At 46.7% G+C, this 288,358-nt stretch overlaps 1 protein-coding gene across 1 annotated transcript; it reads right to left on the reverse strand.

Moving 5' to 3' along the window:
* Window positions 1-4,174: 4,174 nt before the first annotated feature.
* Window positions 4,175-199,169, reverse strand: LOC136626754 (alpha-2-macroglobulin-like protein 1). Its single transcript, XM_066601760.1, has 37 exons — window positions 199,108-199,169; window positions 196,186-196,369; window positions 195,811-195,976; window positions 180,791-180,843; window positions 156,899-156,919; window positions 155,993-156,146; window positions 152,756-152,840; window positions 152,418-152,559; window positions 150,761-150,875; window positions 135,950-136,062; window positions 135,517-135,684; window positions 124,768-124,995; window positions 119,658-119,715; window positions 119,427-119,569; window positions 110,895-111,044; window positions 108,985-109,173; window positions 89,740-89,806; window positions 87,364-87,414; window positions 53,189-53,315; window positions 51,693-51,918; window positions 51,337-51,463; window positions 49,994-50,115; window positions 49,325-49,376; window positions 48,942-49,025; window positions 43,408-43,584; window positions 43,156-43,237; window positions 40,253-40,409; window positions 38,583-38,657; window positions 23,084-23,246; window positions 22,687-22,898; window positions 12,632-12,847; window positions 12,416-12,525; window positions 12,084-12,174; window positions 10,123-10,191; window positions 9,251-9,353; window positions 8,737-8,777; window positions 4,175-4,319 (listed from the first exon to the last, which is right to left on the reverse strand). Exons 1-36 carry the CDS (start codon window positions 199,167-199,169, stop codon window positions 8,740-8,742), a joined length of 4,380 nt encoding a protein of 1,459 aa, XP_066457857.1. The 3' UTR covers window positions 4,175-4,319; window positions 8,737-8,739.
* Window positions 199,170-288,358: the final 89,189 nt, after the last annotated feature.

Consider the following 288,358-nt stretch of genomic DNA (forward strand, 5'->3'; position numbering starts at 1 on the left):
GGCAGGGCAGGCCAGCGCCTCCAAGGCGTACAGCGCAAATTCGTGCCACGTGTCCAGCTTTGACACCCAATAGTTGTATGGAGCAGAGGGATCACGGAGGACGTTGGTATGGTCAGCTATGTACTCCCTCACCATCTTTTTACAGTGTTCCCTCCTACTCAGCCTAGACTGGGGAGTAGTGACACAGTTTGGCTGGGGAGCCATAAAACTGGCAAAGACCTTGGAGAGTGTTCCCCTTGTGCTGGGCATGCTACCTGTTCCCCGCGTCTCCCCTGCTAGTTGGCCCACTGAAGTACTTTCTCTACCGCTAGCATTGTCAGATGGGAACTTTAACTTTAGCTTTTCCACCAGGGACTTGTGGTATTGCATCACTCTTGTACTCCTTTCCTCTTCGGGAATAAGAGTGAAAAGGTTCTCCTTATACCGTGGGTCGAGAAGGGTGAACACCTAGTAATCCATGGACCTTCCCAGTAATTGCGTTGGTGAGGGCATGAAGTCAGACATGCGTGCCAGAGTCCCAGTATGCAACACATCGCTGCCCTCACCAGGAGGATGACTCTCAGCCTCCTCCTGCTCCTGATAATGGCCACATCGCCGCTCACCATTTGCGTTGACTCCTCAAACTTTCCTAACACCTGACAAATGTCAGACATCCATGTCCACTCCTCTGTGAAGAACTGTGGAGGCTGACTACTACTCCACCGGCCATGTTGCAGCTAGTATTCAACAATGGCTCTACGCTGCTCGTAAAGCCTAGCCAACATGTGCAGCGTTGAATTCCAGCACGTGGGAACGTCGCACAACAGTCGGTGACGTGGCAACTGAAAGCGATGTTGCAGTGTCCTGAGGGTGGCAGCATCTGTAGTGAACATTCTGAAATCGGCACACATGCAATGCACCTTGCTGAGCAGGTCAGACAAGTGGGGGTAGTTATTCAGAAAGCGCTATACCACCAGATTGAACACATGGCCAGGCATGGCACGTGTGTTAGTCTGCCAAGCTGCAAAGCTGCCACCAGGTTATGCCCATTGTCACATGCCTGGTTGGAGGTTCAGCAGCAAAAGCCACTGATCGGTCTGCTCCGTCAAACCCTGTAACAGCTCTTTGGTGGTGTGCCTCTTGTCTCCCAAGCTGAGGAGTTTCAGCACAGCCTGCTGGCGCTTCCCCACCGCAGTGCTGCAGCGCATCGAGCTACCAACTGAAGGCGACGTGCTCACATGTGGTAATTGAGAAGTGGAAGGGGGGAGGTTTGGAGGAGGTGGCATAATAAGCCGGAGAAACCATGACCGAGGTAGGACCCACAATCCTTGGTGTGAGACCCAGGGTCAGACTCGGCCCCAGCCTCCACAAGGTTAATCCAATGTGCCATCAGGGAGATGTAGTATCTCTGCCCGCCAGCACTTGTCCACAAGTCGGTGGTTAAGTGGACCTTCCCAGTAATCGCGTTGGTGAGGGCATGGTTTATGTTTCGTGAGACTTGCTGGTGTAGGGTGGGGACGGTGCAGTGGAAAAGATAGTGCGGCTGGGGACCAAGTACCAAGGGACCGCCGCCATCATGTTTCGGAAAGCCTACATTTCCACTAGCCTATATGGCAGCATAGTTTTGAAATATGAAAGATTGTGCATGCAGGTGGGTGGCCGCGTATTTCTGCTTGCGCTCCAATGCTTGGGTTATCGACAGCTGAACGCTGCGCTGGGACACATTGGTGGAGGTAGTAGAGGACCATGGAGGTGAGGGTGTGGGTGCCGGCCGGGAGACGCTCGTGCCTGCATCCTGGGAGCAGGATTGGGTGTCAGTGACAGGATGTGACATAGGGGAAGAGACAGTGGTGTGACCCACAGGCGGTGAATGGCCTTCGTTCCACGTCGCCGGGTGCTCAGACATTAAATGCCTGCGCATTCTGGTGTTGGTTAGGCTGGTAGTGGTGGCTCCCCTGCTGATCTTGTGCGGCACAGGTTGCACACCACTGTTTGTCAGTCGTCCACACTCTCATTGAAAAACGTCCAGACCTTCAAACACCTAGCCCTCTGCATGGGAGCTTGCCGAGAGAAGGTGCGTGGGGAACAGTTGGGGAGTATTTGCTGTGGCCTGCTTCTCCCCCTGGCCACCCCACTGCCTCTTCCAACCTGTTCTGCTGCAGCACTTGCCTCCGCCTCTGAAGCCCTGTTTTCAGTAAGCTTACCAACCCAGGTGGGGTCAGTCACCTCATGATCAACCAGCTTTTCCTCTGACTCCTCAGTCTGCTCCTCCCTCAGACTTACTGCCCTAACAACAACCTCACTGACAGACAACTGTGTCTCATCATCATCATCCACAAATACGTCTTGAGACACTACTTGGAAGTCCCCACCCTCATCCCCCTGAGTCTGTGAAAGGTCCAAATTTTGGGCATCGCTCACGACAAACTCCTCACGTGGCTGATGAACTGTTTTTTCTGACTCAGGGCAGGGAACCAAGAAGAGTTCATGTGAGTATGCCTGTTCTGAATCTTTCCTATTCCTGGAGTGACCAGGCTGGGAGGAAGGAGGAGCAGCCTGAGGATTCAGAGGTGCAGTCCCTTGGCTGGCGTGAGTGGACTGCGTGGAAGACTGGGTGTTGGATAAAGTACTGGACGCGTTATCCGCTATCCACGTCAGCACCTGATCGCACTGTTGTGCTTTTAATAATGGTCTACCACACGGACCTACAAAATGTGAGATGAAGCTGGGGAGCAGAGATACACGGTGATCTACTAATCTCTCAGAAGCAGGCACTGTTTCATCCCACCCAGAACCTCTGCCTCTGCCCACACCCTCATTCGGATGCCCATGTCCACATCCTCGACCTCGACCCTTACCCCTAGTCTTCATCATGTTGTATAATGGACAGGGTAAATGCTACGCAAAATGCAAGTTATTTTGCGGACGCTTATAGGCAAAAATAGACACAATAAACAGATTCCCACCACACAGACACTGCATATATATATATATATATATACACACCTTAGGCTTTCAGCAGGCACAAAAAAAAATTAAGTGTATACTGTTGTTGCACAGATTCACAGCCCCCAGACACTGGTGTATAGTTCTCAGCAGGGCCCAAAACTGTTTCACCCCACCCAGGACCTCGGGCTCTGTCCACACCCTCATTTGGATGCCCACATCCACGTCCTCGACCCTTACCCCTAGTCTTCATCATGTTGGATAATGCACTTGGACTAAACGCTAAGCAAAATGCAAGTTATTTTGCGTACGCTTATAGGCCAAAATAGACACAATAAACAGTGTATACTGTTGCTAGATTGCGGAGATTGACCACAGGCAGACCCGGTTATACACTGCATACTACCAGCAGGCCCAAAATAAATTTAAACAGTGTATACTGTTGTTAGATTGCGGAAATGGACCGCAGGCAGATGCAGTTACACACTGTACAATACCAGCAGGCCCAAAAATAACTTTAAGTGTGTATACTGTTAGATAGCGTAGATGCACAGCACCAACACACGGGTATATAGCGTACGCTTTCAGCAGGCAAAAAAACTAAAAAAATGAAAAATGATAGGAGTTTTGTTACTTCCTATCTACTCTCTGTACACCACTAGCAGTATACTGCATAAAACCGGTAACAGTATGCAGTATACAGCCGGGATACTTGAGAATACTTTGTGTGCACTACTGGTCCCAGCCAGCCAAACTGCTGATGCACACAATGAGAGGAGTTGTAGTCCTAGAAAGGACTGTGGGTTCTTGGAGCAAGGATCTCTGCCTAACCGCAACCTGTCAACCTGTACCCTACACTATTTCTTTCTCTATAGCAGCAGCTCTATTCCTCAACTCATGCAGCATGTGTGTGAGGCGAACCTCAGGTGACCAGAGTTTTAATAGTCGGCGGTCACCTGATCAGCCCAGCCAGTCACTGCTAAGGATGTGCACAGGGTTGGGACGTCACAGCAGGAGGTGGTAAAGCCTTCCCTGCATTTTTATTGGCTAAAAAATGGCGCTAAACATGCGGGGAGGGGAGATGAAACTTTCTCGAGCACCGCGTGGTGCTCGGCTCGAATAACGAGTACTTTGAGTAGGCTAATGCTCGGACAAGCATGCTCACTCATCTCTAGTTAGTTCCTTTACAAAACCTTTTTCACATGCACAGACCATTATGTCATGGCACAAAATGTAACATATGCGCAATTCAGATATTTTTATTAATGTGAACAAAGCCACATAGATCAGATATGATTACATGTATCGATAAGTTTCACACCAGTATGTCAATTATGCATTAATCAAACACAAATAGGGTAGATGTCCTCAAGTGCCATCCCTTGACGAGCAATCTAGATGAAACAAATAGAGAATAAACATTAAAAATCATCAAAAAGATGCATAATAAAATCAATACAAAAAACGCCATAAGAAAACCTACAGATAAGGAGCAGCATTGTATTCTATATGTAAACCTGAGGGAGACAGTGTCCAACTTGTGTATCCACTCCAGTTCTTTCCTCTTGAGGGCCCTCTCTCTGTCCCCTCCCCTAATACTTTTAGAAGCAGTATCCATCACCCTAAAGCGAAGTTGGCTAATCGTATAGCCTCTATCCTTAAAGTGCCTAGGGATCGGGAGCTCAACTTTACTTGTCTGAATAGTGCTCTTGTGACTGAATATTCTCGATCTAATCTCCATTGTGGTCTCCCTACATAGAGGAGACCACAAGGGCATGTCACTAAGCAGATCACAAAAGATGATCGACAAGTAAAGTGGCTCAGGATGCGATAGGACTCCCCGGTATGTGGGTGATTACATGTATCACCCTTCAGCATGTTTCCACAGCATGAACAACCAAGGCAGGGAAAATGTCCCCGCCTTGGATGTGAAAACACACGTTGGTTAGTCTTGTCTACCTCTTTATAGGAGCTCACCAATCTGTCTTTGATGTTTCGACTGTTGCGTCCCACTGGGAGTGCAACCTCCAAAATAAAGGAAAAGGCACAACTGCGCAAAGGAACATAAAACTACGGGGAGTTCTCTCCCTATAAACTCCTAACCCGGGAGGGGGCCCTGCCTACTCGGCGGGCCGATCGCTCCGACAGGTGCGAGCCCGCACTCGTGCATGGGCCACTGACAAGTCCCTATCAGGGAGCCCTAGCACAACAGAAAAGGAAAACAAAAAACCAAACAAAGCAGAAAAGGACTTAGCTAGTATGGAGGAGCTCTCAGCCAGGGTGTGTTCTTTCGCCGCTGTCCAGAGGCAACTGAAGCATTGACCAGCACAGGGGTCAATGCTAGCACAGTTTAAATAGGAGCTGAGCTAGTCAGCACCAGGTGCTGACTGACATCACTCCTGCAACCACCACACCCCTCAGCTCCAGGAGAGGCAAGGACACTACCAAAACCTGGTCTGGCCTGCAAGCAGGACGAAGGCCTCAGAACGGCTGCAACATCGACATCTCCTAAAAGCCATCATTGAAGGATTGGTGAATTCCAGTATTTGGAAACACCCCTTGCCCAAAATGGGCCAATGTCGTCTCAAAATACCTGATATTCTACTACTGAGGGGGTTGTATGTAGACACAAATGTTATCTGGGGGGCTTTTCTTGTTTGCTCTGGGGCTTTCTGAGATCCGTGCGACTCAGGGACCGGGCTCTCACTGTGGCTGGAAACACAAGATCAGGAGGATATCCCCTATAAATTTTTGGCACATCTGATTTAATCGCATATCAATATCCTCCTCTCTCACAATCCTGCGAACCCTTAACAACTGGCTCCAGGGTAACAACTGCAGGGTTTGCTTCAGATGACCGCTGCTATATAGTAATAGATCATTACGATCTGTCCACTTGCAGAATAGATTCGCCTCTAACCCAGTGTTCGTCCTAATCACCATTATATTCAGGTACTAGATCCTATCCTGTGACCAGGACATCGTAAATTTCAGCTCTGGGGAAATGTTACTGATGGTATCATGGAATAACTCCAATTCTTCAATGGTGCCATTCCACAGTATAAAGATATCATCTGTGAAACGCCACCATTTGCCCACTTTAGGCCATAGCTTAGATGTATAAATGCTGGTTATCTTCACATGATTCAAAAAAATATTTGCGTACGTGGGGGCCACGTTGGGCCCCATCGCAGTGAGCTGACGGGTTGTCATGACGATGAATACATGCATTAACACACCATTAAGAAGTACTGATGTGATGGGGATTGGATATGTCTGATTAGTGACTAAGTATATAACTGAGATAATAGCATTGTATATGCGAACCAGCTTGAAAAGACCCATGCTGCGGGTGAAACAGCTGTTGCTGTATACCTTGACCAAAGAATGAAACTAAAGAAGCGATTTAATATAAAGGAAGAAATGTTGAGTATTTAACCTTCACACCACTGATGCTGCTTGCATGTATTGGAACTTGTGGATTGCTTTTGGGACTAGGATCCTGTCCTGACCTAGCGTGCATCTAATACCACTCCATCCACGACTGGAAGATTGCAGAGTGCGGCTGACAATCTGTATTTTCAGGTGACCTAATAACTATCCATAAATATATCAGGGGACAATACAGAGATCTCTCCCATCATCTATTATACCCAGGACTGTAACAAGGGGGCGCTCTAATAACTATGTATAATATATCAGGGGTCAGTACAGAGATCTCTCCCATCCTCTATTATACCCAGGTCTGTAACAAGGGGCGCTCTAATAACTATGTATAATATATCAGGGGTCAGTACAGAGATCTCTCCCATCCTCTATTATACCCAGGTCTGTAACAAGGGGGCGCTCTAATAACTATGTATAATATATCAGGGGTCAGTACATAGATCTCTCCCATCATCTAGTTATACCCAGCACTGTAACAAGGGGGCGCTCTAATGACTATGTATAGATATATCAGGGGTCAGTACAGAGATCTCTCCCATCATCTATTTATACCCAGGACTGTAACAAGGGGGCGCTCTAATAACTATGTATAATATATCAGGGGTCATTACAGAGATCTCTCCCATCATCTATTATAACCAGGACTGTAACAAGGGGGCGCTCTAACAACTATGTATAGATATATCAGGGGACAGTACAGAGATTTCTCCCATCATCTATTATACCCAGGACTGTGGCTGTAACAAGGTGGCACCCTCTACATCTAGAGGAAAGAAGGTTTCTACACCAACATAGAAGGGGGTTCTTCACTGTAAGAGCCGTGAGACCATGGAACTCTCTGACTGAGGACGTGCTGATGGCGAACTCGATAAAGGAGTTCAAGAGTGGCTTGGGTGCCTTTCTTTATTACATTACATTATTAAATGTTATAGTCACTAATTACTTCAGAATAGTCGGTGATCCGGGGATTATTCTGATTGCCAGATTAGATTACAGTCAGGAAGAACGTTTTTCCCCTTAAATGGCGGAAACTGTCTTCTACCTCATTTGTTTTTGCCTTCCTCTGGATCAACATTGGAGGGATGAATAAGCTGAACTAGATGGACGTATGTCGTTTTTTTGGCCTAATATGCTATTTTACAATGGATGATACTGGATCCCGATACCTGAACCAGTACCCCCTCCTACTATGTCTAAGCTATAACACTGGGGCCATATTATGTGACAGAAGGGCTTTTAGGTCCTGATGGTATGATGTATTATCCTGCTGCACTATCCCAGCATTGTGGGGGACATGTAGGCCATGAAGGGCTGCAAATGGTCACCAAGCAGTGAAATGTAGCTGGCACCAATAACTGCCGTGTTTAAGCGAAACAGTATACTCAACCTCATGTCCCCAGGCGAAGCACTGTGTCCAGTGTTGTGGTGATAACAGAGGCGCTCTGGTGGTCTTCTGCTCCCATATCCCATTGAAGTTAAAGAATGTTGTGCTGACCTGCTAGATGTGTGTGTGGGGTCTCCTGCACTGAATATGGATGGGATTTCTGGCGGAGCTGCTTGTCTGTGGTTGTGCGTGGACAATGTAATGTCCACTGGAAGTAGTAATGCCTGACATTTTCCCAGTAGAATCATAGAATGGTAGAGTTGGAAGGGACCTCCAAGGTCATAGGGTCCAACCCCCTGCTCAGTGCAGGATTCACTAAATCATCCCAGACAGATGTCTGTCCAGCCTTTGTTTAAACACTTCCATTGAAGGAGAACTCACCACCTCCCATGGTAACCTGTTCCACTCATTGATCACTCTCACTGTCAGAAAGTTTTTTCTAATATGTAATCTGTGTCTCCTCCCTTTCAGTTTCATCCCATTGCTTCTAGTCTTTCCTTGTGCTGATGAGAATAGGGCTGATCCCTCTGCACTGTGACAGCCCTTCAGATATTTGTAGACTGCTATTAAGTCTCCTCTTAGCCTTCTAAACACATGACACTGGGTATCGAGGAATGTTAAATACCTCATAACTTCAGAAGATGGAAAATCTCATCCGTCTGGCACCTACAATCATAATGAACTCCAATAATTCATGCTACCATGCCATGAGCACACTGGCCAGTGTCCAACCTCACTCACAAGATACCACCTCACAACTTATGCAGGCGTGGGTGTTCACAAGCCCTCCCATGAGGTAACACCACTTCATCATCAATTTACATACTGTTACCCCAGGACTTTTTCCATGCCTGTGTTATAGGCAGATAGAAGGAAATGTGCCAAGAATGTAGGACAGTGAAGATGAAGAGCAGAAAGAGCAGATCTGGAGAATAGAGGACAATGCATTGTCACTGCAGTACTATGGATCCCGCTCTCACCTCTTAGCAGGTCACCAAATAGCTGATCGTCTTCTCCTCCTCTGCAATTAAATGAAGAAAAAAGGGGTCAGGACAGCTGGACAAGCAAAGCAGCAGAAGCCACCAGCCAAACAATAACATGTCTGATGGAAGGGACTGACATGACTATGGACTCCTCGTGGGCAGTGCCCAACAGTGCATCTCATGGTAAAGTCAGGCTACCTTCATACCATCATCATCATCACATTATATAAACCAGAGCTCTGACCACTGCTATTAATCATGCAGGAAACAAATAGTTCCCATTGGTGGCCGATGGTTATAGATAGAGTGGGCACAGCAATCTTAGCAAATAAGGGCACCGTGACCATCCGCTTGGTTCCTCCCTTAGATGGGATTGGAGTGGACAAACACCAGGTTCTTCATGGCTAACATAGTTTGTATATTGTGGGGTCAGCCAGCTCCAGAGTGATGCCCCATAGATGCCAGCTAGGGGTCTCTCTAGGTTATAAATGCCTCTGCGGGTCTATGTTACCTTTCATGTAGTAATCATAGATTCTAATGATGGCCGGTTTCAGGTCGCTCACTGGAACCTTCCGTTCGGCATGAATCTCCAGGGTCTGTGTCTCATTGGTGACCTGAGAAAACAGGAGAGGGATGCTGAGGATTTACATGACTATACATTATTGTATCAGAAGACTCGGACATTTCTGCCTCATGCTGTTCTGTTTATTGTCCGGGTTGCTACTTATATTTTATATGCTTCAGTGCTGATTGCTGTTTTTTCCTCTTTTTATTGCTTTCATTATGATGTTTTTTACTATTGATCCCAGGTCATCATGTCAGCTCAGTGTCCTGTATGTCACGCACAGAGAAGAAGAGACCCTGCTCCCCTACCTCTATCTCACCCATACACGGCACACACAGAGAAGAGGAGATCCTGCTCTCCTATCTCTATCTCTCCCATACACTACACAGAGGAGAGGAGATCCTGCTCTCCTATCTCTATCTCTCCCATACACTGTACACAGAGAGGAGATCCTCACTTGTCTCTCCTATACACTACACACACAGAGAAGTGGAGATCCTGTAGCATGAGACAACAGTAATCAATGACCCCTCCGCCTGCTTCTGGTAATCTGTCTTGGTTGCCCGCTGCTAGAGACAGACTACACAAGGCAGCAGGCAGTAGACATCAAGTTCTAAGGAAGGGAGCCCCCAGCCGTCAGCACTTTAGAGGGATTCTTCAGCACAAAATTGTCATTTCAGGTAAGTAAAGTGATTTGCAGTTTTGCTTGTTGTCACATTGGTTGTCATATAAGTACAAGTTCATTAAGATGTTAGTGACCAGTTAAAGTGATATGGTGGAGCTTTGCTTTAGGAGTAAGCGTCATGGGAACGTCTCACCTTTTCTATGTAGATGGACACACTATCTTCACCCTTCTCCACTCTGTTCACCATCGGAAGTTTCATCAGCTGCAACAAATAATCGAATATTACACATCTTACATCAGAGACTGAAGACCGAGAACTGCAAGTACTGAAGGCCACACGGTTGTCAATTAACCCCTTAGTGACCTGCCTATTTTGTGCCTTAAGGACCAAGCGGTTTTCATTGTTGCATTGCTGGAGCCGTAACTCGTTGACATAGTTGTATGGGGGCTTGTTTTCTGTGGGACGAGTTGTATATTTTAATGGCTGCACTCTGGGGTACATATAATATGCTGGAGAACTTTTGTTACAATTTTTTTTTAGGGGGTGCGGGGAGGGGTGGGATGGAAATCCCTACAGAAATACTGCCTCTCTGTATTGCTTCATTCTAAGACCGATTCTTATTTTGGAGAGATGTGAGGGTGGTGAGTTTGTATGTTATTTTATTTTATGGTTGGGGCACAACGGGAACTCATTCATCACTCAGTGGGCAAGGCCTGTAAATGACTCAGAGGGCACAGTGGGGCCTATAAAGGACTGAGGAGCCACATGGAGCCTATAAAGTACCGAGGAGGCCCAGTAAATGACTCAGGGGGCTCAGTGGAGCTTATAAATGAATCAGGGGACACAGTGGGGCCTTACCAAGTGCTCTAATGGCACAAAGAAGCTTGTAAATAACAAAGGGGACACAGTAGGGTCTATAAATTACTAAGGGGGCACAGTAGGGTCTATAAATTATCAAAGGGGCACAGAAGGGTCTATAAATTATCAAGGGAGCACAGTAGGGTCTATAAATTACTAAGGCAGCACAGTAGGGTCTATAAATTACTAAGGGGGCACAGTAGGGTCTATAAATTACTAAGGGAGCACAGTAGGGTCTATAAATTACTAAGGGAGCACAGTAGGGTCTATAAATTACTAAGGGGGCACAGTAGGGTCTATAAATTACTAAGGGGGCACAGTAGGGTCTATAAATTACTAAGGGGGCACAGTAGGGTCTATAAATTACTAAGGGGGCACAGTAGGGTCTATAAATTACTAAGGGGGCACAGTAGGGTCTATAAATTACTAAGGGGGCACAGTAGGGTCTATAAATTACTAAGGCAGCACAGAAGGGTCTATAAATTATCAAGGGAGCACAGTAGGGTCTATAAATTACTAAGGGGGCACAGTAGGGTCTATAAATTACTAAGGGAGCACAGTAGGGTCTATAAATTACTAAGGGGGCACAGTAGGGTCTATAAATTACTAAGGGGGCACAGTAGGGTCTATAAATTACTAAGGGGGCACAGTAGGGTCTATAAATTACTAAGGGGGCACAGTAGGGTCTATAAATTACTAAGGGAGCACAGTAGGGTCTATAAATTACTAAGGGAGCACAGTAGGGTCTATAAATTATCAAAGGGGCACAGAAGGGTCTATAAATTATCAAGGGAGCACAGTAGGGTCTATAAATTACTAAGGCAGCACAGTAGGGTCTATAAATTACTAAGGGGGCACAGTAGGGTCTATAAATTACTAAGGGAGCACAATAGGGTCTATAAATTACTAAGGCAGCACAATAGGGTCTATAAATTACTAAGGCAGCACAGTAGGGTCTATAAATTACTAAGGCAGTACAGTAGGGTCTATAAATTACTAAGGGGGCACAGTAGGGTCTATAAATTACTAAGGGAGCACAGTAGGGTCTATAAATTACTAAGGGAGCACAGTAGGGTCTATAAATTACTAAGGGGGCACAGTAGGGTCTATAAATTACTAAGGGGTGCACTGTGACTGTTACCCAGAAGCACATATAAACCTGGAGCTGGCCCTGTCTTCACACACCGACCACACGTGGATCCCGGAGCACGGGGAAATCTGCAGTTTTGACCAGAGGAATGATTTACATCAGGATTATCTTTTTAGTGCTTGTAAAATACGTCCGGTGAACTTACATCACTTGCCGACTTCTCCCCGAGCTCATAGCCGGACAAGAATTTGACTTCCAGAAGCGCCATGTTAGTACATGGACGTCCTCCTTTATAGCTGCAGAGTCAGAGGAGAACAGGAACAGACTTATATACAACAGTATCTGAAGGCCGCACTGACTAAAGGCATGAATGTAAGGAAAGGATTGTGTCTGCAGCTCTCGGTGTGATTGGAGTTTACGATAGCAAGTAACTGCAAAATTCTGCTTGCAGCTCTGGATGTGACTGTAAGAGCTGATATAACTGGGTGGGCTGTGACGGTCTATAATATGGTCTTCCTTATAGATGACGTCTCTTACCTGAACTCCACCACTATCACCATTTTGTCACCTTTCATGCACTGAGGTTTCGCTGACATGTCAAAGGCATCTTCCTTGGCAGCAGGTAGAGTGTTATGTACCTGAGTGACCTGTGCAAACGTAAGAACAGGAGAGACCCAACAGGTAAGAAGAAGAGACAACATCCGACTCCCCCTCCCCATCTATATGAAGGGGTGGTCACCGCACCGTCCGTACCTGCGCAATTACGGTTCCTCTCCCAGTCGCGGTTATCGTGTACTCTCCGGGGATTTCAGGTAGCTGAATCTTCTGCTGGAGCAGGCGGTTGTCGTCATCCACATGGAAGCGGTGCTGGAAGCCTTTCTCGTTCGTCACTTCTATGGTCGTTTTTCCACCTTTCACCATGGTATGATTTGCAAACATTGACATTGCTTGAAGAGCGACCACTGTGTCCTGAGGACGAGAGACGGGCGAAACCCTCAAATGTGAGGTGTGTGGAAAGAGTGTGAAATACACGTACTGTACGTCACTAATGATACTCACAGATGTAGCAAGCGTTAAAGGGGTTTTCCATGGAAAATATTACTAATGACCTCAGGATAGGTCATCAATAGTTGATCGGCCGGGGTCCATCGCTCAGGATCCTGACCGGTCAGCTGAGCGGGTGCATGCTGTCAGCGCCGCAAAAACAAAGGGGTCGGGGGTGAAGCAGCGGCAGTCTCGGCGCTGACCTCTGTGTAGCGCCCGTTACTTACAACTGCAGGCACGGCTCGTGTTCATTTCAGTTTGAGCCATACAAGCGCCGGCCACTACACAGAGGTCGGCACGGAGACTTCCACTGCTTCAGCTCCCACCTCTGTGTTTTTGCGGTGCTGACAGCATGCGCCCGCTTAGCTGATTGGGCGTGATCCAAAGCAACGGATCCCGGCCGATCAACTATTGATGACCTATCCTTAGGATAGGTCATCACTCGTATTCTCGCTGGAAAACCCCTTTAATAAAACACTAAACACATTTAAGGGGTATTCCGAGACCAAAGTCAGATTCCAAAATAGTCATAAATCATCTCACAGGGCTCCAGTAAATCCATCCATTACCTTTCCTCTGCTTCTCTGCTCTCCTTATTCTGCAGCATCCACAGTGCTCTGTTCTTTACATCAGTACTTCCTGTTCACAGCCCTCCTGTGCTTCTCTACTACATCCCCCATAATCCTCTGGGCTGCACCTCTGCCTGTTCACTCTGCATCCTCCTCCCACACCCAAAGCTCATGAATACTAAATCCCACCCACTAACCCAAAGATAATCATTTTGCTCCTCCTCCCAAAAAAACTACTGTTTTTGGACCAAATTAATGTAAACGCACAGTACCCATAAGCCAAGATTTGAACCCCAGTCTGACATGTTGAAGACACCATTATTAACCCCTCTGTGACTGCAACACACCTTTTTACTGACGTCACTAATGGGCTTTAAAGCTGCACATACATTTTTTTAAGGGAGTGGCTTGGCTGATTACTGACAGCCAGGCTGCGGCTCTCATTGGCAGTAGTGGAGAAACCTCAGATCCAGGCAGTTTAACTCTTTACATGTCACAATCAATACCAACTGCAGCATGAAAGCAGAACACAGGGGCTCCTTTTGTCACCCATTGGCACCCTGCAATGCGATCGCAATGGGTTCCCGTGGCAGCCAGAGCATTGACAAGGGCTTGCATGTCTGCCAAGTAACTTAGCTTATTAGGGCCTGCCTCCTGTAGAGTCTAATAGGCTGTTATAGTCTTAGTAGAATGCACTACATAAGTAATGCGGTGTACTATTCTAGTGATCGAACTATCGCATCTTCAGGTCCCCTTCAGAGACTAAAAAATGGTTTAAAAAAATGTAATAAAGTTTAATTTAAAGAAACATAATAGGTAATACCGTGTTTGTAAAATGTAATTGTTCTTAGTAAGAAAAATCAAGTAATCTTGTAGCTATAAGACATTTTAATGGCAGCAAAAAATACATGATGTTATAGCGAGCTTTCAGATCTCACAGGGTCCTTCCTTAGGCAAAATGGAACAAATCTAATGACGTATTTCAGAAATACACATGATCACAAGGGAGGGCAGGAACATGGTGAACTTAATCTGCACTCATTAAATACCAGAGACAGAGGGTAAGAGGGCACAGACATGTTGGGATGAACAGCATTTAGATAAGTAGCAGGGTGGGAAGACCATAATAGTAAATGATCAGTGCAGTGACAATGAATGTGAAAGGAATGTGAAATCTCTCCTTCAGACCTGCAAACAAAGGGAATGAAACAATACCTCTGCAGCGCCACCTATTGGATGGCAGCATTTCTTCAAACCAAAGTATGAGTTTTTACCAAGTTTGTAAAATAATGATCGGGAATAGCACCCCACCTGGGTGCTCTCCTTGGGGAGAGATGATGCCATCCTCAGACCCACCCACCCCCGAGGCGTTCCCACACATACCCTGGGCGCCCTCCCCAAAGTCTCCACTGATGCAAGAACCCCTTTCCGAGGTTCATTCCATTTTTGAGGGTATCAAAAATGTCCATAAATTTATACTCCAAAATTCTTTTTGACATTGCAGCTTGAATTTGCTCTTCAGTAACTCTCATCTGTCCCATGTTGTATCCGTGACCACAAAAATGTTTTTACACAGGTAGTTCAGTCGTTTCCCCTTTAATTGTGTGGCAACGAGATCTCATCCTGGCTCTCAGTTTTTGTCCAGGATGAGAGCTCATCGCCACACAATGAAAGACCATAATAGACAGAGCAATATAAAGTTTTGGGGTATCTCAGATAACGTTAGTCCAACAGAATTAAAGGACTTTCTGACCCAGCTAATGAAAAAGCTTTTGCCAGCTAACCCTACTCAGGAACTCATTATAGATAGGGCACATTGCCTAGGGAAACCCAAATTCCTCCCTGATAATGTTCCTCACGCTGTCATAGGAAGGATTACTTTCTACCATATTAAGGAGGCTCTCATGTTCGCTTCCAGAAAAGGCTGTGGTGTTACTTGGCCTGTTAGCAAATATCCAACTATTTGCTGTTTTATCCTCAATTGCAATACAAGCCAGAAAAGCTTTCCCACACATTACAGCCATGTTTAGGCTGGAAAAATGTTGTATAAGTGGGGCTTTTTTACAAACTTTATATTACACAAAGATGGTATCTCTTACACTTTCTACAAACCAGATGATGGTGAAAAAATGCTGGGAGCTAAGCATTCTAGAAAACCCACAGAACAACCTAGCGAAAACCACTGCCAGGCGGCCTCAGGATAGGAAACTGTCCTGCAACTCACTGAATCATTAACAAAAGTATTCCAGGATGGAGGGTGTGATGTAGAGACTGCTAGGCCATAAGACATTATGTGTATGTCAGGCCCTAGATGTGTCTCAGCATGCATTTTATATCAGCCCAGTCAGGCCAGGCTGTATGGCATCCATGTTGTGTGCAGTTAGCTAGCATTTGTCAGTACTCTGGGAAAGCTGAATATATTCTTTGTTTTAATCTCCCTTCCTTCCCTCATATTTGTCCAGGTCTTTTGATGTACAAGAGGCCAGGAAAGACTTTGTTGCAATAGCAATAAAACTATCTAGTGACAGGGAGATGCTAATTGACCACCCGCCAATGTAGATTGATACCTTAGGAGTTTCTCATAGATATTCTGACTGCACAATTCACATCAGAAGGAAGTCTTTTAATAAACGATATTTTGTTGTGTGTAGGTCATAGCCCAATATGGAATATATTTTCAGAATCGGGCAGGCCAGCTAAACAAAATCCACACATGTTGCGGTACGAGCTCAGTATCACCCCAAATGGCATATATATGTACCTGGGCATAATTTACGTGTCACGCTTGATAGAATAGATAAAATCATGACTAGAAATATGCCGGACCTATATTCCCGATCGGAGGGCCTCCCGCCGAGATATGACTGAAATGGGGAACTATGATTTTCCAGAGCTTGTATGACTCCCACCCACCTCTCTCCAAATGACCCTCAGAGGGGGCAAGAAGAAGGTGTGTTTGGGGGAACCCTTTATAATTTGGGACTCTACAGATCTAAATTGTCAGACCACGGAGATATGCTGCTGCATATGAACTGTCCTGTTTTTGCTTTCTGGAACTCTGCCGAACAGACGCTTTGGGCCGTGTCTCCCAAAATCAGATAACTTTCTTTTAATTTCTTCCTGTTTATTTTAAAATACTGTCTTGTTGTGTATTAAAACGGTGTTCCCTTATACTCACATGTAACATATTTTTCTGTATACCTTTGTGTGTGTGTGTATATATATATATATATATATATATATCTCATCTGCATTGCTAGTCTTTTTCTAGAATAAATCTACAATTTATTAGTTAAGCCTTGTCTATTTTAAAACCAATCATAACTCCAAGGATTGTATTCATAATTCATGAGTCTGGGTTCCAGCTACCCATAACAGCTGGTGGTGGCAGTGTGCATGTGCGTGGCATTGTAGACTGCGGGAGCCGTTGGAAGGGATCAGGTGGCGATTTGAGCTTTTGCTTTGCATGCGTGCAGAAGCCCAGGAAAGCTGGATAAAAATCAGCCTGTATTCTAACGAATCCAAACTCGCAATCTCGCTAGAGTAATTGATCGAGGCTCTGCTGTGACAGTTGGTAGTGGCAAGTGCGCTTGGAACAGTCGATCCGTGAGTAATCAAGAACAGAGGCAGGATCGACAGGTATCACCCCTCCCTCTCCATAACAGAGGGTGACCCATCATCAGGCACACTCTCTGCTCCTCCTAGTTGAGCAGGCTTTGATTCCTGCTAGTACAGATGTGTTTTCTGTTGCCTTTATTTAAGCTCTTGCTGTTACAGAGCATTATGTTTAGAGAAGGTTTCTCAGTTGGCCTTCTCCTATGCCAATCTTAGACAATTTTGTTTGTAATAAATCTTTTTGTTTCCCTTTCTCCCTATTCCCCTTTAAAATTTGGCAGTGCTCTGAGGGTCCACTTTACTAGTGATTCATTTCCTTGATTAATATGTCACTTAAAAATTGTTCTCTTAATCCTAAAGGGCTGAATTCACCATTTAAGAGATCCTTGGTATGGAGAGGTGTATTGCATGACAAGGTTGACATTTTAGGCATTCAGAAGATGCACTTTGTGTCCACATCGTGTCCCATTTTCTCACACAGGATATTCCCCAATATCGTGCTTACCAACATGCGATTTTCACGGTGATGCGTTTTTGATTTTAAAAATTGAATTGTTTCTGTGAAATTGCGATCTTCACAAGCATATTTTGTATATAAATAAAATGTTTGGTAGGATAAGGATGAAAAAAAAATTTTCATTTGAAATAGTCAAGAAAGGCGGGAAGGTTGTATAATAGTGAAATCTTATTTTATATTAGTCCTGGATGTTCCCTTGGGGGTACAAGGGAGGTCTCATATTGTGGTGGGGCAAAAGGAAGCCCTCATACTGTAGTTCGGGCCCCATGAACTCCTCATACTGTGGTGAGAACACTAGTGAGGCCTCATACTGTAGTGAGGGTACAACAGAGGCCTCATACTCTGGTGGGGGGGGGGGGGCACTTGGTAGGCCTCATACTGCGGTGGAGGTGTGGTTGCTGTGATTTGGATAAGAAAGAGTTAACACAAATAAAATGGTGTGTGTTGTAAAAAGGAGGTCAAAAAGTATGCCTATTTTAGGACAGGAGATGAAACAGCAGTTGTGGGGTTAAAGAGTTACTGCGCTTGTGCAATACTGTAGTGAAATGTAACCCATCAGTCTGTTATTAGATAATTAATGAATATCTTTGTGTGGATTGTATAAGAGTATGTTTCCTTTTGTTAGGGGTTCAGTCTTTTGGAAAAGATTCCAATTGAATACATACATGTACCTGTACAATAAAATGTCTATGCTTCCTGAGCACTACAGAGGCCACATACTGTTCTGGGAGCACTACGGAAGCCTCATACTGTTCTGGGAGCACTACAGAGGCCACATACTGTTCTGGGAACACTACAGAGGACACATACTGTTCTGGGAGCACTACAGAGGCCTCATACTGTTCTGGGAGCACTACGGAAGCCTCATACTGTTCTGGGAGCACTACAGAGGCCACATACTGTTCTGGGAGCACTACAGAGGCCACATACTGTTCTGGGAGCACTACAGAGACCTTATACTGTTCTGGGAGCACTACAGAGGCCTCATACTGTTCTGGGAGCACTACAGAGGCCACAAACTGTTCTGCAGCACTACAGAGGCCACATACTGTTCTGGGAACACTACAGAGACCTCATACTGTTCTGGGAGCACTACAGAGGCCTCATACCGTTCTGGGAGCACTACAGAGGCCACATACTGTTCTGGGAGCCATACGGAGGCCACATACTGTTCTGAGAGCACTACAGAGGCCTCATACTGTTCTGGGAACACTACAGAGACCTCATACTGTTCTGGGAGCACTACAGAGGCCTCATACCGTTCTGGGAGCACTACAGAGGCCACATACTGTTCTGGGAGCCATACGGAGGCCACATACTGTTCTGAGAGCACTACAGAGGCCTCATACTGTTCTGGGAACACTACAGAGACCTCATACCGTTCTGGGAGCACTACAGAGGCCACATACTGTTCTGGGAGCACTACAGAGACAACATACTGTTCTGGGAGCAGAACAGAGGCCACATACTGTTCTGGGAGCAGTACAGAGGACACATACTGTTCTGGCAGCACTACAGAGGACACATACTGTTCTGGGAGTACTACAGAGGCCTCATACTGTTCTGGGAATACTACAGAGACTTTATATTGTTCTGCGAACACTACAGAGGCCACATACTGTTCTGGGAGCACTGCGGAAGCATCATACTGTTCTGGGAGCACTATAGAGGCCTCATACTGTTCTGGGAGCACTACAGAGGCCTCATACTGTTCTGGGAGCACTACAGAGGCCTCATACTGTTCTGGGAGCACTACAGAGACAACATACTGTTCTGGGAGCACTACAGAGGCCTCATACCGTTCTGGGAGCACTACAGAGGCCACATACTGTTCTGGCAGAACTACAGAGGCCACATACTGTTCTGGGAGCAATATGAAGGCCTCATACTGTTCTGGGAGCACTACAGATGCCTCATACCGTTCTGGGACTACTACAGAGGCCGCATACTGTTCTGGGAGCACTACAGAGACCTTATACTGTTCTGTGAACACTACAGAGGCCACGTACTGTTCTGGGAGCACTACGGAAGCCTCATACTGTTCTGGGAGCAGTACAGAGGCCACATACTGTTCTGAGAGCACTACAGAGGACACATACTGTTCGGGGAGCACTACAGAGGCCACATACTGTTCTGGGAGCAATACAGAGGCCAAATACTGTTCTGAGAGCACGACAGAGGCTACATACTGTTCTGGGAGCACGACAGAGGCCACATACTGTTCTGGGAGCAGTACAGAGGCCACATACTGTTCTGGGAGCAGTACAGAGGCCACATACTGATTTGGGAGCACTACAGAGGACACATACTGTTTAGGGAGCACTACAGAGATCTTATACTGTTCTGGAAGCACTACAGAGGCCACATACTGTTCTGGGAGCACTACAGAGGCCTCATACTTTCTGGGAGCACGACAGAGGCCACATACTGTTCTGGGAGCACTACGGAAGCCTCAAACTGTTCTGGGAGCACTACAGAGGCCACATACTGTTCTGTGAGCACTACAGAGGCCACATACTGTTCTGGGAGCACTACAGAGGCCACATAGTGTTCTGGGAGCAATATGGAGGCCTCATACTGTTCTGGGAGAACTACAGGGGCCGCATGCTGTTCTGAGAGCACTACAGAGGACACATACTGTTCTGGGAGCATTACGGAAGCCTCATGTTGTTCTGGGAGCACTGCAGAGGCCACATACTGTTCTGGGAGCACTACAGAGGCCACATACTGTTCTGCGACCACTACAGAGGCCACATACGGTTGTGGGAGCAGTACAGAGGCCTCATGCTGTTCTGGGAGCACTACAGAGGCCTCATACTTTTCTGGGAGCACTGCAGAGGACACATACTGTTCTGGCAGCACTTCAGAGGCCTCAAACTGCTCTGGGAGCACTACAGAGACCTCATGCTGTTCTGGCAGCACTATGAAGGCCTCATACTATTCTCGCAGCACTACGGAGGCCACATACTGTTCTGGGAGCACTACAGAGACCTCATGCTGTTCTGGAAGCACTACAGAGGTCACATACTGTTCTGGGAGCACTACAGAGGCCACATACTGTTCTGGGAGCACTACGGAGGCCTCAAACTGTTCTGGGAGCACTACAGAGGCCACATACTGTTCTGGGAGCACTACAGAGGCCTCATACTGTTCTGGGAGCACTGCAGAGGCCACGTACTGTTCTTGGAGCACTACGGGGCCTCATACTGTGCTGGGAGAACTATGGAGGCCTCATACTGTTCTGGGAGCACTACAGAGGCCACATACTGTTCTCGGAGCACTATAGAGGCCAGATACTGTTCTAGGAGCACTACAGAGGCCTCATACTGTGCTGGGAGAACTACAGAGGCCACATACTGTTCTGGGAGAACTACGGAAAACTCATACTGTTTAGGGAGCACTCCGGAGGCCTCATAATGTTCTGGGAGCACTACTGAGGACACATACTGTTCTGGCAGCACTACGGAGGCCTCATACTGTTCTGGGAAAACTATGGAGGCCTCATACTGTTCTGCGAGCACTGCAGAGGCCTCATACTGTTCTGGGAGAACTACAGAGGCCTCATACTATTCTGCGAGCACTGCAGAGGCCTCATACTGTTCTGGGAGCACTACAGAGGCCTCGTACTGTTCTGGGAGCACTACAGAGGCCACATACTGTTCAGGGAGCACGATGGAGGCCACATACTGTTCTGGGAGCACTATGGAGACCTCGTACTGTTCTAGGAGCACTACAGAGGACACATACTGTTCTGGCAGCACTATGGAAGCCTCATACTGTTCTGGGGAAACTATGGAGGCCTCATACTATTCTTGGAGAACTACAGAGGCCACATACTGTTCTGGGACCACTACAGAGGCCTCATACTGTTCTGGGAGCACTACAGAGGCCACATACTGTTCTGGGAGCACTACTGAGGCCACATACTGTTCTGGGAGCACTATGGAGACCTCGTACTGTTCTGGGAGCACTACAGAGGACACATACTGTTCTGGCAGCACTGTGGAAGCCTCATGCTGTTCTGGGAAAACTATGGAGGCCACATACTGTTCTGGGAGAACAACAGAGGCCTCATACTATTCTGGGAACACTACAGAGGCCACATGCTGTTCTGGCAGCACTACAGAGACCTCATGCTGTTCTGGCAGCACTATGAAGGCCTCATACTATTCTGGCAGCACTACGGAGGCCTCATACTGTTCTGAGAGAACTACAGAGGCCTCATACTGTTCTGGGAGCACTACAGAGGCCACATACTGTTCTGTGAGCACTACAGAGGCCACATACTGTTCTCGGAGCACTACAGAGGCCACATACTGTTCTGGGAGCACTACGGAGACCTCTTACTGTTCTGGGAGCACTACAGAGGTCACATACTGTTCTGGGAGCACTGCAGAGGCCACATACTGTCCTTGGAGCACTATAGAGACCTCATACTGTTCCGGGAGCACTTCAGAGGCCTCATACTGTTCTGGGATTACTTCGGAGGCCTCATACTCTGGTGGAGGAATTAGAATGGCCTCATATTGTAGCGGCATAGAGAAGCTCTCTCCGCTCCCTCTGCTGAATGGACAGCGCAGCCCGTGCCACCGGAACAAAGCTGGCAGCAGCGCCAATCCCATTGAAAGCAATGGGATAGCTTCCTGGACTTCTGCCACAGCTGTCACAGCTGTGGTAGAAGTCTGTGGTATTCTCCCTATGTTTTCAATATGGCTAGTGCTGCTGCCGCTGGCCCCATTGAAAACACTGGCAATATTGCAGCGTTTTTCTTGCGCTGCGAGGCAAGTATTTTCACTCGCTCTCCTAGCGCAAGAAAAAAAAATGGCAATGGGTGGGAGCCCTTAATGTCAGAAGAACCACATTTTGAATTAAAAGGTTTCAGGTTGGAGTATAAAAAAAAATGCTTTCATGAGGTCAGAGAGGTAGACAACCGGTGGAGAAGGGGCTGCAATAGCCCCAACAGGAAGCATCAGGGTGCGAGTTGAAGCTTCGGTCTCTGCTTTCTTGCTTATTGTTCAGGTTTACTGAAGTAGTTTAATGAGATTTGATTCTCTGCCTTGTACCTGAGTGGAGCTAAAACCGCCTCTTGAGTTCTGTTGTCTAGATAACCAGCGGATGATCGCCGCCATATCTCCGAGCTGCTGATTTGTTGGGTTTTTAATAGAGGCCAAGCTCAGGAGGACATAGGACGTCATCTCCACCTCCACAGAGTTTGCCTTTGACCAATAGGATTCTGAATCGGATTTGGTGTCCTGGGTCCAGTACAGTAAACCATCTGCAGAGAAAAATGGAAATACTCCTGAGGATACATGGAGCAATACAGGTTAGACCGCAGGAATCTCATGTGTCCCTGCGGAGACTAACCCAGCAGCAGATCTATGCCAGGAAGGTGGTGCTGTGTCATTGCAGATCTAGAAGAGATGAATAAATGGGATCAGATGCAGATCATTTGCACTTTACCTGCTTTGCTGGCTTTTTCGTACAACTTCTCCATGACGGCAGCTCTGTTCTCCACATCATCAGCCAGTGTGTACACATACGCCTTTAGTGCCAGCTTGTAGATGGTGGCGTTCTGTAGAGGCTCATTCTGAATACACTTCAGTCCCTTCTCCACAACAGGATCCTACAGCAGAACACAAACAGCATTATCGTTTGAGATGTGTAGAATTTTGCAGTGGTGTTTGGCAGATTACCCTCCAGCCACGGCGCACCTTGTTTCATACAATAAGGACCCTGATATGGGATATTATGGGGTGATATTGTATATACCAGGACAACCCACATGTGAACCAAGTTCAATAAAACTTTTCAGCACTCATCTTCCTATTAAAAAATAACCAGTAATTTATAAAAAAATATGTGAAAAAGGGAAATGCACCCCAAAAATATGGACGTGTTTTGAACTAAAAATCGTCCTTAAAGGAGTTGTCCCGCGATAGCAAGTGGGGTTATGCACTTCAGTATGGCCATATTAATGCACTTTGTAAAATACATCGTGCATTAAATATGAGCCATACAGAAGTTATTCACTTGCCTGCTCCGTTGCTAGCGTCCCCGTCGCCATGGTGCCGTCTAATTTCAGTGTCTAATCGCCCGATTAGACGCGCTTGCGCAGATGGGTCTTTTCCCTTCGGCTCGGTCCGGCAGCAGCGGCGTTCTGGCTCCACCCCCTTGCCCGCGTCATCGCGTAGCTCCGCCACGTCACATGTGCCGATTCCAGCCAATCAGGAGGCTGGAATCGGCACATGTGACGGGGGCGGAGCTACACGATGACGCGTACAAGGGGGTGGAGCCAGAACGCCGCTGCTGCCGGACCGAGCCGAAGGGAAAAGACTAGAGATGAGCGAACACCAAAATGCTCGGGTGCTCGTTACTCGGGATGAAATTATCGCGATGCTCGAGGGTTCGTTTCGAGTAACGAACCCCATTGAAGTCAATGGGCGACCCGAGCATTTTTGTATTTCGCCGATGCTCGCTAAGGTTTTCATATGTGAAAATCTGGGCAATTCAAGAAAGTGATGGGAACGACACAGCAACGGATAGGGCAGGCGAGGGGCTACATGTTGGGCTGCATCTCAAGTTCCCAGGTCCCACTATTAAGCCACAATAGCGGCAAGAGTGGGCCCCCCCCCTCCCAACAACTTTTACTTCTGAAAAGCCCTCATTAGCATGGCATACCTTAGCTAAGCACCACACTACCTCCAACAAAGCACAATCACTGCCTGCATGACACTCCGCTGCCACTTCTCCTGGGTTAGATGCTGCCCAACCCCCCCCCCCCCCCCCCCGCACGACAGTGTCCACAGCGTACACCAAATTGTCCCTGCCCAGCCTTCAGCTGCCCTCATGCCACGCCACCCTCATGTCTATTTATAAGTGCGTCTGCCAGAGGAAAAGCAGGCACACACTGCAGAGGGTTGGCATGGCTAGGCAGAGACCCCCCCATAAAAGGGGCGGGCCGATAGTCCACAATGCTGTACAGAAGCAATGAGAAATCCAATCCTGTGCCACCTCCATCTGGAGCTGCACACGTGGGCATAGCAATGGGGAACCTATGTGCCACACACTATTCATTCTGTCAAGGTGTCTGCATGCCCCAGTCAAACCGCGGTTTTTTATAAATAGTCACAGGCAGGTACAACTCCGCAATGGGAATTGCGTGTGCACCCACAGCATGGGTGGCTCCCTGGAACCCACCCGCCGTACATAAATGTATCCCATTGCAGTGCCCATCACAGCTGAGGTAATGTCGTGCTTAATACAGGTGGGCTTCGGCCCACACTGCATGCCCCAGTCAGACTGGGGTTCTTTACAAGTGGACAGATGTGGGTTAAATTCCGTGTGCACCTACAGCATGGGTGGCTCCCTGGAACCCACCGGTAGTACATAAAAATATCCCATTGCATTGCCCAACACAGCTGAGGTAGTAATGTCGTGCTTAATGCAGGTGGGCTTCGGCCCACACTGCATGCCCCAGTCAGACTGGGGTTCTTTACAAGTGGACAGATGTGGGTTAAATTCCGTGTGCACCTACAGCATGGGTGGCTCCCTGGAACCCACCGGTAGTACATAAAAATATCCCATTGCATTGCCCAACACAGCTGAGGTAGTAATGTCGTGCTTAATGCAGGTGGGCTTCGGCCCACACTGCATGCCCCAGTCAGACTGGGGTTCTTTACAAGTGGACAGATGTAGTAACAACTCCCTGTGGACCTACAGCATGGGTGGCTCCCTGGAACCCACCGGTAGTACATAAAAATATCCCATTGCATTGCCCAACACAGCTGAGGTAGTAATGTCGTGCTTAATGCAGGTGGGCTTCGGCCCACACTGCATGCCCCAGTCAGACTGGGGTTCTTTACAAGTGGACAGATGTAGTAACAACTCCCTGTGGACCTACAGCATGCGTGGGTGCTAGGAACCCACTGGTAGTACATAAAAATATCCCATTGCATTGCCCAACACAGCTGAGGTAGTAATGTCGTGCTTAATGCAGGTGGGCTTCGGCCCACACTGCATGCCCCAGTCAGACTGGGGTTCTTTACAAGTGGACAGATGTAGTAACAACTCCCTGTGGACCCACAGCATGGGTGGGTGCCAGGAAGCCACCGGCGGTACATAAAAATATCCCATTGCATTGCCCAACACAGCTGAGGTAGTAATGTCGTGCTTAATGCAGGTGGGCTTCGGCCCACACTGCATGCCCCAGTCAGACTGGGGTTCTTTACAAGTGGACAGATGTAGTAACAACTCCCTGTGGACCCACAGCATGGGTGGGTGCCAGGAAGCCACCGGCGGTACATAAAAATATCCCATTGCATTGCCCAACACAGCTGAGGTAGTAATGTCGTGCTTAATGCAGGTGGGCTTCGGCCCACACTGCATGCCCCAGTCAGACTGGTAATATGTACCTTAACAGTAACCTCGTTGGTGGTAATGTGGTGGTGACTGCGGACCTGGTAGCGCGGTTTTATGTAGTTGGTTTTCGGAATGTGGCCAGGATTAAGTGGGCCGTGGCGGGGGGATGGTGGTGGTGCTCTCTTGTTGTGTCGTTAAAGGTGAAATTCTTGGACTGCCACCAGACGGACCACTGCAAAGGTATTTGCCAAGAATGTTTTCATTGTTGGAGGAGGGGGATGTTTTGGAGGCACTATGTGTCCTCTACACGTGTCCATGGTTATATGCACCTTAACAGTAACAGCGTTGGTGGGAAATGGCCTCGCCGCCAGCATGTCTTTGTGAAGCCTCTGTTTCCACACCCCAGTGACATACCATTAGCAGCGGTATAGGCAGAGCCCAGAATTATTAACATTTCAGCGGTAGCATTAGAGACAGGCCCCACTAACATATCACTAGCAGCAATATAGGGGGAGCGCAGTCTTAGTTCCATTTCAGTAATAGTAGCACTCAAGACAGGCCCCAGTAACATTCCCATTGCAGCAGTTTAGGGAGATAACAGTCTCTTTCACATTTCAGTAGCTGCAGTATAGACAAGGCACCAGTTACATTTATGTAGCTAAAGTGTAGGCCAACCCCACACACCTTTCTGTACCATGAGTGCAGGCAAAGAACATAGAAATTACTATGATTACACTGTAGGTGAGGGCCCAAAAAAATTGGTGTACCAACAGTACTAATGTACCTCAGAAAAAATTGGCCATGCCCAACCAAGAAGGCAGGTGAAACCCATTAATCGCTTTGGTTAATGTGGCTTAAGTGGTAACTAGGCCTGGAGGCAGCCCAGTTGAACGAAAAATTGGTTCAAGTTAAAGTTTCAACGCTTTTAAGAGCATTGAAACGTATAAAAATTGTTTAGAAAAATTATATGAGTGAGTCTTGTGGCCCTAAGAAAAATTGCCCGTTCGGCGTGATTACGTGAGGTTTCAGGAGGAGGAGCAGGAAGAGGAGGAGGAATATTATACACAGATTGATGAAGCAGAAATGTCCCCGTTTTGGATGGTGAGAGAGAACGATGCTTACATCCGCGGGTGCAGCCTACGTATTGCTTAGGTATCGCTGCTGTCCGCTGGTGGAGAAGAGAAGTCTGGTGAAATCCAGGCTTTGTTCATCTTTATGAGTGTAAGCCTGTCGGCACTGTCGGTTGACAGGCGGGTATGCTTATCCGTGATGATTCCCCCAGCCACACTAAACACACTCTCTGACAAGACGCTAGCCGCAGGACAAGCAAGCACCTCCAGGGCATACAGCGCGAGTTCAGGCCACGTGTCCAGCTTCAACACCCAGTAGTTGTAGGGAGCAGAGGCGTCACCGAGGACGGTGCTGCAATCGGCTACGTACTCCCTCACCATCCTTTTACAGTGCTCCCGCCAACTCAGCCTTGACTGGGGAGTGGTGACACAGTCTTGCTGGGGAGCCATAAAGCTGTCAAAGGCCTTAGAGAGTGTTCCCCTGCCTGCGCTTTACATGCTGCCTGATCTCTGCGCCTCCCCTGCTACCTGGGCCGCGGAAATGCGCCTTCGGCCACTAGCGCTGTCGGATGGGAAGTTTACCATCAGTTTGTCCACCAGCGCCCTGTGGTATAGCATCATTCTCGAACCCCTTTCCTCTTCGGGAATGAGAGTGCAAAGGCTCTCCTTATACCGTGGATCAAGCAGTGTGTACACCCAGTAATCCGTAGTGGCCAGAATGCGTGTAACGCGAGTGTCACGAGAAAGGCATCCTAACATGAAGTCAGCCATGTGTGCAAGGGTACCTGTACGCAACACATGGCTGTCCTCACTCGGAAGATCACTTTCAGGATCCTCCTCCTCCTCCTCCTCTGGCCATAAACGCTGAAAGGATGACAGGCAAGCTGCATCTGTACCCTCAGCAGTGGGCCAAGCTGTCTCTTCCCCCTCCTCCTCATGCTCCTCCCCCTCCTCCTCCTCCTCTGGCCATACACGCTGAAAGGATGACAGGCAAGCAGCATCTGTCCCCTCAGCAGTGGACCAAGCTGTCTCTTCCCCCTCCTCCTCATGCTCCACCCCCTCCTCCTCAACGCGCTGAGATATAGACATGAGGTTGCTCTGACTATCCAGCGACATACTGTCTTCCCCGGCCTCCGTTTCTGATTCCAAAGCGTCTGCCTTTATGCTTTGCAGGGAACTTCTCAAGAGGCATAGCAGAGGAATGGTGACGCTAATGATTGCAGCATCCCCGCTCACCATTTGGGTAGACTCCTCAAATTTTCCAAGGACCTGGCAGATGGCTGCCAACCAGGCCCACTCTTCTGTAATTAATTGAGGAGGCTGACTCCCACTGCGCCGCGCAAGTTGGAGTTGGTATTCCACTATAGCTCTACGCTGCTCATAGAGTCTGGCCAACATGTGGAGCGTAGAGTTCCACTGTGTGGGCACGTCGCACAGCAGTCGGTGCACTGGCAGATTAAACCGATGTTGCAGTGTCCGCAGGGTGGCAGCGTGCGTGTGGGATTTGCGGAAATGTGCGCAAAGCTGGCCGACCTTTCCGAGCAGGTATGACAAGTGGGGGTAGCTTTTCAGAAAGCGCTGAACCACCAAATTAAAGACATGGGCCAGGCATGGCACGTGCGTGAGGCTGCCGAGCTGCAGAGCCGCCACCAGAATACGGTCGTTGTCACACACGACCATGGCCGGTTGGAGGCTCAGCGGCGCAAGCCAGTGGTCGGTCTGCTCTGTCAGACCCTGCAGCAGTTCGTGGGCCGTGTGGCTCTTCTCTCCTAAGCTGAGTAGTTTCAGCACGGCCTGCTGATGCTTGGCCACCGCTGTGCTGCCACGCCACGTGACACCGACTGCTGGCAACGTGCTGCTGCTGCTGACACATCTTGATTGCGAGACAGAGGTTGCGTAGGAGGAGGGTGGTTTAGTGGAGGAAGCATACACCCCCGCAGATACCACCACCGAGCTGGGGCACGCAATTCGGGGGGTGGGTAGGACGTGAGCGGTCCCAGGCTCTGACTCTGTCCCAGCCTCCACTAAATTCACCCAATGTGCCGTCAGGGAGATATAGTGGCCCTGCCCGCCTGTGCTTGTCCACGTGTCTGTTGTTAAGTGGACCTTGGCAGTAACCGCGTTGGTGAGGGCGCGTACAATGTTGCGGGAGACGTGGTCGTGCAGGCCTGGGACGGCACATCGGGAAAAGTAGTGGCGACTGGGAACCGAGTAGCGCGCCGCCATCATGCTTTTGAAAGCCTCCATTTCCACAAGCCTATACGGCAGCATCTCTAGGCTGATCAATTTTGCAATGTGCACGTCTAACGCTTGAGCGTGCGGGTGCGTGGCGTCGTACTTGCGCTTGCGCTCAAACTGTGGCGCTAGCGACGTCTGGACGCGACGCTGAGAGACATTGCTGGATGGGGCCGAGGACAGCGGAGGTGAGGGTGTGGGTGCAGGCCAGGAGACGGTACTTCCTGTGTCCTCAGAGGGGGGTTGGATCTCAGTGGCAGGTTGGGTCACAGGGGGAGAGACAGTGGTGCAAACCGGAGGCGGTGAACGGGCATCGTCCCACCTTGTGGGGTGCTTGGCCATCATATGCCTGCGCATGCTGTTGGTGGTGCCTCCCCAGCTGATCTTCGCGCGACAAAGGTTGCACACCACTGTTCGTCGGTCGTCAGGCGTCTCTGTGAAAAACTGCCACACCGTAGAGCACCTTGACCTCTGCAGGGTGGCATGGCGCGAGGGTGCGCTTTGGGAACCAGTTGGTGGATTATTCGGTCTGGCCCTGCCTCTACCCCTGGCCACCGCACTGGCTCGGCCTGTGCCCACACCCTGACTTGGGCCTCCGCGTCCTCGCCCGCGTCCACGTCCTATAGGCCTACCCCTACCCCTCAGCATGGTGTATTACCAGTGATTTGATTTCCCAGCCAGGAAATAAATTGGCGCAAGCCTGCAGGCCAAATAGAATTTTTTCCCTTTTTTTTTAAAAGGAAAGGTCCACTGCCTATATTCAATCAATAATAAATGTGTTGTGGCCCTGCAGTGTGTCACAGAACTGCAGTCTTGCACTGTTATTAACTGCAGCAGAGCGGTGATTTCCCAGCCAGGAAATAAATTGGCGCAAGCCTGCAGGCCAAATAGAATTTTTGCCCTTTTTTTTAAAAGGAAAGGCCCACTGCATATATTCAATCAATAATAAATGTGTTGTGGCCCTGCAGTGTGTCACAGAACTGCAGTGTTGCACAGTTATTAACTACAGCAGAGCGGTGATTTCACAGCCAGGAAATAAATTGGCGCAAGCCTGCTGTTAAACTTAGCTGGCTGCGTATGATTTTTTTAACGTTCTCCACCCAGCACACACGTACCCAGAACACTGAGGAATGTCAGAGGCAGGCCAAATAGAATAGTTGCCCTTTTTTTTTAAAGGAAAGGCCCACTGACTATATTCAATCAATAATGTGTTGTGGCCCTGCTGTGTGTCACAGAACTGCAGTGTTATTAACTGCAGCAGAGCGGTGATTTCCCAGCCAGGAAATAAATTGGCACAAGCCTGCTGTTAAACTTAGCTGGCTGCGTATGATTTTTTTTACGCTCTCCACCCAGCACACATGTACCCAGAACGCTGAGGACTGTCAGAGGCAGGCCAAATAGAATTTTTGCCCTTTTTTTTTAAAGGAAAGGCCCACTGACTATATTCAATCAATAATGTGTTGTGGCCCTGCTGTGTGTCACAGAACTGCAGTGTTATTAACTGCAGCAGAGCGGTGATTTCCCAGCCAGGAAATAAATTGGCGCAAGCCTGCAGGCCAAATAGAATTTTTGCCCTTTTTTTTTAAAGGAAAGGCCCACTGCGTATATTCAATCAATAAAATATGTATTCTGGCCCTGCCTACACAATTCTGTCCCTGGAGTATTACTGCAGGGCGCAATGCTCTGCACGGCCGATTTGGAGAAAAAAAAAAGTGCAACACTGCTAACAGCAGCCTCCACAGTACTGCACACTGTTAGATGTGGCCCTAAGAAGGACCGTTGGGGTTCTTGAAGCCTACACTAACTCCTAACGCTCTCCCTACAGAAGCTTCAACACTATAGCACTGTCCCTCAGCTATCTCACAACGCATCTGAGGCGAGCCGCGGGAGGGGCCGACTTTTATACTCGGGTGACATCTGATCTCCCCAGCCACTCACAGCAGGGGGGTGGTATAGGGCTGGAACATCACAGGGGGAAGTTGTAAGGCCTTCCCTGTCTTTCAATTGGCCAGAAAAGCGCGCTAACGTCTCAGAGAGGAAACTGAAAGTAACCCGAACATCGCGTGGTACTCGTTACGAGTAACGAGCATCCCGAACACCCTAATATTCGCCCGAGCATCAAGCTCGGACGAGTACGTTCGCTCATCTCTAGAAAAGACCCATCTGCGCAAGCGCGTCTAATCGGGCGATTAGACACTGATATTAGACGGCACCATGGCGACGGGGACGCCAGCAACGGAGCAGGTAAGCGAATAACTTCTGTATGGCTCATATTTAATGCACGATGTATATTACAAAGTGCATTAATATGGCCATACAGAAGTGTATAACCCCACTTGCTATCGCGGCACAACCCCTTTAATAATAGCATGTCATATTACACGGAATACTGACTTGCATACTCCTATTCATGTCAGTGGTTCCATCTCAATTTAGTCACCCTTTACAAGTTAATACATCACATCACATAATTGATCATTTGTCATACCGTGAGTACATTAGGGCCAAAAGTAAGAGCGTAGCTAAAAGCTTATCTCTACCTCACAACTTCCCTTGATGGATGTCGAAAACACTCGCAAAGAACTTTATGCTGTGTCACGGAGTATATAAAGTCAACTATCAATGCAGCCAGGGATGATACTAGCCGTCTAATGCAGTCACCATATAATAGTCAGATACCAGTTCTACGCAGTAATAGTGATTACAGGGCAGTTACCTCCAGTAATCAAAAGTGATGTCTCTTCTGATTGGTGTTGTTAACTTTCTCTTCTTGCAAAAATGATTAATCTCTGCACACTCCCCTCATCCTGGCACTACCTCCAATGCATCTTTTAGTACCCTCCCATAGGAATTTGAAGAATGTGTAAAATGGGGTACCACAAGGCTCTGTCCTGGGCCCAGTGTTGTTCAACATTTTTATAAATGATCTGGAGGAAATTCTTTGAATTGCATAGAAATATTCAGAACCCCTCTGCCCCAAGACCTCTGTGTCTTGATGATATGTTGTCTGTCTTAGATGTTTTCTGTAAAATAATCAATGAAAACAGCCATATACTTACTGATACAGGAGGGCAAATATGTGCACCACCTCAGCATGTAGGCAGCCAAATGCCAAATGCCACTTACACCTGTTTAGCACACTGATGAGACAGCCACTCACACAACCTCCTAATACGGAAGGGGTTGGCTATTTGTATCTACTCTGTGTAGGAGTTTACAGCAAAGTGCCAGACCATTCTGATACATGTGGTGCACCATGAAAACTAGCAACCTATTAATGATGCCATATCAGTTCGGTGGGTTGTCCTGCACCTCCAAAAGTGAACCAGATTGCTTTGTTTTTTTTTGTTTTTATATTTCTCTTTTTGTGATACATTTATATTAGTGTAGGGACTCATAAAAAGTGAGCAGCCTTGACGTTGGCTTGTGAGCTCAGGTTTTTTGCTAAAATCCATCTAATACCTCGTATTTATTATGTATTATTCACATGCAGTGCGGCTTTTAAATGCCGGGGGAGCCCGGGGTGACAGTACCAATGTGGTTCACTTTTTGAGGTGCAGGGCAACCCACCAAACTGATATGGCGTCATTAATAGGTTGCTAGTCTGCATGGTGCACCACATGTATCAGAATGTCTGGCAATTTTTATCTATTCCGTGTAGGAGTTTACACCAGGCAGTCATTCCCCTTGTATGAGAGGCTGTCTCATCGGTGTCCTCCACAGGTGTAATTGGCTCCCTCATTTGGCATTTGGCTGTTTGCATGCTCAGGTGGTGCACATATTTGCCCTTCTGTATCAGTAAGCATATGGCCGTTTTCAATTATTGTTTGTTTGTTTTTATATTTTCCTTTCCGCAAAATAAGGTCAGTATAGCGTTGTTGGCTGTTAGCCATAGTAGTTCTAGATTTTGGGTAGAAGACAAGTGTCAGGTAGTATCCACACTGAGGGGGCAGGTTACTATGGGTGACAGTAGCACTGATAAGGATTAGGGATAGCAGGCAGCAGTAGAGACACTTTCAGAGAAAGAAGGAATGATTACGTAATGCAGTTAGTCCTAGAATTAGACAGTGAAGGAATGTAGACTACTGTAGCATTGAATGAAGTTGACAGGAAAATGGCTTGATGAGTACTGGCTCTGTGTGGAATGCTTGATTTTACAAAGGTTACAGAATGCTTTTTTTTTTAAATTTCAATGCTTCCTCACTTTCCTTCCCTTCCCCCTTAGCCTCACAGTTAGATAGATATACAGAGATGGGAGGAGGGTGAGTGTGACTGACCTTGTAATGTAGGAGTCTGGGAGCTGTACTCTACTTGCCTAAATTGAACAGAGACTTGTAATGAAGACAAACATGAATGAAGTGAATTACAGTACCTTAGTATAATCCTGTGCAAGGAAGAAGTTGAATAGAAAAGACATAAGGTATAATCTTAAGGTATATTCTTGCTGTTATTTGTGTAAATGTAAGTTCTGTGATTTGCTTGCATTGTGTATAATTGTTAAATTATATTACTGTTATGTTTTCAGTGTGATAATGTCATGTAAAAGAAATAAGCTGTTAATAACTTCTATGTGAGACCTGAGTGCTCCTATTATGGGAAAATATTAAAGTGATACTAATGTTAGTTAATGTGACTGTTTTACAGTTAGTACTATGAACAGTTAAAGTTTTTTTTCCCTTCTCTTTCCCCTTCTCTGCCTGATAACAGGAGTTCCGGAGGGAGGGGAGTAGTAGTAGTAGTGATTGAGTGCATTTGTATGTGGATGAAGGGATTAGTAGTACTTGCATGAATTTTTATGCTATACGGTAAACATTGTGTGCAGAGGATTATATGGTTATTAATATCTATATGAGAGAGAAAGACTACTGCATAGATGAAAGTTGTGACAAGTTTTCAAGCTGTGATGAATGTAAAATGTGTGATGGAGATATTGACTCAGGTTAAACATTTCTCTCACCTACGCATAAGACTTTAATGACCACTCAGGGTGGGATGTGAATTTCATCCACATTTTTGTTTCCCTTTTTTTCTATGTCTTTGCATATGTACGTGTCAGTCTACACAGCAGCTCTAACATTCTACCTAAGAACTCAGAAGTTCAGGACAAGCAATGATAAACACAGGGCTGAAGTGCACGTCTTTGTAGATGAATGCCTGACCAGTAAAACTTTCTGCTTGATTGACCAGGCATTGCATACAAAAAAAAAAACACTACATTTTTCACACCTTGTAAATTGTGGTCTAGTTTTTCTTCTTCTCAGCCCTGAGAATACCGAACTATACTAAGTCTTTCAGGCTTTACTGTACAAAAATAAATGGACACACGAGCTGTCCTCATGCAGGCTCGGGCTAGTCAGCAATGCCATGTTTCATTTTACTTAGCGCACCTTGACCCTGTTGCTTGTGTTGCGCCCTCTTGTGTTAAAAACAGTAGCAGCAGGTCAGCACATTCTGGACAAAAGTTCTGAGATAAGTTTACATTTTCCTATGACAGCATTAGGCCACATGATGTCCCAGCCAATACTGCCACAGGTTCAGCTCAAAATTTGGTCCATAACATGTCACTTTCACTTCCAATACACCATGCTCATGCCACACAACATGTGCGTTTAGCGTTGCAACACCCTCAATTCTGCTACCTTGCTGCATCTGGAAAAGGAGGGGAAAGGGGTTAATCATCTAATAGCTTTATTTTCAGCCTGATACACATGACTATGCACAGCTAATGGCCCAGGAGACAAGGGATTCAGTCATGTTGTTGATCATTAATTAGACAACCCTAATTTTGCACTCTTTGTGGATGGATCAAGATATGATCAAGAAGGCAGGCTCTATACAGATTATGTTGTGCTCTCCTTACATGATGAGGTCAAGGCCGAATCCCTTCCATCTCACATGTCAGCCAGAGAAGCTGAATTGCAAGCGCTGGAAAAAAAAACATGCAAACATGCTTAAGAAAACACAGCTAACATCTACACAGACTCGCGCTATGCCTTTGGCATTGTTCATGAGTATGGACCCATCTGGAGAGCGAGGTCATACATGACAGCAACTGAAAACCCAATTAAGGACAGTAAAGGTATACGGGCACTGATGAAAGCCCTTCTGCTGTCTGAGAGAATGGCCTGGAAGCATAACAAAAGGCCACTTCAAGAATGGCACAAAAGTGTTCACTGGTATCCACCAGGATTTAGCATCACAGCAGTTGAATACACACAGGGCTGCCTGATTTGTGCACAGAACAATGTGCGTAGGTCTGTACAGACTCCCAAACAGCCCTTGTCCTGACTACCCATTCCAGCATTTTCAAATAGACTACATCCAACTGCCATGGGTGGGCAGGTACTAGTACATTCTGGTCTGCTTAGACCTGTTTTCAGGGTGACCAGTCTGTCCTATCCGCTCACAATGCGACTGCCAAGAACTGGTCTCTGAGGTGGTATGCAGGTATGGGGTACCAGAGACAATTGAGAGTGACCGAGGCACTCCCTTCAAGGGAGAAGTGATGCAGAAGGTAATGAAAGCGTTAGGGGTAGAACAGGCCTATCATGCTCTGTACCATCCACAAAGCAGTGGTAGAGCAGAGTGCTTAAATGGTAACTTAGAAACCACAATCCAGAAGGCCATAGCAGAGCTCAATAGACCATGGACCGGGTGCCTCCTCCTGGTACTCTGCTTCATAAGGTACAAACCTAACAGAACAGGCCTCAGCCCATATGAGCTCTAGAACCCAGACTTGACAGAATATAAAAAGTGTTCCTGACCACCACTACAGATGTTCAGCTAGAAGGAAAAATCTGAATAGATACATGCATCTCATTGCAATAGTCTCCCCACCATAATATTATGCTTTCTCCTAGGTTGTTCAATCCCAGTTCACAACTACAGTTCCATAACTAAGGTTCTGAAGGGACTAACTAGCCTTGCTAAAGAACTAGCAGCAAGTTCTGGCATCTCCGACTCCTTTGATGACTGGTGAAATGATACCTTTGGCAGATGGAGCCACTGCATTTCATCTTTTGCTAGAACTTTAGTGACTATTCTTGCAGCTATTATTTGCTGCTGCATTATTCCACGCCTTTGAGAATTTATCTCTAAGACTATCGACAAAGCTGTCCCTGTTACGTATTATGATGTTTTGGCTACTGAATTTGATATTGAATCTGTTTTATATCAATTCTCTATTTGTTTGTTTGGTCTGGATGGTGCAGGATGCTCGTCCTGGTGCTGCGGGGGCCCGGGCTAGCAGCTCTGTCCGGGGTTCCCCCACTCTAGTGGTCGGTCGCGGCGGCCGGTGGCATGTCCCGCATTGTGCCCGGGCGCACCTTTCCGCTGGTCGGCCGCACGGCGCTTGGGCTGGTGTGTGCCGCCGGGGGGAGGCGGCTTTATGATTCCCTCCGGTCGTCATGTGACTTCGCCCAGTCCCTCTGGGCGGCGAATCCTGCATATATACCTTGCTGGCCCAGACTCTGATTGCCAGTGTTTGGTTTTGACTTGTCTGCCTACACCCTCATTTTTGACCTGACTTTGGTGTGTTCGACTTCGGCTTTTCTTTTGACTCTGCCTCTGTTTTGCCCTCCTGTACTCGCACCTGTCTTTCGGTTTGACCCTGCTTTCTACGACTACTCTCTGGTCTGCGCTTTTGTTACTTCCCGTCAGCTACGCGATGCTCACCTGCCGGTCTCACTGTCCCTCCTTTCTTGGGGTCCTTGTCACTAGTGCAGAGCAGGGATCGTTGCCCAGTTGTCACCCTGGGGCCTTGCTCAGGGGGGCAAGTACGTAGGGACATGGGAGAGGGCTGGCGTAGGGATCCCTGTCCATCTGCCATTGCCAGTCCCAACACTATTCCTACAGCACTTTTCCAAGATACTTTTTCTGTTGAGCACTAGGTCTTGGGTTTAGTCAGGGGATTTGGTAAAGTTGTGTAGGAAAACTGGCTCCTGTCATTAGGACTTGAGCATTTACTTTTGCACCTAGCTGCTGTAAGAGATAAAAAGGAGGGACTGTTATAGTAATAATATATGTATTCTATTGTGTGTATATATATATATATATATATATATATATATATATATATATATATATATCTTTTCATATGTTTCTCACATCAGCCTATGCAATGATAGATAGATAGATAGATAGATAGATAGACAGATAGACAGACAGACAGAGATATATCTTTCTTCTTAGTGAATAGCTACCATCTAAATGGTTAATTTGATCCCCTATAAGCTGGGCAAATTTAAATAACGATATTTTTTTTACTGTTTATATCTCGGCTATTTAAACTTTCCCGGCTTATAGGGGATCACAGGGAGTCCTTTCTGAGTGGAAGGGACTATGCATTTGGTCCATAGAAACTCCACTGATTGTGATCACCTATCCAGTCCTCTATGGGAGACCATCACTATATATCGTTTTTAGAGGCTCCCTAACCATCTGGTCAAACAATTCTTTGATTCTTTTGGCCTACACTGGATTTTTCTATTAGCAGCATATTGTGAATTACATCTTGGATCAAGCATTTGTCCTGATACTTGTCAGTGTAATTACTTTTCTGTTATCAGCAGTTTGGTATCTTCAGACCAAACCTTTCTGTCTGGAGGTTAGCGGGGGTAGACACGGTTCTCCCCCCTATTATTATACAGTGACCAACTGGTTCCTGAAGAGTTGTAGGTCCAGCTGAAATGCATTGAATCAATTTCTTAATTATCTTTTCACTTTGATTGGGTATACACGCACTCGCTGACATCAGGATATCATTCTGTAGGTTAAAGCAACATTAGTTTTGAATATTCTCATTTCTCTAGTACATCAAAGTGGGTCAAGCCTTTGGGCTTTAAGATACTCTCATTCGACCCTAATATTGTATTCCCTCTCCAGGAGGTGATTGTACTCAGACTGGATAGAGGGAATGAAATAAGGGACGGATGATTTCTGTACTAGTGATACTTAACTTTCATCCAGGGGATTTTCCATCCAAGAATTGAACATTGAGACGTTCTGACAGACTACAGTGCCACAGCGTCAGCAATGCAGAAACCTGTAATCTTCCTGATTGGAGCTTCGGGGGAATATTGGACTGAAGATGACTGCTAGAAACTTTTGTTGAACTTGGTTCACATGTGGATTGTCCTGGCCATTGCAGCAGGTTTCTCTCTTGCACCATCGCTTCCCATGAGAGGATTCAAATATTCAGTAAGTCTACAGCTGACCTAAAATTGCCTTATCTGTTATCCGTGAGAACGTATATACTTAGAGTTTACTTAGAGTAAAGTCAGAGATCGCACACTTACGCTAGTATCTAAGCCGGACTCCATACAGGCAGCTGTAACATAGCAAGCTAGAGAAACCTCATCATCCACACCGCCCTGAGGAAACCAAAGAAATCATATCAGTGAAGTATGCAACACTACAAAACATTGTACACCAGTAAGAATCAGCTGTGATCACCATAGGAGAGCTTCTTTACAGTAAGAGCGAGATATGTAATTGAATGCTCTACTCATAAGGGCAGGACGCATACCTGATGACGAATGATGACTATGAGATTAATACGAAGAATATAGTTAGAGTTATATATATTTTTAAAAGCCCTCCCCTACCCTCTTCCTGCAGACTGGGATCAGCCAGAAATGTTTGTAACCTGAAGATTTGGGGTATTTCTCCTTCTTTCTGCTGCTTTCTGTACATTTTATCTCCATGTGAAGACATCTCTTCTCTGCTGCTCTTCTTCTCTTCTCACAGCAGGAGTCATAGATAAAGAGGGGAAGAATCTGCACCCCCCTCCTCCTTGTCTACTATTTATAGTATTAAGGTGGTCATACACATGAGATAATGGTTGCCCAAAAAAGCCATTTCAGGCGACTATTGCTTGAAAGAGCAATGCCAATCATTTGCAATGGACAATGGTTGACAATCATTGTTTGTCATAGACTTGATCCATCCTGTTGGCTGACCACATCCAATACTGCAAGTGTATAGTATGGTATGATCTGCCGAAACCTTGGAGCTCACTTGCTATACTGGTCAAATTTCTCTCTAATAACATAAAAGTAGTAATACTCATGTGTCCCCACTCCCCCAGCACTCCTGCTCCTCCGCTAGTATTCATTTCCAGGCAAGGGCATGCATACCACAGAGGTAGACCATGCAGCTGCTATGGGGTCTATGGAGAGAGGGGCTCAACTTTGTTTAGTTCCATGCCCTTTTCTACTGGGTGGCTGTAGCCATTGCATTACACCGCTCTCCAGATAAACTAAATGCCTTAGGGGTCATAGAAAGGGAGTCGAGGGAAAAAACAAATACAAGTCCCGGTTGTCCTGGGGGCCAAAATCAAGCACCTTATTAGGGGGCACATTTTTATTTTCGCTGTAGGGCCCCCTCGCTCCCATGCACACCACTGCTTCTGGATGCACTTCCTGGGTCATGATTGAGTCCTGTCATCACTGCAGCAGAGCCAGTGATTGAGTGCAACAGACACGATTGTCAGGATGTGCACTCAGAAGTGAAGACCAGCGGCGATCCGGCCAGCCAAAGGCAAAAAAGCACCGGGAAAGCAGGGACAGGTGAGTATTATTTCTTTTATGTTAATCCACCACTCTGGAGCAGTTTCTTTCAGCTCCAGATAACCTTCTTCACTGTTGGTGCTCGGATCATTGTCTTAAATGGATGGTCAGCTTTAATCTAGATGCATTTTTTGGAATTGAAGCGGTTTGCAAACATTTACAGAGATGCTGCAAGAAAAGGCGAACTACAGTCTGATGGGAGGGGAGGAAGATGTCACAATGGTAAAACTGGTCCACTTCCCAGGAAGGTCTCTATCCACAAGCCAAAACTAGCACCAGTACCAGTAGGCATTGTTTTATCTCCCCCTGGAATGAACGGCCAGAGGAAAGTGAAGGGACATAGGGTCTATCCTGTAGCTACATTATACTCTCTGCTATATTGAGCTGTTGTTCCTCACCTTCAAGGCATTGTTTAGCAGACGACCTCTGGTGTTGAAGCATCCATTTGGCTTCTGCTGGTCTTTCAGCCAGTCCATGCTTTGTTTAATAACCTTGTCATCAATATAGATAGTAGAAGTAACCTGGCTGTAGCACTTCATAACAAAAGCTGTGAGCCTGCAGAAGGGACAGATACAGTAATAGTCAGACGCAAGAACATTGAAGAGATCCTAGTACAGGATTCAAGATCATCTCCCCCTCCAGGGTCCATTTCATACCCCCACAACCCTCATCTTTGGAAAGGAGATCCATAGACCTTCCTTGTAGATCAGAGAAGAAGGAAAGTCATGTCCAGTGTTCACAAACTACATGTAACGAGGGATGGGCCACCTATATCTATAGTTCCATAGAAGTGGAAGCTGTAACTTTAGTGGTACAGAAGCCCATAGACTGACCAAGAGAAATGTGGGGCATTGATGGGCAGATAGGAACAGAGCATGATATTTCAGGTCCTCTATATGTTCTTGTGGTCCAATGCCATCCGTTATCCAGACACTGGGCTCATCACTGATCCAGAGAATAGGTTTGTGCTAGTTCGGCTCATCCCTGGAGTAGTGGCTACCCATGAATGAATGCATATGAGAGCTATGGAAATGTCCATGTGCCTCTGCTCATAGATTTCCATGACTTGTATTTTCATACTTCTTTATTGATAGCTGGACTGGCAGCATCCGGCAGGGAAATAATTTTTTTGGTAGAAGCACAAACACTGGAATATTTAGTGGAATGATTTGTAGAATTTGGGCAACATCGGGGTAGGGTGAGGACTGTACCCTACAGGGAATAAAAGGTCAGGTTATGTATATACGTATGTACAATGGATATGCAAATTAGATGTGTGAGCATTAGGTATAAAGTAGAGTATCACACAGGAATATCCCAGGACAGAAACCATCAGAATACCCCCAAGTGTAGAGGTGACAATGGAGTATGGTGGTGGGATGCTACCTGAACACTTAATCAGTCTGGGACATCACAGTGCGTATGAAACTTCCAGAGTCCACAGTTGGCAATGTTATTCGAAAGAGAACATCTGGTGTGTGCGGTGCAGTAACATTTGGGGAGACCTTGTGAAAGTGACAGAATGTGGACAATGAAGCCTTATAGGGGCTATGACGGCATCACACACATTATCTGCCCTCACTCAGGAGGTCTCACAGGCCATTGGAACATCTATTAGCACCAGAACCATTTGTAGGGAACTGCATGTGAAGGGATACTATGTACGATTGGCTGCACACAAGCCCAATATCACAGCAATGAAAGCAATGGTGCTTGGAGAATCATTCTTGGATTGCATATAACTGGAAGCAAGTATTGTAGGTGATGCAAGTTAAGGAGCTGAGCTCGCATGATCCGCAGAGGGAGCCAACTGTAACTGATAGCCGGGGTCCTGCTGCAATAGCAGAGATAGAAGAGAACTTCGATCCCCACCGTTAACCTCTTGCATGCCGTGATCAATGTTGTGGCATGTAAGCAGTTAACAGAGATAGCGAGTTCTCACTGTGACATCATTGGCCATCTGATTGTGGAGGGCTAATGGGTTGTTATCACAACAGGATGCCTGGCAATGACCTCCATGTCTGCCCTGACTTGTGATGGCAAGGATAAGAGATTATATATTGCAGTACTTCTTTACTGCAGTCTATTATCTGAAAGATCATAGGATCGCAGGTTCAAGTCCCCTACAGAGACATAAAAAAAGCAAATAAAAAATAGTTAAAAAAATAGAATAGAGTAAAATAGATTTTTTTTTAAACCCCCCCTTAATAAGTGTTATACAATACATTATATGTACCCAAAAAAGGTACCAATAAAAACTTCTCATCACACAACAAACAAGTCCACATACGGCTAGGTGGGTGGAAAAATAAAAAAAAAGGTATGGCTTTTTGAAAAATGGAGATGGGGGAAAAAATAAAAACAAAAATCGCAAAAAATAATTACATCCTTAAAGAAGTTGTCCGGTTGTAAACTACTTATGGCCTAGCCTCAGGATAAATCATCAACAGTAGATTGAGGGTTACCCGTGCCCCCACCAGTCAGCTGTTCTCTGAGCCGATGTACTACTTTGCAGAAGTGATTTCTGCAGGAAGCAGAGAGCTCTGTTTTTACTCTAGTGGTCATGTTTGGTATTGCAGCTTACGTTCCCTTTGAAATGAATGAATGTTTTGTTTGCAATACCAAGTTGGCCACTACAATATGAACAGAGCTGTCTGCTTCCTGCAAAAATCAGCTCAGTGCACAAGTACGCTAGCCTGGCAAACAGCTGATTGGCAGGGGACCCCCGCCAATCTACTTCTGATGGCTTATCCTAAAGGATAGGTCATCAGTAGTTTACAAGCTGATAAACTCTGAGCCACATCCTTAAAGTGGTTTTCCATGACAATACTATTGATGATCTATTCTTTGGATAGGTCATCAATAGTTAATTGGCCCAGACCGGCAGCTTAGGATCCCAGCCAATCAGCTGGTTAGGTTCCACTGAGGTCTGAGCAGAAGCCACTGCTCCGACTCCCTGTGTAGCGGTCAGCATTCGTAACTACAGTTGCCCCACTCATTGAAATCAATGGGAGCTGCACCTGCAAATAGAAGCTCCGGTCACTAGAGGGGTTGGAGCAGTGACTACCGCTCTGACCTCAGTGTATACCAGCGCTGTCAGCCTGCCGCTCGGTGATCAACTATTGATGACCTTTCCTGAGGATAGGTCCTTCAATAGTATTTTTGTGGAAAACCCCTCTAAAGGGTTAATACAGCATATTGGTAATATAATTCTGTTCTTTACTCTGAACTCTCATAAGACATTTAGGAGATTCTATCAAAATCCAATTTATGGAAAATGTAGCGGACTCTCCCCACTCACCATGTGCTGCCATCCGGATCCTTCTCTCCGAAGGCGCTGTATGACCCGTCTGTGCGCTTGTATGTCAGCTGGCGGGTGCCTCCTATAAGATAAAGGGTAACAGCCAAAATGTTTTACGTATGACCAAATTATGTTTTGTACAGAGCGTCGGTCCCTACTGTACTTCCATATGCAACAGATATGATATGGTACAGCTTGGTATACCATGGCATAGAAAGTCACAGACTCCATAGAACAATGCCACGCACTCACCACTCTGCAGATATTCTTTGGCCTTCGCGAGCACATCCGGGTTTATTAGATTCGATTTCTGTAAATACTGGAGGATGTAGACATTCGGGGCGAATCCAGCCATGTTCTGCTCACCGCAGCCATACGACATGGCCAGGAGATCACCGATGTTACTCATGGCCGGTCCCATGATGTCGCCTGGTCAACAGAAAAGACGCAGATAAAGCAGATGGATATTTCTATATTTCCCCTCAGTCCAGGTTTCTATAGAGATTTTGAACATTTAACCCCTTCCTGCTGCTTGCTTTTGGATTTTCATTTTTAACTCCCCCCTTTCCAAAACCCATACCTTTTTATTTTTCTGGTGACGCGGCTGCATGAGAGCTTGTATCTTGTGGAACCATTTAATGTACCAAATAATGTAATCAAAAACTTTAAAAAATTTCTAAGTGGGCAAAATGGAAAAACACACCATGCACCCTCCTGGGGGGTTACAGCATTCATTGGGAAGTAAACATGACACTTATTATTAAAAAACAATTTGTCCCCTAGAAGTTGTTGGATGGAATAGAACGCTCTGTGATTGTAACATTGATATCAGTAAGTGATTACACATCAGCGCAAAAGGATCATTTATTGTGGAGTACCGACCCCTTGTAGGGAGGCTTGGATACAAGATGTGATACGGGCGGGCATGGAGGCTCTAGGAAACTGTTGTACCGCCTCTAGCTTGGATACAAAATGTGATGCAGGCATGGAGGCTCTAGTACTCTGTTGTACCGCCTCCAGCTTGGATACAAGATGTAATATGGATGGGCATGGAGGCTCTAGTACCCTGTTGTACCTCTTCTAGCTTGGATACAAGATGTGATACGGGTGGGCATGAAGGCTCTAGTATCCTGCTGCACCGCTTAAAGCTTGGATGCAAGATGTGATACAGGCGGATATGGAGGCTCTAGTACCCTGTTGTACCGCCTCTAGCTTGGATACAAGATGTGATACGGGTGGGCATGGAGGCTCTAGCAACCTGTTGTACCGCCTATAGCTTGGATACAAGATATCATACGGGGGGCATGGAGGCTCTAGTACCCTGATGTACTGCCTAAAGCTTGGATACAGGATGTGATACAGGCAGGCATGGAGGTATGGTTCAGTATGGTATTCTGCCTTATATCGCTGTACAAACAATGTAATTGAGCCTTTATCTCTCTTTATCTGTCTAATCAGGGCCGACTCTTGGATACTTTATGGATCAGCCCTCTTCTTTCAGTTCAATCATTTGAATTTTTGTGTCGGCTCTAATAGTCTTAAGCCATTGCATTCTTTGACGACCAGATCTTATTTTGTTGCTGACCACTCTGAACATTATCGATGCTTCTAATGAATTAGCTCACATTATGAGGCTGAAGTATGAGAGTCTCTGTTACTTAATTTTGCCCTCCAATGAAAACGTTGCTTTGATGCGGTCTAGGACTGTTTTGTTGGTGATCTTGGCGGTCCAAGGAATTCGTAGATGTTACCTCCAGAAAAGTTTGAAGGCATCAATCTTCCTCTGGTCCGTTTTCTTCAGTGTCTGACTTTCGCAGCCGTAAGCTGTGATTGGGAAGATGATTGTGTTGACTGTCCAGCATTTCATTGCAATGCTTAGGTCTCTGTTTTTCCATATCTTACCCATACATAACATTGTGCTGCCATCTAGTGTGATTTGCTGTTTTATTTCAAGTCCTGATTTCTTCATTGTGGTTAATTTTCAATTAGAGGAAGATGACGTCTTGAACTACTTCCATTTCTTCATTGTTGATGTTGATTTTTCCTGCACCGTTACCGACTGTTGTCATGATCTTAGTTTCTTGATATTCAAGTATCGGTCGGCTTTTTCACTTCCTTCTATAACTTTTAGTATCAGTTGTTAAAGAGCTTCTTGATTTTCTCCCCAAGGTTGTATCATCTGCAGATCTGAGATTGTTGGTGTTTCTTCCTCTGATCTTAACTCAGATGTTAATGTGTGATCGAGCATTTCCTGCATCTATCAGCGGATGCGTATTTAGCTTCTGTATCTGTGAGTTATAACTCAGATGTTGGATTCATCTAGATCTCCTCTGCATAGAGGTTGAACAATGCAGGGGATAAGATGCAGCCTTGGCGTATGCCTTTCCTGATTCTGAACCATTCCATGTTACTGTTGGAGGTTCTGATCGTGGCCTCTTGATTCGCATGTAACGACTGTATGAGTTGCCCCAGATGTCCTGAGACTCCCATTTGTCTTAGGCGTGGCCACAGCTTGTCGTGTTCAATGCAATTGAATTGTTTTCTGTAATTGATAAAGCGTATGTACATCTCCTTCTGGTATTCCCGGGCCTTTTCCACGATCCATTGGAGCTTTACAATTTAATTTGTTGTTTCTCTTCCTTTTTGTAAAACCAGCTCTACTGAACCTCTAGATCATTTATACACGTAGGCTGTTGCAGTTGGTGTCCCAGATGGTTCCATACATGTTCTATTGATGATAAATCTGGTGACCGGGCAGCCACGGTGACAATGTTGTGGGGGCTTCCTGTGACCCCCTTGTGTGTGCGGCCGATCATTATCCCGCTAGAAACCGCCATGAGAGGAACACATGTGGCTGCAGGATGTCCTAAACACATCGCTGAGCTGTCTTTATCCCCTACTAGGGGGGACTGACTGTTGTATGTGATAGCCCCCCAGACCACCACACCAGCAGGGGGCAGTGTGCTGCTCCACAGCAAAGGCAGGACTAAGGCATTCACTAATTCTCCAGAGATAGACTTTGCCATCATCAGCGCCCAAATTAAACCTGAATTTGTTTCTGAAGCCAATTTGGTTCCACTCTTTAGCTGTCCATTTTTGTTATCCATGACACTCCTACAAACGGAGGTGGCAGTTGGTTGATTTTGCAGACAGTACATGGAATGGATGCCATGAGACCAAATGGCCTTCAGCCAAGCACCTGGAAATGGCTCCAACAGACACAGGGGTGTAATGATGGCACCCCTTGTCACTGGATGGCAGACAGCAGACAGCTGCTGCTGCTTGTTGGACGATCAGATAATCCTCTGTACTGGTGGTCTTTGGAGTACATCCTGATTCTAGTCATCTTGTGTACATGTCCTTATGCATCCACTGGTCCCAACACTTCCTACTAGTATGGGCAAATGGCCCAGATGGCAGGTAATTCACTGATACGACCATCCAGCTTCTTACATCCCAATAATGCGCCCAATTCAGACTCTGGTAACGGGGTGAAATCTCTTCTCTGTGTCGTAGAGCCGTCTGGTGGTCAACAAGCTCTACAAGTGGAAGAAGAGGTCACTACACACAAGGGGCCTCCGAGAGCCTCTTATAGGCCAAGGGGAATCACTTTTAGGGTCTCAAGAGACTCGACCGTTCATCTAATCACCACAACTCTCATCATTTACAGATCTGCCTGAGATGGAACTGTAGGCTGCATTTTACAGCAAATTGACAACTTCTTCTGGGGGCGGATGGCTTTGACAATGAGTGCATTACCTTTATTCTGTGGGTCATTACGATTACAATGCTAACAAGTTTATATAGTTCTTTGTGCAGCACTGCCTAAGAAAATTAATATTCAAAAAAAATTATTTTGTCATCTTCTGCTCCTTATAAGGCCCCCTGCACACGGGTGGAAATTCCGCAGCAGGATTTCCTGCAGAACTTTGGCCTGTGGCTGCCTGTATAGGATTGCATTAGATAACGCAATCCTAGGCAGACGGCCGTGATTAGTCCGTGTGAAAACACGCGCGGTAAACGAATCGCGGCATGTCCTATTTCTGTGCAGGTCTCGCAGAATGTCAGTAGTGACGGGCCGGACCCTCTGCACATGTGTTGGCTGGGTGACAGCTGGCACACAGCGCAGAGAGGAGACCCCGGGAGCAGGTAAGCCGCACGGCTGTGCAGGGGCACGGGTCGGCATTCCGCTGTGAGAATTCTCGTAGTGGGATCCGACCCGGCCGTCTGCAGGCGGGCTAACTTATTATTTTTCCATTGTAGAGGGGCTGATTTTTGTCATATGACTTTTAACCATTTTTTATTAAATTTTTTCCTTGGAGACGGGGTGATCAAAAGAGTGCATTTCTGGCATTGTATATTTTCTTGCACCAAGCGGGACTAATAATGTGCCTGTTTTGATAACTTGGACTTTTATGGATGCAGCAATATTAATTTTTACATTTCTTAATTTATTTATTTTTATCTGGAAAATGTTTATTTTTTTATTAATATTTTTTCATTATTTATTTTACTTGTTTTTACCTTGACTTTTAGTCCTCACAGGGGACTTGAACTTAGGATCGTTTGATTGCTTATGCAGTATAATGCAATACCATGGTATTGCATTACACTATATTTTAACCTTAGCGACATTGCCTAATTTGTATCTGAGGATGCAACAAATTGTGGGGGATTTTCATCTTCCCTTTTTAAAAACGATAACTTTCTTTTTCTGTTTTTTTTTTTTAAAACAAAAGAGGGGAAGTGCGCAAAAAATACTTTTCTTAATACATTTTTTATGTCCCTGTAGTGGACTTGAACTTGCGATGCTATAATCGCTCTGATAATACACTGTACTTCTGTACTGCAATGCATAATCAGTTATTACAGTGATCACAGGCCACAGCAAACGCGGACATCACTGACTAGTATCTGGTTGCCATGGCAACCCATAAGCCTTCTGCAATTACATGGCTGAGGGTCAATGACATCACAGAGGGAGCACCCTTCCTTCTGTAAACTTTTGACATGCTACAAACATTAATCCCTCTTTGTAAGGTGTTAACAGTAGGGATCAATGTTATTGCCGATCCCTGCTGTTGCAGCTGGCTCTAGCTGTGAATGTCACAGGCTCAGCTTCTGCAAACGCACCATCCAAAGGGTGTAAGTGTACGCACATTTGCGGGGACCCTACATGAATGCCCTGGGACAGGAAGGGGTTAAAAGGCATTCTATTAAAAGATGCCACAGGCATGCCTTAACAGGCAAGGTCATGGCAGATCAGGCTGCCAGGACATCTGAACAGAACCCTGTAATCTCATCGTGCAAAGGGCGTTCAGAATATTAAAATGCCAACATTTAAAGATTAGCAGCCACAATTTGTGTTCTTTGATTGTGACTGTTGTTGGCGGGTGCCAGCTGTCAGAGGCAATAGACAATTGCCATGTATGGAGTGGGCCTGGCATCCCAGCCTACTGGAGCGGCTAATGGGAAGAGTGCAGCAGCAACAGAAATATGAAGGTTGTTAAGATACGGCCTGTATACAAATTCTAATGAATATATATATATATGAGAAAGGGAGAGAGTTACTTAGAGCATTCCCCTCTGGAGGACCTAAAATGCCTCTACGTTACATATAGTATATTGATTTCAATGAGAACTGTGTAATGCTACATTTCTCCTGTAGGGGAGCTGCAGAGAAAAGGAACACTCACTGCCAGGTTCCTCCACAGATTACAACTGATCACTGGGGGTCCCAGCAGCAGAGAACCCCTTTGTCACTTTTCCCATTGCTCTGTACTCACCACAAACACTGAAGAAGTTTTTATGTGACCCCGGAACAGATGAGGGGGGGTACTCAAGCTTCACCTTCTCTGTTACAGAATTACCTGAAACAAAAAAGTTTTGTTATGTTGCTACAAATGTATCAGAGTGCTGATGATCAACAGTGCGGGTCTCAGATATTCTGTGCTAGAAACTGAAGGCAGAAGTCTGAAGCACAAGCAGATCAGGGTCCAGGAGGAAGAGACTGCAGAGGAAGAAGAGACAGCACATAACAACTGTACTGGAAGAAGAGACTGCAACCTGTGACAGGCAGAGATGGAAGAGACTGCACAGGAGGAAAAGGCTGCACACAGTAACTTTAAAGGGGGAAGAGACATGTAAGTAGATATCTTCTGAGGATTACCATCCATGATCAGCAGAGAGTTGTGCGTCTTCTCCACTATAGTCCCCTCAGGCTGAAAGAAAAAAAGTTCAGTAAATCATCTTTAATGCCGCATTTCTGTGGTGAACAACTTCGAGAAAATGACAACAGGAAGTGCGGCCATATTGGTTGCCACTTTTTAATGGTATTTTAGAGTCTTCTGAAGCGCTATCCTTCTGTCAACCTGTTCAATGTATGCCAAAGTGATAACCTACCGAGAAGGTAATTGATTAGTGACAACCAATATGGCCGCACTTGAAACTTTTAAAAAATGGTCACAACAGCTGAATAGAAAATAATACCCATAATGCACAACAACTGGAGAGTGGCTGCAACTAGAACTTCTCATTTACTCATTTATCCATGCCTGAAAGCGCTGCGGAATAAGTTGGCGCTATACAAATAAAGATTATTATTATTATTATATTATTATTATTTACTGATATATGGAAGGTGACGGCTTCTGGCTGCGCTCTGTGAATATCTGCTGTCTGTAGACACAAAGGCCAGCGGAGGGGTGACATGATGAAGAGGCGCCTCCTGATGGCACCATACGCTGATCTCTATGCCTGCACAGCATCTATGTGACTGCACAACTCCTTACTAGTCCAGCATGAGACTCGTCACGGCCATCCCCTCCCGGCTACTCACCACCACCAGCACCGACTGGATTACTACATCCCTGCGGCCCTTCTTGGGGATCACCGTCTCCTTGCCCCCGCACAGCTCCTGACTCTTCACAGCTTCAGCTATCACGGTAATATTCATTTTTCCTGGAATATGAGCAAAAGTCAGTGATGTCATCATCAGGGGTGGGGCTGTGATCAGTGATGTCATCCTCAGGGGCAGAGTTTTGACTACCTGTCAGTCATGATATACAGGCTATATTAAAGGATATTAATGTAGAGCAAGGTGTGCAAATCTCATGTCTGATAATCACATATAATCATATCTGTCATGAGAGGTGCTCCTAGCGTAGAGCGGGTCGCTGACAGGTTTTTAACTGGGGAGTTCTACAGCTGTCATGTTAGGTGGACTCCACAGAGTTGATCCTGGGGACACTGTAGAGAGCAGAGGGTGGTCCCTCTCTGAGGGCCTAGCTGAGACCTGGGAAAAAGGAAGGTTACGGACTCCAGGACATACAAAGAGTAGTGGGCCCGGTCACAGGGTTGACCCCAAGTAGACAGAGGTCCGCTACGAGGGATCCATTGGACATGAACATACTTTTGTATGCTTTAAATGAGTGCAGTGGCCGGACACATGGAGGCAGAACACAACGGAACCTCATTTTAAGCTACAAATTTGAAGTTTGAAGAGACCCCCTGTTGATAGGCTGTCTAATCCATCTGTGGTCACAGCCAGGATACCGGGCCATGATACAGTGCTATGTCAGAGGGTCTGGTACAGCAATCAAACTAGCACAAATTACAAACTACCATGGGGTTTACAAGGTAAAACTATTAACCCCTTCCAATCCAATTTGTATCCTGGTTTTCCTAGGGGCTTACTCTTTTTCTGCCGTTATACAATGGCGCCATATGCTGGCTAAAGCCGGTACTGCATGAGGTGACACATTGGATAGGCTCCGACAGCAGAGAGGCTGGCAATATACAGTAAGAGAGCCCCGATGGATGTCTTCCAACATCGGAGCTGTACAGCGTTAAATTATAATGTCTACAGACGTCAGACAGTGGATTGGAAAGGCTTAAATCCTCACCAAGAGGTAGGACTATGACAGCATCTCGGACATGATACACAAGTTGATTATCAGCAGTAATAGATGAATCGCAGTTACTGTAGTATAAGGTGTGCGAATCTCATGTTTGATCGCATGTAATTATATCAGTGATGTCATCACCAGGGGGCGGGGCTGTGACTACCTCTCAGACATGATACAGGGGCTGGTTGTCAGCAGTTACAGAGGTTGTCACTGTAGTATGAGATGTGTTGATCTCATGGACATCTTGGCATGTAGGAAATATTCATATCCTTACCTATTATACTTGGAGTCACAACCCAAGAAACTGTCTTTTTCATCCCTCCGGGAAGACAGAAGACTTTCTCACTGCTTTTGCTGTTTTCAGTCTTGAAATCCTCAGAAGATGGAAGAGAGGCTGCGATCTGAGGGGTAAACAGTCATATATGTACATTGATATAAAGTAATATAGGGTGTGATATTAGGAGGTACAGACTGCAGGGAACAGACAGTATTGTCAGCCATCATTAATAGTGTGGACACTCCTGGACAGAACCATCCTAATAGAGTCGCACTCCGCGTTCTGTCTCCTTGGCCCTGGTTTCCTTCACTTTCATGAAGTCTCCAAATGTCTTACAACAGAAGAATACTTACCATCATCGGATCAGTCTGGTAGTTGAACACAGAGACTTTAAGATTGAAGCTCTCTCCTCGCTTCACGGAGTAAGGAACGGTCAAATCTATGAAGAACGGCTGGAAGGCTTTGAGAGAAACTGGCTGAGAGAGACCGAAACCTCCAGGTCCAACGCAGAAGGTCTGGGCGCTCCACTCCGTGATAGTGTGAGGGACGCTCACCGACATCTCAGCAGAACCATTGTCCCTGCAGATAATGAAGGGAGAACATGAAGAACCATTAAATGTCCAGGTCTGATGCGACATAACTAGATTACGTGCTCAGTGGGCGTCTGACAGTCATAGCTAACCCTGCATTATCTCTGGAGCCCCGTTTCTGGGATAAGATTGGAACAGCAGAATGGTCTGGGTGGAATAGAGACTGTTATAGCCATTGGTCATGAGTGATGACATCCCCTACCTTCTCCTGTTGTTGGTTATGGCCAGCTCCATGTCTTTTGTGTGACTACAGCAGATGCCGCACAGCATGTCAGTTTCCTGGTCCTCATAGAGTGCACATGTGTGACCAGCTCACCTCTTGAAGATCAGTGTACACCCAGCTTTTCCATCCCCGGCCCATCTAGACAAGTCTCTGGCTATTCTAGGCACCCTTCCATGCTAGCAGGTGTCTGAGGAATTACTCTGACAGCGTGCAAAGGTGTTACGGTGTTCGGTCTGCTCTTCTGGTTTTGGTCTGCCCTACTCAGGTTTCCTGACGACTTCTCTTCTGACCATGTTTATTTTGTCTGCTCCCTGCCCTGGCCTCAGCCTCTCTGACCACTATGCAAGTATTCTACCTTGGCTCTGCTCCACGACCACGTCTCCAGCTGCACCCTCCGTTACCACGTTATGGAAGACCTTGTGCATGAATTTCACCTGTTCTGACTTAGGTTATGTTTCCCGACCCCGTTTCTGTTTACACCCTCTGACACTGCATTATGGCAGTTCTCACTGAGCTGTGTCAGCAGCGACATAACTGAGACTATTACTGAGCTCTCCACCGTAAAGACCAGGTATACAGGTAGCTCATCATAGGCTGTGGCAAACCTCGATCTCCAGAAGTGAACCCTAGATTGATCGGGATTCCATCTTTTCTGGCAATGGTCTGCAGCCAATGGTTCTGTAGGTGCACCCATGGAAAATATTACTTCTCTGCACTAATGGACCAGAGCTATGGTCTAGTCCCCCTCATACTTCCCGATGACCTCAATGTTCCTGACATTACATAAACAGGTCTTACACCTAATTTATTTATGGACTTTGATCAAAATAACTAACCCCTTCATTTCCGAGGTCCTACCGTCAAGAACTGCATCCCATTCCTGTGAACCCCTAACAAAAGACCAGACCAAGGATCTACCTGTCCACTTGGTACAAACAACAAGGACCTTACATGATATTTCCAGGTAGGTTTGATGATAAGAAGTTAGATTATTACATGGGAATAGGAGGGAAATGTTTGGGTCTGTAATACTCACGGCATTTTCTGCAGTCCCCACAGCCAAGTCTCGGGGAATATAGTGCGAGGCTCCGAACTGCTTCCACCATCATCAGCCTCCGCAGCATCAGCTAAAGTGCCAGAAGGGGCTGCAGCTCCTGGGGCAGCTAGACGCATGGAGAACAATTGTCACTCATCAAGGATGATACACCAAAGTGTACTGTGTGGGGGATATATCAGGAGGGTCAGTATATAGGCTGTAGTGTGTGGGGGAGATATCAGGAGGGTCAGTATATAGAATGAAGTGTGTGGAGGATATATCAGAGGGTCAGTATATAGGATGCAGTGTGTGAGGATATATCAGGAGGGTCATTATATAGGATGTAGTGTGTGGAGGATATATCAGGAGGGTCAGTATATAGGATGTAGTGTGTGAGGATAAATCAGGAGGTCAGTATATTTGATGTAGTGTGGGGAGGATATATCAGGAGGGACAGTATATAGGATATAGTGTGGAGGATGTATCAGGAGGGTCAGTATATAGGATGTAGTTTGGAGGATATATCAGGAGGGTCAGTATATAGGATGTAGTGTGTGGAGGGTATATCAGGAGGGTCAGTATATAGGATGTAGTGTGTGGAGGGTATATCAGGAGGGTCAGTATATAGGATGTAGTGTGTGGAGGATATATCAGGAGGGTCAGTATATAGGATGTAGTGTGTGGAGGATATATCAGGAGGGTCAGTATATAGGATGTAGTGTGTAGAGGATATATCAGGAGGGTCAGTATATAGGATGTAGTGTGGAGGATGTATCAGGAGGGTCAGTATATAGGATGTAGTGTGTGGGGGATATATCAGGAGGGTCAGTATATAGGATGTAGTGTGTGGGGGATATATCAGGAGGGTCAGTATATAGGATGTAGTGTGGAGGATGTATCAGGAGGGTCAGTATATAGGATGTAGTGTGTGGAGGATATATCAGGAGGGTCAGTATATAGGATGTAGTGTGGAGGATATATCAGGAGGGTCAGTGTATAGGATGTAGTGTGTGGAGGGTATATCAGGAGGGTCAGTATATAGAATGTAGTGTGGAGGATATATCAGGAGGGTCAGTATATAGGATGTAGTGAGTAGTATATATCAGGAGGGTCAGTATATAGGATGTATTGTGGAGGATATATCAGGAGGGTCAGTATATAGCAGTGGTGGCGAACCGATGGCACGAGTGCCAGAGGCGGCACGCACCGCCCTCCCTGCTGGCACGCGTCACTATCGGCCGCCCACCCCATTAGTGAATGCCTGCAGGGGTCACGGCTCCCCTGCCGGCATTCACTCGGGGCTTCTATTTGCCCTGATCCCAGCGCACACTGTGATGTCAGTGTGCAGCTGGGATCCTCCTTACCCCTCCCTGGACGTCTCCTACTTGGTTCCCCGAGAGCAGGGGGGGGGGGGGGGGGGGCAGCAGGCAGCACACTGCCGTCAGTGTGCACCAGCGATCAGGTAGAAGAGGAGCGGGGCTATAACGAGGAGGAGGGGTAAGTATGTGGGGCTAGGGGCGGGCATTATGACTGCTGGGGGAACCACTGGGAGGGAGGGGGAACTGCTTGGGGGGAGGCGGGGCGGGGAGGCATTATGACTGCTGGGGGAACAACTGGGGGGAGGGTGGCATTATGACTGCTGGGGGAACCGCTGGGAAGGAGGGGGGCAATATGACTGCTGGGGGAACCGCTGGGGGTGAGAGGGGCATTATGACTGCTGGGGGAACCGCTGGGGGGGGGCAATATGACTGCTGGGGGAACCACTGGGAGGGGGGCATTATGACTGCTGAGGGAACCGCTCGGGGGGGGGGCATTTTGACTGTTGGGGGACCCCTGGGGGGGGGATTGTGACTGCTGGGGGAACCGCTACAAGGGAGGGGGGCATTATGACTGCTGGGGGAACCACTGGGGGCGGGCATTATGACTGCTGGGGGAACCACTGGGGGGGGGGGGGGATTATGACTGTTGGGGGAACCGCTCGGGGGGAGGGAGCATTTTGACTGCTGAGGGGGGGGCGCATTATGACTGCTAGAGGGCCCCTGGGGGGGAGCCTTATGACTGCTGGGGGAACCGATGCAGGGGAGGGGGCATTATGACTGCTGGAGGAACTGCTCAAGGTGGGGGGGGGGGCATTTTGACTGCTGGGGGAACCGCTGGGGGGGGGGTATGACTGCTGGGGGAACTGCTGGGAGGGGGCAATATGACATTATGACTGCTGGGGGAACCGTTCGGTGGGGGGTGGGGCATTTTGACTGCTGGGGGACCCCTGAGGGGGGCATTGTGACTGCTGGGGGAACCACTAGGGGGGGCATTAGGACTGCTGGGGGAACCACTAGGGGGGGCATTAGGACTGCTGGGGGAACCTCTCGGGGGGGCGGCATTTTGACTGCTGAGGGGTGCGCATTATGACTGCTATGGGACCCCCGGGGGGGTGACCTTATAACTGCTGGGGAAACCGATGCAGGGGAGGGGGGCATTATGACTGCTGGGGGAACCGCTGGGGGGGCATTGTTACTGCTGGGGGACCACTGGGAGGGGAGCATTATGACTGCTGGGGGAACCGTTGAAGGTGGGGAAGGCATTTTGACTGCTGGGGAAAGTGCTGGAGGGGGGGCAATATGACTGCTGGGGGAACTGCTGGGAGGGGGGCATTATGACTGCTGGGGGAACCGCTTGGCGGGAGAGGGGGGGCATTTTGACTGCTGGGGGACCCCTGGGGGGGAATTATGACTGCTGAGGGAACCGCTTGGGGGAGGGGGGGCATCATGACTGCTGGGAGACCCCTGGGGGACATTATGACTGCTGGGGGAAGGCTGGATGGGGCATTATTACTGCTGGGGGGCCGCTGGGGGTTGTCACTATTATTACTGCTGGGGGCTGTCACTATTATTACTGCTGGGGGCTGTCACTATTATTACTGGAGGGGTTCACTATTATGTTTACATGCGGCAGAAATGGACAGGGCTTTTTCAAAATAGACAGGGTGCAGAGTTTGCCTGCTTTTTGATGTGGAAATGTTGCAGAATTTTTCACAGTATTTCCGCATTCAAAAAACAGTTAAAATCTGCACACTGTCTATAGTGGCCCTGTCCTTTTTAGAACAACGGGGGAAAAATCATATGTCGTGATAAGCCCCGCCTCCTGACGTATTGACACTATGCGATACATAAGTGGGTTTTGGGTTGCAGTTTGGGCACTCGTTCTCTAATAGGTTCGCCATCACTGGTATATAGGATGTAGTGTGGAGGATATATCAGGAGGGTCAGTATAAAGGATGTAGTGTGGAGGATATATCAGAAGGGTCAGTATATAGAATGTAGTGTAAGGATATATCAGGAGGGTCAGTATATAGGATGTAGTGTGGAGGAAATATCAGGAGGGTCAGTATATAGGATGTAGTGTGTGGAGGATATATCAGGAGGGTCAGTATAAAGGGTGTAGTGTGTGAGGATATATCAGGAGGGTCAGTATATAGGATGTAGTGTGTGGAGAATAAATATGGGGGGTTAGTATATAGGATGTAATGTGGAGGATATATCAGGAGGGTCAGTATATAGGATGCAGTGTGTGGAGAATATATATGGGGGGTTAGTATATAGGATGTAATGTAGAGGATATATCTGGAGGATCTGTATATAGGATGTAGTGTGTGGAGAATATATATGGGGGGTTAGTATATAGGATGTAATGTGGAGGATATATCAGGAGGGTCAGTATATAGGATGCAGTGTGTGGAGGATATATCAGTAGGGTCAGTATATAGGATGTAGTTTATGGAGGATGTATCAGGAGGGTCAGTATATAGGATGTAGTGTGTGGAGGATATATCAGGAGGGTCAGTATATAGGATGTAATGTGGAGGATATATCAGGAGGGTCAGTATATAGGATGTAGTGTGTGGAGGATATATCAGGAGGGTCAGTATATAGGATGTAGTGTGTGAGGATATATCAGGAGGGTCAGTATATAGGATGTAATGTGGAGGATATATCAGGAGGGTTAGTATATAGGATGTAATGTGGAGGATGTATCAGGAGGGTCAGTATATAGGATGTAGTGGGTGGAGGATATATCAGGAGGGTCAGTATATAGGATGTAGTGTGTGGAGGATATATCAGGAGGGTCAGTATATAGGATGTAGTGTGGAGGATGTATCAGGAGGGTCAGTATATAGGATGTAGTGTGTGGAGGATATATCAGGAGGGTCAGTATATAGGATGTAGTGTTTGGGGGATATATCAGGAGGTCAGTATATAGGATGTAGTGTGGAGGATATATCAGAAAGGTCAGTATATAGGATGTAGTGAGGAGGATACATCAGGAGGGTCAGTATACAGGATGTAGTGTGTGGAGAATATATCAGGAGGGTCAATATATAGGATGTAGTGTGGAGGATATATCAGGAGGGTCAGTATATAGGATGTAATGTGGAGGATATATCAGGAGGGTTAGTATATAGGATGTAATGTGGAGGATATATCAGGAGGGTCAGTATATAGGATGTAGTGTGTGGAGGATATATCAGGAGGGTCAGTATATAGGATGTAGTGTGTGAGGATATATCAGGAGGGTCAGTAGATAGGATGTAATGTGGAGGATATATCAGGAGGGTTAGTATATAGGATGTAATGTGGAGGATGTATCAGGAGGGTCAGTATATAGGATGTAGTGGGTGGAGGATATATCAGGAGGGTCAGTATATAGGATGTAGTGTGTGGAGGATATATCAGGAGGGTCAGTATATAGGATGTAGTGTGTGGAGGGTATATCAGGAGGGTCAGTATATAGGATGTAATGTGGAGGATATATCAGGAGGGTCAGTATATAGGATGTAATGTGGGAGATATATCAGGAGCGTCAGTATATAGGATGTAGTGTGTGGAGGATATATCAGGGGGGTCAGTATATAGGATGTAGTGTGTGGAGAGTATATCAAGGGGGTCAGTATATAGAATTTAGTGCGGAGGATATATCAGGAGGGTCAGTATATAGGATGTAGTGTGAAGGATATATCAGGATGGTCAGTATATAGGTTGTAGTGTGGAGGATATATCAGGAGAGTCAGTATATAGGTTGTAGTGTGTGGGGGATATATCAGGAGGTCAGTATATAGGATGTAGTGAGGAGGACATAACAGGAGGGTCAGTATATAGGATGTAGTGTGTGGAGGATATATCAGGAGGGTCAGTATATAGGATGTAGTGTGTGGAGGATATATCAGGAGGGTCAGTATATAGGATGTAGTGTGTGGAGGATACATCAGGAGGGTCAGTATGCAGGATGTAGTGTGTGGAGAATATATCAGGAGGGTCAGTATATAGGATGTAGTGTGTGGAGGATATATCAGGAGGGTCAGTATATAGGATGTAGTGTGGAGGATGTATCAGCATGGTCAGTATATAGGATGTAGTGTGTGGAGGATACATCAGGAGGGTCAGTATGCAGGATGTAGTGTGTGGAGGACATAACAGTAGGATCAGTATATAGGATGTAGTGTAGAGGATATATCAGCATGGTCAGTATAAAGGATGTAGTGTGTGGAGGATATATCAGGAGGGTCAGTATATAGGATGTAGTGTGGAGGATATATCAGGAGGGTCAGTATATAGGATGTAGTGTGTGGAGGATATATCAGGAGGGTCAGTATATAGGATGTAGTGTGGAGGATGTATCAGGAGGGTCAGTATATAGGATGTAGTGTGTGGAGGATATATCAGGAGGGTCAGTATATAGGATGTAGTGTTTGGGGGATATATCAGGAGGTCAGTATATAGGATGTAGTGTGGAGGATATATCAGAAAGGTCAGTATATAGGATGTAGTGAGGAGGATACATCAGGAGGGTCAGTATACAGGATGTAGTGTGTGGAGAATATATCAGGAGGGTCAATATATAGGATGTAGTGTGGAGGATATATCAGGAGGGTCAGTATATAGGATGTAATGTGGAGGATATATCAGGAGGGTTAGTATATAGGATGTAATGTGGAGGATATATCAGGAGGGTCAGTATATAGGATGTAGTGTGGAGGATATATCAGAAAGGTCAGTATATAGGATGTAGTGAGGAGGATACATCAGGAGGGTCAGTATACAGGATGTAGTGTGTGGAGAGTATATCAGGGGGGTCAGTATATAGAATTTAGTGCGGAGGATATATCAGGAGGGTCAGTATATAGGATGTAGTGTGAAGGATATATCAGGAGGGTCAGTATATAGGATTAAGTGTGTGGAGGATATATCAGGGGGGTCAGTATATAGGATGTAGTGTGTGGAGAGTATATCAGGGGGGTCAGTATATAGAATTTAGTGCGGAGGATATATCAGGAGGGTCAGTATATAGGATGTAGTGTGAAGGATATATCAGGATGGTCAGTATATAGGTTGTAGTGTGCAGGATATATCAGGAGAGTCAGTATATAGGTTGTAGTGTGTGGGGGATATATCAGGAGGTCAGTATATAGGATGTAGTGAGGAGGATACATCAGGAGGATCAGTACGCAGGATGTAGTGTGTGGAGAATATATCAGGAGGGTCAGTATATAGGATGTAGTGTGGAGGATATATCAGGAGGGTCAGTATATAGGATGTAGTGTGTGGAGGATATATCAGGAGGGTCAGTATATAGGATGTAGTGTGGAGGATGTATCAGGAGGGTCAGTATATAGGATGTAGTGTGTGGAGGATATATCAGGAGGGTCAGTATATAGGATGTAGTGTGTGGGGGATATATCAGGAGGTCAGTATATAGGATGTAGTGTGGAGGATATATCAGAAAGGTCAGTATATAGGATGTAGTGTGTGGAGAATATATCAGGAGGGTCAATATATAGGATGTAGTGTGGAGGATATATCAGGAGGGTCAGTATTAGAGATGAGCGAACACCAAAATGTTCGGGTGTTCGTTATTCGTAACGAACTTCCCGTGATGCTCGAGGGTTCGTTTCGAACAACGAACCCCATTGAAGTCAATGGGCGACCAGAACATTTTTGTATTTCGCCGATGCTCGCTAAGGTTTTCATGTGTGAAAATCTGGGCAATTCAGGAAAGTGATGGGAATGACACAGTGACGGATAGGGCAGGCGAGGGGCTACATGTTGGGCTGCATCTCAAGTTCACAGGTCCCACTATTAAGCCACAATACCGGCAAGAGTGGGCCCCCCCCCTCCCAACAACTTTTACTTCTGAAAAGCCCTCATTAGCATGGCATACCTTTGCTAAGCACCACACTACCTCCAACAAAGCACAATCACTGCCTGCATGACACTCCACTGACACTTCTCCTGGGTTACATGCTGCCCAACCGCCCCCCCTCCCCCCCACAGCGCACACCAAAGTGTCCCTGCGCAGCCTTCAGCTGCCCTCATGCCACACCACGCTCATGTCTATTTAGAATTGCGTCTGCCATGACGAGGGACCGCAGGCACACACTGCAGAGGTTGGCACGGCTAGGCAGCGACCCTCTTTAAAAGTGGCGGAGCGATAGCCCACAATGCTGTACAGAAGCAATGATAAATAGAATCCTGTGCCACCGCCATCAGGAGCTGCACACGTGGGCATAGCAATGGGGAACCTATGTGCCACACACTATTCATTCTGTCAAGGTGTCTGCATGCCCCAGTCAGACCGGGCTTTTTAATTCATAGACACAGGCAGGTACAACTCCCTATTGTGAAGTCCCTGTCGACCCACAGCATGGGTGGCTCCCTGGAACCCACCGGCGGTACACAGAAATATCCCATTGCATTGCCCAACACAGCTGAGGTAGTAATGTCGTGCTTAATGCAGGTGGGCTTCGGCCCACACTGCATGCCCCAGTCTGACTGGGGTTCTTTATAAGTGTACAGATGTAGTAAAAACTCCGTGTGCACCTACAGCATGGGTGGGTGCCAGGAAGCCACCGGCGGTACATAGAAATATCCCATTGCATTGCCCAACACAGCTGAGGTAGTAATGTTGTGCTTAACCCTTTCCAATCCAATTTGTATATGGTTTTCCTAGGGGGCTTACTCTTTTTCTGCTGTTATACAACGGCGCTATATGCTGGCTAAAGCCAGTACTGCATGAGCTGACACGTAGGATAGGCTCCGACAGCAGAGAGGCTGGCAATATACAGTAAGAGAACCCCGACGGACGTCTACCAACAACGGAGCTGTACAGCCTTAAACCCTAATGTCTTCACAGGTCACACAGTGGACTGGAAAGGGTTAATGCAGGTGGGCTTCGGCCCACACTGCATGCCCCAGTCAGACTGGGGTTCTTTACAAGTGGACACATGTAGGTTTAACTCCCTGTGGACCCACTGCCTGGGTGGGTGCCAGGAAGCCACCGGCGGTACATAGAAATATCCCATTGCATTGCCCAACACAGCTGAGGTAGTAATGTCGTGCGTAATACAGGTGGGCTTCGGCCCACACTGCATGCCCCAGTCAGACGGGTTCTTTAGAAGTGTACAGAAGTATTAAAAACTCAGTGTGCACCTACAGCATGGGTGGCTCCCTGGAACCCACCGGCGGTACACAAAAATATCCCATTGCATTGCCCAACACAGCTGAGGTAGTAATGTCGTGCGTAATGCAGGTGGGCTTCGGCCCACACTGCATGCCCCAGTCAGACTGGGGTTCTTTACAAGTGGACACATGTAGGTTTAACTCCCTGTGGACCCACTGCCTGGGTGGGTGCCAGGAAGCCACCGGCGGTACATAGAAATATCCCATTGCATTGCCCAACACAGCTGAGGTAGTAATGTCGTGCGTAATACAGGTGAGCTTCGGCCCACACTGCATGCCCCAGTCAGACGGGTTCTTTAGAAGTGTACAGAAGTATTAAAAACTCAGTGTGCACCTACAGCATGGGTGGCTCCCTGGAACCCACCGGCGGTACACAAAAATATCCCATTGCATTGCCCAACACAGCTGAGGTAACGTCAGCTGTAATGCAGGTGGGCTAAAAATTAATTTGATTACACTGTAGGCGAGGGCCCACAAAAATTGCTGTATCAACAGTACTAATGTACATCCCAAAAATTGGCCAAGGCCAGCCAAGAGGGCAGGTGAAACCCATTAATCGCTTTGGTTAATGTGGCTTAAGTGGTAACTAGGCCTGGAGGCAGCCCAGTGTAACGAAAAATTGGTTCAAGTTAAAGTTCCAATGCTTTTAAGCGCATTGAAACTTATAAAAATTGTTCAGAAAAATTATTTGAGTGAGCCTTGTGGCCCTAAGAAAAATTGCCCGTTCAGCGTGATTACGTGAGGTTTCACGAGGAGGAGCAGGAGGAGGAGGAGGAGGAATATTAGACACAGATTGATGAAGCACAAATGTCCCCGTTTTGGATGGTGAGAGAGAACGTAGCTTCCATCCGCGGGTGCAGCCTACGTATTGCTTACGTATCGCTGCTGTCCGCTGGTGGAGAACAGAAGTCTGGCGAAATCCAGCCTTTGTTCATCTTGATGAGTGTTAGCCTGTCGGCACTGTCGGTTGACAAGCGGCTACGCTTATCGGTGATGATTCCCCCAGCCGCACTAAACACCCTCTCCGACAACACGCTAGCCGCAGGACAAGCAAGCACCTCAAGGGCATACAGGGCTAGTTCAGGCCACGTGTCCAGCTTCGACACCCAGTAGTTGTAGGGGGCAGAGGCGTCACCAAGGATGGTCGTGCGATCCGCTACGTACTCCCTCACCATCCTTTTGCAGTGCTCCCGCCGACTCAGCCGTGACTGGGGAGCGGTGACACAGTCTTGGTGGGGAGCCATAAAGCTGGCCAGGCCCTTAAAGACTGTTGCACTGCCTGGGATGTACATGCTGCTCGATCTACGCACATCCCCTGCAACATGGCCCTCGGAACTGCGCCTTCTGCCACTAGCGCTGTCGGCTGGGAATTTTACCATCAGCTTGTCCGCAAGGGTCCTGTGGTATAGCAACACTCTCGAACCCCTTTCCTCTTCGGGAATCAGAGTGGGCAGGTTCTCCTTATACCGTGGATCGAGCAGTGTGTACACCCAGTAATCCGTAGTGGCCAGAATGCGTGCAACGCGAGGGTCACGAGAAAGGCATCCTAACATGAAGTCAGCCATGTGTGCCAGGGTACCTGTACGCAACACATGGCTGTCTTCACTAGGAAGATCACTTTCAGGATCCTCCTCCTCCTCCTCCTCCTCAGGCCATACACGCTGAAAGGATGACAGGCAATCAGCCGGTGTACCGTCAGCAGCGGGCCAAGCTGTCTCTTCCCCCTCCTCCTCATCCTCCTCATGCTCCTCCTCCTCCTCCTGTACGCGCTGAGAAATAGACAGGAGGGTGCTCTGACTATCCAGCGGCATACTGTCTTCCCCCGCCCCCGTTTCCGAGCGCAAAGCAGCTGCCTTTATGGTTTGCAGGGAATTTCTCAAGATGCATAGCAGAGGAATGGTGACGCTAATGATTGTAGCATCGCCGCTCACCACCTGGGTAGACTCCTCAAAATTACCAAGGACATGGCAGATGTCTGCCAACCAGGCCCACTCTTCTGAAAGGAATTGAGGAGGCTGACTCCCACTGCGCCGCCCATGTTGGAGTTGGTATTCGACTATAGCTCTACGCTGTTCATAGAGCCTGGCCAACATGTGGAGCGTAGAGTTCCACCGTGTGGGCACGTCGCACAGCAGTCGGTGCACTGGCAGCTTAAAGTGATGTTGCAGGGTGCGCAGGGTGGCAGCGTCCGTGTGGGACTTGCGGAAATGTGCGCAGAGCCGGCGCGCCTTTACGAGCAGGTCTGACAAGCGTGGGTAGCTTTTCAGAAACCGCTGAACCACCAAATTAAAGACGTGGGCCAGGCATGGCACGTGCGTGAGGCTGCCGAGCTGCAGAGCCGCCACCAGGTTACGGCCGTTGTCACACACGACCATGCCCGGTTGGAGGCTCAGCGGCGCAAGCCAGCGGTCGGTCTGCTGTGTCAGACCCTGCAGCAGTTCGTGGGCCGTGTGCCTCTTATCGCCTAAGCTGAGTAGTTTCAGCACGGCCTGCTGACGCTTGCCCACCGCTGTGCTGCCACACCGCGCGACACCGACTGCTGGCGACATGCTGCTGCTAACACATCTTGATTGTGAGACAGAGGAGGAGGAGGAGGAGGAGGGTGCTTTAGTGGAGGAAGCATACACCTCCGCAGATACCACCACCGAGCTGGGGCCCGCAATTCTGGGGGTGGGTAGGACGTGAGCGGTCCCAGGCTCTGACTCTGTCCCAGCCTCCACTAAATTCACCCAATGTGCCGTCAGGGAGATGTAGTGGCCCTGCCCGCCTGTGCTTGTCCACGTGTCCGTAGTTAAGTGGACCGTGGCAGTAACCGCGTTGGTGAGGGCGCGCACAATGTTGCGGGAGACGTGGTCGTGCAGGGCTGGGACGGCACATCGGGAAAAGTAGTGGCGACTGGGAACTGAGTAGCGCGGGGCCGCCGCCTCCATGATACTTTTGAAGGACTCCGTTTCCACAACCCTATACGGCAGCATCTCAAGGCTGATGAATTTTGCGATGCGGACGGTTAACGTTTGAGCGTGCGGGTGCGTGGCGGCGTACTTGCGCTTGCGCTCGAACACTTGCGCAAGCGACGGCTGAACGGTGCGCTGAACTACACTGCTGGATGGGGCCGAGGACAGCGGAGATGAGGGTGTGGGTGCAGGCCATGAGGCGGTAGTGCCTGTGTCCTGAGAGGGGGGTTGCATCTCAGTGGCAGGTTGGGGCACAGGGGGAGAGGCAGGGGTGCAAACCGGAGGCGGTGAACGGCCTTTGTCCCACCTTGCGGGGTGCTTGGCCATCATATGTCTGCGCATGGTGGTGGTGGTGAGGCTGTTGGTGTTGGCTCCCCGGCTGAGCTTTGCGCGACAAAGGTTGCACACCACTGTTCGTCGGTCGTCAGGCGTCTCTGTGAAAAACTGCCAGACCTTAGAGCACCTCGGCCTCCGCAGGGTGGCATGGCGCGAGGGGGCGCTTTGGGAAACACTTGGTGGATTATTCGGTCTGGCCCTGCCTCTACCCCTGGCCACTGCACTGCCTCTTGCAACCTGCCCTGCTGATGCCCTTGACTCCCCCTCTGAAGACCTGTCCTCCTGAGTAAGCGTTGCACACCAGGTGGGGTCAGTCACCTCATCGTCCTGCTGCTCTTCCTCCGAATCCTCTGTGCGCTGCTCCCTGGGACTTACTGCCCTTACTACTACCTCACTGCAAGACAACTGTGTCTGATCGTCATCGTCCTCCTCACCCACAGAAAGTTGTTGAGACAGTTGGCGGAAGTCCCCAGCCTCTTCCCCCGGACCCCGGGAACTTTCGAATGGTTGGGCATCAGTGACGATAAACTCCTCTGGTGGGAGAGGAACCGCTGCTGCCCAATCTAAGCAGGGGCCCGAGAACAGTTCCTGGGAGTGTTCCCGCTCCTGAGCAGGTGTCATTGTAGTGGAGTGAGGAGGCTGGGAGGAAGGAGGAGCAGCAGACAGAGGATTCGGATTGGCAGCAGTGGACGGCGCAGAACTGCGGGTAGACGATAGGTTGCTCGAAGCACTTTCTGCCATCCAGGACAGGACCTGCTCACACTGCTCATTTTCTAATAACCGTCTCCCGCGTGGACCCATTAATTGGGCGATGAATGTGGGGACGCCAGAAACGTGCCTCTCTCCTAATCGCGCAGCAGACAGCTGCGACACACCTGGATCAGGAGCTTGGCCTGTGCCCACACCCTCACTTGGCCCTCCGCGTCCTCGGCCACGTCCACGTCCACGTCCTCTAGGCTTACCCCTACCCCTCAGCATGCTGTATTACCAGTGATTAGATTTCCCAGGCAGGAAATAAATTGGCGCAAGACTGCAGGCCAAATATAATTTTTGCCCTTTTTGGAAAACGAAAGGCCCCACTGCCTCTAGTGAATGAATTATCTAAGTTTAATAACTGTGCTGTGTCCCTGCTTATGTGTCACAGAACGTGAGGGTAGCAGAGTTATTATAACTCTTGGAGAGCAGGTATTTTTTTTCCCAATTAAGGAAAGCAAATGGCGAACCCAGCAGTAAAGCGTAGCTGGCTGCGTATGATTTAGCAATGTTTTTCACGCAGCTCACACGTGTCCACCGCCCGTAAGGACGGACAGAGGCTGGACAAATAGATTTGTTTTCAGTTTTTTCCCACCAACAGGCAGCACTGCGTATATTCAATGAACCTGAGAAGTTTAATAACTGTGCTGTGTCCCTGCTTATGTGTCACAGAACGTGAGGGTAGCAGAGTTATTATAACTCTTGGAGAGCAGGTATTTTTTTTCCCAATTAAGGAAAGCAAATGGCGAACCCAGCAGTAAAGCGTAGCTGGCTGCGTATGATTTAGCAATGTTTTTCACGCAGCTCACACGTCTCCACAGGCGTAAGGACGGACACAGGCTGGACAAATAGATTTCTTTTCAGTTTTTTCCCACCAACAGGCAGCACTGCGTATATTCAATGAACCTGAGAAGTTTAATAACTGTGCTGTGTCCCTGCTTATGTGTCACAGAACGTGAGGGTAGCAGAGTTATTATAACTCTTGGAGAGCAGGTATTTTTTTTCCCAATTAAGGAAAGCAAATGGCGAAGCCAGCAGTAAAGCGTAGCTGGGTGCGTATGATTTAGCACTGTTCTTCACGCAGCTCACACGTCTCCACCGCCCGTAAGGACGGACAGAGGCTGGACAAATAGATTTGTTTTCAGTTTTTTCCCACCAAAAGGCAGCACTGCGTATATTCTATGAATAATAACTGTGTTGTGGCCCTGCCTATACAATTCTTTCCCTGCAGTATCAATGGAGGGTGGAATGCTCTGCAGAGGCGATTTTGAGAAGCCCAAAAAAAATGCAGCACAGCCAACAGCAGCCTGGACAGTACTGCACACGGATAAATATGGCCCTAGAAAGGACCGTTGAGGTTCTTGAAGGCTACACTCACTCCTAACACTCTCCCTGCCTATGCAGCACTTCTGTCCCTAATGCCAGGTGCAACGGTCTGCAGAGGCGATTTTGAGAAAAAAAAAATCCCACTGCTAACAGCAGCCAACACACAGCTATCAGTGGCCCTAATAAGGACCTTTGGGGGGTCTTGAAGCCTACACTAACTACCAATTCTTTCCCTACAGCAGCTCCGGTATAAACAGCACTGTCCCTCATCTAACTCACACCGCATCTGAGGCGAGCCGCGGGAGGGGCCGACTTTTATATTAGGCGAACACCTGATCTCGCCAGCCACTCACAGCAGGGGGGTGGTATAGGGCTTAAACGTTGCAGGGGGAAGTTGTAATGCCTTCCCTGTCTTTCAATTGGCCAGAAAAGCGCGCTAACGTCTCAGGGAAGGAAGTGAAAGTAACCAGAACACCGCATGGTGTTCGTCACGAATAACGAACATCCCGAACACCCTAATATTCGCACGAATATCAAGCTCGGACGAACGCGTTCGCTCATCTCTAGTCAGTATATAGGATGTAGTGAGGAGGATACATCAGGAGGGTCAGTATTTAGGATGTAGTGTGTGGAGAATATATCAGGAGGGTCAATATATAGGATGTAGTGTGGAGGATATATCAGGAGGGTCAGTATATAGGATGTAATGTGGAGGATATATCAGGAGGGTTAGTATATAGGATGTAATGTGGAGGATATATCAGGAGGATCAGTATATAGGATGTAGTGTGTGGAGAGTATATCAGGGGGGTCAGTATATAGAATTTAGTGCGGAGGATATATCAGGAGGGTCAGTATATAGGATGTAGTGTGAAGGATATATCAGGATGGTCAGTATATAGGTTGTAGTGTGGAGGAATTATCAGGAGGGTCAGTATATAGGATGTAGTGTGTGGAGGGTATATCAGGAGGGTCAGTATATAGGATGTAGTGTGTGGAGAATATATATGGGGGGTTAGTATATAGGATGTAATGTGGAGGATATATCAGGAGGGTCAGTATATAGGAGGCAGTGTGTGGAGGATATATCAGTAGGGTCAGTATATAGGATGTAGTTTATGGAGGATATATCAGGAGGGTCAGTATATAGGATGTAATGTGGAGCATGTATCAGGAGCTTCAGTATATAGGATGTAGTGTGTGGAGGATATATCAGGGGGGTCAGTATATAGGATGTAGTGTGTGGAGAGTATATCAGGGGGGTCAGTATATAGAATTTAGTGCGGAGGATATATCAGGAGGGTCAGTATATAGGATGTAGTGTGGAGGATATATCAGGATGGTCAGTATATAGGTTGTAGTGTGGAGGATATATCAGGAGAGTCAGTATATAGGATGTAGTGTGTGGAGGATATATCAGGAGGGTCAGTATATAGGATGTAGTGTGTGGAGGATATATCAGGAGGGTCAGTATATAGGATGTAGTGTGTGGGGGATATATCAGGAGGGTCAGTACAGAGGATGTAGTGTGTGGAGGATATATCAGGAGGGTCAATATATAGGATGTAGTGTGGAGGATATATCAGGAGGGTCAGTATATAGGATGTAGTGAGTGGAGGATATATCAGGAGGGTCAGTATATAGGATGTAGTGTGTGGAGGATATATCAGGAGGGTCAGTATATAGGATGTAGTGTGTGGAGGATATATCAGGAGGGTCAGTATATAGGATGTAGTGTGTGGGGGATATATCAGGAGGGTCAGTATATAGGATGTAGTGTGGAGGATATATCAGGATGGTCAGTATATAGGTTGTAGTGTGGAGGAATTATCAGGAGGGTCAGTATATAGGATGTAGTGTGTGGAGGGTATATCAGGAGGGTCAGTATATAGGATGTAGTGTGTGGAGAATATATATGGGGGGTTAGTATATAGGATGTAATGTGGAGGATATATCAGGAGGGTCAGTATATAGGATGCAGTGTGTGGAGGATATATCAGTAGGGTCAGTATATAGGATGTAGTTTATGGAGGATATATCAGGAGGGTCAGTATATAGGATGTAATGTGGAGGATATATCAGGAGCGTCAGTATATAGGATGTAGTGTGTGGAGGATATATCAGGGGGTCAGTATATAGGATGTAGTGTGTGGAGAGTATATCAGGGGGGTCAGTATATAGAATTTAGTGCGGAGGATATATCAGGAGGGTCAGTATATAGGATGTAGTGTGAAGGATATATCAGGATGGTCAGTATATAGGTTGTAGTGTGGAGGATATATCAGGAGAGTCAGTATATAGGATGAAGTGTGTGGGGGATATATCAGAAGGTCATTATATAGGATGTAGTGAGGAGGATACATCAGGAGGGTCAGTATGCAGGATGTAGTGTGTGGAGAATATATCAGGAGGGTCAATATATAGGATGTAGTGTGGAGGATATATCAGGAGGGTCAGTATATAGGATGTAGTGTGTGGAGGATATATCAGGAGGGTCAGTATATAGGATGTAGTGTGGAGGATGTATCAGGAGGGTCAGTATATAGGATGTAGTGTGTGGAGGATATATCAGGAGGGTCAGTATATAGGATGTAGTGTGTGGGGGATATATCAGGAGGTCAGTATATAGGATGTAGTGTGGAGGATATATCAGTAAGGTCAGTATATAGGATGTAGTGAGGAGGATATATCAGGAGGGTCAGTATATAGGATGTAGTGTGGAGGATATATCAGGAGGGTCAGTATATAGGTTGTAGTGTGGAGGATATATCAGGAGGGTCAGTATATAGGATGTAGTGTGTGGAGGATATAGCAGGAGGTCAGTATATAGGATGTAGTGTGGAGGATATATCAGGAGGGTCAGTATGCAGGATGTAGTGTGTGGAGAATATATCAGGAGGGTCAGTATACAGGATGTAGTGTGTGGAGAATATATCAGGAGGGTCAATATATAGGATGTAGTGTGGAGGATATATCAGGAGGGTCAGTATATAGGTTGTAGTGTGGAGGATATATCAGGAGGGTTAGTATATAGGATGTAGTGTGGAGGAATTATCAGGAGGGTCAGTATATAGGATGTAGTGTGTGGGGGATATATCAGGAGGGTCAGTATATAGGATGTAGTGTGGAGGATATATCAGGAGGGTTAGTATATAGGATGTAATGTGAAGGATATATCAGGATGGTCAGTATATAGGTTGTAGTGTGGAGGATATATCAGGAGGGTTAGTATATAGGATGTAGTGTGGAGGAATTATCAGGAGGGTCAGTATATAGGATGTAGTGTGTGGAGGGTATATCAGGAGGGTCAGTATTCAGGATGTAGTGTGGAGGATATATCAGGATGGTCAGTATATAGGTTGTAGTGTGGAGGAATTATCAGGAGGGTCAGTATATAGGATGTAGTGTGTGGAGGGTATATCAGGAGGGTCAGTATATAGGATGTAGTGTGTGGAGAATATATATGGGGGGTTAGTATATAGGATGTAATGTGGAGGATATATCAGGAGGGTCAGTATATAGGATGCAGTGTGTGGAGGATATATCAGTAGGGTCAGTATATAGGATGTAGTTTATGGAGGATATATCAGGAGGGTCAGTATATAGGATGTAATGTGGAGGATATATCAGGAGCGTCAGTATATAGGATGTAGTGTGTGGAGGATATATCAGGGGGGTCAGTATTAAGGATGTAGTGTGTGGAGAGTATATCAGGGGGGTCAGTATATAGAATTTAGTGCGGAGGATATATGAGGAGGGTCAGTATATAGGATGTAGTGTGAAGGATATATCAGGATGGTCAGTATATAGGTTGTAGTGTGGAGGAATTATCAGGAGGGTCAGTATATAGGATGTAGTGTGTGGAGGGTATATCAGGAGGGTCAGTATATAGGATGTAGTGTGTGGAGAATATATATGGGGGGTTAGTATATAGGATGTAATGTGGAGGATATATCAGGAGGGTCAGTATATAGGAGGCAGTGTGTGGAGGATATATCAGTAGGGTCAGTATATAGGATGTAGTTTATGGAGGATATATCAGGAGGGTCAGTATATAGGATGTAATGTGGATCATGTATCAGGAGCTTCAGTATATAGGATGTAGTGTGTGGAGGATATATCAGGGGGGTCAGTATATAGGATGTAGTGTGTGGAGAGTATATCAGGGGGGTCAGTATATAGAATTTAGTGCGGAGGATATATCAGGAGGGTCAGTATATAGGATGTAGTGTGGAGGATATATCAGGATGGTCAGTATATAGGTTGTAGTGTGGAGGATATATCAGGAGAGTCAGTATATAGGATGTAGTGTGTGGAGGATATATCAGGAGGGTCAGTATATAGGATGTAGTGTGTGGAGGATATATCAGGAGGGTCAGTATATAGGATGTAGTGTGTGGGGGATATATCAGGAGGGTCAGTACAGAGGATGTAGTGTGTGGAGGATATATCAGGAGGGTCAATATATAGGATGTAGTGTGGAGGATATATCAGGAGGGTCAGTATATAGGATGTAGTGAGTGGAGGATATATCAGGAGGGTCAGTATATAGGATGTAGTGTGTGGAGGATATATCAGGAGGGTCAGTATATAGGATGTAGTGTGTGGAGGATATATCAGGAGGGTCAGTATATAGGATGTAGTGTGTGGGGGATATATCAGGAGGGTCAGTACAGAGGATGTAGTGTGTGGAGGATATATCAGGAGGGTCAATATATAGGATGTAGTGTGGAGGATATATCAGGAGGGTCAGTATATAGGATGTAGTGTGTGGAGGATTTATCAGGAGGGTCAGTATATAGGATGTAGTGTGTGGAGAATATATATGGGGGGTTAGTATATAGGATGTAATGTGGAGGATATATCAGGAGGGTCAGTATATAGGATGCAGTGTGTGGAGGATATATCAGTAGGGTCAGTATATAGGATGTAGTTTATGGAGGATATATCAGGAGGGTCAGTATATAGGATGTAATGTGGAGCATATATCAGGAGCGTCAGTATATAGGATGTAGTGTGTGGAGGATATATCAGGGGGGTCAGTATATAGGATGTAGTGTGTGGAGAGTATATCAGGGGGGTCAGTATATAGAATTTAGTGCGGAGGATATATCAGGAGGGTCAGTATATAGGATGTAGTGTGGAGGATATATCAGGATGGTCAGTATATAGGTTGTAGTGTGGAGGATATATCAGGAGAGTCAGTATATAGGATGTAGTGTGTGGGGGATATATCAGGAGGTCAGTATATAGGATGTAGTGAGGAGGATACATCAGGAGGGTCAGTATGCAGGATGTAGTGTGTGGAGAATATATCAGGAGGGTCAATATATAGGATGTAGTGTGGAGGATATATCAGGAGGGTCAGTATATAGGATGTAGTGTGTGGAGGATAAATCAGGAGGGTCAGTATATAGGATGTAGTGTGTGGGGGATATATCAGGAGGGTCAGTATATAGGATGTAGTGTGGAGGATATATCAGAAAGGTCAGTATATAGGATGTAGTGAGGAGGATACATCAGGAGGGTCAGTATGCAGGATGTAGTGTGTGGAGAATATATCAGGAGGGTCAATATATAGGATGTAGTGTGGAGGATATATCAGGAGGGTCAGTATATAGGATGTAGTGTGTGGAGGATATATCAGGAGGGTCAGTATATAGGATGTAGTGTGGAGGATGTATCAGGAGGGTCAGTATATAGGATGTAGTGTGTGGAGGATATATCAGGAGGGTCAGTATATAGGATGTAGTGTGTGGGGGATATATCAGGAGGTCAGTATATAGGATGTAGTGTGGAGGATATATCAGAAAGGTCAGTATATAGGATGTAGTGAGGAGGATATATCAGGAGGGTCAGTATATAGGATGTAGTGTGGAGGATATATCAGGAGGGTCAGTATATAGGTTGTAGTGTGGAGGATATATCAGGAGGGTCAGTATATAGGATGTAGTGTGTGGAGGATATAGCAGGAGGTCAGTATATAGGATGTAGTGTGGAGGATATATCAGGAGGGTCAGTATGCAGGATGTAGTGTGTGGAGAATATATCAGGAGGGTCAGTATACAGGATGTAGTGTGTGGAGAATATATCAGGAGGGTCAATATATAGGATGTAGTGTGGAGGATATATCAGGAGGGTCAGTATATAGGTTGTAGTGTGGAGGATATATCAGGAGGGTTAGTATATAGGATGTAGTGTGGAGGAATTATCAGGAGGGTCAGTATATAGGATGTAGTGTGTGGAGGGTATATCAGGAGGGTCAGTATATAGGATGTAGTGTGTGGAGGATATATTGGAAAGGTCAGTATATAGGATGTAGTGTGTGGAGTAAATATCCTGAGGGTCAGTATATAGGATGTAGTGTGGAGGATATATCAGGAGGGTTAGTATATAGGATGTAATGTGAAGGATATATCAGGATGGTCAGTATATAGGTTGTAGTGTGGAGGAATTATCAGGAGGGTCAGTATATAGGATGTAGTGTGTGGAGGGTATATCAGGAGGGTCAGTATATAGGATGTAGTGTGTGGAGAATATATATGGGGGGTTAGTATATAGGATGTAATGTGGAGGATATATCAGGAGGGTCAGTATATAGGATGCAGTGTGTGGAGGATATATCAGTAGGGTCAGTATATAGGATGTAGTTTATGGAGGATATATCAGGAGGGTCAGTATATAGGATGTAATGTGGAGGATATATCAGGAGGGTCAGTATATAGGATACAGTGTGGAGGATATATCAGGAGGGTCAGTATATAGGATGTAGTGTGTGGAGGATATATCAGGAGGGTCAGTATATAGGATGTAGTGTGTGGAGGATATATCAGGAGGGTCAGTATATAGGATGTAGTGTGTGGGGGATATATCAGGAGGGTCAGTACAGAGGATGTAGTGTGTGGAGGATATATCAGGAGGGTCAATATATAGGATGTAGTGTGGAGGATATATCAGGAGGGTCAGTATATAGGATGTAGTGTGTGGAGGATATATCAGGAGGGTCAGTATATAGGATGTAGTGTGGAGGATGTATCAGGAGGGTCAGTATATAGGATGTAGTGTGTGGAGGATATATCAGGAGGGTCAGTATATAGGATGTAGTGTGTGGGGGATATATCAGGAGGTCAGTATATAGGATGTAGTGTGGAGGATATATCAGAAAGGTCAGTATATAGGATGTAGTGAGGAGGATACATCAGGAGGGTCAGTATATAGGTTGTAGTGTGTGGGGGATATATCAGGAGGTCAGTATATAGGATGTAGTGAGGAGGATACATCAGGAGGGTCAGTATGCAGGATGTAGTGTGTGGAGAATATATCAGGAGGGTCAGTATATAGGATGTAGTGTGTGGGGGATATATCAGGAGGGTCAGTATATAGGATGTAGTGTGTGGGGGATATATCAGGAGGGTCAATATATAGGATGTAGTGTGTAGAGGATATATCATGAGGGTCAGTATATAGGATGTAGTGTGGAGGATATATCAGGAGGGTCAGTATATAGGATGTAGTGTGTGGAGGATATATCAGGAGGGTCAGTATATAGGATGTAGTGTGTGGAGGATATATCAGGAGGGTCAGTATATAGGATGCAGTGTGTGGAGGATATATCAGGAGGGTCAGTATATAGGATGTAGTGTGTGGGGGATATATCAGGAGGTCAGTATATAGGATGTAGTGTGGAGGATATATCAGAAAGGTCAGTATATAGGATGTAGTGAGGAGGATATATCAGGAGGGACAGTATATAGGATGTAGTGTGGAGGATATATCAGGAGGGTCAGTATATAGGATGTAGTGTGTGGAGGATATATCAGGAGGGTCAGTATATAGGATGTAGTGTGTGGAGGATATATCAGGAGGGTCAGTATATAGGATGTAGTGTGTGGAGGGTATATCAGGAGGGTCAGTATATAGGATGTAATGTGGAGGATATATCAGGAGGGTCAGTATATAGGATGTAATGTGGGAGATATATCAGGAGCGTCAGTATATAGGATGTAGTGTGTGGAGGATATATCAGGGGGGTCAGTATATAGGATGTAGTGTGTGGAGAGTATATCAGGGGGGTCAGTATATAGAATTTAGTGCGGAGGATATATCAGGAGGGTCAGTATATAGGATGTAGTGTGAAGGATATATCAGGATGGTCAGTATATAGGTTGTAGTGTGGAGGATATATCAGGAGAGTCAGTATATAGGTTGTAGTGTGTGGGGGATATATCAGGAGGTCAGTATATAGGATGTAGTGAGGAGGACATATCAGGAGGGTCAGTATATAGGATGTAGTGTGTGGAGGATATATCAGGAGGGTCAGTATATAGGATGTAGTGTGTGGAGGATATATCAGGAGGGTCAGTATATAGGATGTAGTGTGTGGAGGATACATCAGGAGGGTCAGTATGCAGGATGTAGTGTGTGGAGAATATATGAGGAGGGTCAGTATATAGGATGTAGTGTGTGGAGGATACATCAGGAGGGTCAGTATGCAGGATGTAGTGTGTGGAGAATATATCAGGAGGGTCAGTATATAGGATGTAGTGTGTGGAGGATATATCAGGAGGGTCAGTATATAGGATGTAGTGTGTGGAGGATATATCAGCAGGGTCAGTATATAGGATGTAGTGTGTGGGGGATATATCAGGAGGTCAGTATATAGGATGTAGTGTGGAGGATATATCAGAAAGGTCAGCATATAGGATGTAGTGAGGAGGATACATCAGGAGGGTCAGTATACAGGATGTAGTGTGTGGAGAATATATCAGGAGGGTCAATATATAGGATGTAGTGTGGAGGATATATCAGGAGGGTCAGTATATAGGATGTAATGTGGAGGATATATCAGGAGGGTTAGTATATAGGATGTAATGTGGAGGATATATCAGGAGGGTCAGTATATAGGATGTAGTGTGTGGAGAGTATATCAGGGGGGTCAGTATATAGAATTTAGTGCGGAGTATATATCAGGAGGGTCAGTATATAGGATGTAGTGTGAAGGATATATCAGGAGGGTCAGTATATAGGATTAAGTGTGTGGAGGATATATCAGGGGGGTCAGTATATAGGATGTAGTGTGTGGAGAGTATATCAGGGGGGTCAGTATATAGAATTTAGTGCGGAGGATATATCAGGAGGGTCAGTATAAAGGATGTAGTGTGAAGGATATATCAGGATGGTCAGTATATAGGTTGTAGTGTGGAGGATATATCAGGAGAGTCAGTATATAGGTTGTAGTGTGTGGGGGCATATATCAGGAGGTCAGTATATAGGATGTAGTGTGGAGGATACATCAGGAGGGTCAGTATATAGGATGTAGTGTGTGGAGGATATATCAGGAGGGTCAGTATATAGGATGTAGTGTTGAGGATATATCAGCAGGTACAGTATATAGGATGTAGTGTGTGGGGGATATATCAGGAGGTACAGTATATAGGATGTAGTGTGTGGAGGATATATCAGAAGGGTCAGTATATAGGATAAAGTGTGTGGAGAATATATCAGGAGGGTCAATATATAGGATGTAGTGTGGAGGATATATCAGGAGGGTCAGTATATAGGATGTAGTGTGTGGAGGATATATCAGGAGGGTCAGTATATAGGATGTAGTGTGTGGAGGATATATCAGGAGGGTCAGTATATAGGATGTAGTGTGTGGGGGATATATCAGGAGGTCAGTATATAGGATGTAGTGTGGAGGATATATCAGAAAGGTCAGTATATAGGATGTAGTGTGTGGAGAATATATCAGGAGGGTCAATATATAGGATGTAGTGTGGAGGATATATCAGGAGGGTCAGTATATAGGATGTAGTGAGGAGGATACATCAGGAGGGTCAGTATACAGGATGTAGTGTGTGGAGAATATATCAGGAGGGTCAATATATAGGATGTAGTGTGGAGGATATATCAGGAGGGTCAGTATATAGGATGTAATGTGGAGGATATATCAGGAGGGTTAGTATATAGGATGTAATGTGGAGGATATATCAGGAGGGTCAGTATATAGGATGTAGTGTGTGGAGAGTATATCAGGGGGGTCAGTATATAGAATTTAGTGCGGAGGATATATCAGGAGGGTCAGTATATAGGATGTAGTGTGAAGGATATATCAGGATGGTCAGTATATAGGTTGTAGTGTGGAGGAATTATCAGGAGGGTCAGTATATAGGATGTAGTGTGTGGAGGGTATATCAGGAGGGTCAGTATATAGGATGTAGTGTGTGGAGAATATATATGGGGGGTTCGTATATAGGATGTAATGTGGAGGATATATCAGGAGGGTCAGTATATAGGATGCAGTGTGTGGAGGATATATCAGTAGGGTCAGTATATAGGATGTAGTTTATGGAGGATATATCAGGAGGGTCAGTATATAGGATGTAATGTGGAGGATATATCAGGAGCGTCAGTATATAGGATGTAGTGTGTGGAGGATATATCAGGGGGGTCAGTATATAGGATGTAGTGTGTGGAGAGTATATCAGGGGGGTCAGTATATAGAATTTAGTGCGGAGGATATATCAGGAGGGTCAGTATATAGGATGTAGTGTGAAGGATATATCAGGATGGTCAGTATATAGGTTGTAGTGTGGAGGATATATCAGGAGAGTCAGTATATAGGATGTAGTGTGTGGGGGATATATCAGAAGGTCAGTATATAGGATGTAGTGAGGAGGATACATCAGGAGGGTCAGTATGCAGGATGTAGTGTGTGGAGAATATATCAGGAGGGTCAATATATAGGATGTAGTGTGGAGGATATATCAGGAGGGTCAGTATATAGGATGTAGTGTGTGGAGGATATATCAGGAGGGTCAGTATATAGGATGTAGTGTGGAGGATGTATCAGGAGGGTCAGTATATAGGATGTAGTGTGTGGAGGATATATCAGGAGGGTCAGTATATAGGATGTAGTGTGTGGGGGATATATCAGGAGGTCAGTATATAGGATGTAGTGTGGAGGATATATCAGGATGGTCAGTATATAGGTTGTAGTGTGGAGGAATTATCAGGAGGGTCAGTATATAGGATGTAGTGTGTGGAGGGTATATCAGGAGGGTCAGTATATAGGATGTAGTGTGTGGAGAATATATATGGGGGGTTAGTATATAGGATGTAATGTGGAGGATATATCAGGAGGGTCAGTATATAGGATGCAGTGTGTGGAGGATATATCAGTAGGGTCAGTATATAGGATGTAGTTTATGGAGGATATATCAGGAGGGTCAGTATATAGGATGTAATGTGGAGGATATATCAGGAGCGTCAGTATATAGGATGTAGTGTGTGGAGGATATATCAGGGGGGTCAGTATATAGGATGTAGTGTGTGGAGAGTATATCAGAGGGGTCAGTATATAGAATTTAGTGCGGAGGATATATCAGGAGGGTCAGTATATAGGATGTAGTGTGAAGGATATATCAGGATGGTCAGTATATAGGTTGTAGTGTGGAGGATATATCAGGAGAGTCAGTATATAGGATGTAGTGTGTGGGGGATATATCAGAAGGTCATTATATAGGATGTAGTGAGGAGGATACATCAGGAGGGTCAGTATGCAGGATGTAGTGTGTGGAGAATATATCAGGAGGGTCAATATATAGGATGTAGTGTGGAGGATATATCAGGAGGGTCAGTATATAGGATGTAGTGTGTGGAGGATATATCAGGAGGGTCAGTATATAGGATGTAGTGTGGAGGATGTATCAGGAGGGTCAGTATATAGGATGTAGTGTGTGGAGGATATATCAGGAGGGTCAGTATATAGGATGTAGTGTGTGGGGGATATATCAGGAGGTCAGTATATAGGATGTAGTGTGGAGGATATATCAGTAAGGTCAGTATATAGGATGTAGTGAGGAGGATATATCAGGAGGGTCAGTATATAGGATGTAGTGTGGAGGATATATCAGGAGGGTCAGTATATAGGTTGTAGTGTGGAGGATATATAAGGAGGGTCAGTATATAGGATGTAGTGTGTGGAGGATATAGCAGGAGGTCAGTATATAGGATGTAGTGTGGAGGATATATCAGGAGGGTCAGTATGCAGGATGTAGTGTGTGGAGAATATATCAGGAGGGTCAGTATACAGGATGTAGTGTGTGGAGAATATATCAGGAGGGTCAATATATAGGATGTAGTGTGGAGGATATATCAGGAGGGTCAGTATATAGGTTGTAGTGTGGAGGATATATCAGGAGGGTTAGTATATAGGATGTAGTGTGGAGGAATTATCAGGAGGGTCAGTATATAGGATGTAGTGTGTGGAGGGTATATCAGGAGGGTCAGTATATAGGATGTAGTGTGGAGGATATATCAGGAGGGTTAGTATATAGGATGTAATGTGAAGGATATATCAGGATGGTCAGTATATAGGTTGTAGTGTGGAGGATATATCAGGAGGGTTAGTATATAGGATGTAGTGTGGAGGAATTATCAGGAGGGTCAGTATATAGGATGTAGTGTGTGGAGGGTATATCAGGAGGGTCAGTATATAGGATGTAGTGTGGAGGATATATCAGGAGGGTTAGTATATAGGATGTAATGTGAAGGATATATCAGGATGGTCAGTATATAGGTTGTAGTGTGGAGGAATTATCAGGAGGGTCAGTATATAGGATGTAGTGTGTGGAGGGTATATCAGGAGGGTCAGTATATAGGATGTAGTGTGTGGAGAATATATATGGGGGGTTAGTATATAGGATGTAATGTGGAGGATATATCAGGAGGGTCAGTATATAGGATGCAGTGTGTGGAGGATATATCAGTAGGGTCAGTATATAGGATGTAGTTTATGGAGGATATATCAGGAGGGTCAGTATATAGGATGTAATGTGGAGGATATATCAGGAGCGTCAGTATATAGGATGTAGTGTGTGGAGGATATATCAGGGGGGTCAGTATTAAGGATGTAGTGTGTGGAGAGTATATCAGGGGGGTCAGTATATAGAATTTAGTGCGGAGGATATATCAGGAGGGTCAGTATATAGGATACAGTGTGGAGGATATATCAGGAGGGTCAATATATAGGATGTAGTGTGGAGGATATATCAGGAGGGTCAGTATATAGGATGTAGTGTGTGGAGGATATATCAGGAGGGTCAGTATATAGGATGTAGTGTGGAGGATGTATCAGGAGGGTCAGTATACAGGATGTAGTGTGTGGAGGATATATCAGGAGGGTCAGTATATAGGATGTAGTGTGTGGGGGATATATCAGGAGGTCAGTATATAGGATGTAGTGTGGAGGATATATCAGAAAGGTCAGTATATAGGATGTAGTGAGGAGGATACATCAGGAGGGTCAGTATATAGGTTGTAGTGTGTGGGGGATATATCAGGAGGTCAGTATATAGGATGTAGTGAGGAGGATACATCAGGAGGGTCAGTATGCAGGATGTAGTGTGTGGAGAATATATCAGGAGGGTCAGTATATAGGATGTAGTGTGTGGGGGATATATCAGGAGGGTCAGTATATAGGATGTAGTGTGTGGGGGATATATCAGGAGGGTCAATATATAGGATGTAGTGTGTAGAGGATATATCAGGAGGCTCAGTATATAGGATGTAGTGTGGAGGATATATCAGGAGGGTCAGTATAGAGGATGTAGTGTGGAGGATATATCAGGAGGGTCAGTATATAGGATGTAGTGTGTGGAGGATATATCAGGAGGGTCAGTATATAGGATGTAGTGTGGAGGATGTATCAGGAGGGTCAGTATATAGGATGCAGTGTGTGGAGGATATATCAGGAGGGTCAGTATATAGGATGTAGTGTGTGGGGGATATATCAGGAGGTCAGTATATAGGATGTAGTGTGGAGGATATATCAGAAAGGTCAGTATATAGGATGTAGTGAGGAGGATATATCAGGAGGGACAGTATATAGGATGTAGTGTGGAGGATATATCAGGAGGGTCAGTATATAGGTTGTAGTGTGGAGGATATATCAGGAGAGTCAGTATATAGGATGTAGTGTGTGGGGGATATATCAGGAGGGTCAGTATATAGGATGTAGTGAGGAGGATACATCAGGAGGGTCAGTATGCAGGATGTAGTGTGTGGAGAATATATCAGGAGGGTCAGTATACAGGATGTAGTGTGTGGAGAATATATCAGGAGGGTCAATATATAGGATGTAGTGTGGAGGATATATCAGGAGGGTCAGTATATAGGATGTAATGTGGAGGATATATCAGGAGGGTTAGTATATAGGATGTAATGTGGAGGATATATCAGGAGGGTCAGTATATAGGATGTAGTGTGTGGAGAGTACATCAGGGGGGTCAGTATATAGAATTTAGTGCGGAGGATATATCAGGAGGGTCAGTATATAGGATGTAGTGTGAAGGATATATCAGGATGGTCAGTATATAGGTTGTAGTGTGGAGGATATATCAGGAGGGTCAGTATATAGGATGTAGTGTGTGGAGGGTATATCAGGAGGGTCAGTATATAGGATGTAGTGTGTGGAGGATATATCAGAAGGGTCATTATATAGGATGTAGTGTGTGGAGAATATATCAGGAGGGTCAGTATATAGGATGTAGTGTGTAGAGGATATATCAGGAGGGTCAGTATATAGGATGTAGTGTGGAGGATATATCAGGAGGGTCAGTATATACGATGTAGTGTGTGGAGGATAAATCAGGAGGGTCAGTATATAGGATGTAGTGTGTGGGGGATATATCAGTAGGGTCAGTATATAGCATGTATTGTGTGGAGGATATATCAGGAGGGTCAGTATATAGGATGTAGTGTGTGGAGGGTATATCAGGAGGGTCAGTATATAGGATGTAGTGTGTGGAGGATATATCAGAAGGCTCAGTATATAGGATGTAGTGTGTGGAGAATATATCAGGAGGGTCAGTATATAGGATGTAGTGTGGAGGATATATCAGGAGGGTCAGTATATAGGATGTAGTGTGGAGGATATATCAGGAGGGTCAGTATATAGGATGTAGTGTGTGGAGGATATATCAGGAGGGTTAGTATATAGGATGTAGTGTGTGGAGGATATATCAGGGGGGTCAGTATATAGTATGTAGTGTGTGGAGAGTATATCAGGGGGGTCAGTATATAGAATTTAGTGCGGAGGATATATCAGGAGGGTCAGTATATAGGATGTAGTGTGTGGAGGATATATCAGGGGGTCAGTATATAGGATGTAGTGTGTGGAGGATATAATAGGGGGGCAGTATATAGGATGTAGTGTGTGGAGAGTATATCAGGGGGGTCAGTATATAGAATTTAGTGCGGAGGATATATCTGGAGGCTCCGTATATAGGATGCAGTGTGTGAAGGATATATCAGTACAGTTAGTATATAGGATGTAGTGTGGAGGATATATCAGGAGGGTCAGTATATAGGATGTAGTGTGAAGGATATATCAGGATGGTCAGTATATAGGTTGTAGTGTGGAGGATATATCAGGAGAGTCAGTATATAGGTTGTAGTGTGTGGGGGATATATCAGGAGGTCAGTATATAGGATGTAGTGTGGAGGATGTATCAGAAAGGTCAGTATATAGGATGTAGTGAGGAGGGTACATCAGGAGGGTCAGTATATAGGATGTAGTGTGTGGGGGACATATCAGGAGGGTCAGTATATAGGATGTAATGTGGAGGATATATCAGAAAGGTCAGTATATAGGATGTAGTGTGTGGAGGATATATCAGGAGGGTCAGTAAAAGGATGTAGTGTGGAGGATATATCAGGAGGGTCAGTATGTAGGATGTAGTGTGTGGAGGATATATCAGGAGGGTCAGTATGTAGGATGTAGTGTGTGAGGATATATCAGCATAGTCAGTATATAGGATGTAGTGTGTGGGGGACATATCAGGAGGCTCAGTATATGGGATGTAATGTGGAAGATATATCAGAAAGGTCAGTATATAGTATGTAGTGTGTGGAGGATATATCAGGAGGGTCATTATATAGGATGTAGTGTGTGGAGGATATATCAGGAGGGTCAGTATGTAGGATGTAGTGTGTGGAGGATATATCAGGAGGATCAGTATATAGGATGTAGTGTGTGTAGGATATATCAGGAGGTCAGTATATAGGATGTAGTGTGGAGGATATATCAGAAAGGTCAATATATAGGATGTAGTGTGGAGGATATATCAGGAGGGTCAGTATATTGGATGTAGTGTGGAGGATATATCAGGAGGGTCAGTATATAGGATGTAGTGTGTGGAGGACATATCAGTAGGGTCAGTATATACAATGTGGTGTGTGGAGGATATATCAGGAGGGTCAGTATATAGGATGTAATGTGGAGGATATATCAGGAGGGTCAGTATATAGGATGTAGTGTGTGGGGGATATATCAGGAGGGTCAGTATATAGGATGTAATGTGGAGGATATATCAGGAGGGTCAGTATATAGGATGTAATGTGGAGGATATATCAGGAGGGTCAGTATATAGGATGTAGTGTGTGGAGGACATATCAGTAGGGTCAGTATATACAATGTGGTGTGTGGAGGATATATCAGGAGGGTCAGTATATAGGATGTAATGTGGAGGATATATCAGGAGGGTTAGTATATAGGATGTAATGTGGAGGATATATCAGGAGGGTCAGTATATAGGATGTAGTGTGTGGAGGACATATCAGTAGGGTCAGTATATAGGATGTAGTGTGTGGAGTATATATCAGGGGGGGTCAGTATATAGGATGTAGTGTGGAGGATATATCAGGAGGGTCAGTATATAGGATGTAGTGTGGAGGACATATCAGGAGCGTCAGTATATAGGATGTAGTGTGTGGAGGATATATCAGGAGGGTCAGTATATAGGATGTATTGTGGAGGATATATCAGAAAGGTCAATATATAGGATGTAGTGAGGAGGATACGTCAGGAGGGTCAGTATATAGGATGTAGTGTGGAGGATATATCAGCATAGTCAGTATATAGGATGTAGTGTGGATGATATATCAGGAGGTCAGTATATAGGATGTAGTGTGGAGGATATATCAGGAGGGTCAGTATATAGGATGTAGTGTGGAGGATATATCAGGAGGGTCAGTATATAGGATGTAGTGTTGAGGATATATCAGGAGGGTCACTATATAGGATGTAGTGTGTGGGGGACATATCAGGAGGGTCAGTATATAGGATGTAGTGTGGAAGATATATCAGGAGGGTCAGTATATAGGATGTAGTGTGTGGAGGATATATCAGGAGGTTCAGTATATAGGATGTAGTGTGTGGAGGATATATCAGGAGGGTCAGTATATAGGATGTAGTGTGGAGGATATATCAGGAGGGTCAGTATATAGGATGTAGTGTGTGAAGGATATGTCAGGAGGGTCAGTATATAGAATGTAGTGTGTAGGATATATCAGGAGGGTCAGTATATAGGATGTGGTGTGTGAGGATATATCAGGAGGGTCAGTATATAGGATGCAGTGTGGAGGATATATCAGAAAGGTGAATATATAGGATGTAGTGAGGAGAATACGTCAGGAGGGTCAGTATATAGGATGTAGTGTGGAGGATATACCAGCATAGTCTGTATATAAGATGTAGTGTGTGGAGGATATATCAGGAGGGTCAGTATATAGGATTTAGTGTGTGAAGGATATATCAGGAGGGTCAGTATATAGGATTTAGTGTGTGAAGGATATATCAGGAGGGTCAGTATATAGGATTTAGTATGTGAAGGATATATCAGGAGGGTCAGTATATAGGATTTAGTGTGTGAAGGATATATCAGGAGGGTCAGTATATAGGATTTAGTGTGTGAAGGATATATCAGGAGGGTCAGTATATAGGATTTAGTGTGTGAAGGATATATCAGGAGGGTCAGTATATAGGATTTAGTATGTGAAGGATATATCAGGAGGGTCAGTATATAAGATGTAGTGTGGGGAATATATATCAGGAGGGTTAGTATATAGGATGTAGTGTGTGAGGATATATCAGCATAGTCAGTATATAGGATTTAGTGTGTGGAGGATATATCAGGAGGTCAGTATATAGGATGTAGTATATGAGGGGTTATATCAGGAGGGTCAGTATATAGGATGTAGTGTGTGGAGGATATGTAAGGAAGGTCAGTATATAGGATGTAGTGTGGAGGATATATCAGAACGGTCAATATATAGGATGTATTGAGGAGGATATGTCAGGAGGGTCAGTATATAGGATGTAGTGTGTGGAGGATATAAAAGGAGGGTCAGTATATAGGATATAGTGTGTGGGGGATATATCAGTAGGGTCAGTATATAGGATGTAGTGTGGAGGACATATCAGGAGGGTCAATATATAGGATGTAGTGTGTGGAGGATATATCAGGAGGGTCAGTATATACGATGTAGTGTGTGGAGGATATATCAGGAGGGTCAGTATATAGGATGTAGTGTGGAGGATATATCAGGAGGGTCAGTATATAGGATGTAGTATGTGGAGGATATATCAGGAGGGTCAGTATATAGGATTTAGTGTGTGAAGGATATATCAGGAGGGTCAGTATATAGGATTTAGTGTGTGAAGGATATATCAGGAGGGTCAGTATATAGGATTTAGTATGTGAAGGATATATCAGGAGGGTCAGTATATAGGATTTAGTGTGTGAAGGATATATCAGGAGGGTCAGTATATAGGATTTAGTGTGTGAAGGATATATCAGGAGGGTCAGTATATAGGATTTAGTGTGTGAAGGATATATCAGGAGGGTCAGTATATAGGATTTAGTATGTGAAGGATATATCAGGAGGGTCAGTATATGGGATGTAGTGTGGAGGATATATCAGGAGGGTCAGTATATAAGATGTAGTGTGGGGAATATATATCAGGAGGGTTAGTATATAGGATGTAGTGTGTGAGGATATATCAGCATAGTCAGTATATAGGATTTATTGTGTGGAGGATATATCAGGAGGTCAGTATATAGGATGTAGTATATGGGGGATATATCAGGAGGGTCAGTATATAGGATGTAGTGTGTGGAGGATATGTAAGGAAGGTCAGTATATAGGATGTAGTGTGGAGGATATATCAGAAAGGTCAATATATAGGATGTATTGAGGAGGATACGTCAGGAGGGTCAGTATATAGGATATAGTGTGTGGAGGATATATAAGGAGGGTCAGTATGTAGGATATAGTGTGTGGGGGATATATCAGTAGGGTCAGTATATAGGATGTAGTGTGGAGGACATATCAGGAGGGTCAATATATAGGATGTAGTGTGTGTAGGATATATCAGGAGGGTCAGTATATACGATGTAGTGTGTGGAGGATATATCAGGAGGGTCAGTATATACGATGTAGTGTGTGGAGGATATATCAGGAGGGTCAGTATATAGGATGTAGTGTGTGGAGGATATATCAGGAGGCTCAGTATATAGGATGTAGTGTGGAGGAAATATCAGGAGGGTCAGTATATAGGATGTAGTGTGTGAGGATATATCAGGAGGGTCAGTATATAGGATTTAGTGTGTGAAAGATATATCAGGAGGGTCAGTATATAGGATTTAGTATGTGAAGGATATATCAGGAGGGTCAGTATATGGGATGTAGTGTGGAGGATATATCAGGAGGGTCAGTATATAAGATGTAGTGTGGGGAATATATATCAGGAGGGTTAGTATATAGGATGTAGTGTGTGAGGATATATCAGCATAGTCAGTATATAGGATTTATTGTGTGGAGGATATATCAGGAGGTCAGTATATAGGATGTAGTATATGGGGGATATATCAGGAGGGTCAGTATATAGGATGTAGTGTGTGGAGGATATGTAAGGAAGGTCAGTATATAGGATGTAGTGTGGAGGATATATCAGAAAGGTCAATATATAGGATGTATTGAGGAGGATACGTCAGGAGGGTCAGTTTATAGGATATAGTGTGTGGAGGATATATAAGGAGGGTCAGTATGTAGGATATAGTGTGTGGGGGATATATCAGTAGGGTCAGTATATAGGATGTAGTGTGGAGGACATATCAGGAGGGTCAATATATAGGATGTAGTGTGTGGAGGATATATCAGGAGGGTCAGTATATACGATGTAGTGTGTGGAGGATATATCAGGAGGGTCAGTATATACGATGTAGTGTGTGGAGGATATATCAGGAGGGTCAGTATATAGGATGTAGTGTGTGGAGGATATATCAGGAGGCTCAGTATATAGGATGTAGTGTGGAGGAAATATCAGGAGGGTCAGTATATAGGATGTAGTGTGTGAGGATATATCAGGAGGGTCAGTATATTGGATGTAGTGTGTGGAGGATATATCAGGAGGGTCAGTATATAGGATGTGTATTTATATATGTATATGAACCTCCTAATGCTGGGCTGGTCGTCATCGGCATTGTAGCATCGGACATGTCACCTAGACATAAGGAGACAGTGCGGTTATTATACAGATTATTCTCCAGGCAGCGGATCGGTTTACCTCCATATTTGTCATCGTCTCTGGATCTCTGTTTTCGCCGGTCGTGTCGCAGGTCTCACCTGTTTGTCTAATGCTTTACTTCTTTTCTTCCTATAGCAGATTATCACACATATTGGACGCTTTTCATATAGAATCTATGGGTGATTTGCGGGGTCTGTGAGTTTCTGCACCCCTGATGGCGCTGCCACAACTCCTCTAGTAGCTCCTGTTTCTTGCTGCCAAGATCATGTGATTTTTTTTTTCTAAAAACATTTTATAGCTTTTTTATAGAATTATTATATTACGTTGGGATTTTTTAAAGTGTTGCCTCCACCGTGGGGCGATGATATGACGTTACATTTGCTGCGTTCTGTTTATGGGATTGACTAGGAGGTCATTGTATGTTTTTTTACATCTTCTCTACAGTAATCTGGGCCTGAACATCGCCCGGTATCAGACATCGTCGTCGAGTTTTATACATGGAGCTGTCATACACCCATCAGTTCTTATCACACTCCAGAGAGATGAGATATGAGGTGCTGTAAAGCTACCATAGCCCCAAACACCCCATATCTCAGCATCCTGGGGTGTGATTAGGAGAGAAAGGTATTGCAGCTCTGCAACACACCCTATCACACTCAAGGAAGCTGAAATATGTGTTGGGGCATACAGTAGCTCTACAACATCTCTTATCTTAGCTTTCTGAAGTGTGATAAAGGGAGATGTAGAGCTATCATACACTCATCCAATATTGGGTGTTGTAGAGCTGCCGTAACCCCCAACACTCATATATCAGCTTCTGTGAGTGTGATATGGTCTGTTGCAGAGCTGCAATACCTTTCTCTCTTAATCACGCTACAGGAAGCTGAGATATGGGGTGTTGGAGGGATATGGTAGCTCTACAACACCTTTTATCTCAGCTTCCTGGAGTGCGATAAGGGGAGATGGAAGGCTACGAACCCCCACCTCCCCTTATCGCACTCCAGGAAGCTGAGAAATGGGGTGTACCTGTGCTTGAAGCTTGGATGAACCATTGTAGTCACCATTAATTGCCTTTTTTGAATAATATGAAAAAAAAATTGGATGACTCTAGTTCATGTTTCGGTGACATAGAGCGCCCTCATTTTTGCCCCTTTTATCTCCCTATTCACCATATTAGAGCGGTCTGTTCTCAATATACTTGGACTGTATATGTGCCGATGCTTCCTTCCATGCAATTGAAAAGATGGAACAATGTCTCTACAGTGCCACCTATTGGAAAGCAGCATTTCTGCAAGTTAATGTCAGATCTTTTAAGAAGTCTTCTAACAATGATTGGGAATTATGAGGCTCTCACCAGCCAGGAGCCTACTGCACACCGATGAGGGGCAAAAACCTCAAAACAGTCTGTACACGGTTGTCTCTTCCTCCTGGAGAAGACTCTGGCTTTGCTTTATATTCCCAGTCATAGTTATAAGGCTTATTAAAAGGACTGATATTAACTTGCAGGAATGCTGCCTTCCAATAGGTGGCGCTGTAGAGGCATTGTTCCATCTTTCCATTTACATACATTTCACAGAAGAGTATGGATGGCCTTATTAGTCTCCTCAATAGCTGTTCTCACTTGGGAGAGACCATATTCTCCCTGACCCAATACTTCCTTCCACTATAGATGCAACTTTGGGTATTTCTGCAGATTAGACCCCCTTTTCCCGTTTACCCTTCGCTCTATCACCCATCATTTGCAGCCAGTGGATAGCAGGCTCTATAGATTAGATACACTGTGATGGACAACACGGACACAACAGATATCTTCCTTATCTTCCCTTATTTGTCTTATAACACCCCAATATCCTCTCTAAAGTGCTGAGATCAGATCAGCCTCCCAATAATGAATATATCTTCCGGATGGGATAAATCTTGGGTCATCTAAACCGCCAAAATAAGTGTTTTATTCCTGCAAACCATAGCCAATACCGCAGATACAAGTCTTCTTTCAGGTCAAACTCCTGACCCATAGTAACAAAAGACTTTTCAAGGATCTGTAATCCAGTTACTCCGCTCTCACGACCCCTCTACTTTCCCAGGTCTCACACCCAGTAATCTTATTTCATCCCATGCAGCCCACCCAGGGACGCCCCTACCATGTGGCGATCTCAGAGATTCTGTAACATAACGATCAACTCACTTACTTAGTGAAGACAGGAGAAGGACCCCACCGACTCTGTTCAGTGCATCGCCATCAGGATTAGTCAGCGGAGAGATCAATAATAATATTATCCGACACATACAAAGATTACTTACCGCTTTCAAATGTACAGGTGGTCGGAGCGACAATGTTCCAGCTGGTCAAAATATGGAGGCCATTCTCCTGGTGAGAGAAGAAGCAGATCACCATCACCGATATATAAAGGCAAAAACCCAGAGAAAGTTCATATTATATATACAAACATAAACATATACAGGACAGGACAAGCGTTTTGTGCATTGTGTATATACACTCTTGTCAAGAAAACCATCCCGCCCCTAAAAGGAGTTGTTGTGCTGCAAAACTCATCCTGCAGTTATATGTCAGGCAGATATATAAATGATGAAAGTTGGGGTAATTAGATGGATGGTCTTGTCACCAGGCCTTAAAAGTTGTTACCCCCTTGGCCTATAAAAGGCTCTCGGAGACTCCTTGTGTGTAGTCACCTCTTTGTCCGCTTATGTAGAGCTTGTTGACCACTAGACGCCTCTGCAACGCAGAGAAGAGATTTCGCCCCATTACCAGAGTCTGAGAGGGGCGCATTATTGGGATGTGGGAAGCTGAATGGTCATATCCAAGAATTGTCTTCCACCGGCTGTTCTTAATTGACTTTTAGGAGGTGTTGGGACCAGTGGATGTGTGGGGGCACACAAGGTGACCGGGCTCAGGACGCCCCCTACAGACCACCAGTAGAGAGGACCTTCTGACCAGACTGTTAGGAGGTGTTGGGACCAGTGGATGTGTGGGGGCACACAAGGTGAGCAGGCTCAGGACGCCCCCTACAGACCACCAGTAGTGACCAGCGTCTGACCAGACTGTTAGGAGATGTTGGGACCAGTGGCTGTGTGAGGCTACACAAGGTAACCAGGCTCAGGGCCCTCCCTACAGACCACCAGTAGTGACCAGCGTCTGACCAGACTGTTAGGTGATGTAAGGTCCAGTGGATGTGTGAGGGCACACAAGGTGACCGGGCTCAGGACGCCCACCACAGACCACCAGTACAGAGGATTATCTGACCAGACTGTTAGGAGGTGTTGGGACCAGTGGATGTGTGAGGGGGTACACAAGGCGACCAGGCTCATGACCCCCTGACATACCACCAGTACAGAGGAGCGTCTGACCAGACTGTTAGGAGGTGTTGGGACCAGTGGATGTGTGAGGACGCACAAGCTGAGCAGGCTCAGTACACCCCCTACAGACCACCAGTAGACGGGAGCATCTGACCGGACGTGTTGGGAGCAGTGGATGTGTGAGGGCACACAAGGTGACTGGGCTCAGGATACCCCCTGCAGACCATCAGCAGTGAGAAGCATCTGACCAGACTGTTAGGAGGTGTTGGGACCAGTGGATGTGTGAGGATACACAAGGAGTCAAGGGTTAGGACGCCCCCTACAGGTCACTAGTATAGTGAGGAGTGTCTGACCAGACTATTAAGAGGCATTGAGACCAGTGAGCCCTGTCAGCTTGTGTGCCCTCACACATCCACTAGTCCCAACACTCCCTTACAGTCTGGTCAGAAGCTCCTCTCTACTGGCGATCTGTCGGGGATCTCCCGAGCCCGATCGCCTTGTGTGCCCCCATCCACCGGCCCCAACACCCCCTAACAGTCTGGTCAGATGCTTCTCTCTAGATGATGGTCTGTCAGGGGCACAGTGAGCCTGGTCACCTCGTGTGCTCGCACACATCCACTGGTCTCAACACCTCCTAACAGTCTGGTCAGATGCTCATCTCTGGCTGGCTGAACCCGGTCACCTTGTGTGCACTCACACATCCACTGGTCCCAACACTTCCTAACAGTCTGGCCAGATGCTCCTCTCTACTGGTGGTCTGTCGGGGGTCCTGAGCCTGGTCACCTTGTGTGCCCTCACACATCCACGGTTCCCAACACCTCCTAAAAGTCTGGTTAGATGCTCCTCTGTACTGGTGATCCGTAGGGGGGTCCTGAGCCCGGTCACCTTGTGTGCCCCCATCCACTGGTCCCAACACCTCTTACAGACCACCAGTAGTGAGGAGCATCTGACCAGACTGTTGGGAGGTGTTGAGACCAGTGGATGTGTGGGAATACACAAGGTGACCAGGCTCAGGATGCCCCCAATAGACCACCAGTACAGAGGAGTGTCTGACCAGACTGTTAGGAGGTGTTGGGACCAGTGGATGTGAGAGGGCAGACAAGGCAACCGGGCTCAGAACCCCCCAACAGACCACCAGTGGAAAGGAGCATCTGGCCAGACGGTTAGGAAGTGTTGGGACCAGTGGATGTGTGAGGGCACACAAGGTGATCGGGCTCAGGAAGCCCCCGACAGACCACCAGTAGAGAGGAGCTTCTGACCAGACTGTTAGGGTGTGGTGGCACCAGTGGGTGTGTGAGGGCACACAAGGTGGCTGGGCTCAGGATGCCCCCTACAGACCACCAGCAAAGAGGAGCATCTGGCCAGACAGTTAGGAGGTGTTGGGACCAGTGGATGTGTGAGGGCACACAAGGTGACCGCGCTCAGTTTGCCCATGACAGACCACTAGTAGAGAGGAGCATCTGACCAGACTGTTAGGAGGTGTTGGAACAGTGGATGGGGGACACAAGGTGACCGAGCTCAGGACGCCCCCTACAGACCACCAGTACAGAGTAGCATCTGACCAGACTGTTAGGAGGTGTTGGGACCAGTGGATGTGTGAGGGCACAGAAGGTGACCAGGCTCAGGACCCCCTTCAGACCACCAGTAGAGAGGAGCATCTGGCCAGACTGTTAGGAGATTTTGGGACCAGTGGATGTGTGAGGGCACACAAGGTGACCAGGCTCAGGAAGCCCCCTGCAGTCCACCAGTAGAGAGGAGCATTTTACCAGACTGTTAGGAGGTGTTGGGACCAGTGGATGTGTGAGGGCACACAAGGTGACCGCCTTCAAGACCCCCTACAGGCCAGCAGCAGAGAGGCGACTGACCAGACTGTTAGGACGTGTTGGGACCAGTGGATGTGTGAGGGCAAACAAGGTAACCGGGCTCAGTACCCCCCGACAGACCACCAGTAGAGAGGAGCATCTGACCAGACTGTTAGGAGGAGTTTGGACCAGTGGATGAGGGCACACAAGGCGACCAGGCTCAGGATGCCCCAAACAGACTGCTAGTAGAGAGGAGCTTCTGACCAGACTGTTAGCTGCTGTTGGGACCAGTGTGTGTGTGAGTGCAGACAAGGCAACCGGGCTCAGAACTCCCCAACAGACCACCAGTAGAGAGGAGCATCTGACCAGACTGTTAAGAGGTATTGGGACCAGTGGATGTGTGAGGGCACACAAGGTGACCGGGCTGAGGACGCCCCCTACAGACCACTAGTAGAGAGGAGCATCTGATCGTCCAACAATCACCAACAACTCTAACTATTTTGTTGTCTGCAACCTCTCATGCTGCGGGCGGTGCTTCTGTTGTTTGAGCCAATCAGCATGCTGGATAGCTCCTCTATTTACTACCATGTGTAGAAGATCACTGTCATTAACCCTTTCCAATCCACTGTCTGATGTGTGAAGTCATCCTGATTGAAGGCTGTACAGCTTCGATGTCGGAAGACATCCGGCAGGGTATTCTTACGGTATATTACCGGCCGCTCTGTTGTCGCGGAGGGGGGGGGGGGGGTGTCTCTCCAGCATGTCCCATACTGCAGTACTGGCGCCATTGTATAATGGCAGAAAGAGAGAGACCCTTAAAAACCCTGAATCCAAAATTGGATTGCAAAGGGTTAATATGTTATAATGGGCTTGCCCAACACCCCCCCTGGTTATTGGAAGTTGATTTCTTCTTAGCCCCTGCTTTTGGGTTAATGAAGAAACCCCGTATATGAAAAAAAGCCTGGTATATAAAACAGTGAGACCTGCCCACCCCAGGCAGATCCAGACTGCATGGGCTGGGGGCTACTCCCTACATATTCCCTCCAGAAAGCCAAAGACCTGCTCCAGACTCGCTGCAACCAAGTAGGTATCATATTTCAGCCTATCTATTGTGGGGCTGAAATCCCATTTTTATTAAAACAGCTCTGCACTGCACTGAGTGTTACTTTCAGTTCCCCCAGCAGATATGACACAATTAGCTCTGCTGCATCATTGCTGCATTCAGTTCTACTTCTCCATACTTGGTGCCGTGTATTCCTAGTGCCGCCTGCTTGGTGATTGCTGGAGTCTGAAGCACTTTGGCTGATCCTTTGTGGTAAAGTAATAGCCCCAGTCTGATCATTTCTAGTTAGTGTTATAGATGGGGATTGGTGTGCAGTTCAGGCACTAGTGGAAGGTTAGGTGACCAACGGCCCACAGGAAGATTAGTGGTCCGGTCACATGGATAGGATAGGCTATACTAGGGACTTGTATAGTGTAGTCAGGCTTGTTCCTGGATCCAACCCCTGTGTGGAATCCTTGGACCAGAAGAGCTGCTGCACTACTTATCATTCTGATGTGGACCTCCATCACAACGCTGTTCACACCCTGCAGATCCCCATATCTACAATCAACCACAGAGGGGCCACCCCTGCAACGTGAATCTTCTTCGTCTGACGTCTGAGGTATCACACATGGGACACCATACACATTTATACATATATAACCCCGGGTATATAGTGACTGCGGTTAAATACTATTGGGACTGTTATAGGAACTAAAGTATTTGATGTAATACACATATATAGAAATCAGAATTACAATATAAATATATATATATATAATAAAAGTCTTATTTCTTTACCGTTATCTTGGTATAATTCCTTCTTTACAGACAAGTAGTATTTCACATGTATGTTTATCCATATGTGTATGTATAGGTTATTCCCAGGAAGAGACCCTTGTTAAAGGCTCTATCCTGAGTGGAGGCACTGATTAAACAAAACTCAGTATTATGCTCAGTCTTTCATTAATTGAAGGTGCCAGGCCCCCCTGTCGCATACAGGTTAGCACCAGATACTGGTGGGAAGGGTCATTACTCATATCCTCCCCCAAATAGGGTTACACGTGTTTCCCTGATAATAAACCCTACTCTGATTAATTTTTTTAAACTTTTTTGGGGGTGTGGGTGCTTGAAATATAAGCCCTCCCCTGAAAATAAGCCCTAGCTACACTACATGGGTCGGGGAAGCAATACTCACCTAGTAGGTGACGCATGGCGCTCGGGTCCCTTGCGCTGGCCTCCAGTGCTGCTGCAGGCTTCTGTGTATTCCTGAAAACCAACAGAGCATTTCTTCCTGGTAGCTAGCTATGAATACCTCGCCTCCAGCAAGCGGTTGCTCCTAGTGGTTCATTGAGCGCTGCCTCAGCCAATCAGAGGCGGCGTTCGATTAACCAATCACAGCCATTCAATTATGTCATTCAATGAATGGCTGTTATTGGTTAATCGAGCGCCAGCTCTGAGTGGCTGACACAGCACTCGATTAACCAATCAAAGCAATAGCTTGCTAGAGCGGGGTATTCAAGCTTTGTCACCAGGAAGAAAGACTCTGTTGGTGTTCAAGATTACATGGAAGCCTGCAGCAGTGATGGAAACCAGCGCGAGGGACCCGGATGCTGCCTACTAGGTGAGTATTAGAAGACACCCCCTGTAAATAAGACACACTGTGCCTCTTTTGGGGAAAAATTAAAATAAGCCTGTCTTCTTTTGGGGAAACACAGTAGTATCTTGTTCCTGGCTCTGTGTTTCTTGGTCCACCCTGCATCTTGCACCTTCCCCAATTACCCTCTATATAAACCTGTCCTGTCCCTTCATTACTTGCATGTTTTATTGTGCCTACCAGCCTTTAACCAAGCTCTTCCTATTTGTTGCCTGCAATAGAGGATTAACATCCATATATTGACCCCTGGCTAGTCTCCTGACACAACTCTTCTTAACCCTTTGTGCTGCATAGACCTCTCCGTATATTGACCCCTGGCTTGTCTCCTGACTACAACTTTGCTTAAACCTTTGTGTCGCATCGACATCTCCGTGTACCACCCTGGCTTGCCTGACCTTGTCTGTCCTTGCTGGCTACCATGCAAGACTTCAACCTAGTGCCTTAAACGCTACAGATAGTTTTGGCACTTACTCCATGTCCAGAAAGGGGTTAAAGCAGTGCCCTTGATGAGTAAGGAAGTCTGCCTAGCAACAGGGTATGATCGACCCTTGCGATTGGTTGCATTTTTCTCATTGGCTAGTCTGCCAAATGGGAGGAATAACAGGATTGGGCAGAAGATTGTAGTGTGCGAACAATATGCAGCCTGCGATTGGAGGATTGATTGCCTAAGCGACGGAAGGTCCTGCTGAGGGAAACCCACAGGGATAGGACGTGTGAGAAGTCTGCCTAATCTGGTGATGATCCAGCACACAGAGCAATCAGGCATGGAGACTTAAGGCCCATTTAGACCCGACGATTCTCGCTCAAAAATTGCTCAAGGCCGCCCATTGAGCGAGAATTGACATTGTGCAGTTCTTGTTAACGAGTCACTGATCGTTCTCTTTCAGCATGCTAAAAGAGAACGATCAGCCTTATCAGGAGTTCACAGCGGGATACAGCTGATACTGTTGTTTTAGCTGTATCCCGCTCTGTGATTACAGCCAGGGTATGAAGAACACAGCAGTCGAGCTGTGTTCTGCATCCCCTGCTTGGAGCATTCAGCTCTATACTAGCTGAGCTCTCTGAGCAGAGAACAGCTGGATGCAGAAGACAAGCGGCCTCGCTAGTCTTCTGCATACCCTGCTCTTAGCGCAAAGTGATTGCTCAAAACTATCAATCAAACTGCCGTTTGAGTAATCACCTTGCCCTCTAAATGCACACAACGATTATCACTCAAAAGTCGCTCAAAAGACATCTTTTGAGCGATAATCATTGTGTCTAAACCAGGCATTAGAGTGAATCCTGCAAGCAGTGTAAGTTACAAGCAAGTGCTTGCAGAGATGCCGCTACTGCCGGAGTGTGAGTGGCAGCAGTAGAGCACGTAAGCCATCTTATCTGCAAGCCAGCGGTATTGGAGAGTTGCAGAGGAAACGCAATAATACCAGAACAGAGTGGGAAAAGTAGAGGAGAAATGTATAAAGTAGATGGGGAGGTATCCGGAGTCCTCAGCCAAGCCTCAGGACCTGTAGCAACCAAATCCGAATGCTGAACCGTGAGTTAAAGTACTATTGAGCACCTGAGGCCGAATCTGGTAAAGTGGGGTTAGTCACAGAGCTGGAGAGCCCCTCACAGGTCACCCCCATGCTAGGGCCATTCCTGCATTTATACAACATTCTCCCCTATTAGGCCACATTCAGTTCAGCCAGTGGATTCACACTACATCTCCCACAGTCTGCCGTCTCCCTCCATTTCTGCTTATATACAAATATACTTCTGTTTACTAGCGTCAATGCAAATGTGACTTTGTGAAAGTTGTAAATCAGTGGAGATATCTACAAGTGTTAGTAAAAGTGATCCCTACTGATTCAACCTTAGGCCAGTCTTGCATAAACTGATTTGAAGTGCAGATTCCACAATCGCTATCTGCGCATGTAATACGCGGACATTGAAATGTATTGACGTGCGCCGGTTCACTCACACTTACAGACGAGGATTGCGGATTCTGCAAGCGGAAGAAAAACCTTAGCATGCTCTATTTTACAGCAGCTTCCCCGTGTATGAGCTTCACTGATCTCTATGGATGTGTTCGATCTGCAGTGCATACTGTGCATGGACAGTAGCAAGAGTGGCTTGCGGAGGGCCTAGACAGGCAGTCTGACACCTACTAGAAAGTAGAGAAAGGGTTAACACCTGCTGGGTGTGGCAGAAAGCAACATAAAAATGTCTGTTCCTGTCATACTCAGAAGGAGAGCTACAGCCCAGTGGGGCTGGGGATGCTGGCTGCTAGCCTGAAAGGCTGTAGGAGCAGCTATCAGGACCGTGAGCCTGAGGTCCGAAAGAGATTAGTTTTGAGAAATCGTCATGCCGGTCTGATAGAGGAAGACTCCCTCTAGACACCAAGGGCAGGGATAGAGACTGTGACCCTGCGGGTTGTAAACGATTAAGTATGGACCTTTGTGTGATATGCTGTGTATGCTGTCTACATTGCTGTGCTGACAACTAAATGCTGGCAGGCACCAGAAATCGTAGTCTCCTGGAGTATTTGTGCATTTTTGGTGCCCATTTCCAGACTGAAAGGTCGGCGATCCAGAGGCGAGTTAACCCTGGCTTGCCACAATATGCAGTTACATTGCATATGGACACGGATTTGTACGCACGTTGCTAGGAGACCAGATAATAAATGGTAAAAAAAAAAAAGGAATATGTGTGTAGACAATACGGGACGAAGTCTGGGCACACACCCCTCCAGACTGATGTCTGCAACCTTCCAAAAAAAGTGTGTTGTGTTTTTTGTTTTTTTTTCCTTAAAAGTGGTTTAAACTACTTTCAAAAAAAGTAGAATAAACCAGTCAAGCCAAGAGGGCAGTATCCCATTCTGAAGGCTTTCAGAACATCCCACCACGACAGCATAAGAAAATGTAGTCTGGGCAATAGAACAGTGTTTCCAGGGTCTTGGGCAACTTTCTAATGTTGTTTGGTCTTTTGCGCGGATGATACGTTGTCCTGAAATGTTTCTGCATGATTGCTGTTATCATTCACAGTAAAGAGCATACACACCCATTTCAACTGCAGCAGGTGCTATTGGTGGAGGAAAGTGTTGGTGATAACCACCGTGATCGAAGTTACCTACCAGCACTCTCACCATACTTAGCTCCCTCCTAGTGCAATGCAGTTCTTCAGTTTTGGCATCCTGAACAGGACATCACTTCTGTTACATCACAGCAAAAAAACATGTTTGTGAATTGAAATTCTTTACTGCTATATACTCTGAATTGTCTGCATAAATGTCTGATTCCAGTGATGATGAACAACCCAGTGCTACTGGTTTCTCTAACCCTACACCACTCCAACGATGCCACCAACAATGCAAATCTTTGACTGCCTCCAAAATATCTTTGAAACTCGCACTGCATGAGAGATCAAAAAACATTTTTTTAACAACTCATTAAGAGACTTTGCCTTGTCTCTGCAGAAAAGTATGTGAGCAGTCATGCAGGAGGATCCTAGAGAAGCAGATGGCCCTGCTTAAGTACTGCAAGGACAATTTATAGAAGGTGCAGCCAGTAAAGATCTTCACAGGCAATTGAAGAGGTTATCAATCCAAAACCCAAATTCTTCATTTCTAGATTTTAAAAAGTTGGCCATCCAAGTTTTACAAAATACAAAAACGCCAACTGTTCCTAAAGAGACTTCGGAAAATGTTTAAGAGATATCCCAAGAGTTACTCCTACAAAGACTGTATTCGCATTGCATGCTGGACAAACCCAAAATAACACGACCAACATCCTCAGCGAAATGCAAAAGCAAATGACAGAAATGGCGCATGGTGTTGTGACTTTATGCTGAAAAGGAGAACTAGCGATGCGTTCACCCAACGATCGTGATATTTCAGAATCTGAGAAAACCTCTTCCAATAATCCTAGAAAACCATATCCTTCTACTCCTGAAGGCAATTATCACAACCAGTATGAAAGAACAAAATTTGTAAACCGTGCCAAAGGAGGGGATATACAGAACGCTAATGCTGGCAGTAAAATGACTAACCACTGCCAGGGACCGCCCCCTGGGAGGAAATGGAGTTGGTGCAGAGAACTCTAAATGGATATCCAAACACATGGGACCTTGCCCTAAAGGGACTATATAAACAGAAGCTCTTTTTCTGCTCTCTTAGATACCTGTTCACAGGTCACCACCATCAGAAAAGCTACATTTGAGTGATATTTGAATTCAGATATTCCAATTCAACATTCAGAACTACTAGACGTGATAACTACCACTGGGCTGCCGGTTAGTAGCATACTGGTAACCCACTGTACGAGCGGAAAAAGTTGAATTCTATAATCAAGGTGTAATAATTGTCGACATAAAAGAGAGAAATGCATCAACATTGATAACTGGCATGAATGTGTTACAAAAATGCTATGAGGAAATGCTGGAGGTACTTCGCAAATCAGTACCCTTAGCCTCCCATTCCCAACAGATTTTGTGCAAGGCTTGCTATCAGCCCAACAAAAAATTACTAATCAAGTATCGAGTAGACTGAGACCGTATTAGAGACATTAGACCTGCCACTCTCCAAGCAGGTATAGAAACAATCCTCTGGTGCCAAACCAGACATGGATTGCAAGGCAAACACTACCAAGCCTTAGTGGAACCCATACATATAGAGGAACATCCTTTTGTAATGGTAGCAAGAAGCATTGTTACAGCGTCAGCAGGGAAAGTGATAATATGCCAATGAACACTAATGATACCAATGTGCAATTACAAAAATATCATTTAGTTGCTCAAATCTCACTATTAAACTTTGAAGATGTCATTACTCCCAACAAAGAAGAAATTCACCAGTCCTCCATTCAGTAACCACTCAAGAAACCCACCAATCTTGAAATTCCATGGTGGGCTGACATGCAGATCGGTGACATCAATACCCCTGATCAGCAAAAGGAGACAAGTGGCACAGGAGCTCCGTACTGCTTTTAGCAAACATGCTACAGAATTCGGGAGAGTGCAAGACCTCCATCATACAATACCCACCAGTATGCATCCACCAATAAAAGAAAGACATCGATCGATACTACCCATAGTGTACCAATCTGAAGAAACTAATTCACAAAATGAGAGAAGCTGACATAACTGAAAGTCACAGTCCCTGGGCTGCACCTTTGGTATTAGTTAAAAAGAAAGATGGAAATATCAGATTTTGCATCGATGTACCGCAATATAAATATTACCACAAATATGCTTATCCTCTCCCAAGGATTGAGGAATCCCTAACAGCAGTAGGATCTGCTACTTACTTTTCCCCCTTAGACCTCACCAGTGGATATTAGCTAGTGCTAATAGCAGGAGAAAATCATCAAAAGACTGCATGCACAAACCCAATGGGTTTGAGTCTAAATCCTTGCCACTTTGACTTTGCAATGCCCTAGGCACATTTTAAAGACTTATGGAATGTTGTTTGGGACAGAAACATTTTGAAACAATACTGTTCTATATCTTGGCGACATTGTCTTTTCCAAAACGTATGAAGAACATCTGCAACATGTAGCAGAGATATTCCAGATTCTAATAAAACATTGACTAAAAGTCAAACCACTGATTGCCATCTATTACAGAGTCAAGTCCGAAATTTGGATCATGTAGTAAGTTCAGAAGGCATCTGAACTGATCCAGAGAAAACTGAAGTAGCGAAGAATTGGCCCACCCCATAAACCTAAAAAAAGTCTGCAGTTTCCTAGGTTTTGCAGGTTACTACTATTTATCTCCAACCTCCCCAAAATGGCAGAATTTCTTCAAGAATATATTAATGGAACATCGGAAAATACCTAAAACCATTCAGTGGCTGGAAGAACAAGAATGAGCTTTTCAACAACTAAAACAAAAATGAATCTCTCCCCCTGTCTTGGGGTATCCCAACTATAATCAACCATTTCACCTATACACGGCACTAGTAAACAAGGACTTGGTGCTGTCTTAAGTCTACTTCAAAATGGACACAAAAGAGTCATCATCTTCACCAGTTAGAATTACAGTACCGTCAAACAGGAATTTCTTGCCATAGTGTGGGCCATAAAAGAAAAATGCAAAAATTGCTTAGCCGCTTCAACATTTACTGCTTATACAGACAACAATCCCTTAGTCAATTTGAATACCGTGAAACTGGGAGCTCTGGAACAAAGATGGCCATCAAGATTGTTCAATTTCGATTTCACCATTTAGTATTGTGTTGGCAAAATCAAATACAATGCAGATACATTATCCCATCTCCGACACAAACCGATTCCCTTTTTGAATAAGACCAGTGTGAGGAAATCGAAATGCCAGGTTTCTATTCCTATCATGGAACCCAAAATGCTATTCAAGTTTCCATACCTACCAACTCGGTTGAAGAAAAACAGTGGATCTCTATTCAAAATAAGAGTAGTACATTAGGGGAAATACAAGAATTTCTTGTTCATTCTTAGGGAATTTGGGGGTCAGTATTCCTTAAAAGACTTAAGGAGATACTGGCCCCAAATTAAACCATTTGTGGAGGCAAAGAGGCTATTTCTAAAGAGGTTTAATATCTTTTCTCAAGATACTCATGGTAACCTCCAGCCTCAAATAAATCCATTGGGTACAAAATAAAACCTATCCTTAGGCATAGTTGTTGTAGGCATAGCCTCATTTAGGTATTCAATATGATGTACCAATGAAGATGAGTTATTATCCACCCATAATCAAGTAACCCATTGTTAGGTTCTGTATTATTTCTTGTTCCTGTTTTCTTTTTCTCTCCTCTCTTCAATAGTATTGTCACATTAAGCTTTGCCCATGCTAGCCCCTAATCTGCGCAAAGATAATTGATGGGACCAACACAATCCAATATACGCATACCAACCGAAGATATACTCTCCCACCCACTTGGACATGTGCAGGTTCAGCTTTAAACAAGTTAGCCAGTCAACATCATACTCAAGCCCCAATATATATTGGTGTTAGGGATAATATGGCTTTATTGGATACACTGGACCAACCTACCAGGGCTGAAGACAGACTATAGACCGGAATACAGAACCAACCCAGAGACAGGAATACAGACAGAACTGGTAAGGCATAGACAGAACTCAGAACACAGAAAGGAACCACATACTCGCAGACGGACAGAGCCATGACAGACCCCAAACTTGCAAAACACTCACCAGCATTCCCGTACGATTAGCGAGATGAAATAGCTATAAAAGTACAAGGAATTGGTTCATAAATTGGCCAAGTCACTTAAGCCGCGAGCCCACTTAACGGGTCCTCATTGTCTCGTGGTCCCTCCACTAATGAAACAACTAACCCCTGGCTGCAGAGAAGATGGCAGTACCCTACCTATAAGCAGTGCAGTAGCCACGATAAAGGCGGCCCTGCAGTGGAACCTCGGGCCTGCTATCCCTGAAGGGAAGATACAAGGAACCAGACAGAACTGGCATACAGACAAAACAAGACGGAACTCGCATACAGACAGAACCAGACAGGGCTAGCATGCAGACAGATGTAAGTCAGAGCAGAGACAAACAGACATGAGCTGACAGAACTCGGTGAGCGGGCAGTGCTGACACAGAACAGACACAATGACCAGTGAAGGCTGCTAGTGCTGAACTAACAACAGCAATTCAAAGGCAACCAGGAAATGAATCTTCTCACCTTAAATAGGAGAGTCATGACTAATTAACCCCACAGGTGAACTAAGAGGCAGAGACCTGATTAACCCTGTCAGTGCTGGTTAACCCTCTCAGTGCTGGACAGAAACAGAAAGGAAGGGCAGAGACCTTGAAAGTGGAATGTGAACCCCATGTTGACTTACTTGATTGTCTATAGTAAAGTTATGGGCTATAAATTGTGTATTGTACACCCTATGCACTGGGTGAAATTTGCAATATGTAAATTGCTTTTTTTTCATGTTAAAAAATCCAATAAAATATTTGAAGAAAGGTTTAATATACAGAGGAACTATTGACCCAATCACTTATAATAGACTGCATCAGATTCTGATTCCTGGAGGAGAGCTAATCTAGTGCTATCAAGGTATCATGACCGATCAGGACATTTTGGGATACAAAAGACCGAAGCTACAGTGAGGCGACGCTTTTATTGGATCAGCATGAAACAGGACATTGAGAGTTGGTGGCAAGAATGTCCAACTTGTGAAATCAGATGTAGAGTAAAAGAAAAACAACCAAAAACCTCCTCTACATCCCATTACCAGTAAGCAACCTCTGGAACTTGTCGCATTAGATTACCTGAAGATTGAACCTGGTAAAAGTGTCAACACATGGGTGTAACCAATCATCGACCACCACACTAAATTTACAGTTGGCACTACTCATTAAAGAGCTAACTTCAAAAAGTACTGCTCATCTTTTATCCAAACACCTAATCATCCCATATGGATGCCCTGAAATTATACTATCAGATTGACCTGCCTTTGAGCCTCGCTTGTTTCATGAGTTGTGCCTTCTATACTAATGCACTAAATTGAGAACCACTGCTTAGCACCCACAAAGAAAAAGTCTCTGAAAACCTGAACCAGACAATACTGAACCTCTTAAGAACCATCCCACCAAACAAGAAAGCGGATTGGCCTAACTTCCACAATTGATCTACATGTATAGTAATACTGTACACTGTTCCACAAGGTATACACCCTACTATCTTATGTTCGGATGACAGGGAAAATTGCTCACTGAATTAGCCCAAGGAGTTTCAGTCCCTGATGAGATAAATCCATTAATACCCAATCTCCAGCAATTGGGTAGATGACCATCAAAGACATTGTGGATCAGACAATGAAAGCTGTACATCAAAAACAAGAGAGAGACTTTAACAAACGCGCACATGCCAAACCACTTAATGTTGGAGATGAAGTGTGGCTGAAAAAGAGCAAACATCTGGAAAACTTGATGTGACATGGGAAATACAAAAGTACAGTGGAATTACAATTCCATCCCCTAAAGGAGATCTGTACCAAATTGCGAAACCCAACACTCAAGTTAGTACACCAAAACAGGTTAAAGTTCTGAGTCATTAGGCCACAACCACAGTCCTCATTTCAAGAAGAAGAGCAGTCTGCAACTGCTGGTTCAGAACCAGAAGATACATCAAACGTTGACATCACCAACCCCATGACATGGTTTCTAAGCCCTTTCATAAATCTGATGAAGAATATGCCTCAATGTCAACTGCCGAAGGACCCATTCTGATAACATTAAATACTTAGCTTGATTCATCAGATGATGAAAGTGAATTTACACTAAGATGTTCACAAAGAAGTACCCAAGAATAACTTCTTGTCCGCTTCCAGGACTAAATACATTCCTTTCTTAATGAGGAATAGAATAAGTTATCTGTTATGTAACAAGACCGCACCCTAGAGATCACTACACAGTGACCAGTTCTCAAGTTTGCAACTAAAGATCCATACCCCGAGTGACTACGCTCTTGTTGGGATTAGTTGTAGATATTGTTATTCCATCGTCTGGATGGTGATGATAAAATAGCTAGTGCAGAAATACGGTACTAATGGCCTGTGCACCCCACATTGTACCTTGGGACAAAATTTATTGAGGTAGTTTAGGCTGTCCCTGAACCCATAGTATTTCACATAGGTTTCATCCACAAGGAGTGTGGAGATCTCTATCACATAACTTTAACTGCAAGGCCTGCTTGCTTCCATTGCTATGCCACTGTCATATGTGAGGTTTTTTTTTTTGTGCACTAACCTCTATTTTCTACCTACCACAGGAAGGATATACACCTTACCAGATATTTATATGGTAATTCTAGAGATGAGCGAACGTACTAGTTTCGAGTAATTACTCGATCGAGCACCGCGATTTTCGAGTACTTCAGTACTCGGGTGAAAAGATTCGGGGGGTGGCGTGGCGGCGTGGGGGGTAGCAGCGGGGAACAGGGGGGAGCCCTCTCTCTCTCCCTCTCCCCCCCCCCCCCCACTCCCTGCTGCAACCCCCCACTCACCCACGGCGCCCCCCGAATCTTTTCGCCCGAGTACGGAAGTACTCGAAAATCGTGGTACTCAGGTGAAAAAGGGGCGTGGCTGAGTACGCTCGCTCATCTCTAGTTAATTCATAATATAGATTTTAATTTCCCACTGTGGAGAGAGAATTCGTGAAAAGGGACCCATGGCTAGTTGAGATATAAAGTGCCGCCCTAACTCAACTCATACTTAAGACTGAGAAGTCTACAACTGAAGTGCAAAGTGTCAGCATCCAGATCATACGTCTGCTCCACCCAGAAGAGGTGTCACGTTGAGGGTGGCTATTGTTAAAGCAGGGGGGAATGTAGTGGCCCAGAAGGGTACTACAAATCTCTAATGAGAAAATGCACCTCCAGGTTCAGGAATGGGATAAAACATCCCCGCTGATGAAACAAGAAGTCTGCCTAGTAACAGTGTATGATAGATCCTTGCTAAATCTAGTATTTCAAAGCACTTCCTTACACATCACAATTCAGATCCTTCCCTTATTAAAATTACTCCAATAGAAAAAATTCACAGAGGTGAATTCACCAGACTTAGAGCCAAGGAAATGTTTTATATTTTTGTTTTTAATACACTAAATCCTCATGGTCTCAATGAGGTACTTGAAAAAAAAAATTAGATAAGGGTAAACTTATTAATAGAGACTTTTTAATTAATTATAGCATTATTTATCTTGATTATATTGATTGTGGTGAAGTCCGCCTTTTATACTTTTAGAGAAATCTTAGATGTGACTTCATGAGCAAAATATTTTTTAGTAACTTTTTAGAAGTATTTTAGTCTTAATCTAGTATTAGATCTAGTATCTTAATCTTAGTCTAAATTTAGTATTTATTAATTAGCACAATTCATATAGATTAGAAGAAAACAGTTAATGACAACTAATTTTATTTGTGGTTCGTTCAAAACAATCAATGTTACACCGAGAAATATTATATGAGCTAACCGTTTCAGTACCATAGAGTAAATTATGAGCATGTACTCTTTGGGAACATAATTTGCCCAAAAGAAGAATCCTATGAATCTTCAGATAGCGGTAGGGAACCAAGTATTGTTGCTATAGATGCTATAAGTAGGCACAGCGTAACGTACCCACGTCATGGCTGGGAACACAATGAGGCGTTCCTTACAGCAGCTCTGAGTCATGTGAGTCCGACATACAGTTGCGTCATCGCTTTACAACACGTCACTATCTGTGGAACGCACCGATGCATTCCATCTAGGAATCTCAGGTCATGTGAGCGCGACAAACAGTCGCATCATCAATACACGCCACAATGCGGCTAGGGACGCTGAACAGAGAGCAGGAGAGGTATCTATGACTTGATTGATTATTTTATATGTATATATATATAATGTGTGTGTTTGTATAGAGGAATACGTTTATTGTTATGCTTGAGAAAGGCTTGTGCCAAAAGCAGAAACGCGTTGCGTTGTTTGTTAAATTTCTATTTGCTGTGAAATTGGAACATCTCCTGTACCTTTGGCGTAACTACATGCTTTCTGGGATTAGGGGTTGCCGAAGACAAGGCGCCTCAGCAAAGTAAGTCTGCTGAATATATTATTCACTCTCACTGGAGCGCTGGGATTTTTTTCTTATACAGTCTACATTTTTCATTCTCTGGTATGTATATGCCTAGAGCAAGCTCCTGACGCTCTCAAGATGGGATGTCGACAAGACCAGTATATTCTATATAGAACATCCAGCTGACTATAACTATTGGAGCATCCATTCATTTGGCTGTGTATTTTGCCTACTTGGGTCCTTTTGATGTACCGGGATCTAATAAGGGGGTCTGGTTCCATTGGGGTGAGTCTAAAATTTGATTTACTTTAGATCTCTTCTAAATTTATTACTATCTCTCCCCACTGAAGCACCTCTGATCTTTGTTTCAATGCTGAGATACAGGTGGCAACTGACGCAACAGAACATGTTTGTACATGTTCGAGCATGACTCCTGGGCAATGTTGCCAAACCTGCCTTATTTCCTGGTGGTGGCTTTCTAAACTAAGTGTTTTGTATTGTAATTCCTAGCATATTTCAATTGTTTTTCAAAAATTATAACTGCTGAATTAAATTAAGCCACAGCAGAATACCAAAATGCAGCGTTTTCAAGGATTTCTATAAAAACGGTAGCTTGTTACAAGAAAACTGAGCCCGATAGGCAAAAATGGATTTCATTTTTAAATTCAGCACACGTGACTTAGCTAAGAACACCATTCACATTCTTTGTAACAAAAATACAGTTTACAAGTAGAGATGAGGGAGCGTACTCGCTAAGGCAAACTACTCGAGCGAGTAGTGCCTTATGCAAGTACCTGCCCGCTCGTCTCAAAAGATTCGGGCAGAAGATACTAGAGCCTTCATGCCCGCCCATATAACATCTTGTATCCAAGATAGAGGGGGTACAACAGGGTACTAGAGCCTCCCTACAAGCGGTCGGTTCTCTACAATAAATGATCCTTTTGCTCTGATATTGTAATCCCTTATATCAATGCTACAATCACAGAGATAGAGTTTAATTCCATTTTGACAACTTTTAGGGGAGGGATTAGTTTTTGAATGTGTGTGTGTGTGTGTGTGTGTGTGTGTGTGTGTGTGTGTGTGTGTGTGTATGTATATATATATATATCACATACATACAGGAAAATTGGTACTGTGCAGTATAAAATGCATTTAGAAAATCCTGAGACCCTTTCATTTTTTTTTTTTTTAAATGATGTGGTTTTGTGTTTCCCCTCATTCTGCAGTCAGTACTCCATAATGAGAAAGTAAAAATTTAGAAAGATTTCTACCATTCTGTTATCAATTATGACAAACTAACATTTTGCTCTGACATCAGTAGTCACACACTATATTCAGTACTTAGTTGAAGCCCCTTTGCAGTGATTCCAGCCTCCACTCTTCTTGGGGATGATGCCACATTTTCTGCCCTCTGTCAGGTTGGATGGGGGGCTGTCTGTGGACACCATTTTCAGATCTCTTAGAGATGTTCTGTTGGGTTCAAGTCCGGTGTCTGGCTCGGCCTCTCAAGAATATTCAGAGTTGTCCCTAAGCCATTTATGTATTCTACTGGCTGTGGTCTTAGAATCATCTTCTTTTTAGGTGACCCTTCTGCCCGGTCTGAGGTCTCCTATTCTCTGGATCAGGTTTTCATTATCACTGTACTTTGCTACATTCAGCTTTCCATCCACTCTGACCGGTCTCCCCTCCACCAGTATGGTGCTGCCACCACCAGGCTTCACTGTAGGGATGGTATTGGGCAGGTGATGAGCGACGCCTGGTTTCCATCCACCCTGACCGGTCTCCCCTCCCCCAGCATGATGCTGCCACCACCAGGCTTCACTGTAGGGATTGTATTGGGCCAGTGATGAGTGGCGCCTGGTTTCTTCCAAACAGACCGCTTGGAATGGAGGCCAAAAATTCCATATTGGTGTCATCTGACCAGAGGATCTTGTTTCTCATTGTCTGCGGGTCCATTAGGGGCTTGTTGCTAAACTCCAACTGCATGTACAAATATTTCTAGCATTCTCTTGCCTTTTTGTCATTATGAGGTTTGAGTGCAGAATGATGGGGGAAAAACTGGATTTTGGTCAGTGTAGGTGAGCCTTTCATAGGGGTGTATTTAGACTGAGTTCCCCGGTCAGCGTCTGCTCTAAATACGGCCCTGACTGTGTCACGCAAGTGCCCACACATCCACAATGACCGGTAGGTGACACTGACCTCTAAGACGTTCTTGATGTCCGTCTTTTTCTCTGCATATGAATGCCATCCTCCCCACGGAATCCAACTGTCTGTGGCATCCGGATGATCTCTCAAAATGTCCGGCCCTGGTTTCTTATCTCGGCAATAATCGTAGTCGGCTCCTTGCGAGAAAATATAGGAGCGCTGTATCGGCACCAAATTCTGGATCTGTAAACACGAGAGCCGCAAAAGACGTCATTATAATTATTTTTAAGCTTATCAGTAATTGTTAACCCTTTATTGCCACTGATGGTTTTGGCCTTGGGTGCGGTGATTTTCATCATTTATTGACACATTGTTATTTGCAAATTTCGCTTAGCAGCAACAGATCAAACATTAAGGGGTATCCCCAAAATCTGTTTTAGGAAAATCAAGCCTGAATGATGGGTGTCTCATGGTTAAAGCCTCCACCAGTCCCAAGAAGAGAGTACCATCTTCCCCTCACTGCACTTACTCCCCGACACACACAGTGTGGAGAAGACTGAATGGAGCGGCGGTCGCACATGTGTCACTTCATTCATCTTCAATGGGGCTGCCGGAGATAGGTGAGCGATTGTACTCAGCTATTTCCCTCAGCCCATTGAAACCAGCACCAAGCATGTGCGACCACCACTCCATTCAATTACCACTTCACTGCGGGTGCAGCGAGCCTACAGTGAGGAGGATAAGGGAGCATGAGGCCCATATTCCCAGGGTCAGTGGGGGTCTCTGCAGTGAGACTCCCCCAACTAGACTATCCTATGGATAGGTGGTAAAGTCAATTTTGGCATAATCCCTTTAAAGGTGTATCCCGGCGTTGAGACACTTTAACTACATTTTCCATTTTTGTAAGGTTGTATTTTGCGAGCACGATATCAGTCCGAGAAATTGGGACCAATACTGCGCTTATAAAATGGAATTTCCCTTTGCCCGTGTAATGCGATTTGAAAGAAAATTGCATCAAACGTGTGTTTTTCATGTGTGTCAATAAAAAAAAAAATATTGTATCTAGAGATGAGCGGGCATACTCGTTTAAGGCTGTCTTATCGAGTAACTGTGTACTCCCCCCGAGCAGCATGCGCGGGCGCGGTGGGGGGCAGTGGGGAGGGGAGAGAGATAACTCTCTCACTCTCCCCCCCCCCCCCCCCCCCCGCTGCCCCCGCCCCCATATGCTGCTCGGGCAGCCTTAAACGAGTAGCAGCCTTAAACGAGCGTGCTCGCTCATCTCTAATCGTATCGCATTCGCATGAAACTTGCATGTATATTATATAAAAATGGAATTTTCTTTTGCCAGTGCAATGCGATTTGAAAGAAAATTGCATCAAACGTGTTTTTGTTTTTTTTTCTTCCCCATAGGCGTTTTTCACGTGTGTTAATAAAAAAATACTATTGCACTATACAATGCGGTTTTTAACTCCCCCATAGCAAATAATTGACAAGCTAATGGAAAAGCACATGGCACATGTAAATAGAAGCACTGAAAAAAATGGGTTCTATTTCTGTGTGTCTACGGGAAAATGCCCGTGTGAATAAGCCCTAAAGATGCATTTACAGGTGTGATTTTCCTCTCATTGCAATATGTCCCAATTTTGGGCAATAATACCCATTATTTTCAATGGACTTGCATCACACTAGTATGTAATGTGAGGGGGTACGGGGCGAGGTTGTTTTTTTAACCATTGAAAATCACAGGTTGCAGCAATGTTTCGCATTTTTCTTGTAAAACGCACTGCAATCGCTGGGGAATCGCCGATTCATGAGCGCGATATCACTCAGAGTTTCTTAAATGGACCCTTCGGGAAAGAAACCTCTGACAGAGCAGATTAGACTGGCGGTGAGCGGCAACGAGTGACTGCGCATACGCCCCGGTCCCTGTAAGACTTCTGGCACAATGTGACATTCGCCGGTACCTTGCTCTCGGTCAGTTCAGCCTCAGGTTTCATCATCACGACGCTCTTGTCCACCGCACGCAGCGCACACGTGGAGCCGCCATTAGCTTGAAGATGCAGCTTATTCTCTGAGCCAGGAAGAGATTCTGACTCCGCGAACTTAAGACTGACCTGGAAGAGACGAGACAACGGACACCTTACAGTACAGACCCTCTTCATCATCCCAAGAGCCACAGCCGCGTTCATCCAGAAGAAGACATGGCCAAACGTGCAGTGGAAAACTCCCATTATGCAGTTAGGAAGGGGTTAAAAGCTTGCCCAGTTTCATGGAAAGTTTAAAGGTGTTTTCCAGGCAGTGCCGGCTGTGAGTGTCAGGATACACCTGGGGTCGGAGAAGAAAATACTCCGACCCATGCAGTGGACGCCACTTGTAATTGCAAATGTAGCTCTCACTGAAATTAATGGGACCCCAGCCAGCAATTACAAGCGCTGGCCACTGCATTGGGGTTGGAGCAGTGGCTTCCGGAGCACCCCAAAAACTGACAGCAGGTGTTGCCTGGAAACCCCTTTAAGGTGACTTTACAACTGAAAAGGATACAGTAGGTAAAAATGTCTGACCGCTGGAAGCCCAGCCGCTGGGACAATCAGCAATCCCAAGATCAGCACACATTAAATGCCCCATGTGAATGGTGCGTTGGTGACATGCGTGACTGCAGCTCCATTCACTCCTAAAGGATACTGGGAGATCACTGCGTTTGGCTCCCTCCATAGACACTGCATGGAGCGTCAGTCTCAGGATTGCTGACGGACCCAGCGATTGGACGGACAGTAATCAGATTATCGCCTATCCTCTGAAGTGGGAAACCTCTCTGCTTGTGAAACCCTTTTACTCACAATATATCATAAATATTGAGTTTTATAACTTTCTAACAGACTTTAGGTCACATTTATTACTCATGTTGCACCACAATTCTGGTGTAAGTTGCACCTTTTCGGCACAAATCAATTTAGACAGATTTACTATTGATTGGTGCCAAAAAGAACAGATGTTGCACCTCTCACTCCACTTCTCATGTGCCATTCATAGTGCGTGGGACCGTTCACAAGCTTCAGCAGTGATTCTTCTATGGGCATGAAGACTGTGAATGACGGAAGGGTCACATGCAGAGTGTACGTCACGTGACCGTGCACCGGTTCTTCCAGGTTCCAGGTGGCAGCACCGGGGCTGCAGCGCTAGGCAGGGATATGCTGCGACAGGGGGGTATTCAATTTTTCTTTATTTTAAGGCCATTTAACCTTTTTTTTCAAGTCCCAGGAAACCCCTTTAATCCCTCATTGCTCTAAGCCAAAAGGAAATTTACCATTAATGGGGCTGTACCAAAGACAAATTTTATCACCTATCCCTAACATAGGTGATACAAGTCTGATTGGTGAGGTTTCATCACTGAGGCCCCAACCGATCCTGAAAATGGGGGTTCTGTGTCCCCCCTCCTGTGCACTGCAGACTCACTGAACCCTTCGCAGTGAGAGGGAGATTGAATGGAGTGGCAGCCACACATGTGTAGTGCCCTTGGATTCAATTTCCTCCTCACTGCAGGGGTGCATCGGGCTTACAACAATGAGGAGGGGGAGACATGGGACCCCCTGTTCTCAGGATTGGCATGGGTCTCAGTGGCGAGTCCCCCAATCCGACTTTTATCACCTGTCCAATGGTTAGGATCCAATTGTTATTTAGAAGTGAGATGGGTCTATAGTTAGCTGGGGTTGACGGGTCTTTACCCGGTTTGGGGATGGTTACTATAGTGGCCTGTAACATTTCGGCTGGGAGGGAACCCCATTGCCTTGTTATATATGTTTACCATGTGGGGAATTAGTATCTTTTTATATGTTTTGAAGTATTTCTACGAATAGCCATCGGGACCTGGGGCTTTGTCTTTTTTGGATTTATCTATGACCTGAAGGATCTCCTGAGGTGTGATGTTAGAGTTTAATTTCTTGGGTTGCTTTTCGTTTAATTTTGGGAGTTGTAGATCTGAGAGGAATGTGTCTATAGATCTTTTTGAGGGTGGGTGGATATTCGGGTTTTGGTTGAGGTTGTATAATTCCTCGTAAAATTTCCTAAACTCTTCTGCGATTGCTTTGGGGTTGAGTATTTTGTTTTTGAGGTTTGTTCTATCACATAGGGTATTTTGGTTTTAATTCTTTTTTGTTTGACTCTATTGGCCATCCATTTTGTGTTTTTTATTAATTTCAGTGTAGTAGTTGGTCTTCGTATGTTTTATTTTTTTTTTTTTCGTGTTCGTCGATTACTATGTTGCGGACTCTAAGTCTGGCTTCTCTTATATGGTTGCTGGTTGGGGGGAGGGAGTTGGACTGGGTATGGTTCTCTAGTTTTTTTAAGTCCTCTACAGCTTTTTTGAGGAGAATGTTTGTTTGTTTTTTTCTTTTTTATAAATTGTCCCCTGTTGAATCATAACTCCTCTGATGACAGCCTTATGTGCTCTCCATAGTGTAAAACGACATATTTCTGGGTTGTTATTGAGTAGGAAGTATTCTTCCAATGCTTCTTTAATTTTTTGTTGCAATTCTGGTATCTTCATTAAGAATGTGTTGTTTCTCCAGGTGTTTGAAGTGTTTGTTGGGGGGCCCATTTTTAGTTTTAACGAGATCGGAGCATGGTCTGACCATGTTGTTACACCTATCTTGGCCTCTTGGGTTTTATTCAGATATGAAAGTCCACCAGGAACATATCTATTCTCGATGATGAGCTATGTCTAAAGCAGTAAAATGTAAACTCTTTAGAGTTAACGTTCATTACCCTGAACACATCAAATAAATCGTTATTCTGAATTCAAGATGAGAGGCTTGTTCCTCTGTTTCTTCCTGGATGGCTTGAGTCAAGAGAATGGTCAGTGATTGCGTTAAAGTCGCCGCATAACATCAGTGAACCTTTCTGTGCCCCCTTGATCTTCCTCGTCACTCTGTTCAAAAATCTAATTTGATGTGAATTTGGGGCATAGATGTTGGCCAGGGTGACGAGGAAACATTCAATTTTACAGATTAAAATTAGATACCTTCCCTCAAGGTCTTTAAAGGGGTTGTCCCGCGCCGAAACATTTTTTTTTTTTTTTTTTCAATAGCCCCCCCCCGGTTCGGCGTGAGACAAACCCGATGCAGGGGTTAAAAATAAAAACTGGAGTGCTTACCTGAATCCCCGCGCTCCGGTGACTTCTTACTTACCTGGTGAAGATGGCCGCCGAGATCTTCTCCCTCGGTGGACCGCAGCTCTTCTGTGCGGTCCATTGCCGATTCCAGCCTCCTGATTGGCTGGAATCGGCACGTGACGGGGCGGAGCTACGAGGAGCCGCTCTCCGGCACGAGCGGCCCCATTGAGAAAAGCAGAAGACCGGACTGCACAAGCGCGTCTAATCGGGCGATTAGACGCTGAAAATTAGACGGCACCATGGAGACGAGGACGCTAGCAACGGAACAGGTAAGTGAATAACTTCTGTTTGGCTCATATTTAATGCACAATGTACATTACAAAGTGCATTAATATGGCCATACAGAAGTGTATACCCCCACTTGCTTTCGCGGGACAACCCCTTTAATTTCTTTGAGTAGCTGGAAATCCACCGAGTCTCTGACTGCGATCATGACGCCGACTCTTTTCTTGGATGCGTTGGCCAAGAAGCATCTGGAGAACATAGGGTGAGCCATTTTTGGGTGGTTGGGTTCCTTTAAGTGTGTTTCTTGAACACAAAGAATGTCTGCGTGGGATGCAATGGCTTCTTTCCATAGACACGATCTCTTAAAGGGTGAATTGAGACCTGTAGCGTTCAGAGAGATTAATTTCAGGTCCATCTTAGGGTCTGGGTGTTTGCTGAGGGGTTTTGTTGGATCTTGTAATATATCCTAGAAGTTCTCGAGGTTTCATTAGTCCAGTAGCATGCACGGAAGGATTTGGAGTTCTGTGCGGATGTCATCTTTTGATAAAGGGGTGTGCAAGGGTTTTGCTGGTAGGGTAAGTCGGGGAGAAAAATAACTCTGTAAAAGTTGTGCAACATAACTTTTGTTGCCATTGTCAACTGTGAGTAGAGTTAACAAAAAAGGACCTTTCCTTCAATGGGATCTAAAGCCCTAGGAAGGTCTTGTTTCGTGGGTTGAAAAGTTCAGCCTGTGCCCAAGCGTAAACGTGCTTATAGTGCTCAGGGTTTAATTGTGAGTTGGTCTTCTTTTTTAAGGTGTTTCAACGGTATGAGGTTTTGTCCTTGTTTGGTCTGTTGTTTTGTTTGCGAGACCAATCTTTAGTGATGTGTGACGGGTGATGCTCTTTGGGTTCTGAGAGGTTCCATCCTTTCAGGAGATGCAAACCATCTTCATAGGTTAAAATTGTGGTGATCTTGCCGTCTTTGTTGATGTGCAGTTTAGTGGGGAAATCCCATCTGTAGGTTATGTTGTTATCCCTCAGAACTTTAGTAATTGTCGTGAATTTTTTTCGAGCGAGCATTGTGGTCTGGAAAAAATCGGCGAAGATTTTTATTTTGCTGTAAGGAGCCGGGAGGTCTCTTATGCTTCTTGTTGCTCTCATCAGATTATCTTTTGTGTGAAAGAAGTGCACTCTAGCTATGACATCGCTTGGTGTATCGTCGGGGATGTTTTTTGGCCTCGGGAGCCTATGAATTCTATCTAGAATGCGTTCGTCTTTTTTTGAGTTGGGAAGGAGCGTTTTAATTAGGTCTTGTACATACTCATTTAGGTCTTCTGGTTTCACTGATTCAGTGATGCCTCTGAGTTTTATATTGTTACGGCGATTCCGATCTTCAAGATCGGCCATTTTGTTTTTTAAGAACACCACTTTCTCCTCGAGTTTGTAATGAGCATCGATAAGCTCGTTGTGTGAGGTGGTTATTTCGCCAGTTTTATTTTCCAGGTGGTCAACTCTTTCTTCTAATACGTTAAGATTCCTGTTTATCTTAGTGTTTATATCTGCGAGGTCACTTTTAATTGAGCTTTTTAGAGCAATCACCATGTCTCTTATGAAACACTGTGAGGCCATTTGGTCTGTGCATTCAATGTTTAATAGTGGGTCAGTAACTTCCTCTTCTTCTTGTCCCCTTTCTATTATATTGTTAGAGGGCTTGTATAGTGGGTCCTTTCTAGGACGTCTTTTGTCAGGGCTCTTGCTAGGGGAGCTGATGGCTCTTTTGTCTTTGCTGTGTGTGGGTGCTTCAGGGGGAGAAGATGGCGCCTGCACTCCCCCCTCCTCCCCCCCTCGCTATCTCCGTGAAGCTCCGGGTCCTCTCTCCTCCCTGAGGTTTCAGTCCCGGTTGTTGCTGTTTTATCCTTATGAGGGGAGCAGCATGAGGGATCTATGTGCGGTGAGGTGGGCAGTATGTCGTTTCTGCTTACCGCTTGGTCTTGCGGTCCCTCTGCTCATGATGCTTCCTCTCCTCCGGCGCTGCTGGAAGCCGGCTCCGCCATCTTCTCCTCTGCCGAGCCGCGTGCCGGGTAAAAGTCAGTGAGGCGCTTCGGACCGCTTTTCCTGGTTCTTCTACGTGTCGCCATCAGCGGGTGGTAAGTTCCCCTGCTTTTTCTGAGTGGTTGGATGCCCTGGGCAGGCTTTTCAACGCAGTTAAGCTTGGTTTAAGAGCGGAGCAACTCAGGACACGTCTTCCATCGGCTCCGTCAGGCCACGCCCCCGTTAGGATCCAATTGTTGATCAAGGCTTGTAAAGCCTCTGATATGTAATCACTGAGGGCCAGTGGGCTGCCATAGCAACTGGATACCAGACAATGGTATTTGGGTCTGCGATGGCACATGATCACCATTATTAGCGAATTAGAAATAATAGTCATTAAACAACTGTTTTTTGCACACTTTCCACTCTTGGTTTAAAAAAAATTAAAAAAACAACACCGTGCTTCTGGGACCTGTGGTTCGACAGGTTTCCATGAGCACAGCTTCACAAGTGAGGAATAATTGAGCTGGCTTGGTGTGGAGTTCCTCCCACCAGCCAATCCCCACGGATCTTCTGAATATATATATATACACACACACACACACACACACACACCAGTCCCTCTGCAAGAGGAAGCTGATATCCCGTCACTTTAGAGATTGGTTTTCCTGCGTGCCTGTGTATGTATTATTTGTGTGAACAGTGTCTTGTCCAATATCTGTGCAAGGGGCCAGACATTAGGTGTGGATAGTCCTGTATTGTGTGTGTTCTGTCTTGCATGCTAGCCCTAGTGTGTTCATGTGAACTGTGTCTTGTCCTGTGGGATTGTTTTTGGTCATCTCTGGGCTAGTTGGGCCCTTAGGTTCCAGTGTGGGGGTGCACTTATCAGGATGATCGCCCTGCTTGCAGCAGGGTTCTGGTAGATATTCTCATTAGAGTAGGGACCCACGAGACAACGAGGACTCTTGAAGTGGCTTGCGGGCTTGACTTGGCCAATCCACGAGCTAATATCTCGTACTTTTGCAGGTATGCAAGGTGATGTTTTGGTCATTTGTCAGTACTTATGTTATGTCTGCCCGTGATTCTACTTCCTAGTATGCAGTTCACTGTCCCTTTGGTGTTTCAGCCAGCACGTTCTGTTTGAACTTGACACCACTCCGGCATCCGTCCTGTGTCGAGGTGTGCTCGGCGGATGCAACACACATGTTTGTTATTGTCCCATTCATAATGACCGTTACAATATATTGAACACATTTTTTATCCTGCTTGGCAAATACTGTAAGAAAGAAAAAAACTAGAAGACAGAGCTAAAACTCTGTTTTTATTCATTTCAGCTCCCAAAAAAGCGCAATAAAAGTAAAAGCCATTTTTACCCTAAGGCCTCCTTACACGGGCGACAACACATCGCTGCGAGAAAATCGCAGTGATATCGCATTGCTGTATTGTGCGATATCGCTGCGATTTTCTTGCAGCAATACCGTGATTTTGTAGCGCTATAAAGTCGCATGTGACGCTATAAAATCGTGCGACTTTGTAGCATCATGTGCGAGGATTGGGGGGAGGGGGCTTGAAATATAAACCCTATCCCAAAAATAAGCTGTAACTAAAGGAGAAAAAAATAAAAGTATACATCGCCTCTTCCGCACTGTCCGGGGCGCCACCGCAGCTTCTCCACAGGTCCCGGCACTGATCTTCTTCATCTTCTGGCCGGGGATTGAAAAATCCCCGGCTGCTGGAAGCGCTGGCAGTGATTGGCTGACATTTAGCCAATCACAGCCAGTGCTCGAAGAATGGCTGTGATTGGTTCAATCACTGCCATTCATCGAGCACTTGCTGTGATTGGCTACGTTTCAGCTAATCACAGCCAGTGCTTCCAGGAGGCGGGGATTTTTGAATCCCCAGCCAAAAGAGAAGAAGAAGATCAGTGTCGGGACTTGGGGAGAAGCAGCGGCCGGGCTGACAGCTTGTCTAAGGTGATGTATGTGTTTTTTGGGGGTTTTTTTCCGTCAGTTAGGGCTTAGATTATAGCTTTGACAGTAGCATTTGCTACTGTCAAAGTTGCAGTACATCGCATGCAAACTGCGTTTTAGTGCGATGCGATGCAACAGAGAGGAAGGCTCCATAGGGAAACATGGGCTACAAAACCTAGCATGTCGTGGGCATATCGCCGGACCTGCGAGGTTTGTGTGACGTTTTGTAGCATGCTACAAACATCTCATGTGGGAAGGAACCCATAGGAAACCATGGGCTTCACATACATGCGATTTGTAGTATTGCAGCAATGCTATAAAATCGCGCAACTTTGGCGCCCGTGTGAAGGAGGCCTAAAGCTCCGTCAATGCAACAAAATAACAAGTTATAGAAATTTGAATGTAGCAATGCAAAAAATATACATATATTTTTTTTTTTAAAAAAGGGTTTTATTGTGCAAAAGTAGAAAAAGAACTAAAAAATATATATAAATTTGGTATTAAAACTTTAAAATGTACTTTATGCTGCATGATTAACGCAGTTAAAGAAAAAATTAAGGTGTTTATTTTCCCTGCCCTACAAAAACATTCAATAAAAGTTATACAATACCTTATATGAACCCAAAAGATGGTATCAATGAAAACTACGGCTCGCCACATAATAAATAATCCCTCATACGGCCAACGGAAAAATCAAAAAGTTTTGTCTTTTGAAAAGATGAAAATCCCCAAAAAATCGTTGCGTCCTTAGATCCAAAATAGGCTGCGGAACTAAGGGTTCAAACAAGAATGATATCTAAAAGTGTTTTCCACTCATTAACTGTAGAACATGTGCCATAAAATTGCTATTCTTGGAGGCCTGATTGCTGGGACCCCCAAAGATCCTAAAAATGGTAATTTCCAATACCTGCTCCACCATCTTTATACCTTCCCCATAGTGACCTGTTCAGTATCCGCCCCTATGGGCCTGCACCCCTCCAGTAGCCACCCCTATGGGCCTGCACCCCCCAGTAGCCACCCCTATGGGCCTGCACCCCTCCAGTAGCCGCCCCTATGGGCCTGCACCCCTCCAGTAGCCGTCCCTATAGGACTGCACCCCTCCAGCCCTGGACTGACACTCACCTTATGTTTCAGAGCAGCTGGCACTCGGATTTCTGTTATATCGGCAGCAATTCCACCAGATTTTGACTTTGTGAAAACCATTAACTTTCCTGATGCAGAATTATCCTTAATAGGAAGAGCGAACTGGAAGGAGCCGGAGAGAGCTGAAGAACGGGAGAAGATGCACAAGTTAGATGTAACAGGGAACCAGGATCAGCAGAGACATCAACCACATGCAGATGAGAAACGTACAGTCCGGCTTCTTCACTGTCTGCTGGCCTCCATGGGTCAATCTGTTCTTGTCAAGGGTCTGAAAGAAAAGGAGGCATTGAGATACAGAGGAAGACAAGGATGGAGACCGATCATAAAGACGCGCTGACGTCAATCACATCCTCACTGTTCAGTCTTATGCATCGCCAAATAATGAAAAGTTCTATGGGGCGTGTCTATTAACTTTTGTAGACCAGTTTTCCAGTGAATGAAAATGTTAAGAAAATTGTAGATCAATGTATCAGTTAATTCTTTTTGCTATTAGATTGTAGACTAGGAAGATATAGCATGCTGCTAGTATAAGTAGTGAAGAGGTTAAACAAAACCTTTTCTATATACCAGTGGATGATATGGGATAAAGACAGACAGAAGATAAGACAGTCTTTCAGACCGCCTCCCTTGCATCCCTTTTCATTGAATTCATAAGGGTTTCATTGTATCTTATAGTTACACCTTAAAGATGCAACTTATGTTAATCATTTTAGCTGTAGCCTATGCCGTATTCTTAGTAATCTTGGAGGTATGTACTTTTCCTGTGATGTCATTTATGATATATAAACTACATCCAACTTTGAATACATTAGAAATCATTTGATACCACCACAAGGCTGGTGGGATTTGTATTTCTCCTATGGGCACAGACTTCTACACGAGATCTGGGATTGTCTTCTCCTTGGTAAACACATAAATTCTCCTTAGAGAAAGTCGCAATTTTGGTTCGCATAATTTTTAAAAAGTAGTGGGACATTTAGGGGCCGTGGTCACCTGTGCTCCGTCACATTTACTATAATGCGCGGGACAGTCTAGCATACAATATAACAGCAACCTATGCCTGCTTGGAGCTGTGGTAAGTTTCATTCTGGTCCATGGATGTGCCACCAGATGCCATAAACGTACTAAAAGCACAAGTTGTAGTTCCCCCAGAGTTGGATACTCCATCACTGACTGATATAATCTTAGTGGTAAAGGAAGTTTATGTGATAAATGTGAAGTGCATTGATGTTATGCTGTTCATATTCCTCACAGTGAAATGTGCATTGGTAATGTTTCTCATCCCCATAGAGAGAACAGGTCACCTAGCAACTGTCTGGGGAGAGTTTAGCCTGGTGTTGGAGACAGAGACACCCTGGGATTGGGTAATAGGCTCCCTTCAGATTGGTTTAGGATGGCACTATATGAGAAGGAGTAGGCAGAGTTAAGTCAGTCTAGGCCTGGAGTTAGTATAGTCAAGAAATCACAGAGATAGAGACCAGGTAGGAACAAGGAGAGCACCAGTAATAACCAGGGAAGTGGGAAGGAGAAGAACAACTTCAAGTGTGAGTACATAAGAGCATGAACTGCTTTACACAAGAGAGAGAGGAAAGGAAAGTGAAGGGGATCTTAAGTCAGCCATTCATTGGCATAGAAAGAACAGAAATCAAGTCGTCCAGACATAGGCACAGCCAGGGAGTACAAGCTAGGAAGGAAAGCAAAAAGGGCAGGGTCAGCTTCTGATAGCAATCCCCTGAGCACTAATACAGAAGTAATCAATTCCTGCAACTGTAAATCTGTGAAATAACATTATCTAATGTAAACTGTAACAAACAAGAAACTGGAACTCTTCTCTGCACGTGTAGAATAAATTTGATTTGGTTTACTTTTTAACCAGACTCCTGGAGTCCCTTTCCCCCCTCTCACCAACAGCACTGAGGTACCACAGTATGCGCTCCAGGAAAAAAAAAAAAGGTCTAACCAAATTGTATTTAGTTCACCAACATTTTGCATTTATTGTTTTGCCCGTAACGGGTCCCCACTCGTACACAAGCTGATGTCACAATAAACCAGCAACTTCTCCTACCCGACTCTGCGAATAAGCAGGCCATAGCATCTGAAAATTTATCACTGTATGTGGCGTGCCACGCCAGATCACGATTGACCTGCTGCTGTGCCCCCCCCCCCCACACACACACATATACACGTAGGACTGTGGCCGGTCTCACTCACTACACATGCCTCTTAACAGATTTATGGCAGGAATGCTAAAGCATATGTGACTTAGACTGGCGTGTGAGCTGCAGGTCTACGCAAATATACCCCTATAACGTTATGCTGTACTTTATCAGATCTCTGCTTGTTATTTGGAAGTGGAAATATTTACTTAGACTGGCAGGTGGGCAGTGTTCCTTCCACAAATGAGGCTCGCGTCTCTTAAAACCTTAGAGACCTGCCTATTTTGTACCTTAAAGCCCGAGCAATTTTTATTATTGCATTGCAGGAGCCATAGCTGTATGAAGGCTGGAATGAAGCCATAGCTGTATGAAGGTTTTTTTATTGGCCCCACACCAGGGTACATATCATGTGTTAGGGTGACTTCACACTGGCGATGGAATTGCACGATTTCCCAGGGCTGCGAGAAATCGCAAAATTATGGAGCCAATGGCTTCCGATGGCTTCATGCACATTTGCAATGTTTTAACGCTTGAAATGCAGCATTAAAACAAAATTGCAGCATGTCCATTCTTGTTGTGATCTCGCCCTCTGTTACCAATGGGGCCGGCGGTAGCAGTGTCAGCCCCATAGAAGTCAATGGGTGGCAGGGGACTCTCCACAACAAGGATTTTCGGGGGGTGGAGTGGCCTGAAATATAAGCCCCCCCCCCCCCAAAAAAAAAAAAAATCAATAACTGTAGAAAAATAAAAAATCAGAGGCAGCGCTTTAGGAGGTCACGATTTTCAATCCTTGGCCAGAAGAATAGCAGAAGAAGAGTGCCAGGACTTGCAAGCTGATGCACCGGAGATGACAGCGCTACTAAGGTGATGTATTCTACTTTTATTTTTCTACAGTTATTGATTTTTTTTTTTTGGGGGGGGGGGGGGGGCTTATATTTCAGGCAATCCCCTTCCCCACTGGCCCCATAGGAGACAATGGGAGAAGAATAGTATCTCCGACTGTGACAACCACGCCATGAGATTCCTTCAGCCCTGCTGGAATGGGAGTCTGTTTCTCTGCGGGAACGCCTCGCATCCAGGGCTTCAAGAAGAATTGTGAGAGCAATATCTGGGTGTCAATCACATCCTGATATCGCTCTCGCCAGTGTGCAGGAGCCCTTATTGTACTTTTTTTTATTTTGTACTAATTTTGCACAATAAAAAAATGTTTTTAAAGAAAAAATAAAAATAAAACCCAGAGCATTTTTATCTTTCCGTCGGTGGAGTTCTCTGAGATCTTATATTTTGCAGGAAGAGTTGTATTTTTATTGGTACCATTTTGAGGTACGTGTGACTTCTGGATTGCCTTTAATTAAGTTTTTTGAAATGTGAACAAAAGAAAAATAGCAATTTCACTGTTAGTTTTTTAAAACTCTTTTTACAGTGTTCACCATGTGTGAGAAGTAACAAAATATTTTCATTGTCTGGGTTGTCCTGAGCTCGGTAATACCTACATTGTAGGAACAGGACGCACCCAAAGATGGCGCAATTTTTTTTTTTTCATTTTTCTCCACAAGCCCCCAGACATATACATTGATGAATAGATAAAATAGTTATGATTTCTCAAAAGAGGGCGGAAAAAACGAAAATGGGGGGGAAAAGGTCTGTGTCCCTAAGGAGTTAAAGGTGGACTTTGTTTTATAAATCTACTATTAGCAAATAGTAAAACAATGGGTTCATGCAAAGCTGCTTATTTTTCATGCAATTTTCAGTTACGCAAAAAAAAAAGCAACATCTCCTATCTTATGCACCGAAATAGCCAATAGAAGTGACATGGGCAATATGCAGGCAACTGGGGGATTTGCTGCATGCTTATCTATGAAATCAATGGTATTATGTGCATTTTTTTATGTACGTAAATACGCTGTGTCTTGTAAAAAAAATACCAATAGGCAGAAATCCACACGGAATCCGTATAACTTACTTGACACACATATTCAGATATTTTGGCATAGGAACAGGACAATCAGAAGTTTACAAGTCCTAAAGAAGGAAAACTGTAGACAACAAATTAGAAAAAAAAACCCGTGCTCCAGTGATCGGATAGGTAAAATGAGAAGGCAGAAGGAACTTACTTAGCAGGGGTGTCAGTGCAAATGACACCCCTGAAAATCCAGGTCAGCTCGTAGAAATAAGGGTTGTCCAAGTTATGACGTTATAAAGGTTCTTTATTCACAGGGTGCAACGCGTTTCGGCTGAAACATCAGCCTTTAAAAGAAGGAAAGCTGTAATTGACCTTGGCTCACACAAGTGTGTAATCAGGGAAAAACAGCTGATTAAAGATGGACTTTGTTTTAGAAATGTACTCATATATCTGCTTAGCAAATAGTAAAATAAATGAGACGGAGTTCTTCATGTGATCTTCTATACATATACTTAACTATGTAAGCCTTAACTAAGCTCAGGAATGCTTATAGATTAGAATTAGTTAGCAAACAGGGTGTGACTAGAGAAGAGTTTAGCCCATGACCGACCTCCCTGATGCGCTTAGTTTAAGTAAATAAAGAATCCTAACAAGTTACACATATGTAGAGGTCAGGTGACTTCTGGCCTCGTTTTCAATGTTTTTTGTCTAGGAGGACTAGAAGTACTTGTGCTTGTTAGCAAATAAACAGATTCAGTTGTGATTCCACAAATGCTGTGCGACATGTCAGTGATTCTCCGAGCGGCTCGTATTGAACCTCTGATTTGAAACAGAAGACTATACCTTTAGCGATCCATTGGGTTGACAGAAATACATTCGTATGATTGAGTCCTACGGCCGTATTTCCAGGGGTGATAACAGTCTCAGTAACTCAGACAAACATCACACTTAAATTTCAATGTGAGTACAACGTGTTCTAGTAAGAATACCCCACTGCGCTGCGTGCAGCTTTCATGCGCGATTAAAAAAGTTACAAATTGTCTTTTTAAATTGCTTTGCTCTCGCATGAAGCTTGCGTGTACATTCACCCCCAGCAAATAACTGGCATGTTTTCTGCGATACCACCAAAAAATAGGGCATTAGCCCATTGGAAGCAGTGGGTTAATGCATCGCACGAGTTCTGTGTGTGGCGCAAACGCACAGAACACATGGGATTTTCTCTCTTGTATATATCTCATTCTATTGTGTCAGCTCTCCTTACCACATAGTAAAACTCAACATCGCCTATGTCGCTTCTGTCTTGTTCCTCTATGATGAAATCCACAGTCACGGTGGTGGGCCCAAAAGTGGTCGCCGAGCTGGTAATTGGGCGGATAGACAAGGAGCTTTTGGTTGTCATATGTAGCTCTTCAGGGTAGAGACTGGTGCTGCCGTAGCGGGCGGACACCTTGTTAGAGTTGTAGGGTTCATCTTCCTCATCAGTCGTGGCCTGAAATAAAAAAAGAACATAATCCATATGGCAATCCAAAATAGAAGCCAACGAGGCATCTAATACGATTACGCATCACACGGCATGTCAGCGCACGGTCTGGTGATGTCATACACCATCATGTACTATCAATGCTGTATCTTCACCACTATAATAAAGTCTCCACACCATGCCACCCCTTTCATCTTCAGTCAGCTGGCCATTGTCATGAAGTGTGACATCAGGAGATTCACCCATCTTTGTTTGTCAGCTAGTGTTGTCTGGTATCAGTTAGTCTGCATGCCTGTGGAAGCTGGGTGAATTAAGTATGGGTGTTCAGGAATACATCCTGCCAAGGCTAAAGCTCAATCAATATTCATGGGTATGTTAATTCACACCTGAAGCAAGAGCTTCTGATCCCATCTGCCCATTAGAGACAGACCAGGATGTCCTTTGTCCCATGACAGTAACATTAGCAAGTCACAGGAGGTAGCGTTTTTACTCCAGTCCTCATAATACACATTCTCTAAACTGAGTGTCTTGGACACTTCGCTACTGGAATTAGACAAAAAAATTAACAACTGGGATTATGAGTCATCTAAAAGTCTTAGTACAACACTAGAGATGACCGAGCGCCAAATTGCTCGGGTGCTCGTTACTCAAGTCGAACTTTTCTTAATGTTCGAGAGCTCGTTTTGAGTAACGAACCCCATTGAAGTCAATGCGAGACTCAAGCATTCTTCAAGGTACATCTTAGCTAAGCACCACACTAGCTGCAACCAAGGCCAATCGCTGCCTGCAAGTGACACCACTGCCTCTTCTCCTGTGCATTGCTGTCCAATTGCCCCCAGGATGCAGGCCCACAGCGTACTCAAATTTTTCCCTGCACAGCGTTCAGCTGGCCTTATGCCACACGCTCGCTTGATAGCCACACCACCCTCTTGTCTATTTATAAGTGCGTATTGGATGAGGAGGAACCAGAGACACACCATGCAGAGGGTTGGCAGGGCCTGCCAGCGACCCTCTTTGAAATTGTGTGCTGAGCACCGCGCTGGGAAAGCTTTGTGTACCCAGAGTATAGGCGAAACCCTGAAACATTTGTGTACCCAGAGTATAGGTGACCCCTTGAAACATTTCTGTACCAAGAGTATAGGCGACCCCCTAAAACATTTCTGTGCCAAGAGTATAGGCGAACCCTTGAAACATTTCTGTACCCAGAGTACGAGGGGCTGCTGATAAGTCTTTGGTTTTCTGTTCTTCTTTTGTTTCTATGGTAACGAATGTTACATCACATGAAAGCCTTATGTGTCTAATATATGTGTTTGTAGCTTATGGAAACAGTGATCTCGGCATGCGGGAAAACAAAATGGCGCAGTCTAAGGCGATATTCACAGCAAATGAGAGCAGAGGAGTGATAAAATTCTTGTTTTTGCAAGGAAAGTCCGTGAAGGATATTCATGGTGATATGTGGCAGACATTGGGGGATCAATGCCCTTCATATTCTACAGTTAAGAACTGGGTTGCCAAATTTAAAGCGGGCCACTTCAGCACCAATGATGAGGAACGTCCTGGACGACTGAGAGAGGTTGTTGTTCCGGAGATAGTCGATGCTGCGCACAACCTCATACTGGAGAATCGGCCAATTTCAGCTAAAGGAATAGCCGACATCATGGAGATTTCTGGTGAATGTGTTTGTGTCATTATCCATGAACATTTGAACATAAAGAAGCTATCTGCAAAGTGGGTCCCCAAATGTTTGACCACAGATCAGAAAAGCATGCGAGTGAAAAATTCCCAGTCCATTTGTCAGCGTTTCCGGACTGATAAGAACTTCCTGGATCGACCGGTGACTATGGATGGGACCTGGATTTATTTGTATGACCCTGAAACCAAGGAGCAGTCAAAAGAGTGGAGGCACAGTAGTTCTTCTTGCCCCAAAGAAGTTCAGGGTGCAAAAATCAGCCACTAAGATGATGGCGTCTGTGTTCTGGGATAAGGATGGCGTGCTGCTAGTGGACGACCTTCACAATGGTTCCACCATCAATCCAAGGTATTACATTGAACTTTTGGACCAAATGAAGGCAGCTCTGAAGGCGAAAAGACGCGGCAAGCTGTCCAAAGGAATCTTCTTCCTGCAAGGCAACGCCTCCGCTCATACTGCACAAGTGACCACGGCAAAACTGGTGGAGCTAGGCTTCAAGCTGGTTGACCACCCACCTTATTCACCAGATCTAGCTTCCTCCGACTATCATCTGTTTCCAAACCTGAAGAAACACCTCAAGGGTACCAAATTTCAGACCATTTCTGATGCCATGGCTGCTACAGATGACTGGTTTGAGACACAATCGAAATCCTTATTTTTGCAAGGCTTACAGACCTTGGAATACCGATGTCAGAAGTGTGTTGACATCAGTGGAGAGTATGTGGAATAAGTGTAAAGTTTCATCTCATTTCTTTCTGGCTAAAGCCAAAGACTTATCAGCACCCCCTCGTATAGGTGAACCCCTGAAACCTTTGTATACCAAGAATATAGGTGACCCCCTGAAACATTTCTGTACTAAGAGTATAGGCGAACCCCTGAAACATTTCTGTACCAAGAGTATAAGCGGACCCCTGAAACATTTCTGTACCAAGAGCATAGGTGAACCCCTGAAAAATTTGTGTACGAAGAGTACAGGTGTACCCCAGAAAAATTTTGTTTACCCAGAGTGCAGGTGAAGTGGAGAAGAGAAGTCAGGGGAAATCCAGCTTTTGTTCATCTTAATGTGTAAGCCTGTGGGTGCTGTCAGTTGACAGGTGGGTACACTTATCTGTGATCCCCCCAGCAGCACTTAACCCCCTCTCTGATAAGACGCTAGCGGCAGGGCTGGCCAGCACCTCCAAGGCGTACAGCGCAAGTTCGTGCCACGTGTCCAGCTTTGACACCCAATAGTTGTATGGAGCAGAGGGATTACGGGTGACGTTGGTACGGTCAGCTATATACTCCCTCACCATCTTTTTACAGTGTTCCCTCTGACTCAGCCTAGACTGGGGAGCGGTGACACAGTCTTGCTGAGGAGCCATAAAACTAGCAAAGGCGTTGGAGAGTGTTCTCCTGCCTGCGCTGGACATGCTGCCTGGTCCCCCCCCCCCCTGCTATTTGGCCCACTGAACTACATCCTCTACCGCTAGCATTGTCAGATGGGAACTTTAGCATCAGCTTTTCTACCAGGGCTTTGTGGTATTGCATCATTCTCCTACTCCTTTCCTCTTCGGGAATGAGAGTGGAAAGGTTCTCCTTATACCGTGGGTCGAGCAGGGTGAACACTCGGTAATCCGTGTTGGCCAGAATGCATCTAAGGCGAGGGTCACGGGAAAGGCAGCCTAACATTAAGTCAGCCATGTGTGCCACAATCCCAGTATGCAACACATCGTTGTCCTCACTAGGAAGATGACTTTCATGATCCTCCTCCATCTCCTCCTTTTCAGCCCATACACGCTGAACAGATGTGAGGGAAGTAGCATGGGTAGCCCTTACAGTGTGGGCAGCAGTCTTTTCCCCCTCCTCCTCCAATATGTGCTGAGAAACAGGCGTGAGGGTGGTCTGGCTATCAAGCGACATATTGTCATCCCCTATCTCCTGTCCTAACCGCAAAGTGTTGGCCTTTATGCTTAGCAGCGGGCTCAGCAGGCAAAGCAGCAGGTTGGTTGAGCAGGTTGCATCGCGGCTCACCATTTGTGTAAAATCCTCAAAGTTTCTGAGGACCTGACAGATGGCTGCCATCCATGCCCACTCCTCTGTGAAGAACAGCGGAGGCTGACTACCACTCCGACGGCCATGTTGCAGCTGGTATTGTACAATGACTCTATGCTGGTATAAAGCCTGGCCAACATGTGCAACGTAGAATTCCAGCGCGTGGGCACATCGCACAACAGTCGGTGCACTGGCAGCTGGAAGCGATGTTGCAGTGTCCTGAAGTTGGCAGCAGCTGTGGTGGACTTCCTGAAATATGCGCACACATGACGCACCTTGCTGAGCTGGTCAGACAAATGGGGGTAGTTTTTCAGAAAGCGCTGAACCACCAGATTGAACACGTCGGCCAGGCATGGCATATGTTAGTCTGCCAAGCTGCAGAGCCGCCACCAGGTTATGCCCATTGTCACACACCACCATGCCTGGTTGGAAGTTCAGCGGTGAAAGCCACAGATAGGTCTGCTCCGTCAAACCCTGTAACAGCTCTTGGGCGGTGTGCCTCTTGTCTCCCAAGCTGAGTAGTTTCAGCATGGCCTGCTGACTCTTCCCCACCACAGTGCTGCAGCGCCTCGAGCTACCGACTGCAGATGATGTGCCCACATGGGGTAATTGAGAGGTATAGGTGGTGGAGGATGAGGACTGGTAGTGGAGGAGGAGGTGGCATAATACGCCAGAAAAACTATCACCGAGGTAAGACCTGCAATTCTTGTTGTGGGTAGCACATGAGAGAACCAAGGGTCAGACTCAGTCCCAGCCTCCACGAAGTTCACCCAATGTGCCGTCACGGAGATGTAGTGTCCCTGCCGCCAGCACTCGTCCACGTGTCAGTGGTTAAGTGGACCTTCCCAGTAACCGCGTTGGTGAGGGCACGGTTTATGTTCCGTGAGACGTGCTGGTGTAGGGCGGGGACGGCGCACCGGGAAAAATAGTGGCGACTGGGGACCGAGTACCGAGGGAACACCGCCGCCATGAGGTTGCGGAAAGGCTCTGTTTTTACTAGCCTGTATAGCAGCATCTGCAGGCTGAGAAGTTTTGCAATATGCACGTTTAAAGATTTTGCATGCGGGTGAATGGCCGCGTATTTCCGATTTCGTTCCAACACTTGGGTTAGCGAACACTGAACGCCTCGCTGGGAAACATTGGTGGAGGCAGTGGAGGACTGTTGAGGTGAGGGTGTGGGTGAAGGCCGGGACACGCTCATGCCTGCATCCTGGGGAGGGGGATTGCATCTCTATGCCAGGTTGTGACACTGGGGAAGAGGCAGTGGTGTGACCCGCACGCGATGAATGGCCTTCTTTCCCCCTCATGGGGTGTTTAGCCATCATATGCCTGCGCATGCTGGTGGTGATCAGGCTGGTAGTGGTGGCTCCCCTGCTGATCTTGGACCGGCACAGGTTGCACACCACTGTTCGTCAGTTGTCCGCGCTCTCAATAAAAAACCTTCAGACCTTCTAACACCTAACCCTCTGCACGGATGCTTGCCGCAAGGGGCTGCTGTGGGGAACAGTTGGGGGAGTCTTCGCTTTGGCCCTGCTTCTCCCCCTGGCCACCCAACTGCCTCTTCCAACCTGTTCTGCTGCTGGTCTTGCCTTCCCCCCTGAAGCGCTGTCTTCAGTAGGCTTAGCAAGCCAGGTGGGGTCAGTCACCTCATCGTCCACCAGCTCCTTCTCTGAATCCTCTGTCTGCTCCTCCCTCAGACTTACTGCCCTAACAACAGCCTCACTGACAGACAACAATGTCTCATCCTCATCATCCACAAATAGCTCTTGAGACAGTAATTGGAAGTCCCCACCCTCATCACCCTGAGTCTGTGAAAGTTTAAAATTTTGGGCATCGGTCACGACAAACTCCTCATGTGGCTGTGGAACCCTTTTTTTCTGACTCAGGACAGGGACCCGAGAACAGTTCTTGGGTGTATGCCTGTTCATAATCTCTCCTTTTCCTGGAATGACCAGACTGGGAGGAAGGAGGAGCAGCCTGAGGATTAGGAGGTCCAGTGGCTTGGCTAGCGTGAGTGGACTGCGTGGAAGACTGGGTGTTGGATAAAGTACTGGAGGCGTTATCCGCTATCCACGTCAGCACCTGATCGCACTGCTGTACTTTTATTAATGGTCTACCACGCGGACCTACAAAATGTGAGATGAACCTGGGGAGGGGAGATACGCAGCGCTCTACTTCTCCCTCAGCAGCAGGCACTGTTTCACCCCGCCCAGGACCTTGGCCTCTGCCCACACGCTCATTCAGACACCCATGTCCACGGCCTCGACCCTTACCCCTAGTCTTCACCATGTTGGATAACGCACTTAGACTAAATGCTACGCAAAATGCAAGTTACGCTGCGTACGCTTATAGGCCAAAATAGCCAGAATAATCAGTGCATACTGTTGTTAGATAGTGGAAATTCACAGCCACCCAGAGACTGGTATATTGTGTACACTTTCTGAACAGGGCCAGAAAAATTTAAAAGTGTATACTGCTGTTGAATAGCGCCAATTCAGAGACCCCCAGAGACTGGTATATCATGTACGCTCTCAACAGGCCCAGAAATATTTAAAAGGGTATACTGCTGTTAAATGGTGCCAATTCACAGACCCCCAGAGACTAGTATATACTGTATGCTCTCAGCAGACACAGAAAAATTTAAAAGTGTATTTTGCTGTTGAATAGCGCCAACTCAAAGACCCCCAGAGACTGGTATATAGTGTGCTTAAAGAAAAATCTGTGAGCACTACTGGTCCCAGCCAGCCAAAATGCTGATGCACACAATGAGAGCAGTAGTAGTCCTAGAAAGGACTGTTGGGTTATGGTAGTCAGGATCTCTAAAATAACACTTTCCCTGCTTAGGACTGCTAGCAGCAGCTCTATCCCTAATCTCATGCAGCAAGCATCTGAGGCGAGCCGTGGGCGGCACCAGTTTAAGTACTCGGCGGTCACCTGATCCGGCCAGCCACTCACTGCTGTAGAGGTGCAAGGGTTGGCACGTCACAGCAGGAAGTGGTAAAGCCTTCCCCGCATGTTTAGTGGCTAAAAAAATGGCGCTACACATGCAGGGAGGGGTCATTAAAGTTTCTCGAGCACCATCGAGTATGCTACTACTCGAACGAGCATCAAGCTTGGACGAGTATGCTTGCTCATTTCTATGCAACACAAGTTATATTTTCAAACCCAGGAAGTCAACTGCAACCCAATGCATCCCCTCATTGTTGTGCGATCCCCGAAACACATTGAATCTCATACCCGCTAGACTAAGAATCTTTTACATGAGGTGGTTGGTGTCTTTTTGTTGATAAACTCATGCTATGAAATACGGCGGTCCTAGTTTCTCTCCTGGCGAAATATGGCCACAATACTGGATTGTGTTTTCATCAAGAAAATCTATGCATCTACTTATCATCTCCCTGATGTCCCTCATACCTCCCATTTAATTTCCATTTGGAAAAACTGTCTGACAGTACGACATCCTTGTTGCCCATAGCAACCAATCAGCACAGTGTTCATTTCTCAAACTGCTGAGGTAACATGAAAGCTGTGCTGTGATTGGTTGCTATAGGCAACAATGACAGTCTTAGTGTTGAACAGTTTTGCTAAATGAGCCCCAAAAAGTATCATTCTGCCATTGTCACCGCTAAGGTAAAAAAAAAAATGGCTGCCAACGAAGTCCTTGATTTTCATGTCCACCAGTCTGTTATTAGTGTACAACATCATTTTTGTGCAAAGGTAAGTATATATGTGGCAGGTGGTTTGCTTCACTCATTAGGAGGGATTTAAACTAAAATAATATGGGAAGGGAAGTGAAAGGTAAAAATATACAGCTAATTAATACATTTGAGAACCTCTCTAGAACTGGAAAGAAAGAACAAAGACAAAAAATTCAGGAAAGTAGAGGAGCAAAAGACCCCGATCACAAACTTAAATGTTTTTACACAAATGCACAGAGCATGGGAAACAAACAAGGAGAATTGGAGCTCCGAACACAGGAAGAGAAATATGATGTCATCGGCATCACGGAAACTTGGTGGGATGAGACACAGGATTGGATACAAGGCTTGAAGGATACAACTTATTTATAAGAAACAGACCTAAAACCTACAGCACAATCTGAGTACCAACATAATCCAACAACAACATCCTCAGAACAGGACTATCCACACCTGATGTCTGGTCACCTGCACAGACACTGGACCTGTCACTGTTCACACACAACATCCGCAGAACAGGACTATCCACACCTGATGTCTGGCCACCTGCACAGACACTGGACCTGTCACTGTTCACATACAACATTCTCAGAACAGGACTATCCACACCTGATGTCTGGCCACTTACACAGACACTGGACCTGTCACTGTTCACACACATCCTCAGAACAGGACTATCCACACCTGATGTCTGGCCACCTGCACAGACACTGGACCTGTCACTGTTCACATACTACATCCTCAGAACAGGACTATCCACACCTGATGTCTGGTCACCTGCACAGACAGTGGACCTGTCACTGTTCACACACATCCTCAGAACAGGACTATCCACACCTGATGTCTGGCCACCTGCAGACACTGGACCTGTCACTGTTCACATACAACATTCTCAGAACAGGACTATCCACACCTGATGTCTGGCCACCTGCACAGACACTGGACCTGCCACTGTTCACACACATCCTCAGAACAGGACTATCCACACCTGATGTCTGGCCACCTGCACAGACACTGGACCTGTCAATGTTCACATACAGCATCCTCAGAACAGGACTATCCACACCTGATGTCTGGTCACCTGCACAGACACTGGACCTGTCACTGTTCACATACTACATCCTCAGAACAGGACTATCCACACCTGATGTCTGGCCACCTGCACAGACACTGGACCTGTCACTGTTCACATACGACATCCTCAGAACAGGACTATCCACACCTGATGTCTGGTCACCTGTACAGACACTGGACCTGTCACTGTTCACACACATCCTCAGAACAGGACTATCCACACCTGATGTCTGGCCACCTGCACAGACACTGGACCTGTCACTGTTCACACACAGCATCCTCAGAACAGGACTATCCACACCTGATGTCTGCCCACTTGCACAGACACTGGACCTGTCACTGTTCACATACAACATCCTCAGAACAGGACTATCCACACCTAATGTCTGGCCACTAGCACAGACACTGGACCTGTCACTGTTCACATACAACATCCTCAGAACAGGACTATCCACACCTGATGTCTGGTCACCTGCACAGACACTGGACCTGTCACTGTTCACATACACACTAACATACCAACATAATCCATAGGAACCTACTCCATAACATACCATACAACATAATACACATAACCCTCTCTGCAGACATACCAGACATACTGCTTGCCAACATACTAACACAGTCAACATACAGCATTTGCATACTAATATAGCATATGTTACGTTCATGTGGGCAAACAAGCACTGGGCCTACACGAACGTAACCCAAACACATGGATTTGGGGAAACTGACCCTATGCTGCAGGGAAGATGGTGAGGTCATACCTAACAAGCGGAGAGATTACCTCTATAAAGGCTGCCCCACACTAGAACCTCGGCCCTGCTCTCCATGAAAGGGTGATACTCGCAACCAGGCAGAACTGACACATTAAATGCACAAACACACTTACCACACAGCCTTGCACATTAAAGCAGATGGTAAAGCTGAATATAAAAGTGAGTGATTAGTTTGTACATTGGCCAATGAACTTAAGCTTTAAGGCCGCGACAAGCCTCCTCGTGTCTTGCAGTCGCTACTCTAGCAAGACACTAAACCAGCAGCACAGGACACCATTCACACAGCAACACACTAAGGTTAGCATGCCAGACACACCACCACATAGAACAGGACAGTTAACTCCTCATGTCTAGCCACCAGCACAGACATACAGAACATGATGCTGTTCACACCATATACACAGAACAGGGCTATCCACACCTAATGTCTGGTCACCTGCACAAACACTGGACCAGCCCCTGTTCAAACACATAACACAAGTACAGGCATGCAAAACCCACAAACCCTCAAGTGAAGGGATGCCAGCCTCCTCTTGCAGAGGGAGGATATTTATCTGCAACCAGACCGGTGGAGATTGGCTAGCAGGAGAAAACCATACCCAGCCAGCTCAATCATTCCCCACCTGTGTGGCTGTGCTGCAAGAAACCTATGTAGCACAACAGATCTCAGCCAGCACAACTCAACAGTTACAGCAAGCTTTTGGGTTCTTCTATCGACCCTTCATCATCTTTTTTTTTTTAGTTTGTCCTTTCTTATCACACCCGTTTGCCTCCGGAATTTGTCCATCCTCTAATTCAAGTCATTGGCTTACACCCTAGGCATGCTGTAAAGCCTATTAGAAGGTCGGACATTGACTTATAAGGTAACTACCTTCCAAAAGGTTGCACTGTGATGCATTATTTTATTACTCATTTGCACAGACTTTTCCCAAAAGCATTGCTCGATGTCTAAGACTCCGTACAACAATGTGGTGCTCTCCACAAAGAGAAACATTATGTCCCCTAGACTATCTGCCACCCCAAAAGCCAAACACTCTGCCAGTGATAGCAGCAATGTCTGCAGGTCCAAACAAAGCAAGCTGCCAAAACTCCCACCTGTCATAAACTTATCTTTATCACTTGCAGTTGTTTTTTAACAAAACTATAGGGCAAATAAGGTGTAGAGTCACAGAAAGGTGGCCCCTAGTGCAGAGCCTTCTGTGTGGTGTGAGCCACTGTCAGATTGATAGATTAGGGTGGGTGGGTGCTCTAGACTTACCCGTAATGATATGTAGGTGTTGTTCCATTCAGACGTAGGGAGCTGGAATGAGACTTCCCCCATAGAATCAGTTATGTATGTTTCTTTCCCAGTGCCTTCTTTCTTGGGGAAGCTGAGATGAACCTTTTTACCACTGAGACGTTTTCCATCATACGACTCCAGCACCAACTGTGGTCAAGAAAGTACAAAAACGATATTAAGACAATCCCTACATCTTAGAAAGGACTCTGGACAATAAGCCCTCTGCTGGGCTTCGCACCAATCAGCTATTACTGTGGGACAGTAAATGCTTAAGTTCCTTGGGGCTTTCCTATAGGGGGAAATGAAGCATTACATAGTGTTCATTCACATCAGTGGGTTATTTGTTAAATGCAGGACAAGATATGCATTGGATACGCATGGGATATGCTCTTTGTAGCCACTGTGCACTCACCTTACATGAATACAGAGCCCCGGGCTGGTAGTACTTCTTGCAGTCTTTGAATGACAGCTTGGTGAGCTGGGATTGGATTTGGATTGTCTTTTTAGGAGCGCTGAATTTTATTTCTGAGGAAAAGAAGACAAAACTTGATGAAACAACCCAAATTGTACAAATGGCGTCAACTAAGATGATATGGATAGATGGCCCGGCACCTGAGACCTCCTCAGACCCCTACACCCCCCACTACGCTGCCGGCTCAGTAATGTGATGGTCCTATGATTAGATGGAAGGTCCTATCCAAGGTTCAGACACCGCCAGTGTTCCGTTTCCTGTAAACAAAGCTTCATCATTATAAAATGAAACATTCTGTAACTTTTCATCTCAGTTTCAAACCGTTTTCAAGATCTTTGCTTGCTGCAAGCGAATAATGAGAGTATATTTATGCAGATCACTGTTCTGCTGACATAGGTGCGCAGCTCATGATTTGTATCACAGCTCTCCCATCTAATGAGACTTGCATATATGCGGGCAGGACTAGGTCAGAGTGGATTACAGTTGTGGCTGACTGGGAGCAGTAGTGCACCAGTTTTTTATTTTTTAAACATCTGTCCCTCTGCAGAGCATTACAGCTATAGCAGCTCACTCTCATCGCTAAATAGTACGCAAATATTTCCTGGGCCACTCCAGATCAGCATTTCACAGATTCCATTCTAAGTGTTGCACAATACCCTTTCCTTGGGTGCGGTGAAGTTGCCCCTGTTATTAGCACTGTTCACTGCCTGTATAGCTTTCTGCCCCTAGGTAGAGCTTCTCAGAATACCCTTTACTTGGGTGCGGTGCAAGTTGCTGCAGTTACCAGCACTATCCACTGCCTTTGTATTTTTCTCCCACTCCATACAGCCTCTCTTATATATACAAGTCTCTGTGAGCAGTAAATGACCCCTCCATATCAGCGCTAGACAGCGGTTTAATTTTTTCCAGTCACAGAATAGAGCCTCCGTATCTACACGTCTCTGTGTGAGGTAAATTAGCCACAGTTCTCAGTGCTATACAGTGGGGTAATTTATTTCGGCCCTGCTCTATCCTTAATCCGACATGATGAGGGGTAGGGGTTAAGGGTCGAGGACGTGGACGCAGCCGCGGGCGTCCAAGTGAGGGTGTGGGTGCAGGCCGAGGTCCTGGGTGGGCTACATCACAGCCGGCAGCTGAGGGATTAGGAGAGCGCCAAGTCCCTACGCTCAACAGCTTCGTATCACAATTTGCGGGTCCGGGGTAGACCTTTATTACAAGAAGAGCAGGGCAAGCAGGCCCTGTTGTCGATGGCAGATAATACGTCCACCAATGTATCAAACCCCCAGTCTTCTACACAGTCCACTACTCCCGGCCTAGGAGCTGTACCTCTGAATCCTCTGGCTGCTCCTCCTTCCTCCCAGCCTTGTCACGCAGGCAGACTCCGGGTAACTGTTCTCAGGTCCCTGCCCAAAGTGGGGAAAAACAGTTCCTCTCTCACCTTAGGAGTTTGTCGTGACCGATGCCCAATCTTTGAAAAGTTCCCGGAGTCCGGGTGATGAGGCTGGGGACGGCAACTGTCTCAAGAGCTTTTTGTGGATGAGGATGATGAGACACAGTTGTCAGTGAGGTAGTAGTAAGGGCAGTAAGTCCGAGGGAGGAGCGCACAGAGGATTCAGAGGAAGAGCTGCTGGACGATGAAGTGACTGACCCCACCTGGCTTGCTAAGCCTACTGAAGACAGAGCTTCAGAGGGGGAGGCAAGTGCAGCAGCAGGACAGGTTGGAAGAGGCAGTGGGGTGGCCAGGGGGAGAGGCAGGGCCAGAGCAAAGAATCCCCTAAGCACCTAAGTTTCCCACAGCACCCCCTCGTGGCAAGCCTCCGTGCAGAGGGCTAGATGTTCAAAGGTGTTGATGTTTTTCAGTGAGAGCACAGACGACCGACGAACAGTGGTGTGCAACCTGTGTCGTGCCAAGATCAGCCGGGGAGCCACCACTAGCAGCCTCACCACCACCAGCATGCGCAGGCATATGATGGCCAAGCACCCCACAAGGTGGGACGAAGGCCATTCACCAACTCCGGATCACACCACTGCCTCTTTCCCTGTGCCACAACCTGTGCCACAGTTCCGATCCCCCTCGCAGGATGCAGGCACGAGCGTCTCCCAGCCTGCACCCACACCCTAACCTCCACGGTCCTGCACGGCCTCTTGCAATGTCTCCCAGCGCAGCGTTCAGCTGTTGCTAACACAAGCGTTGGAGCGAAAACGCAAATACGCTGCCACCCACCCGCATGCACAAGCTTTAAACGTGCACATTGCCAAATTAATCAGCCTAGAGATGCTGCCCTACAGGCTTGTGGAAATGGAGGCTTTCAAAAACTTGAGCTTCTCGGTCCCCATTCGCCACTATTTTTCCCGGTGTGCCGTCCCCGCCCTACCCCCGCCCTACACCAGCACCGATGGACACGTGGACAAGTACTGGCGGGCAGGGCCACTATATCTCCCTGAAGGCACATTGGGTGACATGGTGGAGTCTGGGACTGAGTCAGAGACTGGGACCACTCACGTGCTACCCACACCAAGAATAGCGGGTCGTACCTCGGTGCTGGTATCTGCGGCAAATTATGCCACCACCTCCAACCCCCCCCCCCCTCCTCCACCACCTCTACCTCTCAATTACAAAGTGTGAGGAGGAGGAGGGGGAAGAGACTGCTGGCCACACTGCAGAGGGTACTCATGCTGCTTGCCTGTCATCTGTTCAGCGTGTATGCGCTGAAGAGGAGGAGGAGGAGCATCCTGCTAGTGAGGATAGCGATGTGTTGCATACTGAGACTCTGGCACACATGGCTGACTTCATGTTAGGCTGACTTTCCCGTGACCCACGCGTTAGACGCATTCTTGCCAACACAGATTACTGGGTGTACACCCTTCTCGACCCATGGTATAAGAAGAACCTTTCCACTCTCATTCCCGAAGAGGAAAGGGGTACGAGAGTGATGCAATACCACAGGGCTCTGGTGGAAAAAGTGATGCTAAAGTTCCCAGCTGACAGCGCTAGCGGTAGAAGACACAGTTTAGAGGGACAACTAGCAGGGGAGGCGCAGGAATCAGGCAGCATGTCCAGCACAGGCAGAGGAACACTCTCCAAGACCTTTGCCAGTTTTATGGGTCCCCAGTAAGACTTTGTCGCCACTACCCAGTCAAGACTGAGTCGGAAGGAGCACTGTAAAAAGATGGTTAGGGAGTACATAGCCGACCGTACCACCGTCCTCACCTGTCAACTGCCAGCACCGACATGCTTACCCTCATATAGATGAACAAAGGCTGGATTTCCCCAGACATCTCTTCTCCACTGGTGGAAAGCAGCGGATCCTAAAGAATCTTTTCGCTGCAACAGGAGAAAAATACATCCTCTATCACCCCAAAAAAGGGGAGAATTAGCTTTGTGTATACACTTGCTACTAAAAGGTTGGAGGGGTCCGCCTATAGACTGAGCATGAATCAACAATGTGATGTAGCAGCAAAAAAGACAAATAATTCTGAGATGTATTAGGAGAAGCATAGAGTCTAGATCACGTGAGATAATTATCCCCTCTACTCCTCTTTAGTCAGACCTCATCTGGAATACTGTGTCCAGTTCTGGGCACTCCGATTTAAAAAAAAATAGACAAACTGGAGCAAGTTCAGAGAATAGCTGCCAGGATGGTGAGCGGTCAGCAAATTGTGTCCTATAAGGAACGATTAAAGGATCTGGGAATGTTTAGCTTGCAAAAAAGAAGACTGAGAGGGGTCTTATTAGCGGTCTACAAATATCTGAAGGTCTGTCACAGTAGCTAGAAGCAATGGGATGAAACTGAAAGGGAGGAAACAAAAATTAGAAAAAACTTTCTGACAGGGTGATCAATGAGTGGAACAGGTTGCCATGGGGAGATTGTGAGCTCTCCTTCAATGGAAGTTTTCAAAGAGAGGCTGGACAGACATCTGGGATTATTTAGTGATCCTGCACTGTGCAGGGGGTTGGAATCAATGACCCTGGATGTCTCTTTCAACTCCACCATTCTGTGAGTCTATGATTCTATGATAATCGGTGAACAGAGCACTGCACCTTCCTTATTTAGGACAGTGTCATATGGCTGCTCTAAACGGTGGCTGACAGACACAAAGTCAAGCTTCACCTCTTTTGATCTGGACCATGGACATCAGGAAGACATGGGAGCACTGAAGTGAGAGCTTGCAGGCACCACTAGCAAAACCAGACGGACACTGGCATTTAGCCCTATCCCATGCCCAGGACTCATCAGGCACAGGGAGCAGGTAAATGTGTTTGCTAGTGCTAGGTTTCTCAGTACTGCTGTACTGTGTTAGGGGCTCCCATCCACCTTCCCAGGAAGATACGCCCAGGAAGGTGAGGAAGTGTGCAAGACACTATTTTACCGAAGCCTCATGGAGGCTGTAGGAGAGGTCCCGTCCCAATAATGATGCGGTCTGTGATGTGGCTAGCATGGCACTGCCCAGAAGAACTCCCTCAAATAGGGATAGTGAATGGATGCAGTTCTTCTGGGCATCAAGTTCTACTTTTTACTAATACTATTTTGAAGTATATACATCTTTTTAATTTTTATTTCTGTTTTGGGGAAGCAACATGAACAAAAAATGGTAATTTTTGCATTTACATTTTTTTCCACGGAACAATTATGTAATACTTTACAGTACAGATAGTTATGGATGTGACAATACTCATGTTAGTAGACCTGGTAGAACCAGAGTTTGGGGCAAATTGTGTTTATTCTGCAGGTAAAGGACATTACAGTTTAGGAAGAACAGAGCTCATTCTACTGCAAACAGCTGTAACTCCTGTTCTATCAGTGCTAGCTATGAGTAGTAGCTTTACAATGAGACCAAAGGCATGTAAGAGGAAGAGAGTAACAGCTGTTTGAAGAGGAGTTGAGAAAAGTGAATTTATAGCTGTCACCTTTTTGTGTATGTGCAGAAGAGAGAGAAAGGGGAAGACCTGGGGCTGCAGAGAAGCTCTGTTGTCCTCCCCGTCACAGGGGAGGGGAGGACATGAATTGTTCAGATTATCACCTCCCATGAAGTAGAAAGCAGGCAGGACTTGCCCATGTAACCACCCCTCTGCACTGTCTAACCCCGCAGACAGGGGCGTAACTAAAGGCTCAGGGGCCCTGATGCAAAACGTGAGCTGGGACCCCCCCCCCTCTATTTGTATCTGTACCCGTACCCATACCTAAACCATGCTGCACAGAGACATAACTTGAAGCTTCTGGGCCCCAATGCAAAACCTGTAACAGAGCCCCCAACTATAAGGCTTTATTCATAGCACTGGGCTCCCTATATGGAGAAGAGAGGCCTTATGGGCCCCCTAAGGCTCCTGGGCCCGGGTGCAACCGCATCCCCTGCACCCTCTATAGTTACGCCCCTGCCTGCAGATGCTGCAGTCATTGCTGAACGAGGCATCTAATTGGTTTTACAAAAATAAATGTAAAAACTTTTTTCCTCTTTGGCCACTTTCACACAAGCATTTGGAAAAACACAGCGCTTTACAGCGTTTTTGTGATGCTGATGACGTCACTATTAGTTTTTTCCCCTTCTGGTGGCATAGTAGCGCACCTTATTCATTATAATCGGTGATGTAGGGCATCAAAAACACATTGCAATGCTGAAGATAGAACATACAGCGCCCGTTTCAGCGCGCATTATGAAAAAAGCTGTGCTAAAACGCTCATCTGAGAAACCCCATTGAAATGAGTGGAGGCTTAGTGCAATATTTTTAATGGGGGGTTCAAAGCACCTGCTAAATGCTGTAAAAATGCCTGTGGGGGAGAGGCCTTACCAAGGATTCAAGTATTTACAAATGTGCAGAGGTTACAGCTAGTAGAGGAGAGCCGAGGTGCGCAGACCTGGGCAGGGTGTGCTATGATGCCTGCTTAGAAGAATAATCAGTATGCATGCCAATCCAGAATAGGAGCGTGCCCGGCGCGGCACGGAGGCAAAGATCTGACTCTTCAGCTCATTAGAATACAGTGCAGGAAAACTTCAATAGCAGATTGCAAAAGCAAAGAGTCATAAGGAAATCTCATTAGCAGCTCTGTTAAAAGGTTTGGGCCTGGGGGCATGGCCTAGCAAGTGGCGGGAGCAGACGCAATTCCAGGAGCTGTTCCATGAGGAGAACGTTCGAGTGGTCCCCTGTGATCCTGACTGTCCCCCAGGAATAGAAAACCCTGCCCCTGGCACAACCGGACAGAGAGGAGCAGTATGAGACCCTCCGCGGGCTTCTAAGTGAAGGAGAAGCAGTGCGGCCTACCTGACCAGGAGAGTTCCCAGGCTGAAGTAGTTGCTGAGGCCGGCTGGAAGTGAGGGAGTCCGGTAGCGGTCGGATCCTGCAGCTGCCTGCACGGAGGGACCAGCGGGACAGAGAGTAAGAAGTGGTAACTGCGACTGAGAGGAGGAGTGCGGTCAGCATAGCTGCAACGGAAGGGAGGTGAGAGAGTCTGGGGAGCCACTGAGAGAACGTGGTGGAGTCTGCACCTGCTTCTAGCAGCTAAGTGGGCTGAATTGCAGTAAACTACAGCTGAGCACAGGCTGCAGTGGAGAAGAGGATCCTGTGGATAAGCTTCATTGCTGCAGCGAAAAAGTCTTGAATCCTAGATCTATGCCTGTGAATATAGGAAAGGTTCCATTAGAAATTTGCTGGACTGGGAGAAATCCTATTTGTGGATTTCAAGGTACTCAAGGATTTCAAGATACTCAAGGTATGCAGACAGTCGGCTCCCCTTCTAGCACTATAGATCTCTTTCAAGAAGTTTAGAAGCCGGGGGCGTGGTTTAGTCAAACTCCGGAATGGCCACTTAGACCAGAGATTCGTGTTCCAGGCTCTCCAAAGCATCGTAAAGCAACTTAAGTGACCAGATTCTTACCTCTTCACTTCCATAGCAGTCCCCGCGGCTCTCCGATGTCCCAGCGCAAGTCCTCCCAAGCCCAGACAGGGCGCCTGTAGGATTTCTTCTCCGCACACGGCAGACCACGGGATACGGCATTGGAGGTCCCGCCATCATCCTTCTCCCGGCCGGGAGAGGGGAGAGAAACTTTGGACCCATGCTGTCCCTGATCGCAAAGCCTGACACCCCTGCAGGAGGATCTTGCTGAGGCTAATGTAGCCTGCAGGTCCCCAGGGAGCTCCGCTTCTTCTCTACAAACATCTCCTAGGGGCGAGTCCTTTGAAAATCAAACACTATGTGCTCACAAATTGGCGCCGGCTCTAAAGACTCAGCCTCAGTTTTCTCCTTCAGCCAGTCCACTTAAGCAGCGTCTTAAACTGTCACATGAGCAGACTGACAGTACATATATGCCTCCTGTAAATGACCTTATCTCCTTTATGCCTATCAAAGAACAACCAGCAACCTAAGCGTTTATAAAGGAGATGGTGGTTGCTCTAAGGAATTCCCTCCAATCTAGTTTTGACTCTTTATCACACTCCCTGAAGGCAGAGGGCCACACATACTGAAAACAAAATGGGGGAACTCAGTCACTCCCATAACGAATTGATTGACTCTCAGTACGCTCTATCACAGGAGGTAGACGCCCTTAAAACCAAAATGGCAGACATGGAGGATAGAAATTGTCAAAACAATATCCAATTCAGAGGAATTCCAGAAAACATTCCAGCAACGGGAATGATCAAATATCTCCCAACAACTAATACAAGCCGTGCTGCCTGATGCCACGCCAATGGACTTGATAATTGACAGAGCTCATACGCTGCCTAAGCCCAAATTCATTCCGGATAGTGTCCCTAGGGACATATTAGCACGGGTCCACTTTTTTCATATAAAGGAGGCTGTTGCATGCAGCCCGCAGGCTAAACCAGTTACCAGCACCCTACTCAGAAATCCATCTATATATGGACTTGTCCACAGTCACTAGCACATTACGCCAGGAAAAAAATTCCTTACAAATGGGGTTTTTCTCCGAAGCTTTTGATCCATAAGGATGGCACAAACCATGTCTTTCTCAAACCAGAGGATGCAACTTCTCTTGAAATTGTGGAACATCTCCATTGCTGCTGAGACACCTGCACTTCCTTCTAGGAGACCCAGAAATCCAGTGAAGAATCATCTTTATGGAGGGAAGCTTTTTCTAACCATGCTGATATCTTGTGTGTACAGGAGACCCACTTTGCTGTCTCCGCGTGTCCAAAAATCTTGCACACTAAATTTCCAAATATTTTCCTGGCATGTGCACATAACAAAAAAGCAGGATTAATGATTGCTTTTAGGCTGGGTTCACACAGGGCGGATTCCCGTCGGAAACCTCGCGGTTTGGCCTCAGCAAAAAACGCGAGATTTCCGCCGGGAGAAGCGCCGCGGCGGCTTTGAAGCAGCCCGACCGCTTGCTTTTCCGTTGCAGCCCACGCTCCATAGAGGAGAGCGCAGCCGCGATGTAAATAAACAAACAAAAAAAAGTAAATAGACATGCTGCATCTTTTGAAACCGCGGCTGCGGCGGCCGCGGTTTCAGCCGGATTTACCGCAGCGGATTAGCCGTCCTGTGTGGACGAGGTTTCTGAGAAATCTCGTCCACATGGCTGGCTAATCCCGAGATTAGCGGCCGCGGGCGGTTTTGCCGCGGGCGGATCTGCTGCAGCAAAACCGCGGCAAATCCGCCCTATGTGAACCCAGCCTTAGAGACCCTGTCCAACTAGAAATTTCTTTCCAACAACTTGACACTAAAGGGAAATTTATAATTCTCACAGGGAAAATAAACTCAATTGCCTTCACAATCTTAAATGTGTACGCGCCTAATCTTGCGCAAATTCATTTCCTAAACAAAACCATGAAGAAGTTGCGGAGGCATGAAGTGGGTAAACTAATTATCTGTGGTGACTTTAATCTTACACCAGACAGACATATAGATTCTTCAGCCAAATTAACAAGAAATGCTCTGTCCCTACTTCCCTGGCTTCAAAAGGAGGCAGTATATGATACGTTTAGATGTCTGAATGCCTCGGCCAGGGAATATACCTTCTACTCATCGCGTCATAGAACCTTCTCAAGAATAGATTTGATCCTGGTTGACAGGTGGACCTTACTATCTGTTACAGACGCTAAAATTAACACCAACATGGTCTGACCATGCTTCGATTTCTGCCACTTTTCTGTGGTGATGCCCTGGAGAAGGAATTAAACAATGGAGAAATAATCTTTTCCTGATGGGAATTCCCCAAAATTCTAAAACTATTTCAGACACTCTGAAGGAATTTTTTGAGTTAAATGCCAATCCAGAAATGTTCCCGTTATCCATATGAAACACTCATAAGGCTTACATTAGAGGGATTCTTATTAAGATGAGCGCTAGACATAAAATAGCTAGAGCTGCTCATCTTAGTGACATTCTTTCACAAATTACTACCACTGAACAGCTGCTCCGAGACCTACTCTCAAACGAAAACCATGAGAAACTTTTTCGACTTAGACAAAACTTACGTTCCCTTCTCATGGAAAATTTTGATAAAGCAATGAAATCATCTAGAATACAATACTATAACTCATTCAACAAAGCCTCTCGTTTAATGGCGAACTTTGTTTAAAAAAATTATTAAATCTAAAATTCCTTTTATTTTTAACCCAGCTGGAAAAAATCTCCCACCCAAAACAAATAGCTGAGATTTTCCGTCAATTCTACAGTAAACTATATATCCTCAAAGAGGATATCTCCACTCCTGAACTGTCCCTACCAAAAATTTCATCGTACTTTCAGACCCTGAACCTCCCATTTCTGTCCGAGGCCCAATTAACTCAGTTAAAGGGGTTGTCCCGCGGCAGCAAGTGGGTCTATACACTTCTGTATGGCCATAATAATGCACTTGTATTAATGTACATTGTGCATTAATTATGAGCCATACAGAAGTTATAAAAAGTTTTATACTTACCTGCTCCGTTGCTGGCGTCCTCGTCTCCATGGTGCCAACTAATTTTCGCCCTCCGATGGCCAAATTAGCCGCGCTTGCGCAGTCCGGGTCTTCTCCTGTTCTCTATGGGGCTCCGTGTAGCTCCGCCCCGTCACGTGCCGATTCCAGCCAATGAGGAGGCTGGAATCGGCAATGGACCGCACAGAAGAGCTGCGGTCCACGGAGGAAGAGGATCCCGGCGGCCATCTTCACCGGTAAGTATAGAAGTCACCGGAGCGCGGGGATTAAGGTAAGCGCTCCGGTAAGCTTTCTTTAGGTCCCTGCATCGGGGTTGTCTCGCGCCGAACGGGGGGGGTGGGGGTTGAAAAAAAAAAAAACCCGTTTCGGCGCGGGACAACCCCTTTAAATAAACCTATCTCAACGTCAGAAATTCTTGAAACAACTAAAACACTAAAATCTCAAAAATCACCAGGGCCTGATGGTTTTTCCAAGGAATACTATAAATGTTTTACACTTCTCCTTGCACCGCATACGGTCTTAGCCTTTAACCAGGCCATATCACAAGGCAACCTCCCTGAGGAGATGCTTGAAGCTACGGTAGTCAGTCACCATCCCCAAACCTGGCAAAAATCCCTTAACACCTGCTAACTTTAGACCAATCTCCCTCCTGAATTGCCATACAAAAATGTATTCAAAAATTTTGGCCCAAAGATTACTTGAGGTCCTTCCTGGTCTAGTACATTTGGATCAAGTAGGTTTCATAAAGGGGAGGCAGGCACCTGATGGCACAAGAAAAGTGCTAAATCTTCTAAGGAGAATAGAAACTTCATGCTCTCCCGCAGTTTTAATAGCTCTCGACGCTGAAAAAGCGTTTGATAGACTCCATTGGGGTTTCACCTTCTCGGTCCTTGAAAAGTTCGGTTTTATAGGTAATATACTTCAAGCAGTTAAAGCATTATATGCCTCCCCGAGAGCCAGGGTACTAGTAGACGGCACTTTATCCGAGCCTTTTGTTATTACAAATGGCACACGTCAAGGATGCCAACTATCGCCCCTAATCTTTACTTTAATAATGGAACCACTGGCAGAACATATTAGACTAAACACACATATCCACGGGATTCATGCAGGAATGCGGCAGTATAAAATAAGCTTGTTTGCTGATGACATTTTGCTAACTCTATCAAAACCCGAGGTTTCTATTCGAGCAGCCTACATAACCCTATCACAATTTTTGGATGTTTCATACTATAAATTAAACTTTTCCAAATCTCAAATTCTTAGCGCACATTTGAGCAAGGATTTAAGAAAAGAACTTCAATTAGAGTTTCCTTTCCAATGGCAATCAAAAAGTATTCCATATTTAGGTATCTATTTGTGTCTTCCTCTTGCGGATCTGGTCACTACAAACTTTCTTCCGCTACTAAAAGACTTACAAAATGAGTTAGATAACTATAAAAAAAACAACAAACTTCCTGGTTGGACCGCACTATCTTATATAAGATGATGATCCTTCCTAAAGTAATGTATTTTTTCCGAACATTGCCAATTCCGGTACCTAAATCTATTCTACAGAAATTTCAAAAACAGCTCTCCAACTACATCTGGGAAGGAAAGCCTTCTAGAACTTCCCTGTCTACTCTAGCTCTCCATAAATCCCAAGGCTGTGTGGCCCTCCCAAATCTTGAAGCATACCGGTGTGCTATCACTTTAAATCAATCCTTATCTTGGTTTATAATACCATCATTGGTTAGTTGGCCAAGCCTAGAAGCAGAACTAATTGGATCCAAATTCCTAATGTCTCTAATCTACGCAAAAACCATCACCACTATTGTACCTTCTTTAGGTTCGACATTTAGTACTCCTCCTCTAACTTTACCAATCCAAAACACTCTAGAAGCATGGGGCAAATTAGTTCTATTATCAGACAAATCACGGTTGCTTAAATTATAAAAGATTCCTATCGATACATTGGAGTATTTTATTCCAGATATACAACTGTCACATTGGTCTTAAAAAGGTCTGGTATTTATCTCGGACTTATTCATTGACGACACATTTAAACCATTTGTGCAGTTGATGAACGAATTCGATATCTCCCCATCAGACGTATTTAAATACATTCAAATCAGATCCTTTCTTCAAACGACTCAACTACATGAGGTGTGCATACCAGAGGCAATTTATCAGTGTCTCACATTAAATCTACAACTCAACAAATCAAAAACCCGTTTCTTTTATGATCAACTGGCAGGCAATCTGAAAAGTGGCAAGAAATGCCATCTTTTAAATTGAGAAAGAGCTTTGGGAATCAATATACCGTCTTCTAGCTGGCTAGAGTCTTTTGTTTGGGCGAACCAACGTCCAGATGTGCAAATATGATGGAAACTCACCTAAAGTTACTCACAAGGTGGTACCTTACACCTACTCAGCTTAAGGCCCGACATCTCTCCAGTGATGCTCAGTGTTGGAGAGGGTGTAAACAGGAGGGTTCACTTCTTCACATAATTTGGTCATGCCCACCAATTGTTTCCTTCTGGAGGGAGGTATTTTCTCTACTAAAATCAGCAACAGGGGTATCTGTCCCATTCTCCCCAGAAATAGCCCTTCTGCTTCTTAACCTAAAAACAATCTCTCCCCCAATTAGGCAGTTAATAGGACATATCCTATTGGGGTCAAAACGTCTCATTGCAAGGAGGTGGCGGACTCATAGAATCCTTGCAATTGAAGAATTAATTCACATGGTCTCCGAACATAGTATCTACGAAAGAGTTCCCGCCTTTAGATCTAATTCGTTAGAAAAATATGAATCAATGTGGAATCTGTGGCACAAATAGTTTCCTATATGATGTCTTCTCCTATGTTCTTTTCCTAGTTACTATCCTTATATAGTTGGGGATGTTTTTCTTCTCACAATATTTCTTTATAAATCAGTAAATCTTTGTTTTTGCTAAATTTTCTACTTGCAGATTTAAATGTCAAATAATTTGCATCATAATGAGTATAAGACCAGCCGACAAGATTCATATGTATTGTAATTTGAGATATTACTTTTTACAATGCTCATTACATTACTGTCTGTATTTTATTCTTATGATGCCAATAAAAACTGATCGATTAAAAAAAAAGGTTTGGGCCTCCCTCACTTCAATGGGGGCTTCCCAGACAAGTGTTAAAACGCAGCATTTTTGAAGTGATGTCTGTTCTATTTTTGGGCGTTTCAGCATTTTTAAACGCTGTGCATCGCCCATTGAAATGAATAGGCAGCCTTGTCAGCACTGCCTGATAATGCGGTACAACCTGGTACTGGGTTTTTGAAAGTGTTAAACGTAGGTTGCTGAGCCTTAGCTACACTATGTAAAAAAAGAAATACACACTTAGCAATTAATGGTTTTGATTGGTGCATCGAACTTTGCTCTGATTGGTTCTCGAGCATCGCAGCTCAGCCAATCAGAGCAATCTCTTGCTGGAGGCGGGGTTTTCAAACCCCGTTAACAGAAAGAGATGCTTTATCAGTGCTCACGAGTTCACAGAAGCCTGCAGGAATGCCAGAGAACAGCGGGACGGACTCAGACGGCGCCTGCTAGGTGAGTATAAGACATTCCTTGAAAATAAGAGCCTGTGTCTCTTTTTGGGCAAGAATTCATATGATAGGGTCATATTTTTGGGGAAACATGGTATGACAGTTGGCTCAGTCCTGGCATTCAGCCTCCTTGGCTTCATTTTCAGCTGTGCTGAAAACGCAGCCAAAACATTGTCAAAAATGCATGACAACGCTGCTGAAACCGCAGTAAATGTAGCATCGGTAAATGCAGCATTCAAAAATGCAGCGTTTTTGCAAACTCCAGTGTGAGGGTCCCATTAGATGAGCTGATTCTCTTTTGAGTTATCGGGTGATGTCAGCGCTCTCATTCACTCTTGTGCAGCCTGTTTAGACAGGGAAATGCATTGTTGGCTCATTTAAACAACCAGCGATGATTTTTATGCCTGCAGAAACCATGCAGCCAACGGAAAGGGAACGATTCTTGTCATTCAGTTGTCTGGCATTTAGACTGAACGATCCGTTTACTTTCACTCATTTGAATGATTTTTTGTACAATAATCACTCCATCTAAACGTCCCATTTTGGTGGATTGCATTGTAAAATGTGATGACCGGTTCCCTTCAAAGCATTTCGTAAAGGAAAAAACTTTTAAGCTTTTATTTTTTCCTTTCCTACACAAACACTATACGCTCATAGGAATAAGCCCTAAGGACTTGGTTTTTGCAGGACAACTTGTATTTCTTAATGGTACCATTTAACGTGCCGTATAATCTAATGAACAATTTAAGAAAAATTCTAAGTGGAGTCAAATGGGGAAAAAAATGCAATTTCACCATCTCTTGTGGGGGATCCTGTTTTAATGACGTATACACTGAAGTTCAAGTGACACAATAACTATATTCTATGGGTTAGCACAATTATGGTGATGCTAAACTTATATTGTTTTTTTTGTTGTACTACTTAAAAAAATTGAAATATCTTTAAAAAACATCATTGCTACAATCTCTTGACCGCAAAAACTTTTTTTAGTTTTCAGTTGGTGCGGATGTGCGAAGGCTTGTATTTTTTTGCCAGATGAGCAGTAATTTCTACTGGTCCTATTTTGGGGTTCATATGACTATTTGATCGCTTATTACATATTTTCATGTAGATGGAGGTGACCAAAAAAGGACAATTCAAGTGCTATTTTGTTTTTTTTCTGATGGCGTTGACCATGTAGGATAATTAATGTGGTTTAATAAATCAGAATTTTACAGACTTTGTGTCATAAGGGAGTACATAAAATACAAAAAGTTGTAGGATTACTTGGGGCATGCACCCTGTGATCATCAATAGTAACTTATTACCTGTCCCTTCCTCCTCCACGGATGCCTCCACCTCAAGTTCTCTTGCGTAGTCTGAACTTCGCAGGTCAAAATGTGATAATTCCACCACTAACTGTAGCTTCCCGGAGTTGTCGATCTGTGGAGAGAAGGAATGATGTCAGGGCCTCAGAGTCCATCCTCTGCACTGACTGATCTGGATCAATCAACAGCAATGATTTCTGAGATTCGGTATTTATGGAAGCACTGCAACATTAGTCATGTGATCCTGACAACTAGAACTCACAGTTTTTTCCTTTAATTGCAGCTGTATGCTCATGCCCTTACAGTTATGGGAAAATGGGCATTTTCTTGGTGCTCCCCCAGGATTACCAGCTGACAGGCTAGACCCTCCTAAGGAAGGACCCTTCTCTACCTAATTTTCAGGTGACCTGAGAGGTTACCAATGGCAGTCAAGCTCTTATGTATTCTACCTGGCCTTTATATTTGGCTCTCATCATTGTAGTGTAACTGGGAAGCTCTGCATGCTTTCCCCCTTAGTAGACTGTCAGAGAGCCCTGGAATTGTGGTGCCAAATATAGGACCAGCCAAACCACTGGGACTCTCTCTACCTGCTGTGCCCCCTGTAGCAACCCCAACAGTAATAGTAACCCCTGTGGCCCCAATAGTAATAGTTCCCCCAGTAAAAACAGTGCCCCTAATGGTAACAATGCCCCCAATAGTAATAGTGCTCTCAATAGCGGTGAGGAGAGTCAGGGGTCATAACCATTGATTACTGCAGCATCGGCTGAATTGGAGAGAAAGAAGGTGAGTGATATACTAGATGCTGTGGGGTTCCTGCATGGCTGGAGATAATCTAAGCCACCAATTATATTTTACTGCCCATTAATTTAAAATAGAAACCGGCGTTTCGACTTAATTACCAGCTGGGTTGATACATTTCAGCCAGCCAATAACCCCAGATGTAACAGTTAGGGCTAATTCCGCCGCGTTGCCCCGCAGCTATTAGGTTCTATTGAACCTAATAGTGCAATGCTCACGGTGTGGAATTCCTATGCGGAATTCTGCCCCGTGTATTCTTCTGTACTCACCCGCGGCATCTTCTATTTGCCACGGGCGTACACGTGGACGGCTTCTAATGCACTCAATGGAAGCCGTCCTTCACGCTATCTTCTGCTGTGTAGCACATATGACGCGGAGGGCATGTCATGTGACATGGACACGTGTCTCATGACGCTGCCGGCGCGTTATGCGCTCTACTGCGCATGCGTGCGGGAGCGTCATGCGGGACGTCAGGCGGTGGATTCGGAGGTAATTATGGGGTCTCTGGGAGCCGTCGTGACAGACTCCGCTGCGGTATTCCGCTTGCGGCGCCTGTCACGGCCGTGTTCATAAGGCCTTATGTTGCAGTCAAGAGATGCCGGATAGTCATGGGAAACGTCATTTGCCTTGAGGCTGCTAAGAGGAAGTGAAGGTGATGTATGTGTCGGTGTGAGATGGTTATTTTGGGTTGCAGTAGATAGAGTACTGTCACTTTAAGAGAGTAAAATGCGGGTTACGTTTAGGAAAAATTAATTTGTAAAAAGTGTCGCCCCATCTATCATCACTATTACCTAACCTGCCACTGGACAGGTACCAACCAACCGTTACAGTAGAGCGGCTCACTCTTTGGCCCCTTTACCTTGGCAGTATGAGTATAAGAGAGGTCTCCTTTCTTGCCGTCTTCCTTCTCCTCTGATCTCCACCCCCACCACCGCAATGGTCTCTTCTTTTGAGTGATTTTAATGGTCGCGTTTCCTGGCACTCTTTCTCCGTATGTGTATCTATAACATAGATGAGAGGGAAGTGGGAAAAGCACAACCATTAATATAACAGCTGAGGACAATGATGAGTCCTGAAGCCACAACACAGAGAACAGTCTGGAGGAACATAAGGAAATACACAGAAGGAGGGTCGCAAGAAAAGACGGATCTGGAGAAATGACATTTTCTGGACTGGAATTCAAAATGTACAACTTACAGGCCCGACACCGACATGGGGACTTTCTGATCCATGATGGAGAGGGAAGATGGACAATCAATATGTGTATCAAACTTAGAAAGGACTGAGGGGAGAAAAGAAGGAAGTTAAATAGAAAACACCAAGCAGAAGGGTACAAAAGACTGTGGTAACCATTCACTACATTATTTGTACTCAGAGAGGTATCACTGTGTATTATCTGTGGTGTTACATAGGACTGCAGGACACATCCACTACATTATCAGTACTCAGAGACTTATTACTGTAGGTTATCTGTGGTGGCACATAGGACTGCTGAGCTGCTGTATCCACCCTCTGACTTCCTTTGGGCATGTGTGGTTCAGTATTGGTTGATTGCAGCTTCAAGCATCTCTCTGTTACTTACAAGGCCTGGGACAATTGTTTTCTCTTACTCAAGGGAAAGTAAGGTTCTGGACTATGGTTAGAGGGAGGCCTACTACCCCCCACTCTTTGGGGCAAGGCGGAAGAGGGTGGGGATGTATTGCAATCGGCTACCCTGAAAAGACTCAGGAGAACAAGCCATAAACACAGTGATGTGTCTCCTGGAGACCACCCAAGGTGGCCATCAGGCTAATCAGAGTGAGGGACAGCGGCCCTCCGGTGCCTTGGCTGCAAGCAGTTCCAGTAATGGCTCTCCTGAAGCCAGGCCAAGTGCTTATGGAGGAGACGGGGGACAGTGTAGCCCCTGGAGTATGTAAGCAGCTTTGCTTCCAGTATCACTGCAAGAATCCAGGAGTACTGTGAGGCCAGTGGCGCCATCAAGAGGCTCCAGGAGCCATGTCCCTGGCCAACAATTCAGGTGGGACAAGGAGGACCCAATACAACCAGGACATCTAAGAAATAAAGTTAAAGATCCTCACCCTGGTCAACAGAAGGATGACCATATTTAAGGGCGCAGATCCCTTTTGCAGAAAATCTGGGGAATGATGACCAGTTTGAAGGGTTGCAGGAGGGTCTGGCTGAGGCATGTGATGATATGAAGGACTCAATGTCTAATGTAGAGCAGGCCTGGTAGCTGCCTGGATAGCCCCCTTTGATGACTCAACCTGGACCCTGCTAATGTGGGTTCAGAGCACAGGAAGGGTTGTGGAAAAAGTAGGAGGTTACTCAGGATCGGGTAGCCGCCAGAAGGGCCCTGACGTGGGCCTAGGGAAGTGCTGTTGCCCAGCATAGGGTGATCTCAAGTGTTTCAGGAAGGTGGAGAAAAAGATGTGAGAGGGACACCTAGATTTAGGTGGCCCCAAGAAGGGCCCTGCACTGGGCCCAAAGAAAGTGGATTGCCTGGTGCCAGATGGCCACATTGCAAAGATGGCAGATGTGGGGGGTTGTTTGGCATTGGGGTTAGTGAATCTGTAAATATGGTGACAGGACGTGAGGCTGAAGGCTGTTCTGTTGGTCTGTTTCCCATCAGGGTATTTGTGAAATTTCCAGCTGGAATTCGTTCAACAGGGTTACACTGGGTACTGGGTATGCCTCTTACTCCTCCTCCCAAATGGAGAGCTGTTATTGGTTTGGTCACAGAGAAAAAAGAGAATGATAAGAGTGAGAATATATAGAACATGGTAGTTGTGTCAATGGGATAAAGGGGGGAGCGTGATATGGAATGGTATGTATGAAGGAGATGTGGTGTATGGGTATGGGGGTGGTAAATCTAAATAATGCAGTATTAAATGTTGGCATGTCTGCTGGTGGAAGAGTATCTGGGGGAAGTAAGGGGAAAAGTAGTGAGAGTACAAGAGTAATGAGTGAGGAAGGCGGGGCAGGAGTGCTTGGTGGTGTGTCAGGGTGATTTGGGGAGGAGTGTGGGCCCTAGTCCACCTTTTCCCCACTCGGTAGTGGCAGCTCCTAGGACCTATGCGAGTGTTGTCACCAGGGTAAAGGGGTGACATTCATCTCATTGCTTCCGGAACCCCAGGTCACATCATCTTTTCCTGTCGGTCTTAAAGAAAGGAGAGAGGTTGGTCACTGTTTGGATAGCTAGGTTTAGTACAGGGGCCTTCCAAGAGCAGAAGCATGGAGAAGAGGCATGGTCATTTCCTACAGTTGGGCAGCGGGGTCCAGGAGGAATATGGTCCGTCTCCAATGGGGAGGCAGAGGTGACTTCCCTAACTTTGAATGGGGATGCAGCCGGGCCAGTTTTCTTTCTTCTTTTGGTTTGCGATATTTTGTAAATATATACTCGTATTCCTATTTATGGCTGTTGTATTTTGGCAATTTACCTGTTATTTTGTTATCCTTTGGTAATATACATTTATGTTTTTTTTTACTTTTATAATGAAAAGATCCACTGTGTTGTCTGTGGTGTTACATTGGACTATTGGTCACATCTACTACATTATCTGTCCTCCGAGAAGTATTACTGTGTTATCTGTGGTGTTACATTGGACTACCAGTCACATCTACTAAGTTATCTGTCTGCAGAGAGTTATTATTATGTTATCTGTGGGGTTACATAGGACTGCAGGTCACATCTACTACATTATTTGGCGTTAACCTCTTAACGCCTTTTGACGGCCTGTGGCGTTGGGGCCTGTAGGAAGAGAGATCTCACAGTGATCTCCCTCCATACATCGCATGTGCGGCTGTTTCTTGCAGCCGACACCCGGTGGCAACAGCTCTGATGAGTCACGGGTTGCTATGTTCATAAACGTCCGATCTATCAAAGTAACAGCGTCAGAAAAAACGTTGTCAGAAAAAAAGAAAGAGCGCTACAAATGTGCTTTTTTTGTTACCATGTCTCCAAAAAAAAAGCAATAAAAAGCAATCAGAAAGTCGTATGTATTCCAAAATGGTACCAAAGCAAAAAAAAAATCCAAATACTACAGCAAAAAAACCCTATATAAATTGATCGTAGTAATCGCACTGACCCATAGAATAAAGTTATCGTGTCATTTTTGTTGCAGTTTCTGCGCCGTAGAAAATAGCGGAATTTCATTTCTTTTCCATTTCTCTCCACTTGGAATTTTTAATAAGTTTTTCAGTACATTACATAGCAGCATTTAAAAATACAACTCGTCACGCAAAATACAAGCTTGCAATTGATGGATAAATAAAGGAGTTACGACTTTTTAAAAGGAAGAAGGAAAAAACGAAAATAGAGAAACAAAAGAAAGCTTGGTCACTAAGGGGTTAAGGGATTATGACGAAACGCAAATAGTTCAGCCCCACCGTCAGACACAATCAGCTCTGCTTCATTTGTGATCCACGTGTACTTACCGTATTTGTCCACAGAAAACATCATCTGTTCATCATCAGCCTTTACAGTGTACATTCCCAGTGCTGCATCAGGGGACAGCTGGTATGAGATGTCTGTAATCCCCGAATCATCGCTGACATTTTTCCATTGGGCCAAACGGTTTTTCTGGGGATCCTGTAGATCAGTAGTAATGATATAACAAATGGAATATTGAGGGGTTTAGATGGAACAACTGCCCCCTACCAAGATAATAAAACTAACCCCCCTGCAGTCTACGGAGACAACTCTCAGCCCAGGAGCAGCGCTGTCTGCCTCTCTCAGAGCAGTATATCCCAGCATGGCCTGAACCACCTGTCAGACACAAACACCAACACCCAATCACACCCAATCAGCTGCCTGTAAACCCAAGGCTCTATAGGGCAAATTTATCAAGGGTTGTGCACCAATTTTCTTGTCTCAGAAAAGTCACTGGTTTGAGGTTTGTGGGTTTTTGCTTAATAATGTGCAGCTTTTAGCTGTTCTGCACTGCGGCGGCGAGAACAAGGGACATGGTTTGCGTGGTGTAAGTTTTTAGACGTATTTAAGAACGGTGAATCTTTAAAAAAGTCGTAAGATTAGCCATAAATACAATCCAGTAATTGGGAAGCATAAAATAGACTCAAAATGTCTAGAAATAAAGATGCAGCACTGTGATCAACTTGGTGCAAATAATGCAACATGGTGTCCAACAAAGAAAAATCATACACAATAAATCTTGCCTTCTGTGTACAGTGGGGGAACAATCAAGGAAAGAATCTATGAAGCCTATGTCTCCTCAGTGCCCCCCTCTATTGTATGATCTCCTGAGTGCGGCCCCCTCTATGTCTTCTATGTATTATTGCCTTAGGTATGATGACATAGCCAAGACTCCACTGATAACAACTTACCTGGAGCTCAACCAGCTGATACTGAGGAGACAAAATATAAAAATCACATTAAACATGAGACAATGAGTAATTACATGCAGCAGAGTCATATATATGCGTTCAAAGAGACAACGAGGTCATTATGTACAGAGGGGTTTTATACAGAGCCGAGTCGCATTAATATGACCACCAGCTAGTATCCAGAGTAACCACCGTGTGCCGCACAGACAGCAGCTAGACTGGCTGGGAGAGACTCAGTAAGGTGGAGGTAGGTGGTCTCAGGTATCTGGAGCCATACTGACTGCATCCCACAATTGCTGGAGGGTCTATAGAGCGAACACGATGATTGAGGTCTCATAAAGGCTCAATTGGGTTTAAGTCTGGGGAATTAGGGGGCCAGGTAAGTACTTGGAAGTCTTGGTCATGCTCTTCCAACTACTGTCAGACATTTCTAGCTGCTGACATGTTGCATTGTCTTGTTGGAAGATCTCATCTGCTCCAGGGAAGACAATCAGCATGTATTGGTATAGGTAATCTGCAACGATGGATGCATAACCAAATTGGTTCAGTGCCTTCCTCATGGGTGAGTGTAGTGGCCCAGAGTTGGGGTGTCTATAGACTAGATGCATGCCCGTTTTGTGTAAACTGTCTTGTGTATATTTGTGTGTACTTGTTTTGGTTCCTGTTTGGTGCAAATGCTAACAAACTTTGTTGTGGCAAACTGTCTCCCGCTAACTAGTTTTTGAGTGTGGTATTGTGGGAGTTTAGGAGAAGTTTGGGGGCAGAGTCGAGAGTAGTGAAGAGAGAGAACAGATATGTAGTCGATGTAAGAGGACGTGTCAGCGAGAGGCTGAAGCTCCTTCTTGCTTCTGCCTGTTTGTAGCCGTGGGCCTATCTCATTTGCCGTGGGATAATTTCCCCTCCGGGGACTGAAGCACTGAGTAATGGCTCCAGCATTGACAAGTCAAAAGGAGTAACTAACAAGCCAGAAAAGGCAATAATTGCGTGTTGATCCACGGTGTCAGGAGTGTTTATCCCTGAAGATCGTCAATCAGATAACTTAGGACACCTAGATTACGGGAAGAAAAGTGCCTCCTAGAAGAACGTGTAACAGAGTTGAGTCAAAAAGGAAGCCTGCCAAAAGTGTTGTGTCTGGGACTATTCTTTACATCTGCCTGTTCTTTTTTTTGCACCGCGCATAGCTGGGCTGGGCCACGTTCCGCCATTGCTGAGAAAGGGATCACAGAGCCACCCATGACAATCTATCTTGAGAATCCCATGGTCTCACCCGTAATGGCCGGCCTCCGCTCAGACGCCGCATGAGCGACCGATTAAATACTAGGGAAAACCTCCCATAACGCTGCCACCACTGGCTTGTGGTTTTCCAGCAATGATTGCAGGGTGTTTGTTTTTTGATGTTTCTCGCCAGACACGCCAACGTCCATCCATTTGAGGAAGCCGAAAACGTGACTCATTGGAGAAGGCAACCCTTCACCAATCAGCAGTGGTCCGATTTCGATACTGACGAGCAAATTGGACTCTTTTCTTTCGACTAGCACAGTGACCATCAGATTTAGTGTTCTCTGATCTGTTGTATTAGACATGTCTTGTGACCCCCCCGGGTTCATGGTGAGTGGCTCCGCTGTAATGTATCAGTCAGCCTTCCGGGATTACTTTGCGGGGGTCCAATGACGTCCCTCTGTGAGCCCTTCACATGCTGCGATCTACATAGATGTGGTGTCCCGATGTATCCCCGCTGTTGCAGTGGGAGGTTGGCTATCGGTGACAGCTGGCTCCCGCTGTCGGATAGCACAGGATCTCTGCTGATCTCACGCTACCCACAGGATGTAAGTGTATGTCCTGTTGCGATAAGTACCCCACAGCCAGGCATATATATATATAAATGTTCTGCTGCCATAACTTTATCTTCATTAATATAGCTGTGAGGAGCTCATTTTTCGTCAAGATGACGTGTAATTTATATTGGTACAGTTTTGGAGTACATACGGGGTTTTTATTACATTTTTTTTCTTGGAGACACGGTGACTAAAAAAAAAGAATCGCAATTCTGATGTGTACTTTTTTTCTTTGCTGATGATTTTTACCATGTGGGATAAGTACTCTTACTGTGATAGATCAGACATTCATGGATGCAGCGATACTAAATATGCTTTTTATTTAGAGTATTTTTATGTATAAATATATAGGAAAGGGCGGGGCGTAAAAAATTTTTTTTACCACCTTTTATTTTTTCCTAATTGATCCCTTTTTTTTTTTCTTTTAAATTTATTTAAGTCCCCACAGGGGATTTACACTTGTGATTTATTTTATCACTCATACAGTATAATACAATACCATAGTGTTACATCTTGACAGGCAATTTATTTGGCTGCTATGGCCTCTATTTGGCTTCTGAAGGCCTCCATGGCTAATTGTCTATGAATCCATACCTCTGACATGGCTTGATAGACTGCCTGTCAGGATGCAGTATAGTGCAGTACTATAGTATTGCACTATATTCTATGAGCGTTCCAGCGATCACAAGTTCAAATCCCCAATACGAACTAAAAATAAGTTTTAAAAAGTTTCATTACATTTTTACAGAAAATGCTCTTCCATATTTATAATAAAAAATGAAAAAATCTAACATCTTGGTCCCTATGGTTACTGAAAAAATGTTTTCAAAGTCATGAGTGAACCAATTGGTTTCCTCAAAAGTGAAGGAATTAATATAATTCCTTACTTAGATGATTTGTTAATAATCTCAAACAATTCCCACACGGTGGAGCTACACCTGGGGGAGATGCTCAAACTTATCACCGAGCTAGGGTTGCTTATAAATTTTGAAAAATCTAGCCTAAAACCAGATACTAAGATAAGTTTTTCACAGAGTTCTTTTAGGCTCTTATAAGACGGGCGGAAATTCCGCGGCGGGATTTCCGCCGCTGGAAGCCTGCATAGGATTGAGTTAACAAACACAATCCTATGCAGATGAAATCTCGCGCGGCAAACAAACCGCAGCATGCTCTATTTCTGAGCGGGGCTCGCAGAGCGCCACACAGAAACTTCACTCACCCGCCGCCGGCACCGGTGAGTACACGCTGCTCTCTGCAGGCACTCAGGTCGGGTCCCGCGGCGAGAATTCTCGCTGCCGGATCCGACGCAGCCATCTGCAGGCGGCCTAAATGTTACTCTCTTTTACCTCCTACTAAAAGAAAGGATTTGATCCTCTCTGTTAGTAAATTTAAGAGAAAGGACTTGGTCTCTATAAGAGAGAGCATGAAGGTCCTCAGGCAAATGGCGGCTTGTTTGCCAATGGTCCCTTGGTCTCAATTCCATTCCAGACCCTTACAGCAGGAAATTATGTCGGCCTGGGATAGGAGGCAACTCTCACCAGATAAAACGTTTAAATTGTCAGCTATGGGGAAAAAGTCTTTAGATTGGTGGTTAGCAACTCACAACCTGAAAAAAGGGGTGCGGTGGTCCCTATCCCTGTCCTTTGTGGTAAATACCGACGCTAGTAGGTCAGGTTGAGGGGCAACAATAGCGAGTGAGAACCTGCAAGGTTCCTGGTCGGTCTATGTCAGCTCTCTATCTTCTAATTATAGAGAGCTTAGAGCAGTGTGGGAAACTTTAAATCAGGCCGTAGACACGGTACGTGGAAAACACGTGAAAATACTATCTGACAATATGACAACAGTATCTTTTATTCGTCACCAGGGCAGTACCAGACACCCTCATCTACAGTAGTTGTCAGAGAGAATATTCTCCTGGGCAGAAGACAACATAAAGTCACTATCAGCAGTGCATCTAAAAGGAGAATGGACTTTAAACATGGACGTGTTCCAGTTCTTGACGTCTTAGTGGCGGTTATGTGATCATCAGATTGCTTAGTGAAGTCTTACTTTCACTTTTTAGTGCATAGCTCTCATTAAACGCTATGTACCCGAGAAAGGAAAGGGCAGAAGCGGTTAAAAACTGCTTCTCCTCCAGATTCTCAGCTGTAACTATCATCGAAGGACCTGACCTGCTCATGCTTGATTGCAGAAGCAGAGGCTTTAATCTTGCGCCTTTGTTTTTTTTTGCCATCTGCGGGATTAAAGCCCAGGACCAAGCGCTGTATATTTACCACACTTGGTCCTTAACCCCTTAGTGACGAAGCCTGTTTGCGCCGTAATGACCAGGCCAAATTTTGGAAATCTGACATGTGACACTTTGACAAAGCATAACTCCGTAAAGGTTTTGCATATCCAAGTGATTCTGACATTGTTTTTCCGTCACATGTTGTACTTCATTTAGCCGGTAAAGATAGGCCAATACAATTTGTGTATATTTAATAAAAGCGCCAAAATTGGAAAAAATTTGAAAAAATTGTCATTTTTTCACATTTTCAACCGCAATATCTCAAATGTGAAAACATACTGTACAAATTTTTGATAAGATATAAATTCCCATTTGTTTACTTTATTCTGAATACACATTGGAAAAACTTCAGCTTTTTTTATGATTTAAGAGACGTACAAATTGAACATTGATTTTTAACATTTTGAGGAACACTTTGTTTTCCTGCACCGAGCCAAGATGGCAAAGTCTCAAACACCCCCACAAATGACCCCATTTTAAAAACTACACCCCTTACTGTATTCACTGAGGGGGTCGTGTGTATTTTTACCCCACAGTTTTTTTTCAGGAATTAATGCAAGTTAGAGGACAAAAAATAAAATTTTATATTTTTGCAAATATGCCTCTTAGAAGACAGGATTTTTTTCTATAATGCACATGAAAATGAGTATTTGCACCCAAAATGGATACCCATGTTTGTCCCGTATTCAGAAACATCCCCATTGTGGCCCTAATCTTATATCTGGATGCACAACAGGGCCCAAACCGAAAAGAGCAGCCGGTGGCTTCCAGAACAGTCATTTTGCTTGAAGGCAAAGTGGCCCCATTGTCCACTTGAAGAGGCCTTGAGCAGCCAAAACTATAGAGAACCCCCACAAATGACCCCATTTTGAAAACTAGACCCCTTAATGCATTCATCTAGGGGTGTACTGTGGAATTTGACCCCGCAGATTTTGAATGAATCTAAGCAAAGCAGGAGGAAAAAAAATATGATTCATTTTTTTTGGCAATTATGTCACCTTGTACATAGGAATGAGGACTTGTACCACACAATGGATCCCCCTGTTTGTCTCGTGTTCAGAATCATAGCTATTGTGGTCCTAATATTATGTCCATATGCACAACGGGGCCCAAAGTGAAAGGAGCAGACGGTGACTTTTAGAACAGACATTTTGCTGTGTTTTAGACCCCATTGCCCACCTGTAGAGCCCTTGAGAGGCTAAAACGACAGAGAACCCCTACGAATGACAACATTTTAAAAACTAGACCCCTTAACCAATTCATCTAGGGGTGTACTGCGTATTTTTACCCCACAGTTTCTGAATGAACCTAAGCAAAACAGAAGGAAAGAATTATGATTTTAAATGTTTTTGGCAATTGTGTCATTTTAAAACATTTTTTGTACAGCACACATATAATGGAAGACTTTCACCCCAAAATGGATTCCCCTGTTTGTCCCGTGTTCGGAAACATACCCATTGTGGCCCCAATATTATGTCCGTATGCACAACGGGTCTCAAACCGAAAGGCGCATCAAACTTTAACTGTCTTAACCTTTACGTAATCGTCATTATCCATTGGATAACAGCAATCATGTTATCGGGGACCGTTCACTGTGGCCCTCGGTCACTGCTCTAGGCTCACGGCTACCTTTAGTGCCCAGGAGCAAGAAGACTTTAAATTTCCCGGGCCCTCCGTAGTTTCTGCATTTGCGTCTGCCATTTTGCTGATGGGCACATGCGCCAAAGTTGGGGAAAGGTCAGCGGATAAAGATCCCATCGGTGACATCGCCAGAAGCTTTAGGTAAGTAATTTTACTTCCCCTCATGTATCTGACCCGTGACTGGAGGTGAAACTTTTAACTTTTTTTTACTTTTACGTGATTGATGTTTTCTATAGGAAAACGGCGATCACGTGACCAGGGGCCGCAAACTGCGGGCCCCCGTGTAATGTCCAGGCTCTTGGCTATGTTTGGTAGCCAGGCGCGGGGAGATTTTAAATTACCCTGGCAATCTGTCACTGTGGCAATTAAGGCTCTTGGAGCAAATATAACCTTATCACTGAAAAGGCCTTGACACTAAAAGAAAACACTTCCTAACCCACTAGGGTGGTTACCTAAACAGACACACAGCTACAGACAAAAACATATAACCATTCATCTGGTGGAAAGATGAATGTAAGGGTGGACAATAGAATGAAAAAATTACTGGGTACAAAATACCCCAAGGTGTTACAGGGTATTATTATTAAATGTAGCGATAATGGTATGACGCTACATATCAGGATGGTTTGGAGTCAAATATGACTGACATAGTAATCAATTGATATAGGATAGATGTGAGTACTATTTGATCAGTAACTGTATGACCTCTTGAATTGGGTTGCTGTAAGTATCACATAGAGAGTAATCCTATGATGCCATATCGCTAGATCCACGTATTAGTGGGTATTGCCACCCACTAAGATAGTAGTAATGGTCTATCCAAACCCGTAGTTCATTAATTAGTGTAAAAAGGGTTAATAGTCCAACAGCACCGTAATGTGACGCTGTGACTGAACTGGACTAGTTATCGCCAGGAGTCACTAAAAGATTTTTTTTGGAGCGATGTCCTAAAGGTATCGTCTATCGTCGACGCGTTTTCACAGTGTAATACTTTATTAAGCCCTGGCAATCTGTGGCTTTTGCTCATGCATCCGCCATCTTGGCGGGGGGCGCGTGCGCCAAAGCCATCGTGAGGTCCAGGGATAAATCCGGGGCCTTAGGAACATCATTTCATCTCCCCTCACGGATATGATCCATGAGGGTAGATGCCACTTAAACTTTTTTTTCTTTTTTTTAAAACTTTTTTTACTTTAAAGGATTGCTGTTATCCATTGGACAGCAGCAATCATGTGACCGGGACCTGGGAGGCCAGGACAGCGCAGGACATCACGGAGAAGGCGAGTGAGTACTTTCAGCTGCTCTGATGGATCTGATCCATCAGAGCAGCTGAATCTTTAACTTTTTTTTAACTTTTTGCTAACTTTTATATGATCGCTGGCATTCGGTAAATGACGGCAATCATGTGACTGGGGGAGGGGTCTCGCAGCCCGGAATGGAAGCTCCAGCTTGCCTGCTACCTCCGGGAGCCGGCAGCATGGAGCTGTCACGTCCTCAGCTTGCAGGGCCTTGATCCCTGCAGGAAACATGTTTCTACGTCCTCAGTGATTAAGGCCCAGTAAGCAAGGATGTAAAAAGGGGCTGGTCACTAAGGGGTTAAAAGGGTTTCAGAACATCATATGGAACTTAAATGGCACTATTGATGAATACAACTGGTCGCACAAAAAACAACATGCCCTTGGGCAGCTACAGTGATGGAGAAATAAAAGGCTTATTTTTTTAAAAGTGAAGAGGAAAAAACAAAACTAAAAAAAGGACCCCGTCATTAACGGGTTAAAGATGAACGCCCACTAGTCGCTTTGCTTCACTGAGCTGAAATTAAGTGACTAGCGACTAATGAACTATTTCTCGTTCATCACCCTGTTGGGTCCAGTGTTTACATGGGACAACTATCAATCAGACTCACTCGTTTGAGCAATTTTTCACCCGATAGTTGGCCGATGTAAATCCACCCTTAGATGGTTGGTTGGATGGATGAATGGATAGATGGATCTATGAATAGTTTTTGGAAAAATGTTGAAATGGATGAGTGTAAAGATGATTGTACTTGTGGTTTAATGATATCTACACTGACGGTCAAAAGTTTTAAAACGCCTCAATCTTTCCAGTTATTGTTTATATTAATGCAGTTCAAATAACGTGAAATAGTTCAAAGCTTCTAAAGTAAGTTAAAAACATAAAAAATATCATGACATTTTAACCTGAAACACAACAATAGTTAAAATCTAGAGATGAGCGAGCACCAAAATGCTCGGGTGCTCGTCGCTTGAGTCGAGCTTTCCGCGATGCTCGAGAGTTCGTTTTGAGTAACGAACCCCTTTGAAGTCAATGGGCGACATTTTTGTATATGACCCATGCTTGCTAAGGTTTTCATTTGTGCAAATCTGCAAAACCTACGAAAGTGATGGAAACGACAGAGAAACGGATAGGGCAGGCGGGGGGCAACTTGCTGGGTTGCATCTCAGGTTCCCAGGTCTCACTATTAAGCCACAATAGCAGCAAGAGTGCCCCCCCCTAACAATTTTTACTTCGGACAAACTCTCATTAGCAAGGCACACCTTAGCTAAGCACCACACTACCTCCAACCAAGCACAAGCACTGCCTGCGGGACACACTGCTGCCTTTTCTCCTGGGTTACATGCTGCCCAAACCCCCCACACGACCCAGCGTCCACAGCGCACGCAAAAGTGTCCCTGCGCAGCCTTCAGCTGCCCTCATGCCATATGCTGGCCTCATAGCCACACCACCCTCATGCCTATTTATAAGTGCGTCTGCCATGAGGAGGAACCAGAGGCACACACTGCAGAGGGTTGGCAGGGCCAGGCAGCAACCCTCTTTGAAAGTGTGGGCGATAGCCCACAATGCTGTTGAGAATTGATAATAGATTAACATTCGATCTTCATTCCAATCCTGTGCCACCTCCGTCAGGAGCTGCAAACGTGGTCATAAAGGGGACTCCGCTGCCAGCCCAGCACTTCTACACATCTCCACAATGCAGCAATACTCTGTGTGGGAAGTATGTGAGTGGGCCCTGTGTCAGACACTGTCCCAGCAAACACCTTGTGTGTCCCAAGGTGCTGCGAGTGACATAGCAATGGGGACTCCATGTGTCCACACACTACTCATTCTGTTTGGGTGTCGGATACCTCATTGACAATGCAAGGGGTAAACCATCTGCACTCTGCACCCTACCCAAGTCTGTCAGTGTTTTGGGGAAAGACAGGTACAACTCCGCTATGGCAAGTCTATGTGCACACGCAGCATGGGTGGCTAGCAGGTACACACAGACGGTACAGAAAGAAATCCCATTGCAGTGCCCCGGAAAACTGAGGTTACGTGAGAGGAAACACATGTTGGCTGCGGCCCACAGTCCATGCCCTAGACATTCAGGGTTATTTTTAAAAGTGCCATGCAGGTACAACTCCGCTATGGCAAGTTTGTGTGCACCCGTAGCATGGGTGGCTAGCAGGAACACACAGACGGTACAGAAAGAAATCCCATTGCAGTGCCCCGGATAGCTGAGGTTATGTGAGAGGAAATACATGTTGGCTGCGGCCCACATGCCATGCCCTAGTTAGTCTGGGTTTTTTGGGGGGCCAGATAGGTAGAACACCGCGATAGGAAGACTTAGTGCACCCATAGTATACACAGACCCCTGTAATATTCCTGTAGCAAATGTATAAGCTGACCCCAGTAACAGTTATGTTGCAGAAGTCTAGGGAGACCCCAGTAACATTTCTGTAGTAACAGTATAGACAGACCCCAGTAACATTTCATTAGCAGAAGTATAGGCAGACCCCTGTAAAATTTACGTGCCAGAAGTATAGGCAGACCCCAGTAACATTTTAGTAGCAGAAGTATACGCAGACCCCCTAGTAACATTTGTGTAGCAGCAGTATAAGCAGGCCCCTGTAACATTTCAGTAGCAGCAGTATAGGCAGAGCCCAGTATTTGTAACATTTCAGTAGTAACAGTATAGACAGACCCCAGTAACATTTCTGTTATAACAGTATAGACAGAGCCGAGTAACATATCTGTAGTAACAGTATAGGCAGACCCCTGTAACATTTCTGTAGTAACACTATAGACAGATCCCAGTAACATTTCTGTAGCAGAAGTATAGGCAGACCCCAGTAACATCCTTGTGGCAGCAGTATAGACAAGCCCCTGTAAAATTTACGTGGCAGAAGTATACGCAGACCCCAGTAACATCCTTGTGGCAGCAGTATGGGCAAACCCCTGTAACATTTACGTGGCAGCAGTATAGGCATACCCCTCTAACATTTAAGTGGCAGCAGTATAGGCAGATCTCTGTAACAATTATATAGCAGCAGTATTGGCAGACCCCTGTACCATTTCCGTAGCAGCAGTATATGCAGACCCCTGTAACATTTCAGTAGCAGCAGTACAGGCAGAGCCCAGTTTTTGTCACTTTTTAGTAGGAACAGTATAGACAGACCCCAGTAACATTTCTGTTGTAACAGTATACACAGAGCCGAGTAACATTTCTGTAGTAACAGTATAGGCAGACCCAAGTAACGTGTCTGCAGCAGCAGTATAGGCAGACCCCTGTAATATTTATGTAGCAACAGTATAAGCAGACCCCTGAAACATTAATGTAGCAGAAGCATAGGCAGACCCCTGTAACATTTTTGTAGCAGCAGTATAGGCAGACCCCAGTAACATTTCTGTAGAAGTAAAGGCAGACCCCAGTAACATGTCTGTCGCCACAGTATAAGCAGACCCCTGTAACATTTACGTGGCAGAAGTATAGGCAGACCCCAGTAACATTATTGTAGCAGAAGTATAGGCAGACTCCTGTAACATTAAAGTGGCAGCAGTATAGGCAGACCCCAGTATCATTTCTGTAGCAGCAGTATAGGCAGACCCCACCACCATTTATGTGGCAGAAGTATAGGCAGACCCCAGTAACATTTTTGTAGCAGAAGTATACGCAGACCCTTGTATCATTTCAGTAGTAACACTATAGACAGATCCCAGTAACATTTCTGTAGCAGAAGTATAGGCAGACCCCTGTAACATGTAAGTGGCAGCAGTATAGGCAGACCCCTGTAACTTTCTTGTAGCAGAAGTATAGGCAGGCAGGCAGACCCTAGTAAAATTTCTGTAGTAATAGTATAGGCCAACCTCTGAAACACTGGGATACCATGAGCGTAGGCGAAGGCCGGAAAAATTAGTTGGATAAGAGTGTAGGCGTGGACCCCAAAAATTAGTGTACCAAGAGTACAAGTGTACCTCTGAAAAATTTATCAACCTAGAGGGCAGGTGAAACCCATAAACATTTTTTTAAAAATACAGCTCACTGTTGCTTAATTTGTAACAAAGCCTGGAGGCAGCCCTGTTGATAAAATTGGTTCATGTAACAGTTTCAATACTTTTGAAACTTAGAAAAATTGTAAAAACATTAGTAGATGTAGATGAGCCTTTTGGGCCACAGAAAAATTGGCCGTTCAGCGCGATGACATGTTGTTTCTGGAGGAGGAGTAGCAGGAGGAGGACTAATGTCAGAGACAGATTGGCAAAGATAAATGAGCCATTTTCCCGGTGATACAGAAGAGTGCTTTTATCTGCGGTTGCAGCGAAAATAATCTTTAGGTTCTGCTGCTCTCCGCTGGTGGAGAAGAGAAGTCTGGGGAAATCCAGGCTTTGCTCATCTTTATGAGTGTAAGCATGTCGGTACTGGCAGTTGATAGGCGGGTACGCTTGTCCGTGATGATTCCCCCAGCCGCACTAAACACCCTCTCTGACAAGACGCTAGCGGCAGGGCAAGCCAGCACCTCCAGGGCATACAGCGCTAGTTCGTGCCATGTGTCCATCTTTGACACCCAATAGTTGTATGGAGCTGAGGCATCATGGAACACGGTGGTACGATCGGCTACGTACTCCCTCACCATCTTTTTACAGTGCTCCCTCCAACTCAGCCTTGACTGGGGAGTGGTGACGCAGTCTTGCTGGGGAGCCATAAAGCTGGCAAAGGCCTTGGAGAGTGTTCCCCTGCCTGCTTGAACATGCTGCCTGATCTCCGCACCTCCCCTGCTACTTAGCCCTTGGAACTGCGCGCTCTGCCGCTAGCGCTGTCAGATGGGAAGTTTACCATCAGTTTGTCCTCCAGGGCCCTGTGGTATTGCATCACTCCCGAACCTCTTTCCTCTTCGGGAATGAGAGTGGAAAGGTTCTCCTTATACCGGGGCTCAAGAAGGGTGTACACCCAGTAATCCGTAGTGGCCAGAATGCGTTTAACGTGAGGGTCACGAAAAAGGCAGCCTAACATGAAGTCAGCCATATGTGGGAGGGTGCCAGTACGCAAGACATGGCTGTACTCACTAGGAAGATCACTTTCAGGATCCTTACACGCTGAACAAATGGGAGGCAAGCAGCATGGGTACCCTCTGCAGTGGGCCCAGCTGTCTCTTCCCCCTCCTCCTCCTCCAAAACATGCTGAGATATAGACATGAGGGTGCCCTGACTATCCAGCGACATACTGTCTTCCCCCATCTCCTGTTCCGATAGCAAAGCGCCAGCTTTTATGCTTTGCAGCGAACTTTTCAGCAGGCATAGCAGAGGAATGGTGACGCTAATGATTGCAGCATTGCCGCTCACCATCTGGGTAGACTCCTCAAAGTTTCCGAGTATGCGACAGATGTCTGCCATCCAGGCCCACTCCTCGGTAAAGAATTGGTGAGGCTGACTCCCACTACGCCGCCCATGTTAGAGTTGGTATTCCACTATTGCTCTACACTGCTCATAGAGCCTGGCCAACATGTGCAGCGTAGAATTCCACCATGTGGGCACATCGCACAACAGCCGGTGCTCTGGCAGATTAAACCGATGTTGCAGGGTCCGCAGGGTGGCAGCATCCGTGGTGGACTTGCAGAAATGTGCGCAGACGCGGCGCACCTTGCCGAGCAGGTCTGACAATTGCGGGTAGTTTTTCAGAAACCGCTGAACCACCAGATTGAAGACGTGGGCCAGGCATGGCACGTGTGTGAGGCTGCCGAGCCGCCATCAGGTTACGGCCGTTGTCACACACGACCATGCCCAGTTGGAGGCTCAGCGGCGAAAGCCAGAGGTCGGTCTGCTCAGTCAGACCCTGCAACAGCTCGGAGGCTATGTGCCTCTTGTCACCTAGGCTGAGTAGTTTTAGCACGGCCTGCTGACGCTTGCCCACTGCTGTGCTGCCGCGCCGCGCCACACCGACTGCTGGCGACGTGCTGCTCACATTTCTTAATTGAGAGGTAGAGGTTGCATAGGAGGAGGAGGAGGGGGAGGGTTTAGAGGAGGTGGCATAGACCGCCGCAGATACCCGAACCGAAGAAGGACCCGCTATTCTGGGTGTGGGTAGGACATGTGCGGTCCCAGGCTCTGACTCGGTACCAGCCTCCACCAAATTCACCCAGTGTGCTGTCAGGGAGATATAGTGGCCCTGCCCGCCAGTACTTGTCCATGTGTCCGTGGTTAAGTGGACCTTCCCAGTAACCGCGTTGCTGAGGGCACGATTGATGTTGCAGGTGACTATCATGTTTTTGAAAGCCTCTGTTTCCACAAGCCTGTACAGCAGCATCTCCAGGCTGATCAATTTCGCAATGTGCATGTTAAAAGCTTGAGCATGCGGGTGCGTGGCGGCATATTTGCGCTTGCGCTAGCGACAGCTGGATGCTGCACTGAGAGACATTGCTGGATGGGGCCGAGGACAGCAGAGGTGAGGGTGTGGGTGCAGGCCGGGAGGCGCTCGTGCCTGTGTCCTGAGAGGGGGGTTGGATCTGAGTGGCAGGTTGGGGCACAGGTGGAGAGGCAGTGCTGCGACCTGGAGGCGGTGAATGGCCTTCGTCCCACCTCGTGGGGTGCTTGGCATCATATGCCTGCGCATGCTGGTGGTGGTGAGGCTGGTACTGGTGGCTTCCCGGCTAATCTTGGCGCAACACAGTTTGCACACCACTGTTCGTCGGTCGTCCGTGCTCTCACTGAAAAACATCCACACCTTTGAAGACCTAGGCCTCTGCAGGGTGGCTTGGCACGAGGGGGTGCTTTGGGAAACAGTTGGGAGATTCTTCGCGCTGGCCCTGCCTCTACCCCTGGCCACCCCACTGCCTCTTCCAACCTGTCCTGCTGCTGCACTTGCCTCCCCCTCTGAAGACCTCTCCTCAGTTGGCTTAGCGAAGCAGGTGGGGTCAGTCACCTCAGCGGCTCTTCCTCCGAATCCTCTGTGCGCTCCTCCCTCGGACTTACTGCCCTTACTACTACCTCACAGATAGACAACTGTGTCTCATCGTCATCGTCCTCCTCACCCACTGAAAGCTCTTAAGACAGTTGCCGGAAGTCTCCAGCCTCATCACCCGGACCCTGGGAACTTTCCAAAGGTTGGGCATCGGTCACGACAAACTCCTCAGGTGGGAGAGGAACCATTTTTTCCAATCAAGGCAGGGGCCCGAGAACAGTTCCTGGGAGTCTGTCTGCTCATCAGAATGTGTCATTTTCATGGAGTGAGGAGGCTGGGAGGAAGGAGGAGCAGCAGCGAGAGGATTCAGAGTTGCAGCAGTGGACGGCGTAGAAGACTGGGTGGTCGATACATTGCTGGATGCATTTTCTGCCATCCACGACAGGACCTGCTCACACTGTTCATTTTGTAATAAAGGTCTACCACGTGGACCCATAAATTGTGATATGAAGCTGGGGACCCCAGAAACTTGCCTCTCTCTTAATCCCGCATCAGCCCGCTCCGATTCACCTGGACCAGGAACTCGGCCTGTGCCCACACCCTCACTTGGACCTCCACGTCCTCGCCCGCGTCCATGGCCACGTCCCCTAGGCCTACCCCTACCCCTCAGCATGGTGTATTACCAATAGAGCAGACACAGAGCGGTCTGAATAATTATGCAGTTATTTGCCTGCACTTGGAGGGTCACAGCGGTTATGTTACGCACACTGCAGTCCGAAAAATGTATACGCTAGGCTGCAAAAAGGCCTAGCTGGGTAATAGTGAGCCACTACAACAGTAATGCACACGCTCATAGGTAGCCCTAAGGATGAGTGTTTTTTCAGTTCTTTTTAAAAAAAACCCAGCAGCCTAGATAGCGTGTATATTTCTTTCCCTCTATCAGCGGCTGTGGGCGTACCCTGTGTGTGAAGTTGACGGGACGCACAGAGCGGTGTAAAAAATTAGGCAATTTTTGGTCTTAACTTGGATGGTCACAGTGGTTATGTAACGCACACTGTAGGCCGAAAAAATTATATGCTGGGCTGCAGAAAATCCTAGCTGGCTAATAGTGAGCCACTACAACAGTAATGCACGCGCTCACAGGTAGCCCTAAGGAGGAGCTTTTTTGGGGTACTTGTTGACAGGATTCTACACTACCACTGTCCCTGCCTGACCAGTACTGCCCTTATACTCTGTATAATTGGCTGCAGACTGAGAACGCAATAGTCTGCAGAGCCCAAGATGAAAAAAAAAAAAGTGCAAAACTGCTCCCAGCAGCCACAACAGTAATGCACACGGTCAGAGGTAGCCCTAAGAAGGACCATTGGGGTACTTGTTGACAGGATTGTACACTACCACTGTCCCTGCCTGACCAGTACTGCCCCTATACTCTGTATAATTGGCTGCAGACTGACAACGCAATAGTCTGCTTAGCCCAAGATGAAAACAAAAAAATTGTGCAAAACTGCTCCTAGCAACCACAACAGTAATGCACACGGTCAGATGTGGCCCTTAGAAGGATCGTTGGGGTTCTTGAAGACGCTAACACTCTCCCTATAGCAGCAGCAGCACTCTCCCTAATCTCTGCCAGCGTGTGTCTGAGGCGAGCCGCGGGCGGGACTGCTTTAATTACTCGGCGGTCACTTGATCTCGCCAGCCACTCACTGCAGGGGAGTGGGATAGGGCTGGAACGTCACAGGAGGAAGTTGTAATGCCTTCCCTGCATGTCTATTAGCCAGAAAATGGCGCAAAACATGCAGGGAAGGAAATGGAATTGACTCGAGTACCGCGTGGTGTTCGTCTCGAGTAACGAGCATCTCGAGTACCCTAATACTCGAGCGAGCATCAAGCTCGGACAAGTACGTTCGCTTATTTCTATTAAAATCACAAATTCAGACTAAAGAATTTTTTTTCAGGGATCAGCACATCAAGGACGGGCTGCTCTGCAGCATGGAAAGCAAATTATGGTTTAAAATTGGATGCAAACTATTCCTACAGGTGTCTCAACCTTTGTTGATTACTTTTAAACCCTCTGATCCTATATTACCAGTGTTGAAACAGACTGCTCTAAGGAAGGACTTGCAGTTTTTCTTCTCAACACAGAGCACATTGCTATAATAATGGCAAGAAAAAGGCACTTAACCAAAGAAGACAGACAATAGAGATGAGCGAACGTACTCGGATAAGCACTACTTGTCCGAGTAATGTGCTTTATCCGAGTATCGCTGTGCTCGTCTTGAAAGATTCGGGGAGCGCCGCGGAGCGGGGAGCTGCAGGGGAGAGCGGGGAGGAACGGAGGGGAGATCTTTCTCTCCTTCTCTCCCGCCCGCTCTCCCCTGCTCCCCGCCGCAACTCACCTGTCAGCAGCGGTGCTCCCCGAATCTTTCAAGCCGAGCACAGCGATACTCGGATAAAGCACATTACTCGGACGAGTAGTGCTTATCCGAGTACGTTCGCTCATCTCTAACAGACAATTATCTGCAAGTCGGACAAGACGAGTATCAGTAAGAAAGCCAGTGCTAAGATTGAAAAAGAAAAGAGTTGCCTGGGCCAGGAAGCACTTCCAGTGGACTACTGCAAATGGAAGAAAGTATTATGGACCCATGAATCAAAATGTGATATCTTCAGATGGATTTGCTTGGTTGACCACAAATTGGAATCACCATCATTTAACCTAGAAAGAACTTTCATAGATCAAGGACAATACCTCCTTTGGACCAGTAATAACTAGAGATGAGCGAGTGCACTCATCCGAGCTTGATGCTCATTCAAGCATTAGGGTACTCGAGATGCTCGTTACTCGAGACGAGCACCACGCGGTACTCGAGTCAATTCCATTTCCTTCCCTGCATGTTTATTGCCATTTTCTAGGCAATAAACATGCGGAGGAGGCATTACCACTTCCTGCTGTGACGTGCCAGCCTTATCCCACCCACCAGCAGTGAGTGGCTGGCGAGATCAGGTGACCGCCGAGTACTTAAACTGGTCCCGCTCGTGGCTCACCTCAGACACATGCTGGCAGAGGTTAGGGAAAGTGCTGCTGCTGATATAGGGAAAGTGTTAGCGTAGGTCCTGTCTTCAAGAACCCCAATGGTCCTTCTTAGGGCTACTCCTCATCGTGTGTATTACAGTTGTTGCTGGCTGGGAGCAGTAGTGCACCAATTTTTTTTTAAGCATCCAGGGCTGTGCAGGCCATTTCAGCTATAGTGTTCTCGGTCTGCAGTGCATTAGGTAGAGTTTAGGGACAGAGCTGCTTATATAGGGAAAGTTTTACAGTCGTGATCCTCTCTACAAGAACCCCAACGGTCCTTTTTAGGGCTACTTCTCACAGTGTGCATTATAGTTGTGTCTGGCTGGGAGCAGTAGTGCATCATTTTTTTTATTGTGCATCTAGGCCTGTTCCCAGCCTTTAACTTATAGCTTTCTCCGGCTGCAGTGCATTACACCAAGGTCTCACCACGAAACAGTATTGTAATATTTCCGGGGCCACTGCAAACTATTTCAGCTCTGCCGCTGTGCAGAGCGTCTCACAATACCCTTTCCTTGGTGGGGTTGAGATAGCCGCAGTTACCAGCACTGCCCACTGGCTTTAGAGTCTTCTCCCACTCCATACAGCCTCTCTTATCTACAAGTCTCTGTGAGCAGTAAATTACCCCTAGGTATCAGCGCAAGACAGCGAGTTAATTTTTTCAAGTCACAGCATAGAACCTCCGCTATCTACAAGTCTCTGTGTGCGGAGAATTAGCCACAGCTGTCAGTGCTGTACAGTGGGGTAATTTATTTGGGCCCTGCTCTATACTTAAACCATGATGAGGAGTAGGGGTAAGGGTCGAGGACATGGACGTGGATGCGGGCATCCAAGTGAGGATGTGGGCACAGGCCGAGTTCCTGGCCGGTGTAAATTACAGCCGGATGTTGAGGGATTAGGAGAGAGGCAAGTTTCTGGGATCCCCAGATTCATATCACAATTTGCGGGTCCACGTGGTAGACATTTATTACAAACAGAGCAGTGTGAGCAGGTCCTGTCGTGGATGGCAGAAAATGTGTCCAGCAATGTATCGACCACCCAGTCTTCTACGCAGTCCCCTATTCCCAGCCTAGGGACTGCAACTCTGAATCCTCTGGTTGCTCTTCCTTCCTCCCAGCCTCCTCACTCCATGAAAATGACAGATTCTGATGAGCAGGCAGACTCCCAGGAACTGTTCTCGAGTCCCTGCCCTGAGTGGGGAAAAACGGTTCCTCTCTCACCTGAGGAGTTTGTTGTGACCGATGCCCAACCTTTGGAAAGTACACCGTGCAGAGGGCTAGGTGTTCAAAGGTGTGGATGTTTTTTAGTGAGAGCACAGATGACCGATGAACTGTGGTGTGCAACCTGTGCCGCACCAAGATCAGCCGGTGAACCACCACTACCAGCCTCACCACCACCAGCATGAGCAGGCATATGATGGCCAAGCACCCCACAAGGTGGGAAGAAGGCCATTCACTGCCTCTGGGTCACACCACTGCCTCTTCTCCTGTGCCACAACCTGGCACACAGATCCAATCCACCTCCCAGGGCGCAGGCTCGAGCACCTCCCGGCCTGCACCCACACCCTCACCTCCACGGTCCTCCACTCCATCCAGCAATGTCTCTCAGCGCAGCGTCCAGCTGTCACTAACACAAGCGTTGGAGCTAAAGCAGAAATACCCCGCCACCCACCTGCATGCACAAGCTTTAAACGTGCACATTGCCAAATTAATCAGCCTGGAGATGCTGCCACACAGGCTTGTGGAAACGGAGGCTTTCAAAAACATGATGGCAGTGGAAGTCAGCGATGACCAAGCGTCAGCAAGCTGTGCTGAAACTAATGAGGTTAGGTGACAAGAGGCACATGGCCCCCAAGCTGTTGCAGGGTCTGACTGAGCAGACCGACCTCTGTCTTTTGCCGCTGAGCCTCCAACCAGGCATGGTCGTGTGTGACAACGGCCGTAACCTCGTGGCGGCTCTGCAGCTTGGCAGCCTCACACACGTTCCATGCCTGGGCCACGTCTTCAATCTGGTGGTTCAGCGCTTTCTGAAAAACTACCCCCACTTGTCTGACCTGCTCGGCAAGGTGCGCCGCGTCTGCGCACATTTCTGCAAGTCCACCATGGACGCTGCCACCCTGAGGACCCTGCAATGTCGGTTTCAGCTGCCAGAGCATCGGCTGCTGTGCGACGTGCCCACACGCTGGAATTCTACGCTGCACATGTTGGCCAGGCTGTACGAGCAGTGTAGAGCAATAGTGGAATACCAGCTGCAACATGGGCGACAGAGTGGTAGTCAGCCTCCGCAATTCTTTACTGAGGAGTGCGCATGGAGATGATCCTCGGAAACTTTGAGGAGTCTACCCAGATGGTGAGCGGCGATGCAGCCATCATTAGCATTACCACCCCACTGCTTTGCCTGCTGAGAAGTTCGCTGCTAAGCATAAATGCCGACGCTTTGCGGTTGGAACAGGAGATGGGGGATGACAGTATGTCACTTGATGGCCAGACCACCCTCATGTCTGTATCTCAATGCATTTTAGAGGGGGAGGAGGAGGGCGAGGGGGGGCGACTGCTAGCCACACTGCAGAGGAGCAACCCATGCTGCTTGCTTCTCATCTGTGCAGCGTGTATGGGCTGAAGAGGAGGAGGAGGATCCTGAAAGTCATCTTCCTAGTGAGGACAGCGATGTATTGCGTACTGGGACCCTGGCACACATGACTGACTTCATGTTAAGCTGTCTTTCCTGTGATCCTCGGGTTAGACGCATTTTGGCCAACACGGATTACTGGGTGTACATTCTTCTTGACCCATGGTATAAGGAGAACCTTTCCACTCTCATTCCCGAAGAGGAAAGTGGTACAAGAATAATGCAATACCACAGGGCCCTGGTGGAAAAAGTGATGCTCAAGTTCCCATTTGACAGAGCTAGTGGCAGAAGACACGGTTCCGAGGGCCAAGTAGCAGGGGAGGCGTGGGGATCAGGCAGCATGTCCAGCGCAGGCAGGGGAACACCAAGACCTTTGCCAGTTTTATGGCTCCTCAGATGACTGTGTCACGACTCCCCAGTGAAGGCTGAGTCGGAGGGAGCACTGTTAAAAGATGGTGAGGGAGCACGTAGCCAATTCTACCACCGTCCTCTGTGATGCCTCTGCTCCATACAAATATTGGGTGTCAAAGCTGGACACGTGGCAGAAACTTGCACTGTACGCCCTAGAGGTGCTGGACTGCCCTGCCGCTAGCGTTTTGTCAGAGAGGGTGTTTAGTGCAGCTCGGGGAATCATCGCGGATAAGCATACCCGCCTGTCAGCTGCCAGCGCCGACAGGCTTACACTCATAAAGATGAACAAAGGCTGGATTTCCCCAGACTTCTCTTCTCAACTGGCAGAAAACAGCAAAACCTTATGATTCTTTTCGCTGCAACAGGAGAAAAATGCATTCTCTATCACCACAAAAAATGGGGGAATTAGCTTTGTCAATCACTCTCGGATATTATTACTCCTCCTACTACTAGTCCTCCTCCTAAAACAGCATGTCATAACGCTGAACTGCCAATTTTTCAGCGGCCCAAAAGGCTCTGTTTTAAATTGTTTTTACAATTTTTAAAAGTTTAAAAAGTTTTTATACTTTAACTGAAACCAATTTTTTCGGAGGCCTGCCTCCAGGTTCTGTTACAAATTAAGCAACAGCGAGCTGTATCTTTAAAAAAGGTTTTTGGGTTTCACCTGCCCTCGCAATTGAGCAATTTTTCAGGGGTACACTTGTACTCTTAGTACACCAATTTTTCAGGCCATTGCCTAGACTGTTATCTAACTAATTTTTCCGGCCTTCGTCTACACTTTTGGTAACCAAATTTTTTCAGGTTTCGTCTATACTCTTGGTACACCTATATTTCAGGGGTTTGCCTACAATCTTGCTACAGAAATGTTACAGGGGTCCTCCTATACACTTGCTACTGAAAGGTTTGAGGGGTTCACCTATACTCTTGCTACAGTAATGTTACTAGGGTCCGCCTACACACTTGCTACTGAAAGGTTTAAGGGGTTCACCTATACTCTTGTAACAGAAAAGTTTCATTGGTCCGCCTATGCTGTGGGTGCACAAAGGATTCCCATTGCGGTGTTCAGCTGCCTGACACATACACAGAATGAATTGTGTGGGGACACATGAATTTTTCATAGCTATTTAACTCACACACTTTGGGTCACACAAGGTGGAGGCTGGGACCGAGCCTGACCCAGGGCCCGTCCACACAGAGTATTGCGGGTCCTACCTCGGTCATGGTTTCTCGGGCTTATTATGCAACCTCCTCCTCCTGCTTGGGGTCTGGGGATCAGCGTAACCACAGTTATCCGAGATACTGGATTGGAGCATTAACAGGAAGCGTTTGTGATTTCATGAGACTTTCACAGGGTCACTGTATACCTGTGGTGGCTACTTTTGCGAAACCTTCTGCTTCAAACCAATCTTTGGAGTTAGTATGTGCTGCTGCATTGTGGAGATGTGTAGAAGTGCTGGCACCTGAGTCCCCTTTATGCCCACGTTTGTGGCTCCTGACAATTTTGTGACAGAGGTGGCACAGGATTGGAATGATGATCGTACGTTAATTTATCATCAGCATTGTGAGCTATTGCCCACACTTTCAAAGAGGGTCGCTGCCTGGCCCTGCCAACCCTCTGCAGTGTGTGTCTCCAGCTCCTCCTCATCCAGGACGCACTTATAAATCGACATGAGTGTGGTGTGGCTATGAAGCGAGCCTGTGGCATGAGGTCAGCTGAACGATGTGCAGGGAAAGTTTTGTGTGCGCTGTGGACACAGGGTTGTGCGGGGGGGTTGGACAGCAATGCCAGCATGTAACCTGGGAGAGAAGGCGGCGGTGTCACCCGCAGGTAGTGATTATCCTTGGTTGTAGCTAGTGTGGTGCTTAGCCAAGATGTGCCAGCGCGTGTGCCTTGCTAATGAGGGTCTGTCCCTAGTAAATAGTTAGGGGGGTGTCTGCCAGGCTCTTGCCCCCATTTTGGCTTAATAGTGGGACCTGAGAGCCTGAGATGCAGCCCTGCATGCTGCCCCCGCCATTCCCTATCCATTTCTGTGGTGTTTCGATGACATTCTGATGTTTTCAGGAGTTTCTCAAATCATCCCCTATGTGGAGCATCGGTCCCATACAAATATGCTCAAGTCGCCCATTGACTCCCATGGGGTTTGTTACTTGAAACGAGCTCTCGAGCATTATGAAAAGTTTGACTCGAGTACCGAGCACCCGAGCATTTTGGTGCTCGCTCATCTCTAGTAATAACTCATTATGTAGAACACAAGCACTGAGCCCAATTACACAAGGCACAATCAAAGTTCTATGCTCCATTAGGTCAGAAGGGATTGACCACATAAACTGGCACTGATGACATCTGCATCTTTAGTTCCCTCTATCTTGGCTAACAAACTACTGAAAGCAGTGAACCCATGAACAAAACTCAATTCCTTGGGGCCAAGATTCCTAACTTATCTCACACTGAGTCACTGTTATTACCTTGTTTTCCTGATAATAAGCCCTACCTCAATAATAACATATATCCCGATTTTCAGGAGAAGGCTTGAAATATAGGCTAAATGTAAAAAAAAATAAATACTGAACTAGCAGCCGGCGTTCGGGTCACTCTCGCTGGGCTGCGGCACTGCTGCAGGCTTCCATGTCCTCCGGCACGCTGACAGAGCAGCTCTTGCTGGTAGCGGGGCTTGAATACCCCGCTTCCAGCAAGCTATTGCTCTGATTGGTTAATCCAACACTGCGTCAACTGATGAAAGTCGGCGCTGGATTAACCAAACACAGCCATTCAATGAATGGCTGTGATTGGTTAATCAAGCGCCTGCTCTCATTGGCTGAGCCATAGTGCTTGTGAGACAATCACAGTACTTGCTTGCTGGAGGCGGGGTATTTAAATCCCTGTCACCAAAAGGAGAGTTCTGTGTGAACACTGAGGACACTGCAGCCTGCCGCATCGCCACCGGAGATCTGCAGCTCTAGGGACCTAGACGCCACCGACCAGGGGAGAATAAGCCCTCTCTTTCCCCCCCCAAAAAAATAAATATTGCACTGCTGCTATGCAACCTTTGCTGACTGAGAAGTACGGCCCAGGGGATTCACAATAATGTTTTATGTACTCGAGATAAGTAGCTGCAATTCCTGTCACACTTAATGAATATAAAGGGGTATTAAGCGCATTAATGCTTAACTATCTTCATTTAGCTATTTACTGAGTGTCCACTTACAAAATCCTGTGATTCTAGGATCGTGCTTGCCATAAAAAATGAGATTGTTCAAAAAATGTGATATCTTTGCTACATCATGCAGGGTTTTTGTATCATCAGGGTTCATACCATCAAGTATATAACCAACACCAACTGTCAAACATGAAGGAAGAGGTATGATGGAGTTTGATATGCCATGCAGTACCCTCTGGTGTTCATCTACTTGGTCGGGGCTTTATATAAATGATACCAAACATACTTCTAGGATATGCCAGAACTACTTAAGAAGATAAAAGGAACCCAGTAGGCTACAAAGAATAGAATGGCCTGCAGGGTCTCGAGACTTAAACCACATTGAGCTTGTTTGGGGTGAACTGGACAGAAGGGTGAAAGCAAAGAAATTGACAAGTGCAGCACATTTGTGGGAACTTCTGCAACAACGTTGGGAAGACATTTAAGTATCTGTAATTTTATAAAGAATGCCTCAATGGTGGAAAACAACATCTTATGGGTGAGCGCATTATTTTGTGATTTTGAATACATTGAAATAAGATTCTTGAAATGGAATACCTCTTTAATGTAATTGGTTTTGATGTAATACAATAGATATAATAAGGTCACAATGTAATACAAAAGAACAGTTTTATATAATATCTTAAACTTACCGGTTGTTTTTTAACTTCCAAGTTCTGATCCATTGTTACCATACGGATATTAACTGAGGGAGCAGATGAGAAGTGTGTCAGGTATGTATGACATGTTACAGAGCATTATCGAAAAACGAACGTTTAATATCGTGTTAGCCAGCAGAACAAAATGTGATTGTTCTCAGTAAGGCCTCATGTCCGCGGCACATGCAGATTTCCACAGCGGAAGACCTACGAGTCAGTTGGGAAATGATTTTTAAATGTTTGACGGCGATCGTGGATACCATTTTTTAATTTTTTTTTGTGAAAATGTATGCAGATGCGCCGTGGATCATCTGCGTGGGAAAAAATCGCAAGCCCAAAGTGATTGCCTTCCCCCTCCTCACTTTCGTAGGGATTAATAGAGCCAATCGGGGCAGAATCCGCAGTAAAATGGAGCATGGTGTGATTTCTTTTCCACACATGGCATCCGCAAATTAAATCTGCATGTGTTTAATTGAGGTGTGGACATCCCATGCTTCCCTACGACCAGCTTGAACTGCCGATCTTCCATGCAGATTCCGCAAATCAAATCCGCCTGTGGACAATATAATATATCTCTAGTCCCTCCTCCCCTGTATATAGTATAATGTATATCTAGTCGCTCCTCCCCTGTAGCTATAGTCCGTCACTGACTGATTTGCCACAAATTCTCTATCTTTCTTGTGACGAACAAACTTAAAATCTGGCACGTCCATTCTTTAGATACTAAATAGGAAAAATAAAAGGGTCACAACTTGATTATTCAATTCCAAGTGCAAAAGTAAGTGACCCCCATATGTTATTTACTAGAGATGAGCGAGCACCAAAATGCTCGGGTGCTCATTGCTCGAGTCGAACTTTCCGCGATGCTCGAGGGTTCGTTTCGTTTCGAGTAACGAACCCCATTGAAGTCAATGGGCGACTCGAGCATTTTTGTATATCGCCGATGCTCGCTAAGGTTTTCATTGGTGAAAATCTGCAAAACACAAGAAAGTGCTGGAAACGACACAGAAACGCATAGGGCAGGCGATGGGCAACATGCTGGGCTGCATTTCAGGTTCCCAGATCCTACTATTCAGCCACAATAGCGGCAAGAGTGTCCCCCCCTTACCAATTTTTACTTCGGACAAACCCACATTAGCAAGGCACACCTTAGCTAAGCACCACACTACCTCCAACAAAGCACAAGCACTGCCTGCATGACACTCCGCTGCCACTTCTCCTGGGTTACATGCTGCCCAACCCCCCCGCACGACCCAGTGTCCACAGCGCACACCAAAGTGTCCCTGCGCAGCCTTCAGCTGCCCTCATGCCACACGCTGGCCTCATAGCCACACCACCCTCATGTCTATTTATAAGTGCGTCAGCCATGAGGAGGAACCGCAGGCACACACTGCAGAGGGTTGGCAGGGCCAGGCAGCGACCCTCTTTAAAAGGGGTGGGGCGATAGGCCACAATGCTGTACAGAAGCAATGAGAAATCCAATCCTGTGCCACCTGCATCACGAGCTGCAAACGTGGGCATAGCAATGGGGAATCCATGTGCCACACAGTATTCATTCTGTCAAGGTGTCGCATAGCTCAATCGACACTGCAAGGGGAAAGCCGTCAGCACTCTGCCCTCTACCCAAGTAAGTCAGTGTCTTTGTGCCAGACAGGTCAAACACCGCGATGAGAACTAAGTTTGCACTAACAGCATAGGTGGGTCCTAGGAAACCCAAGACATGAACAAAAAATTGATCTGAGCGGCTAAACATGGCAGACTTGCACCGCGCCCACGGCATAGGCCTCGGCCCACAGCTTCAGCAATCCTAGGCAGAAAGCAGACTTTCACTTCACCAAGGACATAGGCCTCTGCACAAATCCTCAGCAATCGCGGGCCTACAGCGGACTCCAATGCTAGTGTAGCTGTGCACGTCTCATCAGCGCTGTATTGCTCCTGTAGTTTGTCCCAATGCAGTGCCCCGGATAGTAGAGCTAACGTCAGATTAAATACAGGTGGGCTTCGGCCCACACTGCATGCCCCAGTCAGACCGGGGTTTTTTATAAATAGTCACAGGCAGGTACAACTCCGCAATGGGAATTCCGTGTGACCTCACAGCATGGGTGGCTCCCTGGAACCCACCGGCGGTATATTAATATATCCCATTGCAGTGCCCTGGACAGCAGAGCTAACGTCAGATTAAATGCAGGTGGGCTTCGGCCCACACTGCATGCCCCAGTCAGACTGTTTTTTTTTATAAGTAGACACAGGCAGGTTGTTACCATACAGCGCGGCGCGTCGCTCCGGCGTCGGCTCCGGCGGCCTGGAGCCCTGTGTCGAGGTTATCCCAGCAGCTGTGGGCGGCGGCATGGGCGTGTCCGCCCGTAGGGTGCCGCCCGCCCTCCTCCGTTCTTCTTATACAGCAGTGGGCGGAGTTGCCTCCTCCCACTCTCCGCCCCTGGGCGGAACCTTGTGGTTAAAAGACTGGCAGTGTAGTGAGCTCATTGCCAGTTATTGGTTCTGCATGCACCTAGCCAGTCTGTCTGCGGTTCTCCTCAGCCAGTCCCTAGTTGTCGGTCAGCTCCCTCTGGTCCCCTATTACTCTGTCTGTTTGTGTTGGTTCTGTTTGCCTCTAATCTAGTCTGGCCCAGCCAGCACTAGTTGCTATCCAGCACCCTGCCAGTTTGCCTGTGAGTCCCATCTCCAGCCTTGCAAGTTTTGTTGGTCTGATTCATCTGCCTCCTCTGTCGGCACTCTGTTTCCCCCATTAGGTAGTTTCCTGCTTGTCAGTCGCCAGGTCCCCAGCCAGGGCAGGGACCGCCGTCCAGTTGTCCGCCTGGGGTTAGCCAGGGCCGAGGCAAGTAGGCAGGGACAGTGGGGGTGCGGGAGATCAGGGCACCCCAACTGGCGCTCGGGGGGCAGAGTGCCGTAACATAATAACTGGCCCTTAAAATACTGTTTTTCTTTTCATGGCGGCGATCAGCGCCCTGGCAAACCAGCTGCAAGACCTGGTGCCGGTGATCCAGGATTTGTCAGCTCGCATGGTGGCCCAGGAGCAGTGGGTGTTGTCGCAGGGGCAGAACGCTTCTACCTGCCCCGAACCCAAGTGCCCTCTTCCTGAGGTGTTCTCTGGGGAGAGGAACAAGTTTTTCGTTTTTCAACAGGCGTGTCGCCTGTTTTTTCGGATGCGTCCCCGCTCTTCCGGCTCGGAGGTCCAGAGGGTCGGGCTCATAATGTCCCTGCTGCGGGGCTCTGCCCAGACTTGGGCCTTTTCCATTCCTGAGGGTTCCCCCTCCCTGCATTCGGTGGACTCCTTTTTTCAGGAACTCGGGGGCATCTTCGATGAACCGGATAGAGTGGGGTTGGCGGTTTCACGGTTGCTGGCGCTGCATCAGGGGTCGCTTTGTGTGGAGGATTATTGCTCCAGTTTCAGACGCTATGCGGGTGATACTGCATGGAACGATAGCGCCCTGAAAGACGTTTTTATGCAAGGTCTCTCGGACGCGGTCAAAGAACTGTTGATCTCCCATCCTGTCCCCGGGTCCTTAAAGGAGGCTATGGAGTTAGCAGTGAAGGCAGATAGGAGGCTCAGGGCTGGGAAGCAAGATAGACCGACCCATAGAGTCAGGGAGGTCATTTGTCCTGTCCCCTCCCCGTCCGTACCAGTCTCTGTTCCCGAACCTATGGAACTGGACCTGCTGGACCCCGAGGAGCGACGCCGGATTCGGTTATTACATCATCTCTGTCTCTACTGCGGGAAAGCTGGACATCGGGTGATAACCTGCCCCCGGAGGCCTCAGCGTCCACAGTCTGAATCGGCAGAAAGACTTCCAGTCCTAGGCGATTGCAGGGAGGGTCGCCTAGGACCTCAGGTACGTCCCAGACTTCTGATACCCTGTCAGGTTAGATTCCGGAACTTCTCCCGCCTAGGGCAGGCGTTTATTGATTCCGGAGCAGCTGCTAACCTGATAAGCATGCGTCTCGTTGAGCCCCTGAGGGCTGAATTTGTGGCGCTAAAGACGCCAATTCGTTTTGCTAGCATTGATGCTACTCCTCTTGCTTCGGGCTTGGTACGATGGAGGACCCCAGTGTTACAACTCACGGTGGGGGGTCGCCATTCGGAAGGTCTATCGTTCCTGGTAATGGAGAAAATGTCGGTAGACATAATACTAGGGATGCCGTGGCTGGCGTTGCACAACCCCCAATTCGATTGGGCCACTGGGGAGCTAACCCAGTGGGGGCCATCCTGCCATAGCCACCACGCTTCCCTTCCTCCCTGCCCAGTCGATACCGCACTCAGTCCCCGAGGTCTCACTCACCTTCAAACCCCGTCCGGCCGCCCTGCTGCTGATGTCGCCACCGATGCCCTGCATAGGGGACGGAAGAAAGGGGTGGGGTCTCGTATGCAGTTGCGTTGTGAGGAGAGTCTGTCGGTATTTGAGCCGTACAGGGTGGGACAGAAGGGGTACCGGCCCTCTGGAAATCGCAAAAGGAGGGGTCGCAGGGGGTTCCATAAGTCGTTGTCGAAACCTGTTGTCTCTTCGGTGATGCCCACCTCCGGTCCCCCGCCGCCCACCCTGGTCTGTGATGAAGTTGAACACGAGGCTCAGGAGATCGCGGATTCTCGCCGGGGTACAGGAACCTTACAATATTTGGGGACCCGGAAGAGTTTTTTGGAGTATGATAGCTCAGATGACAGTGATTTTAAAATTGGAGTTGCCTCATATTTTGAAGACAGCGACATTGGGAGCGAGGATGGGACAAGAGATAGTGGTGAACGTTCGGGCATTGACTCGGAAGATGACCTGAAACACGACGATATGTCAACGGTTGGGCCTGAAGAAGATGTAGAAAGGAGAGCCCCTGAAGGAAATGGGGCAGCCACAGGCTACCGAAGTCATGGACCTGAGGATCAGTCCATGGTGACCGCTCGGGAGGGTCACATTCTCGGGTTGGTACAGCGTTTTCACAGCCATTTTTTGGATAAGCCTGGTCGAGTTTCCGGGGGCCCGGAGGTCCCCCGTCAGAGGGGGGGTAATGTTACCATACAGCGCGGCGCGTCGCTCCGGCGTCGGCTCCGGCGGCCTGGAGCCCTGTGTCGAGGTTATCCCAGCAGCTGTGGGCGGCGGCATGGGCGTGTTCGCCCGTAGGGTGCCGCCCGCCCTCCTCCGTTCTTCTTATACAGCAGTGGGCGGAGTTGCCTCCTCCCACTCTCCGCCCCTGGGCGGAACCTTGTGGTTAAAAGACTGGCAGTGTAGTGAGCTCATTGCCAGTTATTGGTTCTGCATGCACCTAGCCAGTCTGTCTGCGGTTCTCCTCAGCCAGTCCCTAGTTGTCGGTCAGCTCCCTCTGGTCCCCTATTACTCTGTCTGTTTGTGTTGGTTCTGTTTGCCTCTAATCTAGTCTGGCCCAGCCAGCACTAGTTGCTATCCAGCACCCTGCCAGTTTGCCTGTGAGTCCCATCTCCAGCCTTGCAAGTTTTGTTGGTCTGATTCATCTGCCTCCTCTGTCGGCACTCTGTTTCCCCCATTAGGTAGTTTCCTGCTTGTCAGTCGCCAGGTCCCCAGCCAGGGCAGGGACCGCCGTCCAGTTGTCCGCCTGGGGTTAGCCAGGGCCGAGGCAAGTAGGCAGGGACAGTGGGGGTGCGGGAGATCAGGGCACCCCAACTGGCGCTCGGGGGGCAGAGTGCCGTAACACAGGTACAACTCCCTATTGTGAAGTCCGTGTGGACCGACAGCATGGGTGACTCCCTGGAACCCACCGGCGGAACATAAATAAATCTCATTGCAGTGCCCTGGACAGCAGAGCTAACGTCTGATTAAATACAGGTAGGCTTCGGCCCACACTGCATGCCCCAGTCAGACTGGGTTTTTTTTATAAGTAGACACATGCAGTTACAACTCCGTGTGGACCGACAGCATGGGTGGGTCCCTGGAACCCACCGGCGGTACATAAATAAATCCCATTGCAGTGCCCAGCACAGCTGAGGTAACGTCCGATTAAATGCAGGTGGGCTTCGGCCCACACTGCATGCCCCAGCCTGACCGGGGTTTTTAATACATAGACACAGGCAGGTACAAATCCCCTATGTGAAGTCCCTGTGGACCCACAGCATGGGTGGCTCCCTGGAACCCACCGGCGGCACATAAATATATCCCATTTCAGTGCCCAGCACAGCTGAGGTAACGTCAGATTTAATGCAGGTTGGCTTTGGCCCACACTGCATGCCCCAGTCAGACTGGGGTCTTTTATAAGTAGACACATGCAGTTACAACTCCATGTGGACCGACAGCATGGGTGGCTCCCTGGAACCCACCGGCGGTACATAAATAAATCCCATTGCAGTGCCCAGCACAGCTGAGGTAACGTCAGATTAAATGCAGGTGGGCTTCGGCCCACACTGCATGCCCCAGCCTGACTGGGGTTTTTAATACATAGACACAGGCAGGTACAAATCACCTATGTGAAGCCCCTGTGGACCCACAGCATGGGTGGCTCCCTGGAACCCACCGGCGGCACATAAATAAATCCCATTGCAGTGCCCAGCACTACATTAAATGCAGGTGGGCTTCGGCCAAGAATGTTTTCATAGTTGGAGGAGGAGGATGGGAAAGTTTTTGAGGCAGTACATGTCCTGTCCCCGTGTCCGTGGTTATATGCACCTTCCCAGTGACCGCGTAGCTGAAAAGTTGTCGCGCCTGTGGAACTTATTAGCGTGGCCTCGGGACCATCATGTCTTTGGGAAGCCTCCGTTTCCACAACCCTGTAACATTGCAGTAGCAGCAGTATAGGCAGAGCCGAGAATTAGTAACATTTCAGCGGTAAGAGTATGCACAAACCCCTGTAACATTTCACTGGCAGCAGTGAGGACAGACCCCACTAACATTTCATTTGCAGCAGTATACACAGACCCCAGTAACATTTCAGTAGTATCAGTATAGACAGACCCCAGTAACAGTAACGTAGAAGCAGTAAGGGCAAAGCAGCAGAAAAACATTTCCCTGGCAGCAGTGTAGGGAGAGCATAGTGTTGGTAAGATTTCAGTAGTAGGAGTATAGACTGGCCCCAGCAACAATAACGTAGAAGCAGTATGGACAAAGCAGCAGATTCACATTTCCCTGGCAGCAGTGTAGGGAGAGCATAGTATTGGTAAGATTTCAGTAGTAGGAGTATAGACTGGCCCCAGCAACAGTAACTTAGAAGCAGTATGGACAAAGCAGCAGATTCAAATTTCCCTGTCAGCAGTGTAGCGAGAGCGTAGTATTGGTAAGATTTCAGTAGTAGGAGTATAGTCAGGCTCCAGCAACAGCAACGTAGAAGCAGTAGGGACAAAGCAGCAGATTCACATTTCCCTGGCAGCAGTGTAGGGAGAGCGTTGTATTGATAAGATTTCAGTAGTACGAGTATAGACAGGCCCCAGCAACAGCAACGTAGAAGCAGTATGGGCAAAGCCCACTATTAGTTACATTTCTGTTATAGCAGTATAGACCTGCCCCAGTAACATTTCCGTTGAAGCATTATGGGCAGAGCCCAGTATTAGTAAAATTACAGTAGTAACAGTATACACCAACCAAGGTAACATTTCAGGAGCAGAAGTATCGGCAGACCGAAGTAACATTTCTGTTGCTGAAGTATAGTCAGACCCCTGTAGCATTGCTGTGGCAGAAGTATAGGTAGGCAGAACAGAGTAACATTTCTGTAGCAAATGTGTAGGCCAACCCCAGACACAGTGGTGTACCATGAGTGCAGGTGAAGCCGATAAAAATTACTTGGATTACATTGTAGGCGAGAGCCCGAAAAATTGTTGTACCGACAGTACAAATGTACCCCAGAAAAATTGCCCATGCCCAACCCAGAGGGCAGGTGAAACCCATTAATCGCTTAGCGTACTGTGGCTTAATTTTTAACTAGGCCTGGAGGCAGCCCAGTCTAAAAAACAATTGGTTCAGGTGGAAGTTTCAATGCTTTAATGAGAATTGAAACAGATAAATATTATTTAGAAAAGTTATATGAGCCTTTTGGCCCACAGAAAAATTGCCCATTCGCGGTTATTACGAGAGGTTTCAGGAGGAGGAGCCGGAGGAGGAGGACGAATACCATACACGGATTTACAAAGTTCTTTAGGTAGCGCTGCTGTCCGCTGGTGGAGAAGAGAAGTCTGGGGAAATCCAGGCTTTGTTCATCTTTATGAGTGTAAGCCTGTCGGCACTGTCGGTTGACAGGCGGGTACGCTTGTCCGTGATGATTCCCCCAGCTGCACTAAACACCCTCTCTGACAAGACGCTAGCCGCAGGGCATGCCAACACCTCCAGGGCATACAGCGCGAGTTCGGGCCACGTGTCCAGCTTTGACACCCAGTAGTTGTACGGAGCATTGGCGTCACGGAGGACGGTGGTACAATCGGCTGCGTACTCCCTCACCATCTTCTTACAGTGCTCCCTTCGACTCAGCCTGGACTGGGGAGGTGTGAGACAGTCTTGCTGGGGAGCCATAAAGCTGGCAAAGGCCTTGGAGAGTGTTCCCCTGCCTGCGCTGAACATGCTGCCTGATCTCCGCGCCTCCCCTTCTACGTGGCCCTCGGAACTGCGCCTTCTGCCGCTAGCGCTGTCAGATGGGAAGTTTACCATCAGTTTGTCCACCAGGGCCCTGTGGTATTGCATCACTCTCAAACCCCTTTCCTCTTCGGGAATGAGAGTGGAAAGGTTCTCCTTATACCGTGGGTCAAGAAGTGTGTACACCCAGTAATCCGTAGTGGCCAGAATGCGTCCAACACGAGGGTCACAAGAAAGGCATGCTAACATAAAGTCAGCCCTCTGTGCCAGGGTACCTGTACGCAACATATGGCTGTCCTCACTAGGACGATGACTTTGAGTATCCTCCTCCTCCTCCTCCTCAGGCCATACACGCTGAATGGATGAGAGGCAAGCTGCATGGGCACCCTCTGCAGTGGGCCCAGCTGTCTCTTCCTCCTCAGGCTCCTCCCCCTCCTCCTCCTCCTCCTCCACGCGCTGAGATATAGACATGAGGGTGCTCTGACTATCCAGCGACATACTGTCTTCCCCCGCCTCTGTTTCTGCCCGCAAAGCATCAGCCTTTATGCTTTGCAGGGAACTTCTCAAGAGGCATAGCAGAGGAATGGCGACACTAATGATTGCAGCATCGCCGCTCACCATCAAGGTGGACTCCTCAAAGTTTCCAAGGACCTGGCAGATATCTGCCTCCATGCCCACTCCTCTGTAAAGAATTGAGGAGGCTGACTCCCACTTCGCCGCCCATGTTGGAGTTGGTATTCCACTATAGCTCTACGCTGCTCATACAGCCGGGACAACATGTGAAGCGTAGAGTTTGACCGTGTGGGCACGTCGCAAAGCAGTCGGTGCACTGGCAGAATAAACCGATGTTGCAGGGTGCGCAGGGTGGCAGCGTCCGTGTTGGACTTACGGAAATGTGCGCTGACCCGGTACACCTTGCCGAGGAGGTCTGACAAGTGTGGGTAGCCTTTCAGAAACCACTGAACCACCACATTAAAGACGTGGGCCAGGCATGGCACGTGTGTGAGGCTGCCGAGCTGCAGAGCCGCCACCAGGTTACAGCCGTTGTCACACATGACCATGGCCGGTTGGAGGCTCAGTGGCGAAAGCCAGCGGTCGGTCTGCTCTGTCAGACCATGCAACAGTTCGTGGGCCGTGTGCCTCTTCTCTCCTAAGCTGAGTAGCTTCAGCACGGCCTGCTGACGCTTGCCCACCGCTGTGCTGCCGCGCGACACCGACTGCTGGTGACGTGCTGCTGCTGACCAGTCTTGATTGCGAGGTAGAGGTTGCGTTGGAGGAGGAGGAAGGTTTAGTGGAGGTGGCATACACCGCTGCAGATACCAGTACCGATCTGGGGCCCGCAATTCTGGGGGTGGGTAGTACATGAGCGGTCCCAGGCTCTGACTCGGTCCCAGCCTCCACTAAATTCACCCAATGTGCCGTCAGGGAGATATAGTGGCCCTGCCCACCTGTGCTTGTCCACGTGTCCATTATTAAGTGGACCTTGGCAGTAACTGAGTTGGTGAGGGCGCGTACTATGTTGCGTGAGACGTGGTCGTGCAGGGCTGGGACGGCACACCATGAAAAATAGTGGCGACTGGGGACTGAGTAGCGCGGGGCTGCCGCCGCCATCATGTTTTTGAACGCCTCCGTTTCCACCAGCCTGTAGGGGAGCATTTCCAGGCTGATCAATTTGGCTATGTGGACATTTAAAGCTTGAGCGTGCGGGTGCGTGGCGGCGTACTTGCGCTTTCGCTCCAACGATTCTCTTAGCGACAGCTGGACGCTGCGTTGAGAGACATTGGTGGATGGGGCCGAGGACAGCGGAGGTGAGGGTGTGGGTCCAGGCCAGGAGACGGTCGTGCCTGTGTCCTGAGAGGGGGGTTGGATCTCAGTGGCAGGTTGGGGCCCAGGGGGAGAGGCAGTAGCGCAAGCTGGAGGCGGTGAGCGGCCTTTGTCCCACCTTGTGGGGTGCTTGGCCATCATATGCCTGCACATGCTGGTGGTGGTGGCTCCCCGGCTGATCTTGGCGCGACAAAGGTTGCACACCACTGTTCGTCAGTCATCCGCCATCTCAGTGAAAAACTGCCACACCTTAGAGCACCTTGGCCTCTGCACGGTGGCTTGGCGCGAGCTGGTGCTTTGGGAAACAGCTGGTGTATTATTCGCTCTTGCCCTGCCTCTACCCCTGGCCATCCCACTGCCTCCTCCAACCTGTCCTGCGGCTGCAATTGCCTCCCCCTCTGAAGACCTGTCCTCAGTTGGCTTATCATACCAGGTGGGGTCAGTCCCCTCATCGTCCAGCGGCCCTTCCTCTGAATCCTCTGTGCGCTCCTCCTTCGGACTTACTGCCCTCACTACTACCTCACTGATAGACAACTGTGTCTCATCGTCATCGTCCTCCTCACCCACTGAAAGCTCTTGAGACAGTTGCCGGAAGTCCCCAGCCTCATCCCCCGGACCCCGGGAACTTTCCAAAGGTTGGGCATCGGTCACGACAAACTCCTCCGGTGGGAGAGGAACCATTGCTGCCCAATCTGGGCAGGGGCCCGAGAACAGTTCCTAGGAGTCTGCCTGCTCCTCAGAATGTGTCATTTTCATGGAGTGAAGAGGCTAGAAGGAAGGAGGAGCAGCAGCCAGAGGATTCAGAGTTGCAGCAGTGGACGGCGTAGAAGACTGGGTGGTCGATAGATTGCTGGATGCACTTTCTGCCATCCATGACAGGACCTGCTCACACGGTTAATTTTTAATAAAGGTCTACGACGTGGACCCAAAAATTGCGATATGAAGCTGGGGACCCCAGAAACTGTCCTCTCTCCTACTCCCACAGCAGCCGGCTGCGATTCACCTGGACCAGGAACTCGTCCTATGCCCACACCCTCACTTGGGACTCCGCATCCTCGACCGCTACCGCGTCCACGTTCTCTGCCCCTACCCCTCAGCATGCTGGATTAAGAATCGAGCAGAGACAGAGCGGTGTAAAAATGTTTGTGAATTATTGCCGCGCAGTTGGTGGCTGCCAGTGGTAACATAACGCAAAATGAACCCAGAGATAAATTATAAGGAAGGCTGCACTTAGGCCTAGCTGTGAACTATGCAGTTTGGATGGACGTAAAGTCCCACAAGCTACGCAGGCACATGCACTGAGTAACCGTTAGCCGTAAAAAGGAATTTTTTTTTTTATCTCCTTATTTTACTCTGCAATGCAGGCTGAGGCTAGGCAGTGTTTATTGCACTTTCAAATCTATGGGCGTCAGGCAGACCGTGAACGTCTGAAACAGCACACGTATAACAGAGCATTGTAGAAAATGTGCGGTTTCTTGGCGTACAGAGGCAGACTGCAGTGACGCTACGCGAAGTGCGTACAGCAAAATATTTCTAAATGAAGGCTGCACGCAGGCTAGGCTGTGAACTATGCAGAGGTACTACAACTCCCAGCAACCACGGAGTTCAATACACATGGTCGCAGGTTGCCCTAAGAAGAACCGTTGGGGTACTTGTAGACAGGATTCTACACTACCACTGTCCCTGCCTGACCAATACTGCCCCTATACTGAAGTACAGACTGCAGCCTGAGAACGCTACAGCCTGCACACCCGATATACATAAAAAAAAAATTGTGCAAAACTGCTCACAGCAGCCACAACAGTAATGCACTAGGTGAGCTGTGGCCCTAAGAAGGACTGTTGTGGTTCTTGAAGACACTAACACTGTCCCTATAGCAGCATCAGCAGCACTTTCCCTCATCTCTCTTAGCACGTGTCTGTGGCGAGCCGCGGGTGGGGCAGATTTAAATACTCGTGGGTCACTTGATTTCACCAGCCACTCACTGCAGGGGGGTGGGATAGGGCTGGAACGTCACAGGAGGAAGTTGTAATGCTTTCCCTATGTTTCTATTGGCCAGAAAAGGGCGCAAATTTCTCAGGGAAGGAAATGTAATGGAGTCGAGTACCGCGTGGTGTTCGTCTCGAGTAACGAGCATCTCGAACACCCTAATGCTCGAACGAGCATCAAGCTCGGACGAGTGCGCTCGCTCATCTCTATTATTTACCTAATTTAATTCTCTAACTTCCCAGTGTCATAGAAATGTGAAATTTGGCACAACTTTTCTTTAGGTCCTAAATAGAGATGAGCGAACGTACTCGGTAAGGCCGATTTCGCAATCGAGCACCGCGATTTTCGAGTACTTCACTACTCGGGTGAAAAGATTCAGGGGTCGCCGGGGGGCGTGGCGTGGCGTGGTGGAGCGGGGGGTAGCAGCGTGGAACAGGTGGGAGCTCTCTCTCTCTCCCTCTCCCCCCCACTCCCCTCCGCTCACCCATGGCGCCCCCCGAATCTTTTCACCCGAGTAGTGAAGTACTCGAAAATCGCGGTGCTCGATTTCGAAATTGGCCTTACCGAGTACGTTCGCTCATCTCTAGTCCTAAATAGTAAAAGTAAAGGGGCCACAATTTGATTATTTTTTTCTAAGCATGCAAAGCTGTGAAAATCCGCTATACATAGGAATTTTTTCAGAAACCGTAAAGCCAAGGGAAATGATTTGTATATTGAGGAGAATCTACCTCACCTCTATGTGTATATACTGAGGAGAATCTACCTCACCTCTATGTGTATATACTGAGGAGAATCTACCTCACCTCGGTGTGTATATACTGAGGAAAATCTACCTCAGCTCAATGTGTATATACTGAGGAGAATCTACCTCAGCTCAATGTGTATATACTGAGGAGAATCTACCTCACCACTATGTGTATATACTGAGGAGAATCTACCTCACCTCTATGTGTATATACTGAGGAGAATCTACCTCACATCTGTGTGTATATACTGAGGAGAATCTAGCTGACCTCTATGTGGTAATACTGAGGAGGATCTACCTCACCTATATGTGTATATACTGAGGAGAATCTACCTCACCTATATGTGTATATACTGAGGAGAATCTACCTCACCCCTCTGTGTATATACTGAGGAAAATCTACCTCACCTCTGTGTGTGTGTGTATATACTAAGGAGAATCTACCTCACCTCCGTGTGTATATAATGAGAAGAATCTACCTCACCTTTATGTGTATATACTGAGGAGAATCTACCTCACCTCCTATGTGTATGAACTGAGAATATAACTGACCTCTCTGTGTATATACTGAAAGGCTGTAAAGTACATAAGGAAGCAGCCATGGACTGCAGGGATGAAGCCTTTAAGGCTAACAAGGGGCTGCAACCTCCAGTCTGTGGGTAAATTTAAATTTAAAAGGGGCGTTACCTTTAAGGGTAAAAAGTAAGGAGAGTGGGAGGGTGGCACATTCTGCAGAGGGACATCAGTACATGCAGCCTGAGGAGAATCTAACACTCCTCTATATGTATGCATATTTTATTACTCGGTTCATCTATAGTAACTATGACTTCATCAAATTTTCCGTGCGAACAACACGTAAACACCGGTACCAAATTAACTTGGGCGAAGTCGGGTATATCAACCACCTATCCTGAAAATTGATAAGAGTTCTCTAGGGAGCGCGACAAGACAGATTTATTTGGTCATACCCTGTACAGTTCCTTAACTCTTTGGAATTGTCAGGAGTGCCTTCCCATATGCTGAGGTTAAAAGTTAGCGTTCTGGTCCTATTAATGCGAAATCCTGATGCACCAAAACTGTGCAACAGCACACGATTACAAATTTCACACCGGGGGCGGAACATTGTAAGAGCCACTATTACAACCGGGACAGCAAAAGAAACAAGTATTTCAATTCCACGCATTCCAATAATACCGACGGATGTGCCTTTTCAATTCAAAAGGATGCAGTTCCCTCTAAAAACAGCATTTGCATTGATGATCAATAAGGCTCAAGGGCAAACACTTAAGGCAGCAGGTGTACATTTAGAAAAAACATGTTTTTCTCCTGGGCATCTGTATGTGGCGGGTCAGGTGTATACAGCCCACAAAACCTTTATATCCCAGCAAAAGATGACAAGACCAAAGACATACAGAACTGTGCTGACAGAATATTACAGTTACACTCCTCTCACATCTAGACTTTTTATGTTTTAATATACAGCAAAACATGAATTAGTTTAAAAAATACAAATTTGCAGGTGACAAGCTAGTGTATTGATAACCCCTTCTGCCCTGTATACAATATAATGTATCTATAGTCCCCTATCCTCTGTATACAGAAAAATGTATATATATTCCCCTATCCCCTGTATACAGTATAATGTATCTATAGTCCATGCTCTCCTGTATACAGTGTAATGTATCTATAGTCCCTCCTTCTCTGTATACAGTGTGATGTATCTATAGTCCCTCCTTCTCTGTATACAGTGTAATGTATCTATAGTCCCTCCTCCCCTGTATACAGTGTAATGTATCTATAGTCTCTCCTCCCCTGTATACACTGTAATGTATCTATAGTCCCTCCTCCCCTGTATACAGTATAATGTATCTATAGTCCCTCCTCCCTGTATACAGTATAATGTATCTATAATCCCGCCTTCTCACCTTTTTGTCCGGGTTTATACATAGCTTTGTCGGTTTGGATGAGGGTCCCGGTTTTTTTCTTCCGTGCAGTCAGCTCCTTTGAGCTCAGCTCCACCTTCTCGCCATCGCTCCTGTGTCCGTGGACGGCGATAGTGACTTTCTCTGTGGAGCCTGAAGGTTTAGGAGGCTGCGGGACATTACGGTATTATTTCAGTAGTGTTAGAGACGTGAGACCACCAGTTATATACATGTCTATATGTGTCTATATGTGTCTATCTATTGTATCTACAGAACAGATACACTGTACAGATCCATATAAAGCCGCCATATACTGCTGGGATGCGTTACAGTGTATTTCCTAGGATAATAGTGTGAGGGGCAGATGGGGCTCCGTACCTGGAATGACGGGCAGTGCCATGTGGGGCTGTCCGGCTGCACTGTATACAGGGTCTCACTTCCAGATGAGGTCTTCAGATCCACTGTCATCTTTGTGAACCCCTGCAGGTCCGGGGAGGAGTGCATGCAGAAGAGGTTATCTAATCCGTGATACACGTCAGGAGGGATGAACAGTGCAAAGCTTCTGCAATGACAAGAACACAAGCAATGACCATCAACCAGAGCAGAGATCAGGACACAGAGGCCGTGACCACAGCCATCCCTGACATGCGCTCTGCACTGCACATAACAGGGTTATCTCTGCACCAGACCCCCTCAACCCTATGCACATTATAGTGTCATATCTACACCAGACCCCCTCAGCCCTCTGCACATCAGAGTCATCTCTTCATCAGACCCCCTCAGCCCTCTGCACTGCACATTACAGGGACATATCTGCACCATACCCCCTCGGCCCTCAGCAAGCTACAGTGTCATCTCTGCACCAGACCCCTCAGCCCTCTGCACATTATATTGTCATCTCTGTACCAGACCCCCTCAGCCCTCTTCCCCTAACAGTGCCATCTCTGCATCAGACTCTCTCAGCCCTCTGCACATTATAGTGTCATATCTGCACCAGACCCCTCAGCCCTCTTCCCCTAACAGTGCCATCTCTGCATCAGACCCTCTCAGCCCTCTGCACATTATAGTATCATATCTGCACCAGACCCCTTTAGCCCCCTGTGCATCACAGGGTCATCTCCACACCAGACCCCCTCTGCACATTACAGTGTCATCTCTGCACCAGACCCCCTCAGCCCTCTGCACATTATAGTGTCATCTCTGCACCAGACCCCCTCAGCCCTCTTCCCCTAACAGTGCCATCTCTTATCACAGACTGAAATCCTAGTTTTTCTTAATAAAACTTAGCTTTTAATTAAATATTATACTTAAAATCCTATACGGACAAAAGGGCTTACATAAAAAAAACTTAATATTAGATATGCAAATGATGCATCTCATTGACCTCTGCATGTCAAATAGACCACCAAGGCTGGAGCTGCTGCCAGATTTATTTTATTTTGTTTATTTTCTAATCTTTATGTTGCTGACCACTCTCTTTAGCCAGGTTACTGGTGATTAGTACCAGTACCTGAGCATTTGTAGGGACTTTAGGCTATTCATCAATACCTTTCCTTATAAGAGGGTCTGCTATCTTAGAAGTCTAGGGGTAGGAGCCAGGTTAAAAAAAAACTACCTGGTATTAGGATAGATTGTTGTCTGAGATTGTAAGTAGCCCTAGATTGGACTCTGGCAGCCCATTTTGTCTTGAAATAGACACTAATGGATGTGCAGCATAACTGTAACCAATTGAGACGTTTATGACAGATGATCATTTGGCTGCATAGCGTTAAGAACTCATAATCTATCACTGAGTGCGCAGACACTAGTCACTTTTTGACCTTATTCACTCTGTACCACCAATCTTGTGTGGGTTTCAATAACACATGGAACTAGGGTACTTACAATAGAGTGTTTCTGATCCGGGTTTCACTACTTGGTTCTATGAGCTTGGTAACATCGCTCCTGATGAATCGCGTGAGCGATGAAACGCGTTGTGCGCCATATATAGAACAGAACCAAAAAGAAATATTTTATCTCGTTTTTGATATTTTTAAGATTGTCCAAAGGATCACAGTTATTGAAATTTTACTAATTAAGTTTTTTTTTAATGTAAGCCCTTTTGTCCGTATAGGATTTTAAGTATAATATTTAATTAAAAGCTAAGTTTTATTAAGAAAAACTAGGATTTCAGTCTGTGATAAGATTTAAAGTATAAACTGGTCCCCTGCAGCAGTGATTTTTTCTTTTTTTTTTCTTTTAACAGTGCCATCTCTGCATCAGACCCCTAAGCCCTCTACACATTACAGTGTCATCTCTGCACCAGACCCCCCAGCCCTCTGCAAGTTACAGTGTCATCTCTGCACCAGACCCCCTCAGCCCTCTTCCCCTAACAGTGCCATCTCTGCATCAGACCCCCTCAGCCCTCTGCACATTATAGTGTCATCTCTGTACCAGACCCCCTCAGCCCTCTTCCCCTAACAGTGCCATCTCTGCATCAGACCCTCTCAGCCCTCTGCACATTATAGTGTCATCTCTGTACCAGACCTCGTAGCCCTCTTTCCCTAAGGGCTCCTACCCACTAGCGTTTTTTTACTGCGAAATTCGCAGCATTTTTTTCCTGCAGGGGTCTTTGGGCTATGGGAGTTGTAAAGCTAAAATCGCGATTTCGCGGTAAATCGCGATAAATCGCGATTTTGCGCGATCGCGATTTTAACATTACAAGTCCCATAGACCCCCTGTAGAAAAAAAACTGCTGCGAATTTTGCAGTGAAAAAAAACGCTAGTGGGTAGGAGCCCTAACAGTGTCATCTCTGCACCAGACCCCCTCAGCCCTCTTCCCCTAACAGTGCCATCTCTGCATCAGACCCTCCTCAGCCCTCTGCACATTATAGTGTCATCTCCACACCAGACCCCCTCTGCACATCACAGGGTCATCTTTGCACCAGACCACTCAGCCTGCTGCCCTGTACACTGTAATCTTATCTTTGCATGCTGCTCCCCCTTTAATCCGTGATATTACTTGATCATCCTTATATTGCAGGGATCTATAGTGGGAGGAGCCTAAACAAGTCCGTGCAGCGTGGGGATGCAGTCTCCTGTATATGAGAACTATCTGACAACCTCACTGCATGTACAGGAATGGCGGTCACAGAATATACTAAGGGAACCGCAGGAGCTCACACTCTTCACTGTGCTGCGAGAGGCGCTCTATTGGGTGTGATCTAGCTAATAAATGGCTGAGGCAACGATCACACAGTGGTTCATTTTGTTTATTTAGTAGAGCCGCTCACACATATTGAAGCCACTGATTGCACTTACGGCATTTTGCTGGACTGTACCAGAATTCCATCCATGCTGAGGAGCAGACACAGCAGCCACATCCTGGAGCCGATTCCTGGGGAGAGACACAAATATATTACCGAAACCTCTCGCAGAAGACGCGTTTCAGGTGGATAACAATCTGTTCCTCAGTCTGGGTCCAAAACGCGTTAGCTCATCCGTAAAGTCATTAAAGCGTAATTCCCAGAATACCGATTGGCGCTGACTGTGCGGGCTCATCTGGGTTCTCACTAAGAGAGCGTGCGGCACATTGTGATGTTTAATGGGGTGCGGTACGTAAAGGGGGGTAAATACACGTCAGCTCAAAAATACATCCTTCATATACACAAGGCTTGTTAGCAACGACTCACTTCAAAAGGACATACCCTCCACAAAAGAATGGCCCTCTCCCAAAAGGTGTGTGCCCCACTGCAAAATTGTCTCTCCTAAATAGTTTGCCACCCCCCTCCCCCCAAAAGAAAGCTGCCACATCCTTTAAAAAGTATATGCCCCCAATAGGTATGTCTCCTGTCCAAAATGTATTTAACCCCCTGAAAAGGACATGCCCCTGGAATACACATCCACCCCCACCTCAAATAGTGTGTCCTGCAAAAAAAATAAGTGTCCTCAAAAAATATATCCATTCTGCCCAAAGGTGTATGTCCCTCTTTAAAAGTGTGCGCCCCTGGAAAGATATGTGCTCTCAGCGCTTGACAAAGTATAAAGAAGCATGTTATCCATCCAAAAGTTTGTCTCTTCCACTCAAAAGTTTGTGCCCATCCCAAAAAGTATGTGTGCCCGGAAAAGGTATTCACCCCAGATAAGCATGTGCCTCACAAAAAAGGAAGCATCTAGTCTGCCTCCCTCCTAAAAGCCTACGGCCCCCCCTTACAAGTAAATTCCTCCACAAAGAATGTGCTCTCTGTCCAAAAGTATGTCACTCCTAAAATGTATGCCCCCCAAAAGTACCCACACCTCATGAAAAGTCTGTGCCCCCCCCCCCCCCAAACAGTATGTGCGCCACTAAAATAGTTGCATTCCTCCCTCCCGCCCCTTTATAAAGTATGTATTTCCCTAAGAAAGTATCCTGTAATGGTGTAAATCTTCAAACTGCCCACAGAGCAGAGCCACAGGGAACACACAGAAAGGGGTCCTCGAACCAGGAGGATCATCCCCCTGCAGACCCTTCCACGTATTCTGCCCTGAGGAGGTTCATCTACCCTGCAGTCCCTTCCACATCTTCTGCCCCAGGAGGATCATCCCCCTGCAGACCTTTCCACATCTTCTGCCCCAGAAGGTTCATCCCCCTGCAGACCCTTCCACATCTTCTGCCCCAGAAGGTTCATCCCCCTGCAGACCCTTCCACATCTTCTGCCCCAGTAGGTTCATTCCCCTGCAGACCCTTCCACATCTTCTGCTCCAGTAGGTTCATCCCCCTGCAGACCCTTCCACATCTTCTGCCCCAGGAGGTTCATCCCCCTGTAGTCCCTTCCACATCTTCTGCCCCAGGAGGATCATCCCCCTGCAGACCTTTCCACATCTTCTGCCCCAGAAGGTTCATCCCCCTGCAGACCCTTCCACATCTTCTGCCCCAGAAGGTTCATCCCCCTGCAGACCCTTCCACATCTTCTGCCCCAGTAGGTTCATTCCCCTGCAGACCCTTCCACATCTTCTGCTCCAGTAGGTTCATCCCCCTGCAGACCCTTCCACATCTTCTGCCCCAGGAGGTTCATCCCCCTGTAGACCCTTCCACATCTTCTGCCCCAGGAGGTTCACCCCCCTGCAGACCCTTCCACATCTTCTGCCCCGGTAGGTTCATTCCCCTGCAGACCCTTCCACATCTTCTGCCCCAGTAGGATCATCCCCCTGCAGACCCTTCCACGTCTCCTGACCCAGGAGGATCATCCCCCAGCAGACCCTTCCACGTCTCCTGACCCAGGAGGATCATCCCCCAGCAGACCCTTCCATGTCTCCTGCCCCAGGAGGATCATCCCCCTGCAAACCCTTCCATGTCTCCTGCCCCAGGAGGATCATCCCCCTGCAGACCCTTCCATGTCTCCTGCCCCAGGAGGATCATCCCCCTGCAGACCCTTCCACGTCTCCTGCCCCAGGAGGATCATCCCCCTGCAGACCCTTCCACGTCTTCTGCTCTGGAAGGCTTATCATTCTGCAGACGCTTTTGCATTTTTTACTTTAAATGTTTCATGAAAAATGTAAGAAATGCTGCCAGTTTTCTGGGGCGCCGGGCATTTTATTACACTGAGTGTTACTGCTAGCTTCTATATATTCCAATAGCTAATAGCCGGTATATACCATTCCTGCCCCCTGCAGTCTATAAATTACACTCCTCTCCTTATGCCAAACCTTCCCTGCCCGTATCACAGCCTGCACAATCGTCTCCCATCATGATGCTTATTCTCTCCTCGCATGTTGGATCGGTCCCTCTGACATGTCATCACCAGCAGTCATCTATAACGTCCATGTTTAATCGCCCACCGGGTGTGGACCGGGGTCTAAGGCACAAATCCTATAATCACAGGGACAGCCACCAACAAATCCCAATGATCAATCCCCGTGTCTCAAATTCTCGCCTCCTTGAAAAACTCTGCTTGCTATCAGTGAATAGAAACATTTGTAGTTATAGGCTTTAGACCTACCACTGCTCACAGCTGAGGGTTTGTTACAATTGTATCCAGTTTAGGCCATATTTACACTGTTGAGCACGTTACCCGACCAAGAAACTTGGATCAACACCGCTCTCTTAAACCTGCGATTTTTTTGCGATTGATGCATTTCTGTGAGAAAACGGCTCGGCGGTACAAGCGCAAGAAAATTGTATATTGTTTCCATAGTAGCAAAATAATAATCACATCACAGTCCCATATACAGAGCAAATAATGGCCGAGTTTACGGTGATATCGCAAAAAAATGGAACCTGCTTCAATTCTTCCAATTACCAGCATCCCCGTGAGAGGAAGAACGCCGGTGTACATTAACCCTTTGGAAACAGTGGGTTAATACATCACAGGAGTTCTGTGCGTTAAGCAGAAAGTGTAAATAAGCCCTTATACCGGTTTCTATGAAGTAAACACATCAACACATCTCCTGTGCTGATAGTTTGTTACAGTGTATCAGTGCAGGTAACATGTATCAGTCTGGAGTCCAGGATGTTTATATCACACAGCATTGTGGAGACTAGATACAATGTAACAAACCCTCAGCTGTGAGAACTATTCAGGCTGCATGCACAGGTCTCACAGCTAACTCTGACCCAGTGCCGGCCAGTGACCCCCGCGTACCTGTCTCGGATGCACTGCGGATGTTCCGGACGGTGTGACGCCGCACATGAGCAGTGCAGAGAATGACGCGCTGGCGATGACACAGATCTGCGGCGATTTCGAAATTGACATTTCAGAATCTCCGCTGGACGGACGGCTTCCATTGACTACAACGAAAGCCGTCCGTGCGAGTCTCGCACAAGATAGAGCAAGCTGCGATTCTTCCTCCATGAGCGGGGATCCAAAGTGATTTCCGCTCGTGTGCGCGGCAGAATCATTTTACATTGCGTGCTATGGATGGACATTGCTGCCGGATTCGTAGCAGGGGGCGTCTGGCCAGAAACTCTGCAGCAAAAATCTGTGTGCATTGGGTCTTAGAACACGAAGGGCTTTCAGCCTCTAGATCTAAATGGAAGTGTTACCATTCACTGATGGCAAGCAGAGATTTTAAGAATATTGGGAAATGAATCACAAAGTCCGTTATTAGTGAATGAGATTCGTGTATAAAGCTGCGCCAGAATTAAGGCGCAGGGAGTCAGACAAATTTACAGATAGTTTGCGCCAAACTTTTGCGCCTGATTTGTAGGCGTGGCCAGCTTCTGTCTGCCTTTGTGACACATTTATGAAGCGTTACTACAAGAAAGTGTCAGCAAAAAGTGGCGCTAATAAAACCTAATCACAGTTGGTGTCAATGACAAGGCAGAATAGTGGCGCATGTAGCGGTGTTACATGCGAATTAGTGCATTTGTGGCGGAAAATAAACTACATGGACGGGGTGCTTTTTACGTTTTTGTCCCCATTTGTGATAAAATCAGTAATTAGACTGCGGATTATTTTCTTTTTATCAGCAAATGATGCAGAATTTAGTTTTTGGTCCAAAATATATTTCAGAAAACAAATTGTCGCATTTTTGGTGCACGCAGAACTGCCGTACAAAAATTGGCCAATCTTTCCTATTTCTGGAGCAGCGTAAATCGTACCAAATTCACAAGTCTGTGCGCCACTTATGTAAATTTAGCACAATTTGTCTGTCTATGGCGCCATATTAGACAATGTTCATAAATACGGCGATGTCTGTTTGGGAAGAAATCACAATAAATAAGAGAAAAGCGAACATAAAGCGACGCTACGTGAATCCTCTACTGCAAACACATCATCATGGTGTCTACCGTTCCTCACCTCGTCCCATGTCGCCGCTCCTGCTCATCTGTCTCCGTCTTCCTCCTACCTCGGCCTTTATAATTTCTCATCAGGTGATGACAAGCGATTTCTTTCTTTACTCTTCCCTTTAACATAAAACCTTGGCTGAGTTCCTGCCACTAAACCCGCAGATCAACTGTTACTATATGTCAGCTGTGATGGCGTCACACAACAATTAGAAGGAGCTGGAGTGTAATACAGAGGTAATGTATGTATACAGTGACTCCATCAGCAGAATAGTGAGTGCAGCTCTGGAGTATAATACGGGATGTAACTCAGGATCAGTACAGGATAAGTGATGTATGTACACAGTGACTCCACCAGCAGAATAGTGAGTGCAGCTCTGGAGTATAATACAGGATGTAACTCAGGATCAGTACAAGATAAGTAATGTATGTACACAGTGACTCCACCAGCTGAATAGTGAGTGCAGCTCTGGAGAAGACTGCATGTATGAGCGCTCCTAAATCACCTTTGCTGCATCCCAGACACATTCACTCCACACCTTTAACTTGGGATGAAGTTGGATAAGCCACAGCTTTATTAACATATTTAACATCTGGTCCGTCTGGTGGAGGAGTACGTGAAGATGTGGAAAGGGGACCGACAATTTACTATGCATTTTAAATTCTTGATTACGCCATCTTGGGCTGAACCCAGTGAAGTTTGGTACGCTTTCTTTTCAAATTGGCGCTGCCATTATGGTGAATATATGAGGTCAAGCGATTAGGCAGATGGAAGTCAGACTGTTACAGATCATGTGTCAGGCTACATTTGATGACTGGTTAGGAGTAGTTCCGTTTGTTAGGTAGACTGTAAGATTACATGTAATGTTTAGTTTTTCTTTCTCTTAGTTGTGGCACTGCTGACTATTTGGCTGCTTGGTCACTCATATATATATATTGGGCCGAGCTGAGAACTAAGGTCCATCCATGTGCTGTGTCATTGGGTTTCTGGCCAAAAGTGCTTCCCGAAGTGATCCAAATTAATAGGTTTTCGTGGGGCAAAGTCATATTACTTCTGCATGCTGGAGGTAATGACTTGGGGAAGGTAAAAGCTGGGGAGTTAATTGCCCTCATAAAACAAGACATGGCATGTTTGGGGACTTTTTGACAATTGGGATTTTGGTATGGTCGGATGTGGTGTCATGACAGATGTGGAGGGGAGCTAGGAGACATTCTGCAACAGAGAAGGCAAGAAGGCCGCTGAACATGAGGATTTCAAATTTTGTCCGGTCACTGAGTTGGGTGGCGATATAGCATAAGGAGTTATTTGTTACTACAGGGTGGGGTTCATTTAAATCGTATTGGAATGGATATATTTCTGTCCAGGTTGCAGGATGGCATCCAAAAGGCATTGGTGCTGGCTGGCCGGGTAGGTCGGAGCACAGTGTAGAGCTACATTGGTGGCCTTCTTGGTGGTTTTTCCATTCTAGCATTAAGAACTGGAAGTCTACATGCCCGCTATTAAAGCCGGGCAGTGCAGAAGATTCTAGGGACAGTCACAGTTAATGTAAGCATCTTGATGAAGGCTGATGTTTGGGCATGGAACAACGTTTTTTGCCGGTTTAAGGGCTCTTTCACACATACGCTTTTTACCTTGATTACCATAAAGTTTTGAACACCAAGATAATTCCTATAAAATGCTCCCATTGATTTCACTCGATCACGGTGCTTTCTAGCATCGCAATTTTCAAGCACTGTCTGCTCTGTTTTTCCACATTTAGCACATCTCATCACCCATCTCAATAATGGAATACGCTAAAACCCGCTATCGGACGCAGGAACCTGCCTCTGAAAACAAAAGTAAAATCGTGTCGTTCTGCCGAGCGTTTTTTCCATCTGCCTCTTCTGTCGGCACTCTGTCCCCCGTCAGTTAGTTGCATCTAGGTAGTCGCCAGGTCCCTAGCCAGAGCAGGGACCGCCACTCAGTTGTCCGCCTGGGGTTAGCCCGGGCCGAGGCAAGTAGGCAGGGACAGTGGGGTTCGAGAAGTTCAGGGCACCCCACCTGGAGCTCGGGGGTCAGAGTGCTGTAACATAATAAGTGGCCCTTTAAAACTGTTCTTTCATGGAGGTGATCAGTTCCCTCGCGAACCAGCTGCAGGCCCTGGTGCCTGTGATCCAGGATTTATCCGCCCGCATGGTGGCCCAGGAGCAGCGGGGGGGTGTCGCAGGGGCCGGACGCCTCAACCAGCCCAGAACCTAAGTGCCCTCTTCCCGAGGTGTTTTCTGGGGAGAGGAACAAGTTTTTTGTTTTCCGACAGGCGTCACCTGTTTTTTCGGATGCGTCCCCGTTCTTCCGGGTCGGAGGCTCAGAGGGTCGGGCTGATAATGTCCCTGCTGCGGGGCTTTTTCCATCCCCGAGGGTTCCTCCTGCCTGCAGTCCGTGGACTCCTTTTTCCAGGAACTCGGGGGTATCTTCGACGAACCGGACTGAGCGGGGTTGGTGGTTTCGCGGTTGTTGGCGCTGCAGCAGGGGTCGTCTTGTGTGGAGGATTATTGCTCCAACTTCAGACGCTATGCGGGGGATACGACATGGAACGATAGCGCTCTGAAAGACGTTTTCCTGCAGGGCTTCTCGGACGCAGTTAAAGACCTGTTAATTTCCCATCCCGTTCCCGGGTCTTTAAGGGAGGCTATGGAGCTAGCGGTGAAGGCAGATAGGAGGCTCAGGTCTAGGAAGCAGGACAGGCAGGCCCGTAGAGTCAGGGAGGTCGGTTGCCCTGGTCTCTCTTCCTCCTTACCAGTCTCTGTTCCCGAGCCGATAGAGGTGGATCCGCTGGACCCCAAAGAGCGACGCCGGATCCGTTTGTTGCATCGTCTCTGCCTCTACTGCGGGAAAGCTGGACATCGGGTAATAACCTGCCCCCTGAGGTCTCAACGCTCGCAGCCGGAACCGGCGGAAAACTCCAAGTCCTAGGCGATTGTAGGGAGGATCGCCTAGGACTGCAGGTACTTCCTAAACTTTTGGTACTGTGTCAGGTCAGATTCCGGGATTTTTCCCAATCAGGGCGGGCGTTTATTGATTCTGGAGCAGCCGCTAACTTGATAAGTCTGTGTTTTGTCCGTTCCCTGATGGCGGAATTTGTGGCGCTGAAGACGCCAATTCACTTTACCAGCATTGATGCCACCCCTCTCTCTACAGGCCTGGTGCGATGGAGGAGCCCAGGATTGCAGTTCACGGTGGGGATTCTCCACTCGGAAGAACTGTCTTTCCTGGTTATGGAAAAAATGTCGGTTGATGTGGTGCTTGGTATGCCCTGGTTGCTATGCACAATCCCCAATTTGATTGGTCCATCCGGGAGTTGACTCATTGGGGATCATCCTGTCATAGTCACCTGTCTACTATAGCCATGTGCTCCACAGATACTGTGCTCATTCCAGAGTATTTGTCAGACTTTCAGGATGTATTCTCCAAAAAACTGTCTGAGGCTCTGCCTCCGCATAGTGAGTGGGATTGTGGTATTAACCTGATTCCCGACAGTCCCATCCCTAAGGGAGCCATTTTTAATTTGTCAGGCCGCGAGCACGAGGCCCTCAAGTCCTATATCTCGGAGGCTCTGGCCAACCGACATATCCGGCCGTCCAGGTCACCTGCCGGCCAAGGTCTCTTTTTTGTAGAGAAGGACGGGACGCTAAGGCCTTGTGTGGATTATCGGGCCTTGAATAAAATCACAGTGAAGAACCAGTGCTCCTTGCCCCTGATTCCTGACTTGTTGAATCAGGTGGTAGGGGCCCACTGGTTCTCCAAACTGGACTTGCGGGGGGCTTACAATCTAATTCGCATTCGAGAGGGAGATGAATGGAAGACGGCGTTCAACACCCCGTTAGGACATTTTGAATGTCTGGTCATGCCTTTCGGACTCTGTAACGCCCCTGCTGTGTTTCAGGGTTTTATGAACGCGGTCTTCCACGACTTCCTGGGGGTATTTCTGGTCATCTATCTTGACGACATTCTGGTGTACTCGCCTGACTGGGATTCACATGTGCGACACCTGAGGTTGGTCCTGACCCGTTTGCGCGAGTATCAACTTTTTGTCAAGTTAGAAAAATGCACATTTGGTTCTAAACAAGTATCCTTCCTTGGTTATGTAATCTCACCCACGGAGATTTAGATGGAGTCTGATAAAGTAGCAGCAATCTCCCAATGGGTCAGACCAGACAACCTCAAAGCTCTCCAGTGGTTCTTAGGTTTTGCAAATTTTTACCGCAAATTCATTAGGAATTACTCGGTTATTGCTCAACCCCTGACCGATCTGACTAAGAAGGGGGCTGACTTGGTAAAATGGTCGCCTGCAGCCCTTGAGGCATTTAGCCATCTAAAAAGGGCATTTACGACTGCCCCGGTGCTAATACAGCCGGACGCACGACTACCCTTTTTCATTGAGGTAGATGCGTCTGAAGTGGGGACAGGAGCAGTATTGTCGCAGGAAGTCAGTGGGAGGTCTGGGTATAGCCCATGTGCGTTCTTTTCGCGGAAGTTTAATTCAGCAGAGCGCAACTACGACGTGGGTAACCGTGAATTATTGGCTATCAAATGGGCTCTGGAAGAGTGGCGACACCAGAGGGTGCAAGACACCCAATTACCGCATATACTGATCACAAGAATCTGGTATATCTCGCCAATGCTAAAAGACTCGCAGCTCGTCAAGCCAGGTGGGCGTTGTTCTTCGCCAGGTTTAATTTCGTCGTGACGTATATCCCAGGAGAGAAGAACGTGAAGGCGGACGCCCTGTCACGGAGTTTCGGGGTACCCGATAGTGAGACCATGACTCCCGAGAATTTCTTAGCCCCCGGCGTGGTAGTGGCAGCTGTAGAGTCTAACTTCGTCCCACAACTACAGGATGCAACTACAGGAGCTTTGTTCCAGACACTTCTGGTGGCCAGGCATGTCTCAGGAGATCTGCAACTTTGTTAGGGGATGCTCGGTCTGTGCTCGCAATAAGAGTCAGCAGCGTCATCCGGAGGGTCCTCTGAGACCGCTACCGGTTCCTTCCAGTCCATGGTCACACTTATCGGTAGATTTCATCACTGATCTACCAGAATCCCAGAAGTGCACCACTATCTTAGTGGTGGTCGACCGGTTCTCAAAGATGGCACATTTTCTGGCGTTAAAGAAGCTACCTTCGGCAAAAGAATTTGCCATGATTTTTGTAAAAGAAATAATTCGCCTACATGGGGTTCCCCAAAATATTGTATCTGATCGCGGGGTTCAGTTTGTGTCGCAGTTTTGGCGTGCCTTCTGCAGAAACCTGGGAACGTCGCTTTCCTTCTCTTCAGCATTCCACCCGCAGACTAATGGTCAGACTGAGTGGAAGAACCAAGATTTGGTGCAATATTTACGGTTGTTTGCTAGCGAAAAGGCTCACCAGTGGGCAGAGTTCCTGCCGTTGGCAGAGTTTGCACTAACCGCCCTTGTTCTTCCACTGGGGTATCTCCATTTTTTTGTGTATACGGTCAGCATCCTCGCTTCCTTACAGCAATCCCTACTCCGCCGGTCTGTCCTGCAGCTGATGTCGCCACAGATACGCTTCGGGGAGTATTGAAAGAGGAACAGAGAAACTTGGAAGCAGCGGGGACCTGTATGCAGTTGCGTAGTGAGAAGAGTCTGTCTGTATCTAAACCTTACAGGGTGGGACAGAAGGTATATCTGTCTTCTAAAAATCTCAAATTACGGGTCCCATCCTTGAAGCTGGCGCCACGTTACGTGGGGCCGTTTGCCATCACACGTGTGGTAAACCCGCTCGCCTACGAACTGGGTTTGCCAGCCACATGGAGGGTTCACAGGGTGTTCCATAAGTCGTTATTGAAACCTTTTGTCCCTTCGGTGAATTGTTGACCCCTAGGGAACAATCTAAAGATAAACCATGAATTCCTTTCATTTCAACTTATGGTCCAAATAGTGAATTCATTTCAAAGACTCTCAGGGGACATTGGCATATACTTTCCATTGGTCACCCTCCGATTGAAAAATTCCTTTTATCACCGCTTATGTCGTTTAGGAGAGCCCCAAATCTCAGGGATGAATTGGTGCATGCATATACAAAAACCTCACCGCGATCCAGACAAACGCACCTCACCCCTGTGAGAAATGGTCATTTCCCTGGTGGCAATTGTGCCTGTTGCAATAATCTCTTCCGTGGTGACACTTTCAACCATCGGTTTACATGTAGATCTTCCTATGTGGTCCATGCCATCTCAAGTCCCTGGGGCCTCCTCTATATCAGTGAGACCACGAATGAAGTGAGAATTCGCATGACCACTCATAAAAGTGCAATCCGGACGAATCAACTTGATCTTCCCCTTACTAAGAATTTTGCATTGATGGGTCACACTGAGTTAATTAAAATTTCGAGTTATTGATCAGGTATGCAAATCTGTTAGAGGCGGAGACCTTGATAAGATGCTAAAGAAGAAAGAACTTCAATGGATTTTCGATCTCGATTCCCTTAGTCCTCATGGGATGAATCTTGATTATTCTGTTACTCCATTTATCTACATCTTTCTGGCGCCCTTCAGCTCCTCTCTTATTGTTTCATGTGTTTACACCGTTTATGTATGTATATAGTCTAATATGTATATTCAGTGCATCAACTTTTATTCACATACAATTGCATAGCTTTTTATTAGACCAACTCAATATACCATCTGCTCTGTGGCCTTTTTTTGACACATTTTTGGACTTGTGCTCATGCACATCAAGTATATGTAGTCACATTGTTATGGCAATGGAACGAGGTCGGTTGCACGAGAACGGAGAGATCCCGCGCATGCACACAACAATGACGGGAGGCGTCACTAGTAGAGATGAGCGAGCACCAAAATGCTCGGGTGCTCGTTACTCGGGACGAAAATTTCGCGATACTCGAGGGTTCGTTTCGAATAACGAACCCCATTGAAGTCAATGGGCGACCCGAGCATTTTTGTATATCGCCGATGCTCGCTAAGGTTTCCATTTGTGAAAATCAGGGCAATTCAAGAAAGTGATGGGAACGACACAGCAATGGATAGGGCAGGCGAGGGGCTACATGTTGGGCTGCATCTCAAGTTCCCAGGTCCCGCTATTAAGCCACAATAGCAGCAAGAGTGGGCCTCCCCCCCCAACAATTTTTACTTTTGAAAAGCCCTCATTAGCAAGGCATACCTTAGCTAAGCACCACACTACCTCCAACAAAGCACAATCACTGCCTGCATGACACTCCGCTGCCACTTCTCCTGGGTTACATGCTGCCCAACTCCCCCCCCCCTGCACGACCCAGTGTCCACAGCGCACACCAAATTGTCCCTGCGCAGCCTTCAGCTGCCCTCATGCCACACGCTGGCCTCATGCCACACCACCCTCATGTCTATTTATAAGTGCGTCTGCCATGAGGAGGAACTGCAGGCACACACTGCAGAGGGTTGGCACGGCTAGGCAGCGACCCTCTTTAAAAGGGGAGGGGCAATAGCCCACAATGCTGTACAGAAGCAATGAGAAATAGAATCCTGTGCCACCGCCATCAGGAGCTGCACACGTGGGCATAGCAATGGGGAACGTATGTGCCACACACTATTCATTCTGTCAAGGTGTCTGCATGCCCCAGTCAGACTGCGTTTTTTTATAAATAGTCACAGGCAGGTACAACTCCGCAATGGGAATTCCGTGTGCACCCACAGCATGGGTGGCTCCCTGGAACCCACCGGCTGTACATAAATGTATCCCATTGCAGTGCCCTGGACAGCAGAGCTAACGTCAGATGAAATGCAGGTGGGCTTCGGCTCACACTTCATGCCCCAACCTGACCGGGCTTTTTAATTCATAGACACAGGCAGGTACAACTCCCTATTGTGAAGTCCCTGTGGACCGACAGCATGGGTGGCTCCCTGGGACCCAACGGCGGTACATAAATATATCTTATTGCATTGCCCATCACAGCTGAGGTAATGTGATGTTTAATGCAGGTGGGCTTCGGCCCACACTGCATGCCCCAGTCAGACTGGGGTTCTTTAGAAGTGGACACATGTAGTTACAACTCCGTGTGGACGCACAGCATGGGTGGCTCCCTGGAACCCACCGGCGGTACATAAATATATCCCATTGCAGTGCCCATCACAGCTGAGGTAATGTGATGTTTAATGCAGGTGGGCTTCGTCCCACTCTGCATGCCCCAGTCAGACTGGGGTTCTTTAGAAGTGGACACATGTAGTTACAACTCCGTGTGGACCCACAGCATGGGTGGGTGCCAGGAAGCCACCGGCGGTACATAAATATATCCCATTGCAGTGCCCATCACAGCTGAGGTAATGTGATGTTTAATGCAGGTGGGCTTCGGCCCACACTGCATGCCCCAGTCTGACTGGGGTTCTTTAGAAGTGGACACATGTAGTTACAACTCCGTGTGGACCCACAGCATGGGTGGCTCCCTGGAACCCACCGGCGGTACATGAATATATCCCATTGCATTGCCCATCACAGCTGAGGTAATGTGATGTTTAATGCAGGTGGGCTTCGGCCCACACTGCATGCCCCAGTCAGACTGGGGTTCTTTAGAAGTGGACACATGTAGTTACAACTCCGTGTGGACCCACAGCATGGGTGGCTCCCTGGAACCCACCGGCGGTACATAAATATATCCCATTGCAGTGCCCAGCACAGCTGAGGTAACGTCAGCTGTAATGCAGGTGGGCAAAAAATTAATTGGATTACAGTGTAGGCGAGGGCCCCCAAAAATTGGTGTACCAACAGTACTAATGTACCTCAGAAAAATTGCCCATGCCCAACCAAGAGGGCAGGTGAAACCCATTAATCGCTTTGGTTAATGTGGCTTAATTGGTAACTAGGCCTGGAGGCAGCCCAGTTTAAATAAAAATTGGTTCACGTGGAAGTTTCAACGCTTTAATGAGCGTTGAAACGTATAAAAATTGTTTAGAAAAATTTTATGACTGAGCCTTGTGGGCCTAAGAAAAATTGCCCGTTCGGCGTGAATACGTGAAGTTTGAGGAGGAGGAGCAGGAGGAGGAGGATGAATATTATACACAGATTGATGAAGCAAAAATGTCCCCGTTTTTGATGGGGATAGAGAACGATGCTTCCATCCGCGGGTGCAGCCTACGTATTGCTTAGGTATCGTTGCTGTCCGCTGGTGGAGAAGAGAAGTCTGGGGAAATCCAGGCTTTGTTCATCTTGATGAGTGTAAGCCTGTCGGCACTGTCGGTTGACAGGCGGGTACGCTTATCTGTGATGATTCCCCCAGCCGCACTAAACACCCTCTCTGACAAGACGCTAGCCGCAGGACAAGCAAGCACCTCCAGGGCATACAGCGCTAGTTCAGGCCATGTGTCCAACTTCGACACCCAGTAGTTGTAGGGGGCAGAGGCGTCATGGAGGACGGTCATGTGATCGGCTACGTACTCCCTCACCATCCTTTTACAGTGCTCCCGCCGACTCAGCCTTGACTGAGGAGCGGTGACACAGTCTTGCTGGGGAGCCAGAAAGCTGGCAAAGGCATTAGAGAGTGTTCCCCTGCCTGTGCTGTACATGCTGCCTGATCTCCGCGCCTCCCCTGCTACCTGGACCTCGGAACTGCGCCTTCTGCCACTAGCGCTGTCGGATGGGAATTTTACCATCAACTTGTCCGCCAGGGTCCTGTGCTATAGCATCACTCTCGAACCCCTTTCCTCTTCGGGTATCAGAATGGAAAATTTCTCCTTATACCGTGGGTCGAGCAATGTGTACACCCAGTAATCCGTAGTGGCCAGAATGCGTGTAACGCGAGGGTCACGAGAAAGGCATCCTAACATGAAGTCCGCCATGTGTGCCAGAGTACCTGTACGCAACACATGGCTGTCCTCACTAGGAAGATCACTTTCAGGATCCTCCTCCTCCTCCTCCTCAGGCCATACACGCTGAAAGGATGACAGGCAAGCAGCATGGGTACCCTCAGCAGTGGGCCAAGCTGTCTCTTCCCTCTCCTCCTCATCCTCCTCATGCTCCTCCTCCTCCTCAACGCGCTGAGATATAGACAGGAGGGTGCTCTGACTATCCAGCGACATACTGTCTTCCCCCGGCACTGTTTCCGAGCGCAAAGCGTCTGCCTTTATGCTTTGCAGGGAACTTCTCAAGAGGCATAGCAGAGGAATGGTGACGCTAATGATTGCAGCATCGCCGCTCACCATCTGGGTAGACTCCTCAAAGTTTCCAAGGACCTGGCAGATGTCTGCCAACCAGGCCCACTCTTCTGAAAATAATTGAGGAGGCTGACTCCCACTGCGCCGCCCATGTTGGAGTTGGTATTCCACTATAGCTCTATGCTGCTCATAGAGCCTGGCCAACATGTGAAGCGTAGAGTTCCACCGTGTGGGCACGTCGCACAGCAGTCGGTGCACTGGCAGATTAAACCGATGTTGCAGGGTCCGCAGGGTGGCAGCGTCCGTGTGGGACTTGCGGAAATGTGCGCAGAGCCGGCGCACCTTTCCGAGCAGGTCTGACAAGCGTGGGTAGCTTTTCAGAAAGCGCTGAACCACCAAATTAAAGACGTGGGCCAGGCATGGCACGTGCGTGAGTCTGCCGAGCTGCAGAGCTGCCACCAGGTTACGGCCGTTGTCACACACGACCATGCCCGGTTGGAGGCTCAGCGGCGCAAGCCAGCGGTCGGTCTGCTCTGTCAGACCCTGCAGCAGTTCGTGGGCCGTGTGCCTCTTATCTCCTAAGCTGAGTAGTTTCAGCACGACCTGCTGACGCTTGCCCACCGCTGTGCTGCCACGCCGCGCGACACCGACTGCTGCCGACGTGCTGCTGCTGACACATCTTGATTGCGAGACAGAGGTTGCGGAGGAGGAGGAGGGTGGTTTACTGGATGAAGCATACACCGCCGCAGATACCAGCACCGAGCTGGGGCCCGCTATTCTGGGGGTGGGTAGGACGTGAGCGGTCCCAGGCTCTGACTCTGTCCCAGCCTCCACTAAATTCACCCAATGTGCCGTCAGGGAGATATAGTGGCCCTGCCCGCCTGTGCGTGTCCACGTGTCCGTTGTTAAGTGGACCTTGGCAGTAACCGCGTTGGTGAGGGCGCGTACAATGTTGCGGGAGACGTGGTCGTGCAGGGCTGGGACGGCACATCGGGAAAAGTAGTGGCGACTGGGAACTGAGTAGCGCGGGGCCGCTGCCGCCATCATACTTTTGAAAGCCTCCGTTTCCACAAGCCTATACGGCAGCATCTCCAGGCTTATCAATTTGGCTATGTGCACGTTCAACGCTTGAGCGTGCGGGTGCGTGGCGGCGTACTTGCGCTTGCGCTCCAACAGTTGCGCTAGCGACGGCTGGACGGTGCGCTGAGAGACATTGGTGGATGGGGCCGAGGACAGCGGAGGTGAGGGTGTGGGTGCAGGCCAGGAGACGGTAGTGCCTGTGTCCTGAGAGGGGGGTTGGATCTCAGTGGCAGGTTGGGGCACAGGGAGAGAGGCAGCGGTGCAAACCGGAGGCGGTGAACAGCCTTCGTCCCACCTTGTGGGGTGCTTGGCCATCATATGTCTGCGCATGCTGGTGGTGGTGAGGCTGGTGGTGGTGGCTCCCCGGCTGATCTTGGCACGACACAGGTTGCACACCACAGTTCGTCGGTCGTCTGCACTCTCAGTGAAAAACTGCCAGACCTTTCAGCACCTCGGCCTCTGCAGGGTGGCATGGCGTGAGGGGGCGCTTTAGGAAACAGTTGGTGGATTATTCGGTCTGGCCCTGCCTCTACCCCTGGCCACCACACTGCCTCTTCCAACCTGCCCTGCTGCTGCCCTTGCCTCCCCTTCTGAAGACCTGTCCTCAGTAGGCGTAGCAAACCAGGTGGGGTCAGTCACCTCATCGTCCTGCTGCTCTTCCTCCGAATCCTCTGTGCGCTCCTCCCTCGGACTTACTGCCCTTATTACTACTTCACTGATAGACAACTGTGTCTCATCGTCATCGTCCTCCTCACCCACTGAAAGGTCTTGAGACAGTTGCCAGAAGTCCCCAGCCTCATCCCCAGGACCCCGGGAACTTTCAAAAGGTTGGGCATCGGTCACGACAAACTCCTCCAGTGGGAGAGGATTCGGAACCATTGCTGCCCATTCTTGGCAGGGGCCCGAGAACAGTTCCTGGGAGTCTGCCTGCTCCTCAGAATGTGTCATTTTCATGGAGTGAGGAGGCTGGGAGGAAGGAGGAGCAGCAGCCAGAGGATTCAGAGTTTCAGCAGTGGACGACGCAGAACTCTGGGTGGTCGATACATTGCTGGATGCACTTTGTGCCATCCACGACATGATCTGCTCACACTGCTCATTTTCTAATAAAGGTCTACCGCGTGGACCTATTAATTGTGAGATGAAAGTGGGGACGCCAGAAACGTGCTTCTCTCCTAATCCCGCAGCAGTCGGCTGCGATACACCTGGATCAGGAGCTCGGCCTGTGCCCACACCCTGACTTGGGCCTCCGCGTCCTCGCCCGCGTCCACGTCCACGTCCTCTAGACCAACCCCTACCCCTCAGCATGGTGTATTACCAGTAGTGCAGAAACAGAACGCTGTAATTAAATGTGCCGCTTATTGGCCTGTGGTTGGAGGCTGACTTCACTTACGGAACGCACAGCAGAGCCAGGAAATAATTTAGCGCAAGCCTGCTGTAACACTTAGCTGGCTGCGTATCAATTTGGACAACTACCCTCACCAGAGACCCAGTACATTTAGGATGGTCACAGGCAGCCCAAATAGAATTTTTTTCCCAAAAGTTTTTGGAAAGGCCCACTGCCTATATTCAAGAAATATGTCTTCTCTCTATGCCTCAGCAGCACTACTGGCCCTGGAGTATGTAAAATAACTGCAGAGTGTTGCACTGTGGACTGGAATACAGCGGTGATGTAACAGCCAACACAGAGCCAGGAAATAATTTAGCGCAAGCCTGCTGTAACACTTAGCTGGCTGCGTATGAATTTGGACAACTACCCTCACCAGAGACCCAGTACACTGAGGATGGTCACAGGCAGCCCAAATAGAATTTTTTTCCCAAAAGTTTTTGGAAAGGCCCACTGCCTATATTCAAGAAATATGTCTTCTGTCCCTGCCTCACCACCACTACTGACCCTGCACTATGTATAATTACTGCAGGGCGCAATGCTCTGCACGGCCCATATACAGAAAAAAAAAAAATGTGCAACACTGCAAAAAGCAGCCTCCACACTACTGCACACGATTAGATGTGGCCCTAAGAAGGACCGTTGGGGTTCTTGAAGCCTAAAATACTCCTAACACTCTCCCTACAGCAACTCCAGCAAGACAGCACTTTCCCTGATCTCTGTTAGAACGCATCTGTGGCGAGCCGCGGGAGGGGCCGATTTATATACTCGGGTGACACCTGATCTCGCCAGCCACTCACTGCAGGGGGGTGGTATAGGGCTTGAACGTCGCATGGGGAAGTTGTAATGCCTTCCCTGTCTTTCTCTTGGCCAGAAAAGCGCGTTAACGTCTCAGAGATGAAAGTGAAAGTAACTCAAACATCGCGTGGTACTCGTCACGAGTAACGAGCATCTCGAACACGCTAATACTCGAACGAGCATCAACCTCGGACGAGTACGTTCGCTCATCTCTAGTCACTAGGTTTGGTCATTCTACGTTTCCCTAACATGCGCAGTAGGACGTACAGGACGCTACACCATGCTATACTACAATACACATACATAGCCCCAGTGGAATGCCAGGTGAGCATCTCAGTTACCCATTCTTCTGACAGGTGTTATCTAATGGCCTAGGTGCATGATTGGTTAATGAGGTGGGTGTTTCTTAATGAGTTTGGTGTTTAAGGTGATACATTTTACTGTGCAGTTAGCTTTATAAAGATCCCAGTTTGGGATTGAAACGTTGCTGCTGCTGCTGTACTTTTTTGTACATGGATGTCTTGGGATAAATAAAGCAAGTTCTCTTTGGACTGGAAGGCTCATTGGATGCTGTTGGACACCTATAGTCTGCCTTCAGAAGCACCACATTTTTACATGTGCACCTCTGCAGATGGATCACTCATGGCAAAATTTATAGGTTCTGCAAAATCAGCAATCACCTTCATTGTAAAACCAACAGGAGCCATTTGGCTTTCGAACTGTGATAGTCGATTGCTGCCCAACTGCTACAGCTGTGGACATTGTGCCAGTATCAACTGAATCCAGATGTCCATTGCCTTGGACGTCCAGCTGATACCGGGTGGCCAGAAACGTGACACCCAAGTTCCTCATCATAGCACCACCAAGCCGTACCTCCGTACAGCCTACGGGTGCTGAAGATTGTGTCTACATATAACCAATAATTCAGAGCCTCTCTCCAAACAACATTGGCATAAAACATGCAGCAAAGAAAAAAGGCCCAAAGCCAATTACCGAATATTTTTGCGACATATGGCTTTTTAATTCGAACCCCTTATCGAAATTCTTCTCTTTGTCTACTGTAATGTGATCCACCGACAAAAGCGGCCATATGTCAACGTATATACGAAACAAAAAATAAATTGTCCCACCTTGCTTTCTTGCGCTGCAGCTTTGGTCCCGTAAGCAGGTATACTCACACGCCTTCACATTGCCATCCGGCTACTTTGGCTTTAGTTAGACACACATATTCCAAATGCAGGAATCTGGCTATTGTGAAAAACCTTGCTTTTATTTCAATGACTTTGTGCTCATACAGACAGACAGAGTACGCGTTTCGGTTCACAGAACCTTGCTCACCTCTAACTAACAGACATTGCATGGACTTTTAAAAAGCTTAACATTTAATTAGTGAATTAAAAACACATGTAGTTAACCCCTGCATTGATTATCTCAGCTTGATTGTCATGGTCCGTTCCTCCTGCAAGAACTGACACATGTCTATTCGCATATAGAGTATAAAGTATATACTATAGAACAAAAAATGAATATTTGAATGAACATGATGGAAACTGTGATGAAATGATCATAATCTTAAAGGATTTAAAGGGGTTGTCCCGAGGCAGCAAGTGGGTCTATACACTTCTGCATGGCCATAATAATGCACTTTGTAATGTACATTGTGCATTAATTATGAGCCATACAGAAGTTATAAAAAGTTTTATACTTACCTGCTCCGTTGCTGGCGTCCTCGTCTCCATGGTGCCGACTAATTTTCGCCCTCCGATGGCCAAATTAGCCGCGCTTGCGCAGTACGGGTCTTCTCCTCTTCTCTATGGGGCTCTGTGTAGCTCCGTGTAGCTCCGCCCCGTCACGTGCCGATTCCAGCCAATCAGGAGGCTGGAATCGGCAATGGACCGCACAGAAGCCCTGCGGTCCATGAAGACAGAGGATCCCGGCGGCCATCTTCAGCAGGTGAGTATGAAGACGCCGGACCGCCGGGATTCAGGTAAGCGCTGTGCGGGTGGGTTTTTTAACCCCTGCATCGGGGTTGTCTCGCGCCGAACGGGGGGGGGGGGGGGGGGTTTAAAAAAAAAAAAACCCGTTTCGGCGCGGGACATCTCCTTTAAGGCAATTTACTTATTAATCCATATGTATGCCGCCGACAATTCATGTAGTAGCATATCAATAAATGCATGGATAATATATTTTGTAAGAAAGGACAATACTTATGGATCATCATATCAGGCACCGACTTAACATAACAGGACAAGGCTATTTGTTTAATATATTATACATATTGTTACATAAACATATAAGAGAAAAAAAAAACGGAAAAACAAAACAGTAAATTGTTACTAATTTCGTTAGAACTAATAAATATACATAAGATCTGTTCTATAGTTCATCCCTTTCGGGTATCTGGTATTTAAATTCAGGATCCAAAAGGCTTCCCTTTTAAAAACTTTTTCCGGACTAACTGCACCTTTCTTTTTATTCGTTACCTTTTCTATCCCAAAAAACGAAAAATTATCTATAATACCTGCATGTTTTTCACAAAAATGTTTAGCTGCACCTGAGCTGCTCATATTGCCTTTTTTAATATTGCGAATGTGTTCACTGATCCGAGTTTTTAATTTCCGTGTGGTGCATCCTATATAGTCTACATTGCATTCATTGCAGCGGATTATATAAACCACATTAGTAGTACTGCAATTAATGTAACTCCATATTTTGTACTCTTTCATGTGATTACTGTCAAAAAAGCTTTCCTTCTTGACAGCTAGATGACAGACAGTACATCTTGAATTGCCGCATCTGTAGAAACCTTTGTATTTCAACCAGTGCGGTTTTTCTATATTAGAAGAAAAATTACTTGGAGCTAGTAAGTCTCCTAAATTTTTGTTCTTTTTTGCAACAAACTTAACCCCTTCACTTAATATCTCATCAGCTACATCATCCTGTCTGAGTACAGGTAGAAATTTAAAGAAAATTTTTCTAATATTGTAAAAATCTCTACTGTAAGCTGTGGAAAAAACTAATCCTTTATTTTTCTTTTTTCTTTTATCCTTAAGTCTATCTGTAAGTAGCTCTTCTCTCTTTTGTGTTTCCATTTTTGTACAAGTTCTATCTAACAAAGTCTGCCTATACCCTCTTTGATGTAGTCTATTATTGATGTCCATTTCTGCTATATTAAATGTGGAACTGTCCGAACAGGATCTTTTTGCACGGATAAATTCTCCCATAGGGATGGCCTTTATGGTATGTTTGGGATGGCCACTGCTCGCATGCAATATAGTATTGCCTGCCGTTTCCTTTCTGTACAATTTAGTTCCAATACCTGTGCTACAATTTCCCCTTAGGGTCAAATCCAAAAACGGCACTTCTTCCTTATTGTATGTAACAGTGAATTGCAGATTAACAGAGTTATTATTGATATATCTGCTGAACTGATTAATTTGTTCATGGCATTCGCCTTGTATCGCACCTTCATCCCAAATTAATATTATATCGTCAATATATCTAGCATACCACACCATGCGGCCAGCAAAAGGATTATCATGGCTAAATATAAAACAATCTTCCCACCAACTCATAAAAAGGTTGGCTATCGCCGGAGAAAATTTGGAGCCCATCGGGGCTCCAGAAATCTGTAAAAAAAATTCCTGATCAAATGAAAAAAAATTATGTTTTAACAAAAATTCAGTAGATAAAAGAATAAATTCCTTTAATTCATTGCTATAGTTGCTGAAATTTTGCAAATGAAAACGAACTGCCTCCAAAGCCGCATGGTGTGGTATGCTAGAATAAAGATCCCTGACATCACACAAAATCCAAAGAAAATTCTCATCCCATTCCAAATGTTGCAATTTCTGTATTACATGTTTACTATCTTTTAGAAAACCTGGAGTTCTACACACTAACACACACTTAAGTGAAGGGGTTAAGTTTGTTGCAAAAAAGAACAAAAATTTAGGAGACTTACTAGCTCCAAGTAATTTTTCTTCTAATATAGAAAAACCGCACTGGTTGAAATACAAAGGTTTCTACAGATGCGGCAATTCAAGATGTACTGTCTGTCATCTAGCTGTCAAGAAGGAAAGCTTTTTTGACAGTAATCACATGAAAGAGTATAAGATATGGAGTTATATTAATTGCAGTACTACTAATGTAGTTTATATAATCCGCTGCAATGAATGCAATGTAGACTATATAGGATGCACCACACGGAAATTAAAAACTCGGATCAGTGAACACATTCGCAATATTAAAAAAGGCAATATGAGCAGCTCAGGTGCAGCTAAACATTTTTGTGAAAAACATGCAGGTATTATAGATAATTTTTCGTTTTTTGGGATAGAAAAGGTAACGAATAAAAAGAAAGGTGCAGTTAGTCCGGAAAAAGTTTTTAAAAGGGAAGCCTTTTGGATCCTGAATTTAAATACCAGATACCCGAAAGGGATGAACTATAGAACAGATCTTATGTATATTTATTAGTTCTAACGAAATTAGTAACAATTTACTGTTTTGTTTTTCCGTTTTTTTTTTCTCTTATATGTTTATGTAACAATATGTATAATATATTAAACAAATAGCCTTGTCCTGTTATGTTAAAGGAGATGTCCCGAGGCAGCAAGTGGGTCTATACACTTCTGTATGGCCATAATAATGCACTTTGTAATGTACATTGTGCATTAATTATGAGCCATACAGAAGTTATAAAAAGTTTTATACTTACCTGCTCCGTTGCTAGCGTCCTCGTCTCCATGGTGCCGACTAATTTTTGGCCTCCGATGGCCAAATTAGCCGCGCTTGCGCAGTCCGGGTCTTCTGCAGTCTTCTATGGGGCTCCGTGTAGCTCCGTGTAGCTCCGCCCCGTCACGTGCCGATTCCAGCCAATCAGGAGGCTGGAATCGGCAGTGGACCGCACAGAAGAGCTGCGGTCCACGGAGGAAGAGGCCATCTTCAGCGGTGAGTAGAGAAGTCACCGGAGCGCGGGGATTCAGGTAAGCGCTCCGGTGAGCTTTCTTTACCTCCCTGCATCGGGGTTGTCTCGCGCCGAACGGGGGGGGGGTTGAAAAAAAAAAAAACCCGTTTCGGCGCGGGACAACCCCTTTAAGTCGGTGCCTGATATGATGATCCATAAGTATTGTCCTTTCTTACAAAATATATTATCCATGCATTTATTGATATGCTACTACATGAATTGTCGGCGGCATACATATGGATTAATAAGTAAATTGCCTTAAATCCTTTAAGATTATGATCATTTCATCACAGTTTCCATCATGTTCATTCAAATATTCATTTTTTGTTCTATAGTATATACTTTATACTCTATATGCGAATAGACATGTGTCAGTTCTTGCAGGAGGAACGGACCATGACAATCAAGCTGAGATAATCAATGCAGGGGTTAACTACATGTGTTTTTAATTCACTAATTAAATGTTAAGCTTTTTAAAAGTCCATGCAATGTCTGTTAGTTAGAGGTGAGCAAGGTTCTGTGAACCGAAACGCGTACTCTGTCTGTCTGTATGAGCACAAAGTCATTGAAATAAAAGCAAGGTTTTTCACAATAGCCAGATTCCTGCATTTGGCATATGTCAGCGTACTCTCCTAGTCCGATTTTTTTCTGTTATTTCTTCCGGCAAACCACTGACAAAAGGAGCTACACCACAAAACATTTGTGTCCCATCGCCTAGTCAGGCGGACGTGGAGCACCCCCAGGTGTAGTTGAAGGGGAACTACCCTTAATATTTTCTTCAAATTTGGTCAAAATATACTTTAGTTGTAGCTCAATCACTTTCCTTTGAAACCTGCAAAGAGACAGACAACCAAGCATGCTGGCAGCCCCACCCACAGTCCCCTCCATCCTCTGTTGCTCTTGATGGTGGAAGCAGGCCTGAGGTCAAATGAGTAAAAGGTCCCATGGGCTGTTCAACCATGACATTGACTGTGCCAGCCATAGCCCATGGTCACTGCTGATGTGGTCACTCCTGCCGCTCCCAAACCAATTGAACTTACATGCTTGTCTCGTTCTCCAACGCTGAGAATCACTGCTGACTAGAGATAAGCGAACGTACTCGTCCGAGCTTGATGCTCGGGCGAATATTAGGGTGTTCGGGATGCTCGTTACTCGTAACGAGCACCACGCGGTGTTCGGGTTACTTTCAGTTTCATCTCTGAGACGTTAGCGCGCTTTTCTGGCCGATTGAAAGACAGGGAAGGCATTACAACTTCCTCCTGTGTTATTCCAGCCCTATACCACCCCCCTGCTGTGAGTGGCTGGGGAGATCAGATGTCACCCGAGTATAAAAATCAGCCCCTCCCGCGGCTCGCCACAGATGCCTTGTAAGTTAGCTGAGGGAAAGTCTAGTTGTATTGGAGTTGCTGTAGGGAGAGTGTTTGTAGTGAGTGTAGGCTTCAAGAACCCCAAAGGTCCTTCTTAGGGCCACATCTACCTGTGTGCAGGCTGCAGTTAGCTCTGTTGCTTTTTTTTTCTTTCTCAAAATCGGCTGTGCAGAGCATTGCACCCGGCATTAGGGACAGAAGTGGTGCTTAGGCAGGGAGAGTGTTAGGAGTGAGTGTAGGCTTCAAGAACCCCAACGGTCCTTTCTAGGGCCATATTTAACCGTGTGCAGTACTGTGCTGGCTGCTGTTAGCAGTTTTGCATAATTTTTTTTTTTCTCAAAATCGGCTGTGCAGAGCATTGCACCCTGCATTGATACTACAGGGACAGAATTTTGTAGGCAGGGCCACAACACAGTTATTATTCATTGAATGTACGCAGTGGGGCCTTTTGTTTTAAAAAAAGTGAAAAAAATTCTATTTGGCCTGCCTCTGTCAGTCCTAAGGGCTCTGGGTACGTGTGTGCTGCGTGGATAACGTCAAAAAATCAGACGCAACCACCTACGGTTGACTGCAGGCTTGCGCCAATTTCTTTCCTGCCTGGGAAATACCGGCTCTGCCACAGTTCATAACTCTGCCACCCAAAAGTTCTGTGACACATTTGCAGGGGCACAACACAGTTATTATTCATTGAATATACGCAGTGGGGCCTTTTGTTTTAAAAAAAGTGAAAAAAATTCTATTTGGCCTGCCTCTGTCAGTCCTAAGGGCTCTGGGTACGTGTGTGCTGCATGGATAACGTCAAAAAATCAGACGCAACACCTACGGTTGACTGCAGGCTTGCGCCAATTTCTTTCCTGCCTGGGAAATACCGGCTCTGCCACAGTTCATAACTCTGCCACCCAAAAGTTCTGTGACACATTTGCAGGGGCACAACACAGTTATTATTCATTGAATATACGCAGTGGGGCCTTTTGTTTTAAAAAAAGGGAAAAAAATTCTATTTGGCCTGCCTCTGTCAGTCCTAAGGGCTCTGGGTACGTGTGTGCTGCGTGGATAACGTCAAAAAAATCAGACGCAACCACCTACGGTTGACTGCAGGCTTGCGCCAATTTCTTTCCTGCCTGGGAAATACCGGCTCTGCCACAGTTCATAACTCTGCCACCCAAAAGTTCTGTGACACATTTGCAGGGGCACAACACAGTTATTAAACTTATTATTCATTGAATAATAAGAGTGTGCCTTTCCTTTTAAACAAAAGGGAAAAAAGTATATTTGGCCTGCAGGCTTGCGCCAATTTCTTTACTGCCTGGGAAATCAAATCACTGGTAATACAGCATGCTGAGGGGTAGGGGTAGGCCTAGAGGACGTGGACGTGGCCGAGGACGCGGAGGCCCAAGTCAGGGTGTGGGCACTGGCCGAGCTCCTGATACAGGTGTATCGCAGCCGACTGCTGCGCGATTAGGAGAGAGGCACGTTTCTGGCGTCCCGACATTCATCGCACAATTCATGGGTCCACGCGGGAGACCTTTATTAGAAAATGAGCAGTGTGAGCAGGTCCTGTCCTGGATGGCAGAAAGTGCTTCGAGCAACCTATTGTCCACCCACAGTTCTGCGCCGTCCACTGCTGCAAATCAGAATCCTCTGTGTGCTGCTCCTCCTTCCTCCCAGCCTCCTCACTCCACTCCAATGACACATGCTCAGCTGCGTGAAGACTCCCAGGAACTGTTCTCGGGCCCATGCTCAGATTGGGCAGCAGTGGTTCCTCTCCCACCAGAGGAGTTTATCGTCACTGATGCCCAACCATTGCAAAGTTCCCGGGGTCGGGGGGATGAGGCTGGGGACTTCCGCCAACAGTCTCAAGAACTTTCTGTGGGTGAGGAGAACGATGACGATGAGACACAGTTGTCTTGCAGTCAGGTAGTAGTGAGGGCAGTAAGTCCGAGGGAGGAGCGCACAGAGGATTCTGAGGAAGAGCAGCAGGACGATGAGGTGACTGACCCCACCTGGTTTGCAACGCCTACTCAGGACAGGTCTTCAGAGGGGGAGGCAAGGGCAGCAGCACGGCAGGTTGCAAGAGGCAGTGCGGTGGCCAGGGGTAGAGGCAGGGCCAGACCGAATAATCCACCAACTGTTTCCCAAAGCGCACCCTCGCGCCATGCCACCCTGCAGAGGCCAAGGTGCTCTAAGGTCTGGCAGTTTTTCACAGAGACGCCTGACGACCGACGAACAGTGGTGTGCAACCTTTGTCGCGCCAAGATCAGCCGGGGAGCCACCACCAACAGCCTCACCACCACCAGCATGCGCAGACATATGATGGCCAAGCACCCCACAAGGTGGGACGAAGGCCGTTCACCGCCTCCGGTTTGCACCCCTGCCTCTCCCCCTGTGCCCCAACCTGCCACTGAGATACAACCCCCCTCTCAGGACACGGGCACTACCGTCTCATGGCCTAAACCCACACCCTCACCTCCGCTGTCCTTGGCCCCATCCACCAGTGTAGTTCAGCGCACCGTCCAGCCGTCGCTAGCGCAACTGTTGGAGCGCAAGCGCAAGTACGCCGCCACGCACCCGCACGCTCAAGCGTTAACCGTCCACATAGCAAAATTTATCTGCCTTGAGATGCTGCCGTATAGGGTTGTGGAAACGGAGTCCTTCAAAAGTATGATGGAGGCGGCGGTCCCGCGCTACTCAGTTCCCAGTCGCCACTACTTTTCCCGATGTGCCGTCCCAGCCCTGCACGACCACGTCTCCCGCAACATTGTACGCGCCCTCACCAACGCGGTTACTGCCAAGGTCCACTTAACAACGGACACGTGGACAAGCACAGGCGGGCAGGGCCACTATATCTCCCTGACGGCACATTGGGTGAATTTAGTGGAGGGTGGGACCGAGTCAGAGCCTGGGACCGCTCACGTCCTACCCACCCCCAGAATTGCGGGCCCCAGCTCGGTGGTGGTATCTGCCGCGGTGTATGCTTCCTCCACTAAAGCACCCTCCTCCTCCGCAACCTCTGTCTCGCAATCAAGATGTGTCAGCAGCAGCACGTCGCCAGCAGTCGGTGTGGCGCGGCGTGGCAGCACAGCGGTGGGCAAGCGTCAGCAGGCCGTGCTGAAACTACTCAGCTTAGGAGATAAGAGGCACACGGCCCACGAACTGCTGCAGGGTCTGACAGAGCAGAGCCTCCAACCGGGCATGGTCGTGTGTGACAACGGCCGTAACCTGGTGGCGGCTCTGCAGCTCGGCAGCCTCACGCACGTGCCATGCCTGGCCCACGTCTTTAATTTGGTGGTTCAGCGCTTTCTGAAAAGCTACCCATGCTTGTCAGACCTGCTCGGAAAGGTGCGCCGGCTCTGCGCACATTTCCGCAAGTCCCACACGGACGCTGCCACCCTGCGCACCCTGCAACATCGCTTTAATCTGCCAGTGCACCGACTGCTGTGCGATGTGCCCACACGGTGGAACTCTACGCTCCACATGTTGGCCAGGCTCTATGAGCAGCGTAGAGCTATAGTGGAATACCAACTCCAACATGGGCGGCGCAGTGGGAGTCAGCCTCCTCAATTATTTTCAGAAGAGTGGGCCTGGTTGGCAGACATCTGCCAGGTCCTTGGAAACTTTGAGCAGTCTACCCAGGTGGTGAGCGGCGATGCTGCAATCATTAGCATCACCATTCCTCTGCTATGCATCTTGAGAAGTTCCCTGCAAAGCATAAAGGCAGATGCTTTGCGCTCGGAAACGGGGGCGGGGGAAGACAGTATGTCGCTGGATAGTCAGGGCACCCTCCTGTCTATATCTCAGCGCGTACAGGAGGAGGAGGAGGAGCAGGAGGAGGATGAGGAGGAGGGGGAAGAGACAGCTTGGCCCACTGCTGACGGTACACATGCTGCTTGCCTGTCATCCTTTCAGCGTGTATGGCCTGAGGAGGAGGAGGAGGATCCTGAAAGTGATCTTCCTAGTGAAGACAGCCATGTGTTGCGTACAGGTACCCTGGCACACATGGCTGACTTCATGTTAGGATGCCTTTCTCGTGACCCTCGCGTTGCACGCATTCTGGCCACTACGGATTACTGGGTGTACACACTGCTCGACCCACGCTATAAGGAGAACCTGCCCACTCTCATTCCCGAAGAGGAAAGGGGTTCGAGAGTGTTGCTATACCACAGGACCCTTGCGGACAAGCTGATGGTAAAATTCCCATCCGACAGCGCTAGTGGCAGAAGGCACAGTTCCGAGGGCCAGGTAGCAGGGGAGGTGCGGAGATCGAGCAGCATGTACAGCCCAGGCAGTGCAACAGTCTTTAAGGGCCTGGACAGCTTTATGGCTCCCCACCAAGACTGTGTCACCGCTCCCCAGTCAAGGCTGAGTCGTCGGGAGCACTGTAAAAGGATGGTGAGGGAGTACGTAGCCGATCGCACCACCGTCCTCCGTGACGCCTCTGCCACCTACAACTACTGGGTGTCGAAGCTGGACACGTGGCCTGAACTAGCGCTGTATGCCCTGGAGGTGCTTGCTTGTCCTGCGGCTAGCGTCTTGTCGGAGAGGGTGTTTAGTGCGGCTGGGGGAATCATCACAGATAAGCGTACCCGCCTGTCAACCGACAGTGCCGACAGGCTAACACTCATCAAGATGAACAGAGCCTGGATTTCCCCAGACTTCTCTTCTCCACCAGCGGACAGCAGCGATACGTAAGCAATACGTAGGCTGCACCCGCGGATGAAAGCTACGTTCTCTCTCACCATCCAAAACGGGGACATTTGTGCTTCATCAATCTGTGTATAATATTCCTCCTCCTCCTCCTGAAACCTCACGTAATCACGCTGAACGGGCAATTTTTCTTAGGGCCACAAGGCTCACTCATATAATTTTTCTAAAATTTTTTTATACGTTTCAATGCTCTTAAAAGCGTTGGAACTTTAACTTGAAACAATTTTTCGTTAAACTGGGCTGCCTCCAGGCCTAGTTACCACTTAAGCCACATTAACCAAAGCGATTAATGGGTTTCACCTGCCCTCTTGGTTGGGCATGGCCAATTTTTACTGAGGTACATTAGTACTGTTGGTACACCAATTTTTTGGGCCCTCACCTACAGTGTAATCATAGCAATTTCTATGTTCTTCGCCTGCACTCATGGTACAGAAAAGTTGTGTGGGGTTGGCCTGCACTTTAGCTACATAAATGTAATTTGGGCCTTGGCTATACTGCAGCTAATGAAATGGAACTAAGACTGCGCTCCCACTATACTACTGCTTCGGATTTGTTACTGGGGCCTGTGTAGGCTGCTACTATTACTGAAATGGAACGAAGACTGCGCTCCCACTATACTGCTGCTTCTGAATTGTTACTGGGGCCTGTCTAGGCTGCTACTATTACTGAAATGGAACTAAGACTGTGCTCCCCCTATAATGCTGCTAGTGATATGTTAGTGGGGCCTGTCGCTAATGCTGCGGCTGAAATGTTACTAATTCTGGGCTCTGCCTATACCGCTGCTAATGGTATGTCTCTGGGGTGTGGAAACAGAGGCTTCCCAAAAACATGATGGCGGCGAGGCCATTTCCTACCAAGGATGTTACTGTTAAGGTGCATATAACCACGGACACGTGGAGAGGACACGTAGTGCCTCCAAAACATCCCCCGCCACGGCCCACTTAATCCTGGCCACATTCCGAAAACCAACAAAATGAAACCGCGCTACTAGGTCCGCAGTCACCACCACATTACCACCAACGCGGTTACTGTTAAGGTACATATTACCAGTCTGACTGGGGCATGCAGTGTTGGCCGGAGCCCACGTGCATTAAGCACGACATTACTACCTCAGCTGTGTTGGGCAATGCAATGGGATATTTTTATGTACCGCCGGTGGCTTCCTGGCATCCACCCATGCTGTGGGTCCACAGGGAATTATAAATGCATCTGTTTCCACTTCAAAAGAACCCCAGTCTGACTGGGGCATGCAGTGTGGGCCGAAGCCCACCTGCATTTAGCACGACATTACTACCTCAGCTGTGTTGGGCAATGCAATGGGATATATTTATGTACCGCCGTTGGGTTCCAGGGAGCCACCCATGCTGTGGGTGCACACAGAGTTGAACCTACATGTGTCCACTTGTAAAGCACCCCAGTCTGACTGGGGCATGCAGTGTGGGCCGAAGCCCACCTGCATTAAGCACGACATTACTACCTCAGCTGTGTTGGGCAATGCAATGGGATATATTTATGTACCGCCGTTGGGTTCCAGGGAGCCACCCATGCTGTGGGTGCACACAGAGTTGAACCTACATGTGTCCACTTGTAAAGAACCCCAGTCAGACTGGGGCATGCAGTGTGGGCCGAAGCCCACCTGCATTAAGAACGACATTTTACTACCTCAGCTGTGTTGGGCAATGCAATGGGATATTTTTATGTACCGCCGGTGGCTTCCTGGCACCCACCCATGCTGTGGGTCCACAGGGAATTATAAATGCATCTGTTTCCACTTCAAAAGAACCCCAGTCTGACTGGGGCATGCAGTGTGGGCCGAAGCCCACCTGCATTTAGCACGACATTACTACCTCAGCTGTGTTGGGCAATGCAATGGGATATATTTATGTACCGCCGTTGGGTTCCAGGGAGCCACCCATGCTGTGGGTCCACAGGGAATTATAAATGCATCTGTTTCCACTTGTAAAGAACCCCAGTCTGACTGGGGCATGCAGTGTGGGCCGAAGCCCACCTGCATTAAGCACGACATTACTACCTCAGCTGTGTTGGGCAATGCAATGGGATATTTCTATGTACCGCCGGTGGGTTCCAGGGAGCCACCCATGCTGTGGGTCCACAGGGAATTATAAATGCATCTGTTTCCACTTCAAAAGAACCCCAGTCTGACTGGGGCATGCAGTGTGGGCCGAAGCCCACCTGCATTTAGCACGACATTACTACCTCAGCTGTGTTGGGCAATGCAATGGGATATATTTATGTACCGCCGTTGGGTTCCAAGGAGCCACCCATGCTGTGGGTGCACACGGAGTTGAACCTACATGTGTCCACTTGTAAAGAACCCCAGTCAGACTGGGGCATGCAGTGTGGGCCGAAGCCCACCTGCATTTAGCACAACATTACTACCTCAGCTGTGTTGGGCAATGCAATGGGATATTTTTGTGTACCGCCGGTGGGTTCCAGGGAGCCACCCATGCTGTGGGTCCACAGGGAATTATAAATTCATCTGTTTCCACTTCTAAAGAACCCCAGTCAGACTGGGGCATGCAGTGTGGGCCGAAGCCCACCTGCATTAAGAACGACATTTTACTACCTCAGCTGTGTTGGGCAATGCAATGGGATATTTTTATGTACCGCCGGTGGCTTCCTGGCACCCACCCATGCTGTGGGTCCACAGGGAATTATAAATGCATCTGTTTCCACTTGTAAAGAACCCCAGTCTGACTGGGGCATGCAGTGTGGGCCGAAGCCCACCTGTATTACGCACAACATTACTACCTCAGCTGTGTTGGGGAATGCAATGGGATATTTTTGTGTATCGCCGGTGGGTTCCAGGGAGCCACCCATGCTGTCGGTCGACAGGGACTTCACAATAGGGAGTTGTACCTGCCTGTGTCTATGAATTAAAAAGCCCGGTCTAACTGGGGCATGCAGACACCCAGAATGAATAGTGTGTGGCACATAGGTTCCCCATTGCTATGCCCACGTGTGCAGCTCCTGATGGCGGTGGCACAGGATTCTATTTCTCATTGCTTCTGTACAGCATTGTGGGCTATCGCCCCGCCCCTTTTAAAGAGGGTCGCTGCCTAGCCGTGCCAACCCTGTGCAGTGTGTGCCTGCGGTTCCTCCTCATGGCAGACGCACTTATAAATAGACATGAGGGTGGTGTGGCATGAGGGCAGCTGAAGGCTGCGCAGGGACAGTTTGGTGTGCACTGTGGGGGGGAGGGGGGGCGGTTGGGCAGCATGTAACCCAAGAGAAGTGGCAGTGGAGTGTCATGCAGGCGGTGATTGTGCTTTGATGGAGGTAGTGTGGTGCTTAGCTAAGGTATGCCATGCTAATGAGGGCTTTTCAGAAGTAAAAGTTGTTGGGAGGGGGAGGGGCCCACTCTTGCTGCTATTGTGGCTTAATAGTGGGACCTGTGAACTTGAGATGCAGCCCAACATGTAGCCCCTCGCCTGCCCTATCCGTTGCTGTGTCGTTCCCATCACTTTCTTGAATTGCCCAGATTTTCACACAAGGAAACCTTAGCGAGCATCGGCGAAATACAAAAATGCTCGGGTCGCCCATTGACTTCAATGGGGTTCGTTATTCGAAACGAACCCTCGAGCATCGCGATAATTTCATCCCGAGTAACGAGCACCCGAGCATTTTGGTGCTCGCTCATCTCTACTGCTGACTGATCGAAAATCAGAGGATAATGAGGACCATACGGATCTTCGTTTAGGGTGTTAAGACAAGTGATGATATCCGCCATACTTGTTCCGCCTACATGAATGGCGGCATCTCTTCTCCCGCCTTCTGTCCCTGACCGACTGTTATGAACGGCAACCTGAAGAAAAAGACAAAAAAACTGAATTTTCCGCCATCGACCTGAAGCGCTCAGGTGCTGTGGCCAAACCCCTGAGGGTCTGCATTTCAGTGTGGAAATTCCAGAAATGGAAATCAAAATAAGGAACAAAAAAGGAAAACAAAGGAAGCCTCAGGAGCAGGTGAAATATGTGTATGTGATGGGGAGCGCTAGTTTAGCTGAAAAGTCAGATAGGGGCATCCCCACCCTGAGACCATTTGATTCAGGCTCTGTGAAAAATGGAATGGCAATAAGACCAGTGATGCAGAGGATGCTGTGGAGTCAGGATCGGAGGTCTCCTGTGTGACAGGTCAGTCTGCAGGGGTCTCTGAGTCCCAGACACCCAGTGATGTGGAGGCTTGTGACAAAGGTAAAACATAAAGCAAAAACTACAGAAAAAATGTGCACAGAGTGCTGATCATGGGGAGACACTGCAGTAGTTGCAGCTGCACAAGCTGAGGCAACAGTGTAGTCTGGTAGGTCTACTAAGGCCCAATTGAAACCTAGTCCTGACCCAAAATCTGGTCTGGACTCTGAGGGTGTGCATGAGAATAGGGGAGGCTTCAGAAGCAGATGGGTTTTTGACAGTGTTACATTTAACAGCATAGCTTGCCTTGTGGATGTCCACATCCAGCACACCCCAGGAGATGAGGGATTCACCATTAATATATAGAGGCAGCAACAGGTCTAGAATATACAGGTTTTATTTGAAGGAGGAAGCCATCTCTTCACTATGGTCCATTATTGAGATGGAATTCTCTGACCACTGTCTAATATTGTTTTCTCTGAATGTTACAGAGACCACCCAAATGGGCAGTGTCCTGTGAAGGCTGAATTAGTCACTCCTGGACTGAAGCAGAAATAAGACGGTCAGACTTTTTGCAGAGCCAGGTACTAAAACTGGATCTCTGTAGTAGTAAGTCAGTGTCGTGAAAGATGTTCAAGAGGAGGACCGCGAGGTTCTTCTGAGAGCTCTCTAACCTCAGGTGCCTGGACAGATACTGCCTGTATCAGGGCCTGAGAAGGACACTCAAACATCTTGTTTTGACTGGAGGTTTCTGTGAGGAGTGAAATCTTTACTCACGTATCTTTAGTTTTTGATAGGGGTTTCGGGAAGTACTGCCCAACTCTAACAGAAACTGTAGGATGACAGTGAATAGTAAAGTGGTCAGTGGAGTGATGGGGTCCTTAAATCGATCCAGATCATGGATTCTAGCGGTCGTCCAATCCTGCTACTCGCAACTCTTGGGAAAGAGGGATCTAGTTTCGGACAGGATGTTGGCTTTCCTGGCTGAAACTCTCCCTGAGCCAGGGGTAGACTTGATGTTTTGACAGAAGAGATCACTGAAGAGGAGTTAAGCTGGCGATTGATGGGCTTTGGCTCAAAAAATCACCAAGTCCAGATTGCTTAACATCTGAGTATTATAAGACCTTCAAGGACCTTTTGAGTCCTCTCTTGATGGAGTTATTAAATGAGTGTCTTTCATTTTTCACTCTCCCTAGGTCAATGAGGATGACAGCCTTGATCATTCTATCAAAGTTTAAAGATTCAAGGCGTGTGTGTGTGTGTGTGTGTGTGTTTGATCGTGAAGCTATAGCAGGGTTCAGGATAGACCAGGCCACTCTGAGGTGAATAGTCTCAGCTGCCAATGTCACGCTCTTCATGTCCTCGAGAGGAGAAGCAGAGTTTGTGGTGTCGGAGGTGGACCGCTACTTGGAGGCATCTGGGTCCACGATCAACAAGTATAAGTGTGAGAGTCTCTTGTTAGGAAGGGAAGATCCTATGTTTGATATCCTGGGTGCCCTAGTCTTCAGTAAAATTTGCAGAATCAAATTTGACCAGGGGAATTAGTCCATGCAAAATTAGGTAAGCAGGCTGGATGGTCTTTGATCCTTCAGGAAAAAGTTAGCCTGTTCAAAAAATACATTCTTCTTTAATTCATCTACCTGGGCAATGTTATGAATTTTGCAAGAACCTTTCTGGACCCTGGTCTACAATCTGATCTTCCTAATGTTGTGGGGATATAGTTTGGACATAATCAGGAGAGATGTTATGTACCGCATAAGGAGACTAGGGGGGTGATCTATGGTGAACCCTGTGGTGTTTCTTGTAAACACCTTTTTTTTAAAGATCAATACAGGTAACCTCTTGCAAGAGAGGGGTCCTTGGTGGGTCTACTCCTGCCGGGGATGGTTTTGGACCTTCTTCCAGGAATGGGAGACAGGAGGGCAAATGAAGGATCTTCAAATGCAGATATCTCCTAGCTCACACTACCTTGGCTCTGATGGTGATATGCCAGTGGGGTCTGGGGATGTGGGAGATCAGGATTCTGATGAGGAGGCTCCTCGATGATAGAGCCCTGTTGAACCATTTTCAGAAGCCCCTGGCACTCAAGGACTGCCCAAGTTGGGCACTGGAGGGAGGGTTATGATTACAGAATTCAACCCGGGTCCGCTTGAAGTTTTGGGACTTGAGTTAGCACTGCTTCCTCAACAGACTGTATGTAAAAGGTAATCTGAAATATAGGCCTCTCACTGATAGAGGTTGCCCCTGTCAGGAGTGCTGCAACGTGCTGGAAAGGATGGAGAATTTCTTGCTTCGGTGCCCCTTTAATACAGAGGTATGCTAACAGTTGGGGGGTTCCATAGGCTGGCCTCAGCTGGCGCACCTCTCCTGCTCTCCTACTCTCCTATGCAGAGTGGGCTTATGCAGCATTCAGAAGTCTTGATGGCAGGGACCGCTGCACTTTATTTCTAGTTAGCTTAGTGGTTAGATTCCACATCTAGAATGCACAGTCCTTAATCTTGATGGAACAGAAAATCTTCCCCATTGATTAGTTATGTAGGAACATCTTGGGTGACCTGGTGCAGGTATGTTCTGTGGGGTACGAGAGGCTGGGCGTGTCCAAGGCTTCTCTCCTATGGAAAGGGTTTGTTTTTCGTTATGGACAGTCTTTTTTCAAAATTTCTCGAGTATGGAGAGAGTAGGAACAGATAAGGAGAGAAGGGATGGGATAGGGACAGTTTTTATGAAGGGTCATACTGAGGGGCAGATTAAGTACAGTCCAAGGCAAATTAGGGAAAGAATGGGGAGACCTTTTTAAAAAGAAAGGAACATACAGATCTCCAATTCCGGTGGGTGGCTTTGAGTGCACCATGAAGCTTTTTGTTTTGGACAAAATGGAAAGAACTAGGGCTGTGGCTGAGCTGACCTTAGGCTTTTGGGTTTTATGAATAGTGTATGATATGTATATTGGCATTTATGTAGGGGAGAGTGGGTGTTAAGCACCTATATCCCCAGAGGCCCCTCTTTATGGAGAGGTACTATTAGGGTTATGCTGGCTGTTGTGCCTCAGTGTTTCTAGCAGCAAAGCTTCACAGGTATGGCTGATTGTGCTGACTGGGTGTGGTTTGCTCCAGTCAGCCAATCTCACAGGTCTGTTGCTTATATATACCAGCTGCTTTTTCAGTGTCTGCTGGTTTCTCTCCTACAGTATGAGTAGTCTTGTGTTCCTGCTTGTCTGTGCAGGCTTCAGTGTGAACTGTGTTGTGTTCCTCCAGGTCTTGTATATCTTCTGTGCATGTGACTGGACATGAGGTGTCTGTTCAGTGTTCACTATCTTCAGTGTGAAAAGTGTCATGCACCTGCGTGTCTGTGTGGCTCTTGGTGCATGTGGTTTGAACAGTTTTGCTGTGGATCCTTTACCATCTAGGGCTAGTTAGGTCCTTAGGTTCCAGTGTTGGGCCATCCCTATCAGGGCAATCACCCTGCTTGCAAGCAGGTATCCTGGGTTGGGGGTTAGTTGTCTCATTAGAGTAGGGACCGCTAGACAGTGAGGACCCTTGAAGTGGGCTCGTGGCTTAAGTGACTTGGCCAATCCACAAGCTAATTCCTTGTACTTGTAGCAATTCCATCTGTTTATTCATGCGGGTGTGCTGGTGAATGTTTTGAGCATGTGTCAGTCAGTGTTTTATGTCTGCTGCTCAGTTATATGGACTTTCCGAGACCAGTTCATAGTTCCACAGTTCACGTGCCGGCAAGACTCTGCTGAGTACTCATGTCTCAGAATGACATTACAGTGGGAGTCATGTCTTCAGTTGTAGCCTGGCACATTCTGAACAATGAACTCTGGGCATGGACTGGTTGGGCAGGCATGGCCCCCAGGCTACACTGGGCACAGTGTGGTTTATATTTAAGAAAAAAAAAACTGGTGTGGCTTGACACATCCCGAACTTAGATCTTTAGTCTCACAGTTGTGTAGCAGGCATGACCCCCAATCTGCACTGAGGATCCCAAAAAAAGAAGAAAATTCAGATAGTTTGGTTATATGTCGGTGGACTTAGTCTTTGTGTTACTACTTTTTTGGGTATGTATGTTGGTATTTATGCTATTGCTTAATTTTATTTATGTTTGGTTTCAGTATGGTTCGGCTGGACATATAGCTTCATGTTCTTTTAGATATATTGTGTTATATATGATTATATGTTGATTATGTGTGGATGTGTGAGTGTTCAGTGGTGGGAAAAACTCCGGACATGGGTATAAACTGATTTCTACTTTAAGTTTGTGGATCATGAGTGAAGGGCCTTATCTTGCTGTATACAGTTATGTTATTGTTAGTTTGGTATTTTTGTTATGTTTTCTACTTTTCTGATAAAAGATAGATTCATGGATAAATAATGTATATACACAGTGACTGTTGGTATAGGTTATATCTGGAGGTTATTGTTGGTGATGGTTGGACATTAGTGTAGATTAATATCTATTTCATAGTATTCGGTTCATTGCTGCTGTAACAGAAGACAATGGGAAGAGTTCCTGCACATTGTGGAGTGAATGTCATTTAGTATTTACAGAGTGTTGATAATTCCTGAAGCTCAAACCCATTAAGTAAATGCCCCCCGTGGCAGTTGTCCAATATTCCTTGAATCATTAGATAACAGTTTGTTTAGGGATTACATATGAGGAGAATGGAACCTTGTTTTTCATGATGTTTTGAGGGTCTACTCCTGCCAGGGATGGTTTTGGACCTTCTTCCAGGAATGGGAGACAGGAGGGCAAATGAAGGACCTTCAAATGCAGATATCTCCCAGCTCACACTACCTTGGCTCTGATGGTGATATGCCAGTGGGGTCTGGGGATGTGGGAGATCAGGATTCTGATGAGGAGGCTCCTCGATGATAGAGCCCTGTTGAACCATTTTCAGAAGCCCCTAGCACTCAAGGACTGCCCAAGTCGGGACCTGGAGGGAGGGTTATGGTTACAAAATTCAACCCGGGTCCGCTTGAAGTTTTGGGACTTGAGTTAGCACTGCTTCCTCAACAGACTGTATGTAAAAGGTAATCTGAAATGTAGGCCTCTCATTGATAGGGGTTGCCCCTGTCAGGAGTGCTGCAACGTGCTGGAAAGGAGGGAGAATTTTCTGTTTCGGTGCCCCTTTAATACAGTGGTATGCTAACAGGTGGGGGTCTCCATAGGCTAGCCTCAGCTGGCGCACCTCTCCTATGCAGAGTGGGCTTATGCAGCATTCAGAAGTCTTGATGGCAGGGACCGCTGCACTTTATTTCTAGTTAGCTTAGTGGTTAGATTCCCCACCTAGGGTGCACAGTCCTTAAAGGGGTTGTCCCGCGGCAGCAAGTGGGTCTATACACTTCTGTATGGCCATATTAATGCACTTTGTAATGTACATTGTGCATTAATTATGAGCCATACAGAAGTTATAAAAAGTTTTTCACTTACCTGCTCCGCTGCTGGCGTCCTCGTCTCCATGGTTGCCGTCTAATTTTTGCCGTCTAAAATGGTCAAATGGCCAAATTAGACGCGCTTGCGCAGTCCGGGTCTTCTTGTCTTCTCAATGGGGCTCCATGTAGCTCCGCCCCGTCACGTGCCGATTCCAGCCAATCAGGAGGCTGGAATCGGCAATGGACCGCACAGAAGAGCTGCGGTCCACGGAGGTAGAGGATCCCGGCGGCCATCTTCAACCGGTAAGTATAGAAGTCACCGGAGCGCGGGGATTCAGGTAAGCGCTGTGCATTTTTTTTTTTAAGTCCCTGCATCGGGGTTGTCTCGCGCCGAACGGGGGGGGGGGGGGGGGGGGGTTGAAAAAAAAAAAAAACCGTTTCGGCGCGGGACAACCCCTTTAATCTTGACAGAACAAAAAGTCCTCCCCATGGATAAGTTATGTAGGAACATCTTGGGTGACCTGGTGCAGGTATGTTCTGTGGAGTATGAGAGGCTGAGCGCATCCAAGGCTTCTCTCCTATGGAAAGGGTTTGTTTTTCGCTATGGACAGTCTTTTTTCAAAATTTCTCGAGTATGGAGAGAGTAGGAACAGATAAGGAGAGAAGGGATAGGATAGGGACAGTTTCTATGAAGGGTCAGACTGAGGGGTAGATTAAGTACTGTCCAAGGCAAATTAGGGAAAGAATGGGGAGACCTTTCTAGTTTCAAATAGTTTTATTAATTTTTCTCAAATTATTACAATGTAGTAACTATAGATATACCCCTCGCAGGAGGATTTCAAAATGAAAAGATTTGTAGAACAAAACATAACATAATAAAGCTTAGTCAAGTATCCAGGCAACAACTTCCGCAAACCTTGTAATGTATTTTTTGGGTTAGTTCTGCTGCCATCCATACCTTCCGTAGAGCTACTTTATATCTCCCTCCTCTCCCCAACTTATCGCTGAAGGGCCTCTGTGAGACCTGGGGCTCCTAAGTAGTCCGACCACGGCTGCCATGTTTTCAAGAACGACTCCATTCTGTCTTCTCTGATAGCTGAAAGCTTCTCGTATGCCATCATTAGCGAGATTCTAGCTTTGACTGGGCCTATCTGCAGTACGGGCGATAACCATTGTGAGGCTATATATACTCTGGTTGCCATACAAATGTTTTGAGCCAATTTATGCTGTTGGTTGTTGTAGCCTAGCTGTTTATCCACCAGCAAACATGTCGCTGGGGATTGGTCAAAGCGCTTACCAATCACTGATAAGATGACGTCAGCAACCTGTCTCCAGAGGGATGTCACCCTCGGACTGGTCCACCAGGTGTGCACAGTAGAGCCTAATTCCGCACAGCCTCGAAAGCAAGATGATGTGCGGTTCTAATCGTATTTGCTAATTATTTCGGGAACCAAGTATGATCTGTGAAGGATCTTAATTGAGGTCTCTGCCAATGTCACCTGGTGGCTGCTTTTAGATGCAAATGTGCAACAATGATGCCAACGTGGAAGAAAGAGAGAAATATTGAGGTCTCTTTCCCATGTAATCATATACGGATGTTTTCTGTCTAAAGGGGGTTGGTTCATAGATGCATATGGACAGGAGATAGTCCCCGGTTGAAGGGGGGTCCATAGGCAAATCCTTTTGAATGTGGTGTTATTGGGTATAGATGTAGTTCTAGGTAGCAATGCTCTAACAAAACTGTAGATCAGAACTGGTGAAGTTCGAGCCATCGATTGTTGGGGATGTTATATTTCTCAGTAATCTGGGGAATGCTAAGGAGCTTTTGGAAGTATAGGAATCGGTGTAGGTGTGTTATACCCTTGTTCCTCCACCACCAGAAAGCCCCCTGTTGGGTACTCAAAGGGAAATCCTGGTTAGGGATAACGGGTAATAGGGGCGTGAAATCTGTCATCAAGGAATATTTAAATCTAGTTTTTCTCCAGATATCTAAAAGATGAACTGTTAATGGGGATAGTAATCGAAAGGCCGAGACCCTGAAGCCCCTATCCCAAAAAACTGTATGGAGGTCCACTGGAGCTATCATAGAGGCCTCTATTTCTGCCCAAATTGGTGATCCCGACCCTGCGAATATCGGGGGGATCTGAGACAAATTGGTGATCCCGACGCTGTGAATATCGGGGGGATCTGAGACAGTTGGGCCGCCGTGAAATATTTTTGAAACTTAGGCACAGATAACCCGCCCACCTGTCTGTGGTAGTGCATAACATTTGGCCTGATTCTTGGTCTCTTCCCCCTCCAGATAAATTGGGAGACCGCCTTTTGGATTTCTTTCAAATCTGCCGCGGGGATGTTAATGGAGAGGCATCGGAAAAGATAGAGCATTTGTGGTAGTATTGTCATTTTGATAGCATTTATGCGTCCAATTTAGGACAGGGTGGGCTGGTCCCATCTCCTCAAATCTGCCTTAAAGGATTTAAATAATAGGGGGTAGTTCCACCTGTATAACGAGGCTAGATCGGGGGTTAGTTTTATACCCAAGTAAGTAAGATAGGAGGGAATGTGGAACCCAAAATTGAGGTCTTTCAGCTTTTTCATCTGATTGGGGATATTAATATAAAGAGCCTAAGTCTTGTCCATATCGACCGTTAAGCCTGACACCTCTGCAAAGGAGTCAAGAGATCTAATCAGGTTGGGTAAAGAGGTTAGGGGTCTAGTAAGAGATAGTAGAAGGTCATCTGCAAAAAGGCTCAGTTTGGATTCCTTTTCCCCACATCTAAGACGCAATATATTCAAATTTTGTCTAATTAGGTAGGCCAGAGGTTCCATCGCAAGTGCGAATAGGGCTAGAGATAGTAGGCAGCCTTGTCTTGTCCCTCCCTGGATAGGAATCGAGTCGTTCTCTGAACCAGGGAGCTTCAGTCTCGCAGACGGATGGGAGTACAGGGATCTTGGGGCCGCCACACATGGGCCTCTCACACCCATCCTATCTAAGACCGCAAATAGATATTCCCATGACAAGCTATCGAATGTTTTTTCTTTGTCAAGTGCTAGGAGGAGCAGTGGCGACTTTTGAGTTTGTGAGATGTGGACTAGGTTCAAAATTTTTCTGACATTATCTGGGGCTTGACGGATCAACTTGGTCCTTGTGGATCAGGGTGGGGAGGAATTTATTTAGCCGGGTGGCAAGGATGCTAGTAAATATTTTACAGTCAAGGTTTAAGAGAGAGATGGGGCGGTAGTTCTTCGGGGGGGGGGGGGAGGTGATCTTTATTGGGTTTAGGAATTACTACTATGTGAGCGTCTAGGAATTCTTTGGGTATGTGTTTTCCCGATAGGATGTTGTTGTACAGACGGACTAAGGGATCGGAAAGGGATTCTGCAAACTTTTTATAGTAGAGGGCAGTCAACCCGTCCGTCCCTGAAGCTTTGCCCATCACCGAAGGGACAAAAGGTTTCAATAGAGACTTGTGGAACACCCTGTGAACCCTCCATGTAGCTGGCAAACCCAGTTCGTAGGCGAGCGGGTTCACCACACGTGTGATGACAAACTGACCAATATAACGTGGTGCTAGCTTCAAGGCTGGGACCCTCCTTTTGAGATTTCTAGAAGACAGGTACACCTTCTGTCCCACCCTGTACAGCTCAGATACAGACAGACTCTTCCCACTACGCAACTGCATACGAGACCCCACTACTTCTGGATTCTTTTGCACTTCCTTCCATCCCCCCTGCAGCACATCGGTGGCGACATCGGCTGCAGGACAGGCAGACGGGGTAGGAAGGGAAGTCAGAACACGGGGACTGAGCGCGGTATCAACTGAGCAGAGAGGACGGGGAGCAAGATGGCTATGGCAGGATGGTCCCCACTGGGTCAGCTCCCTAGTGGCCCAATCGAATTGGGGGTTGTGCAACGCCAACCACGGCATCCCTAGTACCATGTCTACTGACATTTTCTCCATCACCAAGAATGATAGATCTTCGCCTGCCCTGGGCGGGAGAAGTTCCGGAATCTAACCTGGCAAGGTACCAGAAGTTTAAGACTTACCTGTAGTCCTAGGCGATCCTCCCTGCAATCGCCTAGGACTTGGAGTCTTTCTGCCGGTTCAGACTGTGGGCGCTGAGGCCCCAGGGGGCAGGTTATCACCCGATGTCCAGCTTTCCTGCAGTAGAGGCAGAGATGATGCAATAAACGAATCCGGTGTCTCTCCTTGGGGTCCAGCGGGTCCACCTCCATAGGCTCGGGAACAGAGACTGGTAATGAAGAAGGGGGAACAGGACAAACGACCTCCCACTCTCTCTACGGGTCTGTCTATCTTGCTTCCCAGCCCTGAGCCTCCTATCCACCTTCACCGCTAGCTCCATAGCCTCCTTTAAGGGCCCGGAAACGGGATGGGAAATTAACAGGTTTTTAACCGCGTCCGAGAGGCCCTGCAGAAAAACATCTTTCAGAGCGCTATCGTTCCATGCAGTATCACCCGCATCGCGTCTGAAGTTGAAGCAATAATACTCCACACTAAGCGACCTCTGCTGCAACGCCATCAGCCGGGAAACCGCCAACCCCGCTCAGTCCAGTTCGTCAAAGATACCCCCGAGTTCCTGAAAAAAAGCGTCCACAGACTGCAGGCAGGGGGAGCCCTCGGGGATGGAAAAAGCCCAGGTCTGAGCAGAGCCCCGCAGCAGGGACATTATCAGCCCGACCCTCTGAGCCTCCGACCCGGAAGAACGGGGACGCATCCGAAAAAACAAGCGACACGCCTGTTGGAAAACAAAAAACTTGTTCCTCTCCCCAGAGAACACCTCTGAAAGAGGGCACTTGGGTTCGGGACTGGTTGAGGCGTCCGACCCCTGCGACAACCCCCGCTGCTCCTGGGCCGCCATGCGAGCGGATAAATCCTGGACCACCGGCACCAGGGCTTGCAGCTGGTTCGCAAGGGAGCTGATCGCCTCCATGGAAAAAACAGTTTTAAAGGGCCAGTTATTATGTTACGGCACTCTGCCCCCCGAGCGTCAGGTGGGGTGCCCTGAACTTTCCGCACCCCACTGTCCCTACCTACTTGCCTCGGCCCTGGCTAACCCCAGGCGGACAACTGGGCGGCGGTCCCTGCTCTGGCTAGGGACCTGGCGACTACCTAGATGGAACTAAGTAACGGGGGACAGAGTGTCGACAGAAAAGGCAGATGGAAATGACCAACAGGACTACAAAGCAAAGCAAGGCTGGAGATGGAAGCTGACAGGCAAACTAGAAGGAGACTGACTAGCAACTAGTACTGACTGAGACAGGCTGACTAGATGCAAGCAGAACCAATAACTGGCAGTGAGCTCAGGTCACTGCCAGCCTTATAAACGAAAGACTCCGCCCAGGGGCAGAGAGTGGGAGGAGCCAGCTCCCCCACTACTGCACAAGAGAGGTGTAGGAGTGCGGGCGGCGCCCTACGGGCGGGCACGCCACCGCACACCAGCCGCTCCACGTCGCCTGGAGAGCGCTGACGTCAGGGCTCCAGGACGCCGGAGCCGACGCCGGGGCGGCGCGCGCTGACCGCGGGACCCTGCGCCGCCCTGCATGGTAACAGGAGATGGGTCATGACTATATCATGGTCTGACCAGGCGCATGGGATGTGTCGGGCTTGGACCAACGCTGGATGGATCGAGGTGGATACCAGGGTCCAGTCTATGCGCGAGTAGGATTTATGCGGTGGGGAAAAAAAGGTGTAACCTCTTCGTGCTCCATGTTTCTCCCTCCACACATCTGCTATTGCTAGATCTGCTAGTGCAGTTTTTAATGAGGCTTGCTATGCTGGGCTTAGTCTATCCGGGCCTGAATGAGAGCGATCTAAGGAGGGGGACTGCACCGTGTTAAAATCTCCCATCCAGTATAAGTGGGAGTCTGGGATATTTCGGAGTTTGCTGGCCACCATAGTAAAAATTTTGTGTGGGTTTGTGACAAGGGCGTAGGAGTTAACTATTGTTATTTTATAATCAAAGAGGGTACCCTGTAGGATAAGAAATCTGCCCTGTAGGTCGGCTTCTACATGGTTGACATTTAGCGGGAGGGCAGGGCATCATGCAAAAGAATAGTCACTCCCTGATGTTTCTTGGCGGCTGTTGAAAAGTATATTTTAGAGTATTGGGTATGAAAGTATGTTGGTGCGGAGGTGGAGTAGAAGTGGGTCTCCTGTAGGCATATTTAGGATTTCAGCCGCAGCTCAGCAGCGCTGCTGATTTGAGCCACCTGATTGGCTCTTCGGCACCACGTGACTACACTGCGTGCACACGGATTGCCTTAAGCACCCGTGCACTACACACTACTCTTAAGCAGCCGTGCACGAAGAGCCGTGCTAACCCTAAACCTAACCCTTACCCTAACCCTAAAACCTAAACCCTAACCCTAAACCCAACCCTAACCCTAAAGGGGGTTCTGTGCACAGCTGCTTATCTGTAGTGTGTAGTGCACGGCTACTTAAGAGTAGTGTGCAGTGCACGGGTGCTTAAGGCAATCCGTGTGCACGCAGTGTAGTCACGTGGTGCCGAAGAGCCAATCAGGTGGCTCAAATCAGTAGCGCTGCTGAGCTGTGGCTGAAATCCTAAATATGCCTCCTGTAGGCATATAATATCCGGTTTGAATTTCAGGTATTGTGCCAGTACTTTACGTCGTTTATGGGTAAATTGAAACCCTTGACGTTATGGGATAGGATAAATACCATCTTGTTGGTTTTTTAGCTGCTATTGAGAGCTCAAACATAGGGTAAACATCCCTATAGCTTCTGCCTATTTGGGGCTGTGGGGATCCCGACTTGAGGGTTGCTGGTCTACAGCAGGCTACATAATATGATAGGTATGCACAGTGGTGATTTGTGGGTATTGCCTTAGATAAAGGTATATGTTTGGAAGAACTTGTAATGAACAGTAACATAACAACAATATATTGGGCTTGTAGGCCCAAGGTGGTCCTGACGTCGGGTGTGTCCCCCATATTATGTGGGGTACTCACGAGGTCCGGAGCGGAGTGGACAACAAATATCTCCATTCCATCCTGCAGCTAAATATAGCTAGAAAATAAAAGGTTAGAAATTCGATCACATCCACAGGCCTCAAACATTAACTATATTTAACATTGACCAAACTATGTGTCATGTAGATTCTGAGGGTGGCTAAACAGAACAGTCACGGCACGTAGGGCCCTACATGCAAGCCTTTGGGCAACTAATTGCCTAGTTTAGCCCCTTGTGAAGAGGAGCAGAACGTCATGACTCTTTTGTTTGGAGGGTCAGAGAGATGAGTCTTAAAAATCTCTTTAGCTGTTTAGAGTCTGTTAATATAACCACCTCCCTGTAGTTCCCCCCTCCCTATCCCTGGTGGTTCAGCGAGGTGCAAGTAGATGTACCATATAATCTCGTTGTTGAGGGAGATACTGTTCTATTGGGGAGGCTGGGCTCGACGCGGGGTTCCAGTCGTTGACCAGGTCCTTGTCAGCCTTTGGGCTCTGGAAGTCGCGACATTCGGTGTGTCGAAAGGGATTCTTTCTTCCTCCAGGACACATCTTTCTTCTTCCAATGTTCGGAGATTATATGTTCGTTGATTGATCCTGACGTTCAGTGCAAAGCGGAAGTTCCATCTATAGCGGATATTTGCTCTTTGTAGCGCCTGGGTAAGAGGTCTCAGGCTCCTTTTTTTAGCCAGGGTGATTGGGGAGATATCCACATAAATCTGGACAGTTGTCGATACCCCTGGAAGTACTGTTAAGTTTCTTGTGGCTGCTAGTGTCTGGTTGATCATCTCTTCATAGTGGAGTTTGAAAACGATGTCCCTTGGTAGATCTTGGTTGTTGGGTCTACTCAGGGCCCGATGGATGCGGATTATACATAGGCTTTCTTGAGAGACTTGTGGTAGCAGCACAGAGAATAAGTTGGTTGCTGCTTCACGGAGGTTGGTGATTGTCTCTGGCATACCTCTGATTTGGATATTTGCTTGTCTACTTGTAGCAATTCCATCTGTTTATTCGTGCGGGTGTGCGGGTGTGCTGGTGAGTGTTTTGAGCATGTGTCAGTCAGTGTTTTATGTCTGTGCTCAGTTATATCGACTTTCCGACTCCAGTTCTTAGTTCCACAGTTCACGTGCCGGCAAGACTCTGCTGAGTACTCATGTCTCAGAATGACATTACAGTGGGATTCATGTCTTCAGCCATAGCCTGGAACATCATGAACATTGAACTCTGGGCATGGACTGGTGGAGCGGGCATGGCTCCTAGGCTACAGTGGGCACAGTGTGGTTTATATTTAAGAAAAAAAAACTGGTGTGGCTTGACACGTCCTGAACGTAGATCTTTGGTCACACAGTTGTGTAGCAGGCATGACCCCCAAGCTGCACTGAGGATCCCAAAAAAAGGAGAAATTTCAGGTAGTTTGGTTATATGCCGGTGGACTTAGTCTTTGTGTTACTACTTTTTGGGTATGTATATTGGTATTTATGCTATTGCTTAATTTTATTTATGTTTGGTCTCAGTATAGTTCAGCTGGACACATAGCTTCATGTTCTTTTAGATATACTGTGTTATATATGTTTATATGTTGATTATGTGTGGATGTATGAGTGTTCAATGGTGGGAAGAACTCCGGACATGGGTATAAACTGATTTCTGCTTTTAGTTTGGGGATCATGAGTGAAGGGCCTTATCTTGCTGTATACACTTATGTTATTGTTAGTTTGGTATTTTTGTTATGTTTTCTACTTTTCTGATAAAAGATAGATTCATGGATAAATAATGTATATACACAGTGACTGTTGGTATAGGTAATATAATAATGTTGGTGATGGTTGGACATTAGTGTAGATTAGGATCTATTTCATAGTATTCGGTTCATTGCTGCTGTAACAGAAGACAATGGGAAGAGTTCCTGCACATTGCGGAGTGAATGTCATTTAGTATTTACAGAGTGTTGATAATTCCTGAAGCTCAAACCCATTAAGTAAATGCCCCCCGTGGCAGTTGTCCAATATTCCTTGAATCATTAGATAACAGTTCGTTTAGGGATTACATATGAAGAGATCTGAACCTTGCTGCTCATGATATTTTGAGGGTCACATGTCTTACATGTACACATTGGTGGACTTGGCTGTACTTTTGTCAGTTAACTCTTCGCTTTCTTTCCTGAACAATAGGGAAGCCCTTATGTCAGGTCACAAGTTCTAGGTTGCTTCTTTCAGTATTGTGCTGGGGATCATAATAACATCCAATACTCCTTTTTACAGTAGTTACTAATGGGCTTAAAACCTGCACATACATCTTTGTAAGGTGGTGTCTTGGCTGACGACCTACAGCCAGGCTCCTGCTCTAACCACCAGGAACAGAGAAATATAAGATCCTGGCAGTATAACTGCTTACATGGCACAATCAATAGCCATTGCAGCATATAAACAGATGGTAGGGGAGGGGGCTCATTCTGTCATTTATTGGCACTCGCCAGTATAAATGCAAAGTACCAATGGGTTCCCATGGTAACCAGAAGCCTAACAAGGGCCTCCCTGTCTTCTATGTAGCTCAGTTTACTAAGCCCCACCTTCCACAGTCTCAGAGTGCTGTCATAGGCTTATTAGAATGCACTAAATAGGTAATGCAGTGTACTATCCTAGCGATTGGACAATCATATCTTCAAGTCTACTTCAGGGATTATATATATATATATATATATATATATATATATATATATATATATATATATATATATGACCCCGACCTGGATGCATGTCCATGTGTGGTGAAGGTATATAGATGACGTATTTTTTATTTGGAAAGGAACAGAGAACAAACTGCTGGCTTTTCATTCGGAACTTAATATTTTGACTGACATTGAGCTTACCGTCGCAGAACCAGATACAGTTTTTAGACATATTAGTATCGGTGTCTGATGGTCAGCTAAAAAACAATTTATACCAAAAGCCAATGGATCCTAATAATGTGCTTGGTTTTAGGAGCTACCATCCACCCAGTATCTTAAAATCATTGACCTGGAACCAAATGCTCAAAATTAAAAGGATAGTTGAGAAGTTTTTGGTGTGGAATTATCCCCTGCAACTCATTAGTGATCTTTACTCTAAAGCACATGCTTTATACACAGTTATTTGGTCGCCCCCTTAGCCGTCTTTTTTCCAGGACGAATAATCCCAATTTTGATAACCTCTGTGTGTATTCCAGTTGTCTCATTCCATGTATTAGTTTAGTTGCCCTTCTTTGAACCCCCTCCAGCACTGTGACATCTTTCCTGAGCCCCGGTGTCCAGAACTGTACGCAGTATTCCATGTGAGGCCTGACAAGTGCCTTATATAGTGGGAGGATAATGTTCTCATCCTTCGCCCCTATACCTTTTTTAATGCACCCCAAGACTTTATTAGCTTTTGCAGCAGCTGTCTGGCATTGGTTGCTCCAGTTAAATTTACAGTCCACTAGTACCCCCAGGTCTTTTTCCATCTCACTTTTCCCTAGCAGTACCCCATTTAGTGTATATTGGTGACATCCATTTCTCCTGCCCATATGCATAACTTTACATTTATCAACATTGAACTACATTTCCAATTTTTCTGTCCAAGCCCCCAGCATATCTAGGTCCGTTTGTAGCCGCACATTGTCCTCTGTTGCATTGATTATATTGTATAATTTTGTGTCATCTGCAAATACTGATATTTTACTGTGCAGTCCATGAACCCGTGCTGCTGAGGAGTTATTCTGTTGTTCACCTTGAGGTATTCTAGAATGGCATCTCTCAGAAACCCATTAAATATTTTTCCGGTTATTGAAGTAAGACTTACCTGCCTGTAGTTACCAGCCTCTCTTTTGGACCCCTTTTTATATATTGAAACCACATTGGAAATGCGCCAATCCAATGGTACAACCCCAATATTAATAGTGTCTATAAATATTAGAAATAGTGGTCTAGCGATCACATCACTTAGTTCCCTTAGAACCTTTGGGTGTATTCCATCTGGGCCTGGCGATGTATCAATTTTAATCCTGTTTAACCAGCTCTGCAGTTCCTCCTGTGTTAGGTATGCAATATTTAGCAGGGGGTTCATTTTATTCCTCCGCATCTCGTATGAAATTTATTTTTCGTTCGTGAATACACTTGAAAAGAAACTATTTACGAGATTTGCCTCCCCCCCCATTGTCTTCTATGATTTCTCCTGCATTACTTGTTAAAGGGCCAGTGCTCTCAGTGCAAATCCTTTTGCTGTTAATATAACTGAAGAATAGTTTAGGTTTTTTCTTGCTCTCTTTGGCGATCAGTCTTTCTGCCTCCTTAGCAATTTTGATCTTTCCTTTACTTATTTAGTTTTTTTCCCTGTACGATTTTAGCGCTTCTTCGCCGCCTTCTTTCTTTAGTAGTTTAAACACTTTCTTTTTTCTTTATTGCCCCCTTTACAGTCTTGTCGAGCCACATTGGTTTCCTTCTACTTGTAGATTTTTTTTAAAGGGTATAAACTGCTCACATGAGGTAATTAGGATGTTTTTAAACTTTCCTATTTGTTGTCTGTACTGCTATTTTTGAGGATGTTGTCCCAATTAATGTTACCGATAGTAGTTCTGAGCTGATCAAATTTTGCTTTACTAAAGTTTTAGTTTATTTGTCGCTCCCTGATAAGGCTTCTTACTGAATCCCAGCTGGAAATTAATTAAATTGTGGTCACTATTTCCCAAGTGTTCCTCAACCTGCACCCCCATTATTCGGTCCGGTTTGTTAGTAAATACTAAGTCCAGAGTGGCCCTCCCTCTAAATGGCTCCCGCACAAGTTGGGTAAGGTAGTACTAGTTATCTTTAATTGTTTTCAAGAACTTATCACCCTTGTGAGATTTGTAGGTTTCGTTTTCCCAAATTATATTTGGATAATTATAGTCCCCCATGATTATTACTTCATTGCGGTTTGACACGTCTTCTATCTGCCTTAATAATACAATTTCAGTTTCTTCTGTTGCTTTTGGTGGCCTATAGAAAACCCCTATCAGGATTTTGTTATGTTTTTCCCTGTATTTCTACCCACAGAGATTCCACGTGTTCTTCTCCTGCCCCTTTATCCTCCCGTAGCCTCGGAATTAAGTAGGATTAAACGTACAGAGATACCTCTCCCCCCTTTCTGTTCCCCATGGTCTCTTCTGAAGAGATTGTAACCCTATAAATTCACCGCCTAATCACATTTATCATCACGCCATGTTTTTGTTATTCCAACTATATCGTAATTTTCATCAGTCATTCTCGCTTCAAGCTCACCCACTTTACCGATCAGACTTCTTGCATTTGTTGCCATACAATTTATATGTTTGTTTTTGTTCTTTATTTTCATTTTGTTACTAATGGTACTATTGGCTCATCTGACAGTTCTAACTGTACTAACCCCACCCCCTGCTCAACCCCCATTCCCATTATTTGCCCCTAGGTTGCTATCTACACAATCTACCCCCCTGTTTGTCTTTTTGCCCTCCCCCCAGTCCCTAGTTTAAACACTCCTCCAGCCTTCTAGTGATCTTTTCTCCCAGCACAGCTGCCCCCTCCCCATTGAGCTCCAGTCTGTCCCTACAGTAGATCCTGTAGCCAACAGCAAAGTCAGCTCAGTTCTCCAGGAACCCGAACCGCTCCTTTTTACACCAACTCCAGAGCCACTTCTTTACCTCCCTAAGATCCTGCTGCCTTTCTATTGTGACTTTTGGTGCAGGTAGTATCTCTGAGAAAACTACCCAGGAGGTCCTCGCCCTAAGCTTAAATCCTAGCTCCGTAAAATCATTTTTGAGGGCCCTCCATTGACCTCTAATTTCTTTTATTGGTACCAATGTGCACCATGACTGCTGGATCCTCACCAGGCCCTCCTAGTAATCTTTCAATCTGATCCACGATGTGTTGAACTTGAACGCCATGAGGACAACTCACCATATGATGATCCCGGTCTTTATGGCAGATAGCTCTATCTGTCCCCCTTATAATTGAGTCCCCCACGACTAGGATCATCCCCTTGGCGTTCAGAGGACATGTGCTGCAGCGGTGCTAGCTCTGTAATGACAATCCCCTCATCTACCAATTTTGCCAACTTGTTGGGTTGTGCCAGATCAGGACTAGTCTCCCTGGTTCTCTTCCCTCTACCCCTCCTTCCATCTGTCACCCAGCTAGCTGCCTGCTCCCCCTGCTCCTCCATAATACAATCCCCGCCGCCTCTACGCCAGCGAGTGACTGCTCAGTGATCAGCAAACTCCTTTCCATGTTGTCAATATATCTCAGTGTTGCCAGTCGCTCATTTAGATCCTGGATTTGGTCTTCCAAATGTGCGCCAAGCATGCATCCTGCGCAAAAATATGGACCCTCGATCGGCTGATCAAGGACTGCATACATTGCACCAGTAGCACACTGGATGGCATTGTCAGGCATGGAGCTCATCCTAATGATGATTTACAATTTACTTGTGGAAGTAGAAAAGATTGACTAGATCACACTCCAAGCATGCCTCCGCTCGTGTGCAACTGCTCACTCTCCTCCGCCCGTGTGCAACTGCTCTCTCCTCCGCCCGTGTGCAACTGCTCTCTCCTCCGCCCGTGTGCAACTGCTCACTCTCCTCCGCCCGTGTGCAACTGCTCACTCTCCTCCGCCCGTGTGCAACTGCTCACTCTCCTCCGCCCGTGTGCAACTGCTCACTCTCCTCCGCCCGTGTGCAACTGCTCACTCTCCTCCGCCCGTGTGCAACTGCTCACTCTCCTCCGCCCGTGTGCAACTGCTCACTCTCCTCTGCCCATGTGCAACTGCTCACTCTCCTCTGCCCGTGTGCAACTGCTCACTCTCCTCCGCCCGTGTGCAACTGCTCACTCTCTTCTGCCAGTGTGCAACTGCTCACTCTCCTCTGCCAGTGTGCAACTGCTCACTCTTCTCCACCTGTGCGCAACTGCTCACTCTTCTCCACCTGTGCGCAACTGCTCACTCTTCTAAACCTGTGCACAACTGCTCACTCTTCTCCACCTGTGCGCAACTGCTCACATTCCTCCATCCGTGCGCAACAGCTCCCTCACCTCCGCCCATTCGCAACCGCTCACTCTCCTCCGCCTGTTCCAAGTTCAAAATGCCCCCACTAATGGCCTACCAAAAGGGTCCCAACTTCAGAGACAAGTTGGTTAAAACGGGGAGACGCCCGACAGGTAGGCTGACACAGAATACGTTCATTCTAACTAAAAGAGGGTGCTTCCTCTGTATGAGTTGTGCTTGTTGCAGCAATCTAATCAGGGAAGATAAATTTACAGATCCTAGTATAGATCGGATATATCACATTAACAACAGGTTCTCTTTCCTTTCCTTGTTTGTAATTTATATGATTCTGTGTCCGTGTCCGTAACTAAGGATAAATTACGCATTGCCAAACATAAAAGCACCATCAGGGTGGAAAATGTTGATGTCCCTATGGCTAAGCATTTCATTGAGGCAGGACACACTGTAAGTCAACTCACATATAGAAGTATTGATGGAGTTCCAAAACTATATCGGGTGGTGACAGAGAAAATAAACTCAAGTGGCTAGAATTACAATCTATATTTGATTTGGACTCCATGTATCCTCGAGGCTTAAATCTAGAGTACAGTCCGGGCCCTTTGTTTGGGTCAGTCATTTCTTTAGGGTATTAGCTGTGTTTATACATTATCATGTGTATGCATTCTGTAATTAATTGTGAGAATAGATGTATATCCTGGTCTTACTAGTAACATGGGATCTTACGCTTTATTAAAACCTCACCAAACTCTTATAAATACCCGACACAGACACCAATATTGGATAAAGAAGGCCGCGGTGTTTATTAACGGGGTTACAAACACTTGGGGAGAAAGGTAAACAATAATAACCATAACACTTGCTGTAAACTCTGTTTTACAGACCCAAGTTTATTAACCAATCAATAACCATAACAGTTCATGTAAACTCTGTCTTACAGACACGAGTTTACCACCACCAAACTCTCCCCAAGTTTACCTGCCCACCCGCCTAATGCGGGCGACAATCCCCCATTAACTACACCGCGACAAATCTAAGGGAGGGAGGGCGGGATGCTGCTTCCTTTCCAGATGATGATGGCCCACATCTCTGCACCTCCATATATCACTGCTGCTCCTCTCATCTTGTTCCTCTGGACCAATCACCAGCCACTGTCAGGCCACCAGATTCTGCCTGACAACCACAGGCATTTCCCGCCATTTTTCTTCAGCCAATCAGCTGCTGCTGCCAACCAGTCCATCACTGGGCAGAACTCACTCTCTGCCATCTCATCTGACCCAGTAATGACCTTTGTAACATATCATGGTTAACCAGAAAACCTCCTCCATAGAAGGTGACATATTATCCATCCATCATGTATATAAAGCTCCCAGATCCCATGAGGCTTTCCCTTCTAACTGTCCCTCAAGCCTTACATGGGATCTTACGCTTTATTAAAACCTTACCAAACTCTTATAAATAACCGACACAGACACCAATATTGGATAAATAAGGCCGCGGTGTTTATTAACGGGGTTACAAACATTTGGGGAGAAATGTAACCAATAATAACCATAACACTTGCTGTAAACTCTGTTTTACAGACCCAAGTTTATTAACCAATCAATAACCATAACAGTTCATGTAAACTCTGTCTTACAGACACGAGTTTACCACCGCCAAACTCTCCCCAAGTTTACCTGCCCACCCGCCTAATGCGGGCGACAATCCCCCACCAGGCCATGGCATCCACTAATGACATGGCCCCCCCCCAACACCCACAGCCTCCTCAATCATCTACACAAATCCATAATAAAAATATCCAACGCAATCTCTGACAAGTATACTATATCATTCCTATGGAAGCCTGGAACCAAACCTTCCATATCAGCATGTCTAAAAAGAAAACATCCCCCCTGGCGTGAGCTCTACCACCGGGGTAACCCTTCTCCGAATTCTCTCACTATATACAGACCTCGGCAATGACCCTAATAATCGAGGAACAATATCTGAAAAAACCATCACTGTATCTGGAACCTTGTTCTAATGCTCCACATCTCCCTTTCAATGTCCCATGACACATCAATGTGTTCTCTTCTATGTCATTAACCCCTAAGTGTAAAATCAAAACATCTGGACCCACGTGACTCTCCAAACCCACGTGACTCTCCAAGCCCACGTGACTCTTTATACATCAGTTCAGCCATTAATGCACTCCACCTCATACATCTGCTACCGCGCCAAAAATTTCAAACTGTGTTCTGTACAAACCTAAATTTTCAGAACAACAGTGATCCGCTGCCCTTCTCGAAGCCCAGTACACAAAGGAGGGTCCAACAATCCACACAATACTTTTCTTAATTCCTAAAATGAAAAAAGAATTAGTGCCCCATATTATTCAGGCGCATGTACAACTTAAACCGAGATGAACCCCATCTGTTTACTTTTTCTTCAATAAAACCCCACCTGTAAACAGTTAAGCACCATTATATATTAAAAGCAAGATAATGACTGTCCATCATCCCTGTCTCCCTGAAAACGAGACAGGGTCTTCTACTAATTTTGCTCCAGAAGGTCTTACTTTTGCCATGTATAACTGCCTGGCACTATTTACATTGCCTTTTTTTTTTTTTTAAATTAACTGCAACTAGGGCTTAATTTTGGAATAGGGCTTAAAGTTCAAGCATCCTGAAAAATTCTGCTAGGGTTTATTACCGGGTAGATTTTATCACCGGAGAAACAGGGTACATGGATCAACAAACAACCTGGTGCTTGCGGGCATAGACACATAAATGCCTGCAAATTCCTAAGCAAGCATATATTCTCATGAAAATGAGCAAACAAGCGAATTCACACCCCTTTACCCATTTCGTTTTTTTTGTTTTTTTTTTAAATTATTATTATTATAATAAAGCTCCCATGGTTGGACACATCCTTAAGGCCCCAAAGTCAGATCTAAACAGCTGTACCTCATATGCTGATCTACACACTTCAGGCAATACTTTCACCAACTTCCCTTGTAAGCTCAATGTGATAGCAGAGCGTTGATCAGTGGCATCAGCTACCGCCTTACAGCCTCTGATCAGCGGCATACACTACTGCCTTACAGCCCCTGATCAGCGGCGTACACTACTGCCTTACAGCCCCTGATCAGCGGCATACACTACTGCCTTACAGCCCCTGATCAGCGGCATACACTACTGCCTTACAGCCCCTGATCAGCGGCATACACTACTGCCTTACAGCCCCTGATCAGCGGCATACACTACTGCCTTACAGCCCCTGATCAGCGGCATACACTACTGCCTTACAGCCCCTGATCAGCGGCATACACTACTGCCTTACAGCCTCTGATCAATCTCTCTACCTGAAAAACAATTAATAGGTACCAGATTATACCATCTTTGAAAGAAAGCCATACCCAACATTACCTTCCAAACTGAGCTCTATGAGCTGCATCCTGAATGTTGGACTCTTCTTCCCTGAATTGCTGCATCCACAAACAAGACTATGAAATAGCAGCCGCATTAATCTCACACCGACCATCTCTAACATCAGTAAGAGGTTATATGTTAGACATAATCTGACTAGCATACGAATTAACTGGTGCTGACCGGCTCTGACCAACAATCACTCCATAACCATTACCCACTGATGTCAGCACCTCATGATAACTCCTCCGCTTCACAAGCTCCCATCACCAAGCTGACTGACCATTAAAGTCACAGATACCAACCCTAGCACTAAATCCTGCTTTAGCTCCCTTGACATCTGCGCATACGATGTATGGGACTTCCAACCGCACATCACCACACATGACCTGCGGGAATACCTGCGACCAATAATAATCACCTGTGAAGCTGAACAAAACTGATCTGCTAACCACTGCAACTCCGTCCATGTAATCGTCCTTCATACATAATGTCTGACTAATTAAACCCATAACTATACACCCCTGACATTGGCAATTAGAAAAACCATCGTAATGCTATCAATTAAATACCTAAGAACTCCAACCAAGTACACGGCCATACAATTTTTTTTTTCCCGTTCGCCAGCAGCACCCCAAAATCCTCCATCCTGACCACATGCCCTCTAAAACTTGTGCACCCCTCATTACCCTGATGCCCCATAAACAACAATCATCTAAGTAGTGTATTATACCAGCATCAGGGGATTCCTTCCTCCCACCTACTCTAACAATGAGGATAGTCCTAAATAATAGCGGGATGCCTTAGATCCCATCGGTAACACCAAACCGGAAACCAAAGGATTAAAACCCCAACCAATAAGAAGTTATCCGAATAATGCATTACTTCACCGAAGTGCCATAATAAAGCCAATGTAGTCACATGATGCATATCTTACTGCCAGCAGCTCAGGAGCCTCTCAGCATTCAGATACAACTGCTTGGGGCAAGATAGATGATAAATAACCAGGAGGAGATGGACTCCTTCTCTGGTATCACCCTTAAAGGGGACAACTTGAAATGGAAAAAAAAAAGGGGGGGGGGTATCAAAAAGCTGAGGGCAGAGTTGCCGGTCAATGTTCTAAGCAATTTAACTGGATCAGGATCATAAACAATTGACATTAACTTATTAACCCCTTCACAGCTGAGCCCCTTTAACTCATGCACATATAGGCCGTACTGGGAGCCTTCTTTAATGAGCCGGGCCTACTTCCAATATGGTGGCCTCACTGGAGTCTGGCCCTATTGCAGGAAATTCTCTACTTCCTGGATGCAAGGAATTTGTACTGATTTCTGACTAAAACCACCATAAATGGATGAGAGCGGCCCAATATGTGCCCTCATGTCAGTACCCACAGCTCTTACCTCAGTACCCACACCGCTCCATTACCTCGATCCCATAAATGTAACCACACACCGAGGTAGTGAGGCGCCCCAAGAATGTCTGTAAACCACCTAACTAGTTACACCGAGGTAGTGAGGCGCCCCAAGAATGTCTATAAACCACCTAACTAGTTACACCGAGGTAGCACCAACACCCCGGTAACCATCATTAACCATCTCTGTTCCTCCGGTCATCATTAGATTCTGCTTCTTTATATGAAAGTAACAGTTATAAAACAACAAGTAATTATAAACCAAATCTGATTAACAGCAGCAGCCGCCTCAACCACAGACTGCATACAGTGGTTACCCCAGAGCTGACAGACTGCATACAGTGGTTACCTCACAGCCGACAGCCTGCATACAGCGGTTACCTCACAGCTGACAGTCTGCATACAGTGGTTACCTCACAGCTGACAGTCTGCATACAGTGGTTACCTCACAGCTGACAGCCTGCATACAGTGGTTACCTCACAGCTGACAGCCTGCATACAGTGGTTACCTCACAGCTGACAGTCTGCATACAGTGGTTACCTCACAGCTGACAGCCTGCATACAGTGGTTACCTCACAGCTGACAGTCTGCATACAGTGGTTACCTCACAGCTGACAGTCTGCATACAGGGGTTACCTCACAGCTGACTGCCTGCATGCAGTGGTTACCTCACAGCTGACAGTCTGCATTCAGTGCTAACCTCACAGCTGACAGTCTGCATACAGGGGTTACCTCACAGCTGACAGTCTGCATACAGTGGTTACCTCACAGCTGACTGCCTGCATGCAGTGGTTACCTCACAGCTGACTGCCTGCATACAGTGGTTACCTCACAGCCGACTGCCTGCATACAGTGGTTACCTCACAGCTGACAGTCTGCATACAGTGGTTACCTCACAGCTGACAGTCTGCATACAGTGGTTACCTCACAGCTGATAGTCTGCATACAGTGGTTACCTCACAGCTGACAGTCTGCATACAGGGGTTACCTCACAGCTGACAGTCTGCATACAGGGGTTACCTCACAGCTGACTGCCTGCATACAGTGGTTACCTCACAGCCGACTGCCTGCATACAGTGGTTACCTCACAGCTGACAGTCTGCATACAGGGGTTACCTCACAGCTGACTGCCTGCATGCAGTGGTTACCTCACAGCTGACAGTCTGCATTCAGTGCTAACCTCACAGCTGACAGTCTGCATACAGTGGTTACCTCACAGCTGACAGCCTGCATACAGTGGTTACCTCACAGCTGACAGTCTGCATACAGTGGTTACCTCACAGCTGACAGTCTGCATACAGTGGTTACCTCAGAGCTGACTGTCTGCATACAGGGGTTACCTCACAGCTGACAGTCTGCATACAGTGGTTACCTCACAGCTGACTGACTGCATACAGCAAGGAAAAAAGGGGGTCAGCACTAACCATGGGAAATATATCCCAATAGAAATGTATAGGTGCACGTTAAACCATGGCTGCAACACACAGTAGAAGCAGAATCCAAGATTGGCAACAGCACGCAAAATAAATGTACTATCAGAGGTATATATACCTATAATCTAACCACATTAAATAATGCAAGGTTCTTAGTATATAATTTGATCAAACTACATTGGCCCATCCACCAACGTCCAGGTGACCAAGCTCTCAGATGGGTCCTAACATTAATACCAGGTGGTTTATCTCAACCTGGGAAAGCTGAGTTCCTACCTCTCAGAATGCTCCTCTCTTGGGACTAAGCCTACAAATAAAACCAGGGAGGGTAGGTTTTATTGAGATAAACCACCTGGTATTAGTGTTAGGACCCATCTGAGAGCTTGGTCACCTGGACGTTGGTGGATGGGCCAATGTAGTTTGATCAAATTACATACTAAGAACCTTGCATTATTTAATGTGGTTAGATTATAGGTATATATACCTCTGATAGTACATTTATTTTGCGTGCTGTTGCCAATCTTGGATTCTGCTTCTACTGTGTGTTGCAGCCATGGTTTAACGTGCACCTATACATTTCTATTGGGATATATTTCCCATGGTTAGTGCTGACCCCCTTTTTCCCTTTCTGTACATATATTGTGAAGTTGTGGCTGCCTTCACTGGGTCGTGCACACCTGCCGCCCATTCACCTCCTGTCCCTCCTATTGAAACATCTATATGGTATCCTACCCTCCCTGGTTTTATTTGTAGGCTTAGTCCCAAGAGAGGAGCATTCTGAGAGGTAGAAACTCAGCTTTCCCAAGTTGAGATAAACCACCTGGTATTAGTGTTAGGACCCATCTGAGAGCTTGGTCACCTACAGTGGTTACCTCACAGCTGACTGCCTGCATACAGTGGTTACCTCACAGCTGACTGCCTGCATACAGGGGTTACCTCACAGCTGACAGTCTGCATACAGGGGTTACATCACAGCTGACAGTCTGCATACAGGGGTTACTTCACAGCTAACAGTCTGCATACAGCGGTTACCTCACAGCTGACTGACTGCATACAGCAGTTACCTCACAGCTGACAGTCTGCATACAGCGGTTACCTCACAGCTGACAGTCTGCATACAGTGGTTACCTCAGAGCTGACAGTCTGCATACAGTGGTTACCTCAGAGCTGACTGCCTGCATACAGGGGTTACCTCACAGCTGACTGCCTGCATACAGGGGTTACCTCACAGCTGACAGTCTGCATACAGTGGTTACCTCAGAGCTGACAGTCTGCATACAGTGGTTACCTCAGAGCTGACAGTCTGCATACAGGGGTTACCTCACAGCTGACAGTCTGCATACAGGGGTTACCTCACAGCTGACAGTCTGCATACAGGGGTTACCTCACAGCTGACAGTCTGCATACAGTGGTTACCTCAGAGCTGACAGTCTGCATACAGTGGTTACCTCACAGCTGACAGTCTGCATACAGTGGTTACCTCACAGCTGACAGTCTGCATACAGCGGTTACCTCACAGCTGACAGTCTGCATACAGGGGTTACCTCACAGCTGACAGTCTGCATACAGGGGTTACCTCACAGCTGACAGTCTGCATACAGTGGTTACCTCACAGCTGACTGCCTGCATACAGCGGTTACCTCACAGCTGACAGTCTGCATACAGGGGTTACCTCACAGCTGACTGCCTGCATACAGGGGTTACCTCACAGCTGACAGCCTGCATACAGGGGTTACCTCACAGCTGACAGTCTGCATACAGTGGTTACCTCACAGCTGACTGCCTGCATACAGCGGTTACCTCACAGCTGACAGTCTGCATACAGGGGTTACCTCACAGCTGACTGCCTGCATACAGGGGTTACCTCACAGCTGACAGTCTGCATACAGGTGTTACCTCACAGCTGACAGCCTGCATACAGCGGTTACCTCACAGCTGACAGCCTGCATACAGGGGTTACCTCACAGCTGACAGTCTGCATACAGGTGTTACCTCACAGCTGACTGCCTGCATACAGGGGTTACCTCACAGCTGACAGTCTGCATACAGGGGTTACCTCACAGCTGACAGTCTGCATACAGGGGTTACCTCACAGCTGACTGCCTGCATACAGGGGTTACCTCACAGCTGACAGACTGCATACAGTGGTTACCTCACAGCTGACTGCCTGCATACAGTGGTTACCTCACAGCTGACTGCCTGCATACCGTGGTAACCTCACAGCTGACAGTCTTCATACAGTGGTTACCTCACAGCTGACAGTCTGCATACAGTGGTTACCTCACAGCTGACAGTCTGCGTACAGTGGTTACCTCACAGCTGACTGCCTGCATACAGCGGTTACCTCACAGCTGACTGCCTGCATACAGCGGTTACCTCACAGCTGACTGCCTGCATACAGGGGTTACCTCACAGCTGACTGCCTGCATACAGCGGTTACCTCACAGCTGACTGCCTGCATACAGCGGTTACCTCAGAGCTGACTGCCTGCATACAGCGGTTACCTCACAGCTGACAGTCTGCATACAGGGGTTACCTCACAGCTGACAGTCTGCATACAGGGGTTACCTCACAGCTGACTGCCTGCATACAGGGTTTACCTCACAGCTGACTGCCTGCATACAGTGGTTACCTCACAGCTGACTGCCTGCATACAGGGGTTACCTCACAGCTGACTGCCTGCATACAGGGGTTACCTCACAGCTGACTGCCTGCATACAGGGGTTACCTCACAGCTGACAGTCTGCATACAGCGGTTACCTCACAGCTGACAGTCTGCATACAGCGGTTACCTCACAGCCGACAGCCTGCATACAGCGGTTACCTCACAGCTGACAGCCTGCATACAGCGGTTACCTCACAGCTGACAGCCTGCATACAGCGGTTACCTCAGCTGACAGCCTGCATACAGCGGTTACCTCACAGCTGACAGCCTGCATACAGCGGTTACCTCACAGCTGACAGCCTGCATACAGCGGTTACCTCACAGCTGACAGCCTGCATACAGCGGTTACCTCAGAGCTGACAGTCTGCATACAGCGGTTACCTCAGAGCTGACAGTCTGCATACAGCGGTTACCTCACATCTGACTGCCTGCATACAGCGGTTACCTCAGAGCTGACAGCCTGCATACAGCGGTTACCTCACATCTGACTGCCTGCATACAGCGGTTACCTCAGAGCTGACTGCCTGCATACAGCGGTTACCTCACAGCTGACTGCCTGCATACAGCGGTTACCTCACAGCTGACTGCCTGCATACAGCGGTTACCTCAGAGCTGATAGTCTGCATACAGCGGTTACCTCAGAGCTGACAGTCTGCATACAGCGGTTACCTCAGAGCTGACAGTCTGCATACAGCGGTTACCTCAGAGCTGACAGTCTGCATACAGCGGTTACCTCAGAGCTGACAGTCCGCATACAGCGATTACCTCAGAGCTGACAGTCTGCATACAGCGGTTACCTCACAGCTGACAGTCTGCATACAGCGGTTACCTCACAGCTGACTGCCTGCATACAGGGGTTACCTCACAGCTGACTGCCTGCATACAGGGGTTACCTCACAGCTGACAGTCTGCATGCAGTGGTTACCTCACAGCTGATAGGTGACCAGTTATCTCACAGCGGACAGATACCAAGCAGTGATTAGAGCTGACAGTCTGCATACAGGGGTCACCTCAGAGCTCAGTCACCTCAGAGCTCAGTCACCTCAGAGCTGACATGATACCATTAATAAACACAACTGTTAGGGCGCCCACCCACTGGCGTTTTTTTTCCTGCGTTTGCGTTTTGCGTTTTTCCTGCACAGGCATAGAGATAACATGTACTCATGTCCACTGACGTTTTTTTTCCTGCGTTTGCGTTTTGCGTTTTTCCTGCACAGGCATAGAGATAACATGTACTCATGTCCACTGGCGTTTTTTTTTGCGTTGCGTTGCGTTTTTTAACATAGGAACTGTCAGTTGCATATGTGTCCTTATTTTTCTCCTAATGCACCCATGAAAGTCAATGGAAATTAATGGAAAAGCCGCGAAAACGCCGCGAAAACGCGGCAAAAAACGCAGCGAAAAACGCGGGGAAAACGCCGCGAAAACGCTGCGTTCTTCACGCACGAAAATCGCAAACGCCAGTGGGTGGGCGCCCTTAAGCAGACATACATTCCCCATCATCACCCTGACTCGCCCTTTCTTTACAGCCTAGTAAGGGTTAACACTAACACATTTAAAACTGACCAATCTACCTAAGGGGGCGCTCACACGACGGTCCCCATGCCCAGCACCCTGTGAGCCAAAGCCAGAAGCAGAGAGGAAGCATAATGGAAAGATTCACATGTCTTTCCCATAATGGAGCCGCTCCTGGCTCCGGCCCGCCAAAACCGGAACACCAAAACCGCCGTGCGAAATCACTCCCAACTGCTACACAAGGTAAATCCATCTATACACAGGTGCCAGTAACCAGGGGTACCACCTGTTACCGGGGGTCTCACCAACTTGTAGAGCTTCACCTGTACGCTGCCATTACAGCAGCACAGGACTTGGCAGAGGGGCCATCGCCATCTTGTCGAGCTTCACCCGTACCCTGCACGCACAGCAGTACAGGACTTGGTGTTGGCATCTGGTGGCACTGTTCCTGCTGGTGTTGGCATCTGGTGGCACTGTTCCTGCTGGTGTTGGCATCTGGTGGCACTGTTCCTGCTGGTGTTGGCATCTGCTGGGCACTGTTCCTGCTGGTGTTGGCATCTGGTGGCACTGTTCCTGCTGGTGTTGGCATCTGCTGGGCACTGTTCCTGCTGGCGTTGGCATCTGCTGGGCACTGTTCCCGCTGCCAGGTTTTAGTCACCTCCGATCGGATGAAGGTAACGGCAGCCTCTGCGTTCGCTTCACTGGTAATTTTCTTCTGACAAGTCCTCCTCAGATACAAGTGTTCACACGATGTCCTCGTCAGCAGCGCCGGCCAGGAGGAGCTGCAAAGTCCTAAGCTGAAGCGCAGGGGATTCCAGAAATCTGTGAAACTGTTCCTAACTGACCACTTCATCCTCGCTGATGATCAGGCGCTGGAGAAAGTCCTCCATCTTCACAGAGGGTCTGAAGCTGTGACAGGAATGGTGAGGGGAGCTGACAGGAATGGTGAGGGGAGCTGACAGGAATGGTGAGGGGAGCTGACAGGAATGGTGAGGGGAGCTGACAGGAATTGTGAGGGGAGCTGACAGGAATTGTGAGGGGAGCTGACAGGAACAGGGAGCTGTCACCTGGATGCTGCATGCTGCTTCCTTTCCAGCTGATGATGGCCCACATCTCTGCACCTCCATATCTCACTGCTGCTCCTCCCAGCTTGTTCCTCTGGACCAATCACCAGCCACTGTCAGGCCACCAGATTCTGCCTGACAACCACAGGCATTTTCCGCCATTTTTCTTCAGCCAATCAGCTTCTGCTGCCAACCAGTCCATCACTGGGCAGAACTCACTCTCTGCCATCTCATCTGACCCAGTAATGACCTTTGTAACATATCTTGGTTAACCAGAAAACCTCCTCCATAGAAGGTGACATATCATCCATCCATCATGTACATAAAGCTCCCAGATCCCATGAGGCTCCATAGAAGGTGACATATCATCCATCCATCATGTACATGAAGCTCTCAGATCCCATGAGGCTCCATAGAGAGTGACATATCATCCATCCATCATGTACATAAAGCTCCCAGATCCCATGAGGCTCCATAGAAGATGACATATCATCCATCCATCATGTACATAAAGCTCCCAGATCCCATGAGGCTCCATAGAGGGTGACATATCATCCATCCATCATGTACATAAAGCTCCCAGATCCCATGAGGCTCCATAGAAGATGACATATCATCCATCCATCATGTACATAAAGCTCCCAGATCCCATGAGGCTCCATAGAGGGTGACATATCATCCATCCATCATGTACATAAAGCTCCCAGATCCCATGAGGCTTTCCCTCCTAACTGTCCCTCAAGCCTTACAATATAGTGTGTATGGAAGCTTGTCGGTCGGTCTGTATATTTGTACAAAATTGTTTTATACTTTTGTGATATATTTTTGTTTGTACTATTTCCCTTTTCTTTTTCTCTTGGCAGGATGGCGTGTCTTGTGGCAGGTGTACTCATGGCAGCATTTGTTTAACACCAGCAAAGTAAACGAGAAGGTTTACACAGACATTACAGTAATCCGTTTCTGGCAAGAACCTATCATCTTTCCTGGAAAACCGCAAATATCATCCTAACATTCACGGCACATGATGGCTGATAGTCACAGACAAGACTCATCAACAAGAATCTGACTTCTATCTGAGAATTAACACCTTCTGTCCTGGGGAACATTCAGTTCAGAGCCTCTAATAGGAAGATTAACCACTTCATGACTGCTGAAAGACTACACGTCCTGCATTTGGGAAGTGTGGAGCGGGCTGGGGAGCCAAGTCCACTCCATACCTGGTGGCTATCTGCTGTTTCTGATAGTTGACAGCTGCCGGTTACTGCTGTGATTGGTATTAGCCCTCATTGCGGCAGCTAACTGTTTAAGGGCCATCTTCAACGCTGACTGAGCATCTAAACAGTCAGTGTGGACATCCCCTTCCCACACCCCATCGGCACCACTTGTAGCACAATCAGAGGGTGCTGAAAGGTCCACATGGCAGTCCGGAGTCTACTAAACGCTTCTTGGGCTGCCACACATAGATGACTATCAAGCCATGCCTCTAGCAACATCTAAAGTCACTATATACTGCAAAACTGAAGTATTACAGTATACAGTACAAGAGATCAAACGAGCACAAGTTCAAGTCCCCGGTGGAGGCTATTAAATGTTCTTTTACTGAAAGTCTTTCATTTAAAGTCTTTAAAACCTTAAGGATATGGCCATTTTCCCCCATTTTCAGTTTTTCTCCCACCCATTTAAAAAATCATAACTCTTTTATTTAACCATTGCCGAAGATGTCTAAGGGCTTTTATTAAACTCTGTTACTTTATTTTAATAATTAAAAAAACTTTTAAACTAATTTTTACAGGTTTTTTTAGTCACTAAAGGGGACGAGAACTTACAATGCTTTGATCACTTCTGCAGTACGATTTAATGACAGGCATAAAATCATTCTGCGATCTGACAAGTGATCCATCTAGCCATGCCACAAGCAGAGGACACATTGCTAAAGTCCCTTCCTCAAACCAACCAGCATCTGAGGACTTCATTAAAAATATGGAGCTGGCACTATGGGGCTCTATTCAGAATGACAAAAGTCAAATATCTTAAGCCTTTGACTCATCCCTACAAGTTAGGAGACAACACAAACCATATCGAGTACAAAATGGGTGAACTTACTGCCTCCCACAATAATTTAATTTATGCCCATTATGTGCTTAAAGATGAAGTAGCTTCCATAAAAAACAAGGTGGCCGACTTAAAATATATAAGCAGGTGCAATAATATAAAATTCCAAAGGGGGTACCTGAGAATGTAACACAAGTGGAGTAAAAAGTTTACATTACGAAGCTTGTGTCCTTATTAATTCCTAAGAGCCCCGACCACGACCTTATCATAGACAGGGCTCACAGGTTAGCCAAGCCGAAGTTGCTTCAGGGACATCCCAGTGAGATATCATAGTGAGGATCCACTTCTTTCATGTGAAGAAAGCTCTGATGTTTTCCGCACGTAAACATAATAACCTGCCTAGCCCATATTCCAATTTGCAGCTATATGCAGCTGGAGGAATAATCTGGAAGGTGCAGTTCGGTGAGAGGAGGATGCCTACTCTTCTGCCGCGCCTGTCATCCGATCTGGGAGTGTGAGAGAACTGCAGGCTATCATAGAACAATGCAGCGCTCGAGGCAGAATCACACTGCTGAACCCAGGTTTCAGTGAGGGCGAGTAAATTTAGGCACTTGGTGGTGAAGAGGCCATGGATGATTGGGAATTTGTTGCACATGGATTGGGAGTCCTAGAGGGCACATTTAGAAGGGGCAGAGGGATGCATATAGACTTGAGGGGTGTGTGGGTTTAGTTTGAGGAAGGTATTGGGTGGGAGCGGTACAGTGCAGGCCGGGGTTTGGGCAGATGTCCCCTGCAGCTAAAAGTAACAGAGTAGCAAGGGTGAGCAGATAGTTGGGGGATTTGTGAGGGTAGCTATGGTGTTTCTTGGCGGTGAAGGAGGATGGAGGCATTTGGGGAAGGTGAGAAGCATGTGAGAGCTGTGCATGGGTGAGGAGAGCAGAGAGGGTCTGATATAGATAGTGTGCTGGGGCTCGGCATAGGAAGAAAATGTGGAGGCAGGCAGTAAGGATGGCGGTAAAGGTTAAAGCAAAGATGTGGGTATTAATGTGCAGGCCTGCTGCTCTGCCAAGCGGTCATGTCGAGGTACGTGGCACGCTCAAATGAGCAGTGGGGTAGGTGAGGTGGGTTGTGTGGAGCAGTTCCTGGCAGGTGGTATGGCGGAGGCTAAGGAGGAGGGGAGCAGTGAGTGCAGAGAGAGGAACATAGCTTAGGCATAGGCAGAGACAGAACAAAGCATGACATGAGTGCGAGCAACGAAAAACATGACCATTAATGGAGCATGGCATGGGCAACACAAAGCATAGGGGAGTAGGGACTTATTATTTGCATAACACCAACTTATTCCGCAGTGGACTCGGGTGATTCGTTTATTACCCCACCACCAAGCTGGGTACTCATTTTACCGACCTTGAAAGGATGGAAGGTTGAGTCAAACTTGAGCCGGCTACTGGAACCATGCAGGGTTTGAACCTTCAGCTCACGAGTGAGAGCGTTGAACTGCATTCTGCTGCCCTAACACTCTGCGTAACACAAGCACTATAGGCAAGCATAGACATCAGCATGGACAAAGCAAAGCATGGACGTGAGCTAGACAGTCTTTGAGAATGGTGATGAGGCACTGCAGAAGTGTAGACAATGGAGCATGGATGTGGATGGTGAGGCAGTGGACACATGAAGCAGTCTATGCAGGTTGTAGACAATAAAGAGATTTTGGAAGCAGCACGCGGGAATTTGTGTGAAAAAGGCCTGTGGTGGGCAGAAACGTTGTTTTTTTTTTTAAAAAAAAGAGCACAATAAAGATGCATCCAAGCATGTAATTTTTAATAGGAAGGATTCCTGTCTGCTGCTTGCAAAATCTCTTTACTGTCTACAATCATTTGGAATCCTTTTGGAGTCAGGGTTCGGACTGCAAGCGGGCACATTAGAAGCTTCCCCACATTGCATGGCATACTGGTAGTGCTGCTGGAGACCTTTAGTCTATGCAGGTTGAATGGTGAGGCAGGCTCTTACCCTGGCATCCGGCTTCAGTAGAGGTTCATCGTGGTGGAGTTTGTGGGGAGGCTGCGGTGCCGTTCGAGGGCTGGCAGATCAGCAGAGCTGGTGTTGTTCTTCTCGTGGTGTTCAGGGGACCCTCGGGGTGAGCAGGTGAAGGTTGAGGTGGCTGCAGGGCTTAGGCCGCTTGGATGGGTCTCTGAGCAAGGGTGCAGTGATCAGGGCAGGTGTGTAAGCAATAAATGTGGGCTATATGTCTCCTGCCCTGTGGAAGTACCTTGTATAACTGCATAACACAATTGATTCGGGTCACACTTCATGGAGGTCAGACTTGTATGCCAGAAAAGCTTAGTTCATATGAGTAACATGCAGTGCACTTTGAACGTTGGGGAGCCCACCGTGCCAGTGCAGTTCACCTATGAGGTGCAGGGCAGCCGCTGGACTGAAATATGGCGTTACTAACACCGTAGGTTGTGAGCCTGCATGGTGCACTACACGTACTTTGTGGCCTGGCAACCTGTATATGCCCTCCTTTTTGTGCAAAAATAGTACTAAGCAGCCACCCCCTCAATATTACAAGTGTGTGAGAGTGGTTGTTCATCAGCATCATTGCTCCTCCATAGAGCAGTTTGGCTGCTCTCTTGTATTAGTACATTGGTAAGTATATGGCAATTTGTTGTGACTTTTGTCCCCCTTTTTTTTGAGGAGTTAATATCCTGTCTCCGGGGTGCGGTTCACCCTTCAGCACCCCTCAGGCTGCATTTGTGCGGAAATTCCACTTTTTATTAATTGCATTCGATTTCCTGCTGCCGTAGCCAAGGTAAACTAGAATGCTTACGCAGATATAGGTGTGATCCGCTTCTGGCAGGAGCCCATCACCCTAGCTGTAAAATTACAAATATCATCCTAACATTCATGACTTAACTGATCGTTACAGACAAGACTCATTAACAAGGATCCAACTTCCCTCTGGGGATTAACACCTTCTGTCCCAGGGAACATTCAGTTCAGAGCCTCTAGTGGAAAGATTATTCACTTTATGACTGATGAACGGCTGTAGATGTCCTGCAATTGTGAAGTGTGGAGCGCTGGGGAGCCAAGTCCACTCCATACCTGGTGGCTGTCTGCTGTTTCTGATAGCTGACAGCTGACAGTTACTGCTGTGATTGGTATTAGCTCTCATTGCGGCAGTTAACTGTTTAGGGCCATACTCAAAGCTGACCGAGCATCTAAATAGTCAGTGTGGGCATCCCCTTTCCACACCCCATCAGCACCACTTGTAGCACAATCAGAGGGTGCTGAAAGGTCCACATGGCAGTCCGGAGTCTACTAAACGCTCCCTGGGCTGCCACACATAGATGACTATCAAGCCATGCCTCTAGCAACATCTAAAGTCACTATATACTGCAAAATGGAAGAATTACAGTATGCAGTACAAGCGATCAACCGATCACAAGTTCAAGTCCCCTGTGGGGGCTATTAAATGTTCTTTTACTGAAAGTCTTCCCTTTAAAGTCCTCAAAACCTTAAGGATATGGCCATTTTTTCTCCATTTTCAGTTTTTCTTCCACCCATAGATACTCGTTGATAATAAGTAAAATAAGTACAGGAGACTGCAATATTCCATTAATCGGTCTCAAGGTCTGTTGACCTCTCATTAGTCTCCCCCTGTCAACATCTATTGTACAAGTTACTTTGTGATGAATGCATTTTTCCTGTTAAACTAAATTTTAAAAAAATTGATTAAAATCCTTTTCCTGTTTTCTCTATAAAAAATACAAAATTATTAAAAAAAAAAACACATATTTGGTATTCCCATGTACGTAAAAGTCTGAACAATAACAAAAAAACAGGGAATTCCAGAATTGAGATTTAATTTTTGGAATTTCAGCTCCCAAGAAATGTGAATAAAAAGTGACCAAAAAGATATCTGCACCCCAAAATGGTAATTAAAACTACAGCTCATCCCCCTAAAAAACTAGCCCTCACATAGCGCGATCAATGGAAAAATAAAGTTATGGGTCCCAGAATATGACGACGGAAAGCAACATGTGTAAGAAAAAAAGAGTTACTTTTTAAAAATACAAAAACCTAAAAAATAACAACAACATGTAAATATGGCATCACCATAATCAGACTGAGAACAACGGTAATATGTCAATTTTACTTCACTGCAAACGCTGCAAACACTAAACCCATCAAAAATGGTGCAAGAGCATTTTTTAAAAATTTGTCCCCACTAGAAGTTTTCAAAAGGTCTTCTATTAGAGATGAGCGAGCGTACTCGTCCGAGCTTGATGCTTGTTCGAGTATTAGGGTGTTCGAGATGCTCGTTACTCGAGACGAGCACCACGCGGTACTCGAGTCAATTCCATTTCCTTCCCTGAAAGTTTTGCGCCATTTTCTGGCCAATAGACATGCAGGGAAGGCATTACAACTTCCTCCTGTGACATGCCAGCCCTATCCCACCCCCCTGCAGTGAGTGGCTGGGGAGATCAAGTGACCCCCGAGTATTTAAAGCAGTCCCGCCCGCTGCTCGCCTCAGATACACGCTGGCAGAGATTAGGAAAGGTGCTGTTGCTCATTCAGGCATAGTGTTAGCGTCTTCAAGAACCCCAATGGTCCTTCTTAGGGCCACATCTGACCGTGTGCATTACTGTTATGGCTGCTGGTAGCAGTTTTGCACATTTTTTTTAATATCAGGCGTGCAGGCTATAGCGTTCTCAGGCTGCAGTCTGTACTACATAGTATAGGGAGAGTGGTGGTGAGGCAGGGACAGTGGTAGTGTAGAATCCTGTCTACAAGAACTCCAACGATCCTTCTTAGGGCCACATCTAACCTAGTGCATTACTGTTGTGGCTGCTGGTAGCAGTTTTGCACATTTTTTTTTTATATCGGGCGTGCAGGCTATAGCCTTCTCAGGCTGCAGTCTGTACTACATAGTATAGGGAGAGAGCTGGAGAGGCAGGGACAGTGGTAGTGTGGAATCCTGTCTACAAGAACCCCAACGGTCCTCCTTAGGGCTACCTGTGACCGTGTGCAATTAACTCCGTGGCTGCTGGGAGTTGTAGTACCTCACTATTGCACAGCTAGGCGTGCTTGCAGCCTTCCAAATTATTTTTTTCTGGCTGCTGTTGGCGTAACATAAGCGCTGTCTGCCTCCAACTGCACGCCAATAATTCAAAAAATTTTTACACCGCTCTTTGTGTGCCGTCACCTCTAGGCACAGCATACGGGGATAGCCCCTGATAGAGGGAAAGTCAGATACACGCTATATAGCCTGCATTGCAGTTCAAAAATTTTTTTTACATAAAAACTCCTTCTTAGGGCTGCCTGTGACCGTGTGCATTTAACTGCGTGGCAGCTGGGAGTTGAGGTGCATCGCTATTGCATATTGCACAGCTAGGCCTGCTTGCAGCCTTCTGTATAATTTATTTCTGGCTGCAGTTTGCGTAACATAAGCGCTGTCTGCCTCCAACTGCACGCCAATAAATGAAAAAATTTTTACACTGCTCTGTGTGTGCTGTCAACTGCACGCACAGTGTACGGCGACAGCCCCGATAGAGGGAAAGTCAGATACAAGCTATATAGCCTGCATTGCATTTCCAAAAATTTTTTTTTTTTTAAACTCCTTCCTAGGGCTGCCTGTGACTGTGTGCATTAAACTGCATTGCTGCTGGGAGTTGAGGTGCATCACTATTGCATATTGCACAGCTAGGCCTGCTTGCAGCCTTCCGTATAATTTATTTCTGGCTGCAGTTTGCGTAACATAAGTGCTGTCTGCCTCCAACTGCACACCAATAAATGAAAAAATTTTTACACCGCTCTGTGTGTGCCATCAACTGCACGCACAGCGTACGGTGACAGCCCCCGATAGAGGGAAAGTCAGATACACGCTATATAGCCTGCATTGCATTTAAAAAATTTTTTTTTTAAAACTCCTTCTTAGGGCTGCCTGTGACCGTGTGCATTTAACTGCATGGCTGCTGGGAGTTGAGGTGCATCACTATTGCATATTGCACAGCTAGGCCTGCTTGCAGCCTTCTGTATAATTTATTTCTGGCTGCAGTTTGCGTTACATAATCGCTGACAGCCTCCAACTGCACGACAATAATTCAAAAAATTTTAACACCGCTCTGTGTCTGCCGTCAACTGCAGGCACAGCGTACAGTGACAGTCCCTGATAGAGGGAAAGTCAGATACACGCTATATAGCCTGCATTGCAGTTCAGAAAAATTTTTACAAAAAAACTCCTTCTTAGGGCTGCCTGTGACCGTGTGCATTTCACTGTGTGGCTGCTGGGAGTTGAGGTGCATATTGCACAGCTAGGCCTGCTTGCAGCCTTCCGTATAATTTATTTCTGGCTGCAGTTTGCGTAGCATAAGCGCTGTCTGCCTCCAACTGCATGCTAATAAATGAAAATTTTTTTACACCGCTCTGTGTGTGCCGTCAACTGCACGCACAGCGTACGGTGACAGCCCCCGATAGAGGGAAAGTCAGATACACGCTATATAGCCTGCATTGCATTTCAAAATTGTTTTTTTTTTTTAAACTCCTTCTTAGGGCTGCCTGTGACCGTGTGCATTTAACTGCATGGCTGCTGGGAGTTGAGGTGCATCACTATTGCATATTGCACAGCTAGGCCTGCTTGCAGCCTTCTGTATAATTTATTTCTGGCTGCAGTTTGCGTTACATAATCGCTGACAGCCTCGTTGGCGCTGCACGCCAATAATTCAAAAAATTTTTACACCGCTCTGTGTCTGCCGTCAACTGCAGGCACAGCGTACAGTGACAGTCCCTGATAGAGGGAAAGTCAGATAAACGCTATATAGCCTGCATTGCAGTTCAGAAAAATTTTTACAAAAAAACTCCTTCTTAGGGCTGCCTGTGACCGTGTGCATTTCACTGTGTGGCTGCTGGGAGTTGAGGTGCATCGCTATTGCATATTGCACAGCTAGGCCTGCTTGCAGCCTTCTGTATAATTTATTTCTGGCTGCAGTTTGCGTAACATAAGCGCTGTCTGACTCCAACTGCACGCCAATAAATGAAAATTTTTTTACACTGCTCTGTGTGTGCTGTCAACTGCACGCACAGTGTACGGCGACAGCCCCCGATAGAGGGAAAGTCAGATACAAGCTATATAGCCTGCATTGCATTTCCCAAAATTTTTTTATTTTAAACTCCTTCCTAGGGCTGCCTGTGACTGTGTGCATTAAACTGCATTGCTGCTGGGAGTTGAGGTGCATCACTATTGCATATTGCACAGCTAGGCCTGCTTGCAGCCTTCTGTGTAATTTATTTCTGGCTGCAGTTTGCGTAACATAAGCGCTGTCTGCCTCCAACTGCACGCCAATAAATGAAAATTTTTTTACACCGCTCTGTGTGTGCCGTCAACTGCAGGCACAGCGTACGGCGAGAGCCCCCGATAGAGGGAAAGTCAGATACACGCTATATAGCCTGCATTGCATTTCAAAAAAATAAAAATAAAAAAACTCCTTCTTAGGGCTGCCTGTGACCGTGTGCATTTAACTGTGTGGCTGCTGGGAGTTGAGGTGCATCACTATTGCACAGCTAGGCCTGCTTGCAGCCTTCTGTATAATTTATTTCTGGCTGCAGCTTGCGTTACATAACCGCTGTCAGCCACCAACTGCGTGCCAATAATTCACAAAAATTTTTACACCGCTCAGTGTCTGCTCTATTTGTAATCCACCATGCTGAGGGGTAGGGGTAGGGCTAGAGGACGTGGACGCGGGCAAGGACGCGGAGTTCCAAGTGAGGGTGTGGGCACAGGCCGAGTTCCTAGTCCAGGTGAATCGCAGCCGGCTACTGCGGGATTAGGAGAGAGGAAAGTTTCTGGGGTCCCTAGCTTCATATTACAATTTTTGGTTCCACGTGGTAGACCTTTATTACAAAATGAGCAGTGTGAGCAGGTCCTGTTGTGGATAGCAGAAAGTGCATCCAGCAATGTATCGACCACCCAGTCTTCTATTCCGTCCACTGCTGCAACTCTGAATCCTCTCGCTGCTGCTCCTCCTTCCTCTCCAGCCTCCTCACTCCATGAAAATGACACATTCTGATGAGCAGACAGACTCCCAGGAACTGTTCTTGGGCCCCTGCCTTGATTGGGAAAAAATTGGTTCCTCTCCCACCTGAGGAGTTTGTCGTGACCGATGCCCAACCTTTGGAAAGTTCCCGGGGTCCGGGTGATGAGGCTGGGGACTTCTGGCAACTGTCTCAAGAGCTTTCAGTGGGTGAGGAGGGCGATGATGATGAGACACAGTTGTCTATCAGTGAGGCAGCAGTAAGGGCAGTAAGTCCGAGGGAGGAGTGCACAGAGGATTCGGAGGAAGAACCGCTGGACGATGAGGTGACTGACCCCACCTGGTTTGCTAAGCCAACTGAGGAGAGGTCTTCAGAGGGGGAGGCAAGTGCAGCAGCAGGACAGGTTGGAAGAGGCAGTGGGGGGCCAAAGCACCCCCTCGTGCCAAGCCACTGTGCAGAGGCCAAGGTGCTCAAAGGTGTGGCAGTTTTTCACTGAGAGCGTTGACGACCGATGAACAATGGTGTGCCACCATTGTCGCGCCAAGATCAGCCAGGGAGCCACCACCACCAGCATGCGCAGGCATATGATGGCCAAGCACCCCACAAGGTGGGACTAAGGCCGTTCACTGCCTCCGGGTTGCACCCCTGCCTCTCCCCCTGTGCCCCAACCTGCCACTGAGATCCAACTCCCCTCTCAGGACACAGGCACGAGTGTCTCCCAGCCTGCACCCACACCTTCACCTCCGCTGTCCTCGGCCCCATCCAGCAGTGTCTCTCAGCGCAGCGTCCAGCTGTCGCTAGCAAAAGCGTTGGAGCGAAAGCGCAAATACGCCGCCACGCACTCGCACGTTCAAGCTTTAAACGTGCACATTGCCAAATTGATCAGCCTGGAGAGGTTGCCGTACAGGCTTGTGGAAACAGAGACTTTCAAAAACATGATGGCAGCGGCGGCCCCGCGCTACTCGGTCCCCAGTTGCCACAATTTTTGATGGTATGCCGTCCCAACCATGCACGACCATGTCTCCCGCAACATTGTAAGCGCCCTCACCAACGCGGTTACTTGGAAGGTCCACTTAACAACGGACACGTGGACAAGCACAGCCGGGCAGGGCCGCTATATCTCCCTGATGGCACATTGGGTGAATTTAGTGGAGGCTGGGACCGAGTCTGAGCCTGGGACCGCTCACGTCCTACCCACCCCCAGAATAGCGGGCCCCAGCTCGGTGCAGGTATTTGCGGCGGTGTATGCCACCTCCACTAAACCTTCCCCCTCCTCCTCCTCCTACGCAACCTCTACCTCGCAATTAAAATGTGTCAGCAGCACATCGCCAGCAGTCGGTGTCGCGTGGCGTGGCAGCACAGCGGTGGGCAAGCGTCAGCAGGCCGTGCTGAAACTAATCAGCTTAGGAGAGAAGAGGCACACGGCCCACGAACTGTTGCATGGTCTGACAGAGCAGACCGACCGCTAGCTTTCGCCACTGAGCCTCCAACCGGGCATGGTCGTGTGTGACAACGACCGTAACCTGGTGGCAGCTCTGCAGCTTGGCAGCCTCACGCACGTGCCATGCCTGGCCCACGTCTTTAATTTGGTGGTTCAGCGGTTTCTGAAAAACTACCCACACTTGTCAGACCTCCTCGGAAAGGTAAACCGGGTCAGCGCACATTTCCACAAGTGCACCACGGACGCTGCCACCCTGCGGACCCTGCAACATCGGTTTAATCTGCCAGTGCACCGACTGCTGTGCGACGTGCCCACATGGTGGAACTCTACGGTGCACATGTTGGCCAGGCTGTATGAGCAGCATAGAGCTATAGTGAAATAACAACTCCAACTTGGGCGGCGTAGTGGGAGTCAGCCTCCTCAATTTTTTACAGAGGAGTGGGCATGGATAGCAGATATCTGCCAGGTCCTTGGAAACTTTGAGAAGTCTACCCAGATGGTGAGCGGCGATGCTGCAATCATTAGCGTCACCATTCCTCTGCTATGCCTCTTGAGAAGTTCCCTGCAAAGCATAAAGGCTGATGCTTTGCGGTCGGAACAGGAGACGGGGGAAGACAGTATGTCGCTGGATAGTCAGACCACCCTCATGTCTATATCTCAGCGCGTTTTGGAGGAGGAGGAGGAGGGGGAGGAGCAGGAGGAGGAGGGGGAAGAGACAGCTGGGCCCACTGCAGAGGGTACACATGCTGCTTGCCTCTCATCTGTTTAGCGTGTATGGCCTGTGGAGGAGGAGGTTCCTGAAAGTGATCTTCCTAGTGAGGACAGCGATGTGTTGCGTACAGGTACCCTGGCACACATGGCTGACTTCATGTTAGGATGCCTTTCTTGTGACCCTCGCATTAGACGCATTCTGGGCACTACGGATTACTGGGTGTACACACTGCTCGACCCACGGTAAAAGGAGAACCTTTCCACTCTCATTCCCGAAGAGGAAAGGGGTTCGAGAGTGATGCAATACCACAGGGCCCTGGTGGAGAAACTGATAGTAAACTTCCCATCTGACAGCGCTAGTTGCAGAAGGCGTATTTCCAAGGGCCAAGTAGTAGGGGAGGCGCGGAGATCAGGCAGCATGTTCAGCGCAGGCAGGGGAACACTCTCCAAGGCCTTTGCCAGCTTTATGGCTCCCCAGCAAGACTGTGTTACCACTCCCCAGTCAAGGGTGAGTCGGAGGGAGCACTGTAAAAAGATGGTGAGGGAATACGTAGCCGATCGTACCACCGTCCTCCATGACGCCTCTGCTCTGTACAACTACGGGGTGTCAAAGCTGGACACCTGGCACGAACTCGCGCTGTATGCCCTGGAGGTGCTTGTTTGCCCTGCCGCTAGCGTCTTCTCAGAGAGGGTGTTTTGTGCAGCTGGGGGAATCATCACGGATAAGCGTACCCGCCTGTCAACTGCCAGTGCCGACATGCTTACACTCATAAAGATGAACAAAGCCTGGATTTCCCCAGACTTTTCTTCTCCACCAGCGGAGAGCAGGGTTACCTAAAGATTATTTTCGTTGCAACCGCGGATGCAAGCATTGTTCTCTATCACCGGAAAAAAAGGGACATTTACCTTTGTCAATCTGTGTATGATATTAGTCCTCCTCCTCCTGAAACATCATGTCATCATGCTGAACTGCCAATTTTTTTGCGGCCCAAAAGGCTCATATAACTATTTTTAAACAATATTTCTACGTTTCTAACTAAAGCATTGAAATTTCAACATAAACCTATTTTTTTAACAGAGCTGCCTCCAGGCTCTGTTACAAATTAAGCCACAATGAGCTAAAATAATAATGGGTTTCACCTGCCCTCTCGGTTGAGCAATTTTTCTGGGGTACATTTCTACTGTTGGTACACTAATTTTTCGGGCCCTCGCCTGCACTGTAATCCAAGTAATTTTTCTGGCCTTCGCCTAAACTCATGGTACACCAATGTGTCAGGGGTTGGCCTACACTCTTGCTACAGAAATGTAACTCGGGTCTGCCTGCCTATACTTCTGCCACAGTAATGCTACAGGGGTCTGCCTATACTGCTGCTACGGAAATGTTACTGGGGTCTGTCTATACTGTTACTACTAATGTTGATGAAGTAGTGGAAACAGCAGATCAAGGTGCAAAGCAATGAAGTTTCTTTATTTCTTTCCTCCCAGACAGAAAAACACGACGTTTCGACTACAAGAGTCTTTGTCAAGTATGGACAACAAGTGAACAACATACAAATATATAGTGTGTCTAGCATCACATTAAACCAATCACAATAGGTCACATGATAAAATTCACCTGCATTCATTGATGTCATTATGGCACACATGCTGCGGAGTTTGTAGCTATGGTGGAGCGTTGTAGCAACCTTTCACTTCCTCTTGTGGCTGTGTCGCCATGGAGACGTGTTATGCAAAGCTCCTAGTGGCTGGAATCTGTATGAGTCTCCTCCCGTCCACCGTGACATCATCACATCACGTCTGTATAGCATGGTCATATGACTGGAGTGTGCAGCGTCATTGGGCACATATCCTGTTCACACCCTGCTCCATAGAGCTACTACTAGACATAAATGTCAGTGTTTCTTAGTAGTCACCATGACGTAATCAAGCCGCGCCACTGAGACGTGGTCACGTGTCCGAGATGAGCCGCATCATCGGGCGCGTCATAGACGCGCAGCCAAGTCCCACTGTGTGGCCCCAAGTTATGCAAATATTTATATGGACATCTTTGAAGATCTGTTTGTCTATACATCTGCATATTGGCCCCAGGCGGTCTCCTGGCTGCGATACATCGATGACATATTTGTGGTCTGGTCCGGTTCTGTTGAGGAATTACTGTTGTTTCATCAGGAACTCAACAGCATAAGGCCAGAGCTGCAATTTACTCTTAAATATTCTAACAGCAGCATAGAATTCTTGGATGTAACAATTATTAAAACCAGTACTAGCTTCTCCACTGATCTCTATGTCAAACCAACTGACCGAAATAATCTTCTTGAGTACACAAGTTTCCATCCTAAAACCACAATTGACTTGCTTCCGTGGAGTCAATACCTACGGGTTAGGCGAGTCACCAATGATGCATATGTGGAGACACGCCTAACAGAGATGTGTAAAAAATTTCTTGATCGTGGATATCCCACAAAGCTAGTGACTGAGAAAATGGAACTAGCAAGAGCACTCACGCAGGATGAACTATTAATCTCTAAAGGTAGAACTAATAAAAATGAACGCATTCCTTTTGTTTCTACTTTTACTACCAGAAGTAGACAGGTATCTTCCATTCTACGTAGACATTGGCCATTATTGCAGCTTGCTCCGCAGGCAAATGCATTCCGTGAATGGCCAATTATGTCATATAAACGCTGCACGAGTCTGCGCGACAAATTGGTAAGGTCAACATATAAAAAAACTATTTCTCGGACATCTAGAACCTTTTTATCGGTCGGGACAGGCAGTTATCCATGTTTGGGTTGTTCCAGTTGCTCAAACATGATCAAGGGCAGTCAATTTTTTCATTCACAGACCGGGAAAAGTTTTCATATCAAGGGACGCCACACATGTTCATCGACACATGTCATTTACTTACTCACCTGCCCGTGTGGCCTACAATATGTCGGCCAAACAACACAGGAGGTGAGGAGTAGAATTTCGAGCCACAAGAGCGCGATACGCACCAAAAAATTAGATCAGTCAGTACCACGCCATTTTTATGACAGTGGACACTCGGTATGCCAATTAAAATTCCGCATCATTGATTCTGTACCTGAAACATCTAAGGGGGGTGATAGAACACGAATGTTATTAAAGAAAGAATTATATTGGATTTTTACACTTGATACAATGACCCCAAAGGGTCTAAATCACGAATACGATACCCATATGTTCCTGTAGTTATTCTGCTTTCTCTGCTATGCCATTTATATGGATTTTAATTCACTCACTTATTTGTATTTTTATGTCTTCACAGTGCATTTATGATGTCATTATGGTACTAAAGAAATCTATACTATATCGCAGTGTTATGCGAACAAATAGCCAATTCTTGTGTATTATTTATATGCGATTACTGGTGGTAGTTTTACATGAATGTTATAGCATCATGTGAATATTGATGAGTGCATGAAGAGCCACTTTGACATCTATGTTTATTATGAATATCATTACTGGCCTATTAACATGATTATATATGCACGATATGCTATATTTGATTTTTTTACCTGATTATCTCATGCCAATTCATGATGCCCTCCAAATATCTACTCTTTTTCTCTGGATATTGATATTTAAAAGTTAAAGAATATGCAATGGTATTTTTCACGTGGAGGCCACACCCCTAGGGGAGGAGCCCACACGTGCGGCTATGACACTGCAACTATACAAGATATTCTGATGTATAGATATGCGGTACTCTTTTCTGTGCGTTAAAAAGTTAAAGAATATGCTATGGTATTTTTCACGTGGAGGCCACACCCCTCAGGGAGGGGCCCACACGTGCGGCTATGACACTGCAACTATACAAGATATTCTGATGTACAGATATGCGGTATTCTTTTCTGTGCGCTTTAAAATATGCAATGGTATCGTTCATGTGGAGGCCACACCCCTTGGGGAGGAGCCCACACATGCGGCTATGACACTGCAACTATACAATATACTCTGATGCATAGATATGCGGTACTCTTCTCTGTGTGTTTAAAGTTAAAGAATATGCTATGGTATTTTGCACGTGGAGGTCATACCCCTTGGGGAGGAGCCTACACGTGCGTCTATGACATTGCAACTATATAATATATTCCGATGTACAGATATGTGGTATTCCTTTTTGTGCGTTATGCACGCAGCAATGTCCCATATACTTGTCTTTGTGTCCACTATAGATGTTGATTTATCTATGTAGGATCACACAGTGGGACTTGGCTGCGCGTCTATGACGCGCCCGATGATGCGGCTCATCTCGGACACGTGACCACGTCTCAGTGGCGCGGCTTGATTACGTCATGGTGACTACTAAGAAACACTGACATTTATGTCTAGTAGTAGCTCTATGGAGCAGGGTGTGAACAGGATATGTGCCCAATGACGCTGCACACTCCAGTCATATGACCATGCTATACAGACGTGATGTGATGATGTCACGGTGGACGGGAGGAGACTCATACAGATTCCAGCCACTAGGAGCTTTGCATAACACGTCTCCATGGCGACACAGCCACAAGAGGAAGTGAAAGGTTGCTACAACGCTCCACCATAGCTACAAACTCCGCAGCATGTGTGCCATAATGACATCAATGAATGCAGGTGAATTTTATCATGTGACCTATTGTGATTGGTTTAATGTGATGCTAGACACACTATATATTTGTATGTTGTTCACTTGTTGTCCATACTTGACAAAGACTCTTGTAGTCGAAACGGCGTGTTTTTCTGTCTGGGAGGAAAGAAATAAAGAAACTTCATTGCTTTGCACCTTGATCTGCTGTTTCCACTACTTCATCAACATTTGTACTAAAGAGCGGCTTGGCTTGGATCCCAAACCCAGTGGGCGTGCAAGATACCTGTTCAAACCATATGGTACTCATATTGTGCTGCTGACAACTTTTTTGCCTTTGGATATACTGTTACTACTGAAATGTTACTGGGCTCTGCCTATACTGCTGCAACTGAAATGTTACTGGGGTCTGTCTATACTGTTACTACTGAAATGTTACCAATACTGGGCTATGCCTATACTGCTGCTACGGAAATGTTACTGGGGTCCGTCTATACTGTTACTACTGAAATGTTACTAATACTGGGCTCTGCCTATACTGCTGCTACGGAAATGTTACTGGGGTCTGTCTATACTGTTACTACTGAAATGTTACTGGGCTCTGCCTACACTGCTGCAACTGAAATGTTACTGGAGTCTGTCTATACTGTTACTACTGAAATGTTACTGGGCTCTGACTATACTGCTGCAACTGAAATGTTACTGGGGTCTGTCTATACTGTTTCCACTAAAATGTTACTAATACTGGGCTCTGCCTATACTGCTGCTACTGAAATGTTACTGGGCTCTGCCTATACTGCTGCAGCTGAAATGTTACTGGGGTCTATCTATACTGTTACTACTGAAATGTTACTGGGCTCTGCCTATACTGCTGCAACTGAACTGTTACTGGGATCTGTCTATACTGTTACTATTGAAATGTTACTAATACTGGGCTATGCCTATACTGCTGCTACTGAAATGTTACTGGGGGCTGTCTATACTGTTACCACTGAAATGTTACTAGTACTGGGCTCTGCCTATACTTCTGCTACTAAAATGTTACAGGGGTCTGCCTATACTGCTACTACGGAAATGTTACTAGGGTCTGTCTATACTGTAACTACAGAAATGTTACTGGGGTCTACCTAGACTTCTGCAACATAACTGTTAGTGGGGTCAGCTTATACCTTTGCTACAGGAATATTACATGGGTCTGTGCATAGTACGGGTGCACTAAGTTTTCCCATCGCGGTGTACAATATCTGGCCAAAAAAAAAAACCCAGACTGACTAGGGCATGGAGTGTGGACCGAATCCCACCTGTATTTAATCTGACGTTACCTCAGCTGTGCAGGGCACTGCAATGGGATTCATTTAGGTAGCGTTGGTGGTTTCCTGGGACCCACCCATGCTGTGGGTCCACACAGACTTCCCATAGCGGAGTTGTACCTGCCTGTGACTATGAAAAGAACCCAGCCTGACTAGGGCATGGAGTGTGGACCGAAGCCAACCTGTATTTTATCTCACGTTACCTCAGCTATCCGGGGCACTGCAATGGGATTTATTTGTGCACCATCGGTGGGTTCCAGGGAGCCACCGATGCTGTGGGTGCACACAGACTTCCCATAGCAGAGTTGTACCTGCCTGTGACTATGAAAAAAACCCAACCTGACTAGGGCATGCAGTGTGGGCCGAAGCCAACCTGTATTTTATCTCACGTTCCCGCAGCTATCCGGGGCACTGCATTGGGACAAACAAGAGGAGCGATACAGCGCTAATGAGACGTTCACAGCTACGCTAGCATTGGAGTCAGCTCTAGGCCCGCGATTGCTGAGGGTTTGCGCAGAGGCCTATGTCCTGGGTGCAGTGAAAGTCTGCTTCCTGCCTACAATTGCTGAAGCTGTTGGCCGTGGCCTATGTCCCGGGGGAACTGCAACTGCACCAGGTTGGGGCTGTGCAACTTTTTCCTGGCTAATCCAGTCGTTGGAGCATGGAAAGAAAACGTAACTGATTTACTGAGCCTGTCGCAGATGAACTAGCATCGAAGTCCGCTTCATGCCCGCGTTTGCTGAGGGTGTGGGCTGAGGCCTATGTCCCGGGGGAAGTGCAACTATGCCAGGTTGGGGCTGTGGATCTTTTTCCTGCTAATCCAGTCATTAGAGCGGTGAAAGGAAAGGTAATTGATTTACTGAGCCCGTCACAGATGAACTAGCATCGAAGTCCGCTTCACGCCTGCGTTTGCAGAGGGTGTGGGCTGGGGCCTAAGTCCTGGGGGAAGTGCAAGTACGCCAGGTTGGGGCTGTGGAACTTTTTCCTGCTAATCCAGTCATTGGAGCGGTGAAAGGAAAGGTAACTGATTTAATGAGCATGTCACAGATTAACTAGCATCGAAGTCCGCTTCATGCCTATGATTGCTGAAGCTGTGGGCCGAGGCCCATGTCGTCGGTGCGGTGCAAGTCTGCCATGTTCGGCCGCTCTGATTTATTTATTGTTCATGTCTTGGGTTTCGTTGGACCCCCCTATGCTGTTGGTGCACACTTAGTTCCCATCGTGGTGTTTGACCTATCAGGCACAAAGACACTGACTGACTTTGGTAGGGGGCAGAGTGCAGATGGCTTTCCTCTTGCGGTGTCGATTGAGCTATGCAGACAGACCTAGACAGAATAAATACTGGGCACATGGATTCACCATAGCTATGTAACTCATGCCCACGTTTGCAGCTCCTGATGGAGGTGGCACAGGATTGGAATGAAGATCGAACGTCAATTTCTCATTGATTCTCTACAGCATTGTGGGCTATCGCCCCGCCCCTTTTAAAGAGGGTCGCTACCTGGCCCTGCCAACACTCTGCAGTGTGTGCCTCCGGTTTCTGCTCATTGCGGACACACTTATAAATAGACATGCGGGTGGTGTGGCTATGCAGCCAGCGTGTGTCGTGCGGGGGGGTTGGGCAGCATGTAACCCAGGAGAAGAGGCAGAGGTGTGTACCGCAGGCAGTGCTTGTGCTTGGTTGGAGGTAGTGTGGTGCTTAGCTAAGGTTTGCCTTGCTAATGACGGTTTGTCCGAAGTAAAAATTGTTAATAGTGGGACCTGGGAGCCTGAGATGCAGCCCAGCATGGTGCCCCCCGCCTGCCCTATCCGTTTCTGTGTCGTTTCCATCACTTTCTTGGGTTTTCCAGATTTTCACAAATGAAAACCTTAGCGAGCATCGGTCATATACAAAAATGCTCGGGTCGCCTATTGACTTCAATTGGGTTCGTTACTCGAAACGAACTCTCGAGCATCTCGGAAAGTTCGACTCGAGCAACGAGCACCCAAGCATTTTGGTGCTCGCTCATCTCTATTCTATACATTAAAGGGTACAGTTACAACAATATAGCCTGTACTGCAGAAAACAAGCTCTCATACCGCCGCGTCACTGGAAAAAAATAAAACATTATGGTTTTTAGAAGGTGAGGATGAAAAAACAAAAATAAAAAATGATAAATCTCTGGTCTTGAGGGGGTTAAGAAGGCAGAGTACAGGGTCAGCAGCTCACGAATCCCCAACTTTTGCTGAACTGTAACTCCCAGCAGAAGGTATCAGAAATTGCTGAGAGTTGTAGCTTCACAAGACGTTAGAGCCGCTGTGTGAGAGCGCTGCCCGGTGCGGACCTGAGCCCGAGTCTGTGGCCCTTATTTATGAGTGTGTTTCCAACAGATTTGTGTCTAATACTGCACTAGAAATAAGGTGCACAGAGTTTTAGATACATTTACAAATAGTTTGCTCCAAAAAGAAGATAAAATTCGACAAGCTCATCAACTTTTATCCCGGGATGTGGGCGTGGCCAGCTTGTCTGAATTTTCAACTCATTTATGAAGCATTACTACAATAAAGTGGAGCTAATAAAACTTGAAACAATGAAATGTGTGTGTGTAAATGAAGCATTTAACACTTGCTTGTTTTGGCGCATTTTTTTTGTTAAATCACTTTTTATTGGAAGATTTTTGATATTACAGACATTAATTACAGATTTAGACGTTTTTATATAGTACTAGCTTACCCGTCGCGCGTTGCTGCGAAGACAGACATACATACATACATTCGTTTTTATATATCTAGATAACAACCAATCACAGCGCAGCTTTCAAGTTACCTCAGCGGTATAATATATAACAACCAATCGCAGTGCAGCTTTTATGTAGCCTCAGTAGTATAAGAAGTACCAACCAATCACAGCACAGCTTTCATGTTGCCTCAGCAGTATAATATATAGCAACCAATCACAGCACAGCTTTCATGTAACCTGAGTAGTATAAGAAGTAGAAACCAATCACAGCACAGTTTTCATGTTGCATCAGCAGTATAATATATAGCAACCAATCACAGCACAGCTTTCATGTTACCTCAGCAGTATAAGCAATAGCAACCAATCACAGCACAGCTTTCTTTTTACCTCAGCATTATCAATATCCAGCAATTCTCAAGCGACACGTTCGGCGGATGCATCATTTTGTAGTTGAACACGCATCCCATTGCTCATAATGCCTTTTGCTTTCGTGCTTGAGATGGAAATCAAACGATCTTTGTCTGGGGGCATAACTGTCGATAATGCTCACGCGCGCGCCACCTATCGTAGGATAGTTGTACTATGCCAGTAATCTTCGGAGGAGTGTACTCAACAACTTCCCAAAGTTTCATGGTGATTAAATGAATGGTGTAGTAATGCATAAAGAACAGACAAAAAGACAGACATACATTCATTTTTATATATATATATATATATATATATATATATATATATATATATATAGATGACATCAGGAAGTGAGAGAATTAGATTCCGTACATAAAATTTTGACGCTAATTCTTTTGCGCTTCAAATTAAATAATCGACTTGGGACCCATTAGCTTTTCCTATTTATGACATAATCAATGCTCGTGCCATATTTCAAGTATCTGTGACATTGGGAAGTGATGGAATTAGATTTCATACGTAAAATTTGGATGCTAATTTTTTTGCGCTTAGAATTGAATAATCAAGTTGGGACCCATTAACTTTTCCTATTTATGACATAATCAATGCTCGTGCCAAATTTCATGTTTCTATGAAATCGCGGTGTAAGAAAATTAGATTCCGTACGTAAAATTTGGATGCTAATTCTTTGGCGCTTAGAATTGAATAATCGAGTTGGGACCCATTAACTTTTCCTATTTATGACATAATCAATGCTCGTGCCAAATTTCATGTTTCTATGACATTGGGAAGTGAGAGAATTGGTGGCAATGATGGAAATCAAACGATCTATGTGGGGGGGGGGGGGGCGTAACTGTCGACGCTCGCATGCGCGCCATTTATCATACGATAGTTGTGCTATGCCTATAATCTTCCCAGGAGTGTACTCAACAACTTCCCAAAGTTTTATGGCGATCGGATGAATGGTGTAGTAGCGCATAAAGGACAAACAGACATGCAGACAGACACGCAGACAGACAGACACGCATACATTCAATTTTATATATATATATATATATATATGACTAGCTTACCCGTCGCGCGTTGCTGCGAAGACAGACAGACATACATTCGTTTTTATATATCTAGATAACAACCAATCACAGCGCAGCTTTTTTAGGTTACCTCAGTGGTATAATATATAACAACCAATCACAGCGCAGCTTTTTTAGGTTACCTCAGTGGTATAATATATAACAACCAATCACAGCGCAGCTTTCATGTTACCTCAGCTTGATAATATATAACACCCAATCACAGCGCAGCTTATATGTTACCTCAGCAGTATAAAATATAACAACCAATCACAGTGCAGCTTTCATGTTACGTCAGCAGTAAGAGAAATAACAACCAATCACAGCGCAACTTTTATTCTGCCTCAGCAATATAAAAAATAGCAACGACTCACAGCGCAGCATTCATTTTACCTCAGCGGTATAATATAAAGCAACCAATCACAGCACAGCTTTTATTTTACCTCAGCATTCTCAATATCCAGGAATTGTCTTGTGATACGTTCGGTGGATGCATCATTTTGTAGTTGAACTTGCATCCCGTTGCTCGTAATGCCTTTTGCTTTTGTGCTTGAGATGGAAATCAAATGATCTTTGTCTGGGGGGGCATAAATGTCAACGACGCTCGCACGTGCGCCACCTATCGTAGGATAGATGTACTATGCCAGTAATCTTCCCAGGAGTGTACTCAACAACTTCCCATTAACTTTTCCTATTTATGACATAATCAATGCTCGTGCCAAATTTCAAGTTTCTATGACATTGGGAAGCGAGAAAATTAGATTCCGTACGTAAAATTTGGACGCCAATTCTTTTGCGCCTAGAATTGAATAATCGAGTTGGGACCCATTAACTTTTCCTATTTATGACATATTCAATGCCCGTGCCAAATTTCAAGTTTCTATGTGAGAAAATTACATTCCGTATGCCAAATTTGGACGCTAACTCTTTTGCGCATAGAATTGAATAATCGAGTTGGGACCCATTAGCTTTTCCTATTTATGACATAATCGATGCTCGTGCCAAATTTCACGTTTCTATGACACCGGAAAGTGAGAAAATTAGATTCCGTACGTAAAATTTGGACGCTAATTCTTTGGCGCATAGAATTGAATAATCGAGTTGGGACCGATTAGCGTTTCCTATTTATGACATATTCAATGCTCGTGCCAAATTTCATGTTTCTACGACATTGGGAAGTGAGAGAATTAGTGGCAGTGATGAAAATCGAACGATCTACGTGGGGGGGACGTAACTGTCGACGATGCTCGCACACGCGCCATTTATCGTAGGATAGTTGTACTATGCCTATAATCTTCCCAGGAGTGTACTCAACAACTTCCCAAAGTTTCATGGCGATCGGATGAATGTTGTAGTAGTGCATAAAGGACAAACACACAGACAGATAGACAGACAGACACGCATACATTCAATTTTATATATATATATAGATAACACCCAATCACAGTGCAGCTTTCATGTTACGTCAGCAGTAAGAGAAATAACAACCAATCACAGCGCAACTTTTATTCTGCCTCAGCAATATAAAAAATAGCAATGACTCACAGCGCAGCATTCATTTTACCTCAGCGGTATAATATATAGCAACCAATCACAGCACAGCTTTTATTTTACCTCAGCATTCTCAATATCCAGGAACTGTCTTGTGATATGTTCGGCGGATGCATCATTTTGTAGTTGAACTTGCATCCCGTTGCTCGTAATGCCTTTTGCTTTTGTGCTTGAGATGGAAATCAAACGATCTTTGTCTGGGGAGCATAACTGTCGACGATGCTCGCACGCACACCACCTATCGTAGGATAGCTGTAATATGCCAGTAATCTTCCAAGGAGTGTACTCAAGAACTTCCCATTAACTTTTCCTATTTATGACATAATCAATGCTCGTGTCAAATTTCAAGTTTCTTTGACATTGGGAAGCGAGAAAATTAGATTCCGTACGCAAAATTTGGATGCTAACTCTTTTGCGCATAGAATTGAATAATCGAGTTGGGACCAATTAGCGTTTCCTATTTGTGACATATTCAATGCCCGTGCCAAATTTCACGTTTCTTTGACATTGGGAAGCGAGAAAATTATTTTCCGCACGTAAAATTTGGACGCTAATTCTTTGAAGCTTACAATTGAATAATCGAGTTGGGACCCATTAGCTTTTCCCTATTTTTGACAAAATCAATGCTTGTGCCAAATTTCAAGTTTCTATGGCATTGGGAAGCGAGAAAATTCGATTCCGTACGTAAAATTTGGACGCCAAGTGTTTTGCGCTTAAAATTGAATAATCGAGTTGGAACCCATTAGCTTTTCCTATTTGTGACATATTCAATGCCTGTGCCAAATTTCAAGTTTCTATGTGAGAAAATTACATTCCGTACGCAAAATTTGGACGCTAACTCTTTTGCGCATAGAATTGAATAATCGAGTTGGGACCCATAAACGTTTCCTATTTATGACATAATCAATGCTCGTGCCAAATTTCACTTTTCTATGATACCGGAAAGTGAGATAATTAGATTCCGTACGTAAAATTTGGACGCTAATTCTTTTGCGCATAAAATTGAATAATCCAGTTGGGACCCAGTAGCGTTTCCTATTTGTGACATATTCAATGCCCGTGCCAAATTTCATGTTTCTACGACATTGGGAAGTGAGAGAATTAGTGGCAGTGATGGAAATCGAACGATCTACGTGGGGGGGGGGGGGGCGTAACTGTCGACGACCCTCGCACACGCGCCATTTATCGTAGGATAGTTGTACTATGCCTATACACTTCCCAGGAGTGTACTCCAACTTCCCAACGTTTCATGGCGATCGGATGAATGTTGTAGTAGCGCATAAAGGACAAACACACAGACAGATAGACAGAGAGACAGACAGACACGCATACATTCAATTTTATATATATATATATATATATATATATATATATATATAATATATATATAGATAACACCTAATCACAGCGCAGCTTATATGTTACCTCAGCAGTATAAAATATA

Source organism: Eleutherodactylus coqui, chromosome 4, assembly GCF_035609145.1.
Source record: "Eleutherodactylus coqui strain aEleCoq1 chromosome 4, aEleCoq1.hap1, whole genome shotgun sequence".
In the NCBI taxonomy this organism is placed as follows: Eukaryota; Metazoa; Chordata; class Amphibia; order Anura; family Eleutherodactylidae; genus Eleutherodactylus; species Eleutherodactylus coqui.

Coding starts and splice junctions, on each gene's coding strand:
- LOC136626754 (XM_066601760.1), bottom strand. CDS start 199,169: ATGTGGCTGCTGTGTCTGCTCCTCAGCATGGATGGAATTCTGGTACAG. Junction 150,876..152,417: donor CTTATACTCATACTGCCAAG/GTAAAGGGGCCA, acceptor TTCTCTCCACAG/ATCGACAACTCCGGGAAGCT. Junction 51,919..53,188: donor TGGGGACTGCAGAAAATGCC/GTGAGTATTACA, acceptor CATTATCTGCAG/GGACAATGGTTCTGCTGAGA.